The sequence below is a fragment of the Micromys minutus genome, assembly GCF_963924665.1.
Source record: "Micromys minutus genome assembly, chromosome: 13".
Taxonomy (NCBI): domain Eukaryota; kingdom Metazoa; phylum Chordata; class Mammalia; order Rodentia; family Muridae; genus Micromys; species Micromys minutus.
This window is the reverse complement of record NC_137982.1, coordinates 9,545,934-9,834,291: the sequence shown is the minus strand read 5'-3', so window position 1 is coordinate 9,834,291 and position 288,358 is coordinate 9,545,934. Positions and strand designations below refer to the sequence as shown.

Here is a 288,358-nt window from a genome sequence, read left to right as displayed (position 1 = left end):
TCAAGAGGAAGTGACCTGTTTAAGGTTACAGAGCTGGGCCCAGGAGAGAGGTGAGAACCAAAGTTTGCATGGAGGCCACACAGTCCCCGTGACTCGGGGCTTGGTCGGTCGAGTTCACAGCACCAGCCCCGTGCACAGTCCTCTCAGGGAGTGGCTGGCCTTAATTGTTCGTCTTCCTTCTTTGTCTCTGTCCTTGCTGTCCCCACCCTGCGCAGCCTCGGGGCTCTTCCGTCCCCCTCTCCTTAGCCCAGTTTGTCTTTCATCCCTCTCCCACCCCATCTCTCCCTCTGTGCCTCCTGCCCTCACTGTTTCTCCCCCCATCTCTCCACTCTGCCCTCTTTGTATTTCTCTTCCCTTTCCCACCAGCTCCCGCTGCCTGGACCCCACAGAGCCACATCTCTGCTTCCCCTTGTCCTCTGGAGGCGCACATCACCAAAGCGTCCTTTGTCTGTCCAGCTTGCCGGGCCTCTCCCCCTTCCCTCCTTTTATGAGCCGGTGTGTAAGTGGACAGGGTAGAAGGTGGAAGCCACTCACTAGTGACCCATCCTCACGATCACCTCATTATTTATCACCAGGGACACCGGTGCTTCCATAAATTACCCCGACCTGGAGCTGCCCGCGCCAGAATCGATAGTGCCGCTTGCCTAATACCCAATTATTAATAACCATCGGGGGAAGGGTGGCCAGACATGGCCAGACATGCCACTCTAGCCCCTTGCCTGGCAGGGGGAGGGGACAGGCTGGGAGGGAGCTGTGATCTGCCTGCACAGGTCCCTGATGGGACCAAGAGAAGGAACTATTAGCATCCCCACATCTTCCCAAAGTCTGGGACACTGTATCTGAGACCTGAGACCTAGTCCCCTGAGGGGACAGGCAGAACTCTGTCTTAGGTACCACCAAGTGAGGACAGTACACATTGACATCATCTCTGAGGGACCATCCAGGACCCTAGTGATACGAGTGACTCTTCTCAGTGGGGAGCTGGGGTGGGCCCTGCTGCATGAAGGCTGCCAGCCTACTTCGTGCACTCAGAGTGTGTTAGGTGAAGCTCTGTTACCACAGTCTCGGTGGCTGGAGGAAGGAGGCAGGGGAGGTGGAAATGAAGCATCTGAAGTGGGTTACAACCAGCGAGGCCCCAGCTGGAGGCTCTGAGAGTCAGAATCAGAACAGTTGTGTGTGGAGGAGAGTCCCAGGCAAGGGAGGGCGGAGGGGGCGGGCAGCTCCAAGAGTCTCTGGTCTTGGTGTAAACACAGCCTCAAGGTGTCCCCACCTCTCTCACAGAACCACTTACCCTACATGTGCATATCAGGACCATGATGCTTTTACATGCAAACACCATCTCCCCATGAGCGTTCTTAGCTCATATAGTTACACATGTTCAGAGACACAAAGATACACCACCATTAAAAACACCCGTGTAGGCACACATGCTGAAAAGCAAGCATGCGTGTGTACCTATGCACACAGACCCCTCCAGAATCTACTATCTATGATCACATGCACCCTCACACACCACCCAGCATCTGTACCTTTTGTGCACCCACCATGCACACTACACAGCAGCCTCTGAAGGCATCTTGCAGGAGCTGGCCTGTGCCTGTGCCTCCCAGAGCCCAGTTGGTGCCAACATTGCCACCTTGTGGCCATGGGTGCACAGTGCACCAGCTATAAGCCTGGACCACCAGGTCAGAGGAGGAGGAAGAGGAAGAAGAGGAGTTGGCAGGTAAAAGGCAGCTTATAGGCCTCACCCCATGTCCTTGACCTTAGCTCTCCATCTAAAGGAACCAGCTTTTCCTGGGCCATTTCAAAGCGAGACTGACCATAGCTCTGAAGAAACTGGGTTGGAGATCGTGACATCTAGAGCCAGCCACTGTGGCCAGGGATTTTCACTCAGCCTCAGCCTGCCTTGGTCCATGTCTCTGCTCCCAGTGATCAGCACCAAGTGGAAGGCAGGTGGCCCTCCTCCCCCCTGCCCCATGCTAGGATAATCTATGCTAAGGCATGTACGGTCTCAAATTCAATCTCACCTTTGCTTCACTATATTGACAGGTAAGGCCGTCTGTGTTCTGGTACAATGCTGGGATAATGCCACAGTGAGCATTGCAGATGGGTCCCTGTCCTAAAATGCTATCGCTCAGCTGAAGGGGTGGCACCATGGGTTCGTAGAAGTTAACCCTCAGAAACTGCCTACAGCGTAATTTCAGAAGTTGAATGCTGGTAATTTCCTGATTTACCTTAATGGTAAGCATGTCATGTGTCCCAAGAAAAGCCAGTGGAACCTCCCCCATCGTAGAAAGCTTCCTGGAGAGGGTGTCTGAGTAGCGAGGGCAAAGACCCTGAGGTGGGAAAAGGCTTGCAAATTGTGATGATCAAAGTGTGCTTAGAGCCAAGAACCAATCAGCAGAGGGTGTTTGAAGATGAAAGAGTGGAGAAGCTGGACCACACAGGCAGGGCCTGAAACACACTGAGTTGGGAGCATTGAAAAGCACAGTCCAAGTGCGTGGTGGCAGAGTCACACGACTCCAGGCTCACAGCCTGTCGTTAGTAAGACATGATTCCCAGGCCATCTATGCTCCAGGCTGGTGACCCGCACACCAGAGAACTTCAACTGCCCTGCACGATAGCTGGGGACAACATCACCTCGAGATATCAGTTTTACAGAGTACTATGCAGCCACTAAAATCCACAGCGGGACCATTCATTTGTTGATGTGGAATGATGGGTAAGCTTTGTTAAACAAAGACTCTAAGTCAGCATTCATGAGCTGGGCCCTTATTATCTCAGCTACAGGGAGACTGCAGCAGGAGGTCCTTTGAGCAGAGGGGTTCAAGGTTATCCGGCAAAACACAGCAAGGTCCCAGATCCTAAGATAAAACACTCCCCCCTCCCAACCATAGTACTCAGAGACTCTCATTCTGTAATGTACACTCCCTTACATCTTGCCCTTTCCTTCTTGCTCTGTGCATGGTGTCTGTGTGAGTGTGAGTGCACACATGTGTGGAAGTCAGATGTTTAGAAGTTGCTTACCTTACCCCATTGAGGCAGGTTCTCCCACTATTGTACTGGGTAATCCAGGCTTTGCCAACCTCATAATTTCTGACTGATTCTTTCACCTGAGCTTTCTGTCCCACCATAGGCATTCTGGGATTGAAGATGCCTGCCAGAGTACCCAGATTTTCCCAAGAGTTCTGGGGTTGAACTTGGGGTTCAGGGTTAGGCATTCCGAAGCCATCTCCTCAACCATACTATATTTTCTTGGTTCTAAGAGGCATGTGTTTTTTAGGATGCACACTGTATGTGGACATATATGTTTAATACACTTTGGAACTGTGCAGTTAAACCTGGGGTTTAACCTGCAAGTCTGTTACTCTAAAATCAAAGGAAAAGCATCAGGCACATATTATATCATGCCTATGAAAATTTCCAGAAAGACATAAGCCACAACATCAAAAACTTACTCATCATGACTGGGGTTGTATCTCAGTTGGTAAACGGATTCCCCAATAACCACAAAGCCTCAGGTTCCATCCCCTAGAAGCCCATAAACAAGGGGTAAAGGGGTCTGCCTGTAATCTCAATACCTGAGAAGTGGGCAGGGTCAGAAGTTCAAGGTTATCCTTGGTTACATAGTAAGTTTAGGATCCACCTAGGTTATATGAAACCTGTCTCAAAAACAAGACTAACAAAAAAATTACTGTAAGATGATTTTTTTTGCTTTCTTTTAAAAGAAAGTATGCTGTATAGGTTTTTACAAGCTGAGAACACATCTTTTTTATAACCAGAAAGAAAAAAAAAATACACCCTATTTCTGTATTGTAAAACAAAACGAAAGTTCAGATTGAAAACCAAGAAGCCAAGTTTTGTCCTACTCACTAAGTTGAAGGTTTGTCAAACAGGGCCTCAGACATGGGCTGCCAGAGCTCAGCAACTGGGAGGGCTAGCCCCCCAAGACAGGAAGGATTGGGTGAATGGAGACCAGGAGCTGGCACATCGGGCAGAAGGCATAGCCTAAAAGATGGCCTGGGAACCTGAGACAGTCTCTTAGGGAGATGACTTGGGCTGAGAACTGGCAGAGGGCAGTGAAGATGACAGCATAGGAACATTGACTGACACTTACTAAGGCTTTTCATGAATGGGAACTGTTCAGAGTGTTGCATAATCCATCCTTTATCGTAACCAGCAAAACCACCCCTCACTGCAGCTGTCCTTTTTTATTACCAGCTAAACTGACCCTCACTGCAACTTCTATGGGGACATCTTGACTGGAGTCAAGGATGGGACTGTAACCACACACAGTTCCTTAAAATAGGAGTGACTTTAGAATAAGTCCATTAGGGGTGGTTCCTAATCCAGTATCACTGTCTTGATGTGAAAAGGAGGTGAGGACATATCTAGGAGTGGGCTGTGGGAGACATCAGAAGGAGGTAATAGCTAATCACAATCAGATGGAGAGGCCTCAGGAGGAACTGAATACCCTCACTTTCTCATATCAGACCTGCAGCCTCCAGAACATTGAGACACAAATATCTGATTGAATCCACTTGTGTGATCTATTGCCAGGACAAACTATCTCACTTCATTTTCCTCAAAGGAGTCTGTAGGTCTGGCATCTCAGCTGTCTTTGGCCAGGTGACAAGCTCCCCATCTGTAAGGTCTGAAGATGACCCTGAGGATTTACCATGCTCAAGGCTTTGGCAGAGTGCTCTCATTCAGCTCCATGGGGTATCTCCTGGAGCAGACCTTTATCAACATGGCACACTCTCAGCTTGTCACTGAGTGCACACAAGGCGATGGGTTTTCTTGGAATTTGATCACTGGATACCAAGAGAGGAAATCTCAAGGAGCCAAACAAAAGTGCATGGCGTTTTATGATCTCTTGTAAGCATCCAGGCATTAAACAACATCCACTTGAGTTTAGGAGGGAACCTCTGTCATGCCACAGGAGGAATGCATGCGGTTAGTACTGAGACTGCTATCTTTGATAAAGGCCTATCTATAATGGTGGGTGGGTGCCTCCATCATCCCTGCTGTCAGATGAGGAAATGAAGGTAGACAGAGCATGAACCAGCAGGTTCAGATTCTGTAGCTATGGCAATGTATATGCTGATGCTGAGCCAGGAAAGGCCTTGAAGGGCAAGTTGATGGTTTAGGCATCAAGTGGGAAGACACTGTGTGTGTGTGTGTGTGTGTGTGTGTGTGTGTGTGTGTACTCTCTTGTGGATGCACGAGCTTATATGTTGAGGTCAAAGGACAACTTGAAGGAGTCAGCTCTTGTCTTGTGCCTTGTGGATCCTGGGATCAAACTCATGTCAGCAAGCTTGTAAACAGGCACCTTTCCCTGCTGATCCACCTTGCTTACTGAGACAAGGTCCTCATTGTCCTAGAGCTCACTAAGTAGGTGTTTTAGTCACTGTCATGTTGCCGTGAAGAGATTATAACCAAGGAAACTCTTACAAGAGAAAGCATTTAATTGGGGACTGGCTTACAGTCAGAGGCTTAGTCTGTTATTATGGTGGGGATTGTGATGTGCATGTCACGGGAGCGTAAGAGCCAGTGGGGGCCGTTCTTATTGGAACCGCCACAGTGGGCTGTGCTGTCTGGCCAGTGAGTCCCAGCATCTTCTGCCTTCATCTCCCCTGCGCTGTCACGGCAACCGCATCTGAACTCAGGGAGCCTCGGCTGTGCAGCCAGCGTTTAGCTGAGCCCTCTTCTCAGCGCAGTCACTGAATTTTTTGAGGCCAAGTGACAGCATCAGACTGAGTTCCAGGACAGACTCCCTGGCTGCAGGACAGAAGGAAGGGTGGAGGATGGAGAGCAGGCAACGCAGCGGGAACTACGGGGCTGGGGTGTGGTGAGTTAGCCCAACCAGGGCAGTGCATGAGGGCCTACTGTGTGATGATTACTGCTTCTCTCACTCCTCTGGCCAACTGAGGTCCACACCCTAAGGTCCTCAGTCTCACAATGCCAGATGCTCTATCTCCAGGACATGCGACTTCGGTTGTGCCAGGCCCTGTCACCAGCTCCCATCACATGTTGGGTTTGGTTTGGCTACTCAAAGCTTCCACCAAAGACATGAGTCCTTGGTGACTGCTGAATGAACAAATAAATGTCTGGATGAACTGGTGAATGAGAGAACTGATGATGAGTGAGTGAATTAATGAATGAGAGAACTGATGATGAGTGAGTGAATTAATGAATGAGTGAGTGAATTAATGAATTAGAGAACTGATGAATGAGTGAGTGAATTAATGAATGAGTGAGTGAATTAATGAATGAGAGAACAGATGAATGAGTGAGTGAATTAATGAATGATAGAACTGATGAATAAGTGAGTAAATTAATGAATGAGAGAACTGATGAATGAGTGAGTGAATTACACAGCCCCAGTGTGCACAGTCCCAGCCACTGGACCTCCGGCTTGGGAGCAGCATCTCAGAGGGCCCTGGCACTCACCTGGTGAGGAGTGGCTTATGTTTCTCACCCACCCATCCATACCAGCCTGTGGGCTTCTAATGGGCAAAGTTTGTGTTTCAGCTCAGCCAGGCTGGGTTGGGAGGTCTCAGCAGTCAAATGCATTGTGGGAAACTGGCTTGCTATGTAGCTGTCCATACCAAAGAGTGGGTGAGATGTCTGGATACTGGTCAGAAAGCTGTGGTTTCAGAGACTGGGCAGAGCCAGCTGGGTCCACAGGAACATAAGAGAAAGTGGCCGGGGGGAGGGGGTACCTGAATTGAAAGAACACATCCAATATGCACCCATTTAACAGCTGTGGAAACTGAGGCTGAAAATGTTACACCAAGTAAAGGTTTTGAACCCAGGCCTCCCTGACCCTCAAATGATGTGTTTGCTCCATCACTGGGCATGGACCCTCCTATTTGAGGAGGAGAAAGAGGGGACGTTGAGCAGGTAGCAGATAGCAGGGGGCATGTGAATACGCATACGTGTGGAGGTGTGTGTATAAGTGCATGTTGGGTGTGTGGCAGCCAGAGTTTGACATCAGGCATCCTCCTCTCTTGATGGACTTTGTCACTGAATTCAGAGCTCACTGACCAGCCAGATGTCCCTGGCCAGCAAGTTTCATGGAGTCTCTTCCTCCAGAGCGCTCAGACTGCATGACTCTGTACGGGTGCGGAGGCTCTGAACCCAGGTCCTTCTGCTTGCATGGCAAGCACTTTCCCAACTTAGCCATCTTCCAAGTCCACCTGCTTTCATCATTAACTTCCTGTCATTTCCCTAGAGCTGAGGTCCCTATGGGTCACCACTTGTGCTCTGCTGTCTGGTCAGGACAGAGCTCCTCCGGTGCCAGCTAGATGAGCCGCACGCCCCTTTGGCTATGGGCAGCCGGGCAAGCCTGCGTCTCACCCTCACCCTCTCCAGCTGGCTTAACTCAAGGCCAGGCTCAGATAGCTCTTTGGACACTGATTTGAACAGCTCCCCGCTCTATAACCGGGCCTTTAGTTAGGCCAGGCCCATAAACATCCCCAGGACACCCCCTGACCCAATCCAGTTTGTCCAAAGCCCCTGAGTCCCACCTTTCCCCCAAAGCCTGCCCGCTCAGTGGTTCTGTTGTATTTGACATTCACCCGGCAGCCCAGCCTCCTAGGACCCCCCACAGCCCTGCCTGGGGACCCAGACTGGGTTCCAGCTGGCTGGTGAACCCAGCCAAGCATCACAGCTCCCGCGACATCCCTGAGTGACAGGAAACAACTCGCTCCTTCCAAGAGGCGACGCTCTGACAAACACTCACTAGGAAATAATAAAGTGGCGAAATAATTCTGCCTCGGACACACTTACCAGAGCAGAAAGCGTCTGCGGAGGAGACAACATCTCGTACCATCTATCTTCCTTAAATCCCCACGCTGTGACAAAGTGGAGGGCAAAATCATGATGAATGATCGGACACATTTAGCCAGTACCTGTGCTCTGTAACTAGCGTGGCCCAGGAAAGGGGCGTTAATGAAGATCTGTGCCCCCGCCCCAATTCGGCCTCGTTGCAAAACAAGTCTTTATTAGGAAATTGGCGCCTGCTCTTCCTACCACGCAGGCTGGAGGTGCGAAGGGTGACATGAATTAACGGCGGCCCCTGCGGGGTCAGGCCGGCCCTCGCTGGCGGTACAGAGACAGACGGGTTCAGCTCCTGCCACCATCCAGCGTCTGGTTGACAAGGCGCCAGTCGCCTCCCATCCTGGAGGAACACGCCTCGGTTTTGTTCCTCCCCAGCCCGCCATCATTTATTTTGCCGCCTCATTTGAATATGATGGATACTGAAGCCCTTTATTTGTTCACAACAACCAAATAATTGTAGATCCGTGGGCTTCGGGGCAATTAATCACATTTTCCCCTCCACCAATCCACTAGGAACATGACATTGAACAATAAAGTACATTAACCTCTGCTTTGCACAAAACTTTGCTTATTTAAACCCCGCAAGGTTATTTGTTTTCTTTTTTACCAGGCCTCTGCCGCCAGCTAGGGAGAGGGGTTGGGGGGGAATCTTACCCCACAGTAGCGACTGCCCCACCCGACTGGGTCCAGCTCAGCTAGTCAGGGGTCTGGGGTCAGGAAAAGTCACATGTGGCTTGGGCATTGTCTGGGTATCCATCGGGACAGGTTCTGCTGCAGCTCTCTCTCTCTCTCTCTCTCTCTCTCTCTCTCTCTGTGTGTGTGTGTGTGTGTGTGTGTGTGTGTGTGTGTGTGTGTGTGTGTAAGCAACAACCCAGGCTAACTGACGGGGACTGAAAAATCTATGCATGCATATATGTGCCTATGTGTACAAATGCACATCTGTGTGTGTGTACTTGTGTATGTATGCATTCATACGTCTGAGTATTCACATGCATGTGTATTTTCAGGTAGCATGATCTGGTGGGTAGCCGTGTCTCTCGTGTACATGTGTGTGCAGTGTTGTGAACAGGCACATGTGCGTTTCTAAGGCATTCCCCCATTCCTCCATTCAGAGCCGCATGGGGCACGCCTAGACCGGTCTGTCAGAGAACAAAGCCAAAACCAGGTCCTCCAAGGTCTTGCATTCCAAAAGACAGACAGACAGAGGAGAAATGACAGACTTAAGGAAAAGTGTAGCTGCTGCATGCTATGGGGACATCTGCCATAGCAAGAGCAAAAGTACAGCTTAGCGAGGAGGGTGGAGGGCTGGGCCGTGGGAAGGGTCATAGATTTCCACGGGTTAGCAGGGTGGGGCTTTGGGATGACTGTACCAGTTCATCCTCCTTGTCAATCACACACCTCTGGGTGACTATGTGAGCATGCCCCAGAGAGGTTTAACAGACGCCGGAGGACTCATCCTGACAATGGGATCTCGTGGGCCAGGGTCCCTGACCGAGTAAAATGAAGGGCCAGCTGACCCCCCCCCCCCAGTCATTCCTTTGCCTGCCTTCTGACTGAGCACAAAATAGGAAGGATCATCTCACGTTCCTGACACCTCGCCTTTTCCACTGTGGCAGACGGCAGCCTTAAACCAGGAGCCGAAAGAAAGCCTTTGCCCCCTAAGGTGCTTCTGCCGGGGACCTGTCACACTAAGGAGAAAGCCGATGAACACAGTGATGCTGGAGAAATGCTTGGAAAGTGGGAACTGATACCACAGATCTAGTTATGGTCTCCACTGTGAACCCCCACATGATGTTAGGGTCCCAACATCCATTTTGGGAACAGGATCATCACCTGTGTAACTGGTTGAAAGGAAACCATTCCAGAGTCTGGTGACCCTCACTTAACTGTGACTGGAGTTTCCATATGAAAATAGCCAGAAACAACTCACAGACTATATGAAGTTCAAGAAAAAACAAAGGCCGAAAGAAAGAAAGAAAGAAAGAAAGAAAGAAAGAAAGAAAGAAAGAAAGAAAGAAAGAAAGGAAGGAAGGAAGAAAGAAAAAAAGAAAGAAAATGAAAAACCATTATGCTTAATCTTTACACACCAAGAAAACTTTGACTATTTCCAGGTTACATCTTATTTTACATGTACTTTATGCTCAATGTAACTAGTAAGATTTTAATGCATACTATCAAACCTTTAAAAAATCTGGCAAAAATGTATTCATATACTTTTATGCAAAAATGCTTAAAATCTGTACATTTATCTTTGTTTTTTTTTTAAATAAGGTTGTTCAATTTAAAAAAGAAAAAGAAAATAGCCAGAGAAACACAGAAGAAAAAGGCCACGTGAAGAAGGCAATGGCAGAGATTGGTGACAGGACTACAAACCACAGGCACCAAGGACATCCTGAAAACACCAGCAGCCAAGGAGAGGGAAGGGAGTCGCCCCGCACATGCTTATGGAGGGAGTGTAGTCGGGGTGCTTTGACCTTGACTGACCTCAGTTCTCAGTGTTACTTGGTCCTATCACAGAAACTCTGTTGGGCTTAGGAGATCTAGAGAGAGGTGCTCTCCAGGCAGGACACTAGGTAGTGTGAGGGCCCATAATAGGCTCACAGCAGCAAGCCTGCAGGATTGGCAAAGGAGATGGGAACGCCAGGGAAGGGTCAGAAGGAGACGCCAGGCAAGCTAGGGACCCATTCAAGACTCGGCTCTCTCTCTCTCTCTCTCTCTCTCTCTCTCTCTCTCTCTTTCTCAATTTTATATGAGTATACTGTTGCTGTCTTCAGACACACCAGAAGAGGGCATCAGATCCCATTACAGATGGTTGTGAGCCACCATGTGGTTGCTGGGATTTGAACTCAGGACCTCTGGAAGAGCAGCCAGTGCTCTTAACCACTGAGCCATCTCTCCAGCCTACATTTCCTCTCCCTCTCTCCCTTCCTCCCTCCCTCCCTTCCCCCACACTCTCTGTGTATACACACACACACACACACACACACACACACACACACACACACACACACACACGAGTGAGGTGAAATGGTTGCCATAGAAACTATTGTTCCCACAACTTCTTAGAAGCCTCATCCCATGGCTGAGAAAACTTGGCCACCCATGCTCTCACGGAGAGGGGGCTGCTCAGAGTGATGAGCACCCCACACATGGATTAGTCCAGTGGTTTCACATGTCCACAGGTGTGATATTGGCTTGCCTTCAAAAATAGCATCTTCAACAAATAGTTATTTGGAAAATACCCTTTCTGATAATGCTGAGTTCTAATAGGAACTGACAGCGCTGCCCTTTATGAAGGCAGGAAAGCCATCAGCTGTGCCCTCCAACTCATACTGTGGCCCTGCAATCTGTGTCTCAGAGACTCCTTTTCACCAGGTAGAACAGAAGTTAGTCTGGTACTGCCTTGGTAACCTCCTTGTGTCCTAAGGATGCTCATCTCATCCAATCCCAGTGGCCTGGATCCTGCCTCGAGGTGTGGCATGCTACCTTTGCTACAGAAGGTAGGCAAGCCTTGGGCACAGGGCACGTTGCTGTGAACTTGGTAAATAAATGGTTTTTGGTTTGTTTGCTTGTTTGTTTGGAGGGGTGGTTCTCAAGCATCCTGGAAGGCCTTGAACTTGCTGAAGACGGTCTTGAACTCCTGATCTTCCTGTTTCACCCTCTTTAGTGCTGATATTTCAGGCATGTGTGTTGCCATACCCAGTTTATGTGCTAAGGACCAAACCCAGGGCTTTACAAGTGCTGAGCATGCCTTCTACCAGTTATGTCCCCAGCCACAGGTTCTGTCCCATTGCAATCTAACGCCATGCTGCCCAGAAGTAAACTGATGACATCATGCCAGTGTGAACAACCTGGATCCAGCCAGTTCCTGGGTGGGGCTGGTGAAGACACGGATTCACCCACAGCCACGGACATGTGTGTGTGTTTCTAGTTCACTTCAACAGCCTACTGCTACACTGCCATTTTCTTATGTTTCAATTGTCTCTCTGCTGGCGAGATTGATCTGTGAGGTTCTGTGCTCACAGGAACTTCTGCTTCATGATAAAGGGGTCACTCCAGACTGCACCTATCTGCCCTCTGACAAACCAAAACCACCCTTGTAGGGTTCCCTTTGGGTTCTCTGGGTCCCTGTGTGTATTATTTCATAAGTAGTATGGGATCACACACACACACACACACACACACACACACACACACACACATACACACACACACACACACACACACACACACATACACACACACACACACAAAGCCCTTAACCAATTTACACTCCCATCAGCCCTTGTAAGGAATCCTAGTCTCCTCTGTCCTGCATTAATTGGTATTTCCCGGTTGTGGAGTTTTTGCCAGTCTGAAGGTGCAAAGTGATGTCTGATTTTTAATTTGCATTTCTCGGGCTGTTAATGAGTTTGAGCATCGCGTGCTCATTAGCTTTTGGGGTTTCCTTCTCTGTGAATTGCCTGTCGAGGCGCTTGCCCATTTTTCTGGACCTGACGTCCTCTCTTCCAACGCTCACTTGAGTTCTAGGTGTGAATCTCTTGTCAGTTTTGGACTTTGGGGAACAAAAAAAATCCTATTTCTATCATCTGACTCTTAATTGGTCCATGTTGTTTCTTTGTTAAGTAGGATTTTTTTTTTTTTTTCATTTTGATGTAATCAAATTCAGGATCACAGTGTGTGCTTTTAAAGTTTGGGGAACCAAGCAATTTCCTTTCCCTAAGTCTGAAGATGTCTCTTCTTGTCCCTACTAACCACAATTCACATTTAAATCCTTAATCTGGTCAGGGGTTTTTCTTACCCACAAAGCCAAACAGTGATCTGGTTCTAATGTTCTCAGGAGATTAAACTCTGAGCAAAACAACCCCTCTGTTCCCACTGATTCCTTATTCCCGAGTGTTCACAAGTGTGTTCTCTAGTTTACTGTTTGGTTTCAAAGTTGTATTTGCTTATTCATGTACCAATGCTGTTTGTTTATTTTGATGAGTGAAACAGAGAAGGAGAGGGAGAGGGAGAAAGAATTGGGCAAACTCCCTAATGACTCATGGGTCTGGATCTCACTGATTAGGCTGCATGTCTGCATTAGGCTGGCCAGCGAGCCCAGGGCATCCTCCTGTCTCCATTGCCCCATCCCTGGATTAGATCATTCATACCACACCCTTCTGTGGGTTCTGGGGCCTCACGTGTGAGAGGCAGAGATTACTGGCTACGCTATGTTCCCATCCCCACAGTTTTAACGACTGTGGCTTTGTACTGCCCTCCCTGGCTGTTTTTAACTCAGCTCCCCGTGGACTCTGGGAGTCGATCCAGCTAGTTAATACTTATGAGTTTGAATTTGTGTACATCCGTGTGTAGCCTTTCATACAACCGTCTCTATGAGACTGGTTCACCGCATTTAGAAATGAGTGACCGTCACCTACATAGCCAGGGCTATCGATTTGTTCACACTTGAAAGGTCAAGTCCTACAGATCTTAGATGTTGTTAGCATGATTCTCAAATACTTGGTGACATTTTGGGGGAAGGCCTGGTTGGCGGTGTTTCATTTTCATTACATTTACTTATTATTTCTTTTATCACGATCTCTTTACCGTTGCATATCACTGTTTAGTTTGACTTCCCAGTTGGCTGTTGCTGTGGTCACACTGTTGATTATGTATGGCAACCTAGTGTCCAGGGACTCCACTGCAGCCTTGGATGTCCTTTATCAGCTATAACTGAACCCACACCCACAGGGATGAAATGATATGAATACTTAATGACAGTTTTAGCTTGTCCCTTCCGGACCTCATCATCTTCCCACACTCCTCAGCACACTGTGAGATCTCTAACAACCAATCAATCCTTATACTGAGGTCTTGAAACCACCTCAAGCGTATCTATGCCATGTGTAATTTGCCTTAAGTTATATGAACCTTGTCAAATTAAGTATACGTCTCTACTCCAACTTCATAGTTTTCATTATCTGCATCTCTCTCTCTCTCTCTCTCTCTCTCTCTCTCTCTCTCTCTCTGTGTGTGTGTGTGTGTGTGTGTGTGTGTGTGTGTGTGTTTAGTCAGAGGATAACTTTTGGTACTCTCCTTCCACCATGAGAATTCCAGAGACTAAACTCAAAACTGTTAGAATTGACAGCAGGTGTCTTTCCTCACTGAGCGGTCTTGCCAGTTCCAAAGTACCTTATTATTTAAAGGTACTGAACACCGTCAAACATTTTTTCTTTATCTCCTAACTATTAAGGTTATCATATATTTTTCTTTCCCCTCTATGAATGTGCTGATATAAGTGGATTTTTCCTGATGTTGAACTATCCTTGCATTCTTTCAATATAACATATTAGTACATTACCAGACTTGTTTAGAAAGAAATTTGCTTAAGATTTTTGGTTCTATATCTATAAGTAAAGTTAGTCTACAATTTTCCTACTTTGCATAGCTCTTGTTTGGCTTTGAAATCAGGAATAGATTGCACTTTTTGAAATTAGCAGGGCAGATTTTCCTAGTTTTTATTTTCCTTTGGAGGAGGAATATCAAAGACTTGGTGATTTCTTTCAAAAATCAGAAAGGAAAAGTACACTAAGTAAAAACCTCAGTCAGAAAATGAACATTGGTAGGGAACAATGACAGCAGTTGTGATGTGTGGCTCCACTTAGAAGAAATTGAGACTTTATCACACACACACACACACACACACACACACACACACACACTATCAAAACTGATTCCAGAAGAGAAAGAAATGATAAACAGACATGTTACCACAAAGCAAACAAGTATGTTGCAGATTTCACCACAATCTTAAGAAACCAACTCGTTCTAGGAAAATTCTATTTCCAAGGGACAGATAATTTCAGTGCTTCACAAACTGTCTCGGCACCTGCATTTCACAAAACAATTCAGATCATTTCACTTCTGCAAAGCTATTTGTTCCTGGGTTTTGACCAAGACTGTCTACACATACAAATTTATACCATATGTATTTACAAATATATAGTAATCCAAACTCAAAAAGCAGCTAAGGGGCTAAAGAGATGGCTTTTTGGTGTGTTCCCCAGGGCCCACATGGTGGCTCACAACCATTTGTAACTCCAGGGGATACACTGCTGTCTCTTCCAGTCTGAGGGTACTGCACATCAGTGCACATACAGCAGGCACATACAAACACAATTGTGCAGTATTTACAGTCCAAGTAAGAAAAAGCCACTGTGTGGGAAGGAACATCCTGCAGGCACCAGAGAAGGTTCAACATATCAAGACTAGGCTATTCATGCAGATTTTAAAACTCAAGAATTAACCAAAGCATAAGCTAGTACAGTCGTCTGTCCTACAGGACACAGCCGGGAGGTAGACCCCACCCACATCTACCGTCTTTCAATATTGATGCATATTTGAAAAATTTGACAATAAAAATCCAGGGGAAATATCTATTAATATAATTCATCACCTTAATAGGTCTAAAGAGAATGATCTGAGGACATTTCCACAAGCCCTGAGAAGGCATTTGACACAATTCAATAACTATTCTTAATTTTAAAAGCACTTAATAAAACAAGAAGAAATAGCTATTTCTTTAGCATATGAAATAGATTCATCTCTTTCCACAAGCTTGGTTGATGTTTGGTTGATATTTTTATTAGTAAAAAAATAATTTATGCTTAGCGCTTAATGGGAAAAACACTGAAAGCATTAAAGTCAGAATAAAACAAAAAGTATCCAATATTAGCCCAGTGTACTATTATTTAGCATTGTTCTGGAAGAAATCACCAGTGTAATTAAAGAAAGACATTATGGGAATAAATATTAAAAGGTGGAGGTGTTAATCATCTTTATCTGCAGATGATGAGACTGTTCATCAAAAGGACCCAACTAAAAACTATTATAAACTATACAATTGGCCAAGTGCTGATAGACTACTAACTACGTTAAAAGATTAAGCGCAAGTGCGTGCACACACACACACACACACACACCAAGTATAAATGTCTAATAATAGGTGCACACAGGGGATGACTGTAAAAAGTTACTTTGTCTTCTCGGCTAGAGAAACTCAACATGAAGGAAGGTACACATTTCTGAAACTTAATTCGCAACAAAATGAGACCCCACTAAAATGGCAGCAGTGTTGTTAAACAAAAATCAGCAGTTCAAGGTTCCATTTAAAACGGACAAATTAAGCTAGGAAAGCAATCGTCACTCACCTGTTTATACTGCATGTGTGTGTGCAGACATGTGTAGAGGACAAGATTCAGTTCTCTCCTTCCACCCTGTCATGGGTTCTAGGTCCCAAACCCGGGTCTTCTGGTTAGTTCGGCAAGCATCTTTGCCTGCTGAGCCACCCCAGGCTCAGGCTTTTGTTTGAATTCTGAGAACTCTGGAAGAATAACACCAGATAACAAGACACGTGACGTGGTTTTAAGAAAACGATGCAGAAGTGTGTCTTTATGTGGAGAAGGATAAGAGCCCAGGCTAAAACCTCACAGTCCAGAGGTAACATGCCAACGGGGGAGACATGGGAATTGCAGGACTGAAGGTTACCGGAACGTCACTGGGGCGTCGTGAGGGTATTGGATCCTACCTACATGTCACATTAACACCAGTCCCATGCAGGGATATTTCCACATGGAAAATGAAGCTATAAACTACAGAGAAATGTTTGCAAAATTTTTGGGATGGCAAAGGCTGGCGTATGCATGTGCATGCTCATATGTGTTTGTACATGTGTGGATGTGCATGTGTGTGTGCTGTGCTTTTGTATGTATAAGACTGTATGTACATGTGTGGATATGTGTGTGCAGATGCATGTGTATGCTCATATGTGTTTGAACATGTGTGGATGTGCATGTGTGTGTGCTGTGCTTTTATATGTATATACCTGTATGTACATGTGTGTATATGTGTGTGCAGATGCATGTGCATGTGTGTGGTGGGTGTGAGTATGTGTGTATGTGTGTGTGTGTGCACGTGCATGCATGCATGTAAGCCAGAGGCCAGCTTCCAGCGTCATTTATCAGGTGTCGTGTCCACCTTGTGTTTTGAAACAAATCCTCACTTACTGACCTGGACTCTCTGGCTAGAAAGGCTATTTGGCCAGCGGCTCCAGGAGTTTTCAGCACATACATCACACATCCTGGCTTTTTATCGGGGTCACACATATCGATTGCAGATCTTCATGCTTGTGTAGCAAGTGTTTCACCCACTGAGTCAGCTCCTCAGCTCCTCAGATACAAAAAAAAAAAAAAAAAAAAAAAAAAACCAACAGCAACAAGCATGGATATACATCTCAAAAGCCGTATCCAAGAGACCACAAACTCTGTGCAATGCATATCAGAGTGGCTCTGTAACAGCATCCTTGAAAAATGAAAAGTGCAGGAACAACAACCAGCAGGGGGCAGCATACAACAGCTCTGCCTCGACTCTAAAGCAGGACTGGGAGATGCTCACTTGCCACTCAAGAAGGAGGACACAAGTTCAAATCCCCACAACTTGGATAAAGGTCAACTGAGGGAGTAAGGGTCTGTGACATCATTCTCCTGTAGTCACATGGGACGCAGGAACAGGAGACTCCCGGGAAGATTGCAGGCCAGCTAGCCTGCAGTAAACAGAAGAAGAACAAAAAAGCCTACTTCAAACAAAATGGAAAGAGTCAGTAGACACTCCGGTTGCCCCCTGACCACCCTTAATGAGACTGGCAACTGCCTTGCATGAAACAGATCAAGTGCATAGGTGAACTGAGCAAACTGGATGGTACATGAGTTAGATTCAATAAAGCTTTTTAGTGTGTGAAAATATAACTCCAATAGTGGTTCTTAGTCTTGCTTTGGAAAGGGCCACTTTGGAGTTTCATTAAAGCGCTGGATATGGACTGTCGAGAGAGTCGGTGGTAAGAGCACCCACTGTTTGTCTGCATCACCAGAGTTTCCAGCACATACATCCAATAGATCTCCATTGCCTGTAACTCCAGCTCCAGGTGATCCAGAGCCCCCTTCTGGCCACTGCAGGCACACCTGTACTCACATGTATATACTCCACATAGACACACATATGCATACACGCAACCCCACAGGCAAAGGCACACACACACACACACACACACACACACACACACACACGTAAGAACAGGACCAAGGATGGGGGCCAGGGGTAAGAGACGACAAAATCATGTGATGAATCCCAGAAAAACAAACTCTAGAGACCAGCATCAGGGTGCAGATCTGAGTTTATTGAGAAGTGCATAAGCTTATATACAATGTTTGAGCCAATCACAAGCCCCTAAATTCTCAGCCAATCATATCTCGCCACATGATCACCATTCCTCAATGAAAGCCCTACCTGGTAAGTTAACTCAGAAGGGAGGGGGATGGGCATCGTCACTCATTAGGACTTCTAGAAGAATTCACCCAAGCAGCAGAGTTGCATTTGATTTCAGAACATTTAAGGATGCACCAAAGTCCATGTGACTTAGAACCAGAACTGCCAGAAAATGGTCTAGGATATGAAGACGTCTTCATTAAACACCATAATGTCCAAGGGGTTTCCTTATAAAAGTAGAATAAGGCCTGGGCAGAGGGCTCAGTAGGGAAAGTATGTGAGCTGTGCGGTGCTCAGATCTCCAGGTCTACTGGAAAGCAGGCGGGACACAATCTGTATCCTAAGGTTGGGATTGGCTCAGGAGACAGGCGGGTTCTTGGAGCTCATTGGTCAGCCACTCCAGCAGAATCAACCAGCTCCAGTGGGAGACCCTGCCTCAAAAAAATAACAAGGAGAGACTGAGGACAATGCCCAATCCCTGGACACCCCTCCAACACCCCCCCACACATATACTTTACAGGGTTCTAGAAACCTACTTAAGTTCCAAGCTATTAACAGCAATAGTTTCTGGTGAGTGGCGTTGTACACGTTTTATTTACACCCTCCGCATTTTGTTCGTTGTATTTTGTATAATGAATGTGCTTCCGTTTTGTAATATGAAACATAATGAGCTTCAAAAAGCTGTGCTCCTACCCACGTAAGACAAGTCTGTTATTAATCACCCTTCCGGAGAGCTTTTACATTGTTTTAATCTTTTTAATTTCTGCCAGGTGAATTTTAGAATCGTCACATGAGGAGATTTTCCTCCAACCGAATCCTGTGTCTGTTATCTGGAATTTGAATTATTATTGTTGTTGTTGTTGTTGTTATCATTGGTGTATGTGTATATTGGGGTGTGTGTGCGTGTGTGTACTTTGGAATTCAAACGCCAATCATAAGGCTTGGCAGCAAGCACCATTACCTGCCAAACCATCTTACAGGTCCTTGGTCTCATCTCTCTAGAATTTTGACAACACATATTTATCGGAGGAGAATGAACGTCTGCAGAATCTGAACTCCACACCTTAGGACTTTCTTGGACTTTTTTTGTTTATTCATGTCTTCCTTTGTGCTTAGCTATATGGTTCCACTGATGATTTTGTACACTCCCAATTATTAATTCAGGATGCTTTTTAAATGGGGGCTTTATTCCAACATAATCAATTCTTCTCATTAATTTTATTAATTTTTTTCTGTACTGAACTTCGCTGGGTGGTTTCATCCACTCTTCCATTTTATTTAATTTTTAGAATGAAACTATCATTATCGTTTTCTGGGTATAACAGTAAAGTGTGTTCATCATTTTGAAAATACAAACAATTCCCAAGAACAGAAAACGAGAGTTCAGCAATCGTCCTACCCCAGGGGACATACGGTGCTTCTTATTAGCCCTAAGTGTTTTCCAATTAATTATCCAGGCTTTCCCAGATAGAAAAATCGCACAGTGGGTAACGTGTGACAAGTTAACGTTTTGAGGATATTAAACCAGTGCATTTTCTGTTTTTGAAATTCTAACTATGAAATATTTCAAATACATGAAGAAGTTAGAAAATGACACATCTGTTTCACTAGATTAACAACTGACCATCCTGCTAAGATAAAGTCCCTCCCACTCCCGTTCTTTTTTTTTTCACAGCATCCCCCTGAGGGCACCACACCTGCCTGCCTTCAACAAGAACATTGGTACATGTGTGTGCAAGTGTGTGTGTGTGTGTGCATGCACATCGAGGCCAGAGGTCAACCTTGGGCATGCTCTTCAAGAGCTGTCCATCTTTGGTTTTTCTCATGTGTCTGTGTGTGCATGCGTGTGCTGGCTAGAGACCGAAGTTGGGGGCCTTCTTCCTTTCCTGTCTGCCTTTTTCACCAAGCCAGGCCTCTCAAGTGAACTCCAAGCTTGCTGCCTCTGCTGGTCCGCTATGACTCTGATCTCCACCTTCTGATCTCTGGAGTAAACACCGGGCTGCCACACCCACCTGTGCTTTACCTGAGCTCTGGGCACTCCCCCCACTGGCCCCTCTCCCCAGCCCCACTATGCTTTTTGAGGTAGGATCTCTCACTGGCCTGGAGCTTACTAATGCAGCTAGGCGGACTGATCAGTGAAACCCAGAGATCCACCTGCTTTTACCCCTCAAGCACTGGGGTTACCCACCCTGGGGACCGAACGTGGGTCCTAACACTTGCAGGGAGCACTTATCAGACTGAGCATCCCTCCACAGTCCCTCTGTTTCACACTATTCCATCTGACACGTGAGAACACTTCCTTCTTATGTCTTGGGCACAAAGAAAGCTCACCTGGAGTAGGCGTTCGGACACGGATGGTTAAGCCACAGATAATGACACCTGCTGCATAAGTAGGGCCGGTGTCATTAAACCATTACCGACAAGGACCTAATTTCTCAACTAGTCATTCACTACTTGAGTTTTTCTTAATCCCCTGTCTAGAGCCTCACACATTTCTCCATTTTCCTTCTTATTGATTTGTAAAAGATCATTATATATGGTGGACATTAATAATTTTACTGCAAGTGACTTTTCCCAGACTGTCGTTTGTCTTTCATTTCCATTAAAGGCACATTTAATTGTGTGTAAATGTTTGATGTTTATGTAAAGCTATCGGTGTTGGCCTTTATGGGGAGCCCTTTTACTGCCTTTCTTAGCCAGCCCCTCCTGATCCGATGGCATAAAGATATGTGCCCCGTCTGTTTCTAAAAGTCTCAAGATTTTGCCACGTATGCTTAAGTCTTCCTTCCACTTAGAACCTTTTTTCTCTTTAGCTTTTGAGTCTTTGTGAGTTTCACATCAGGCACCCCAGTCCTGCTCATCTCCAGTCCCTCATCTCCTCTCCCCTGCAACGTCCTCCCAAAATAAAACGTCCACTGCAATGAGTCATTGGTCTGGTCTGAGATCTCTGGCTTCTGGGACACCGTCAGTACCGGATCCTCACGGGGACTCCTCCCAGTTATTCTGTTGTCATGGAGATCCCTCAGCTTTGACTTGATTCAGCAGGACTGGTCCTTTCATGCATCTCAACTGTTTGCAGATGATATAGATTTTGGGGTGCACCAACTCAGAGCCCAGGATCTGGGCCTGGGGGGTAGCGGAGCTGCTCAGCCCATGGGCTCTTCCCTTGTTTGCACCACCAAGGCTAGCTCTCCAGCACGGCTCTGGCTAGGCCACCCAATGCCACCATAGGCAGGGTCAGCTCTCCTGCGCTCATGCCCTTGGGGCCAGCTCACTCATACCTCCAAAGCCAGCTCCACCTGTGCTGCCCAGTCAAGGTGTGGGGTCCACTCTCCCGAGTGCTGTAGCCCGTAAGGGGCTGGGCATCACCCCCAACTCAGGCCCCTGCACGGCAGAGTACTGAGTAGCAGGACCAGCTCTCCCTTGCTCACACACTTCGGCCAGCTCACTGCCCCACCGTCACCACCACCAGGGCCGGCTCTACTGTGCTGCTCAGGCAAGGCCACACAATGCTGCTGTGGGCAGGAGGCAGGGTCAGTTCTTCTGACCTTGGGCCCAGCTCAACCATACCCACGCCTCCAGGGCCAGCTCCATTGCTCTGCCAAATCAAGTCTGGGTGGGGGTTGGGGGACAACAGGACACTCTCCCAAGTGTAGCCCCTATCTTTATAGAAACCAAGACAAGATGGGGCTCTAACTTTGTACCCTCTGCACGCATACAGGTAACGGCTCTGCTGTTTACTTCCCTTTCCGTTTTGGTTTTTTTTTTTTTTTTTTTTTTTTTTTTTTTTTTTTTTTTTTTATCAAACATACACAAAGGGACAGACGTGGAACTTGCCAGCCTCTCACACTCGTGACTCAGCTTAAGCAATTACCCAATTATGAACAGTCTTGATTCATTCCTGCCTTTGGATCTTTTGATTGACAGATGATAGTATCAAGTCTTCATGAACTGACATCATCTAATTTCCAGCCGTAAATATTTTGGCAGGAATCTTGAAAAGATCAGGACTCTTTTTAAACCATAACATCATTAGTCTTAAAAAATAACAGTGAGCCCTCTTATCAATAAAAACATTTCTGCACAGGTGAGATGGCTCAGCACCCTGGCCACCTGAGTTCAATCCCTAGAGCCCACAAAACGGTGTAGAGAACTGACTCCACAAGACTGCCCCCTCACTACTGTAAGCACACATGTCATATGCACACATGTGTGGTAATAAACAATAAATAGATACCATTTAAAATCCATTCAAATAATACCATAATTTTATTTTTTGCATTATTTTCCATGCTGGGGACAGAACCAGGGCCTCTTGCATGCTAGACAAGGATTCCCATACCACACCCTTTTTTTTTTCATTTTGTTTTAATGAGGCTCCAAACAATGCCTGTGTGTTGCCCAGGTCTATTTCAACACCCACCATCTTCCCTGCTTCAAATGTCTGTTAGAGAAACCAGACCTCTAGCTTCAAGTAGACCCCACAAACACACATCAAGTGTCCCCCAATTGCCTCCCCTTGGCACCCACCTGTCAACACGCCACACTGCACCTGTAATGAAGGTGTCACTATAGAAAGTTGATGAACTTTGGGGTTTGATGTGGGGCTAGGATGCTCCTCCAGGAAGCTGTGGGCTTCACAAAGGTTCAGAGACAGCAGCAGTCCAGTCCCTCCCTCTGTCCTCATGTTTAAGCATGCGATGCGGTATCTGCTCCTCTGCCTTCACGTGCGCCTCCTCCTTACTGGTTGGGTGCATTTCCCCTCTTCTGTCTGTCCTTCTGTCCGTACTCTCCCAGCTCTGAAGCAGTATCACTTCATCCCTCTGGCCTCATCAGATGTCCTCATAGTTGGGAGAACATCACTTCATCTGTAAATTTGCACGCACATTTAAAACATGTGTCCATTCCCGGCTATGGCTGGTTTTCACAGCTTGACTTAAGAGCATCAGGTTCAAGGAAATTCTCTTGATTTTTTTCACTTTTTGCACAAAACATATTAATATATTTTTGTCAGTACTTGATTTTTTTAAAGGTTTAATAGCATGCATTGAAAACTTAACTAGTTACAATGAGCATAAAGTACATATAAAACAAAATGTAACATGGAAATAGTCAAAGTTTTCTTGGTGTGTAAAGGTTAAACATAATGATTTATAAATACCAAGGATGACCACAATTATTAATGATTTAAGGTCTAGGTGCACCACACTCTGAGAGGGTGCTATACACTTATCTTTTTTTCTAAGAAGGACTGAGGCTTCCACTTTTTGGCCTTCCTTCTTTTTCAGCTTCATATGGTCTGTGAGTTGTTTCTTGGGTATTCAGAGCTTTTTGGGGTTAGTATCCACTTATCAGTGACTGCATATTATGTCTGTTCTTTTGTGACTGGGTTATCTCACTCAGGATGATATTCTCTAGTTCCATCCATTTGCCTAGGAATTTTGTAAAGTCATTGTTTCCACTAGCTGGGTAGTACTCCATTGTGATAGCTGAGTAGTACTCCATTGTGATAGCTGAGTAGTACTCCATTGTGATAGCTGAGTAGTACTCCATTGTGATAGCTGAGTAGTACTCCATTGTGATAGCTGAGTAGTACTCCATTGTGATAGCTGAGTAGTACTCCATTGTGATAGCTGAGTAGTACTCCATTGTGATAGCTGAGTAGTACTCCATTGTGATAGCTGAGTAGTACTCCATTGTCATAGCTGAGTAGTACTCCATTGTCATAGCTGAGTAGTACTCCATTGTGTCTTGATGTTATAAGATGGCTGTTTGTTGACTTTATGTGTTTATCTAAAGAAAACCCCTAGTTTTAAGACAAGAATAGGTCACATTCTTAGCAAAGTCTTTCATCTCCTTAACTAACATACAGTTTCCTTCTCAACTCTGTTACTCTGTTGCTTTTATAAACACAGTCATTTGTTGCTACTGTGTAGAAACACAAAGGCTTTTATATATGGGTCTCCTACTGATAGGGCTTGTAGAATTTCTATAATTTGATAGTAGATTTCCTTAAAACTTTCTTCAAATGTAGGAAATAGCATGGGGGGTTAGTAACGGTGATGCTTTCACTTCCTTTCCGTGAATTCTTTCCCTCATCTCAAAGCTTAATTAGATTTATCTTCTAATCTAATTAAATGTAAGTGGTTGTAGCAACCTTTACATTTTAATTTTTTACTTAGTAGAAGGATGTATCTGGTAAAATACCATGCTTACTGTAAGTTCCTGAGCAACATGGTTGTGAAAGAAAGTAGGTTCCTGTCCATTCTCTGGATTCTCAAAAGGTAGCCTTCGCCTTTATCACATGCTTTTCCACACAATCTGTTGAGGATGGTAATGTGCTTTTTTCTGTTTGTACAGAATGAGTGGACTTTGATGATGACAGTGGCAATGCTGGAGGTGGTGGTGATGATGGTGATGCTGGTGATGCTGGAGGTGATGGTAATGATGATGATGGTGGTGATGCTGGTGGTGATGGTGATGATGATAGTAGGTACGACCTCTCTGAACTGTAAACAAGGTCCCAATTAAATGCATTTTTCATAGGTTACTTTAACAGCGGGTAAGACATTTGCAAAGATCAGTCCAGTCTTGCTTACCTATCCTCTTAGTTTTATATAGAATTGACTTCTTTTATTTCTTTGTTATTATCTTTTGAGTTTATTCTGTTTCCCTTGAATTGAATCCATAGCTGGATTTCCTGTTCACTTTCTTCTCTTGATATTGTTTCTCATACATATTTGAAACACAGTACTTTCACTTTAGCTTCATTTTCTAAATGAACAGAATGTTTGACAGTCTATGTATGGTTGATATCTGACTTTGCTGTGTTGCTATTGGAGTACATGGTCTGCATACCTCATCTGGTTTCCTGATCCATGGTAAATTTTATAACCACTCACTAGTAAAAGTCTGATGATTCACTAAATTTTGACAGTAACATTCTCAAAAGCTGTAATTCCCTGCCTGCTAAATGGCATTCCTCTGTTTTTCCTGCTAATGGCCTTACTTGAATCTTCTTTATCTTGCTGGTTCACTTTTCACCTACTTGATATATAAAGGATGGGGGGAAGGAGGGGAGAGGGAGGGAAGGAGGGAGAGAGAGAGAGAGAGAGAGAGAGAGAGAGAGAGAGAGAGAGAGAGAGAACTTCACAAATCTCACTCCGTGGTTTTTGGTTTTCTCTACATTTCCTTATAATTTCAGCAAAGTTTTGCCTTACATGTTTTGAGCTTGTTGGTAGGTGCATACAAGTTCAGGGTTCTTAGATCTTACTTGTCAGTTGTGTCTCATCATTAAACATTACTCTTTCTCTGTTTTCTTGGCTTTGCCTTCAAAGTCTGTTTTTCCAGATCCTAATATAGCTACACACCAAGTTCATTGGATTTCTCTAACTCCACACATTCTGTCTTGTTATCTTGGTTTTTAGTCTTTCTTGGTCCCAGTCTGGCATCTCTGCCTTTTAAGTGAGAGGTCTAGTCCATTCACAGTTATTTTAGTACCAGGTTTTACTTCTTCCATCTCGTTTGGATTGCTGTCTTTCTTCTTTACTTGCTTACTTCAACCACATTTTCCATCCTCTCTCTAGTCAACCAGGCCCACTTTCTTCTGTTTTTCTTCTTCCCAGATGGCTGGAACTTTTAACATTTATTTCTCTGCTTCAGAGAGCATGCTTAGATTTATATATTGTATACTTGGGTTACCAAAGTCTGAAGTTAGTAACTATACTTTTATCTTCAGATGTTGAGGGCTCTGTGAGCCACTCCTTCCTAAGTTTTCCATGTTACTCTTGGGAGGAAATTTAATGGAACATTTGTTTTTATATTTCTCTAAATTAATTCCGCATTTAGTGTCTGGTTTCCTCACCCCAAGACCACTAAACTTCAACATATCCTACAGACCTAGTTTAAAAAAACAGAAAACGAAACTGATGAGGTGGCACTTGAGAGACAGAGGCAGGAGGATCTCTAAGAGTTCAAGGTCAGCCTGGTCTACATGGCCATAGCTACATAGTGAAACCCTGTGTCAAACAAAACAAAACAGACAAAACAAAAGCAAAAACAAAAAAGCTATCCCTCTCAGAGATTGAGAGAAGGCTCAGTGGATAAGAACATGGGTCATTGTTGCAGAGGACTTAAGTTAGGTTCCCAGCACCTACTTCTAGTGGGTCACATTCACCATGGACTCCAGCTACAGGGGATAGGACTTCTGTAGCCACCTGCACTCACATACACATACCCACCCACCCACCCCCCCCACACACACACACACAATTAAAAATAAAAATGAGCTCTTTCTCTCAGGCCCGAGGCGTCGTCAAGATGGGCAAGTATCGTGGTCTCCATACTGCCCGGAAGTCACCGGAGGGACCAGAAGCCGCGTGACAAGCAGTAGAAGAAAGTCCCCTGGGCACGGCCCTGAAGGCCAATCCGTTTGGAGGCGCCTCTCATGCAAAGAGAATTGTGCTGGGAAAAGTAGGGGTTGAAGCCAAACAGCCAAATTCAGCTATCAGGAAGTGTGTCAGGGTGCAGCTCAGTAAGAACAGCAAGAAGATCACAGCCTTCGTGCCCAATGATGGCTGCCTGAACTTCATTGAGGAAAACGATGAAGTTCTGGTTGCTGGATTTGGTCAAAAAGGTCATGCTGAGGGTGATATTCCTGGAGTCCGTTTTAAGGTTGTTAAAGTAGCCAATGTGCCTACTTTTGGCTCTGTACAAAGGCAAATAGGAAAGACCAAGATCTTAAAATTTGACAACGGAAACACAGTAATAAATTTGCATATTCTGAAAATAAAAATAAAAATAAATCTTTAAAACAGCCCTGTTTGTTTCTTAATTCTGGATGTTTTTATTACACGGGAGCACACACATGTCTGTAGCGTGTGCATGTGCATATATGCCTGTGTGTGAAAGAGAGTGAGTAAGTGTAATTTGAAAGCCTCACCAACTCTTTCATGCAAATTTGAAGAGGATTCTGGGTAGGAGGGAGGACAGCACAGTATCCGATTGCTTTACGGTCTTTCTCTGGCTCTCCTGCCCTTTATATACCTGGGAGCTGACAGTAAACGTGGCTTGTTCTGCTGTTGCCTGTCAGAAAAGACACGGCACCCCACACACCACTCCGCTTCTCTCTCTCCCCTGTGTTTGACTCTCTTTTCTTGTCAACAGCTACAAACCCGATGCACCCATTTCGGCTACTGCAGCGTCTTGCCCATGGGTCGCATGCGGTTTACTGACCACATTCTATTCACTGGCGCCGAATTACATCCGGGTTTTGCTGGGATAGAAAATGTTGCACTCGGCACCACACAGAGGCAAAATAGGTGGATAGGAATGCGCGCCAGGGCTTCTTTCGAGGAGACAGAAGCAAAGGTGAGCAGCTGGCAGGCTGCAGAGTGTGCACTTGATCATCCTGGACATGTCCAAAGCCTCTAGAGCAGAAGTGCCAGCTCAGGCACAGTTTTAGTCGCGTTTTACATTTTTCTGTTCTTGGGTGAACCTACTGTCCCCGACCCCGGCACTGGATGCACTAGTTCTTGAAAATAATTGCTAACGGAACCAGAGTTCAGTGGGCAAAGGTGCTTGCTGTCAAGCCCGATGACTTGAGTTCAATCCCTGGGCCACACATACGCACACATACATACACATCCACACACATGCACATACACACATGCATACACACACTGAATAAATAAATGAATATTTTAGAAAAAAATGTCTAGAGAACAATTACCTCAGCCTTTATAATTAGTCATGCAACGAGATGAAACATTATCTTCACTCTGATTGCCACGCACCTCGTTTCCTTCTCTGTGATTGGCTGTCCATTGCCACGTACCTTGTTTCTTTCTTTGTGATTAGCTGTCCATTCCCACACGCCACATGTCCTTCTCTGTGATTGGCTGTCCTCTCTTTTCCTCCCTCCTTTAACCTCTTGCATTTGTCCTCTCTTCCCTGCCCACCCGCTGCCTTCCTTGTTCTCTGGTAGTAAGCTCCTCTACTCGCTGGTCCAACTTATTGGTTCTTCTTACAGATTTTTAAAGAAAAAAATTAATTACTGTTTCTGTTTTAATAATTAATCGGAGGATTTAAATGTACACAAAACAACCCAAATGAAAGAAGAAAATCACCAAAATAAAAATGAAACTCTGAAAAAAAAAAAGCCTAAATGTGCAGAGACACGTGAACACAGCGCACACAATGCTTCCAGGCATTACTCGTCAGAACAGAGCGTCTCTGGTGCAGGCCTGACAGTGGCTCCTCAGAGCCGGAACTTGGGTTTGAAATCACGATGGTCAGGTGCTGACTTAGCCACACCCGACTCGGGCCTTAAATGTAGCCCAAATAACGATCACAAAGGCTTAAAATGAATTGTTTTTATTCTTTGAGACAGACAGACAGAGAGAGAGAGAGAGAGAGAGAGAGAGAGAGAGAGAGAGAGGGAGGGAGGGAGGGAGGGAGGGAGGAGAGAGAGAGAGAGAGAGAGAGAGAGAGAGAGAGAGAGAGAACAAGCGTGTACTACTAATGGAATCTGGAAGAGGGCCTCAGATCTCCTGGAGGTTCAGCAGGTTGTGGGACATTTGACATGAGCTCTGGGAGCTGACCTCAGGTGACCTGAAAGAGCAGTGCCTGTTCTTCATCACGGAGCCTTAGCTCCAGCCCCATTCTCTGAGATTTATTTTCAGGGTGGTTTCCTGATCTTAATCCCTAAGCTCTTAGCTGGGTTGTCAGTACTGGCAATACATTGCTATAGCTGTAGGTCAGGTTCCTTCAGCTTTGAGATGCTCGGTTTGCCTCTCACCCTTTACCTCAGGGTGACCACAAAGCTCCCTGTCCCCAAGTGACCACACAGCCCCTGACCCCAGAGTGACCACAGACCCCTGACCCCAGAGTGACCAACAGGCCCCTGATCCCAGAGTGACCACACAGCCCCTGACCCCAGAGTGACCACACAGCCTCCTGACCCCAGAGTGACCACACAGCCTCCTGACCCCAGAGTGACCACACAGGCCCCTGACCCCAGAGTGACCACACAGCCCCTGACCCCAGAGTGACCACACAGCCTCCTGACCCCAGAGTGACCACACAGCCTCCTGACCCCAGAGTGACCACACAGGCCCCTGACCCCAGAGTGACCACACAGCCCCTGACCCCAGAGTGACCACAGCCTCCTGACCCCAGAGTGACCACACAGGCCCCTGACCCCAGAGTGACCACACAGGCCCCTGACCCCAGAGTGACCACACAGGCCCTCTGTCCCCAGAGTGGCCACACAGCCCCTGATCCCAGAGTGACCACACAGGCCCTCTGTCCCCAGAGTAACCACATAGGCCCCTGACCCCAGAGTGACCACACAGCCTCCTGATCCCAGAGTGACCACAGACCCCTGACCCCAGAGTGACCACAAAGCTCCCTGTCCCCAAGTGACCACAGACCCCTGATCCCAGAGTGACCACACAGCCTCCTGACCCCAGAGTGACCACACAGCCCTCTGTCCCCAGAGTGGCCACACAGCCCCTGATCCCAGAGTGGTAACACAATCTCCTTAACTTCTTCTAATACAATTGTGCGAATTCTAAAATTATTTTTATTGAATTTATTTTGTATGTGTCCGTGTGTATGCGTGTGTCTATCTGTCTGTGTCTGTCTGTGTGTGCCTGCATGTGCCACAGCACACATGTAGAAGTCAGAGAACTAAAGGGAGTAGGGGTGAGTTTTCTCCTTATACCATGTGGGTTCCAGAGTTGAACCCAGGACATCAGTCTTGGCAGCAAGCCCCTTACCTTCGAAACCATCTTGACAGCTCATCCTTTTATTTTTGCTTTCAGAAATTCTGTTCATTGGGAAGGATGAGATATGGATATAATTTCCTCACAATCTAGAGACAATCATTCCACAGCTGTCTGTCAAATAGTATTTCTTCCTGCAAACAGTTTACATTGTATCTTATTTGGTCCAGTAACTCAGAGGGCAGGATTCTCTGCATTAGTTCTGGTCCTTTAGTTGCCTTTGGGGGCGCCATTATTTGACCCTTTAAAACATCTCCTGAACCAGTGAGATGGTGAAGGAACGCATCCCAAAAGCTTAAGAACCTGAGTTCGAGCCCCAGATCCACGTGATGAAAAACCCGCAAAATTGTCCCCTGACCTCCACACATGACCTGCCCACTCATTCACATACTCATTTATGAAATTACAAATCTCAGAAGGGATGTAGATGGGGCCAGCCAGGTGCAGATGAATAAAGCACTCACTGCCGGGACTGACTGCCCCCTCCTGGGCTCAATCCCTCTGACCCACGTGCTGAAGGAGGCAGGACTCCCAAAAGTTGTCCCCTGACTTCCACATGTTTGCCATGGTATGACGCATGCATCAATACATATATGCTCAGGCTCACACTATAAACAAACATTTTATTCTACTATTTTATATGTGTGGGTGATTTGCTGGCTAGGATGTCTGTGCAGCCTGTGAGTATGTTGCCCTTGGAGGTCAGAAGAGGGCATCAGATCCTCTAAAACTGGAGTGGAGGCTGATTGTAAGCCACTAGGTGGGTGGTGCTGGGAATTGAACCTGGGTCCACTGGAAGAGCATCCCTGCTCTTAACTGTTTAACCACCTCTCTAAACCTCCTCTGTGTGTGTGTGTGTGTGTGTGTGTGTGTGTGTGTGTGTGTGTTTATGTACAATTTTTTTTGTTAATTTTGAAACAACACTGCAAAGTTGTAAATGCTATTACATTGGTTTTAAATATTTGGGGGAGAACTTGGGAGCATCTTCAGGGAAGCATGGGGGAGGGGGAGGGAGAATGGGAGAGGGGCAGAAAGGGGATAACATATGAAATGTAAATACATAGAATATCCAATAAAAATGATTTGAGAATGTGGGTTGCCGTGACTGGGAAGGCATAACCCATGCAGCAGGCGTATGAAGGTCCGTCATGACCGGAAAGAATGCGGCGGGAGTGTGGAGCAGTTGGCCGCAATCTCTGCAGTCAGAAGCAGAGAACGATATTCACTGTCTCTCAGCTCACATCTCCTGTGTTCAGTCAACAATCCCAGCCCAGGCATCCTACCTTTAGTCTGGATCATCCCACCACAACCTAATCTACATAAGGCTCCACAGACGTGCCCAAAGATGTGTTTCTATGGTGATTTTAAACCCCATCAAGTTCACAATAAAGATGCATCCCAGAAAGAGAGCCTATCTTTGGACAGGAGTAAACTTGGTGCCTATTTTTTGCGGCCATGGTCCCAGACACTCAACAGTGGACCTGAGGCAGAACCACCCTCTGTCCTGTTGTGGCTCAAACTTCCCAGCTGTTGGAAGGGAGAAACGTGGCTTCTGTGAATTAGAGAAGGATTAATGTTCTTAAGTGCTAAATGGAACAAATTGAGATTGTGTGCTCTGTGTGGGTTACCGCGCGTGAAACATACCTAGTAAACAACTGTATTAATGACATTACTCAACTCCTTCATGGTTTTTTTGTTCCTACTTTGCCTACTTGATTTGACAAAGACTAAACAATGCAATAATGTCAGCGTAGCTCGTTAAGACAGTGATGTCACAAGATTCATCTTGGTATTCCTAATAGCTTTTGGTTATATATTGCTTTTTTAAAAAGTACCATTTATTAGATTTTTTAATATAGAAATTGTTAAAGAATAATCCTACCATCAACATAATCCTTTTTAAAAAAAAGACCCCTCAAACAAAGGAAGGAGAGGGAGGGGAGGGAAAGAGAGAAGAAGAGGGAGGACTGGGGGAGAGGGAGGACCAGGGAAGAGGGAGGTAGAAGGAGGGAGGAGAAGGAGGGAGGGAGAAGGAAAGAAGATGAATTCGAATCACACATACAAAGCCTAAAGAGCTCTGCTTTGTTATCTGCTGTGGTTTGGACCTGGGGTGCTCTCCAAGTCCTGTGAGTTTGTCACATACTAGGAGAAAGAAAACAATAAGAGTAATATTAATAATGGTCCCTCTGAAACGTGCCTTCAGTTGGCTTCAGTCTGACTACAGATGACTAAAAATCCCAGGCTCCAGTTCCCACTTGCTAGTCCAGCTTCCCTCCTCAGCCCAGGCTAAAGTTTACAACAGAGGCACAGCCAAGCTGGTAGCTGTGGTGGGGTTCAGCGCTTTATAAACTTTAAAACACAATTAAAAGGTAGAGATAAAAACACCCATGCTTTCAAATAGCTGGGCGGTGGCAGAGGAAACTGTAAGACCTGAAAGTCATGTAAGACACACCCTGGCCCTCCTGACCCTCCTGACCCTCCTGGCCCTCCTGACCCTCCTGACCCTCCTGACCCTCCTTACTCTCCTGACCCAGCCAGTGAGGAAAGGAGGGAAAGGATCCACATTAAAACAAAAACAAAAACTGTTCTGGACCGAGTCTGACTCTCCAGTTTATAAAATAGGCTGTCTCACTTGGCTACTCTTGAGTCCCAGGTACTCTTATAGAGGGGTGGAGAGCAGGTCTGCACTCTTCCTTTGGGTTTGATATTTAGGATGGGGTTATTGGGTGATGGGACAGCCTTCAAGATGCTATCAGACTGCTAGGGCCAGTCCTTTTCTTTCCTTTTGTTTCTTGGCCATGGATGAGTATTTCCCTCAGCTTACATCCTCCCTCCACGGTGCTGTCTTGTTCCTTGCCCAAAGCGCTGGGGTCAGCTGGTCATCCACTGGAACCGCCAAAACTATCTTTGCAAGTTGATTGTCTCAGGCAGTTTGGTATAATAACCCACTATCCTTAGGCTGACCCAGAGGGAGCCACCAGAAGTGCTTTGGCAAGCTTCACCCATGGTGACGTCCCTCTCTCCACCATCACCATCCCATGGAGCCTCCTGCTTCTAGAAGCTCAACAGTGAGTTGAGCTGTTTTCAGAACCGTGGCCCACCCGGGTTCAGATCCTGCTCCTGTTGCCAGCGCCTCTTGCTCTGATGGTTTAGCCTAGGACGCCATTTGAGCTTTATCTCTGTTGTGATCAAAATATCTGACAAGCAACCTTAATGAGTAAAGGTTTGTTTTAGCTTACAATTCCATGTTCTGGTCCATCACTGTAGGGAGGTCAAGGCAGGAGCCTCAAATTGTTGCTCGCATTACATCCACAGTCATGAGGAGAGAAAAACGGGTATACATGTGCTCATTGGTGAGTTTGTGCTCAGCTATATTCTTAAACAGTCAGGACCCCCAACCTAGGGAATAGTGTTGCCCATGGTGGGCTGGGTCTTCCCAGTCTATTAAAGACATGCTCACAAGTCAATCCAATGTAGACAGTCCCATGCAGAGACTCTCTCCAGACAAATTGAGGTTATAGCAAACTGACCCTTAAAGATAACCATCACATGCTACAACTAGAAACCAAATCTGTATTAAAAAGGCTTACATTGCCCCCTTCATAAAATTCCTCCCCCATGGGAAGTTTTGACTTTAAAAAGCCTGGAAAGGGCTGTGGGTCTGGTGTCCTTTAACACTGCAATTTCATCAAGCCACTTCCCTAAAAATTTTTCTTTAATCTTTTTTTCTTCCTCTTTCCCCTCCTCTCCAGTGCTAAAGTTAAGCCAGGGCCTCACACACTTCAAGCAAGTGTTCTACTACCGAGCTACACCATCAGCTCGGACACTTAAATTTCTATCAAAGTCTGTGTATGTGGCTTAGAAGTCAAACAGCACAGTGCCTGCCAATGGACAACAAAAGGCGCTGCAGTGGTTTGAATATGCTTGACCTAGAGAGTGGCACTCTTGGGACGTGTGGTCTTGTTAGAGTATGTGTGGTTTTGTTGGAAGAAGTGAGTTACTGTGGGGGTAAGCTTTTAGACCCTCCTCTTAGCCACATGGGAACTAGTCTTCTGTTTTCCTTTGGAACAATATATAGAACTCTCAGCTCCTCCTGCACCATGCCTGCCTGGATGCTGCCATGTTCCTGCCTTGATGATAATGGACTGAACCTCTGAACCTATAAGCCAGCCCCAATTAAATGTTGTGCTTGTAAGAGTTGCCTTGGTCATGGTGTCTGTTCACAGCAGTAAAACTCTGACTTAGACAGACATCATCCCTGCTACACTCTCAGTGTCCTTCCCCAAGAACCTGCTGTGCTTGACAAGAGTCCTCCACAGGTCCTGAGGATGGAAGGGAAGTGGGCTATCAAGGGGTAAGACCTCATGGAAGGCACTTACCTTATTGCAAGCATGACCTTGAAGAGGGTTGTGGCAACCCACACGGGTCCTTTGTCTTTCTCCTCCCCAGCTCTTACTGTGGGTGAATTCACACACACACACCACACCAGAGGATGCACACTCTAGCCTTTCTGGTGAGAGAGATGAAGATGCAGTTCTCTTGCACCACAACACATGACCCTCCTCCCATCTTAACAATACTGCTCATTAACTGGATATTTCATATTTCATAGATAAGACTATAAAATATTGACTATAGCTGAGCCATGAAGTGTACTGTGAGTGTGTTCTCTGCTTAAACAAGTTCCTTAATCATTGTTTTGCTCTTGCTCCTCCAGATTTTCTCTTACCCTTTTTACTGAATCATATTTTTTGGACCTTATGCTTTTCTTTTTCTATCTGGTTTCTCCCCCTCCCTCACTGGTAGAAAAACGTAGCACTCAACTTTCTTAAAAAGTATTGTGTGTGTGTGTGTGTGTGTGTGTGTGTGTGTGTGTGCATGCGGTAGTTTCTATGCTACGTTTGTGCAGATGCCCACAAAGGCCAGAAGGGGGCATTAAATTCCCTGGTGTTGGAGTGCCAGGTGGCATGACCTCCTGACCTCCTTACCCCCTGACTTCCTGAACCCCCACCTCCCGACCTCCCAACCTCTCGACCTCCTGACATGTGAACTTTTCTTGTATCATGTATTTGATGATGCCCTTTCTGTTAGTTCCTTGTTGTTGTTTTAATTATAGCATCTGTTGTCATTAATTCTCTCCCTCTTTTTTTTGATTTTACTTTTGAGACAAGGTCTTACTCTAGCCCCAGGCTGTCCTGGAACTCATCGCAATCCTTTTGCCTCAGCCTTTCTGAGGCACTACACTGAACTCTTCTAGATTCCCTTTGCTTTCCAACCCCTCTGTGCTCTCTAGGCATTTCCTTCAAATTCTGTCATTGTAACCTTCTTTTATGGCTCCTGTGCTCTCCTATCTTTCACAGAATGTTATTAACATTGCTAATGTATGTACCATCTTTTCCCTCTCAGTTTCTGCTTTCCCTACATAACTGGCCTGGGGTAAGAAGGGGATGTGGGCTCAGTCTAGGAACCAGCGCTGTGAGCCATTCAGGGAGAACAGACCTTTCATACTGTAGCTTACAGAAATACCCCCCAGGATTAGTTCGGGTCTCTCTCCCTTTCCTCAGTTGGTGTTCCAGGTCCTGAAGTTCTCCAAGCCCACTCTCCTCCCCCACCTCAGGGGTGCTGCCTTGGCCCCTGACTGTAGGAAGCTGTCCCTGTCTCCCGTTATTCTCTCTATCCCTGTAGCCCTATGCCAGGCCCCTTCCTGGGTCTCCCCCAGCTGCATTGGCCCAGCTGCTTTCCCTGAACAGGCTGAGCACCCACTTTTGTCATCGAGCACCAGCTCTCGGTACCCAGTTCACATCTGGTTCATCGTGTCGGCTCTCCTGTTCTCTTCATCCTGGGGCTTTAAATGTTTAATTTCTGTTAAAGTCCATCTGGGTGACATGTTACAAGTGAAAAGTGACACCTCCAACCTGCCACTTACCCAAGCTTCTGCATGTCTTCTCCCTTTGCTTTCTTTTCCTGAGTCATGCCTGTGCTTGCATCCATCCATCCATCCTTCCTTCCTTCTTTCCTTCCTTTCACCCATCCATCCATCCATCCATCCATCCATCCATCCATCTATCCTTCCTTCCTTCCTTTCTTTCATCCATCCATCCATCCATCCATCCATCCATCCTTCCATCCATCCATCCATTTTTTCTTCCTTCCATCCATTCATCCATCCTTCTATCCATTGATCCATCCATCCATCCATCCATCCATCCATCCATCCATTCTTTCTTCCTTCCATCCATCCATCCATCCAACTATCAATTCATCCATCCATCCATCCATCCATCATTGATCTATCTCCCCCTGCCCCTTCCTTTCTTCCTACATGCCATTCTTATCCCCTGGAGCCACTCCTGTTCCTCTGGCCTGCACTTAGCCTGGCTCCCTGATCAGATTGCCTCAAATCTCACACAGGCACACGCACACGCTCCTCAAAGGACTCCCCAGCCTGGGCCTCCTCCATCAGAACTTCTGCCCTGATCTTTTCACAAGAGCTGCTGCTCCTGGGCCTGCCCTGACACTCCCCTCCCTCTTAGACTCAGGGAGAGAAAAGGAAAGAATCCTTTTATTGGAAGCCCACTAGGCCTGTCCACAGCTCCCCTACCCACTCTCTGATCACATGGCTCTTACCCCCAGTAGTTGAGCTGGTGTTGGAGTCTCTGCCAGCTGCCTGCCAGAGGTTCAGCTGAACAAGGCCTCCCTGTGTCTCCTCAGGCTCCTGCTCCTCCAGGGTTTCTGAGGCTCACTGTTTTTCTGCGCCCTCCCCCACCCCCACTCATTCTTTCTCCTATTCAATGCTCCCGGTGGACATTCCTCTTCCTCCCACTTTCTCTCTCTCTCTCTCTCTCTCTCTCTCTCTCTCTCTCTCTCTCTCTCTCTCTGTGTGTGTGTGTGTGTGTGTGTTGTGTGAGTTCTCTCTCTTTTTCCTTGTGTGTCCTTCTCCCTTTCTGCCTCTGTGCGTGGCTCTCCCTCCCCCCTCTCTCTGTGTGTGTATGTGTGTGTGTTGTGTGTCTTTTTCTCTTTTCTCTGTCTTTTTCTTTCTGCCTCTGTGCGTGTGTGTTTGTCTGTGTGTCTGTCTGTGTGTCTGTTTCTGTGTGTCTTTTTCTCTGTCTTTCTTTCCTTGTGTGTCTTTCTTTCTTTCTGCCCCCCCTCCCTCCCTCCCTCCATGGACTTCATTTTCTCTTTGTCTTTTTCTTTTTCATTTCTTCCATGTCAAGTCTGACTCTGGCCCTGAGGATCAGCCTCTCTCCCTGGCCCCGATTTCCTCCCAGGCTCTCTGCTGCCTTCCACAGCCCTGTCTCAGGATGTGTGGATGTGTGGCTGGCTGCTGGTGCCTTCCTGCCGTGGAGGCCCAGGTGTGGTGTGGCCCCGTGGCCGGCCGGATCGCCTGCTGTCTAACGCTCTGGTAAGGTTACTATTTATCTAGTGCAACCGAAGTTGGCACACACATCTGGCGCCTGGTACTTAGTGCAATTATTTATGATTTCCACCAAGATTTAAAAGCTCATCGCCGGCCTTGTAATGCAGTAACTGATTGCGCTGCTAATGTAATTAAGAAAAGATTATGATGTCCACGTGGCGTACCAGATGGTGGCATTCATAGTAATCGGCGAGCACAACTGGCAAACAACTGCACAAGGGCAGCGGCGCAGAGGCAGCTGGAGACCTCCGTTTCCCTCATCACTCAGAGAGGGAAGGGCAGCCGGGTGCGGACAGCACAGGTCGACAGGAAGTAGAGGCAGGCCTATCTCTACCAGCCTCGTGCTATGAGCTTGGTGTGTTACGTACAATTCCCACCAGAGTACACACACTGAAAGTCTTACCTCAGATGCAATCAAGCAAGAGCACATGTGGGCAGGCACTCATGGATCACCATAAATACGAAGCTCTTTTTTCCAAAAAAAAAAAAAAAAAAAAAAACCTTTGAGGGCATGCATGGTGGTCCTAATCCCTGAGGTTACGTCAATGAAGAAAACTACCATGACCTTCTTGACCTGTGGAGTCCAGTAGATGAGATGTGATCAGATAGATACTCAGGAATAAATGCAAAATAGGTTGTAAGCAATGTTACAAATGGATGTCGGGCGAGTGTGGTGCGCTTCCCTGGAGCAATTAGCCAGGCAGGTCAGGGGAGGCTTCTCTGAGGAAGTGATGACAGAGGGGAGTCCTGAAGAGCAAGAACCAAAAAATCTCAGCGTGTTCCAGCAGATCTGTGTGAAGACTGTGGGGTTGGAAATCGCACATCAAACACTGGAGTCTAATAGAAGGCCGGTGACCAAGAATGGAGGAGCGGAATTTGAAAAAGTGGAATAAAAATTGGACAGCAATATCTTAAATAATGGTAGTGTAGTGTGGTCAGCCACAAGGACAATTCGCCTGTAGACCATCAAGGGGAGTCAGGAGCAGACCCATGCAGTACCATGTTTTCACATGTGTGGGGCAGGGCAAAGAGTCCCACCTATGTAGATCTGCAGCTTTGCTGTTTAGAGATGTCTCACTGGTACCTAGGACGTGTGGTTTAGACTAGGCTGCTTGACCAGGGAGCCCTAAGGATCTACCTCCTCAGGACCTGCATTGAGACTATGTGACACAGGGTCTGGCTTTGTGTGTGACTATGGCGACTCAGGCACTACCTCACTAGCTCCATCCTGTTGAAACCTTTGAAGGAATTTTGCTTTGTCTTTCCCACTGCTGGGGATTGAACCAGGAATGTGTGCACACTAGGCAAGCACTCTACCACCGAGCTATCTCCTCAGTTCATGCATGTTCTGGAACAAGTGTGTGTGTGTGTGTGTGTGTGTGTGTTTCTTTGTGTCTGTGTATTGTATGTTTATATATCTGTGTGTCTTTGTGTCTATGTCTGTGTGTGTCTGTGTGAGTTTGTGTGTGTGTGTCTGTCTTTGTGTCTGTGTCTGTGTATTGTGTGTTTATATATCTGTGTACCTTTGTGTGTTTCTGTTTGTGTCTTTGTGTCTATGTCTGTGTGTGTCTGTGTGAGTTTGTGTGTGTGTGTCTGTCTTTGTGTCTGTGTCTGTGTATTGTGTGTTTATATATCTGTGTACCTTTGTGTGTTTCTGTTTGTGTCTTTGTGTCTATGTCTGTGTGTGTCTGTGTGAGTTTCTCTGTGTGTGTGTGTGTGTGTGTGTGTGTGTGTGTGCAACCATGTGCAGAGTGGATGCCTGCAAAGACAAGAAAAAGGTGTTGGATTCTCTGGAGACGGAGTCATATGTGGTGTGCACCACTATTTGAGTGCTGGAAACCAAACTGAGGTCCTCTGGAAGAGCAGCAAATGCTCTTAACTTCTGAGCCATCTCTCCAGCCCCGGGAGTGATCCATTCAGTGCTGGGTCCACTGGATGCCCATGGCAAACAAGAATTTCTTGATCCTTGCCACACACCAGCCCCAGATGATCAGCAAGTAAATACCAACAGAAGGAAGGAGGCCACCTGAGCACCAAGGGCCAGGGCAACATGTCTGAAACCACATCAGGCTAAGCATAGATATATATGTAAATCAAGAGTATGTGTTCCAAGAAGATTATACAAAGTGGGTAAATAGTTTATGGGAAGCAGTAGAAATATGTACATGCACATTTAACAAGAAACACCAGGCACACATCTCTAGTCTAGGCATTCATAAAGCAGAAGCATAAAATCAATCACAAAGGCAAAGCCAACCTTGTCTACATAGGGAAGCTCCAGGCTATCCAGGGCTACATAGTGAGACTTTGTCTCAAAAAGCCAAACCAGGGGCTGGGTATGATGCCCACACCTTTAATACCAGGACTTGGAAGGCAGAGGCAGATTGGAGGCCAGCCTGGTCTGTCTAGGGAGTTTTAGGACAGCCAGGGCTACATAGAGAGACTGCCTCACAAAACCAAATCTAACCAACCAAAACATAACCAAGAATCTCACCAAGCCAGGTCCTGGAGAAATGGCTCAGTGGTAAAAAGCACAGACTGCTGTTGCAGAGGACTTGAGTTGGGCATCCAGTAGCCATGTGATGCCTCACAATCACCTGTAACTCCAGCTCCCCAGGACCTGGCGCCCTCTTCTGGCCTTTGTGGGCACTGTACTCAGGTGCACATACCCACACACAGACACACATACTCACAACATTTAAAAATAAAATGTCTGCTGACCAAACCTCCAGACCACACTCTGGTCTTCCCAGTATCCTGCAAGCACTGGCTGTCCCGAGGAAGCTGGTACACTGGGCCACCATATATTTCTTGATGGGAGGGTCTCAGACCTAACCTTAATAGAGCCTCTCAAAACAAGTGAAGGTTTTTAGAAATCCTTTCTATAAATTTACCCGTGGATGTGGAAGGACAGTAGAGCAAGCAGCTGGACAGTAATGGACAACGTAGTCTCTAGTTCACCTCAGCTTTCACTAACATTTGAAACTGTCCATTAATAGTGGAAACTACTTAAGGGGGTACATGCGAGCAGTCTCACGCCTTCAGAAGTTGAAGCAAGGGGGTTACGAGTTTGAGACCAACCTGGGCAACACAATGAGAGTCTGCCTAAAAATGAATTAAGTTTTTAAATGGTGGACATGCACACGCCTTTAATCCCAGCACTGGAGAGGCAGAGGCAGAAGGAGCTCTGTGAGTTTGAGGCCAGCCTGGTCTACATGGCAAGTTCTAGGACCACCAGGACTACATAAATACCCCATCTCAAAACAAACAAAAATGGATTTGTTATGCAAATTCTTTGCAGCCCTACAAAGGAATGTATACATTTTTTGTAAAAGTGACCACATGTGCTAGGGAAAGTCTTCGTGATCCATTGATAGCCTATTCTTTAAAATGATATCGGCGTCAGTGCACCTGGGGGTGTGTGTCTGTGTGTGTATATATAAGATACATATAAGTATCTGAGATGTATACATTAGAGACATGTACACATATGTTTATATATACCAAGCATGCAAGTGTGCAGATCTGAGTACATGTTCGTATACACAGAGAGTGGCTCTGTTGTTAAATACACCAAAAATGGTGGAAACGGTTATAATTGGCTATGAGGATTCTGAGCATCATTTATTTTATTCTTTATAGATTTGTGGATTGTCTGAAAAACTTTAGATGTGCATAAATTGCCTTTTGAATTTTTTTTGGTAGTAGCCGTAACTGACCTCAAACTTACAGAAATCTCCCCCCCAAGCCCTAGAGCCAGGATTAAAGGCACACATTACCACCCCATCTTGTACTTTTCTGAAGGCATTTTCAACCTACAAAACATACTGGCAATGAAATGAACTAGCATGAAACTGTCTACTACAATATGGCACAGGTAGCTTTGGCTAAGAGAAGAACGCAGCTCAATTAGTCCAACAAATGCTGTTCCTTACGTTTCAATCAATATGGAGATGTGCAGAATATTCTTAACTTTACCTAGATTTTTACTGAATTGTGAAAAATGAATTCAAGGCTTTAAAAATGTATTGTGAGAAAATTGGAACCATATACTATATATTTGGATGGGTCTTTCATAAACGCATGTCAGTTCTGAGCGGGCAGACAGAGATTGGTAGAGCGCTCTCTGTGCACCAAGCTCAAGCTTTAGAACTTGTACAGAAGAGTTCAGAGCAGTGACTCTGGCCCTTGGTGAGCTTAACTCTGGGGAGGCAGACAGGTGGGTCCCCAGCCTCCCGTACTTGGTGAGATACAGAGCAGTGACACACTTTGTCTCAAAATATCCCAGGTAAATGGTTCCTGAGGAATGACACTTGAAGTTGTTCTGTCTCCATGTGCACATGAACACACACACACACACACACACATCACATCACATCACATCACAATTCAACAAACAATATTTCATTTTAGTAAGGGAAGCACTAATTAAACAACCACAGGAGCAAAAGCAGCTCTCTGAGAGAAAATAAGAGAGGAAAACCCATCCCTAACAAGACGTTTACATCATCCCTTCCGAGACTCAAGAAACATTTCATAAGAGGGGGCAGAAAGAATAGAAAAGCCAAATGATAAGGAGAAGGGCTGTGAAATGACAAGTTCTGAACAAACAGCAGCAGTGGGTGCCTGGAGTTCTGCACAGAAAAGGGCCAGTTTGCAGTCAGGCGTGGATGGAGGGGGGGCTCACGAGGCCACGCCCCTCGTTGCAGATCTGTTTCCCAGGGAAAGATTCAGGGAGAAGGGGGAGTCCTTGCTTACCCACGGAGGAGCCATGGCTCACATGGATAGCTCCCACCCAAGGCTCACAGAAATGACCCTGGTTAAATGAAGCGAGTCACGAAACAGAAAGTCATGACCTGGGTAAGGGAGGAGGCAGAGAGGAGAAGTGAGGGTGTAGGGGAGAAAGTCATCAGAATACTTTATCCACAAGCATGACACTGCCAGAGCACAAATTTGATAAGAAATGACAAAAAGTGGCAATCCGCAAGAAAACGGGACACATACAATTTACACTCAAATAGAAAATGGTCCAAGGCAGGAGCTGGAGGCAGGAACTGAAGGCAGGAACTGAAGCAGAGACCATGGGGGGATGCTACTTTCTGGTTTGGTCCCTCTGGGCCCACCTACCTTTCTTACGCAGCTCAGGATGCCTATGGATGGCACTGCCCTCGGTGGACTGAGCCTTCCTATATCAGTGAACAGTTGATAAAGTGTCTCACAGACATGGCGACAGGCCAGCCTGAGTCGGACAATTCATCAGTTGAGGTTCCCTCTTCCAGGTGACTTAAGGTTTGCATCAAGTTGACAGTTGGAGCTAATGATGACATGCATCCATTTCTTAGCTTATGTTTTCTTTGTAGTCATTCATTGCTAGCATACTTCCCCTCATGTCTTTGAGCAGAGCTGTAACAACAACTTTAAAATATTTGCCTCTTAATTCTAAGGTGCGGGTCACCTTGAGGTTGGGCTCCATTGATAACCGTTCCTATTGAATATGGATTACATTATCTCATATCTTCATATGTCTAGTAACTTTAGATTGTGACTTGGTCACTGTCCTTTATGTACTATATTGTTTTGGGGAGGGAACGTATTACATAAACCTTAATTTAAAAATGCATCCATCCATTCATTCATTCATTCCTGTGTGTCACTCCGGAGGTTGGAGAATGTTTGGAACTTGGTTGTCTCCTTCTACCATGTGTGTCCTGAGAATCTAACTCAGACCATCCGGGTTCCTGGCAAGCTCCTTTACCCACTGAGCCATATAAATTTAAATTTAAACATGCTTACATTTCCATAAGCAGCATTAAAAGGCATGCAGTCAATTGGAGGCAAACCTGTTCCCCATGCCTGTGACAGACAAAGGGTTAATTTTCAGCTTCTACAAATTGTTAAGAAAAAGACAAAGCATCCGACAGAAAATGGTTCCCAGGACATGAATAGGCAGAAGAGTAAACCCCAATGGCCAATAAACATATGGCTGGAGCTCCTCCACTCAGGGAAATGCAAATTAAAATAACAACGAGGTAGCGCTTCTCACCCATACGATTGGCAAGGATTCAAGAGCGCGTTCACACCTACTCTTAAAGAGAATGGAAGAGAAAGGGGATTTTTAAGGATAGCCAATGACAATAGAATTAATTCTGCCTGTTGGGGAAAGCAATATGGAAAAAAAAACATTTTAAACGCACACGTGCACACACAAGTACACACACACATGCACACACACATATACACACACATACACACACATGTACACACACACATAGGTACACACACACATATCTTTCAACCAATATTCCTGCTCATAGAATCTCTCAAAGAAATAAGCAAAAACTCTCAGGTGTGGACATAGACGAGTGTTTAATGTAGCAGTTTTTACTGTGGCGAAAGAGCTAGAGAGAATTCATCTATAGGAGAATGTTTAAATCGTGGCAGTTTTACATCACAGAAAAAAAAATAAGACTTAAAAGAAGAAAAAAGCCAACAATAGGGTTTCTACCATGTATTGCTAATTGGGGAAATTAAGTCATAGATGCAATATGGTTCTGTTCAGTAATAATCAGCAAGCCCTGAGTGTGTCTGATATGCAGGTGTGTGAAGTATGTGGAAAGGCGTGTAACAGGATATTGAGATTGGTTTTGAGAATAAATCACATAAATAGAACTATCTTTTAAATTATTGTTTTAGGCCAGAAGCAACTTACAGTAGGAATATTTTGCTTGCAGATATGTTTGTGTACTACATGTGTACCTGGTGCCCAAGTCGGCCAAGGAGGGCCTCGGGTTCCTCTGAACTGCCATGTGGGTGCTGGGAACCAATCCAGGTCCTCTAGGAGGGCAGGCGGTGCTCCTAACCACCGAGCCATCTCTCCAGCCCCACATGATATTTTTATTATGAAGAAATATCGTTAACTACACAAGTACAGAAGGCAAAAGGTTAAAAACTAGGGGCCTACTCACAGTTGTTATACAGGAGCTTTATCTTAATGAGTAAACCCTGAGCTATATGACATTGCATATGTAAATAAGCACACCCAGAATGAATATTATATAATTTGTATACATATGTTTGTATGTATGTATGTATCGTGTGTGTGTGTGTGTGTGTGTGTGTGTGTGTCACCTAGGCATTCTATTTTAGTGAATGAACTCTGAGGTTAACTATATCATATATGCAAATATGCACATCCACAATACATATTATGGAATATACATTTGCATGTATGTATCGTGTGTGTGTGTGTGGTCACATGTGTATCACTTACTTTCTATTGCTGCAATAAAACACCATGACCAGTTCCTGAGAGGGAGTCGGCCATGGTTGGGAGGCATGGCAGCAGGTAGCCAGGCGAGGAGACTGAGAGATCACATCTGTATCCACAAACAGGAAGCAGAGCTTGAGCAAGAAGTAGGGCGAGTCTATAAACACTCAGAGCCTGTCCCAGGAAAGTGCTTCCCCAGTAAGGCGGTACCTCCTCTTTAGCACGTTCTATAGGAGGTTCTTTAGGTTTTATAGCACCCCCTAATCCAAACAGCACCACAAACTCAGGACCAAACATTCAGATGCCTGAGCCTATGAGAGACGGTTCTCAATCAAACCACAGTGTGTATACACGCATCTTTATTAGATTTGTTTATTTTACATTTATGAGCATTTGCCTGTTTATGTCTGCGTGTACCACGTGTGCCCACAGAGGCTAGAAGAGAGCATCAGATCCACGGGACTGGAGTTGCCGTGTAGGTTTTGGGAAACAACCCAGGTCCTCAGTAAGGTCAGCAAACTGTGAGACTAGTAAATGGACAATCCCAGCTTGGCAAGCTGCGCTTGAACGCTAAAGGGCCTGTTCTCCAATTGGCTCTTGGAAGATCAATAGAGATACTAGTGGCCAATGGCTGGGCAGGAGAGGCGGAACTTCCAGGCTCCCACAGGTGGGCTAGGAGATGTGGAAGAGGAGTTTCGTCGTGCTCTCCCCCTTCGGAGGGAAAGCTAGCCACCAGGCATAGGAGATCTCGGGTGGAGTGGCCACTTTCCTTGCTGGGCCTAGGGTTGCAGGGGAGAGATTAGAAATGCAACTAAACTGAGGACAGATTTAGGGTGCTGAGCAAGGAGAAGGTAACCGGGCAACTAAACTGAGGGCAGATTTAGAGATGTTGAGCTTGGAGTGAAAGTGAGGGCACATTAGCAATGGGAGGCTTAGAAGTGCCCAACATTGAGCTAAAAAGGATACTAAAAATAAGCTAGTATGTGTGTGTGTGTGCGCGCGCGCGCGCGCGCGCGTGTGTGTGTGTGTGTGTGTGTGTGTGTGTGTGTGTGTGTTTCATTCACAGATACAGGTAACCTGGGCAGGGGCTGATCGCATGGTCCACCCAGAGCTTAAAACGGGGTAGTAGAAACTACATATATCCAGTGTAAGTAAAAACATGGGGTTATCTATAGGAAACTAAACTCTAATAATGTAAACAATAGACATATTCCCAGCTTTTCTGCTGTTTAAGGGTTATGGTAAATATAAAGGTTGTGTGTATCTTTTATTCAGGAACTTATATGATCAAAATGATCAGAGGAGGGGTAGAAACCCTGGATCCGGATTAGAAGTTTCCACAACATATTGGTGTCCAACAAGAGGCCTAGCCTGGGTCCACTGAGTCCCCCAGCCCACTGTCTGGTGAGAGGTGCCTACACAGCCAAGCACAGCACGTACATGGGCCAGAAACTACTCGCAGAGCTTGGGGACTCAGTGCTCTTCTCTCAGAAGCAGAGCAAGTTAGAAAGGCCTGGCCAGGGCTGGCAAAAGGCTGAGCAAAGATCCCTGAACTAGCTGGACACTAAGACAGGGTTAATGAATCATCCCAAGATACAAGTGAAAAGGTCCCAAGAGTCTAAACTGATAAGGTATTGAACTTAAAGAACAATAGAAGAGAAAGGGTGAGGAGACTGGAGAGAGAAGCCACCATAGGTGAGTTCAGAAAAAAAAAAGCATGGCCCTGAGGGCTGGCCCACTGGAGTTAGGAGCAACCCAGATGAAACATAGTAATAACGTGGGATTATCTATAGGTAAGCAGATTCTAATAGCATAGAGGGTAGGTATCTGCCCAGCTCTTGTGCTGATAAAGGCTTGTTGTAAATATAAAGGCTGTGTGTGTCTCTTATCCAGGAGCTAAATGACCACAGGCGGGGTAAAAGCCCTGGATTGAGATGAAAAGTTTCTACAACACTGGTCACATGGTACAGAAGACTCCTGGCTTCCCCTCTCCATCTTTTAGCACATCCATGTGAACCATTCATACAGTTCACACAGCAAGCTGCCTCTGCAACAACTCTGTCTGTGGGACTCCTAGAACTTAACCTGCCAGCAGGAGGGATTTGTTTGGCATCTTAATAAATATCATCACCTCCTATCAAATTGATCAAGTCCCAGATGTGGAAGCTAATCGATATTCTTATGAGCCTTTCAATGCCTGGTTCAATCCAAGGGCAACCCGGTGAGGTCCCTGTTCAAACTATGTCCCGTAGTCCATTGTCAGCAGCACTGATATCTCTGTCACTTAGCTAAGGAGCAGCTGCCAGACTCTGCCCCGGGAAAGAAGACTCCTTATTTGAAACAGGAAAAGAGTTTGCTGAGTGATACTTGAAAAGTATGTGTCCATATTGCATCCCTTAAGATCTCATTCAGACGTGTTAGCATCCATGAGGGAGCCTTACCCGGCGCAAATTCTGCTTTAACAACTGCAGAGTGGTAATTCTCATAATCTTATCACCTCGGTATCAGTACTATGCACTATCTGTGACGAACTTTCTCCTGTCCCCTCTGGGAATACTGATCAAATGTATGGATTACTTTTTAATTCTGTATGCCATAACTCATGGTGGCCATTTTTTTTCTAACGTCCAAATTTAACCAAATCCTTCAAGCTATTCTTATCTTTCAGCAGGTACCCCCCACCCCAACCACCATTTTTGTGATAGCTAATCTTAGTTGTCAACTTCACTGCATCTGGAATCAATTAAACCTGAAGATGCTAGATGCTCCTGGGAGGGGTTTTCTTGCTCAGATTATTTGAAGCAGGGAGACCTATCCTAAATCTGGGTGGTACCTTCAGGTGGCATCCCACATACAAGGACATAGAAGAAGGACTCTTTACTTTTGCCTGCTTGCCCTCACTCTTGCTGGCAAGGTCATCTACTCTGTAGATGTGGCTTCTTCAGGATTCCAAAACAGACTGAAGGCCAGCAACTCTCCTGGGGTCTTCCAGGCCTTCAGCACCAGATTGGCAGTGCTAAGACATCCAGCTTTGAGGGCTAAGCAACAGCTGGTTTCTTCCAGTGGAAGAATCTCTCCAGTGGAAGACAGGCATTGTTGGAATACCTGTATCATATCTAGGAGACCAATCTATAAATCCTGTTTTAATATATTTATTCATTCTATCTGTTCTTTTCCTTTAGAGACTCTTGACTAATATGTTTATTAAAATAGCATTCCGTTCCGACCAGAGTCTTTCTTAATGTGTGTGTGCACATGTGTGCATGTGTGCACTCGCACACACATTATTTATACTTCTGTTCAATGTCACTCTCCACTGAGAAACCCTCTCTGAACATGCTGCTAAAATATCATCTCTACCCCAACCCAAAGTCGGTCTCAGTCCAGCTTAATTTGTGCATGTTTTTGTTTATATGAGGGTTTGCACATATGTGCAGGTGTATGTAGTTCTGCATGTGTATGGAGGCCAGAGGAAAACCTCTAACGTTACTTTTCAGATGGCGCTCACATTGGGGTTTTTTGAGACATGGTCTCTCACTTGCCTGAAGCTTGCCAAATTGTCTCACGTTGAGTTGCCAGGGGTCCATGTGTTCCACCTCCCCAGCCCTGGGATTATAAGCAATGCTCCCAAGCCTTGTGTAAGCTACAATTTTTCAAACCTTACTTTAATTAGGGTTCTTAAACACTTCAACCTCCCTTCTAGCCTACTAACCAGGGGTAGAGGAGAAAGAAGGTAAATAGGAAAAGGGGGAAGTAGACCTGTTTAGAAGTAGGTTTTTGGGGTCGATTCTGATCTTTGTTGTCAGGATATCTGCAGAAAGTCCAGTCCAATAGCAAACACCAATCAGTGGCTGCAGCTTGATCCAGCAGAAACCACAGGGCGCTACTGAATCAGCAGGAGTTAGCAGAAGCAGTAAGAAGCATCCGGAATACCACGAGAAGTTCTTTGGCACGTTACTCTCTACAAAGTGAAGACCAGTGAAGTATTGCAAGGCATAGGAATGCAAGAGCGTCCTCTCCCTGCCCGTTGGGCTTCTTTATATCCTTTCTAAACGTCACAGTCCCTCTCAAACATCCTCTCCAGCCATGCCTGCTCACATGTCTGCTTTCAGAAAAACATCGCGTGACACAACACAGTTTCCAAAGAACCCAAAAGTTTCCACTTCAGCCTGGCTTTTTAAATGTAGGTTCTGGAGACTGAGATTAATGTCCTCAATGCTTTCTTGGCCATTGCTTTACACATTAAACTCTATCCCCAGCTTCCACGTTAGTTTTTCCTTGTTTTATTTCCCTGTCTGTTCCTCTGATGAAGTATAAGCAGAGACTGTTCAGTGCTGTGACCTCCACACTAAACGCAAGGTGAGCACTGAGTAGGCTCACTTTGGTGAGCACTGAGTAGGCTCACTTCATCCTGATTAAGTGGAGAGACAGACATTGATGGCTCAGATACTTAGAGAGCTCCTTTCAGGCAGGCACACAGCAGAGCGCACACAGGCTTGCTAATGAACATGTTAAGGAAACAGAACCACACAGACGTGTCTACAGGTGTGCAGCACGCAGTTCATTTAAACAGACACGTGTGCAAGGTAAAGATGAAATCACATAGCTAGCATTCTGTCTGAGCCCCGCCCCACAGTTACCTGACAACAGCCAGGTATGCCTGACTCGCTATAAAAGGGGCTGCTTGCCCCCTCCTCTCTCTCTTGCTCTTGCCTACCTGCTCTTGCTCTCCCCCATTCCCTCCCTTCTCCTCTTCTTCACGTGCTCACGGCCAGCCTCTACTTCTTTACTTCTCTACTTTCTCTCCCTCTCTGTCTCTCTGTCTGTCTCTGTCTCTCTCTCTCTCTCTCTCTCTCTTTCTCTGCCTTTCTCTGCCTCTACTACCCTCTTGATTTCCTTCCCCCATGCCCTGAATAAACTCTATTCTATATCATACCATGTGGCTGGTCCCTCAGGAGAAGGGATGCCTAGACATGAACCCACCAAGGCACCCCCTTCCCGCACACCTCCATATCCTCCCTCTCTTTATCTTTTTATAAACACATCACACATACTAACACTGATTTTTATATATACCCCCTAACCCATATCCACACAAGCCTTGACATACACAGACTTGTACATGAACACAAACATGTTCTCATATGGATACACATATCCAAAGACAGACATTTGGGTGCACATGCATGGATGAACACCTACACACATGTGTACACATGCATCCACACTTGGCTATTATCTGGCTGCAGTTTCCATGCCCTTGCTGAGCTAGAATGGGGGATGCTGGCCACTTGCTAGCCCCTAGCCAGGAGAATGGCATGTCTTCTGGCAGCATTTCCTCTTGGGACAGATGATCTGAGGGGAGGTGGGGGCTGCTGGGGAGGCGCCCCCTGATGGATGACCTCTCTGTGGCTGTTGCTGGAGCAGCAATGTCACGGAGGCCATTAACAGTCTGGGCAGAGCCATAAAACATGCCTGGTTCCAGCAGCTCCTGCCCCCCCATGCTAGCTTCTGCAATCACCCGGCCTCTGGGCCAGGGAGGGAATACCAAAGACAATGGCCTCTTATACACTGAGGAGTTGGGGGTAGTAGGACAAGCGCCCAGGCTTCTGCACTGTCTCTTCAGCTGGGGACAGGGAAGTGACCCTCTGGAGGTAGGAACAGGAGAAGGTAGTGGCTATCAGCATGGTGAGGAAACCAGGATGCATCCCACCAGGCACATCTAGACCAGCAGGGAATGGAGGACCAGAGAAATGGCTGTGCTAACCAGGGGAGGAGCTAAAGTTTCCCAGATAGGCTCCATTAGTGTCTGATGCCACCAAGGCATACTAGATGGCTGATCCCAGGCAGGAAGCTAACCCCAGAACTCAATGGCTAGCATAGCATCAGCCCACAGTTGGGTCTACATAGGACTACAGTACGAGCCCATGAAGAATTCACAGGGCTGGACAGTCTCATCATTTCAACACAAGTCAGAATCCCAGAGGACTCTTCTCCCCCCAACCCCGGCAGCCATCCCGTTCAAACAGACCCTTTGGATAACATTCTGGGCTGGCTCAAGAAGTGAAGGGGCAGGTACACAGAATCCAGTACACAGGATCTTCAGAATCCTGGACACAAGAAAGGAAACTGTGTGCAGGATCCTGAGCTTAGAGCTGTGGAAGACAAGGGCCAGCATGATGGAGGGTGGGGGTGGGAGGACTGTGCCATAAGAGACTGGAATCGAGGGATTTAGGAAGACCAAGCAAGCTGAAGAAAAGAGAAAGGTGGGCGCTGGGAAAGGCTAAAGAGGAGGAGCTTTACACCAAGGGCACTGGGGTGCCTAAGTGAAGGACTGAGGTGACTTAATTTGCCATCCCTCCTAGATATGCCTGTTAGGACAGACGCGCAGAGGTGGACTGAGACCAAAAAGGGGAAGAACATGCGAAGGACCACATGGTCTCTCTCCCTGTTTATTTTTCCTGCAGAAAAGTGTACGTGGCCAGTGCTCTGGGCAGGGAAGCAGCTCAGTCTATAGAGGGCCTGTTGTAAGCCAAACGTGAGGACCCAAGGTTGACCCCAAGAACACAGCTTTAAAATGCCAGTCACGGTGTAGGTGCTGGTTATCCTTGTGCTAGGGATGCAGAGACAGGTACATCTGTGGAGCTCACTGGCTAGCCAGCAGAACCTAGTGGTCAGGCTCCAGATCCCCGAGAGACGCTGTCAAAATAAAATATAAAATAAAATAAAATAAAGGTGGATACCCCTGGGAAACACAAGAGGGTTGTCCTAACGCCTCTACATCCAAGTGCACACCTGCACACACATGGATACACACACAGAGAGAAACTGGATGTCTTCCATGCATTCACTGTCCATGCATGCATTCACTGTCCATGCAGGATGATGGTAGCCTGCTTCACTCTGGAGGTGAAAGATGAGCCATGTTTGGCTGTCTGGGTGAGGATAGACTATTAGAAAGACTGAAGTGGGGGTGGGAGCCGGGAGCAGCAGTGATGGAGCAATGACTGAGCCTGGAGTAAGACAGATGGCACAGGGTGTCACTTTAGCTCTAAAGTCCCCATGAGGGAGATGTCCCTGCATCATCTCACCCACAGAGAAACTGAGGCTCAGAGTGTTGAGCCACCTGCCCAAGTTCTCACGAAGAGCCCTTACCCTGGCAGAGAGGCTTCTGAGGATGACAGAGAGGTCCTGAACTACTCCAAGGATGGTTTTCATCCTTGTCTTCAGACCTGGCAAGGTTCTGAAGTTCCCAGAAAGAATGGAGCCCTGGAGGATTTGGTCCAAGAGCCCAACACTGCCTCCCCCTTGGCTGTGATGAATGGCTGACAGTCCCTCCACTTTCAGGGAACTCATCAGACTAATGCCTCCCAGTGTGAACTCCTTGTCGCCTTTGGATGAGAAATCCCAGCCTCCTGGCATTCTGCGCCCCAGACGGATGGGATCCCGTCTCCGGGCCTGTGAGCAATGCAGCCTCATCTGCAGAGACAGGTCGATAAAGGCCCTTTATCAGGACCACGGATTCTCCCATCAACCACTGGGTGATACGGTGTCCCTTCAGCATGCTCCCCCTTTGAGGCTGACTCCAGCTGCACACCAGCATGTGAAAGCTTAGTGCCCAGAGAAATAAGAGTCCCACAAAGGAGAAACAGATTTTTTTCAGCCTTGACACAGATGCGTAGCAGACCCAAGGGCAGGGGCAGGGCTGATAACGTTCTGCTGTGGCTTTGAGACTCCTGAGAGCTATGGAGGGTGAGCATACACTTGGAGGATTTGAAAGGGACAAAGGCTCAAAGCATCCTGGGACCTCAAAGGTTCTCCAGACAAAGACCTCATATGTTGGAAGGCAGTGTTTCCAGTACCAAGAGGCCATGGAAATGCAAAAAGGACCACATACATGATGTTGGCACTGATGGCATTACTGTGGATCCTTGGGAAGCCCCATCGAGAAGGGTAGCATCCACTCATTTCCCACTCAACAGGTGAGAGCCAAAGGTTGTTAAATGATGCTCTGAGTAAGACAAGATCCTTCCATAGGCTTCCTCCCTTCAGAGCTGACCCTTTAGCTTCTTGTCATCCAGCGTCGCTCTCAACTGCTGTTTGTAAGGTGGCACATCCCTAAGATAGGGACTTGAGTTGGGTACTAGAGCTGCTCTAGGGTGTGGGGTGTCTACATGGGAAAGAGTGTTAGTGTTCCTTCTATGCTCTACCCGACAGCTACCTGCCAACAGCCAGGTAGGCCTTATTTGCTATAAAAGAGGCTATTTGGCCCCCTCCTTGCTCTCTCTGTTCCTTCTGTCTCTCTGACTCCTCTCTCTCCTTAACTCTTTTTCTTCTCTTCGCTTCCCCCTCCCTGCTCTCTCTTTACATGTTCCTGATCAGCCTCTCTCTCTCTCTCTCTCTCTCTCTCTCTCTCTCTCTCTCTCTCTCTCTCTCTCTCTTTCTCTCTCTCTTTCTCTCTCTCTTTCTCTCCCCTCTCCCTCCCTCACTTTCTCTCCCCTCTCCCTCCCTCTCTCTGTCTCCCCTCTCCCTCCCTCTCCCTCCCTCCCTCCCCCCCCCCTTTCCCCTCTCTGTCTTTCTCTGCCTCTACTACCTTCTCAACTCCCTTTCCCATGCCCTTAAATATAAACTCTGTTTTATATTACATCCACCATATTGCTGGTACCTCAGGGGAAAGGGATGCTTCCGCTGAGGCATCCCTCCCACCTCACCATACCTACAAAACATATCCTTGGCTTTTTATAAAATTCAGCATTTAGTGACATGTCACAGCATGGGAAGTGGGGGGAGTAGAGGCAGAGAAAGATACAGAGAGGGAGGTGGGGGTAGGTCAGCCACGAACATGTGGAGGGGGAGGGGGAAAAGGAGTTAGGGAGGGAAAAGAATCAGAGAGGCAGAGATGCCGAAAAGAGATGGAGGAGGGGCCGAACAGCCCCTTTTATAGGAAACCAGGCCTACTTGGCTGTTGTCAGGTAACTGTTGGACAGAATCTAGAAGGAATGTCAACAAGGAGGCCATCTTCCCAAGGAAAGGGGGTAAATGTCTGCTTTTGCAGAGTGCTTGGTGGAGAGAAACTAGTTCAGCACAAAACCAAGGTGCAGAAAGGTTGCCACCCTAAGGAGCAAGTACCAACAGGCAGACAGCAGAAGGCAGAGAGACTCATCGGGCAGACAGGGCAGGGAGGGAGAGAGGGAGGAGAGGGGCAGGCTGTCTGTTCCTGAACAGCAATTGCTTATGAAAGGTGTCGCTCAATGGAAGGAGGTTGGGTCCAGTCAGCAGGATGGGATCAGGGCAGAGCTCCAAGACTGGCAGAAGGACAAGGGTGGGAACTAATCAGGGTCCAGCCCTAGAAGGACAAGGGTGGAAACCAATCAGGGTCCGCTCCCAGCTGAGGCTCAGAGCCTCAAGAGAGAGATAGAAGGCTGCCTGTGGGTGGATTTCTGCTTGCTTTGTGGAGTTGGGGGGATCTGACCATGCAGAGCTACCCACATTGGGTTTCAAGAAGGGACAGATGGGAAAGGAAGTAGCCTTGCCCAGACTCCAAAGAACTCATCCTTCCTCCACGTCTTGACAGGGCTTTGGGCCCTCACCTCACATGTATCTTCTGGCACTGTAAGGTTTGGGCCCCAGCATCTTCCCACCCATCCCCACCCTGTGCTACCCCAGCTAGCTCAGGGCTCCTCCTAGATCATCCTTGATCATTACCCTGTCCATGATCCCCTCTAATTCCATAGCCTCAACTATCTTAGTCAATGTTCTATTGCTGTAAAGAAACCATGATCCCAGCAGCCATTATAAGCATCTCATTGGGGTTTGCTTACATTTCAAAGGCTTAGTCTGTTACAAGCCTGGTGGCAGACAAGCAGACATGGTGCTGGAGAGGCAGCAGGAAGAGAGAATTACTGGGCTTGGCTTGAGCACTGAAAGCCCACCCCCAGTGACACACTTCCTCTAACAAGGCCACACCTACTCCAGCAAGGCCACACCTACTAATCCCTCTCAAGTAATGCCACTCACTGATGTTCAAGTATTCAAATATACGAGCCTATGGGGGCTACTCCTATTCAGTCACCGCACTCAACCAAGCCCTGTGTTTGAGCCTGAGTCCCTATAACTCTCCACCCCCTTATCTCCCAACCACAGTCCAGAACTCTGTCCCTGATCCCCTGTGGCTGACCCTTCCTGACTCCAGTCCCACCCTGCCATTCCACACCCTGCTCAAAATCCTTCCTGCCCATCTCTCCTCTGGAGTCAGATTGGAATCCTCGGAGATGAGACAGCATCTGTTGATTATGTGCTTTTTATTTGCTCTTCCTTACCTTCTCTCCTTGTGCATATGTATATGTGAACGTCCAGGTGCATGTGCACATGTATATATGGAGGCCAGACATCTATGACAAACATCTTTATTTTCCCTCTACATTGTTTTTTGAGACAGAGTTTCTCACTGAACCTGGAGCTTTTCAGTTTGGCTAAACTGGCTTGCTAGTGAGTCCCAGGGATTATCCTGTCTCTGTCTCTACCTGCATCCTCCAGAGCTAGGGCTATAGGGGAGTGTAACCACACCCAGTGTTTCACTTGGGTGCAGGGGATAGGTTTTCATGGTAAGTATTTTACAATTGAGCCATTCCCCCAGGCTCTCTTCTCCATTGTTAATATTGTCCTTGTGTTTTTGGTTCTCAGGGGAACCCAGCTGCCGCCAGCCAAGTCCCCTATCACTGAGTTGCAGCCCACATCTGCTTCTGAATTATGTTGAAGACAAAAGGCTCTTCTTTAACTTCGGGAACCCAAATAACAAGTGGGAATCTCAATATGACCTCCTTCAGCCACCCTGGATAAAACTGAATCAGTGTCAGCCATCAGGAGCCCTTTCCTGGTGAGGGCTTCTGGGAGTTTCTGGGAATGGGGGTAAGGCTTCTCTATCTGAGAGCCTGGAACCTAGGGGGTTTTTTTTTTGTTTGTTTTTGTTTTTTTTGGGGGGGGGGCTCTGGTTTGAAAGATTAACCAAGCAATGTATTTAAGGCCTGGGTGTTTTTCTGTATGTATATCCTGAATTAAAAGGCGTTTAATTGTCTTGGTTTCTTGTTTTAAGGCTGAGGATGTGCCTAAGTGGTAGACCACCTTCTAAAACACACACACACACACACACACACACACACACACACACGGGAGGGGATGGAGACAGACAGACAGACACACACAGTTCTGTAGCAAGTGGAACACAGCTACCTGGGAGGCTGGTCAAGCCATCTACCTTGACTTGCAGATCAGAGTTTGGCCCTCTGTAGCCACAGCAAGCTCTCAGTCCAGTGGAACGCTGACAAGCCCCCCCCACACACACACACACCTCCACCCCCACCCCCACTAAGCACCCTACTGCCCGCTGGGACCCTGCCGCGGTGCCACCTGCCTCTCCTCCCCAACAGCTGTATTTTTCAGGTACTATATGACAGGCTCAATCTATTCCTGTTATATATTTCCCAGTAAATGGACAAGGTGAAACAGTGTCAGTTCAAATCACTATCATGACACTTAGTTCTGATTTACGGCACCTTTTGCCGTAATCTTGAGAGCGCCTGCATCCGTGCTGAGCTGGATTGCCAGCCAGGCCCCACGGGGTCAGTGTTCAGATCAGCTTCAATAAAAGAATTTAGGGTAAGGCGGCCCCAGGTGGGCAGGGGGCAGTCTAGGAGGCCCAGAGGACGAGCTGGAAGAGATGCTGAGGCCACCATTTTCTCCCACGCCTCCCTCCCTATGACTCTTTGTCCGGGCCCTGTGGTTTGCAGCATCTGGGAAATTTATGGCGGCTCCATAAACGGGTTTTACAGACAGCTGTTAGAGCGTGTGGAGCAAGGCCTGGCTGTCGGGGGACCTAGTCTCAGGCTTACAGCCAAGACACTTAAATATTATGGCCGCACATATATAAAAATCGTGCTAGGCGCGTCCTCTGCTGCCTCCCTCCTCCTGACCCAGGAGCTAGAGAACGGGCTGAGAAAAGCAGCTGCTTGCAGCTGCTGCTTCTGTAGAGACAAATGCCCCTAACCCCCTTGCTCCAGCCCCTACTAAGCCTCCGTAAGACTTAGCCTGGGCTGGAAGCACGGATGTAGGCGGAGCTGCCTAGAGGGCAGAACCAGCTGTGTGCAACCTCTCCTAAGCTTTGCCTCTCTGGTCCAGGCTTACTGTATCGAGTTCTCTGAGCCTGCTGTCAGCACTGTCAGCACTGTCAGCACTGCCTTCTGCCTTCCCATTCCTCCAGTCAGTTTCTATTTTCGCTACCCTTCCAGAACTCTGGCTAACACTGCTTTCCTGGTGGTATTGTTCCCCCTCCCCCTCCTGAGTCACGTCTCTGGTCATAAATGCTCAGATTCCCCCCTGGACTTCTTCATAACATTTCTAAAAATTGCAATGAAATAATTATTAGCGTCATTATCTGTTTAATGTCTGTCTTCCCCACTGGACAATAAAGTACAAGAAAGCAGGGTCTCTGTGGTGAATAGAACCTGCTATTCAGGAACTATATACTGAATGAATGAATGAAGGGGAGAGACAGAGACAGAGAGACAAAGAGACAGAGACAGACAGAGACAAACAGAGACAGACAGAGACAGGGAGAGAAAATGACTTGTAACAGCACGGGGCTGGAGGGCTTCATCAGCAAGAGAGAGGCTTTGGGGAGAAGGTACCCCTGGCCTTCACAGTACAGTTTTCAGGCAAGAGAACCCGCTGAGAGACTGAAGATGTGAGACAGGACTGCTCCAGTAGTCTCTTTGAGCCTCTCCTTCACAATGAGGCTAGAGATGATTTCACAGGGTTGTGAGGGTCAAATGCACTCAGTATGTGTAAAGAGCTCCTGGTGCTACATTATGACCACACAAGGCTGGAGCACAGTAATTCCAGGCAAAGTTTATTTATGGGGACAAAAATTCCCCAGACACCCTGCTGCCTCTGAAGCCACGTTGTGTTATTGCATGACCCCTGCCTAAGTCATTTAACCAGGAGAGAATATATGACCCCACTAGAGCCGATCATCTTGGGGCTAGCGACCCATGACCCCTGGCAGGTCAGTCAGATGTTCTCTACTGGGACTGAGAAACTATGGGAAGACTTGTTAAGAGGTTCAGAGAGCCAGCCTCGCACACCGATAGCCTGGGATAGCCCCCCCCACTCCCATCCGAGTTTGAGGAAGAAGTGTGAGTAGTTTAGATTCATCTTGTCACTAGAAAATATAACTGGATGTGTGATTTGGGGATTGGAACCTTAGCTTCTGTGAATGGCATTACCTTAGCCTTGAAATAGAGACCATTTTAAAAGTGAATTGAATGATTCCACGTGATAGAATGTTTTACCATTCACAATGTTCTCCTTACTAATACAACCAGATATTCTAATTTTTCAAGACTTTAGGTTCTCCTTGGGCTTCTGTTTTCCTTATATAATATGTATTGCAGAAACCTGACATGTATATGTGTATGTGCATGTGTATATGTATCACATATGTGAAGTGCCCATGTAAGCCAGAAAAGGGCATCAGATCCCCCAAGAGCTGAAGCTACAGGCAGTTGTGAGCTTCCCTGTGGGTGCTAGGACTTGTGTGAGGTCAGGAAGTGCTCCTAACAGCCCAGATGAGTCTCCAGACTGGACCCCCTGTCTTTTATAGCTTCCACGCTGGCCAGTGGAAAATTGCTGCTGTTCAACAATTTTCAGCCCCCAGATGAATTTCCACACGGTTCTGCCTTAGACAAATGGAAACAATAGGAAACATTAGACTGGGCACTCCCCCGGGAAGAAGGAAGGGGCTGGATCAGGAAGTTTCCTTTACCCAGGAAGAGAGCTGCTGAAACGGACACTACGTCAGCCTCTCAGCAGGGCAGCTGCTTCCATGTGCCTCTCCATGTGTCTAACTATGCTGTCTCATTTTACCACAGTACCAGGCCTTGACACTTGAATGACACTTGAGTCACTTTGCTCCATACAACTCTGAAATGAGGTACAGACAAATCCCCAAAGCTCACTGGTAGCCAACCTAACCTAAGGACTGAGCTCCAAGTTCAAAGAGAGACCAGAATCAAAACCAACATGGACTCCTTCCTGCCCCATTCCAGTTGCAAGGAGACACAAGTGGCCAGAGGGACAGAGCCCCCTTGATGATGCTGTCAGTCACTCAGACCGCAGCCCCATAAAGTCAGCATTAACCCCACAGGCTATTTTTGGCCAAGGAAATGTGACTGGAAGTGTCATGTCACAGTAAATGGTGACTGTGAGAGCCAGGCTGTGCTGTGCCACAGCCTCTTTTCTACTGAAACAGCACGTTCCAGGCCCCTACCCCCCTCCCCCAACCCCCCTAAAAGCTCTGGTATGGGTCCTGGGAGAAAAACAAAGCAGCAAAGCTCAGGCTGCCAAGTTCAGCCAGATTTCTCTGAACACAGAGCACAGAGAGACACAGGCTTTGGCAGTGTGAGTCCCTGGAACCTAGGCGCCCTTCGTTCCCACAGCTCAGCCTGGCTGGTCCTGACTGGTAAGAGGGTGGACAAACAGCAGAGCACAGGGGTAGCATGAATAATGCCACATTGTTTCTTTTCCCCTTTTGAGAGCCAGAGAACCAGACTAAACGCAAACAAAACAAAACAAAACAAAAACCAAGAGCATTTGGTTGGCAAAGAATTCAATGAAAACTAGGGTTCATCAGGTAAAGGTGCTTGCTGCCAAGCCAAACGACCTGAGTTCAATCCCAGGGCCATACATGACAGAGAGAACTTACTCTATTAAGTTGTCCTTTGACCTCCATACCATGCTTCACAGTATATATGCTCATAAATATACACAAATAGTGTAACAAATATATATATATATATATATTTATATATATATATATTTATATATTTTACAGAATCCAACAAAACTGAAATGTGAGAAAGCATTTGACAATCCGTGGAAAAACAGAAGGGCTTGGGACAGGAGTCGTATGGCTGGGGATGTACTGAAAGAAAGATGCTGTCTTTCTCCCTCTTAGCATCTGCTCCCCTTGTCTGCCCCACTGCACCTCATGTTGATGTCTCGAGGAAGGGTTCAGGAGAGCTCCCGGTCCCCAGGGCTTGTGTCCCTGACTGCTTTACTCTATCCCACAGTGTCGGCTGAAACCAGGATGGCTCAGGCCAGCAGAGCAAAAGAGGCAACTGATAGATGTGCTCAGTTAAAATGTAAAACTCCAATGTGACAAGGGACACCATAAACAAGTTAGAAACAGCTATCTCCAGGGAGAAAACATTTGCAATTTATATTGCAGATAAGGGATTAGCATCCAGAATATATAAAGAATTCTAACAAATCAATAAGAAAAAGACGAATGGCCCAATAGAACACCCAGCAAATGATATAAAAAAAAAGTCGATTTATAGAAAAGGAAGTTCAAATGGTCAATAAACTTGAAGAATGTTCATTTTCAGTAGCAATCAAGGGACTAAACCATTAAGCTACCACAAAACATATTTTACTCATCAGATTGGTTTAAAAAATTAAGGGTTGCCATTAAACATTAGTGAGGGTGCACGGAAACAGTAACGCAAATCCATACAACAAATTTGAAGGACAAAAATATCGATTAAAAAATAAATAAAAATTGAATTGTGAATCTCTCTCTCTCTCTCCTGGAGAGGGTGTTTGCATGGGGGCCTCTGTGTGGGTGCTGTCCACAGAGAGAAAGCCTGGGACTGGAGAGGCAGCTCAGTGGTACCTGAACTCTTTCGGCCATGCTAGAGGACCTGGTTGGTTCCCAGCACTCACATCAAGTGGCTCACAACTGCCTCTTAACTCCAGTTCTGGGCGATCCAATGCCCTCTGGTGGCCTCTGTAGACTCACGCACATTACAGACACAGACGCAGTCATGCCCAAGAATAAGAACTATCTTTACACTTCTTTTTATACTTAATAATAAATAGAGAAAGAAACCCTAAATACCCACTGATGGGGAATACATGAAAGAATGTCGACCTGGCCGGCATTTAAAAGACCAAGGCGAATCTCTGAGTTCTCATGAAGAGGTGCTGTTGGTCAGATAAGACAGGAAGTAAAACAAAGGCTGAAACTGCTGTGCAAACATGACAATCTGCATCCGGATCCCAGTGGTGAGAATTTTGCTTTCCTTTAAAACACAGAAGTGTTATGTGAGCATGCTTTTGTTGTGAGATATGGGTCTGCTTCAGATTGTCCACAGCCACTAACTATGATGTGTCTAGTGCTCTGGCAGGGGTGTGATTTTGTCAGCTGAAGATTGTTTACGTTTGGAATTCTGGTGACCCTTGAGAGGGCATAAAAATGCCAGAGCCCCAAGGGACACTGCAGCTGCTGCTGTCAGTGCTGATACCTGTTGATGCTGATGGTGGTGCTGATGCTGATGCTGATGGTGATACTGATGCTGATGCTGTTGTGGATGCTCTTGCTGTTGCTGTTGCTTTTGCTGTTGCTGGCTGCTGGCTGGAGATATCCTGCCAGATGAATATTGGGTTTGCCCCAAGGAACTAGATGCCGCTATCAGCAGGAAGTCGTCTGAAGAGATCTATACTCCTTTCCCCCATAACTTTCTCTTCTGCCTACCTAGCATGGAGGGGTTGAAAGGGAGCAGGGTAGAGAAGGGAGGTAGATATAAGAACCCAATAAAGTAGCCAAAAAGTAAGATGACAGATCCCCAGCACCAGTATAAAGTTGGGAGCAGCGCACATGCCTGTATCCTCAGTGCTTGCGGAAGAGTGGAGACAGGCTGAGCTCACTGGCCAGCTATACTAGCCAGCCAGTTTCAGTAAGAGACCCTCCCTCACAAAAATGAGGTGGGGAAAAAGATCAACCTCTGGCATCCACACACAACACACATACACGCAGGTGACCCGAAAGGTACATGTGCACACACATAAAAAGATGAGCACGCACACACACACATACACACACACACACACTTTATAGGTAGTGTGGTGATTTGAATATGGGTGGCCTTTAGGGAGTGGTATTGCTAGATGTGTCCTTGTTGAAGAAAGTGTGTCACGGTGGCAGTGGGCTTTGGAGATCTCCTGTGCTTAGGCTCCACTCACTGAGAAAGGGAACCTACTCTTAGCTGCCTGAGGGAACTCAGTCTTCTGTTTGCTTTCAGAACAAGATGTGGAACTCTCAGCTCCTCCTGTACCATGCCTGCCTGGATGCTGTCCTGCTTCCTACCTTGATGATAATAGACTGAACCTCTGAACCTGTAAGCCAACCCCAATTAAATGTTGTCCTCTTTAAGAGTTGGCTTGGTAATAGTGTCTTTTCACAGCAGAGGAACCCTAACTTAGGTAGGGACAAGAGAGACAGTCAGAAACAATTTTTATATTAAAAATACTTAAAACACAGTTTAAATGGAAAAAAGGCTGATTTCAACATGAAATCATAGATAAGTCTCCAAACCAAGGATTTATTTGGGAACATACAAAGATTATTACATTGAACATACTTGGAACCTACGTATCAAACCAGGGTGACTAATCATATGTCCAAAGAACAAAGGGCTGGGACTAGGGCAGAGCACAGTGGCTCAGTCTGGGATCTCAGCACTTGGGAGATAGAGGTGGGGGTCATCAGGAGTTCAAGGCCAGCCTGGTACATAGAAAGTAACTCTGAAGCCATCCTGGGCTACATGAGACTCTGTCTTAGAATAAGCAGGCAAGCAAATAGATGAATCAGAGAGGTTGGGGTTTTGTTGGGAAAGAGAACAATTTGTAAGTTGTTTAGATGCTGATGCTGGGAGCTGGTAAACTGGTTGCTGGGGAAGCTTTGGGCTGTGGTGATGGCTTGGGTATTTGCCAGGTGTCAGCGTCGGGGAGTGTTCGTACAGATTCAGCTAGCTGTCCTCTTGTGGTTGTGTAGTAAGTTGTGGTTTGGCAAGTTGTCCTGTGGTCTTCACTGCCCTCCATGACTCCTGTGTGACAGTCCCTCCCTGTGGCCCTTTGCAGCCGAGTTTCCCAAGTCCGGCATGAACAGCTCTGCTTTCTGTTTGTTTGCTGAGAAACTGTAGTGCGTGATGCCTTTATTTTTTTAATTTATTTATTCACTTTACATCCCAATGTCAGCCCCCCCTTCCAGTAGCCCTTCACACAGATCTTACCCCCCATTCTTCTCCCCCTTTCCTCTTTGAGAAAGGGAAGCCCCCCTCGAGGTTATCATCCCCACCCTGACCCCGGCATATGAAGTCACTGCGGGATTAGGTGCATCCTCTCGTACTGAGGCCAGACAAGGCAGCCCAGTTAGGGGAAAGGCATCCACAGGCAGGCAACAGATTCAGGGACAGCCCCTGCTCCAGTTGTTAGAGGGCACACATGAAGACCAAGATGTATGTCTGCTACATATGTACAAGGGGCCTAAGTCCAGCCCATGTTCGCTCTTTGGTTAGTGTTTCGGTCTCAGGGAACTACAAAGTTCAAGTTCATTGACTCTATTGGTCTTCCTGTGGAGTCCCTGGCCTCTTTGGGTCCTTCACTTCTTCCCCCAACTCTATGGAAATAAGAATCCCCAAGCTTCATCCACTGTTTGGCTATGGGTCTCTGCATCTGTTTCAGTCAGATGCTAGGACAGCCATGCTAGGCTCCTGTGTGTAACAGAGCATCATTAATAGTGTCAGGGATTGGTGCTTTACCCGTGGGGCAGGTCTCTAGTTGGGCCTGTTATTGGTTGGTCACTCCCCCAGTCTGCTCTATCCCATCCCTGCATTTCTTGTAGACAGAATAAATTTTGGGTCAAAAGTTTTGTGGGTGGGTTGGTGACCCTATCCCTCCAGTGGGATTCTGGCCTGGCTACAGGAAGTGGCTGCTTCAGGACCCATATCCCCCACTGCTAGGAGTGATTGACTCTGTTTTAAATTGGAGACCTTTATCTCAGCAGCCTTGAGGCTGTGGGGAGGGAGTGTCGCTGTGTTGGAAGTGGGTGAGAAGAACTCAGATGGGATTTAAACTTAGCTGTTTATACCTCCAAAAAGTCGGTCTAGAAGGCCAGTAAATGCCCTCTGACCTACAGAAGGATAATGAGGGACCAGGGACACATAGACTCCCTCCCACTGGGTAGCAGAAATGGTAGACTAGTCAAGACAAACTAACCATTGCATCAACACCACTATTGTCTCAGTGCCTTGTGACAGAATCTGCCTCTGACTTTGAAAGTCAAGTGGGGGCAGCAGCCGTGACTGTGTCACACAGTCACCCAGGACCCAGTGGTTCTGTTACCTCAGAATGCCCTCCCACAGGCCTTAAAGTCATTCTACTTCATAATCCGTTGGCTGGTACTTAGACAGTTGGCCAGCCTCCGTGCAAGGAAGGCTGGGAAATGTAGTCTAGGGCTACAATCAAGAGGAAGAGAGTGACTTGTTGATCATAACTATGATCAGTCATGGCAGTCTATCTTAGTCAGGGTTTCACTGCTGTGAGCAGACACCATGACCAAGGCAACTCTTATAAGGACAATATTTAGTTGGGGCTGGTTTACAGATTCAGAGGTTCAGTTTATTATCATCAAAGTGGGAGCATGGCAGCATCCAGGCAGGCATGGCACAGAAAGAGCTGAGAGTTCTACATCTTCATCTGAAGGCTGCTAGAAGACTGGCTTCCAGGCAGCTAGGACAGGGTATTAAAGTCCACACCCATAATGACACACCAACTCCAACAAGACCACGCCTCCTAATGGTGCCACTCCCTGGGCCAAGCATAGTCAAACCACCACACAGCCTCAGCTCCTATTTACAAGGCTGTTTTAAGCAATAACCTAGTTCACCTTCTGAAAGCACACCCATTTCCTGCATTGAGTTGCTTTCTGCTGACCACTCTCACACTGTGTGCCTAGGAAAGGGTTCCACTATGATTGTCTTATGAGACTAGCCCCACATTCTGTCTTCATCTATTATCTTGGCCCCCTTAGCAGAGAGATAGCCCATCCTTCTCCCCAGATATAGACAGACACTCAGCCTGATTTCAGTCTCTAGGGGATTGCTGTATTCTACCCTGTTACCCAGGGTTAAGGAATTTAAATATCACTAGATGTCCTGGGAACTCCAGAGACACCACTGTGAAGAATCCATGCCTCAGAAATGTGCGGGGCAGAGGTGGTAGTGGTGGGGGGCAAAGTCCAAGTGATAGAAAAGGCAGTCACAGGGTCAGGTGTAGGAGGAAGGGCCTAGAGCAGATGTGAGCCACCAGATGGGGTTGGACTGAGTGGGATGTGGTGTGAAGGTTAAAATAGAGACACAAAGCTGCTTCCAGGAGGCTCCTAACACTGAGATGGAGTCAAGGCTGATGAACGATGTCCGGGGACATTCATCTAGAAGCAACCCACAGGACACGTGGGCTCAGGGAGACTCAGGCCAGGGGTGGTACCTGAAGGGACTGAATCTTTGAGGTAATTCTCTGGCATAGATGCACCCAGCTCCCCTCCAAATAGACAATAAGCATGTTCTTGTTACATCTAAATGCTGAAATCAGATTGGCTAAAGATTGATTTTGGTGTATTTGCCCATCTTTGGTGTAGGACAGAAGAACCAGGCTGGCTAAAGTATCCCTGGGAAGGGAAAGGCCTGAAAGGTACAAAGGCTTCTTGAGACCTTGAGATGTAGCTGGGAGTTTTGAGGTAGTGCCTGAAGTAATCCAAGAGATGATACACTGGGAACCTGGGTAGAGATGTGGTCACAGTGAGCAGGGCCAGATTGGGTGTCAAGCACCCTGTGACTTTACATCTACACCCATCAAGGCCCTGCTCTCAGCTTAGCGCTTCACTGCTGACCTTTTGAAATGTTTCATGATTTTACCCAAGTCTAATGAGTCAAAGGCACATGCAAATGGGCAGAGATGCTAGCAAACCAGTATGCACCCACTGCCGCTTCCTTGTCACGCACATGGAACAGTTCTGAAGCCCTCTGTGGGCAGGATTCATTGCTTCAAGTCCAGGGAGACTGAAAACCTTCAGGATTAGCAAGCCATGGCTTCCACTCCATGGAGCGCCACAGCTCCATTTGCCTCACAGATCAGAATGTGCTTACTTTTTGGAAAGACAGTGGGATCCTAAGCTACATGAATGGCCACATATCCCTATCATGGTCCTTCCTCACAGTACCCCTGGTGTTAGCTTACATTGAACATATTGACAAGAAGTAAAGGAGGTCAGGCCTGGTGGCAGCACTGTCAGCTATTTGGGGGCTGTCTCAGAGTTTCTACTATTGTGATAAAACAGCACAGCCTATAAACAAGTTGGGGGGGGAGGGTTTATTCAGCTTACACTTCTATACTATTGCTCATCACTAAAGGAAGTCAGGGCAGGATCCTGGAGGCTGGAGCTGATGCAGAGGCCATGGAGGGGTGCTGCTTGCTGGCTTGCTTCCCCTGGCTTGCTCAGCCTGCTTTCTTATAGAACCCAGAACCACCAGCCCAGGGATGGCACCACTCACAATGGGCTGTGCCCTCTCTCATTGATCACTAATTGAGAAAATGCCATATAGCTGGATCTTATAGAGATATTTCCTCATCTGAGGCTCCCTTCTCTCTGATGACTTGAACTTGTGTCAAATTGACACAAAACCAGCCAGTACAGAAACCAAGGAAGGAAATTCACAAGTCCAAGGCCTGCCTGGGCAACTTAGTGAGACCCTGTCTCAAAAAGGGAAAAAGAAGTGTGGTAGGCACAAGTTGATACAGGTGGTAGAATGCTCGCCTAGCCCACACAAAGCCCTGGATTAAGTCCTTAGTGCCACATGAACCAGATGTGGTGGGGAACACCCACAATCCCAGCACTGTCCCAGAGGTAGGGACAGGAGGTGCAGAAGATCAAGGTCCTTCTCAGCTAAATAGGGATCGCCAGGCCAGCCTGGATCATAAGAGAGCCATATCAAAGAACAAGAACAGAGCTAAGGCCCAGTGAAATGGCTCAGTGAGGGAGGCGCTTGCTGCCAAGCCTGATGACCGGGCTGGATCTCTGGGACACATATGGGTGGGAGGAGAGCATTGACACTTATGAGCTGTAGAGCTTCCTCTAGAGACAGGCTGTGACGGGCACACACAGACACATACATATACAAAGCAAATAAATAAACAACGGAAACAGGGCTGGGGCTGCAGCTCGCCGGTAGGCTGCATGCCTGAGACCTTACTAGCAAATCCCAGTTTTTGAAGGAGGTGGAGGAGGTGGGAGGGGAGAGGAAATCATAGCAGCTGCTGTTCCTTCTTCCTTTGAGCCTTTCCTTCCTGTCTCTGGGCTAACACAGTGTTAGGAGACGTGCGTGCATTAAGACATGGAATGCAATCAGTTAAGCTAGCTGGAGGCAGCAGTGGTATGTCTAGAAAGAGCAAAATGCACCTGTCTGTATGAGCCACAAAATAATCTAGGCAATTCTACACAGAAGTTAAATGCTCTCCTGTTTGCATTTAAAGGTGACTCTGCAAACTGCAAAGGAAAATCCACGCGGTAATTTTAAATTATATCATGTTCTTTACTTACAGTGATATTACACAGCAGATAAAACCATCGGGCTAAGTCAAGAAGAGAAAGGACGTTAGAGACAGGCAGGTGCTTTAGTGCATTGTATTTTTTAACATTTTAATTTTTTTTTTCAGTTTCCTGAACAAAGCTCATTTAGGTCTGGGCCCTGGGTCAGCTGGGGCCTCAGGCACAAAGGACCTGGCTGATGGCATCTTGTCTCAGTTGTTTTGTCACCAAGAGTTTGAGACCCTTTATCTCCCAACCTTGTCCCCAGGTCTCAGGGCAGAGTCGACACGAGCCTCCTGAGTCACTAGTCCAGCTCTGCTTTTGCTGACTATGTGTCCTCATGTCAGTGACTGGGTGTCTGCTGAGGTTAGGATAGAGGCCATGTGTGGAAGTCTTGATAACCAGTCAGGGGACTCTGGAGGAAGCAATGGAACCTTGAAGAGGTAGACGCTACTGAAAAGAAGTTGGTTTACCAGGCCATTGAAAGAAATGTTAGGACCTTATGCACCCCCAACCCACCCTCGCTCATCCCACTCCTTCCCATTCTATCCCTCCCCTCCCTTCCCCCTACTCCTGCCAACTTTCTGACTTCCCATGAAATGAGCAGCTTCCTTCCACAATGAGTTATTCACCACAATCCAAAAGCAATGGCACCAACTAACCAAGGAAAAACCTCAGCCAAGGTAAACCCTGTCCCTTTTGGTTGATTGCCTTTGGGTATTTGTTAACTGAAGGCTAAGGCAACGTCTATGTGCCTCATTTTGCAACCTCCAGAATAGAGATATTTTTAGAATTACCTGCTTCAGAGTGTTGTTGAGGAGGTCAGAGACCTTCATGTGAACAGTTGCGGCTCAGCACACGTGACATGACTGTCACAGTATTTTCCAGTTTTGCTTCATAGTGCAAGTAGCTTCTCATACCTCAGTGATGGTGGAGGATGGGTCAGTCCCCATACTGGTGCAGAGGGAGGCGCTCCAGGGACACAGCTCACTAGCAGACCCTGGGCTGCTCCTTGATGTGGGGTTGACAATCTGCCTCTGGCTCTGTGCGAGGTTCTGATGCGGAAATGGATCTGCTATAGCTTTGAGGGTGGGTGCTACAGGGGACTTCCGGTCTCTTTGTCTGTGCTGGCCTGCTCAGGCTGTCCTAACAAAGTTCAATGGACAAGAAACAGCAGATGTTTATGGTCTCATACTGCCAAAAGCTAGAATAACAAGGTCAAGGTGTCAGTAACTTCCATTTGTCCTGAGGCCTCTTTCCCCTGTAACTTCACTTGGTTGACACTGTGTATCTCTGTTAGTTCTTTGTAAGGACACCAGTCCCAGAAGTTGGATCCACCTCTGTGACATCATTTAGCATTAATGACCTCTGTATGAACTCTGTCTTCATATTCTATCACATTCTGCGATAGTTAATTCGGGGGACACAGTTCAGTTCCCACTGTCTGTGGATCTATGGCTGCTCCATGGGTCTTGGTGACTTAAGAAATAACATCCATGCTTCTGCTTCAGGTGTGTGTGTGTGTGTGTGTGTGTGTGTGTGTGTGTGTGTGTGTGTGTTTTCATCTGAGCATCAGATCTGTTGGGACTCCATCTTGGTGAATATCCATTGCTGGGGCTCTGGGATCTGGTCCTACCTTTGGCCATGAGATCTGATCAGTATTCTGCACCAGCCTGTTGGTCATGGGTATGTCTGTGAGTCAGATGATGTCAGAGGTCTGGAGTCTGGGGCCAGAGAGGATAGAATCTATTCCCTTCCGAGTCTGAGTGAATGTGGGCACACACAACTGTACGTCTGTGGCAATTGCCCCAGCTATCTGTGGCCACCGGGCTTGGGAAAGGAGAGGGAAGGGTCTATGGATTTGAGGGTTAGAAGACAACAGAGACTCTGTGTTAGCAGAGGGCAGTGGGTGGATCCAACTGGGGCTGTCACACTGGGACAGCAGCTGAGGTTGGGCTAGCTCCAAGATGAATTCAGTGGCTTTTGGGGTCTTGAAACTGTCACAGAAGCAGGCACAGTAGCAAAGCAGTGAGCCAGGGGGGAGGGGGAATGTGCTCTAGGGGACACTGAGGAAACTGCCGGCCCAGGAGAGGGTGTGCAGCCATGAAGGCCCCTTGTCTCAGCCATCGGGGCCACACTAATCTCACATCTGAGGCCTTTTCTCTGAAGCCTGAGGCTGTCGGTAGGCCAGGTCCTCTAGGGCTCTGGTCAGTGCTTCATGCAGTGCTCAGCTCTAAGCTACAGCTCTGCGGGAGGGCAGGTTTTATCCCATCGACTAGGGCAGGAAACTAAAACCCAAAGAGATGAAGGATGTTACAACCTCACTCCTCACAGATGGCTACCAGTAATCTGGAGGTGTTGCTTGGTTAGGGATGGCAGGATTGGATGAAGGGATGAATGAATGAATGAATGAATGAGTGAAACATTACCTGTGCTTTGAATAGAGCCCATGTCTAAGTCCTGGTGAAAACTGAAGTTTGGAGCTAACCTTGACTTTCTTCACCATGTGCATCAGCCTGAGATGCAAAGCTGATAATGTTGTTGCTCTGTCCTTTTTGAAAAACAAAAACAGACAAGAGGCAGTGACCCGGTCACTCAGAGCCCAGAAAGAAGGGATTCCGTTGTCTGCTTGTTCATTTTCTTCCACCCTCAAAACAAACACATAGACACCAAGGTTCAGCCTTGGCCTGTTCAGCTCTTGTGTGTGTGTGTGTGTGTGTGTGTGTGTGTGTGTGTGTGTGTGTGTGTGTGAAAGCCCCACCACACATCAATCCTGTTCCTTTTTCTTCCTTTCCTGTTCTTGGTTTGTGATAGTACCACTGTCTTCATCTTACTAAACAGGTTAAAATGTATGATTCCTCTACACTTAGGGTACAGAATGTCATGTTGGTTGTGTCTGTTGGGTCTTTCTCTTGGTATATGGTTTCTGATGTGACTGTCCTCTTTGTCTGTGAGGTCACACTAGGAAAGAAATTGGAACAACATCTGATAAATGATTAATGCTGTGACATCAGTTCCCATTTTATAATAAAGGTCTGGGGCTCAGAGACATTAAGTAACCTGTCTGAACTCACACAACTAGGTCACTAAGCCCACTACTCTACTAGCCTCGGAGCCAGACATTTGAGTAATGAGGTCTTCATAATGTCCTGGGCTCACATCATCATCTGAGTACAACCTTATGTGAGGCTCTAACTGAGAATGGTCTAGCGGATCCTGGTGATGCACCAGATTTGTGAAGAAAGAAAACGATTATTGTTATTGTAGGCCACTGTTTGGGTAAAGCTTGTCATACAACAATGCATCAGGGACACTTCCCTGTTGCTCACTAAGCATGGTTAACACCTTGGATATCACCCAGTCACCCCAGAGTCCTGCTGTGCACCAGGCTCTTTGTTAGGCAAATAGGACAGGCAAGATAGTGAAGGCTGCAAACAAACCATTAAATAGAAAACACCAGGTAGTGACAAGCAGCTGTAAGTATTAGGATGAAAATAGAAGGGGCTTTCTCCTTCGGTCATGGGAGAGGCAGATCCAGGGACTGCGGTGTTGAAGTTGAGATGAATGTCAGAAAGGACTTGCAATGTGGCAACAGAATATTCCAGGCAAGAAGACTTGATCATTCAAATGCTGAGGTGAGCTGGGTCAATGAGATTGGAATGTTTAAGTATCCCTCCAGGGAAAACATTCTGCAAAGGCATGACCTTAGAAGCAGAGAACCAGAGGAGAAGTCTGAGAGATGGACAGAAACCACCATGAACAGAATTTGTAGTCAATGAAAAGTTTATGGCTATACCACCCCCCCAAATTAAAGGAAAAAATACTGGAGAGTATTTTAGCAAGGTGTATCAGTCAGTTAGGATGGGCTTTGCTGCAGAACAAATAAACCCAGCCATCTCTGTGATCTCTGTGTCTTCCTCTGACAGACATTTATTTCTTGTTTACATCAGTCTTGTATATGTGGAGGATTTCTTCTAATTCAACTGTCCAGGCTGCTTCAATCTTTTACTACATCTTAAACCTTCAAGATATCATCTACAGGGGCAGTTGAGGGGCAATAGGGCTGAGAAAGCACAGCTGATGTTTCCACACCTTAGTCTGAATGCCTGTCTACCTACCTTAGGGTTTCTAATGCTATGACAAAACACCATGACCAAAAAAGCAAACTGGGGAGAAAAGGGTCTATTTAGCTTACACTTCCATATTGCTATTCATCACTAAACGATGTCAGAACAGGAACTCAAACAGGACAAGATCCTGGAGGCAGGAGCTGATCAGAGGCCATGGAGGAGTGCTGCTTACTGGCTTGCTCCCCATGGCTTGCTCAACCTGCTTTCTTATAGAACCCAGGACCACCAGCCCAGGCATTGGACCACCAGCAATTGTCTGGGCCCCTCCCCACCCTGATCACTAATTGACAAATGCTTTATGGCAAGATCTCATGGAGGCATTTCTTCAATTGAGGCTCCTTCTTCTTTGATGACTCTAGCTTATGTCAAGTTGATACACAAAGCCAACCAGTACACACTACCTACCTACCTACCTACCTATCTTACATTCTGCATTTCACCATATGTTTTAATGGCAAGAGGGCCTTGGCAGAGCCATGCTGTTAGGCTTTCCGACCCCCAGAACCATGAACCTAGATTAACTCTATTCCTTTTGATTATCCCACCTCAAGTGTTGTTACAAAGAATAGACTACTATGAGTCCCCTAGGGAGAAAATCCCTCACACAGACACAAAGTTGGCAAAGTAAGAGACCCACTTGACCTCCAACAGGACACCATTTGAATGAAAAGATGCCCCAGTAGAAGACAGTCTGACTTTGAATATGACTCCCACACTGAGTGTGTTGAGGAGGAGTCCATTGAGAAATGTAGCACTGTGGCCTGTCTCTGGTTATTTTGTGGGTTCTTCTCTCTTCTACCCCTTTTCTTCTATCCTTGTCAACTAGACACAACATAGAATTACCTGGGAAGACAGGCTCAGAGAGTGATTACCTCCATTAGGTTGACATGAGAGGCTGTCTTCATTACGTTAGTTGATGTGGGATGACCCAGCCCATTGTGGGTGGCGCCATTCTTTAGGCAGAACTTTCTGAACTGTGTAAGAATGAAAGTGAACTGAGCACAGTGGGCAAGTGAGTATGGACGCATCCATTTCTCTCTGCTGGTCAAGAGACCATGGATGTGGCATGACTAGCTGTTTCAAATTCTTGCTCCAAAATAAACTCTTCCTCCTCTAAGTTGGTTTTTGTCAGGATATTTTATCAGAATAGCAGAGATGAAACTAGGATGGCAATCCTTCTCTGCCCTTACATTGTTGTCCTGTTGTAAGTTAAGCCTTGGAACCACAACCACAAGTACCATAACAAATCAGGAGGAATTACAGTCGCTGTTAACTCTATATGGGAAAGATAAAGACTCTATTTTCTCTTTAGTTTGCTCATATTAAAAAAGGAACAAAAGGAGAGTTACCCAGCCAAGATAAGATGCAGCATAGCCTTCTGTGTTTTGAAGTGAGAGGTGTCAGTCTAGGTATACTACAGACTGCATATCACCTATGTGACATTCTGGAAAAGGTAAACTTATAGAGATGAATTTTTTAAAGTCAGTTGTTGCTAGGAGTATGGGACAGAATGCCGAACAGATGTCTGTGGGTGTTCAGGGCCAGGACTAGGCACGTGTCATTATATATCTATCTGAAGACGTAGAACACACACCCCAAGGCTGAGCCCTGATGTGAGTTCTGGACTTCAGGTGACAGTGGTATGTTAATGTAGGTGAGAAGTTGTGTGTGTGTGTGTATGTGTGTATGTGTATATGTGTGTGGAAGAGTGAGGGCAGGGGGGAGATACATGTGGAGATACTGTGTTTTGTGTTCAATTTTGCTACAAACCAAAAATTACTTAAAAATAGTCTAGACTTGCTCCCCAGTTAGTTCTTAACTGGTTTATACTAATCTAATTCTGTCACATGGCTGGCTACCTCTCCTCAGTGCATAGCTTTAATCCCAGTACTCAGGAGGCAGAGGCAGGCAGATATCTGAGTTTGAGGCCAGTCTGGTCTATAGAGTGAATTCTAGAACAGTGGAGCTACACAGGGAAACCTTGTCTTGAAAAATAAACAAAATCAACAACATTAATAGATAAACAAACAACCCTCCCGAAAATATGTTAAGAGTTTAAAAGGAATCCGTGCAGATAAATGGTCTGAAAGACACTACACTATGCTTTTGAGTCCCTAGGACCGACTTATTCCAAGAGAAATGGTGTTTGAAGTCTTTCGTTGGAAGACTGACTTGAGCCTAGGGCTTAAAGGTCATGGGAGAGCCGTGTAGTTAGTTATTTACCCACCCATGTAAACACAGCACAGAGAGATGAAAGAACAGAGGAAGGAAGGACGGAGGAAAACTAGGAAGGGGAGGGAAGATGAAGGAAAAAGGGCCAGCACGGCCAGCTAACTTCTCCAGCATATCTAGGAATGTGAAGCTTCTGAAGGGCGAAGCCTCAGAACAGGATGTAAATGAGAAGCTGGATAAGACAGAAGTGATGAAGCCCTCCCTGAGTCTTAAGGCAGATACAATTGTAGCACACACTGAGCTAAAACCTTGGTGAGCTTGCCTAGGACCACCCACTGCTCCAGCTCCAGCTCCACCGTTGAAGCAACTGGGTTCTGTGGACATGGCTGGCTTCATTAGGTTAGTGTGGTCATCAGAATGTACAAACCATAATCTTTCCCCAGGAATAAAAAATTACTAGGGTATGTGCTCTCTCTCTCTCTCTCTCTCTCTCTCTCTCTCTCTCTCTCTCTCTCTCTCTCTCTCTCTCTCTCTCTCTCTCTCTCTCTGCAACAATGTATATTCAGAAGTTAGACAATTTGTGTGAGTCAATCCATTATATCCATAGTGTGAGTCTCAGGGATCCAACCCAGGTCCACTTTATCCACTGAGCCATCTTGTCAGCTCTATAACGATATACTTACCACAACTTTTTAAAAAGTCTTAATTGTTTTCTTCTCTGATAACAGAGTAGTGGCTTTTTTTTTTAATAGCCTGACTATTTTGCTACTCTTAAAAAGTGACCATAACTGTCCAACTTCCCTTGAAGTGGGGCATGGTCATGTAAATACATGTAAAGTTGATGAACATATATGCTAAGTGCTTTATATATTGTGTAACCTGGTCTATGTGGTGTGGGTATAGGTGCACATGCATGTGTGTGTGTATACATGCATAGGTTATCTGTGTTCCTACATGTGTGAATGTATATATATGTATAGATAAGGGTAGAGGTCAGAAGTTAGGTGTTATTTATAACCATGGTGAGCTTTTCTATGTCTACCAAGTTCCCAAATAATGACATGGAGGCTTAAATGTATTTACAATGCTAATGGCCTTAAGCTAGGCTTGCTACCCAATTAGTTCTTAACTTATATTAACTGGTTTGTGCTCATCTAAGTTCTGCCACATGGCTGCTACCTCTCCTTAGGTTCATATATCTGACTTCCTTCATATCTCAGTGGAAAATCTTCCCATATCCGACTCTTTCCCAGAGTTCCCCTCTCTCTCCTGGAAGTTCTGCCTATTATTTCCTGTTTTGCTATTGGCCATTCAGCTCTTTATTGACAGGTGAATGCTTTTACACAGTGCACAAGAGAGTATCCCTACATCTCTCAATTTCAGTCCAATAAAGGCTCTTTCTCTAACAACAATAAACTGTATACAAAAAGGACAGCTTTAAGAACTATCAGGCCAGAATTACATTCATATATCCAGTCCATTTGTATTTGGCAACCTTGGGGAAATTACTTAATTATTTATCCTATCTTGGTCAGTTCAAAGTTTTATACCTAATTCACTTTCTATAATAATTTGTATTTACCAACCTAAAAACATCTTCTTAGACCTTAAATCACTCCTAAATCCTAAACAACTTGAATTTCACTGTGAGACTGTAACTATCTAATCTTTAACCACATTAGAGACCTGGGAGGGACAAATATTACCCGAGTAAACAGGAAGTGCAGAGCAAGAAACTTCCAAAACCATAGAAGTGACAGACTGCTGGCCACCTAGACAGTCACCCAATGCTTCTCTGCAACATTTGAGCATCATCTTCAGCCAACTGGCCAAGAATATCTGCAGACTTTTCTGTGAACTTGGGATATGAAGGACCAGCCTATTTTGTCTTTGCAAAACTAGGCAGGTAGCTTCCTTTGTGTCCTGCTTGTCCATGGCTTGGGCAGCATTCTGTCAGCAGCTGAATCAAGGGCAGGATTTTGTTGTTGTTGTTTGTTGGTGGTGGTGGGGTTTTTTTTTTTTTTTTGTTTTTTGGGGTTTTTTTGTTTTGTTTTTTTTGGCTGATGGCTAGCTTTGTCACATTCGAAGCAAACTCCATTTAAAGGTTCTTCAGTGCCCATCTAGAGCTTCACATTGCATTTTTAAATGAATAGGCTCAATGCCTTATACAAGAGTAGAAATTTATATACAGTATGTTGTAGCAAAAATAACCTAAATTTGTATCAATATACATAATCCACACTCGATGTAAAATATTTGGCTTGCTAATGTTCTTTGGTCTAAAGGTAAATTCAGTAACTTACCCTTTTATCCAATCATTCCTATATCTTCCCCTTTTTCATCTCTTCTCCCTCTCTTTTCTAACATTAGATAGAAAAGAAGGATAGAAGAACGAAAAAAACTGAATCTAACCTCCTATATTTTGTTTTCTCCTTTACCAAGACCATTAACAACTTGTGACTTACCCCCTTAAAATGATGACAAACATCTATTGCCCATCAAATGACAGAAACCCAACCATCCTACCTCTTGGGAATGGGGCATTATTCCCCTAAAATGGTTTCCTGCTGTAGGGTGTGGGGTGTCTTTAAGGATATTTGCTAAGTCCTAAGAAAGCTAGCTGAGTCATTTGCTGTTCAGTCTCTGTGATGTGAAAGTACAGGACTTGACTGAGGTCCTGGCTAGAATGGTCTGTAAGCCTGGACCAAATGAGTAGCACTTTAGAGTCATCCTGGATGCCAGTGTTGATGAAACATCAGCTAAGGAAGTTTGTAAGGTAGGATCACATGGGCTCCTTGTCTTGTCACTATTTTGGTGTCTGGTCCTTCTGTTCTGCAAACATAAAACAATCCCAAGGTAGTATACATTTCTGCATTAGCCCATGTATGGACTGGTGAGTGTGCACAGTTAATCTGAGATGATTCTTTATGTTTGATCAGGAAAAGGTATCAATGTGAAAAGCCTGTTTGAAATGTATATCCAGACTGTAATATAAATTTCCATCTGTGCTGTATGAAGGATGGCATGATCAATCCTGAGAGCTCTGTAGCCAACAAGATGTTATACTTAGCTCAAGTCCTGGCTGGAGACACTCATGTCTCAGCCAGTCTCAGAGCTGCCTTTATGCAGAGGGATCAGCATTTGTGTTACTTATTTTGTTGTTCTTCTTGGTTCTTTTCTTTCATGTCTGCAGCCAAGCTTTTCAGGAGGCCTCTTGTCAAATCCAATCTTCATCAATTTTGAAGAAATCTACAGCTTTTCATCTTCTGTTGAAACAAAGACAAAACCTCTCCCCCAGCACAACATATTTCCTGCCTTCCCTTCTGAGGTTATCGTGTGTGTGTGTGTGTGTGTGTGTGTGTGTGTGTGTGTGTGGTGATTTAATTCAGCAATCCTTCCTAAAATTCAGTGTTTTCAGTATCTGTGCTATCTGAGACATTGACATTTTAAACATTTAAATCATTAAAACATTATTAAATCTATCTCTAGGAGATTGTATATCCTCCTTTCTGTTCTCAGAGTATTTCCCTTAAACTGTAGCTGGATCCTTTAACTGCTTGACCTGTTGGACTTTAAGATACATTTATGACACATTGGAGATTTTAAGACCTCAGAGGAAGCCTGTCTGGCTAGAGCAGCTGACTGAAAGAACACAGGGTGTGCCTGAACATCAGGATTGTATTTTATTTCATTGAAAGTTATTAGAGGGCATCAAAGCAAGAGAGTGGCCTGTCACATGGCATGTTAACATTCTTTCATTATTGATTTGGTTGCTATTTTCCACTGTTGGGATGGGAGCAAAGCCGAGAAATTTATCAGTTTTTGGAGTGGCCTAGGTACATAAGGAGGTCTGGAATAGGATGTGTGGAAATACACAAACTTGTATCGCCCATTTGTATTGAAGTATATGAACAAAACAACAAATAAAAAGAAAATATTTATCGGTGAAATTCAGAAAAACATGTATTTTCTTGGGGCCAGAGAGAAGGAGCAGCAATTTAGAATGCTTGCTGCTTTTCCAGAGGACCTGAGTTCAGTTCCCAGCACACACATCCACCTGGATTTTCAGCTCTAGGGCATCTGACAACTCCTGCTGGTCTCTCTGGCCATACGTGCATGCACACAGGCACCTACACTAGTGACCTATGGTTATATTTGTCTGCCAGAGTTTTACATTTTATTTAATGTAAATATTTAATGTTGGAACAATATCCCCTCGTAACTTTTCCATTTCTGAGATCCTTCCCCAATATTTATTCACCCAGATATACTTTATGATGATTTTGCTCCATTCCAAAAGTGTTTTTATGTAGATTTATCCCATACGTTGAGCTGGGAGATATTTTTTGCAGTGTTGAGACCTCCTGTCCAGGAATGTATGATGTTCCCATTCATGAACATCTTCTGTTACATCCCTTAGTAAGGCTTTATTGTTTTGTTTGTATGGACTTTGTCATTTCCTGTTATGGTTGTGATTAGCATACACCTCATACATATTTATCAATAGTATGATCATAATTTCCCACCATTACATTCTAAATGGTAATCACTAATATTTCATGTATGGTGCCCCTATAGCATGGCTTTCTAGCCTCCTACAAACAGAAGCATAAAAGAAAAGGAAATAGGACATAAAAACCCTACCCTTGTTGCTGCCAAAGGTGTGTGGGAAGTGCAGGTGTTGTTTTGGAGCCAGATGGACTTGCTTTCTTTCTCCTGAGTGAGTGAGTGAGTAAGTAAGTAGACAGACTCATTCTGTAGTTTCAGGAATAACAGGACAGTGCTGTGCCCATGCCTCAGAAACAGTTCTACTCAATAGCGAAAGCTTGTGAAAAATATTCTGTCTGCAGTCATTCAGATCCAAAACAGAACTCAGAGCCATCTGCTCTGGTTTTAATCCCTTCACCAATTTACTAACTCTCCAAACCTACTTTTTTCCTCTAGGGAAGAGAGGCTGGAAGCCTCTCCCTATAGAGAAAGCCAACCACTGTTTTTTTGGTGTTTATCTTTCAATGGTCCACCTTTAAAAAGTCCATAATGTTCTAAGTTGATGTTTTTAAAGCTTTATTCTTAGGAAAACAAATCATGAAAATGTCTTTGTCTCAGTCATTGCTCTTAATTACTTCTCTTACCGATTTCATTCTTTTTAACAACACATCCAGTGTTCTTGTTTCTGATTTCAGTGAAAACACGTCCAGTGTATTGTTATTAGATGTGTATGTTGATGGCTTCTGATAGATTAATTTTGCCATGGTAAGATGCATAAATGTGGCCAGGCGTGGTGTCACACACACACATCTTTAGTGTCCATACTCAGGAGGCAGAAAAGGATGGCTCTCTGTGAGTTTGAGGTCAGTCTTGTCTACAAAGAGAGTTTAAGGCTCACTGGAGCTACAAAATGAGACCCTGTCTCAAAACCCAAAACCACCACAACAAAAACCTTTCTAGTTAACTGTTTTGTTTTCATAAGTCATTGGTGTTGAGATTCTTTAAGTACTTTAAAAGTATCCATTCTGGACTGGAGAGATAACCAAGGCTAGGAATACCTGCTGCTCTTACAGAGGACCAGGGTTTTGTTCCCAGCATCCTCACGGAGGCCCACAACTATCCCTAACTTCAATTCCATGGATCTAATGCCCTCTTCTGGCCTCTGTTGTCATTGTACATATTTGCAGCACATATATACAGGCAGAGAAAACAAAAACACACACAAAATGAAAATATATGTAAAAATTTACAGGATCTATCCTATTGGTACATCTATTTTTAAAATTAGTGAGATGAATTATAAGCACACACACACACACACACACACACACACACACACACGATAGAGTTTAACTATGTAGGCCTGGATGACCTGGAACTCTCTGTGTAAACCAGACTGGTCTTAAACCCAGAGATCCACTAGCTACTCTTACAAAGGTTCTGGGTTCAATTCTCCAAAATCACACAGTGGCTTGTAACTGGACTTTTGGCTACTTTACTGGGTTCTTTTTCCTACTGCCCTTCTGCACCCTTCCAACCCAACACTAGGTAGGAGAGAAAGGTCAGAGGGAAAATGGGGGTGCTGATATCAGTAGACTACTTCCTGTTGATTAGGGGTGAAGTAGAAACTTAAGGAATCTTTGAAAGTCAGTTGGATGGTGTTTTGCTGGAGCAAACATGTAAAGGAACATTTCCTTAAAGTGGACACAGGTGGGAAAGGCTAAGGCCGACTCGTGAAGAAACGTTTCGCTGAAGCAGACACAGGAGAGAGGGTGCTCTGCTAAAGCAAGCACGTGAAAGGACACGTGATGAAAGATTACATTGCATAGTTGAGCTGCATTTGATGGGACACCATAGAGAAAAATGTACCAAAAAGCTTCTGGTGGTATACTGCAGTTTGCTGCTGCTTCTGAGGACTAGGGCATATGCTGAAGCAAGACCTGTGCTGAGGCAAGGCACGTGGAGGACACGTGCTGTTTGGAGGTATAACTGGGACTCCACGGAGTGACGGGGACAGAGCGTGGCTTGCTGGGACAGCTCGCTGTGCAGCATGTGGGTCTCTTGTCTTCACTGATCTTCGCTACTCTGAGCGGGCACAGCTGAGAACTTCTCCTGGTGCTCCTGTTGGTCCCTCCTACTGATTCCGACCGAGGCTGAGGCCTGGCTGTCTCTGCAAGGTCCTGTCACTGCTGTTGCTAACCCGACTCTACCGAACTGGACTGCTGATGTATCTGCGAGGTGTCTGTGAGTGGACTGAGCTGCTGCTGCTGACCTGTGAACCGAACTGCCGATTTCCAGACAACACACATGGGAGCTGCTCCAAAGAGCCTTCGTAACAGGTCCACTTCCCCCATATCCTTTCTTTTCCATTATCTTTGGTGGGTGGTGGGCTAAAAGGGAGGGTTAAAGTGTTTAAGAAACAAAGTTAAAAGTAGGATTTGAAAATGTTAAAGTTACCTAAGTGTTGAGTTCCTTGGAGCGAATTCACTTTCTTCTACTTAGTAAACAGCAACCCATAGCATTAAAACAGAAACAAGTAGAGGTGGGGAGGGTGAGGAGGGTGGGGAGGGTAGGGAGGGTGAGGGCAGCAAGGGTTGGCGGGGAGCAGAAGCCACTTTCTCTCTTCTAGGTTCTGGCATTTATATGCCCTCTGAAGAGTCCCCAGAATCCCAAACATAAACTATATGCTTTAGTGGATAAAATCACACCCATGCCAGAGGATGAGACAAATCATAGTGAGTGAACAATCTGAAGCAGCCCCATATTCTAAACTGGGACTAAAACAAAAACATATTCCCATAACATTTCTGTGATTTAAAGGAACCAGAATTCTCACTACAGTGGCTCACAACAATCTATACTGAGATTCAGATGCTGTCTCTAGCATAGTAGAGCACTCATAAGGAATCCATCCCCCGCTTTTTTTTCCTAAGGAAGGAAAAGGTGTATGCTACCACACTGCGTCTGAATTTACAGGCTTCTTTTTATTTTATTCTTATTTCTTAAGATTTGTTTGTTTTTATTTTATGTTTGTACACCACGTATGCGCCTGGCGCCCTGGATAGTTACAAGCAGCCGTGTGGGTGCTGGGATTTGAATCAAGTCATATCTGGAAGAACTTCCAGTGCTCCTAACTCCTGAGCAAGTCTCCAGACCAAAATTTACAGATTTCTTAACATTGATTTTTCTCTTTGTGATTCTGGGCTAAACATTGCTCGATCAGAGAGCAGTGAGCAGCCTTCTAACCTCCTAAAGCTGAGAACCTTTCAGTTATTCCTGTTGTGGAATGTTGCTTCATAACTGTAATTTTGCTGCTGTTACGCATCATAATGTAAATGTCTAATATGTGAACCCCGCCACCCCAAGTTGAGAACCAATATTGTAGAGTTTGAGCTGGTTTTATAGCCAACTGGACCAGAAATGCTACAATTTTATTTAGTAGGGCAACAGCTATGTATGTATGTATGTATTTTATGTATGATGTATGTATGATTTATGTATGTATGTTACATATGATATATGTTATGTGTGATGTATGTCAGATATGGTAGTGATTCTCATAGCGAGTGGTTAACTGATGGACTTGGGGGGGAGTGGTTTTCTTGGCCCAGATGATTCTGGGAAATGGTTGACTAAACAAATGAGCCAGGTTTTTGTTTGTTTTTACTATGGGACTTCCCGGAGACATCCATAGAGTGTCCCAAAGGTGGACCAATGGCACTTACTTTGTTAGACAGCAGACATCCTTTATAAAAGCACACACAGCTAGTTCTCTGGAAATAGAGCTCTGTACCTGAGTTCTTTCTGGTGTTATCTCTACTAGATCTGATATGGAAATACATTACTTTTTCTTTTTCCTGTAGAAAGGTTTTTTTTTTGGGGGGGGGGTTGGCAGAGACAGGGTCTCTCTTCAAAGTCTGTGGCTTTCCTGCAACTTGCTATGTAGACCAGGGTGGTGTTGAACTCACAGAGATCTGCCTGTCTCTGCATCTCGAGAAATGGAACGCCACCACGCTGGGCTCCGCACCACTTTAAAAACACAGATTGTTTCCTTATGTTGTGTTTGAACTCGTTTAAAACTCATTTGGATCAGTGGTATATCTCTGAGTGACACCAATACCTGAATTGTATGCACACATTTGAGAATTGTCCCCACGGGATCTTTTCCTCGACAGCCAGTTCTGCTTGACACCCTTTGCTTCAGGATCTGGCTATTTTGGAAAAGCATGGGATGTGTGACTATGAGTCCTGATGCATGAGTAAATCCAAGCCTGCTATTGTGTGGTCCTCAGTCTTAAATATCCAGTCTAGCACATATCCCCTCCTGGGCCCCGCAGGCCTGGCTGTGTAGGGGCAGGTGGATCAAAAGCTGCTGCGGCCTTTTCTTACAGCCCGAGGGTCCTGCTTCATTTCTTCCTGACTTTGTACCTTTCCCCAGGCACTGCAGAGGCAGGCATCCTACTCTAGATGCCTCCTTAAGGTTTGCCCCCAGGCCTCTGTGGGCAAATCATTTGCCCAGCAAGAGGGGCGAGCTGAGACCTGCTCTGAGTGTGGGGTCAGTCTGAGGCCCGGCTGCACCGCATTAGGTCAGCCAGGTAGTGGGCAGAGCAGAGGGGATCGCCCCGGGGTGCAGTCAAGCCTCCAAGGGACAGGTGGGAAGGCGTCTCTGCAAAGGGCCACTCCGGGCCTGCAGGCCTGGGTGTCGGAGCGTCTTGCGGGGACCTCCAGCCGAGCTGAGCGGTGGACTAGGGGGACGGCGAGGCCTAGCGGAGCCGAGCTGAGGCCGACTAGGGGCGGGGACCGAGGGCGCCGGGGGCCACAGGGCGGTGCGCTCCCGGGCTCCGCCGCAGGCTGCTCGCCCCTCCCGCCCCGGCCCGGGCCCGAGCCGCTGCTGCCGCCGTTTTCGCCGCCGCCGCCAGGCCGCGCCCCGCCCCTCGCCGCCGCCGCTCCCGGGGAGGCTGCGCTCGAGCTGCGGCGCCGGCTGCAGCCGCCTGGGCCTCGGGCCCGGCTCCTCCCGCGCCGCCCGGGCGATGAGAAGCTGCTTCTGCGTGAGACGGAGCCGGGACCCGCCGCCGCCGCAGCCGCCGCCGCCCCAGCGGGGAACAGTTAAGTGAGGCCCGCGCGGGAAGACGGGCGGGGGCGGGCGGGCACGGGAGGAGCCGGCAGGGCCCAGGCCTGCGGGCGGCTCGCCCGGCCCCGCGTGGGGACAGGCCGGGAGAGGGCGGCCTCCGCCCGGCGCGGTGCCGCTGGCTCTCCGGGCTCCGGCTCGGCCTTGCGGCTGGAGTGAGCTGGGGACTCGAGTGGCAGCAGAGCTCCGAGGGTGGAGCCAGGTGAGGGGCGACGATCTCCACCGGGGCTCACGCTGGGCACAGTTCCCTTGACTCGCCTGGCCTGGGGTCCGGTTCTCAGCTGTCACGTGGGTGCGAATAAGCGCGCACCTGACCCTCAGACATCATTACCTGGGGGCACCCGAACTGTAGGGCACCTGTCTGCAAGGTGACCAGCCATCCAGGAAGCGTGGTGGACATGTTGATGAGCCTCCCCTTGCAAAGACTCCAACCAGGGCAAGTGAGGCCCAAGGGGCTGCTTGGCACAGCACCAGGGACCACATCCTCAGAGACAGACACAGTGAATAAGGTAGACCCAGGAACATCTTTGTTTCCTTTGTCTTTTAGCTCACAGCTGTCCCTAAATTATCAGCCTGACTCTTCTGTCCCCTGACCCCAAGGACCTGTTCAGCAAGACAAGGCAGGCCCAAGGCAAATAGCCATTACCCCTACTCTCTACCCCCACGGGAGACCCAGAGCGCCTGGATTTCAGCCACATTGGCAGACAGCAGGCAAGGCTCCTCTTTCAGGGCCTTTGTCTCTGGTGATGCCTTGTTGGAGTAATCTCCTGTGTTTCCCGACAGCTGGCTGGATCCTATCTCCCTTTAACTGGCTGGTGAATCTTATCAGCTGCCTTGGAAAAGTTAGAAGATAAGCCCTGTAGAAACCTATACTAACTGAAAAACTCTGAGCAGGCAAGAGGTTAGCTACCAGAGATGATGGCATCTTTCTTGCCAGCTGGGAAATCGCTTGGGGGTGCTTTCAGAACTTGTACCACACTCATATTTAACAGGGTTTCTCTGAGAATTTCGGCTTCTACAGGGACCCGGGCACCAAAACCCACAGAAGTCGACTGTTAATTGACAGCTGGTTCATTGAATAGAAAATCACCCTTTTTAATTTTTATTTTTTATTGGATATTCTCTGTATTTACATTTCAAATGTTTTCCCCCTTTCCCCCACTCCCATACCCCCTCCCACTCCCCTTGCTTCCATGAAGGTGCTCCTTCTCCCAACCACCCTCTCCAACTCAGAGCCTTGGCATCTCCCTACACTGGGAAATTGCGCCTTCCCTGGGCCAAAGGCCTCTTCTCCCATTGATGCCAGACAGTGCTAGCCTCTGCTACAAATGCAGCTGGAGCCTTGGGTCTCTCCATGTGTACTCATTGGTTGGTGTTTTACAATCACCCTTTCTTGTTTACATCGCCCATTTTTTTTTTTTTTTTGTGTGTGTCCCCGATATAGGCTAAAGACCTTTGCGGTGCCTACAATGGTGGACCTAGACCACTCTAGAATAGTGCACTTAAGTACAAGGAGTTTAAGAACAAGACTCTGGTCCATGTCTGGCTTTTCTACTCACAATGAGCCGTTGGTGATATGAATGAAGTTTTCTGAGTTGCCATTTCTTGGCTTGTAGACTGAAGATATCTGTCTTGGCGTCACAGGGGTGGGGTATAAACAAAGTGTTGCAGGAGACTTTAATGTAGTACCCGCCTTAGTGTGGTGAACTTATCGGTAAAAGCGGTTCTTTCTAGGGCTCGGCATCAAACTTGTACACGTGGATGAGCTCTACCCCTCAGCTACATCCCTCAGCCCAGCCAACAGTTACTCTTAGGGTAACGAAGTTTGCTCATTTAATTTATTTTTTGAGTGCCTCTTTGTAGGCATAAGAAGGGCCTCCTCCGGTAAATAGGAAGCATGCTGTAGTGAATATGGCTTGGTTTTGAGGGCTTGAGTTGAGTTCTGTTGCACACTTTAGACCTCAGGTGACCCTAATAAAGCACTATCCCTTTCTTGAATACCCATTTTCTTAATTGTAAAAGTGGCTTACAAATAATACCTATGCCATAAGGCTCATCAGTCAGAGAGGCCCGTGATCCTTACAGAGATGGAAGGCCTCAAGGAAATTAAGTTAGATCCAGCACTCGCCAGGCCTAATGCTTACATGATTTGTGGCTAGGGTCAGACCCCATCAGAAAAACAATTCGGGGAATATCTTGAGTTTGTATGTGTTACAAGACCACGTGGCCATGTGAAAACAATGGCTGGAAGCCTCTCAGGGCTTAAGGAGTAAGGGGAGAATCCCAACATTGAATTTCTGCCCGTTCCGTGGCAGATCTGCTTCACGGGGATCAGAAGCCAGTGGCTTGGGTCCCTCTGCTATGGCCGGTTAGAAGTGTTCCGTGTGCTTCAACTCCAAAGAGCAACAGCCTCACCACACAGCCACATAATGAGGGTCCTGGGGTTGAGTATGGGAAGTGTGGAGTTCTGCTGGCACAAGGAAGATGACAAATGACTGCACAGCTGGATGTGGTTGAGCTGCGGATGCTGAGCAGAGCCTTCCTTACCAGTTGGGGATACAGGGCGTTAGGGTGCCTGCAGTAAACTGCTTCCTCTCCGGTCTCTTCTGCTGCCCCTGGGGCTCTCCCTGGTCTCAGCTTCCTCTGCAGCCCCAGGGAATTGTGGTTTCTCAGTGTTGCCTGCAGAGCAGGGGCTCTAGCCAGTCTCTTGCTTCAGCTGCCTAGGAGGCAGAGCCCCCAGCAGGGTGTGTATGACATTACGCCCTTATTGGGGACATCCGATGGGGCATCTGTTTGGTTTAGTTGACACACTCCTGGCAAGATGCTAAGCTTGTCCTGGCAGAAATATGAGAGCCCCATGGGCCCAGATCCCAGGGCCACACACAGAAGCGCAGTGGCTCAGCTTCTTTGAGGAAGGAGGGCCCTCTAGTTGAGATATTTACTAATGTGTTCCTGTGTTCTTTTTATCTGTAGATACGGATGTGTGTGCACAGGCCACATTTACTATTTAAAAAAAAAAAAAAAAAAACCCTCAAAAAACTAGATACTGATCAGGACAGAAGGTTCAAAAGAGTATCTGTGCAGTCATTAAAGTAGAGAATACATAATTAAAATCATCTTTGTGAGTGATAGTGGGGGTTACATGTAGGAGTTGGTTTTCTCCTTCTACCATGTATGTCCCAGGGATCAAACTCAGGCCAGCAGGATTAGTGTGGCCAGTGCCTTTATTGACTGAGCCATTTTCTTGGCCCATGCGTGAGTTTGCTTTAAGATCTCTCTCTCTCTCTCTCTCTCTCTCTCTCTCTCTCTCTCTCTCTCTCTCTCTGTGTGTGTGTGTGTGTGTGTGTAGGCTTATGCACATGACTGCAGGTATTCTGAGGGTGTTGAAGCCCCTGCAGCTGGAGTTCCCAATGCAGGTGTTGGGAACCACACTTGGATCCTCTATAAGACTAGTGTTAGCCACTGAGCCGTTTCTTCAGCTCCGTAGCATGAGTTCTTAATGGGCCCAGTAAGCCTGAGGACTTTATGAAAATGCAGATTTCAGGACTCCATCCCCAGACTTCACTGAGGTAGAAGAATCTCTAGGAAAAGGACTCTGGAAACTGAACTTAGTAGGCACATTTGGGGCTTTCTGTGCCTCCTGAAATCTGAGGACCAACTTAGCCAGTGTTAACAGATCAGTGTCAGCTTAGTCACACTGTTTTGCAGCTAGTCTGTAGAGCTTTTCTCTCAGTGTGTGTTTGTGTACATCTGCATGTGTGTGGAAGCCAGAGGTCAACCTTGGGTGCTGCTCCTCAGAACCATCCACCTTGTTTTTTTGAGGCAGGTTTTCTCATCGGCCTGGATCCATGATAACTAGGGTAGGATGGCCGGGTGGCCCAGCCCAAAGCCTCCTGTCTCTGTTGCCTCAGCACTGGGGCTACAGCGTATGTTACCATTTCTTGTTTTTTATTAATATGTTTATTTATATAAATATATAACTTTATTGTATTTTATGTGTATGAATGCTTTGCTTGCTCATACTGTGTACATCCCCAGAGGATGGAACCCATCGGATCCCCGGGAACTGGGGTTACTACTCACCTCTGTCTGGCTTTTTGGCATGGGCTCTGGGGATTAGCTTCAGGTCCTCTTGTGTTTTCATAGCTGAGTCATCTCTCCAGTGGCCCTAATCTCTATACCTTTTTTTTTTTTTTTTGGCTTGCAAAGTTAAAATCATTAAGCAATTCCCTTTCTTAGGGCCCCTGGCAACCTCCATTCAAGTTTCTGTCTCCCTTAGTGAGGGAGGGAGCCTTATGGAGCTGGAATCCTAGGATGTGTAACTTTTTCCCACTGGCTTATTTTACTCAGCACAATATGCTTGTAGTTCATTGTGTGATAGTATGGGTCAGATTTTCCTTCCTTTTGAAGACTGAATGATACATGATTGGACATATCACTGTTTCACGTACCCATTCATCATAGTTTGTCCATTGAATGAGGCTGTTCTGACAATTTTTTGTTCAGTTCTTTGTGGGTATGTAGTTAGAAATGGATCATATGGAAACATTATATTTAATCCTCAGGGGGATTGGTATCCTTTCCCCATAAAACGATGGCTGCTGTGTATATTCCCACCAATAACACCAAAGCTTCTGGTTTCTCTATATCCTCCCAACGTTTGTTAGCCTCTGGGTACTTGCTTTTCTTTGTGGAGGGATCCAGCAGGACGGGGAGGGGGGGTAAGACACTTCACTGTGGTTTGGGTTTTAACTGGCTTTCCCAGGGACTTCCTAGTTCTGTGCTGCACACGGTTAGAGCATCTCTCAGCCTTGGAAAATGTTTGTTCAGGTAATTTGGTCACTAAAAATGAGTATGGCTCTTATTTAGCTGTAGTTCTTTATAGATTTGGATATAACTCCTCATCACATTGTGAGCAGATATGGTTGGCAAAGATGTTTTATTCACCTTGTAATTCCATAGAGAAAGTATACCAACTACTCCTACTTCTGTGGGTGAAAACCCAGGCCTGGGTTGATTGATTTGTGTAGAGCTGTGAGTGGCTGAGCTTCGATTGGCATTCTGGCCTGACTCCTGAGCTCTGCCTAATCCCTATGCTCTGCTAGTAAGTAACCCAGGAGGCCTGGGGAGGCTTGATGAAGAGAGGCCGAGTAGGTGGGAGAAACACGGAACTGAAGTCTTGGTATGTATCCCTGCTTTGGACCCTGGCTTCCCTTCTTTCCCTAAGCACACTTGCTTAGTCTGAGGGACAGGCAGCAGTGCTATTCTTTTAAATGGAGTTTAGTTGGATTCATTTGTTTTGGCATTTCATAAACTTGTCACATAGCTCATCTGTTGCTTGCTGTGTCCCCCGGAAGTCCATGCATGTTCATACTACTGTGCCTTTGTCAATGTCAGCAAGATCATATCCCCACCCTCTGTCTCTACGGAGGCCAGTTCTTCCCTCTGAAGGAGGTGTCTCCTCATTTTCAGTCCCTTGCCTTGGGATATTCTCTGTAGCCTGGGTTCTCACCTTCGGCTGCTACTCAGCTTTGAGGAGCTTCTTCCAGTCTGCATTGCATTATTCAGTCTCAGCTCAGACCCAGAACTAGGGTCAGGCTGTTGTTTGTAGATGGACATTCTCCTTGCAGCCAGCTGGGACACTCTGAGTCCCTTCCAGACCCCATCCATCATCATTGCATGGAGATCCAGACTTTTCTAAAGACTGCAGAGCTTCCTCCCCTCCACTCATGGGTACTTCTGGAGTTCAGTTTGTCCTTCTAGGACATCAGTGACCTTGCTGGGGGTTCCCATGAGAAGGGGCCAGGTGTGTTTGCTATCAGTGCTGGTCCTGAAGCATGATGCAGCCTTCTTAATCCACTGAACTTTGGGCAGCATTTGCGATGGCAAGAACTTCATTCATTCACTCATTATCCATACATAGACTAGGAACTGAGCACTGACTATCAGCATGGTGCACATAGCACACCTTTGAACAATGAGGAAAACGGATGGCCTGAGTCGAAAGGCTGTGTGTGCACTCATCTTTGTTCATGCTTGCATACGTGAGCATATGTGTATGCCAAGACCATGTGCTAAGAATGACATTAGAGCTCTAGTTGATGGCATTTGTCTGCATGGGCAGTTGGAGAAGGCTTGGGAAAGTCCGAGAAGTGTCTGGCATGTCGAATGGTGGGGGTAGGTGTCTGTGGGAGAGAAGCTGAGTGCTTTAGGCTAACCTATGAGCAGGAGGCAGAGGTTAGGGAACTCATTCTGAATTCTTCTCCATGGAAGGTCACTTCCAAGTTCATTTAATTTCATTCATTCACCATTTGCTTATCAAACATATAATAAGGACCAATCGTCAGGTTCTTGAATTGCAGGTCTTGACCAGCTGTTTTAGCATCAGCAGGGATCCTGTGAGAATGCAGCTTCTTAGGCTCCTTGCCCCAGTCCCTGGCAGCCCCCAGGAGTCTGTTTCTAGTATGGGGCTCAGGGCTGTCAGTTTTAGTAGCTTCGCAGGGGACACTCCTGTATATCAAATGCAGGAGAGCATTCCTCTCATCCTGGCTCTGCACAGATGCCAGACCCTGTGAGGGAGGGAATGTGTGAGGATGTGTCGAGGTGAGCCAGCTTGGTGGTGCTGGTGGGATATGCAGGGAAAGTCAGCCATCAAAGTACCAGATAGACCCCTGAGTTTTAGGAACGTACTGGAAGGCCCTTGTGGGAGCTGTCAGATGGGCTGATAGATGGATGAATGTACTAGAGAAACACTGAAGATGGGAAGGCCAAAAAGGATATGGGATGTGGGAGCCCATCGGCTTGGCACCGAGGTAACACGGTGTTTGTGCTTATGCTCTGACCCTGGCCACCAGGACAGTGTATGATCTACAGATTTATACTGTAGCACGGAACATGAAAGGACCCTTGCTCTTGTGACTTCCTGGGATAATTTTGTTTTCTAGCCATTTTCCTTCTGCCAGAGTCTACCAGTGTAGTAGACCAGGCTAGACCCGATGGGAATGGGCAGGATCAATCCCATTTGCTGTGATCATAAATAAGGCAGAATGAGGGTCACCTGTGTTCTAGTGGACTGTTTCTAGAGAGAGCCTGCCCTGTGTGCTTTTTGGAAAGTATGTGTGGTCCTCATGTGATTAATACAAGTGAGAAAGGTCTGACTGAATTTGATTTATCTGTGTACCAGACCCTTCTAATATGAAAACCCCAGACCTTTACTGGGGGAAAAAAGGATGTGCTTACCGTTGTTCGTTTCCCAGATGGACCTAGGAGAGCTTAGAAAAATATTTGCTATTATTCCCTGGTATCGGAACAGTCCTCCCAATAGTTGCCTGCTGCAACCTGCCTATCCATTGGCCACTGCCCCAGGGATTTGACTTCTGATGGGTCACCACCAACTTAGCTGTGCACACACCAAGGTGCAGGTGGACCAGGCCTCTCTTAAGGTTCCAGGGCAGATGTCCTCCAGCTGTGCTCTCTCTCTCTCTCTCTCTCTCTCTCTCTCTCTCTCTCTCTCTCTCTCTCTCTCTCTCTCAGGAAGCCTCATTGCTGACTGCACAAACACTCTCCTGGGTGCTTCATGGCACCCGGTCTCAGCTTGAAGCCTCCAGGCGAGGTAGGTTCTGTACCTCTGTGTTCTGTGCAGTGTGGTATGTTGAAGAGAATGGCTGTTGTGCCTTTTGTCTCTCCCTTGTCTGCAGAACAGTGCTAGGATCCAAAGTGAGCACGGAGCCACTGGGAAAGAGGTGCAGAGTCCTCCCTGTCCAAGGACACTGAGCTGTAGCAGCAGCTTCACTGGGGAGAGTCTGCGCCTATGCCCTTGGAGGGAGATGTCTCCCTTTCCTTTCTTGCCCCACAAGCAGCAGCATATGGGCAGTTTGTGTCTTTGGTGCCCTTGAGCTTGGACCCCAAGCAAAAGGTTCAAAACACAGTTCATCCTTCTGTAGGGACTTAATTAACCCACTGGTTTTGTCATTTCAATTACAGCCGGCCAGTTCAACCTGCAATACCTCCCACCCCCTTTGGTACTTTGAAATTACTCTTTTCAGCAGATACTCTTTTCAGTGATCACTCTTTTAGCCCTGGTGGGCAGGTGCTGGCATTGCTTCTGAGGCAGCCTTGCCCATGCTCTCTGCAGGGAGGCTGGGGTGGCAGGGAGGCCAGGCCTTCTCCGAAGGCAGCATCTCCTGCCCCCTGCAGTCCTTGTTCTGGAAAGCACTTTTAAAAGCTCCCTGGCCCACGCTCCACCGCTGGAAGGGCCTCTGTGGAGGGACTGCGTGTTGTTAGCTGGGTTTTGATTTCAGTACTGGAGTTGATGAAACGAGATAAACCCCGGGCTCAGTGAGGCCGTGGAAATTAAACAGAGATGATATCAAAGTTCCCCCGAGCTTTCGGCTGTGCTACAGTAGCTTCTCTTTCTCCAGGCTGGGGCCCGAGGCAGCCTTTGATTCTGAAACAATGAACAGCGTCAGTTAAGCCCAGAACTGCTGACTTTTAGGGATTAAGTGCATGGTTGTGGTGATTCTTTGATCAGCTCCAAGGGAGCAGTGTGCTGTCTGCCGCCGCACTGTGAAGGGGCTCCGTAGCTAAACTATGAAGTTCACTTCTCTGTGAACCTGTGATGACAATGTTGCTGAGGTGCTGCGCTGGAGGGAGCCGGACCTCCTCCTGGCCAGTCCTCCATTGCAGTGCATGTTGTATGGTGTGGAGGGGAAAAGACTCCCTCCCTTGGAAGACCAAACTCACGCCATCTTTCTCAGTGCATGCCCATACTCTTGCTTTACTCTCTGGTCTTGAGGAGGGATCTCTCAGAGAGACACAAGACCAGATGCCTGGGCAGGGCTCTGCAGCCCTTAGCCTGGGAATGATCTGGCAGAGGTCACATGCCCATTCAGGAAAGGTCACTGGGGACAGATAACCTTAAGAGAACAGCTCAAGGTCACTGTCACCATGGCCAAGAGCAGATGTCACTCCCAAGTGTCCAACACCTTCCTTTTTTTGCCTGGCCTGTGTTGAGAATCACTGGTTTCAGATTGGCTCGGTATCTGCCATCCCAGTCACCCAAAGGGATTGCACTCTGGCTTTCCCTGTGGACACTTCCTGTGGTGACAGCTGGAAGGCACAGTGCAGCCCCTCGGCTGCCTTCCTCTAGGTCGGTTGGCCCTGCTGCTCGCACATGGTAATGGAGCCCCTGTGTGCTGTGGCTCCTGCACTTGCCATGCCGTAGATCAACCCATTCCCTCCTGTGCCGGGCTCAGATCTCCCTCATTAGGCCTGAATTTACCTCTGTCCTACACAAACATGGCCTTAGCTCATTTTTATTGTTGTAAATTATTTATGAGGGAAATGTTGAATCTCGAAACTGAGGTGTGAGGAAAATTAATCCCAGGTTACTTTTATCTTTCTGTACATTTCTCCCCTTTGCTTTACTTATTGAGCTATGGCCAGAGGAAAGAAGCGCTCTGGCATTTTGAAATATAATTAGTGTTGAACCTGCTTTCCCATTTGGGCTGGATCTCGGTCTCCGAGTGCAGGGGAACAGTGCACAGACTAGACTGAGGAGGATCCCCTGCCAGCCGCCAGCCGCCAGCCGCCAGCTGATGGGTGTCTGGGAACAAATGTCAGTTTCCGCTTCTGTAAAATAAGGCTAGATTGGGGAACCTTCCAGTTCTGAGGCGAGTTATCAGCTGATATGATCCTGAGAAAGTCCTCTGGATGTGCAGAGTTCTGTACAAACCTAACAGGGGAGCCATGGAGCCACTACGATGGAACCAAGAGTTGTTGCAGGAAGGCCTTTTGTGTTTTATACCTAGTCACCTCCTGCCTAGCTGGTCAGTGTTGGTCTTGACACATGCTGCCTTGCTCTCCCCTTCTGTCCCTCTGTTGAGTTGACATTCATGGCTCCTCTTCTTCCTGGCCGAGGCCTGGCCCAGGACCCTGAGCTGCAGGGTCCTGTTCTACTCCCTTGCCTGCTCCCTTCTGGCTGGAGACTCCAGGCAGCCTGAGGAAACATGGAGTGCAAGTTAATAAATGGCCTTTTGTTAGGAAGGTCAATTGAAGTGGCTGTAGAGACGCTGTTAAAAGTAATTTGCAGTCAGAAAATATGTAATTCAGGGCAAGCCACTTTGAGCGATGGCCTCTGCCATGGATATCTTGGGCGTTTCTCATTAAGAGGCTCCTAGGCTGGTGGCAGCCATGCCCCACCGTCAAGTGGGCTGCAGCCCCTGGAACAGCCATTTGTCTCCGAGGCACAAAGACTGCCTTGATCCCCAGGGCACGGCAACCCGGCAACCAAGGGAGAGAGGCAGGGAGAGAGGCGGGGCGAACGAGCTTGGAGAAGACTGTGCTGGCCGAGCCAGACTGCAGTGGGCTGGGCAAGCTGGGCTTCTTAGCTCTGAGGCCCAGCTCTTTTGTCTGCTTCAGCTGGAGGCTGCCCGCAGCCATCTTGGAAGCTGCTGCTGGATGCCTCCCGGGGTGCATTATGGGAGCAGTGTCTTCCCTTTGCAAGCATACTCACCCTCTTGCAATTGACAACAAGCAAGAGAATCGCTGTCATTATGCCTCGTGGAGTGCATTGCCATTGGGGAACATGGATCTCCCAGCGAATGAGATATTCCTTGTGTGTGCTCACAATCTTGCTCTTTTCTCTCTCCTTTCCTCCCTACTCCTTTCCTTCATTTCTTTTTCTCCTCTCTATTCCCCTCCCCCCTTCACAGTAAAGGCAGTAGGATTTAAAATTTTTTTTTCCTTTTTGCTTCACATGTTCTTTATTAAATTCACAGCATGATATTTAACACTGGCAGGATTCGTACGTTCTGCTAATGAGTTGTTAATTGCAAAGCATCTTTGGTAACAGGCATCAGGTACCAATATTTTTGCAAACTGCAGCCGTGTGATTTTTATGTGCATCCCCTGTACAGGATTTTTCAGGGACCGAGGCATTTGCTCTGAATTGGGCAGGTGTAGATATTTAACCCTAAAGCCATATTGGGGTCACACGTGAGGAGTCACCTGATAAATATTGACTCAATACCTACTGGGCGCAAGAGTACTAAGCACTGAACCATCAGAGATGAAGCCACCTTGAAAATGAAAATCCAAACAAGGAAAGGATAGAAAGGTGCAAGTGGTCTCCGCCTCCTGCTCCGGGCCGATGTACACTTATTTTTGGTAGAAGCAAATAAAATATAACTCTATAAATTGGCTAAGGGGCAAGGTGCCAGGTACCTCCAAGCCCTAACCAGGACCAAGTTTCCAGTATGCTCTGTGGGTTCCGCTGACCTGCATGGACATTTTGATGGTTTCTGTGAGGTAGGCTACAGACATCCTGGAGTGGCCAGGGCTTTTTGATAAGAGGCTGGGGTGTGCCTCCCGCTGCCTCTTCAAGGCAGGATGTTTGCTGTAGAAGCTGTGCTTGCCTTGAGAGCTTTAGCCAGCAGGGCTTAATTGCGGCAGAATGGGGGGGGGGGGGAATCCTTTTGTTCCTTCCCACTGCTTGCCCAGTAAAAGTGCTCTGTATCAGGTGTGGAGATTTGGATTTGGATTCTGGTGCACAGCCAGCCACCCAAGCGGCCAGGCCCACTGCTCCCTGAACCTCCTCAGCCTTCCCTGCTGCTCCTAGGCAGAGGCAACAAGCAGCAAAATATTAATTCCATGCACCGCCTTTTCATCCAAGTGACCGGTGAGAATTAGGATCACTGTTAGTGCTTAACTTTGAGTAAGTGCCACTTGACCCGGGGGTTAACCTAGACAAAGAAATGGGCCTGACCTCTAGTGCATGGTGCCTCCAGTCTGGCTCAAGCCAGAGTGCCCTTAATAACCCATGTGACTTTAAGCTCTCTAGTCCACCTGCTGTTTTCTGAGTGCCTACTGTGTGCCTCTCTGTGACCCTCTTTTATATTCTGTTTTCACAACATCCCCGAAGTGGATCAAGACCTCATTTTACAATAGAGAGAAAGCTGGGGTTCCCCAAGGCTTAATTTCTTGTTCAGACACTAACTTGTAAGTGTGGAGTCTTTGGCTTTGGGGCTCATTGAATTCTCGGTCTGCAGATTGTCTAGCTGTGCTTTGGAAACCTAACTCCATACAGGAGCACTGTGTGAGGGACAGACTTTGCCAGGGTGGCTTGTCCAGTATTGGTCCCTGGTCAGACATCAGGCAGTTCAGAGTAGAGTTAAGAATAATGTGGGGCTGTGCAGGTAGCTCAGTGGGTAGCATACTTGTCTAGCCTGCATAAAGAGTTCCGTCCCTAGCACCACATGAAACTAGGTGTACACACCTGTAATGTGAGCACTCAGGAGGGAAGTTGTGGGAAGAAGACAGAAGTTCAAGGCTATATCATGGGATGTATGATAATGTACTTTTTGTGTTTGAGTGGAAATTACCTCCTGATATGAGCTCTCAGCATTCCACACCAACAGCTTGAGGTGTGGTGGTTGAATTCTTGGTCTGAGTTCAGGGTCAGATAAGCCAGGTAAAGAATGTAGAACTCACTGAGGATAGCTGCCCCAGAATTTTCCGTCTACTTGAAACCTTGCTCGCTCACATTAAATACTGAGTTTGAATTTTTTGCTCTCCATTTCCTTTTCCAAACCAGGACCAAGCCACCATGCCTGAAGTCAAAGAGCTTTCAGAAGCCTTGCCAGAGACACCAATGGACCCCATCACCGGAGTCGGGGTGGTGGCTTCCCGGAACCGAGCCCCGACAGGCTACGATGTGGTAAGACAATAGCAGCTTGTCTGTTCTCTGTCTACTTCAGTCCCTGTGTTGAAGCTCTGCATCTTCCTTCTCAGAACTTCGGATGGCCAGCAGAGGAAAGTCATGGCCAACGAGGTGGTCAGGAGTGGGAGTCAGGGGACCTGCTGAGGCCATGGAATATGGGAATCATTTCCTGGCTTTGGTGCTAATAGGCTTTTGACATTTGTGGTGGTCATTTTTCACTTGTAATTAGATTCATTGATGTCCAAGGTCACCTCTAGTTTTGATGCTTCATGAAGAGAATTTAGGATAGATCCTGGGAATTGTCTTATATTGTTCCAGGAGTTTAAGTGTTCAGAGTGTGTTGTTCTAGCACGTAGCTGGAAAGGATCTTGTACAGTGATTAGCTTAATATGTGGACAGGAACTCTTTAACTCTCGGCTTCTCAAAGTCAGGACCAATAATCAGGTAACTCTTTGTCATGGGACTATCAAGTGCATCTAAAGCTGTGTGCAGCAGCACCCAAGACCTCTGCTTAGCTGAACTGAAGATGTTTCTAGATGTTCCCTGGGAAGGGTGTGAATAAAATCAGCCCTATTTGAGAATCTCTTTGGTCTGCATCAAATCCTCACTGCAGAAAGAGGGGTCCATTAAAAGAAAAACCAAGAAAACAAAAACTTTCCTCTCCTACTGTTGAGATGCTTGTGAAGAGATGGAGAGGGTTCTTTTTGACAAAGATTTGCATCTGGCCGGTCTCCTGTCTTCAAGCCCAGTTGGAATGTCTAACTTTCCATAAAATCGAATCATTAGGTATGGCTTTGTGCCATAAAACTCTTGGGGAAGCTAATAAAAATGCTCCTGATTTGAGAAGCTGAAGTGTGTTTTGATGAATTGGGTCTGAGGTGGCACACTGCCTGCCTGGGCGCTCCTGCTCTGCCTTGGACCATCCAGGAGCCTTGGAGGCTCAAGCCCTGGAATTGGGCCTCACAGCTTTCTGCTGCTGTTCTCTGTCCGTCAGTATCTGTAGCATTCTGGCTGCACCTTTGGGGTCATTCAGATGGCTTGGCTAGTGGGCGGCAGATGGCCTTTGGTAGCTTGGCTTTCTGAAAGTCCCTGGAAGCCTGACAGGGGCACAATCTATCCCTATCATTTTCTTCTAGCATCTAGCTCAGGGCAGGAGACCGTGGTGTCAAATGAGTGAGATTAATAAGCACATTTCACCGTCATGCTGCACTATGCATTTTAGTGGAAGGTGAGCAGGGCAAGAGGCTCACACTAGTTCGCCTGTAATTACTCAGCCTGCACATGGCCCGGGCTCCTCTAAGAGCTCTTTCTGGGAGAGGGCGGGCAATCCTCTCTTCATCTGACCTTTGGCCTCTTCTCAGATAAACATCTCATTCCCAAGAGCTCTGGCCCTAGTTCAAGGGGAAAGGTGGGGAGGGCAGGGTGAGAAGGGCTCTTCCCCTTCTTCTAAGCTGGAGCTCCGAATGAAGACTGCAGAGGAACCAAGTGCAGGAATGTTTTGGGAAGGCCCCAAAGATTGTCCAGAGAGGAGGGAACCCTGCGAGCCAGAGGTTAGACTACTCACAGTGTACAGTCTGCTTAGGACTAACCCCATCCTCTCTAACACAGTGAGGTGCTCTGATCACTCTTGTGAGATGTGCTGCTGGCTCTTGGGCTGCTTTAGAAAGGCTTTCTAGGCACTGCTGCTGCTTGAAGGTGAAAATGCCAAAGGTGCATTGGATTTGGGAAGCATCTTGGGCTAGGACACTGAAAAGCATTTGCTAATGCTCTCAACACATTGTCTTCATTTCTGCAGACCTTTGAGAACAGCCTTCCATGTCTGACGTTCAGCCACATGCCGAGGGCTTGGAGTCACAGGCTTGATGTACCCAGTCTCGGAGATTGGGGTGGGGCTCAGAAAAGGCTCAGAAGCAAGGCTACTGTGCTGGAAATGTAGTGAGAATTTTGTTTTTTTGTTTTTGTTTTTTTTTAAACACAGAAATAGGAATATGCTCTTGTTTTAATTCCAGGTGTGACTGTGATTTGCCTCTTGCTATAGCAGGGGCATGTTTTTTTGCCAGCTGTAGGTAGTTTCTGTGATTGTGTGACATTTGGAATTCTGGGGACTTTTCAGAGTGTATATAAATGCTAGGGCCTCGCAAGGTGGGTTTGGGTGTTGGTTGTGGTTTGTTAAGTGCTCATGCACAAAGTGGAAACAAAAAGTTACATATCCTAATAGTGGAGAACAAACTTGCCCCAAGGAACTCGACACCTCTGATCAGCAGAAAGTAGTGTAATGGTAAGGTTGCCCCCCTTTCCCTCTATTTCTTCTCCTGTGTTTGGGGTTAAAGAGTAGGAAAGGGGTGGAAGAAGGAAGAATCCACAAAGTAGCAAACACCAGCTTTGTTGTAGAAGAGTGAGGGGAGATGGCAGTGGGGGTGGGGGGAGACTGAGTGTGGACACAGATGGGAGAGGGAAGGTGGCAGTGGGGGGAGGGCTTCTTGTGGACAGAGGTGGGGAAGGTGGCTGCTGGACCTGTTATGGCGTCTGGAGCAGCCGTTCCCTGACATAAAGATGGGCAAGTGGCAGGCTAACCTAGGTGCAAATGGGGAGGATTCCAGGGTGAGATGGTACAAGTGGGCAGGGCCTGTGTGGTGAAGTCAGGATGAAGGGCAGAGGAGGCGTTGTCCAACAGCGGTCAGAATGGATGGGCAATTTCCATTGTTTGGCTCTTACTCCTTCCTTCTTCAGGGTGCTGGGAAGCCAGCTTTGGTGGTGGCCGCCAGCTTCATGTGGCCTCTGTAGGCAGCTTGTGAGTTACCTACCCTCCCTCCTTCCTTTCCCTCCCCTCTTGTCATCTCCATTTCTTTCAAGAATGTTGAAATTAATTAGGCAACAAAACATTTCTTTAAAACTGCTGGTCCTGCATAATTTATAGACACCCCAAGTATGCCAGGCATCTCCAGAATCAGTGGAGCTGCCAATGTCTGACATCAGATACAGGATGCTGTGGGAATGCTGGGACAGACCAGCTCTCCTCTGGGCAGTGGGTTGAATTTAGGGATCAAAAGGACACACAGGTTTAATATTGGATGCCTGCAGAGTAGCCAGTTGTCATGCACCGAAGCAGAAGGAAGAAAACAAAAATGAGGACCTCACAAAACCACCTGCTCAGTGCTGAGGTAGGGCATGCTAGGGAGGAAGGTAGTGAGCTCTTGCCCAAAGCCTGTGGTAGATCCCAAGTGGAACATGCAAGCCACACCATCTCCAGTGTGATGGAGCAGTTACTCAGGACTCTAGAAAGCCACATTGTGGTAGTAGGCCCTTGTCCCTCACAGCCAGAGGACAGACCTCAGGTGGATCTGAGGTGCTACCCTCCGGTGTCCCACCCTGCAGCGCCCCAAGAATCATTGCTCTTGTCTCCCACAATATTTTTGTCATTTCTAAAGTGTGCTGGTTATTTTTTGTCAACTTGACACAAGCTCCTGTGGTCTGAGAAGAGAGAACCTCAATCGAGGAATCGCCTCCCTCAGACTGGCCTGAGGGAAAGTCTATGGGGCATTTTCTTGATTGATAATCATTGTCCTGGGAGGACACAGCCCATTGTGCGCAGTGCCATCCATAGGCTTGTGGTTCAAGGTTTTATAAGAAAGCAGACTGAGCAAGCCATGGGGAATAAGCCTGTGAGCAGCACCTCTGGGATTTCTGCTTCAGGTTCCTGCCTTGAGCTCTTGTTTCTCTCAGTGATGGACTATTAATTTGTAAGCCACAATACACTCTTTCCTCCCCAGCTTGCTTTTGGGCATGGTGTTTGTCATAACAGAACCTGACTAGGAAAAGCACTGTGTGAATAAATGTTCAGATTATAGTATGTCATCGGAGATTGGCTTTTATTTATCCAAACTTCAGCTTCACCTGTGGTGATTCTTACCAAGAGCAGCCTCATGTGCTAATCATTAATTTTATTGATAAACCAGGCTATGGATGCACCATGCTTGTTTATTTGACGGCAGGAGGACGTCGCTGTCTGTCTAATTTGGAACGATTACAAATCATGCGCAGGCTCTTAGGCAGCATCAGCTCTTACTGCTGTGCGTGAAAGCATTTGCTCAGTGTATGGTAGTTGTGTGTTTAGCTTTTAGGAGAAACGAAATTATTCACTTATGTGTGTCTGTGGCTTACGAATAGTCCAGCTTTCAGTGTCTTCTCTTGCCCTTGTATTTTCCCTGTTGCAGCCACACTCCAACAGGTGTGCAGTACCTTCCAGGTATCATTGTGTTCTTAGTGACCGGTGCTGTGTGTGCCAAGCTCTTCATAGGCTGATCCCTCCTTGTGGGTTTCCGTGCAAGTCTCTTTAGGTCATTTCTTAATTGGATCACTTGAGTTTTTTACTACACTGACTTCCAGGGTTCTTGGCTTAGTTTAGTTAGGATCCGTGTGTGTGTGTGTGTGTGTGTGCACGTGTGTAGCACACTTCAGTAGGCATGTCTTTCCCCTAACACAATCGTTCACATGCTGAAAGAAAGCTTTAAAGTTTGAGCAGGTCCAGGTTCTCTATTTTCTTTTTTCATTTATGAATTGTTTAGGTATCAAGTATAAGAAGAACCTTTGCCAAGTATAAGAACTTTTCTGGAAAAGTGTCTAGTTTTCTACACATTTTATATTTCATGTAATATTTAACCATAATGTCCATTTTAAAGTTAATTTTTATGTAAGATGTAGACTTGAATTGAGGGTCCCCCCCTTTCCCCTTTGGAAGACCAAACACCTGCAGCATTTGTGGAAAAGATGTTTTTCCCTTTTGAACCTGTGACAGAAGTGATAGCCATGGGTCCCTTTGTTAGTGTCACATAGCACTATTACCAAAGCTATATAACAAGTTCTGAGGTCAGTAGAGCTATCTCCCCCTCCCCCACCCCTCTTCCCATCTCCCTCCCCCTCTCCTTTGAGACAGGGAACTCCAAGATGTAGCTCTGGCTGGCCTGGAACCCACTATGTGGCCCCGTCTGTTCTCACATACATACATACATTTATTATTGATATTTTATTTATTGTGCTCAAGCTTGTTAGAGTTGTCTGTCCTATAACTTTTAGAATAGTCTTGTCTATATCATCAAAAACTTCCCTTGGAATTTTGAAGGGCATTTGTTCCTAACTCTGTGTAGGATTTGAATCTCCTTATCTGTCACATTGAGCTTGCTAATTCCTCAACAGTATTTGGTTCTTTGATTTGTTTCACAACATTTTATACTTTTTAAACATACCAGTTTACCCATGTTTTTGGTAGATTAATGTGAATACTTTTTGAATTTGCATTTTTATTTATCATGTGTGGGAGCAAACAATACTGTGTGTTTAGAAGTTAGGCAGCTTGCAGGAGCGCTCTCTTCTTCCTTGTGGTCCCTGAGGGAAGAACTGAGGTTACCAGGTTTGGTGACGAGCATCTTTATCAAATGAGCCATTTCACTGGCCCCAAAGTATTCTGGTTTTTATTTTGAATGATTATAGATTGAGCTGTGCCTCTAATTTCAATGTGTTAACTGATATTATATAGCAACATCATTACTATCTGTAGGTCTCTAACTAGCCTTTCCTTTCTTGCTCTTGCTTGATGCAGAAGCAGGGCAGTGAGGTTAGCCGCCTTGGTGAGCACTGATCACAGGGAAAATACTCTCTATCAAGTATTTGACTATGGATTCAACTATAAATATCTGTACCAAGTTGAAGAAGTTTTTGTTGCAGTAAACGTTAAAAGGATAGCCTAACCTTTTATTGACCCCTGTGGTCTCACTCCTTGGCCGCCGCTCTAGTGCAGAACATACACATGCGGTCCCCACATCACTTGGCACTCCAGGCTGCCTCTAAGAACTCAGGTGTGGTTCACTCCACCATTCTGTTGTTTCTGTCCCAGGTGCATAGGACCGACCCGGTGTGTTTCTTTCCTCCACTGACCATCACAAATATGACTCCAAAGCCCAATACACAGTAAGATTATATCCAATGGACAAAGATAAAAGCTGCCTTTCTATAGAGATAAAAAGACCTATAGAATCCTTAAAAATATTCATATCTACCTTTCACCAATTAAGTCCACCTGGATCTAGATCATCCTTCTCAAGTTCCATCTTGATTTTTCCAAAATCCCTTTCTGCCTCTTGCCTCTACTTTCACTCCTCAGCCTTTCCCCACCCATCTCTCTCCTGTCCAATCATGTGTCAGCTTAACATAAATCTACAAGTTTCTGTTTACATTTCTCTGAGAATATTGTGACTAATGGATTTTTAGATGCCCTTTCTGCATCAATTGATATGATCATATGATTTTTTTTATCCTGTTAATGTGGTAGATTACATTGAATATTGAACAACCTTGTGTTCCCTAAGATAAATCTCATTTGGTGGTGATTTATACTTATTATTGGCAGGCTGGAGAGATGGCTCAGTAGTTCAGAGCACTAGCTGCTCTTCCAGAGGTCCTGAGTTCAATTCCCAGCAACCACATGGTGGCTCACAACCATCTGTAATAGGATCTGATACTCTCTTCTGGTGTGTCTGAAGACAGTTACAGTGTACTCATAAAATAAATAAAGAATTCTTTATACACATTATTGGTGAATTCTCTTTGCTATTATGTTGAGAATTTCTGTGCTATGTTTATGAGGATTATCATTAGCGGATTTCTTGATTTTACATTGTTTTTGTCTGTTTGATAATTCTAGATTCATGAAATGAGTTGAAAGTACCCTCCCCACACATACATACCAGTTCTAATTTTCAGAAAAGACTGTATAATTGATGTTAATTATGCATCAAATATAAGATAAAAATCTTTCAGGAAACCTCCTGAGTCTGAGGATTTAACTTCTTTGAAAGTTTGAAAATTTCTAATTCAGTTTCCTTAATAATTGAAGGACTGTTCATGTTTTTAGTGAACTATGGCAGTTTGTGTTTTTAAGGAATTGCTTTGTTTCATCTAAGTTATAAAATGTGCATAGGATTAATTTAATAGTCCCTTACTTTTTGAGGGCTATAAAGGTTGTAGTAACTTGTTTTGTATTGATAATTTTCAAAAAACAACTGTTCCATTGATAGTTACATATTGTTTTTTGCTTTCCATTTCATTGATTTCTGTTATTTTTTTCTATTTGTTTTGGGTTTATTTTGCTAGTTTTCTAGATCCTGAGATGGAAGTTTAATAGACTGATTTGAGACATCCTTTTTATTTATTGTATTTTATTAGTTCTTTGAAAATTTTATAATTTTTAAAAAAATTCTGTTCATTCCCTCCCCAACTTCTCCAAGATTAACCCTTCATATAGCTTCGAGCTTAGCTACATTGCTTTGGCTCCTGGTAGATAGCGATTCCAGCCACCTAGTTTATGATATGCTGTGACTAGTGCAAAGGTTGGACACTTCTAAACCTTCTCCTAATAGCAAATGCTCTCCTTCAGTGCACCTGAGACTCCGAAACTTTCCTCTCCTAGCCACTGGCCACTTGCCCAAATTCTTACTTGACTGGTTGGCTTTCTTCTGCAGCTCTTACATTCTGTCCTTCTCCCCAAGTCATGGTGATTCTCTGGCTCCTTCCTCTCCCCAGCTCCTAGACTACACAAATCTCAAGGTCCCACCTCAGTCTACCTGCCCAGCTATTAGCTGTTGACCCAATCAAAAACCGACTGGGAATAAGGACCTTCAGCGTTTGGACATGCAGATTCCCCATTTGGGGGGCAGATTAGAACCAATCCCCAACAGCTTCTTTCCCTACTCACTCAACTTTGCACCCCCCCCCATTTTAAATCAAGTCCAATTTGTGCTGCCCACAAGCTTGTGAGTATTCGGCCTTCCACTGGAGTGTGGCCAGCTTCCCAGAGGCTGAACCACTCTTGGAGAAAACAGACCCTTTCTCTCCCAGCAGCCATCAGTTGCCAGTATCTCCTTAGCCAGGGAAAGAATGATGCACCAGTTTCCTGCCCCACTTGTGGATCCGGGCTAGCTCAAGCTTGTGCAGGTCTTACACATGCTATCACAACTGCTTGAGTTCATATGTGCAGCTGCCTCATTGTGCCCTTGTAATCCTCTACTCCCTCTTCTGCAGTGGTCCCTGAGCCTCGGGAGGAAGGTGTGTGAGACACGTTTAGGATGGAACGTTTAAGTCTCATACTCTGCAGCTGGGCCAGTTGTGGGCCTCTGTGGTAATTGTCGGCTACTGCAAACAGAAGTTTCTCTGCTGAGGACTGAGAGACTAATCTAATCAGATTTTTAAAAAGATTTATTTGTGTATTTTATGTATATGAGGGCTCAATCTGCATGAATGCCTGAAGACTAGAAGAAGGCATCAGATCCCATTAGACATACTTTGTGAGACTCCATGTGGTTGCTGGGATTTGAACTCAGGACCACTCTTGAAGGCATCCAGTGCACTTAACTTCTGAGCCATCTCTCCAGCCCCTTTGCCAGGTTTGCTTATTTATTAATTTTTTTAAAGACAGACTCTCACTCTGTAGCTCAGGCTTGTGTGGAACTTGCAGTGATCATCTGTTTCAGCCCCTAAATGGTAGAATGGACGTTAGTCTCTGTGCATGACTTTTCTTCATTTCTAGAGTGTCTTGTGTCCAGATCTCTCTCAGCACTAGTCTCCTTGTTTCACAGATTTTCATGTTTTATTCACACTTTTCAGTACATTTAAAATTTTGTTTAGATGATGTATTTGACACATAAGTACTTACAATGTGGTTTCCAAGTATGGAGAGGATTTTGTTACTAATTTCTAGTTTGATTCTGTTGTGTTTGGGGAGAACACTGATTCTGGTTCTTGTAAACCCATAGGGACTTGATATCGCTAAAGTGTGTGGTCTGTGCCTCGGGGCATATGGAGCCGCGCACGCTCTGCTGTTGATGGGGAGGTGTTCCATGAAGGTCATGTAGACACTGTGTTAACGCTGTTCATGTCCTCTGTGTCCTTGTTCAGTTTTTGTAGGGTCCAATTATTTTGTCAGTTTTTGAGAGAAACCATATGGAAAGTTTAATCATAATTGTGAATCTATAAACTGGTTTCTTTTCAGCTCTGTTCGTTTTTGCTTCACAAATGTATTTTGTAGGCCCATTGGATGTTGCTTAGGATAACCATGTCTTCCTAGTGGATTAACTGATGAGCATGTCACTTGATTGTTAATTTTATTGTTTCATATATGAGTATAGATAATCATTTCAATTAAGTACTTTTTTTCCCCACACTTTTTAAGCCACCCTGTCTATAGTCTTAGGGTTTCTATTGCTGAAATTAAAACACCATGATACTAAGTAACTTGAGGAGGAAAGGGTTTATTTTGCTTACTTTCCACATCACATTCATAATTAAAGGGAATCAGGGCAGACACTGGAGGTAGGAACAATTGCAGAAGCTATGGAGGGATGCTGCTCACTAGTTTACTCCCTATGGTTTGCTCAGTCAGCTTTCTTATAGCACCCAGGACCCTCAGCTCTGGAGTTGTTTTGCCTCCACTGAGCTGTGCTCTCCTGTATCAGTAGTCACTGTAGAAAATGAACACAGGCTTGCCCATAGGCTGGTTTCTCAGTTGAACTTTCTTCTTTCTAAATGGTTCTAGTTTTTGTCAAGTTGACATAAAACTAGGCCGTACATGCATTATGTGTCCATCAGGCCAACCTCACATCCTGCCTCTACCTCCTGAGTGCTGGAATTGAAGACATGTGCCTTCATGACTGGCTTTGAGACACAGTTCTTAAGGGAAGATACACTTATGTCACTTTTTGACATGCATTCTGCCAATCTCTAGTCCTTTAATGGGTGTATTTAGGCCATTTATACTTAGTATAGATTTCGATATCACAGGACTTAGGTAAACCATTTTATTTATGTATTTATTTTGTTTTGTTTTTCATTTAGTCTCTGTTTTGTTTCTATTTTCTTTTGGATGAATTGAACATTTGTTAGGATCCTATTTTGGCATATTGAAGTGTTTTGAGTGGTTGTTCTTTGTATTAGGTATTATTATACTATAAGTCTGCCAATATTATTTTACCAGTTTTTAAGTGACATGCAAAGCATCTCTCTCCTTCACCAGCCTTCATTAATAACACAGAACATCTTGAGTTTCCTGCACATGTATTTAATGCCACATAATATTTTTTTTCTTAGTCTCTTAAACCATTTATTTCTCCCACCTGGAAGGATTCAGCAAGGCTGGAAGAACAGCTGTGCAGGTTAAGTGAGGCCAGGACTCAAGCAAAGGTGGCAATGTTCCAGCCCGCCTTGGCTGAGTTCATATCGTAATAGTCGATGTAGACCCAGTCCAGGCTGACTTGTAAGCAGTCGGACAGCAGGCTACACAGCAGCTTGCTGTAGTTGTGGTTCTGGGTGCCACCGATCTTGCCAATGCTGTGCGGCTGCAGAGGTTATTTGTACTGCTAAAAGTTATGAGCTGGTCCAGGACCATGCACCTCGCTTGCCCGTGACCTTCCCCAGCTGCTGGATGACCTTGGAGAGAAACCCCTTTGTCATGGAGGTTTGGGGAACATTGTTGTTCATGATGAACATAGGCATGGTGGCAGAGAGACTGTGTGTGAGGACTGGAGGACTGGGCAAAGTGTGGCGTGATCCAAGGCTGCCACACGACATTCTGTTTTTACCTCGTCACATGTGACTGAGAAGATTCAGGAGGAGGAAATCCATATTTACTTGTTTTTATTAACTCTGTTTTCTTCTTTCTGGGATTGCTTTGATTTTCTCTCCTTCCCTGAAAGTAGGATTATGAGTTGAAAAATGGTGGGCCCTTCTTTTTGGGCACGCTGATTTCCAATGAGAAGTAGCTGAAGACCTTCTAGTGTGATGGCTTTGGGAGCCCCATGTACTTGGAAATAACCCTTTGCCCAAGGTCTGTAAATAGGCCCAATAAACTCAGAAGCTCCCCATGGGGACCTTTGGCAAGATTGTACTTTGGTTTGTTGTGGGGCCTTAAAAGGAGGACTATATGCTGTTCACATCTCCTGGAAAGAAATTCTCACAACTGATATATTTAAAGCATACTGTTCGGTGAAATTCTCACAACTGATTGATGTATATAAAAATTCGATGAGTCTGAGCACCAGTCTGTGTAGTCATCACCATCCCCAAAGGCCCCCTCACGCGTCTCTCTGTTGTCTGTCCCTCATCCCATCAGTAGGGAGGCACTTACCCACTTCAGCTCTCTCTGCCTGCCTCCCTCCCCTAACCCCCTCTGCCATTGTAGTGAAGTTATTTGGTGATTCCCTCACGTGGAGGACAGCAGTAGTTCTGGCCTATCTAAGAAGTTGTCCCCGAATTTTATCTCAGCCAACGTGAGGTGGCATTTGTACTGTTTGTAGTTGAGGCAAATCAGACTGAAGCTGCTGTGAATGTAATAAGTGCTTGCCTTCTCTTCCTTTGTTAATACCCAGCAGGGGAATGGCTTTAGCATTTACAGTTAAGGCAGTGGGGTCACTTTTTACCCTATTGTTTATTGAGTTGTAATCTTTGAAGATTACCCTTCTTCAGTGAATTAACTCAATCCTATTGTCTAAAGTCAGTTGCTTGGTAGACACCTGCTGTACTGCTCTGCTCTGTGTTGAGGCCTTTGGCAACCTTGGCTTTAAAGCCATTGTTGAAATGGGTAGTCCTCAACTCTGTTCTCTCCAGTGGTCTTTGGTTGTCCTGGGACTTTTCCTTACATCAGTGTCTAAAAATACTTTGCCAGGACTGTGTGTGGCTGTATTAAAATATGGGTCAGCTTGTAGATATTGGATATGTTAACAGTTCTGGGTCAATATGTCTATGAATATGGTATTTAAATATTTTAAAATTTCAAACACCTTTTCTTTTTCAGTGTGGAAATTGTGCAGATATTTGGCCAAAGTTGTTTTTCTATTTTCTTGTGAAATGCCAATTATTTTGTTCTCATTGATTGGAGTACAGGTGGCTATTGTCGCTATTAAATTAGTTTTTAAAGCTTTAAAAACCATCCCTTAAATGTAGGTAGCAATGATGTCTATGAATACAAAGTTTTCATTTCTTCTTTATCTCACAGACTTTACAATTTTTGTGTGTGTGTGTGTGTGTGTATGTGTGTGCTATTGAGTAACAGTTATGAATTCAGATTTCCATGCCTTGTTTCCAGCCTTAGGGGAAAAGCTTTCAGTGTTTGATCATTTAAATATGGTGTTGGCTGTGGGTTTATCTTTAGATACAGGGAGTGGCCTTCCAGAAAGCTTTAGTTTTACATGGAAGTTTAATTTTGTCAAATGCTTTAATCTGCTCCTGCTGCTGCCACGTGGGGTGGTTTTTCTTTAATTCTTGGTGTGATGAAGCACACTGATATTTGAATGTTAAAACAAGCATTAATTCCTGGGGCAAATTCCATGCGGACATAAAAGATTGTCCTTTTAACTTGTTGCTTAATTTCATTTGCTAGAATAGTGTTAAGAAATGTTATGTAGGGCTAGGGATGTAGTCGGTGGCTGAGCACTTACGTAGCATGCATGAGACTGGGAAGGAAAGAAGGAAAGGAAAACAAATGTTTTGCACATACATGTTCATGAGAAGTATGAATGACTGTGGCTCTCTGCTCCTGTAATTTCCTTGGCTCTGGGATTGTTGAAGTGTGTTGCTTTTCTGTTTTCTGAAGTGTTTACTGTAAGTTTGGTATTTTAGTCTTTGAATGCTTGTATAATTTACCCTTAAACAAAGGTATGGAAAAATGTTTGTAATAGGCTAAGGATGTAGCTAAGTGGTAGAACTCTTGTCTAGCATGTTCAAGGCCCTGGGTTCAATCCCTAGTAGTCCAAAAATACATGGATGGATGGATGGATGGATTGTAACACTTTTTTTTTTTTTAAATAGAGGGATCTGAGTGCACGTATGGGGGCTACATGTGTACATGCTGATGGCTGCAGGGCATTGTAATCCCCTCCCCCCAAACAACAGCTGGAGTTACAGGTAATTGTGAGCCACCTAATGTGAGTTCTGGGAACCAAACCTGGGTTCTTTCCAAGAGCAGGCAGTGCAGTGAATTGCAGATGTCTCCATAGCTCATGTGTTAGCTATTCTTGATGAGTATTAGTAATTTATGTCCAACAATCCAACCGATTAGGTTTTCTTGTGTCCAGGCATAAAGTTCTTCATAATGTTCCTTATTTTGTTTTTAGTTTCTAAGATCTGTTGGTTACCTTTTTTCTAATTCTCAATAATGATAATTGATATTGTCTCTTTTTCCTCCTAAGACTATCTAGAGTTTTTCCAATTTTATTTTCTCAAAGTTTTATTGGTTTTCTTTTTTCTCTTTTATTGTTTTATCATCATCTTTAGACTTAGCAGACTGGTTCCTGAGGGAGAGTTCTGTCCACTGATTTGACACCCGCCCCCCACCATTAGTGCTAAGGATTTTTCTGAGCTTGGTATTGGCTGCTCTTCCAAACATGATCATGTCATAGAGAATTTTAATTCATTCACAAAACTGTCTAATACCTTCTTTGTCTCTCTATCAGTGTTTTATTTTAATGGGTGCTATTTTGCTTTCACATTTGTGAATTCTCCAAATGTGTGCATTATTGACAACTTGCTCTCTTTCATGTACCCAGAGAACATAGAAATAAGTATTGGGATTCTTCTCTTGTAGACATGATGATATTTTTAACATTTATAAGCTGTGTATGATCTCAGTGGCATATTATGTTTTAAACCCTTAAAGAATATAAAAACCATCTGTAAATCACAGGCTATACACATGCTGCAAGCTGTATTTGTCCTGTCCTATAGGCTGTGTACAAAAACCTAGGCCTTCTAGATAAAACCAAGGCAGTCAAGGTAGTTAGTGCCAGGTAAGGTGCAGTGGGCTGGGGGAGACATATGTACACTCTGCTGCCATTCACAGCAGTTCATCTCGTGACCCATCACAAACAGTATCTGCTCCTCAGCCAGTGCCACTGTACTCCTGCTGTGAGACCTAAGTCATATATGCCCTTCATACGGTGATCTGAATTACATGTATGCTGTAGCACAGGTCACATGTTAACCAAGTGCTCTGATTACTTCTCTGTTGCTGGAATAAGCACTATGACCAAAACCACATAGAGAGGACTGGTGGTAGTTCATCATGGAAGCCAAGGACTGAGACAGGAGCTAATCTAGACACTGGGGATGCAGCTCACTGACTTGCTCCCCCTGACTTGCTCAGCTACCTTTTTTCATAGCCAAGAACCACCTTTCCAGAGATGGCATAGCCCATGGGTAGTAGGAAGGCTGGGCCCTCCTGCATCGATGAACAATTAAGAAAACGCTCCATAGACATGCATAGAGGCCAGTCTGTGGAGGCAGGTCTTCAGGTGAGGCTTTCTCTTCCTGGATGTGCCACAACGACCACGAATGCTAACATGACACCAAGCCTACCTCCTTGAAATACAAGGGCTAGTACCCTTCCTTGGAAACCTTTAGAAGTAGAGAGGATGCCTCAGTTTCCCACGGTGGGATTATGGAAGACTTTTACCTGAAAGGGACTGACCTGTGTTCTCTTCTTCCTCCCCGGTCATCGCACAGCCTACCCTGTGGTTTGTCTTGGAAAACACTCTAGTACATCTGAAAGCACATTCTGTTGTTATCACGGTTGAGTTTTCCACAGGCGCCAGAAAGGCCTGGTGGGTTGACTATATTGTTCACGTCTTCTAGATGCCAACTGATTTTCTGTTTTTGCAGTTATCAAGAGACATGTACTGGAATCTCTGGCTATAATTATGGATTATTGGTTTGTTTACTTTTTAGTTCTTGCTTTCTGCATTTTGCGGTTCTGTTGTTAAGTGTATAAATATTAGAATTGCATACTGTTCTTCTTGGTTGACCCCTTATCATTTTAAGTGACTTTGCCAATATTTTTTGCTCTGAAGGCACTTTGGGGTATAATAGGATACAGCAGTAGTTTTCTTATGAGCAGTGTTGGCATGAACCATCCTTTTCCATGCTGTTCCTTTGAACCCATCTGTGCCTTTCTATTTAAACTGGGATTTGTATAAATAGTCTATTATCCAATCTGACTATTTTTTTTAGACCACTGACCTTTAAAGCAGCTACTGATGTGTTTGGGTTTAACTCCACCTAGTTTGCTGTGTTATCTGTTGTTCCCAATCCTCATTTGTTGCTGGTTTGAATGAGAAGTGTCCTAGTTCAAATAGGCTCAGACGTTTGAACACTTGGTTCCCACTGGTGGTGATATTTGGGGAGATTTAGGGCACACAGCCTTTCTGGAGGAAGTGCATCACCAGGGCAGACCACGAGGATAGATGCCCCCACCCGTCAGTTCTGCGTGTGGGCCTTGCGCTTTTGTCTGAGGAAGCAGGCTCTGTTGTCGAGCCTCCTGCAGCAGTGAAGACAAAGTGAACTCATTCACAGCTCGCTTTTGGTCATGGTGTTTTATCACAGTAACAGAGAAGAAACCAAGACAGCTTCCTTCCTCCACACCCCTCTCCAGTGTTTCCCTCTTCTCTTTTTTCCTTTCAGTACTGGGAATAAAGCCCAGATTTAGCGTGTTCCAGTCAATTTTTGTATCACTGAGCTATATCCCCAGCACCCCCTGAATCTTTTAAATTATTTTTATCCCATCTTTTTTCTTTGTTACCTTACTATATAAATTTTTTAAAAGATTTATTTTTATTTTATAGGTATAAGTGCCTGCCTACATGGATGTATGTCTCTGCTACACATGGAGGCCAGAATTGGGCATCTGATCCCTGTAAACTGGAGTTAGAGATGATTGTGAGCCACAGTGTGGGTACTGGAATGGAACCTGGTCCTCTGTAAGAGCAAGTTAGCTGCTAAGCCAGCTTTCTTAGTAGTTACTCTGGGCTCACCTCTTCAGCATAGCGCGTGTGTCTTTCACAAACAGCTCGGCGCTTCCTTCCTGGCTTTGTGCTGTGATTGCTGTATTCCCTCTATGCATGCCATAGACCCCACAACACCTGCTCATCAGCTTTTCTTTAGATTTTTGTTATCTTATTTTTAAAAGGCTTAGGAAATAGTTAATTCCTTATAGCTGTCCTTACAGTGCCATGTCTTGTGTTTAATGCTGTGTTCCCAGTTTTCATCTGATGTGGCTTCCCTTCCGCCTGAAGAACACGCTGTGGTGGGGACTTCCTGTGCTCGAGTCGTTTGCGTGCCTGGATAATTTATTGTTTCCTTGCTACTAATGTCTATTCTCCTTTGGTATAGAATTCTCGCCGGCACCTTCTTTCTCTGTGTTGGGATGTGGCCCCGTTATCTTTCAGCTTGCTTTGTTTCTTCTGGAAGCCAGCTGTTGTTCTTACAGCTCCTGTCTTCTCAGGCTGTTTCCAAGGCTTGTTTGTTTTTTACCCCCACCCCCACCCCAACACACTGGGTATAAGCATTTTGATTAATTTCCTAACAGTTATTCTGCCTGTGAGTTATTTATCTGGGATCTGTGAGTTTATAGTCATGGCTAAGTTTGGAATGTTTCTGACGGTTGTGCATACGGTTCTTTCTCAGTGTTCTTTTCCTATGGGCTCTGGCTTCCTGTGGCTCTGACCGCTGTGTATTGTCTCATGGTTTCAGTAGCCATGAAAATATAGAAAGAGGTAAGGGCAATTAAGAATCAAGTCTTTAGGTGCTGGAGAGATGGCTCAGTGGTTAAGAGCACTGACTGCTCTTCCAGAGGTCCTGAGTTCAAATCCCAGCAATCACATGGCTCACAAACATCTGTAATGAGATCTCATGCCCTCTCCTGGTGTGTCTGAAGACAGCTATAGTATACTTATATATAATAAATAAATAAATCTTTTTTTTTAAAGAAAAGAATTGAGTCTTTGTAAAAAGCATAATAACCCAGAAAATCTGGTAGTAAAAAGAAATTAAGCAAAATATAGGCCAAGAGGAAAGCTGGAAAAGCACATTTTAAATGGTTTGAGAATGGCATAGATGGTTTCCATGTGTGACAGTGTGCCGAGAATGTAAATCCTTATTGTGTTTGAGAATCTCTCCTGCTCTGCTTGTTGCTGGATTTTAAAAATGTGTTTAAAGTTTTTTTCCACATGTATAAATGTGCACCACATACATGAAGTACTTCCAGAGGCCAGAAGAGGGCGTCAGAGCCTCTGGAACTGTAGTTACAGATGGGTTGTGAGTTGCTATATAGGAACTGGGAATTGTACTCAGGTCCTCTGCAAGAACAGCCAGTGCTCTTAAATCTCTGGACCATCTCTTCTGTTTCCCTCCCTTCTCTCTGCCCCTCTGGTCTTTTTTTTTTTTTGGTGGCAAGTTCTCTTGTAGCTGAGGTTGGCCTTGAGCTTCTGTTCCTTCTGCTTCTCCATCTCAAGTGCAGGATTACAGATGAGCATCACCACACCCAGCCTCTTCTGCCATTTATGAAGAACTCAGGTACCACCCCTGATTCCAAGAAAGAAACCAGCAATGCTATCAGCGTTATTTCTGCAGAAGAACAAGTCCCAGGTGCTTTTCGGTAACATTCCTGTGATGACAATTCTTGGTTGTCAACTAAACTACATATGGAATTAGGTAAAACCCAAGCAACTGGGTACATCTGTGAGAGATTTTTTTTTTTCCTAATTATATTGTCTGAAGTGGGAAGACCCATCTTTAATCTGGATCTTTTGAGGTGGGAAGTTCCACCTTTAATCTGAGCCACACTTTCTGGCCATGGAAGAAGGAAGACTTTGTTCTTTGCCTTCTCACCCTCACTAGCAAGTCCATTCCTTCACCAGCATCGGAGCCCACGTGTTCTGGTGGACACCGAAGAGCAGCTGAGACATCCAGCCTTGAGGACTGAACAACTACTGGACTCTTGGACTTTGCATTGGTAGACAGCCATTGTTGGACTAGCTGGTCCACAGCCTATAAGCCACTGTAATAAGTCCCAAATATGTATTTTTCATACACATTTATATACACACATAAACATATATGTTCATTCTATCAGTTTTGCCCTCCACAGACACAACCATCCTTGACTAATACAATCTGCTTCTCCTTCCTCTGCCTCCGAGTACTGGGAATAAAAGTTAGGGCCACTCCTGCCCCAGAGAGGAGGTTTGACATTGGTAATGGCATCACACCTGAATACCGGGTTCCTGCTGTGTATTGATACCGAACAATTAATCCTGGTTATTAGTTGTAGTGTGTGGAGTTTGCTTACGAGAGACCTGTTTTTTTTTTTGTTGTTGTTGTTGTTGTTTTTGTTTTTTTTTCTTTTTCAGCTAATGTTCTTGTATACCCACAAACTTCCTGACTTTCTCTTCCCCATTTCTCACCTTGTTTCCACTGAGTCACATCTGCAATGTCTATGATACTTTGAGACCTGGGAAGGACAGGCCAAGACTCAGGCTTAGAGGGGCCAGCCTGCTGCTGACAGGAACTCACTGAGCAACAAGCCACTCTGCTCTGTTCCTTCTTGATAAGAACTATCTTCCCAGTGTCCCACGGCTCTGCCCTCACCTCCCCCATCCCTCCTGAACCACTGACTGGCAGGTCTCCGCCATCTGTAGCCTCCAGTCAGCCACACCCTGCCCCATCCCATCCAGAATGGGGCCCTAGTTGTATGGGTTTAGCTTCAAGAGTAAACTTGTTTTTTAAGACTTATTTATTATGTATAAGTATGCAGTTGCTGTCTTTGGACACACCAGAAGAGGGCATCAGATCCCATTACAGATGGTTGTGAGCCACCATGTGGTTGCTGGGATTTGAACTAAGGACCCTGGAAGAGCAGCCAGTGCTCTTAACCACTGAGCCATCTCTCTAGCCCTTCAAGAATAAATTTATTGCTCCCCTCTCTAGACTAAGTCCAGTACCCAGCACTGGGTGGATGTTTACCAAACACATGGGATTCTCTGGCCTGTAAGAGTGCCTTCACTCCACCCCCTTGAAATCCATGTAGCTCCTCCACAGCCTCGTGCCTGTGCGGTTATGTCTCACGTCTGGGCAGCGGGTCCCTGAAGGTGGAGGAGCTGTCATCCACATCATCCATCCCAGCACCAGTGCAGCCTGGGTACACACCGGCTCCACCAGACCCGTGAAGTGTGCTTACTGAATTAGCTGGCTCTTTTCCGTTCTCCTTTCTGTGTCTGGGATATTGGATGCCAGCATCCAGCTAAGTTATGTGTGTGTTAAACATGAATTGAAATGCAATTACAGCTGGCAATGCGGTTTGAGAGGCAAGTAATAGAGTAAGAAGAGTGACTCAGTCAGCCGCCAGTTCATCTCCTTGGCGTTCTTGCTTGCTGTCATTGGGGGTGACTCATGAGTTCAGCTTCTCTTAACTCCTCTCGCTTACCTCTTGCTGCCTTCTCTTGTTGGGTCTCTTCAGGGCCTCTATTCAAACCCGCAGGAAGCTCAGAGCCACTCCTGATGGTCCTAGCACAGAGCTGGGCAGAGAGGAGCACAGGCAGGGGACAGGGGAGACACTATGCTAGCACACAGACAGACTTTCCAAGCCTGGGGAGGGGTATGCAAACGGACCCTAGCATCACTAGATATACGGCTCTTTGTCAGGGGTGTGGCCTCCTGTTCATTTTAGGCACATGTTATTTGCAGCCTTTTTGGTTGTATTCAGAACTGTGTCCAAAGGCTAGACCTCCCTAGAGTAGCTTGGTTAGACTTGATTGATGACAGAGCCATCACCTTGTCCTATAGAAGGCACCTCAATGTCTACATGTTTTCAGGATCAGTGAGCGGCATGTGTGGCTTGTGAATGTAGACTCTACAGACCAACCTTAATCCTTCTCAGCAGCCTCCTGGCCTCAAAGTGGGTTTCCACAAAGCTCTGGAAGAGACTGGCTGCATGCGGCCCCAGGTGGGGTTCTGGAAACCAATTAGTGTATGGTTGGGACAGTTCCTGCCTGGGTGGGACAGTAGAGAACTGGCAAAGGGCCTGACCCCTCCCCCTCTTCAGTTCCAGGCATTTCCCCAGGTTTGCCTTCTCCTGCCTAGAGTCTCTCTGGTAAACCGTCTGACAGTCAGTCTCTCCCTTTATAAAATATAAATTTATTATTACTTTTTAAAAACTTTGATATTTATTTATTTACTATTTATTTATTGTATATTGAGTGTTTGTCCACATGGATTTATGTGTAGCATATGTTTGTCTAGTGCCTTTGTATGTCAAAAGAGAGCACTGGAGGGGCTGGAAAGATGACTTAGTGGCTAAGAACACTGATTGCTCTCCCAAGATCCCAAGTTCAATTCCCAGCAACCACATGGTGTCTTCAACCGTCTATAATGGGATCTGATGCCCTCTTCTGGTATGTCTGAGGATAGCAACAGTGTACTCACATTCATAAAATAAATAAATCCAACAAAAAGAAAACTCACTGGATAGAGCAGAACTGGAGTGAAGGACAGCCATTAGCTAACTATGTGAGTTCCAGGTACTAATCTGGAGGAGCACATGCTTTTAACCACTGAGCCAACTCCTCAGTTGCATTTAAACATATGTATGTGTGTATAATATACATATATAAAGTATAAATTATATATATTTATGTTATGGGTGTTTTGACTACATGTATGTTTGTGTGCCTGGTGCCAACAGAAGTCAGAAGACATCAGAAGAGGGCACTGGAGTCCTTAGGGCTACAGTTACAGATAGTTATAAACTACCATGTGGGTGCTGGGACTCAAACCCAGGTCCTCTGGAAGGGCAGCCAGTGCTTGAGATGACTTGAGCTATGCCAACAGCTCCCAGTCTCTTCTTCCTTTATCCTCACCTGGACATAAAATCTTTCTGCTGTCCCCTGGGCAAGCAGACATGACCAGCGCCTTCTCTGCCCTGCTGTCCCTTCCCCAGGCTGTCCCACTGTCTGTCCCTCTCCATCATCTCCAGCTCCCACAGCTAGTTTCTCTCACAGGCCTCTAGGTCTTGCTCTCCACCTGAGCTCATCCCCGCCTCCTCCCAGTGTTGTGACCATCCGTTTGTACCTCGTGTCCCATCTCATTTCTGTGCTACAGACCATCTTAGGTCCCCGCCTGGTCTTCTGTAGTCCGTCCTGTGTCTTCTGTAGTCCGTCCTGTGTCTTCTGTAGTCTGACCTGTGTCTTCTGTAGTCCGTCCTGTGTCTTCTGTAGTCCGACCTGGGACTTCTGTAGTCTGTTCTGGGTCTTCTGTAGTCCGACCTGGGACTTCTGTAGTCCGACCTGGGTCTTCTGTGGTCCGTCCTGGGTCTTCTGTAGTCCGACCTGGGTCTTCTGTAGTCCGTCCTGGGTCTTCTGTAGTCCTTCCTGAGTCTTCTGTAGTCCAACCTGGGACTTCTGTAGTCCGTCCTGGGTCTTCTGTAGTCCTTCCTGGGTCACTCAGATCCAGCCAGTTTGCCGCTCTGCTCCGCTGGCTCTCCCCTCTGCAGTGTGGGCAGTGCAGGCTCAGACTCAGCTCCTACAGAATCTGTCTTCTTCCTCAGTCTAGCCACACAGACCCAAAGCTGTGTCAGACAGCCTGCCTGCCTCTCCCTAGTGACTGGCTTATGTTTCTACCCGCCTGAGAAATTAGCCCATCAAGGATGGCTGTGGCCTAACCTCAGCTTTCTCTTAGTTCTAGCAGCCCACTTGTGCCCCTCACAGAGCCTGGGATCCGTGTGGGGCTCCTCCCTAGGATCGTACCCCACCCAATGCTGGCCCTGGCTCTCTCCTCACACCAGCTCTGTATCTTACACAAGACGATTTCCAGTCAACAGTTATGCTCTCTCTGTTCCTCATGCACAGTTGGTTAGTATTTGCATCTCTTCTTTCTAGGTCCATTGTCTGAGTTTTTGAGATAGATTCTCTCTACTGACCTGACTGTTCTGGGGCTCACTATGTGGACCAGACTGGCCTCAAACTCAGAACTACACCTGCTTCTGCTGGGACTAAAGGTGTGTGACACTATGTCCAGCCCTAATATCTGATTTTTTTAAATAAAAATGATGTTACAAACATTTCAAATATATAAGAAAGCATCAGGAACAATGTAACTAATGCCTGAGGGGCCATTGGCAGCCTCCTCAAGGCTAAAAGGTTCACTAGCAGTTTTTTAATAAAGAAAAATAAAGTCTTGTGGGGGGCACTATGCCCCTTTCCTCCAAGAATTCCACTGCTCCAAGTTAGTGTTGCACCCCCCCCCGTGTTTCTCATAGCTCCAACTTGCCTGGGTTCTAGTATAGGCATAGGTCACATGCTGGGAGTGTTCTCCAGCTCGTCTCCCCCTCCACCAATCTGTTGCCATTGTATGGCCCTAGTGCACGGTCCTACAAGGCTGCATGGTCTTCTGTTTTGTGAATGTACTGAAACTCAAGTCTGTTACTTCTGTGGAATGTGGGTTCTTTCCAGTAGTTTCCCACTGCTATGAAGAGCAGTGAATTCACAGCCTCAGGGCTTCATGTGAAGAGTTCCTTCTGGAAACAATTTTGGGGTAGTTATGCCGGGTCCTTTGTACCTGCCTAGGTGTAGAGAGGTGTTCTCTGAAGGAATGTGATGAGCTGGGTTCCACTCTGACACAAAGGTCCACTCAGCTGACCTCCAGTGGACATAGAGATTTGTCTGACATTTCCTGTGAATAAAATTCACTGTCATTTGAATTAGCATTTTCTTCGGTGGTGAGCTGTTTTCTCCTATGGCTTCTCCAGCCTTTTTTCTTTTTAAGATTTGTTTTATGTGCACTGACATTTTGCCCAAGATCATCTCTGTTCAAGGGTGACAGCTCCCCTGGAACTGGAGTCACAGAGTTGTGAGCTGCCATTTGGGTGCTAGGAATTAAACTTGGGTCTTCTGGGAAAAGACACTGCTCTTGACTCCCGAGCCATCTCTGCAGCTCCAGTCCTGTCTCTTAATCTTACTGAGTTGAGTTCTCTGAATCCTTATTTTGGCTGTTAACTCACATGGGTGATGTATTGCTGGATGCAGATATTGTCTTGGTTAGGTTTCTATTGCTATGATAAAATGCCATGACCAAAAGCAAGCTGGGGAGGAAAGGGAATACTTGGCTTAAACTTCCATACTGTAGTCCATCACTGAAGGAAGTCAGGACAGGAACCAAATAGGGTGAGAACCTAGAGCAGGAGCTGATGCAGGGGCCATGGAGGGTGCTGCCTACTGGCTTGTTTCCCATGGCCTGCTCAGCCTCCTTTCTAATAGAAAGCAGGACCACCAGCCATGGATGGCGTTACCCACAATGAGCTCCCCACCCCCATCACTAATTAAGAAAATGTCCTACGGACTTGTCCGTGGCCTGATCTTATGGAGGCATTTTCTCAATTGAGAGTCCCTCCTTTCCAGTAACTATTGTGTTAAGTTGATATAAAACTAGCCAGCACATGTGTTCTTTATAGTTTGAGGGTTTTGATTTTACAGCTGGATATATAGTTCTGTGTGCTCATATTAAAAAAAAATCTTAGAAAATAATTCTTAAAAAGCTGTGTATAGTAGTTATACCCATTTAAGCCTAGTGTTAGGGAAGCAGAGACAGGCACATTCCTGAGGCTCATCCCCTCCCAGGCTAGCCTGCGTCACCCAGGCTAGCCCACTTGAGATAGTTCCAGGACAGTGAGAGACCCTATTTCAAAAATAAAACCGGGGGAGCACCTGAGGTTGTCATCTGGTCTGTCACACACTCACACATGAGCAATAACTCAGAACCCCTGTGCACATGTTACCTCTTTAGTAATTCCTTCTACAAAGCAAGGATCTCCTATTTTCTGCAGAACGTTTTCAGGTTTTGATTGATGTAGCTCCTTTGTTCTGTGGTGGCCACAGCAGTGTCTTTATGCTTTGCCTCCATCCGTAGGGTTCCCAGATGCTCCAGAACCAAGTGGAATGGTTCTCCTTTGCATAGTCACCAGCTATGAGGAACTCTCTAGGCCACCAGACTATTTCCCACAGTGCTGTGGAGGCTTGGGGCACAGCTCTGCCCTGGATGTCTGGGTGTGGTAAAAGCTAGGTACTCCTGGGCAGTCTCTCCTCTCCGGAGTCCTAGTTGCTGACTTCTGTGTAATTGCTTCACCCTGCCAGGAAGGGCTTCCTCGGGGCCGTGAGCAGTGCTGCATCTCCAGGGTTTCCGTTGGGATTAAGGCTCTGCTTCTTTCTACCCAGCCCAAGAGGCTCGGTAGCTGACATCTAAGCTGTGAGGAAAGCTGCCTGTGCGTCCCCTGCCATGCCAGGCACCAGTCTTGCCACTGTCCAGGTTCCATTTTTAAGTTCTGCTATTTGGTAAATATCTGTGTTATATTACTTAGTCATCGGGCTAGATGCTTGGGAAAATGTCCACTGGATAAAATAGGACCCTTGATTTGAGGGCCAGAGATGATGAGTGTGTGCCCTGTTCCAGGTCTACTGGTAAGTAATTTATTGAGAAAATTCATACGCTATAATTTATCCTTTTGGGGTTTATTGGTCATTCCATTTTAGAATATACATTTTAGAGCTGCCCAACATTACATTTATCTAATGGTAGATCCTTGTTTCTACTTCCCCTAGGTCCCCTGCCTCTGACAATTACCACCTCCTTCCTTTCTATTCCTAAGGATTGTCTTCTCTGAGGGCAGAATCGCAGTGTGTGGTTTGTGACTGTCTTGTTTTACTTAGCATAGTGCTTCTATGGCATATTATATTGGGACTTCATTGCCTTTTCGTTGGCCCAGTAATATTCCACTATGGATAACTTCACGAGTGTCAGTGGACTTTTAGGTTGTTCCCACCGTTCAGTGACTTACTACATGAACATGTGTTGTGTGCACGTGTTCAGGTCTCTTGAGTATATACTCAGAGGAGGAGCTGCTAAGTCCTGTGCAGATACCATGAGGAACTACCCATATCATACTGTAAACTGGCAGTGACCGTGCCAGGTTACAGTGCCAGCAGGGTTCCACTTTGTCCATGCCTGTACCATGGCTGCTATTGTATGCCTGTCATGCTTTGTAACAGGTCTGACAGGGACTGTCATAGTAGAGAAGTGATTTTCTGTGTTTTATTCAGTCCTTTCAAATAATCCTATGGAGCCTACTCATTAATATTTCCATGTTTTGAAGAGGGGGAATGAGTCAGTATAACTGGGAAATATCTGTGAGCAGCAGAGTCAGGACTTGAACTCAACTTCAACTCATTCCAAAAGTCCCGGTCCTGCCTGCTGTACTCACAGAGGCTGTGTGATGGGGGTGTCCTCTAGCCCCAGCCTGGACAAGAGCATTCTATCATGGAGCTATGCTTGGGGCTGGTAGGAGCCAAGGTGGAGAAGACATGTCTGAGAAAAGCGGGGGGGGGGGGGGGGGGGGGGAGCAGGCAGCCAGGGCGTGAAGGATGGGAGGGCAGAGGTGCGGTGCCTTGTGGGAGAGAAACCTGCTTTGAGGCAGAAACTCCAGTCCCGAGACAGAGCCATGCATTTACTCCCGAGAGATGTTAGACATTTCAGCAGATCTGTGACTGACCTAGGTTCTCCATGCAGAAACAAGAGTTATGAACAGACACAAAAGCGGCCGGAAGTCCATGACGCTAGCCAGGGGCACAGCCTGCCCTTGATTTCACCTGGGCCAAACTCCCTGCCTTCCGGCGAGCTCAGCCTTGTCTGACAGAGGATATGAGGCTTCTACAGGCAGACCTGAGCCAAGCTGCCAGGTCTGAAGACTTTGAACTTCACATCAGCCAGAAGTTGCCCCTGGAATGTCTGCAGAATTTCCTGCCCCCCTCCACCTCCCACTGCCCTGTCTGCCAAACTCACCTTTGAGTTGTGGGTGGGCTTTCCTGAACCCGCAGGTGTGAATGGGGTCCCCTGGAGACTGCTCCTCCTCAGGCCTGCCCTCTGCATCCTAGATGTTTAGCTGGGCACCAGTTCATTCACAGAGATTTTTAATATCTCACCTAATCAAGTAAAGTTTACAATTGTTTTTCCCTAAAAGCTGTAAGTGTTCATTGACCAAAAAAAAAAAAAAAAAAGACATGCAAAGGAAAGGTTTAAAATGCTGTCCATTGTTACATATTTATTTATTTGCGTGTGTGTGTTTGCATGTTTCTGTGTGTGAGTGTATGAATGTGTGTACTTGTGTGCTCTGCTTCCCTCCTTGATCGCTCTCCCCCTTATGCATTGAAGCAGGGTTTCTCACTGAACCTGGGACTTGCAATTTTACCCTGTGCCTAGTCAGCTTGGTGTGGGATTCCCCCACCTCATCTCCATGCACTGAGCTGGAGCAACAGGCTGGCTTCCACATGCATGTGGCTTTTCCATGGGTTCTGATGATCCAAAAGTCCTTTCCTCATGCTTGGCCTGCAGAGGTTTCTGCCTGTCGCCACCACCCAGCCTGTGTAGCTCTGTATCCCCAGTCTCAGCTGTTAAAGCAGTGCTTTGTGTTCTAGTTTCTAAGTTCTTTGCTATCCACGGCTGTTAAACACAAAACTGGATCCCATAAACCATCATCATTCCTAGACTGTCCTGTAAGAAATGTCTTCCTCTTGTTTGTCTTTATGGACACAGACTGGTCCCCTCACCTGGCTCCTCCATCTTCTGCAGGAGGGGCTTCTTCCTCCTGCTGATCTTCAGGTCATTGTCTTCCTATCCAGAAGTCAGGCCGAGCTGCAGAGCACACCTCCCTCTCTTTCCAAGTTGCCTTCAGTTATCCGTTATTAACTCGTGTTCACATATGTGTGCATCACATGTCTTTCCCCATGATGAATGTGCCTCATGTGGTCTGTGAGACCATTCTCCTTCAGCAGCCTTCAGCAGCATGGCCTCAGAAGCCAGGAATCCTCAGTGAAGGAACAATGAACAACTGACCATGTTCCCAGAGTCTGCCTGCAAGCAGAACTCTGCGCTCATGGAGCATGTATGTGTTCTCAGGCTTTGGTACCAAAGTTCTTTCACTCTGATTCACGCCCTCTCTCTCTCTGTCTCTCTGTCTCTCCCCCACTTATCTCTCTCTCTGTCTCTCTGTCTCTCTCTATATATTCCGTGTGTGTGTGTGTGTGTGTGTAGGTCAGAGGACAGCTTGTGGGAGTCAGATCTCTCCATATACCAAGTGGGTCTCAAGGATCAAATGCAGGTTGTCTGGTTTGACAGCAAGTGCCTCTATCTACAGAAGCATCTCACTGGGTGCTGGTCTTCCCTCTTGTCACACAGCAGTGATGGATGTGTCAGTTCTTAGGGCCTTTTTGCACTGATTGTACCTGACTCTGCTTTAAATGTTAGATTAGTTTGACAAAGCCCCTTTGATATCAATAACTAGCAAAGGCCAGGGGCCTTTGCATGGCTCTGTACTGTTGCTGGCTGATGTGTGTGGCCTGCCTTTGAACTAGAGTGTTTGCCTTTTCCTATTGCCTTATGAAAGTCCTCTGCACAAATTTTCTCATGTTTTGATAAGTGATTTTTTTTCTCTATTTAACATAACCTGGGCATAGCCCCATAGGCATATGTCATCTAATGAATGTACTGCATTTGTGCAGCCAAGACTCTCTGTGACTTGGTTTTCTTATCTATAACTCAGACAGTAATTTTATCTCCTCATAGCTTTGTTGTGTGCACTTCAGTGGTCCATGAATTACTTATACTGATATGTGGTGAGAAGAAACTGAGGGAAAGGGATGTCCAGGCCTCAGATGGACCAATGTGCATTCTCTCTCTGAGGAATAGTTCAGGATCTTCCTGGTTTCAGTGAACTTGATCTTCCCATTGTTGTCCTGGCCTGGTGATCTGAAGAACCTGAGCACACCCTAGGGTGCACCTGGATGTAGAGATCTTTGAAACCATCCAGCATCTCCCTTGATTCCAGTCTTACAAATAAGGAAATGGTTTGGTATGGATTTGTGTCACTGTCTCAGTCTGTTTTAGCTGGTATGATGCTCTGCTATAGCTTCCACAGACTGGACATTTATAAACAGTGGAAGTTATTTGGTTCTGGGGTCTTGATGCTGGGAAGCCCAAGATGGGGGAGCCTTGTCCCACGAGGGCTTTCTTGTGGTGGGTTAGTGTAGCAGATGTCATAGATGATAGAAATTCAGAGGAAATGGATGAGGTGAACACCCCAGCCACGGCAACCTTCCCATAGCAACATCATGACTCCCTCTCCAAGGGCAGAGCCCATTTGGCCTAGGAACCCTCTTAGGTCCCACTCGTGGCAACCACACTCCTGTCTGGGCATTGAAGGAGACACTGAACCATAGTACAGTTTCATACCTCTGCCATCAAAGCAAAACCCCCAGCACTGCCGTGCCTCAAGTGTCCCTGTATCTGTAGCCTTCAGCACCTAGTTGGTGCTCTCAGCTTCCTGTCAGCACCGTGATTGCTGGGCAGTCTTCAGTGCTGCTCTCCCTGTCTGCTGGGGTCCTTCTGTATTCCAGATAAGCCTGCTTGTGGCTTATCAAATGTCCTTGAGGCATTTTCCCAGCAGTGGCCCTAGGGATCTTGGTTTGGCCCTGTAGTTGAGCACACTAAATGACTGGAGTGAGTTTGCTGCTGTATTCCAGTTCAATTATCTAAACTGGTGTGGGGGTGGGGCTCCTTATGTCATTAGACTGTCAGAATCATTAGAAAGCTGTAGGTGTGCTTAGACCAGTGCCTGACAAACAGTGCATTGTCAGCAGGCTGCTGTCCTGTGCCTAGCAGCCCTCGCCAGGGGAGAACATCCCTCTTGGCTTTGGTCCTTCATATCTAGGTGTATCCGCTAGCTGCAGGTAGTTGGGGCACTGCTCAGCAGGCTGCTAGAAGCTAATCGCTTATTTTCTGTGACTGCCAACAGGCAGCCGCCCATGAGCTCAGCCAAAGAAGGAAATGGAAAGCTAGGCCTGTGAGGTCCTCAGAACCCTGCTGTCTCGTCACCCCATCTCAGGGCTTCCTTGGGTTTTGCAGCTCCAACACTGGGCACCCAAAGGTGGATGCTGGCAATTGGCAGCATGTGCCATCAGACATAATCACAAGCTGGGAAATGTGTTGATACCATCTAGTAAGGCATGAGATCGTGTGTCACCAGAGGGCCAGTGACTCTCCGACCACAGCTGTGGTCATCTCTCCAGCTCTCTGACTTCAAATTAGAATGTGCCTTTATTTTAACAAACCAACATGTGCATGCACAGTTTGGCGGTAGCACGTGCCTTTAAATCCCAGTGCTCACGAGGCAGAGGCAGGTAAATCTCTGTGAATTTGTAGCCACTGTGGCCTACATAGTGAATTTTAGGCCAGCCAGGGTTACAGAGAGACCCTGTTTTAAAGAGTAAAAGCTTCAGAAGGCTTACACTAGGACTCAGGAAGCCGAGGCAGGAGGGTCATCAAAAATTTAAAGTCAGGATGGGAGGAGAAACTCTGATGAGGGGGAACCAGGATAGGGGGTAGCATTTGAGATGTAAATAAATAAATAAAATTTAAAGTCAGCCTGGACCACAAAGTGAGGCTCTGTCTCAAAACAAAGCAAAAACCTAAAAATACAAACCAAAGCAAATCGTGAAAGCTTGGCAAACGTGTATGAGAAAAAAATGTCTTTCTGGCTTCCCAGCTTCAGTTGCTCACCAGGCTGAGCTGGTTTGTTTGGTTTGGTTTTCTCTCTGCTACTGTATCTCGGTAGTTTGATGATACAGTTTCTTGCCTGAGTGGCCTGTTTTAGATGTTTTGTGTTCTTGTACCCCCTTGTAAGGCGGTGTCACAGATCTCTGATGACACTCTACTGGGCAGTCACATCTTGTGGCAGGGCAGACACTGGGTACACCTGAAGGGACTGTCCTCAGGGCCCCTGCTGACTCTAAGCCTGGGCTCTTAGGACAAGTCAGCCTCCTTCAGAGCTCGACACACTCAGCAGCTGCCTTGCTGGGGTCAATGCCCAGGGCAGTGACCTCAATGTTAGGCAGCATGTGCCCTGTGGAATGGTGAGCTGGGAAGTAGAGGGTAGGTGAGCCTCCTGCTTAGCTTGCTGGGTTTAATCCTGGGAGCAATAGTGCTTAGGGTAGCTGCGCGAGGCATGACTTTTTACAGCTCAGGCTGCATGGTTGCCTTGTTTACCCATTCCTTCAGTGAGTATCCATTGAGCCCTTTTGTGTCAGGCACAGTGCTTGGCGCAGACTGGCACATTCTGGTCTGGTAGTTGGTAGGGGAAGATTCATGATTGAAAGAGCAGATTGAATCCCAGAGGTGGTGCAGGAATCTTGGGACCAGAGATCACAATTAACCTCTGTGGGACGTTAGGTCTTGTGAGTGATGGTATGACATTGTGTTAAATGCCTGGTTCCACATAAACCTTTGTATCCTCATGTTTAGTCTAGAAGCAGAGTCATCTTTGAAGGTGCTCACCAGCAAGTGCCTTGCATCTGTAGCATCTTCTGTAACCCCTGGGGAAGGCAGTGTGCCCACTTTACATAGAACATGGGCTCACTGAAGCTGCTGGGTGTTAGGTTCAGATCTACCTCTGAGTTCCATGCTGCCTGCTGCCTGGGAGGGGTCCTGGTCCTCTTCCCTGTGCTCATCTGACTTGGGGGAGGCATTCAGGTTAACCTGTAGCTTTGGTGAGTGGGTTGAGAAGTGCCTGCCTAATGCAGTGGTGACCGCAGCTAAGGACACTGTGTAACTGTTGCTTCTCTGGAGCCTCTCTCTTGTGGCTTTCAGGTTCCTCTTGCCATAATCAGACCTTTCTTTTCTGTACCCTCAGATTTGCTAACTGACAGTTATTTGGTCTGAGAGATAAGTGGGTTTTCTCTTGTTGGCTGGCCTTTTGCTTTTCAGAGGCAGCTTCTTGGGTGGCAGCTGCAGTGGGCCTGGGGATGCAGTGAGAACCCCTGCAAGTGTGTTAGAGGCTGCTGACCATTTACAGTGCCTTCATGGGAGCAGAGCTGCCTTCAGCTGTCCACCATGATGGCCTGGAGCTCATCAGTGTGGGGCTGTTTCCCCATGCTCTAGAAGCACAGCCAAGGCTTCGTCAGAAGCCTGTCCCATGTCTGCACCCACATGGGAAGCCTGTGAGTCTGTGCTCTGGGTCTCATGGCCTCTCTGCTGTGATGTTGGACAGTTGGGTGAGGTAGGAAGGAAGGGTCCTCTCTCTAGTCCCCTTGTCAACTCTGTACCTGGCTCTCAGTGCTGGATGTCATGCTAATACCACTTTCTCAGTGAGGCAAAAAGGCTCACTTTACTCAGGATTGTGTCCTGAAGAATTGAGAGGAAAGAGGCTTCCTAGTAAGACCAGAAGTGGAATCAACTGAGTCTAGTTTATTTTCCTATCATGATATAGTTTCTGACCTTGAATTCCACTTTAGAAGCTTGTATCAAGAAGATGTAGTGTGCAGTCAGTTTCCTGACCTACCACCCCATTCCCCACAGAACCCCCTGACTGAAGCTCCCTCTGGCTCACTCCTGAGGGCAGGAGGTCACATCATCCCCACCAAGGGGGTGTCTCTCACAGGTGCATTGCAACCCCATGGGGCTTTCCTCTGTGCCCTACGTCTGCCCCCATGTAAATAGCAACAAACAGCCTAATGTGCTGATCGTCCGATCCCTTCCCAGTCCATTACAACAAAAGCCATTCTTTGCTCATTAGAACCATTTCTGTCAGGGTGTCTTTAATCAATGACTTCCCCAGGGACAGTATTTTTAGAAGTTGTATTTTTCACAGTCTCCCCTTTTCCCTTTTGGAAGTGTTCTTCCCGGTGCTGAGTGTGGCACAGTAATGAGATGCCAGGAGACTTGGGGCCGGTGCTAATTGGAACAGGTAGAGGAGCTGCAGGCTCACGCTCCGGCTCCATCTCGTTTTACCTGTGACCCTCTTCTCCATCTCTGCTGCAGGTTGCACAGACAGCAGATGGTGTGGATGCTGACCTCTGGAAGGACGGCCTATTCAAGTCCAAGGTTACCAGATACCTGTGTTTCACAAGATCATTTTCTAAAGAAAATGTGAGTCTGGCGGTGGTGCCCGCTTGCTGAGCGGGCAGGACTAATTTACATTTCTGGTTGGGGCTTCCTCTCTTTTTCGTGTGTGGTTTATGTTCAACGTTGTATTAATTTATCTGGTTCCAGTGAGCAGGGCAGAGTCAGCAGCCGGCTCTGTGTTTCATTCATTAACAACGTTATTAACCACATTCCCAAGTGCACAGTGAATTCCATTAAGATGTGTTCTCCAAAGGACACCAGAAAGTTTTCCTCGATGCGCTCTCAGTGACAACTCCTGGGGCAATGCTGATGGGAGAGTCTGCCGGGGCTGCTGGGATAGATAGCATCCGGCAAAGGGCAGACCGGCTTAGCAGAGAGTCCATGGCACCCACTACCCCATGACAGTCCCCAGACATGAAATGGCCTTGTTTCTAAAGAGCCTCTGTGTGACATGAGGCACCTCATCAGTATGAAGAGGCAGCTTTCCATGTGCAGTTCTTTTATGCTGTGGTACCTGAGCACATGAACTAGAGAGTTTGAAATGGTCTCCAAAGCCTTCCCAATGAGGCCAGCCTGTTAACATTACCTCATTTCCTCCTGAGGTGACCACTTTTGCTCCCCGCCATGACCTCCGGCAGGGGTTTGTGTGATAATTTATTTCTTCTAATTCAGATTCTTGTTTTTAGAAACATTTTCACCAATTTCTAAGTGTAATCATAATGGTAATATAGGTTGTAGTTAAAATTTTAAAAACAACAATATAAAACATACAAAATAGAAAAATGAAAGAAGCCTTCTTTATCACAAACTCTCAGTCAGTTACAACCTCCCTGTCCCTCACAGCCTCCCTGTCTCTCACAGCCTCCCTGTCCCTCACAGCCTCCCCGTCCCTCACAGCCTCTTTTTCTTTCACGGCCCGTCTCTTCATCATAGCTCTCCAGCCTGGGACTCCACTTCCAGGTGCAGGTTTTCCTTTCAGTAGTTCTGAATGTGGCCTGTAATATGATCACACAGCACTTGCTGTTCGTTGGTGATCCTTTGTTCTGAATATTGTTTCTAGCATGGTCAGGATGAAGGGTGAAGACATCCCTCTGATCATAAGAGCAATACATTTGCTGCTTTTAACGTATAGTTTATGACTGAATGAATAGGGGAATCTTTTTACCACCAGCCTTTGATGCAGTTTCAGTACCAGGATGTGGCAGCTGAGTCACCTGCACAGGGCTTGTGGTGTGTCTGCACAGATCCTCTGGGTTTGCTGTAGTCTGAGAGGACTCCACAGAGCAGGGGTGAGGTGTTGTTACCTTACAGATGCTAAGCTCCTGAGGTTAACAGTAGACCAATCAGGTATCCTTTCCACCCGCACCCTCGTGCACCCTCCTCAGGCCCTCTGTCCCAGCAATCTACCCAAATGCCTTGGGAAAACCATCTCGGTGTCCCCTCCTATGGTCTCTGATGTCTACTGACCATGGCTTCCCATGGAGAACCTGTGGAGGTGCACTGCTGCTGGGCCCTTGGGAGGAAGTCCTGAAGACTTGGTCAGACATTTTGTCTAAGTACTTTCCTGTGGCTGTGATAAACACCACGACCAAGACAACTTTTAGGAGGAGAGGGATATATTTTGGGTTATGGTCCTAGAGTGATAGAAGTCTGTGGGCATGGTGATTAGAGCAGGACCCTGAGAACTGCCATCCACAACGCAGAGTGGGAGCTGGGAAGTGCTATTAGCATTTGACTCTCAAAGTCTGCCCAGTGATGAACCTCCTCTGGCAAGGCCACACCTCTTCAACCTCCCTAATAGCCTCACAAGCCAGAGACCAGGTGTTAACATCTCAAAAGCACCACAGCTCTGGGCAGTGCTGCTGACCTCAAAGGATAGCTTTGGTCTCTTGGGTCATTTACCTTGGGACCTGCTACATTTACTCCTGAATCTGTAAGCTATTATTCTTTTAGGCAGGAGTTTGTGAAGCCCTGAGAGCTGGGCAGCAAGTCCATTGTGGTTCAGGGAAGGCACTGGACTCATTGGTTTGGAGTGGATTATAGAAAACACAGGGCTCAGCTTGAGGGCAATGATAGAGCACTTGGTTAGTGTTCATGGCCCCTGGATTCAGCCCCAGGAACTGCTCCCCATCAGTAACTAACTGAGTTCTGGGGGTGATAAGGCTGCCAGGAAGGCAGCAAGAGAAGCCCCTTCCCTCAGCTGAAGCCTAGGTGTATGCGTGTGTCCAGTGCTGGGGAAACACGTTAGCTATTCCATCCTCAGCACCAAAAGAGCAATAGATGGGTCCTTTACAGCATCCAAATGACGAATTGGGATAGATTTGCTTTGGGATCAAATTTTGGGGAAAGACAGAGCCCACTTGCCAGCCCTTAAGGCACATCCTCACTGGTAGCGGCTGCTTGTCTGTCCTGGTCTATAGTCAAAGCACAGGCTTGGCAGAGCACCATTTTACAACCATCTGGGAGGGTGTGAGATCTCCAGAGCAGGCCAAGTCTTAATTAGGTGACTTGAGACTCCCAGCATAGGAGTTTGGGGAGCTTCCTTGGAATCCTAAATTCCTTTCTCCAATCAGGCCATTAATATAGAAACCTGGCTTTAGAGTGACATCGCTTCCTGGGGAAGGAGTGAGATTAATTGCACTTTTCATGCCCCGCACTTTCTGTGTTACCTGTAATAATAATGTGCATAGATTAGGTAGGGAGGATGTTAAACAGAAGGATTTATGAACATTTGAATATTAAGTTGGTTATCTGTGGCTACCTTAAATGCAAAGTTGTCAAAAATAATTACAGTATACTAGCAAATACTGGCTACCAGAGACAATATAAATACCCTGAGTCAGTGTATGTCGGGCTCCTGGTATGAATCATTTGCTCAGCAAGGATTGGGAATACGTTCTTCATATTTATGAGGAGGAAATGAAAGAGAGCACAAGTGGGGGAGGGGAACCAGGAAAATTAATGGTGTTGTAAGCCTATGATATATATATATATATATGAGGCAGGAGTAGGGGGACCCTGCAGTATGGCAGCCCCATGGAAGAGGGCCACACCCTTGGGCTACAGGAAGCTTCAACAGGGCAGCCTCCCATTGTGTATGCATAGAAGGGTTTCCCAACATTTGTAAAGTGGCCACACCACCGGTGCTCTGGTCTTACGGTTAAGGCATTTTTTCAAGAGCATTAAGTGGTTGCAGTTGACTTCTATGGAACCCAGCATGTCAAGCACAATGCTGATGAACGCCCATCCATCTATGGGGCAGCAGAGCATGCCCAGTTGTTAATTGTTCAGTGCAGGGAGCAGTGATGACATGGGAGAGCAGCTGCAGGGGATGGGAGGGGAGGGCGAGGCAAGGGGAGCAGAGGACAGCAGATTAGACTGGGCTTCTCCAAAGGCAGCTGGTGCTTCCGCAGTTCCCAGCTGGGCCTGGCCTTCATGTGTAGTCAGGAGTCTATTCCACGTTAGAGAGGGCCCACTCTCCACATGCCTCACCTCAGTGCATGCTATCTTCCCAAGCCCTGGCCACCTGAGCACGGTTGGCAAGCACAGGAACACTGGGACAGAAGGACAGATGCCTGATGTACCATGTGCTGGCTTGATGAGCTGGCCCAATGTGCTGGCCACAGGCTGCACCTGCCACTCTGACATCCGAACTTGAACTTGAGGCATGTTTTACTTACAGGCCATAATAACTGACAATAAATGTTGGGAATTTTGGGTTCAATTTGCCATTCGAGAAAGTCTGATTCAGGTTTTGATTGCTAGTACCCAACCCTGTTGAAAAGTCTGCCACAAACATTAATGTATTTAGCCAATAATCATTGAGTCCCTACTGAGTGCCAATAACTATGGCAACTTGGGCAAAAAGTCAGAGCGAACATCATTTTGGTTCACCTTTAGTGGTGGCAGCCAGGACCCATGCTGTACAGTTTCTTAAAGCCGTCTTTCAAAGTGGTAGATAGATGGATGCTTCATAAGGTCTGTCTTGGTCATCTTCTACTTCTGCAAAGACGTCACAGTCAGGGCAACTCGTTATCTGGAGACTTCTTTACAGTCCACTATCATCATGGCAGGGAGCATAGCAGCACACGGTACTGTGTCAGCTACCTCCTGATCTCCAACTGAGAGAGAGATTAGGCCTAGCAAGGGCTTTTGAAACCTCAAAGGCTACCCCCAAGGACACAGTTTCTCCAACAAGGCCATACCTCCTAACCTTTTCAAATAGTGCCCCGCTCTGATTATTAGGGATTCAAATATGTGAGCCAGTAGAGGCCATTCTGACTCAGATCACTACAGTGTCCAATTATAAGCTGATAGGAAGTTTAAAAGGGTCTTAGAGAGGGTCTGGCTTCATTCAGAAAGCAAATATTCTCTGTGTGGATTTCAGAGACGCATGTGCTGTAAAGATGGAAGTGGAGCCAAGGTTCCCCAAGCCCAGAAATGAAGTTGATTCATCTCTAAGCAAGTGGGGAACACTGTCCTGAGAGGTTCCTGTTAGGGCAGAGCCTGGGCTGACCCCTTAGATGTTAGTCCAGGACTGCAGACACGGGAAATATGCATGCATTCAAGCTGGGCTTTAGGGGGACACAGTGCTTCTGCAAAGTGGGCACACACAGCACATTGCTGGAATCCTAACAGGAGAGATTTGGGCTGGGAACCCATTATTCTTGCTTTAACTGGCTCTGACGAGGCTGAGATGACTCTGAAGACATAAATGTAATCTCCACAGCAGCCCTCATGTTTAAGATGTAGGGCAGTTTTTTTAAGAGCTGTTTCTAGCGTGAAGTGAAGGCTGCAAAGGCCAGTGTGTTTTCACAGAATTCTCTTTTGCCATTATAGAATGGTGCACCACCAACCGTCTTCAAAAGACGTCTTTATAGAAACTGTGCACTGCGGACCCTCTGTCAGCACTAAACGGGCTCGTAGAGCTCCCTAGTGAGTTTCTCAGAAGGCATGGGATGTGGAGGTGGCCAGGCTGCCATTCACTTAGTTTATGATTCTTGGGATTTTGTAAAATGGATCTTGTAACTGAAAACTGTCAGTCTGTGACTAGCAACCCCTTATGTGTGTGATCAGACCTCATTCAGTTTAGATGCAGCTCCTCTCTTGCAAGCATCCCGAACCTCCACTGTTTAAAATGCTCTAACCCCGAGGTGGTGGGGTCCAGGGACATGCGCATACTTGCCCTCTGCTGAGTGGCTTTGTGATTGCACAGATGAAATCTCTCTTCTGAGGTACACTGAGTCCCTGGTGAATCTGGTGTTATCTTCTTCAGCTTACTGTGGTAAAGCAGCAGCAGCCATTGTGTTAAACACACTTCCTGAAGCCAGGATGGTGAGCAGACTGAGGAAACTTCCAATTCACGGTCCGTGTCTTTTCCTTTCTTCCCAAGAGTCATTTGGGGAATGTGCTGGTGGACATGAAGCTCATCGATGTCAAGGACACATTGCCTGTGGGCTTCATTCCCATCCAGGAGACGGTGGACACACGTGAGTCAACACCTAGCATACTTGCCTTGGGAGCCACCTTCTCCATCCGGCAGGCTTTCAAATGCTCTGTGTGTTTCCCTCTGGAAATACGTGAAGGAACCCTGCCATTGTGAAATTCACCCTGGTTCTCTGTGTCTGAAGAGTGTGTGGGTCCCTGCCTGCCAGTGGGCAGCATCTTAGATCCATGCCTCCTTTGCTTGGGCTCACTCAAGGACAGAGCGGCGCATCTAGGGACAGTTGTTTTGCCCTTAACTGGTGCTGAAGCCATGCTTAGCACAAGACGCTGAAGCAAAAGCGAGGGAGGGCTGAGTTCAAAAGATGCCTTGGAGCTTTAAGAAACAGCTCTGTGCCTGGTCTGGAGCTCACAGAGTGGACAAGAGTCAGGACCCAGAAAGACTTTAAGTTAGAGCATGCAAGGCCTAGATTGGAGCCAGTTGTCCCAACACCTGGAAGATAGGGACAGGAAAATCAAGATTTAAGGCCATCCTTCATTACATAGAAGTTCTGAGGCTAGCCTGGGCTATATGAGATGCTGTCTAGTAAAAAACAAAACAACAGCAGCAACAACAACTAAAACAAAAACCAAAAAACTCCAACTGAGCTAAGCTTCAGGGAACTGTGGGAAATAGAGAAGTTACCTCAGGATCCTGGAGTGCTATGGGCTCTGGTCCTGGAGTGCTGGGACCGAGGTCTGGGAGTGCTGATTATAATAGCAGGGCTGATAAGATAGTGTCAGGAAGCCTTGTGTATCTGAGCTGGTTCCTGTGCCATAGTAGACAGTTCGGCTCCGCTGCTTATGCTCGTATAACCCCAAGCAGCTCCCCTGCCTCAGTTTACCCCTTTGTCAGGTGAGAAGGATGCTCCCAGCCCTGTAATGTTGCTGGAGCACCCCAGTCCCTTTCAAGTTGACAGAACTAGTCTGTCCCCAGATCACACAAGGGTTCATCACACACAGGGACTTGCCAGCTCAGTGAATTCTGAGGATGAGCTTTACTGCCAAGCTGGTATCTCACTGCCCTAAGGGAGCTTTGTGGGCTCAGACCTGCCAGTACCGAGGCTCTCCTCTTATTTTGTTTTACTATTTAAATTGTATTTAGTTTATGCCCACTTTTGTTAATGTTTGCTTGTTGGCTTTGCCTCTTTTAGGTGAGGTCTCTACTTACAAATTAAAATCTTGCTGATTTGCATCCAACCCTGTTCTATTTTCTCCCCACTGATCTCAACGTTTTAAAGATTTCCCCGATGCCCATTTTTGACAGCTAACTGGTGTGTGATAACTTTTGTGTGGCTATGTGGCATAGTCACAAGCGATTTCCTATTCTGAATTCTGTGCATTGAGCTCATTCCGTCAGGAGGCCCTGTGCTCTGACGGCTGGGGCCCGTCGCTCTGACTGGGAAACCAGTTGCTGTCCAGTGGGTCCTGTGCTCTGCATCCCATCTGTGAGCACCTCCAGTCAAAGACCATTTCTCAAAGACTTCCCAGGGGACTAAGAGCTTCATGGTCAGCCCAGTATCTCCTGAGAGTACTTAAAGCTTTGATTTCATGAAGTCAGCCAAAAAGATGAGGCTCCTGCAATTAATTTAAAATATAGCCTGTTGCAGTCCATGCAGCACTTAAACACGGGAAGACTGTTTGTTTTAGTAAAGTGTTGTGTACTCTCCCTGTGTTCATTAGCATGACTGAACACATTTCCATTGACTATGTATAATATGTTTACTTAGAATGAGGCCTGCTTAAGCATGTGTAATGAATGAGTGAATCTGGTCTTTACTGGGCTGGCTGCAGATGGAGGCATGGAGCAATGGAGCCAAACTGTGGCAAAGACAGGCACAATCTCTGCCCTGCATTTTACCTCTCAGAGGTCTCTAGTGCGTCTCCTTTAGGGCCTGGACTTGGGAACACATGGTGGAAGTTACAGGGGTTGTTTTTGTGGCCCTGTCCCACGGCATACCATCTCTGCCTCAAGCATGGTGTTTGACATGTGGGTTAGAGACATTTCTACAGCTTGCAGATGCCACGTGGCCCTCTGCTTTCACTTCTGGGAAGAACTCACGGGATTTGGGCATTTCAGCATGGCCTTTTAAAAAGACACCCAGGTTTCCTAAAACCTAGCAAGGACCCAATAGTACTCTGATTCTACCGGCCCAAAGGACTGCTCTTCTGCCTGCCTGCCTGCAACAAGACCGTGTTTCTGGCTTTTCTTTATTGAGCACTTACTGTGTGCCCAGAACTAGCCAAGAAACCATCTTACCACATGACATCTACCTGAACTGCTCTGAAGTGGGATTCCACTGCACAGGTCCCTTGTACAGATGGCAAAGCTGAGACCCAAGGGCTTAAGTGACAGCAATAGACTCCAACAGATGGAGCCGGGTGAGGTAGCACACACCTGCAGTTCTAGTGTTTGTGAGGCTGAGGCAGGGAGGATGACAGTTGGAGGCTGATCTGGGCTATGTAATGAGACCCTGCCTCAGACAAAACCCACTACAGACAACGCGAGTGTAAACCCTGAAGTTGTGTACACACAAGAAACATTATATAGACTGAACAGGTTGCATCTGTATATTTAGGAATATATATATAAACAACAATTAAAGAAAAAGAGGTCAGGGGTCATGAATTTAAGAAAGATCAGGGAGGGGGTGTTATGGGAACAGAATAGGGAGGAAAGAATGGGAAAATGATATAATTATATTTTAATTTTTAAAATGGTAAAAAAATGTAAAAAAAAAAAAAAAAACAATACAAATCCAACTGAAAGATTTATAGATGGTTGGGAAAAGTTCAGAACAACAGATGAGCCAATGGGCACTGTCACCAGTTGCTGGAGCAGCAGCCATTGTTCCCAGACAGAACAAGTGACTTCGAAGAGCCACACACTGGCTGTCCTTCAGCCCACACAGAGGCTCAAAGAGTTGGTGAGGAAAAGTCCTGTTTTAGACAGAAGAACTTGAACTCACCAGTGCAGAACTGGCAGTCGGGAGATCACTGTTTGAAACCTGGAGCAGATACGTGCCCATAGCCAACAAGGCACAGCCAGAGCACTCCACAGGGGGATGGATGGAGACCCAGGTCTGCTCTGGACCAACCAGCGCCAGCCCTGGTGTACTCCCAGAGGAGGGCAGAACAGCTGGGCTTTTTGTTTTTGTTTTTTGTTGTCTTTTTTCTGCCTCTCTGCCACAAAGGAAGGGGAGTGGAGGGGGGCTTATAGAGTAATAAGGACCAAAGAGTCCTGACAGCCCCTCCAGAGCTTACAGCCTCTAGATGTAATCCAGGCAAAGGGGTGGGGCAGGGCATTGCACATTGATGGAGAAACTTGAATTCAGACCATAGATGAGCTCAGGACTTTCTTTGTTGTCAGAGAAGTGGCAGGGATATGGCAGCCATGCCTTCTGGTGGGGTAACATGGCGTGGAGCTGAGCATTTGTTCCCTGTATCCAGGAATGGTAAGGTGTGTGGGGACTGGAGGCAGACTGCTGACCAGTCGCAGGTGGGCCTGCCCAGTGGGTCTCATTCCATGGGGTACGCTTGAGGATTTCTACATTAAAGAAAAATGAAAAAGAAAAGATGTCTTCCAGTGGGTGTGGCTGTGGCCTGAGGAAGCTGTGCAGAGGCATGGCAGCAGCCTAGGAGTCTTGGCTGACATGTCTGGGATCAGGCCTTGGGTGCAGGGGAGGGTGACTGGTGTACTCGGCTGCCATCACCTGTCCTTGGGGGCTTCAAGAAGGGCAGGGGTGGAACTTAGCCCCTCTGCCAAGTGACAGGGTGATCCTCCCCTTTGCAGCTCTAAAGGGAGAGGAAGGGCATCTCCACTAGTCTCATACCTTTCTGTCATCCTTCCCTTAGAGGAGGTGGTCTTTAGGAAGAAGAGGCTATGCATTAAGTTTATTCCCCGGGATTCAACGGAAGCTGCCATTTGTGACATTCGCATCATGGGCCGGACCAAGCAGGCACCTCCCCAATACACATTTATTGGGTAAGTTTCAGCAATGTTTTCACACCTGCTGTCTCCTCCCCTGAGAGTGGTTGAGCAATTCCTGGGACCAAGACTGAGAAGTCAGTGTGGCTCACAAGCCTCAGCTTTGTTCCGTGTTGTTCACCGCTGACTCTGACCTCAGCCTATGTCAGCTTACACTGTAGCTGCTCATGCTAGGGTCTGCTCTTCCCTGTGCGGTCACCTTTCAGGACCCTCTGCATCCTTCCCTGAGGCCACTGTGGGCCTCAGCTCCCCATGATGTTTATCAACCTGGACCATCTTATAGCCAACCCGTTTATGCCACTAGACAGATGGTATGGGAGGAAGGGAGAGAGAGGGAGGGAGGGGCCCTGCCCTCACAGAGAGGCTGTTCTGAAGGGGGAGGTGAGCAGTAAGCCAGAAGATAAACAAGGTTGTTTCCGACAGTGCCTGGAGTATACGCTATCGATGACCTGTTAGCGACTCCAGTTAGCCCAGGCAAGGTTGCTGAGCAAAGATCTCCAAGTAAAGAGAGACAGCTCTGAAGAGAAGGCTGACCTGGAGTGGAGGGGAGTGTGTGAGGCACATCCTAGGGAAAGGGGCTGCCTGTGGATACACCAGGGCGAGTGCTGGGGTCATTGGGTCCTAGTCACCTACAGCCTTGGCAGGGATCAGGGCCTGGCCCCAACACTGCTCCATAAACTCCAAGTGCAGGCAGATCCCCAAAACTTCATTTTGGGCCCCCATGAGACTAAGTGACAGGAAGCCCTGCCCAGTGTGGCTTACACCAAAGGAAGCATTTGCTGGCTGACACAGCAGCCAGATTTGAACTGGTGGAAGTAGGAACTCAAAGGATGAAAACCCCTCATTTCCTGCCCCCTCAGTTCTCTAGTGGGACCCTATCTGATGCCTGTTCCTCCAGGGAGGCATGATGCTGTTGTCTCTTGGCAGCTGCCCTTCAGAAGCGGGTCCAGAGACAAGATGTCTGCCTTCCTGGATTCCCGTCACAATTCTATAACTCAGTGTCCTGGGAGCACCCTTCCTGGTTACTGCTGCCAGAGAAAGCTCATTCCCTGAGCTAGGAGGAGCCAGTTCAGTGAAACTCAAGGAAGAATGGGGGGGGGGTGGTGGGAGCTGGGCCAAACTGAGCAGGGAGGTACAAGGTCAGGAAGGTGGAACTGGGGCAGGGCTGGATGCATACTGCACTCAATGGTTGAGCCTGGGGTCTCACAGCTCAGGTCTGCCCAGCCCCTTCTGCTGTGGATTCCCACACTCTCATCAAGATGGACTTGGGCATTAGTGGCTCAATTAGGGTGTACCAACCTCAGCTCCATCCTCTGGACCAAAAAATAAAATAAAATAATGGTAGCCGTTCCCTTCCCACACCCAAAAACCCTGCTTTGCTTTTCGACCTGTTTGAACTAGCTGTGTGAGCAGGCTGCAGGGTTAGGAAGCAATTAGCAAGAGAGTCAGACCCCATCCCCAAAGGCTCCCACAGGGCAGCCAACCACTGAACGTTCTTTTCTAAATATCTATTTATTTATGTATGTGAGTATTCTTGCTGTCTTCGGACACACCAGAAGAGGGCATCAGATCCCATTACAGATGGTTATGAGCCACCATGTGGGTGCTGGGAATTGAACTCAGGACCTCTGGAAGAGCAGTCAGTGCTCTTAACCACTGAGCCATCTCTCCAGCCCCAACCACCATACTTTTAAAGCATATTTGAATCTACTGTTTACATCTCTCATTACAATATTATTTTAAAAGAATGCAGTTCTGTTTTAAGCAATTCTGAAGAATCTATTTTATCGGTATTTGTCTTAATATGTAAAACTAGAATTTTCTTTTTTAATAATATTTTTTCTGATGTTGCTATATTACAAGTGTTCATTTGTCTGTTGGGATACAACGGGACTATGATTAATATTCACTGATGAATAAGTGAATCATTATGACAAGATTATCTGCAAATTCTGAATGAATGTTCTGCAAATACTTTAGGGCAAATTTTGTACCATAAAACACATAGAAAAATAATTTCTAATTATTTATTATTGTTAGTCATTTTGTTAATAGTTTTTATTTTTATTTTTCTGATTTTATTGGATATATTTTATTTACATTTCAAATGTTATCCCCTTTCCTGGATTCCCCTCGATATCCCCTATCCCATCCTCCTCCCTCTACTTCAGTGAAGGTGCCCCCCCACCTACCCACCCCCTCTCTGTCCTGACATTCCCCTACTCTGAAGCATCGAGCCTTGGCAGGACCAAGGGCCTCTCCTCCCATTGATGCCCAACAAGGCCATCCTCTGCTACATGTGCAGCTGGAGCCATGGGTTCATCCGTGTGCACTCTTTAGATAGTGGTTTAGTCCCTGGGAGCTCTGGTTGGTTGGTATTGTGGTTCTTATGGGGTTGCAAACCCCTTAAACTCCTTCAGTTCTTTAACTCCTCCAGTAAGGACCCCGTTCTCAGTTCAATGGTTGGCTGTGAGCATCCACCTCTGATTTGTCATGATCTGGCAGAGCCTCTCAGGAGACAGTTGTATCAGGCACCTGTCAGCATGCACTTCTTGGCATCAGCAGTATTGACTGGGTTTGGTGGCTGTATATGGGCTGGATCCCCAGGTGGGGCAGTCTCTGGATGGCCTTTCCTTCGGTTTCTGTTCCAAGCTTTGTCTCCATATTTCTTCCTGAGAATATTTTTGTTCCCTCTTCTAAGAAGAACTGAAGCATCCGCACTTTGATCATCTTTCTTGCGCTTCGTGTGGTCTGTGAATTGAATCTTGGGTATTCTGAGATTTTGGGCTAATATCCACTTATCAGTGAGTGCATATCATGGGTGGGTTTTTTTGTTTTTTTGTTTGTTTGTTTGTTTGTTTGTTTGTTTTGTGACTGGGTTACCTCATTAAGGATGATACTTTCTAGATCCATCCATTTGCCTAAGAATTTCATGAACTCATTGTTTTTAATAGCTGAGTAGTACTCTACTGGTAAATGTACCACATTTTCTGTATCCATCCTTCTGTTGAAGGACATCTGGGTTCTTTCCAGCTTCTGGCTATGATAATATTTTTTAATTTCTGAAGTACAACTTTTATTTCATCTTAGGCCTAGCATCCTCTTCTAGAGGAAGCATGATTTTTTTAAGTAAGAGAAATGAGTTGAGGATTTAGAACCAAAGTCATGGGAGCTGGAGAAGTGGCTTAGCGGTTAAGAGCACTGACTGCTCTTCCAGAGGTCCTGGATTCAATTACCAGCAACCACATGGTGGCTCACTCATCTGTAATGGTATCTGATCCCCTTTTCTGGTGTGTCTGAAGACAGCTACAGTGTACTCACATACACAAAATAAATAAATCTTTAGAACCAAAGTACTTTCTCAAGGTACCACAGCACAAAGGCCTGTGCTTGCCCGATAGGAAGCAGATAGCTCAGGCTAGAAAGGATACAGCCTGCACTGAAGCCCCCCCGTGGAGGTGGGTGTGGTGGTGCTGTGGTTGGTCTTGCTCTTTTGATACGGGAAGGTCAGGTTTAAAACACCCTCCAGCCTATACTCATGACCCACAGAAAAAATGTCTTTTATCAGTCACACCATGTGTGCAGTCTGAGGCATGGCCACAGTGGCTATCACACCGCCTGAGGCATGTGTCTACTCTCTGCTGTGCTGCTTTGTGAGCCGTGAGCCTCCTGTGATGGTTTGAAGCCATTTTCCCAACTGACCTTGGCATGAGGTCACATTTAATGATTCTAGCTTCGAGGGGCCAAGACTTGACATGTGGAACTATTGTGTGGATTTAAAGAAACATCCTTCTCATGCTTAGAAATGAGGCACGTGTCTGATAGACCACTCTCAAACCGCCTCACCCTGACTACACCGAGGGCTTGAGACCAGTAAGATGGTAAAGCAAAGGATGCTTACACGTCAACAAGGCAGGGCAACCGGAGCAGGCAGGCCAGCATACTCAGTGGGTGAAGATGGTCACATCACAACGGCTTGCCTTCTAGACACAGCTGCACTCCTGCTAGGCTCTGGTGCAGCACCCAGAGCATGAAGGGAGGTGATGGGGCCTCCCTGGGGTTTGTGGCAGCTCATAAATGTGGTAACAGTTGGCATAGTTGCTCAGGTCAGTGCTCCAAGTTTAGCAGTGCGTTGAGGTTTTTCTTTGCTTCTGCAGGGAACTGAACAGCATGGGCATCTGGTATCGAATGGGCAGAGTGCCAAGAAACCATGAGTCGTCTCAACCCACCACGCCTTCCCAGTCATCAGCCGCTTCCACCCCAGCCCCAAACCTTCCCAGGTGAGGCTTTGTTGGGATCTCACCATGCACTTACATGGTCTCAGGTTCTGCCGAGATATGCAACAACCCAGAAAACACCCACTTAAACATCTGCTAAAATAGTGCAAAATGTAGCTGCAAATTTGCAGAAGTCTAAATTTGGGCATTAAAAAGTCATGGTCAGAAATCCATGAGTTCCACCTATGTAAAGGCCACTCTGTATTCTATGTTGTGTGTATGCTACTGATTCCTAACACAGCAGGTGTGTCTCAATCTTGGCTGGCTGAGCTGAGCATGGTGGCTCTCACCCTGAATCCCAGCACTCAGGCGACAGAAGCAGGCAGATCTCCATGAGTTCCTTGCCAGCCTGGTCAACATAGTGAGTTCCAGGCCAGCCAAGGGTACATAATGAGACCTTATCTCAAAAGCCAAACCAAATAAAACCAACCAAACAAACAATTGGCTTGCCATTCAGATGAGCCGGTAGAGCACAGGGGTGTGTGTCGCAGCCACGTGGTCAGGGCCCAAGTGCAGAATTCCCTCTCAGCTCTGCCAGCAACTCATCTGACACCCAGCAGGCTGGGTCAGCCTTCCCTAGAAGCAGTAAGAGGTGAGTTTTCAGAACATTGCATTCATTATAATAATAATTAATTCCAGGGAGTCCCTGATGACCAGCAACTCTGCAGCTGGGTGCTCTGGTGCTGGCGGGGTAACGTGTCTATACTCTGCAGAGTAGCAATTGAGGAATGACACGACCCCCATGAATAAGAAATGGCGTCTCTGAGGAAACTGATAGGGACAGAGCAATGTGAATTAAGTCTGAAAGAATGCAAAAGCAAACAGAAGGAAGGATGGCAGATGGTTTGCTGGGGGGTTGAAGTGACATGAGACAACATGGAAGAGCTTTCCATAGGGAAAGGTGATAGAATGGGTGCCAAGCCAGCCTCCCCACCTCACGGAGCAGCTGCCCTCAAGAGGCTGCTCTGCAAGTTGTCCCTCTAGACTGTGTAGCCACTCTCTGGGTAGAGGCTACCACCCCAGGCCAAGGACTCTGTCTTTTGGACCCTGTGCAGGCCACCCAGTTCTTCTGTGGCTGCCTCCCATACTAAGAGCTTAAACATTACCAGCTCCAAGTGACAAGTGACCAGTTGAGCTGTCTCTGCTCAGGAGTGTGGGGTGGGCATCATGCAGGTGGGCACATCTCTCTTCCTCACTGGCTGGCAATGCTATCATGGCTTTGTCCCAGGTCACTACTCGAGGGTCACCATAACTTCTGCAGTGTCATTTTAGGTCTTCACCTGTGCTGGGTGGGGTCAGCTCAGACTCTGGTGCTTGTGGTCAGCTAAGTTTGGATTAACTGCAGAGGCTGCCAAGCCTTTGGGGCTCAATTGCCTTAAATAAATAGAGCCAGCCTCCCCCCACCCCCAAGACTTGTAGTCTGTAAGGGCCCCGAAATGGGCATCACTTCAGGCAGGTTCTAATTTCTGTCACATGGAATGAAGCCATTCTAATTTATTTTCAATTGCTGTGGAAAAACAGACCAAAAGCAGCCTGGGAAGACAGTTTACTTGGCCTATACATCCAGTGCATCACTGAAGGAAGACGGCAGAAACTGAAGCAGAGTGTCCTTTCCCCATGGCTTGCTCACCTGCTTTCTTAGAGCACCCAGGACCACCTGCCCAGGAGTAGCACCATCCCAGGGGCTGGGCTGCCCCACACAGGCCAGTCTGTTGGAGGCGTTTTCTCAGTCGAAGCTCTCCTTTCTGTATGACCCCATCTTATGTTGAGTTGAAAAAAAAAATTAAAAGTACAGGACTCCTACTGTCCCAGAGGAGACAGAGTGCTTGTCCTGAACTTGCCTGTCACAGGAGAGCCAGGTCACCTGTGGTCACAGCAGGCATTCGGAGAGAGCCCCCAGGCTCTGGGAGCAGTGGGGTTGGAAGATGGCACAGCCCAGCAGAGTACTTTATAAGGCTTCTATATTTATGACCTTGGTGCAGTTTATGGTTTACAATGGCTGCAAGGAAATTGGATCAGTTCTCTTTTAGTTGCCAAATAAAACAAACGTCAAAACAGTCAATATAAAATGTATTCTAATTTGGCTGAGTTAAGTCAGCGGGCTTTCAGGAGGATCACCTCCCTTATGCAGATGCTGCTGTGTGTCTCCCAGCTCTCCTGTGTGGCTGGGTGCTGTCTTACAGACAGTGAACATGCTCTGGGGCCGCTTCAGTAATCTGGGTTTGGTGTTTTATATCTTTTGTGGGTTGACTCGGGTCTTATTTTCCTATTTAGTATCTTTTATTTGATTTGATTTTTTTAAAGGAAAGAATCCTTAGTTACTTACTTGAATTTTCCATTGAAGACAGGAAGGGTTGAATTTTTTACTTTTTTCTTCCTCGAGATGCTGGGTCTCTGTAAGATACTCTGTAAGGGAGTGATGACTTTAAAATAACATGAAGAATCAGCTCCCCTATAGTCTGCACCTCACCACCGTGTTCCCCAAACCCTAATACCTACACACACACTTAGTGACTTTCTGTCTTCTGTCTCCTAGCACCAGGCCCCAGAGTTAAGTCAGATGGGTTCCTGGCACCGCCACACTCCCCCCACACCCCATTCCTGTTTTACTCTGAGCCTGACCCTCCCTTGAGTCTTGTACCCTCTGGGATGCCTGTGCTCAGGTCACCCGTGAAGCCTGTCTCACACTGGCTGAACAGTCGTCCATTTTCACTGCACCAGCACATGTGACTGGTAAGCACATGCTTCTCCACAGTGAGAACCCCATGTTTGCCCTTCCAGATGCCTCCCCATCCCTGAGCACTGTAGAGTTTTTCAGTCACAAGAGCAGTAAGTGCTTGTGGGAAATTGGCAGACTATAGAAAATAATGGGAAAACAAAGCCTGTTTCCAGTGAAGAAATTCTCATAACCCTTTGTTATATTTCCTCCGAGCTCTTTCCCCTGTGTACTTTTATGTAGGTGACATCATCGCATATATAGCAAGTTTGTAATTTTTCCATGGAGCGTTAAACCGCAAACATCAGGAACTCTCTCCTGGTCTTTGTGTGGAGACACCTGATCCAAGCCCCAAGCATAGCTGCCAGGAGAGTGGTGATGGGGTGCCCTCTACTGGCCAGCTAGGAGGTGGCAGGAGGGAGATGAGGTGGGTAGCAGAAGGAGCCTGGGAGTCAGTCTCAAAAGCAAAGGACACTTACTCTGCCAGCACTTGGATTTAAGCACTCCCAGCGGCTTTCTGGAGAGCTGTCATTTCCAACTTTACTTTAGACAAAAGGGGCATTTGCTGACCTTTTCACAGGTGACAGGCCGTCCGTCACCTTTGTCATCTTTCCCAGGAACAGGCAGTTCCCGCCTGAGCCTTCCTACTGCTTCAGAGGCATTCATGGTAAAAGTTGATCTAGAGCCCTCCTCCTTGCCTTCCTGCATGGAGACCTCTGGGTTGGCAGGGTGCTCATTGGTAATGTCTAGCAAATTTGATATTGAATTCAAAGGAGTTTGTGTCAAAAGCCACATAAGACGTCCTGGCAGAACTCACCCTCTGTTGTGAGCCCTGGTTTCACCCACAAACGTCTGCTTAGGTCTCTGGGGTAAGCCACTTTTTACAGGACCTGGAGTCTGTATCTCTCTCCAGGCAGTGAGTGTCCCATCCCCTGCCCACTACTGTTACGCACATTATCCAGTAGGAGGGGATGACCTGAGGGCTGAGGGCATACTTATGTCCCTACCTCTCTGGGCTGGCCTCAGCTAAGTGAGCCAGCCTTGAAAGGGGGGTCTGTTCTGCTCAGGGCTGCCACCTTGGAGCACGTGTACCAATAATGGAGTTGTCTTCCAACAGAGACCCCACGCTCTCTCACACATGGAGACTCACATGTGACTTCACTGGAATGGAGAGCTTCTGTAGTTGCCTGACTCAGAGTTGAAAAGCTCCAGGATCCATGAGAGTGCCAGGAGCCCCTGAGAGGAGAAGGACTGTGTTGTTTGGGGTAGATGTTGGTGGGCTGCTGACCCCAGCTTGCTGAGCAGTGGAATCAGAAGCTTGATAAAGAGTCAGAGTTGTGCTTACCAAACTCACAGATGGCACAGTCACTAGGAAGAGTGGGTGTGCAGAAGGATAGGGTTCATACTGTGGAATAATTCCACTGTCACAGCACCCATGGGAGCCAAGAAGTAGAAGGCAGTGGGTAAAATAGGACCTCTCATGGTCTACAGTATAGGGCCAGATCCAGGAGACCTGGCCTAGATGGTGTGTGTGTGTGTGTGTCTGTCTGTCTGTATGTGTGTGTGTGTGCCTTGTATATGTGTCTGTGTGTCACTCTGTATCAGTTTGTGTGCATCTGTGTGTGTGTCTCTGCATGTGTCTCTGTGTATCTGCGTGTCTTTGCATGTGTCTTGTGTTTCTCTGGATCTGTTTCTCTGTGTGTGTGTGTCTGTGTGTCTGTCTGTCTGTGTGTCTCTATATGTGTGTCTGTATATTTGTGTGTCTCTGGATCTGTGTGTGTGTATCTCTGTGTCTGTTAGTATGTGTCTGTGTGTTGCTCTGTGTGTATGTGTGTATTTGTGGGTCTCTGGATCTGTGTGTATGTCTGAGTCTGTTAGTATGTGTCTGTGTGTTGCTCTGTGTGTGTGTGTCTATGTGTGTGTGTTTCTGTGTGTATATCTGTGTATTTGTGTGTCTCTGGATCTGTGTGTGTCCCTGTGTTTGTATGTCGCTCTGTGTGTGTCTTTGTGTGTGTGTCTATGTATCTGTGTGTCTGAGTGTCTCTGTGTGTGTATGTGTGTTGTGTGTATGTTTGTGTGTGTTGTGTGTATGTGGTGATAAACTGATCCTGAGCTCATTATTAAAAGCCCTGCCGTGTATGGCCAGGCTGTGTCCCTGTCACACCTGTCAGGTTTAGTGGAGTCATTTAAACACTACCAAACTGCAGTGCACAGAGAGGCAGCTGGCCCCAGAACTGTGAATGGTGAGGCAGCAGAGAGAAGGCACAGCATCTGTGAATGAAGGAGAAGAGGAAAGGCTAAGATAGGTTGAAGTTACAAGGCTGCAGATTTGGAAGTCAAGTTTTCTTTCTCTTTCTGAGACTAGGCCTCACTCTATAGTTCTGGAACCTACTAACTTGTTATGTAGACCACAGATCCACCTGCCTTCTGAGTGCTAGGATTAGAGGTGCACCCCTCCCCAGGGTACAACAGTTCTTTTTAAAACAAAAGTAGATTTAGTGACTTGAAGGAGCTGATGAGGAATCGTGAGCTACTGCTGAGGGTTGGCTGGAAAGTGTCCCTCAGAAGTTCATATGTTGAAGGCATGGCCTCCAGTGAGTTTTGGGGTGAGACTATCAGTGTGTTTGTAACTAGATCATGATGGTGCTAAGTTAATCAGTAACAAATTTACTGATGAATTCAGTCAGAAGGATGGCTGGGAAATGTGAGACACTGGAAAGGTAGGAAGAAGAGAGTTGATAGAATCTACCTCATATTTCCTCCCCCAGCCCCTCTGCTTTCTGGTCACTTTGAGATGAGAAACTTTACTCCCTGCACCGCACACTGGTCCCAGGAGCAGCAGAGCTGTCTGGCTATGAGATCCTTGCCCTGCGAGCCAAACCTTTCCTATCTAGCATTGTTCGTCTGGGGGATGTTGTTCCAGTAGTGAAAGGATCTCTCAGACCTCTTCTCAGGCCTTCACCAAGAAGTGTCTCACCTACCTCCTACCCTAACCTGGTGTAGCTCCCAGTTGCTGTGATAAACAACCTGGCAAATGCAGTGTAGAGGAGAAAGGGTTTATTTTAGCTCATTTTCCAGGTTTCAGCCCATTCCAGCGGGAAGTTCAGGCAAGTTGGCCATGTCATATCCGTAGCGAGGCACAGAGAGCTGTAGATGCTTGTGCTCAGCTTGCTTTACCGTCATATGCACTTCAGATGTCCTGCCTAGGGAATGCTACCACCCACTTTTGGGCTGGGTCTTCTAACACCAATTAACATATTTCAGACAATTCCCCATAAATATGCCCACAGGCCAACTTGATTTAGATAGCTCTTCACTGAAACTCTCCTCCCTTCTAGATTGTGTCAAGTTGGCAAATTAAAACCAAGCCTCAAACACCCTTTCTTAGAAATTCGGGTTTAGCAGACACATTGCCGGGGTAACCTTGGTTAGCAGTGGGGGCTGGGGGATAGAGTGGGCGTTAGCCAATGAGGCCTGCTCCAGATTCCACAGGCACCACCTCTTCCTCTTTAGTCAAGGAAAGCTGCCACTGTGGCATATCTCTGAGGTGGGCACAGACAATGATGCTGGCACCATGTCTCAGCCCAGTGTTGTCATGTGTAAGAAACTATCACTCTGTGACCCAAGAGTGGACCCTGAGTGCTAGACACAGAACACAGTTCCTCTTGGTAAATGAGGGCACCTAGGACGGGACCACATGCACACGGTGGCTGCGCTCTGCCCAACAGTACATTCCATGTTTCCAGCACTGGGGCAGCATCTTCCCCTCCAGGTGCCCAGAGCCATTCCCAGTGTCAGTCCAGCTTGCCTCTCTGTGGCCTTGTGTTTGGGGCTCTCCCAGTGACTTGTCAGCTTCCAGAAAGTCACCAGTCACAGTTTCCAAAGTATGTTTCTCAGTGACAGACATAATTGTACTTAACTTTGTACATGGATATTATCAGTCTGTGACAGATACTCTGGGAAATGGGGCATTTTGTGGCAGAAGATCTGTCACACACGCTTACTTAGTCTTCCTCTCAGGGACACCAGGATTCAGTCACAACTTTTGCATGTCGATGTCAGGTTTTGAGAACATAGATCCTGCTGACCTCAAAAAATGGTTCCATCATTTGGGTTCCAGGGCTGTCATCTAAAAGGTTAATGGCCTTTCCTGCAGGAGACAGGAAATCACACCACCTACTCTCATTGCTGTCATATCCCTTGTCACAGCCCATGAGCTATATGCCATCCTGCCTGCCCCATCCTGCCTCCCTGCTGACCCCAGGCCCAGTTCTGCTGACTCATGAGGTGTTCCGGTTGACTAGCAAAGTAGGTCCTCACTGAGCTGAGCCCTCCGGTCAGTCATGGCATCCCATGTGCACAGTACAGCCTCAAAGCCTCCTCCTGCCTCCTGTCAGCCGTCAATTGCAAGGTATCTTTGCACCACACATTATCCCCACTTCACCTGCTGAGGCAGGACTGGCACAGGAGGCCTACACGGCTGAGGCCAGCTGTCCTCCACTGCCCATGGCGGCGTGAACTTCCTATTATTCTTCATGGTAGATCAGGGCTGCAGGCCTATAAGAGGCCCGGCAGAGGGGGGCTCTGCTCAGGCTTGGGGTGAGATGCTGTTGTTTGGTGTAAGATTCATCATTTCCTGAAGGGTCATATGAACCCTGCCTCTTGGTCAGATTAGGAGACAAGGTCTCAAGAGCTGGTTCCAAGGAGAATTGTTCCTCCATGCTCATGGTGAGTAGGCTGTAGTATGTTCTTTTTCTTCCATGGTGAGCCATAGGCAGTTAGGAGGTGGGTAGGCACTCTGTCTGATCTTGGCAAGAGAGGTTGGGGCTCAACACCCCAACAGTTTGATTTTCTTTCCTTCACAGGAAACCCACCTGAATTTTGTTCAGCGAGATGCTTTTTAAGGTGTGGAGCTTTTTTACTCGAGGTACACAGACTTTTGCTGTGAGGTTTGAAACCACTTTGCCTTACACCACTCCCAAGAGAGGACCAGCAGCTAGCTGTTAGAGGAGAGGCCAGGCCTGAGCCCCAGAGCTGGGGCAGGGGTGAGACTGTGGGGATTCTGCCATGACTCACTGTGGCGGCCACTGAGAGTTAATGCTCACCTGTGCTAGCCTCTTCTCTCCCCAAGAGTTAAGCTGAACACTGATGCTTCTGCCGGTCCTGGCCGTGGTAGCCGCAGGAGACTGGTTACACAGAAACAATGGTGGTGATGGCACTGTGAGTTGAAACCTTTCAATTACTCCATTTCTTCTGATACAGACAGTGGTTGGGAAAAAATGTGGCCACAGATTGGTCAGGACTTCTGAGTTTCAGGTGCCCAGCATTTGGAAAATATTTTCAGAAGGTATATATTGATTGTACAACATGAGTTAGTGTAGAGCTAGGAGTCAGCATGGACTTACCTACTCCCTTTCACCCGTGGTTCCATCTGTCCAGATATCCAGTCATCAGCTGCAGATAGCACAGAACCCACAACGCAGTGCCAGGCTGCCCAGCCCTGCCTCAGGGACCCAATGAACAATAAACAAATATCCTTAGCATTAGCTCCATGGGCAGGTGCCACTGCCAGCCCCATTTCAAGTGGAGAAAATGAAGATTAAGAAGTTGGATTCCTTTCCTAATGTCCCACAGCCCAGGTCTCAGCCATGTTCCCTTCAGCTTGCAAGCTCCCCCTGTGCCCACTGCCTATGGCTTCATGGCTCCTGGTTGTTGAGTTTATTGGGCTTTTATTAAGAGCTGGACCTTGGCCTGATTAAGAGACAGCCCTCTGGTACCCAGACATCTTAAATAGGCTGCTTCTCCAAACCCCAAACTAGCTGCCAGAGGGGAAGTGGGTTGCAGGGGCTTCCCAAAGATTATATGGGTTAGACTTAACTTAGCCTCCTGACCCCACCCCCTGGATATAACGTCAGCAGTCTGAATTCACACTACAGGGGTCAGTCGGGGTGGTGGGCGGTATAGCTGTAGCTGCTGGCCAAAGGCATACAGACCATACATACCCAAAGGTCTCCGTGTCATATTCCTTTAGCATGGTTCCAGGATCCTGCCTTGGCAAGCGTCCAGGCAGGATTGACTCAGGAGTCATGAGACTACTGTGGGAGCCACCTGCCCAGTCAGGTGCTGGTGGACAGACCCTGTGGCTGCCTCTGAAGCCAAACCCAGCTTAGCGTTGGCGTCAGGATAATTTTGAAGGAGAATTTCATTAGAATGCAGTTTGGTATTGTTAGATATGAATGATGACTTTAGGCTGAGCAATACACTTTTAGGTATTAATTTTTAATACTGCTTCTTGGGAAGTCAGGGCTTCTATTTAATGAAGAATTGACTATTAGTCAATATGGCTCCCACCTCTGAGCCACCGAGGCCGTCAGTCTCTCACACCAGGTTTTAACAAGATGTTTGCTGCTTGCAAATTTGCTAGAACGCTGTAGATTGTGTGACATAGTGAGTGTCTTATTTCTTACAGTGACAGTTGTGTGGCTTCTGCATGGGAAGCTGGCTCGTGGATGCTCACTCTCTGGTGCACCTCTGCTCTGTGTATCAGCTCTGGCTTTGGAGCAAGGTTGTTTCAGGATTATGAAAATAGCTGTTTGTGTGGTCGGGCCAGATTTATCAGCTCACTTTGGGTTGGTTATGAGAGCCTGGCCATTTATAGGAGGATATTTACCTTTTATCAGAGTGGGTGCTGACAGTTTATCTGCAGGTAACTCCATGGAATATTTCACCCGAGTCCCCAGTGGAAATCTGGCGCCAAACAAAGTGAAAATGAGCATTGCACCAGCGCTCTTTGCCGGGCTTTTTGCTGGCTCCGGGATAGACTGCTCTGTTTCAAGATGGGCCTTCAATTATTGATTTGGATATTTAATAAAAATCCTTTGCCTTCAGTAACGTTCAGAGAACCTTTTGCGTTTACTTGGGTTGGGTTTTTGCCCATGGTTTGGGTAAAATCGAATTCAGATATCTTCCTTGAACAGCAAGCATATGCTGTCTTTCTAGCTGGATGATATTAATGTGATTATTAGAATAAATGCCTCTCATCATTTCGGGTACATGTTTTTTGAGCATCTTGTATTAGGCATCATGTAAACATGTAAGTGCATATATGTGTGTGCATGTGCACAAACAGCTTTCATCTTTGCAATTAAGGTACAGGATAAATACTCTAGTCCCTTTTTTGAAGAGAGAAGACTGACCTTGGAGAGCTCATGACTTGCCCTGAGAAGAGCAAACTTAGGGGAAAGCAGCAGGAGGGCCCAGGGGCCTCATCACACCCTGCTTGCCTGCAAGGATCCCCCTGGGTTTTCCGCTCTTTGCCTCTGTTTCCTATAGCCAGCAGGTATGAACTGGCACTTGACCAAACACAGCTGTCCAGCCCATGGCCCACATCCCACCTCCTCCTTTGCCAGGGCTTTATTCTGCTAACCAAGATGTTTTCTACAGCTCTTCCAATAGAGTGGGCTGAGGAGGAAAGTGTTGCCAGGGGTTCTTGGTCAGAGGTCTGGGGCTTCAAGCACAGCCTGGCTGCTCGCCTGCTCTGGGCTCTCATGCATACAGCTCATTATGAGGCAGTTTGGCCCCCCTGCTCTGGAAAGGTGGCCATGTCAGCTGGAAGGAGATGAGAAGCCAGCAGTGCCCATGTGTTCTTGGTTTTAGAAGTCGGGTCAGTGAGGCTTAGAGACTCTTTAAATATTTCAGTTTATAAGATTAGACTTGATCATCTGGGATGGAATGGTGGCGCCCCAGGCCCAGGTTTGGCTTTTTTCTTCGTCTCTCATAGGGGAGGTAGGTGTTTTGGCATTGCAGGGTTCAAGTGTAATAAAAACCTAAAGGTAGTGAATAAATGCAGTGATTTGGAGTGCTGCAGCATCAGAGAGCTTACTCCTTTTATTTTTTGGAAGTAATTGTGAGTTAAAATATAGCAGATTGTTACAATCTTGTAAGCTGGGAAAAAGAAAACTCCCAGGCTTTCAGGGAGTAGATAGATAGTCTCTGGCCATTCTGTAAGGAAGGTGTTCTCTGCCTCTCCGCAGAGGAAGGACGGCATCCTGCAGTCCTTGAATACGCAGGAAGTGAAGCCATACATACGTGTTCATGGGTGGTGAACAAGGCCTTCGTTCTTTCTAATCCCAGGACACTTAAGGAATCTGGGATTCCAGTGCCCCTGTTCTCCCCACAGCACAGCAAGTAGCTCAGGTTTTCTATCCAGCACGCCACCAGGATATGCTCCCCTCCCACCCAGCCCCAGTGGGGGCCCTGCATGTTTGCTGTCATTTCCTGCCATGTCCCGTGGAACATGCTCACTTTTTATACCTCTGAGAGTCTAAATTTCAGAAGTAATTTGTCACTTTCAAAGAGCGTGTCATTAATAACCATTATTTAGAACTGCCGTGTCTTGTGTGTGTGTGTGTCTGTGTGTCTGTCTGAGTTAAGCTCCCAAAAAATTTGGCCTTGGCCGATGGCAAACAGTGCCTCCACATTGATAGATCCAGCCCTCCCCAGCCCCACCCACAGTGAATTGTCCCCTGTCTGCCTTTAATCACCATGAGGGTGGGAGCCCGGCCTCAGCCTACCTCAGCCCGGCCTCAGCCCGGCCTCCTGGAACTCATTAGTGTTATTGCCAAAGACAGGATTATAAATTGAGACTTTTTTGTAGCTGCTTGGGAAAAAAATTCTATTTAACTATTGAATTTTATTGTTCTTATGAGAGAGAAGGGGAGAGAAGAAATATTTCTCATCAAGCATTCGAAACAGTAAATAAAGAACCTAAACTTCAGATCTCCCTGGGTGTGGACCCTGAGCAGTTGTCATAAATGCTGCAAAGGTGGCATCTGGTCACCCTAGGGCTGGGGGTCGCGGGAGCACCTCCAAACCTGCAGATGGGTAGCAGTTAAGAGACAACATTGCCATTCAGTGTATGCTAATCGCGTTGTTATCCTTAACATTAAAATTCCACTAAAGCACTAATAATTACTGTTAATACCATCTAGTGGAAAGTTCCAGTAAAGGAGCAGTGGTAGAAACAGTATTTAAGGGAGAGCTGGCGGCATGAGAAGAATGCAAATAAGCGTTATTAGCCTAATGATTCTGCCGTCGCCACGGTTGTGCGGCACCAGTGTTGTGAATATGTCATCCGGCACCCGTGAATTTGGAAAGTGTGTCAAAACACAACTTCAATTAGTTTGCTCTAATTATGGCTCTGGAGAGTTTGTGACTACATCACTCCTCATTAAAAGAGATTTTCTTATATGGATTAATGTAATATACAAAGAAAAGTTTCAAAGTTCCTGATGCCATTTGCTCCCATCATGAGCTTGCTCAGAGCATGCCTGGTAGATCCAGGGGTCCTGCTGTGACCTGGTGGGTAGGCTGGAGGTTGGGTGGGGAGACTTTGGTGAGAGGCACAATATGGTGTTGGGCTCTTTCTGACTTCCCTGCTGTGGCCATTGTATAAGGAGGTAGGAGGCCCTCCAAAAGAGGGTGGTGAGCCTCTTTGAATCTGTTAGGAGACATTTGCCACTGTGGTCCTGTTGGTCATAGAGAAGACACAGCTTGGAGGTGGGGTCCTTACTTCCAGTTATGTAATCTCTGGGGTGGAGTGCAATGAAAGGCCAACAAGAGTGTTTTCTATGGGGCTGACCACATAGCTCGGCCCATAAAGCGCTCGCTGTGTACGCTACAGACCTGAATTCAACATGAAAGCCAGATGTGGTGGGTGCCGTGCGCACACTACACCAGAAACACAGATGAGCAGCTTGTAACTTCTCACAGCGTCAGAATTTACTGAATAACAATAAACTCACAAGGCTGAGCGGTTCTGGTGACAGCAATTCGTCATAAACCCGCCTTCAGTGGTAGCTTGGCCAAGGTGAATGCAAGCTCTCATTCTTATCTTAATTCCTAATATTAACTCTCATAGCACACAGCAAGTCTGTGTATCTTTTGCGTAGATGTGGTTTACAGAGTAAATATACATCAAAGAGACCACAGCAGGGATCACAAAGTCTCAGAAGTAGGCTGAGAGACTGTGTTGATGAGCTGATGAACCAGACCAATGCTGGAGGGAGCTGCTGTAGCATAAGTAACTGGGCAAGTCTCAGCACTCCTCCAAGCCTGCTTCTTCTCTAAGATGGGGATACAGGCACCTCCATGCCAGCTTCAGAATTGAGTGGGGGTGTGGGTAGACCTGTTGTGTAGCTGGTGCTCCATCAGCACCCAGCATACAGCTCTTCTCCAGGGCTCATCTGGATCTCCATCTCAAGTCAGTGCAGATCTGACTTGTATGCTGGGCTCTTTCTTTGGCTTCTTCCTCTCGGTCTTAACTCTTCCATCCTCCCCCCACCCCCAGAATCAGAGCAGAGCAGGCGTCCTCCTCCCTGCAGGGCCGGGGAGCAGCTGGGAAAGGGTTAAGGTGGTAATTGTGTAAATCTTCCAGGCTTTCTCCCAGTTCTGCAATAATTTGATGAAGAACTTCACCCTAATTAAATATTCAAATTAGGAATAAGTGTCAATATGGCTTCCCATTGCCTGGAACGATGATTAATTGTATTCAAAACTCCAGTGGCCGCTGTAATCTGAGCTGAACCATTGTACCTGATTATTTCTGTACTGCGTTGCCATGTTTTTGTTTTAAGATTTAAACTAGTAATTGATTTGCCATATGCCGTTGAGCCGCGCACACTTTAAAGCTGCGCTGCAGGAACTCAGGGAGTTGTGATTTTCTTACACTTCCTAGGACAGATTTTGATTTTGTTTTTTGGCTTGTCTAGTGCATTATGCTGTGGTGAGGACTGGGGCATTGCCTGTAGGGAAATTCATCGTATGGGTTGGTGGGCTGGAGTCATATTGATCAAGTGGGGGCGTGGGACAGAAGTGAACAGTTTTGTGTTTGTGCTCTGCAGTTCCTCAATGAGATCATGGTTTCAATGACAGCCCAGACATTTTCCTCATCTGTGTGACCTTGGGCACGTTCCTTAACCCCTCGGAGCCAGGTGTCCCCATCTGTAGAACAGTGCGTACCCTACTGGATGGTTTAGAGCTATTTGCAGGGTATCTGAATAGTGGAAACCATCATGCTGTCAGGAGTCTGCAGGGACAGAGCATTCCCTTTCCCCAGAAATCCCTTCTCCACCGTCCACACTAGTCCCCACAACAGTCCAGCCCTGCACCCGGCATTGCTTGTCTCTTGCCATGTGGCAGTTTTTGAGTTACCATTTTGACCCAGGAATAGCTGTTTTGTTACTTGAGCCTTTTTCCCCTTCCCAAGTGAGGCGAAGCAGGAGACTGTCAACAGGTGTTGGCTGTTGTCCCCACCCCCTATTATTTTAAAACCAAAGCCTGAAACTTTATACTTCTCTGGTCTTTGGGTGTTGGAGCTTTTCTCTTTGTGAGAGATTTATGTATGTTTCGGTTTGTGGCCGAATGTTTGAATGTTCTTGCTGGGAGAATGTTCACTCTGGCTCCTTAAACTGTCTCAGCTTGTGGCACAGTGCTGAACATACAGCAGGTGCCCTGTTAAGGACAGATGGGCAAGGCTGATAAGATGGCTCAGTGGGTAAAGTTGACACCAAGCTTGACAACCTAAGTTCTATCCCTGGACCCATGTTAGGAGAGAACTGACTCTCACATTTTGTCCTCTGACCTACACACACACACACACACACACACACACACACACACACACGTAAAATAAACCTAAAAGAATAACCATGTGAATGGTCTATGGCTCCTTGTTAGTGACAGCATCCAGTGTGCACACCTGTAACAACACTTGTCTCCTTTGAGGACCCTGCTCACTAGGACAGTTAGGAAGCTTCTGTGGTAAGTGCAGAGCAGTTGCCTTCGCTGGTGTGGGAAAATGTCACATCAGACTATAAAAAGAAAAAAGAACAGCAGTGGCATCTGGGAATGGACTTCAAGTGCACCAAGAGAAGATAAAGCACAACAGAAAACAAGTCCAGACCTGTGGCTGTTGAGAAGCGGCCTTTCTGTTCCTAAGGCCCGGGTGCAAGGAAGAGTAGCCTCTGGCTTCACTGGGACTCTTCAGAGCTCAGTCCTAATGTAGGTGCTCAGAGGATCTGGAAGCAGGAGCCATTCTGAGAGGGGTCTGCATGCAGGGCAGGTCCTTCCAGCTGAAAACGATGCATTTTAATTACCTTCAGGGTGAGCCAGCCCCTGAGCATATGGTCCTTAAGAAGCAAGGGTCCCCAGACTGTCAGCGAGTGTATTCACTGGCCCGGGACCTTTTTCTGACACCGTTGACCAGCTTGTAGTGGGGATGCTCCGAAAGGTGCTGATTAAAATGACAGCAGGTGCAGGGAAGGCCCTGTCCCAGTGACTCCCACACCCTGCTCGCACCAGGTGTTTTCTCAGCGCCTTTTTCTTCATTAAGTGCTGTTCATTAAGCACGTCCTCACACCTGGTGCTGAGGCTGTGCATCGCAGCCGACAACTTCCCAGTGGTGTTTTGCAGGAATAAAAGGGAATTTCATTTAGCCATTTGCCACCCCACCCCCAACCACATCAGTTCGGCTGCCATTGCTTTTGAACGGTCCTTCTGCTGGCCCCAACTCTCCTCCTCGGACTGCCGGAGATCACATCCCACGCACTTGGTATAGATGATGAGACAGCTCTTTCACACCAGTGCTGTGCTGGGGGATGTCCCCTGTGCCGTCTCTGGGAGTCTCTCCCTGGCTTCACCATTGTCAACTTTCTGATTAGAAAGGGAAGCAACATTTCATCAAAACATTAGCAATGAAAAGCATGGAGGTGCATGGAGTGGGTGGCATCCACCCTCTCTCCTCAGCGTAACTGCTGATGACACCACAGTCATGTCCCAGAGCCAGACATCCTTCAGGCTTGTTGGCACTGGCCTTGTGCACAGGAGTCGCTATCCCTCGGGGATGGAGCTGCCTAACAGCTGTGTTACCGAACAGAACCCAGTTCATCTGTCTTTTCTATTTGTTTCACCCCTGGCAAGGTTAGGAGGTCATCAAAGTTGCCCCCATTTTTCTGCACAAAGCCCCAGTTCCTGCCAGCTGAGGTTCTGCTTTTCCCCACCAGTTCCTCAGCCCTCTCCCAGCCCTGACCCCCTTGGCCACTGTGATGTCTGTGTATAACTTTCTATGGTGTTCTTACAGTGTTTGCTTCAGGTTTTCATGAGCCTCTGTAGACAGTGCTGAGTCGGCATCCAAGTCCAATCTCCAGAAAACTGTGCCCACCTGCTTAGCTGGGTAGCTGAGGAACTCCCTTGGTACTTCTGCAGGCTGGGCAACCTCAGCACCTGGCTCCCAGCAGGAAGCTGGTTGGGGATTTTGCAGTGTCTTTGCAGGTAGATTCTGTGAGAATGCCATTTCCCATATCGCTCGCTGTGGGAGCTCATGATTCCAAAGAGAATGCCCTGCCTGCTTTCCATTCCTAAGCTTACAATTAACTAGACCATTTGCCCCAGTATCTCACTCTAGTGCCAAGTTTAGCCCTGAACTTCTCCAGTAATCCTTCTGCCTCAGCCTCCTTAGTAGCTGCTGGCAGCTACACAATTTTAATATACCTATCCCAGTGGTTTAATGTACTTAAACCACTTCTTTGTGGTTTCTATGGCACAGCTTTTTATCTTCTAAACTCGGGGTCTCTGTCATCTTCAGGCACTGAGTAGAATTAAAAAGTCAGAAAAATCACATCCATATCTTCCAGGACTCACTCACCACCCAGGATGCCCCACTGCCTGCTCTGGAATTCTGGAGTTCCCTTGTCTTTGCTAATCAGACCCTTACTCTTGCTTAGATAGGAGAGTGTTTGGGGTTTGTTGAAGTGGGATCTGCATATTGTAAGCTGTGCATACTTCATATGCTTTGTAGGTAGATGTATATGCACATATGGGACACTCAACAAAACCAAGGTCTTGAGCGTGCTCCCTCTGTGTGTCTCTGTAAAGCATCTCTTCTCCTTCCTTGGGCAACCTTTGGTCTGGCCCTGTAGATTACGTTGCATTTTCTAGAGTATTCTAGAAATAATGTCACATTGTGTGTATTATTTTCTGCCCTGTTTTATTCAGTCTAGATGCTCCAAGATTGACCCACCTTTCATGTCAGTGGCCTGTCCCTTTTTGATGGCTGAGTATTGCACAGGATGTCACACCCCCCCCCATCACCTGGTGTTGCACATCTGTTCTGTCCATATAAAGCAATTAGTGCTTTTGTGAACAAATCCTGGTGTAGAAACATACTTCCATTTCCTTCTCTTGGGTAGAAGTCTGTGAAGGGCTGGGTTGTGAGAGTGGCTGTGTTTAACTTAAAATCTGAACCGAAAGCTGCTTCTGATGTGGGTGCTGCTGTACTCTGCCAGAGCTGCCCGACAGCTCTGGCTCCTCTCACCCTTGCCAAGGGTAGACAATATCCATTCTCGTTTCCCTCTGGAAGATAGAGGGGGTTGCAATGTGCTGGAAACTCAAATACCCCTCCCAACTCATAATCACTAAGTCTTTTCATGGTGAATTTGTTCCTCATATTTTCCTTAGGGATGTGTCAGTCCCAGTGTTGCACCCACTTCCGTGCTGAGTTATCTTCTAAGTGTTAAGTGTTCTAAATATGCCTCATGTCAGAGTGCACTACATGTTGGTACCTATTTTCTCTGGGTCTAGCATTTGCTGTTATTTAGAAGATATTTATTTTTACTATTTTTGTAATTATGTGTAAGTACTTCTGTGTGTGCATGTACATGTGAGTGCAGATGCCTTGTAGAGTTCAGAAGAGGGTGTTGTGGGCCCTGGGAGCCAAAGTAATGGATGGTTATAAGCCATCTGAGATGGATGCTGGGAACAACACTCAGGTCCTCTGCAAGAGCATACTGTGCTCTTAATCACTGAGCCAAATGTCCAGGCCTGTGAGTAATTTGTGATGTGGCATATGTGTGTGTACATACAGTGTACATACATATACATACACACACACAGAGACAAAGAAGGAGAGGGAGAGAGTGTTTGGATTTTGTTTTGTTTTGTTTATGACACTGGCCTGGAATTGATTATATAACCCAGGCTGACCTGAAGCTCATAGTAATTCTCCTGCCTCAGCCTTGTGTATGCTAGAATTATAGGTATTAGCTACCATGCATGGCTTAGCTAATGCTTTTTAACATCCCATTTAAGGACAGTCAGATAGCTAAATCTTGTGGAAGTGTTGTGACTTTGCACCCCACTCAAAGTCTCAGGAGCCCCTAGGTCTCTGAAGCACACACTGGAACCTGGTGCTTCAGACAGTTGACTTTTCAGCCCTGGGAAGACAGAATGAAGAGACCCGTGTGTGTGTGTGCACAGGGAACACAACACAAAAACAACTGCCATTTCCAACTGCAGGCTAGCCATGGCCCCCTCGCCGCTGTCCTCCACCCTTTGAAGAGACAGCTAGGTCTACTGCCACCCAGCAGAGCCATCTCCCTTCCATGTGACCACAGGGTTGGAAAGATTGATGGTTGCATTTAAAACATTCACACAGACCTGGAATCAACACTAGAAAATACAGATTTAAGTTAGCAAGGAAATGGCAGAATGAAAGGAAATAAATTGTGCTGGCAACTACTGTCACGTAATAAAATGTCATGTGTAACTGAAGGGCTTTTGTACAGGGCTGTCTGAGGCTTAGTGGCCATGTTAATTGAATAAGGTGCCTCATATTGACTCGGGGCAAGAATGAAATTTCCCTTAGCATCTATTTAGCTGGAGTTGTTGTTGGCAGCGGCCTGATGCTCATCTGTTACAGAACCGCCAGCCCCTCTGCATTGATCTAATGGCTTCAGAAGCAGCACCAGCCGCAGCCCTGCAGGTATGGTGTCTCCCCAGGGCAGGTCCTGACAGGTCCCAAGGGAGGAAAGCTGGGCAAAGGCTCTGCCAGGCTTAGAGGCTGCCCTGATGCCTTTCTATCAACCAGATGTTGGAGAAATTGTTATCGGAATCAAGTAGCAGCTGTTGATGACTGATGATCTCCAAGACTCCCAAGGAGAGGGCAACTTGCCCTCTAGGTTTCCAGGTTATGGGAGAACGTCTCCATGACATGCGCCCATTCCCGTGATCCTGTTTCTGTTACACAATAGGCACCAGACATGGTTACCTCCTGGAATATCTTGGTAGCAGTTGAAGCTGTGCAGCTTGACCCAGCTGCAGACGAGCCAGTGATCAGAGCAGCCTTGTAACATTTTGTCCCTCCCATTGCTGCAGCACGGTGCCCTGATCACATCTGGATTTGGCAAGTGTCTGGTGGGTTCCAGTTTCAAATGTGGAAACTAGATTTTGCCCTCTCTCTTCTGGGTGCAGGTGCCAGTGTGGTCCCTCTGGTACTCTCGAGAGATTTGCGCAAAGGCCTTGAACTGTCTCAGCAGCTGTACTGCAGCTGCCGCTGCCCCTCCAAAGCTCCACATCCTGGGCTTTATAAGCCGTGCCACGAGGAGAGTGTTACAGTGTGTAAAGTTATCCTTGAGTCAGAGGGAGCTACATTTTCCAAACCATTAACCAGCCCAGTCCTGAGGATGAGAAGGAGGCAAATGGGAAGCCTTGCTGGAAGATTCCCAAAATTATCCCTAATTACAAGTCAAAGTCAAATGTATTCATTCTGCAAATCCTAGACAACTTTACAGGGCTTTGTTCTCAGCACTGGGGGTGTTGAGAGAGGAAAAAGTGATGCAAATCAAACTCTGCCCCACAGAGGAAGGGCTGTGCAGGGAGCTAGGTGAGCGGCATTGTTAGAAAAGAATTCTTGGGACAGGGTGTCTCTTCTAGGGTGGTCACAGCCTCTGTTGGTGAGGCAGCCTGACCTGGAGAAGCCAGCCTCTGCAGGAGAGTATTTCTGGCTGACAGAGCAACTGCAAAGGCCTGGAGCAGGTCTGAAAGCCACAGGGATAGGGCACAAAAACCTGAAGCTGGAATTGGCAAATGTTGGGGTGAAGTTGGGCTAAGCCAGCAAGACCTCACAGCCAGTGGGGTTCAGTTTAAAGCAAAGGAAAGCCCCCGGTGGGTTTGTGTTGTCTCCTGCAAGTTAAGAAAAGGTTTATTTGGGCTCACACTTTAAGGGTACAATCTATGATGGTGGGAAATGCATGGGAACGGGGCTGGTCACATTGTGTCCACAGTCAAAAAGCACAGAAAGATGGCGCTGGTGCTCAGTTTGTTGTCTCCGGACTGTTCAGGTAGGGACCCACTGCCACGGGATGTTGCTGTGCAGAGTTAGGGTAGGGCTTCCCACCTCCCACCTCAACCTGGTCTGGAAACTCCCCTCCTAACATTCCCAGAGACTGATTTCCATGGAGATGTTAAATCCCATCAAGTTGACAAGATTAACTTAAAGGATTCACTGATGCTCACCACCTGGTTCTGTGACACTTACTTTGTTTGCATCACGACCTGTGTCTGCTGACAGATGACATGTCTTCTTCAGAGGCCACCCAGCTAGCAGGTGCTAGCACTGAGTCTGGATCCCATAGCCAGTGAACTGTAGAAGGCAGGCCCACAGGTCCCCTTGGAAACACTGTGATGCCTGAGCCAGCAGCACTTGATGCCATAGTAACTCCAGGATTACGTCAACAAGTATCCAGTGACTGCTCTGTGACACAAACTGCCCTAGCAAATAGGGAACCAAGTTGACATGTGTCTCTGCTGTTGAGTTGACATCTGACCTGCTGCTGGGCACATCTCAGCCCTGAGAGAGAACATTCAGGCTGTTGGGTGAGGCCTTGAAGGGTGAAGAGGAACTCCATGGCGATTGCCCCACCAGCATCTTTGCATTAATAACCGTATGTAGCCCACACGTAGGTAACTGAGCCATCCTAGGCAGCCTCCGGCAGGCCTCCAGGAAGCTGGTAATGCTCCTCATTCCCCAAACCTGCTGGGCCCGATTCCCCATCACCATGGTTCTCCTTATAGTGTTGTCTGAAGGCAGCCATGAGCATGCTAAGTGAGGTACTTGCTCTTGGATCAAGCTTACTTCCATGTTCTGGTCACGGGCCCACAGCCAGCTTTGTACAGGAGGGTACAGGACACAGTGACTCAAAGCAAGGTGCCATACTCACTGTCAGAGGTCACTGGTCTCCTGAGAGTGAAATCCTTCACAACCTGTGGCGAATGTGGAAACCACTCTTCCCAGCCAGGGTGTTTTGATCATACTGATGTATCCCATACTGTGCTCTGGGTTAGACTGCCAGTCTCTGTGAAATACCCTGTAGGATAGAAGAAAATGAGAAGGCCAAGGCCGCAGGAGAAGATGGGGGTCTACGGAAGTGCCTGTTCTAGCCATCCAGAATGCTGTTCTGTGATAGATAACATCATGTGCTTTCTGAGTCTAAGGGTCATGGCACACTCCTTGTAACCACCTTTCTCCTGTCTCTCCCAGGCACATCTCGCTAACGCTACCAGCTACCTTCCGAGGCAGAAACAACACCAGCACAGACTATGAGTACCAGCTCTCCAATCTGTATGCCATATCAGGTATGCGGGTCACTGTCACAGGCCAGTGCAGAACTATGCCTGTCACCACCTTCTGCATGCCGCTGCCTCTCAGTCCCCAACCATGCTGTCTTGACCCTGCAGAACCTGGCCTTCCCTTTCCTTTGTGTTGGAAGTTAGAGAAAGGCCAGTGGCGTCTTTGGAAGGTAATGAAGTATAGTGCGTTGGTTTCTCAGGTTGGGGGACACTTACCACATCCTTCACCTTTAAGGTCGGGCAGGCCCTGCTGGACACACAGCCCTGCTTGCCGTGTTCCTGCCTGTCCTCACCTCAGTTTCTCGCAGGCAGTATGTGTCCAGCAGGACACAGCCTGTTCCCCCTCACACGCCCAGAGTCTGTGTCTGTGGTTTCTGAACTCAGTCTGGAAATGGATAGTGTTACTGTGGCAGGAACTTCACCAGAGGGGAGAAGTGGGGTGGCCTCACTGCAGAACATAGATTCATGAGGTGCGAGGCCATACAGGTGACTAGCTAAGAGCCCAGGAAGCCCACAAACACCCCCATCATTGGAGCCCCAGACAGGGGTGTTTGTCTGTCAGGGGAACATGGTAAATCGGCGCCACTTACCAGCACACATTCTTAATACTGAGTGACATTTCGAACACGGGAACATGACATCCATTCATGTCCCATAATGAATCGGTTATTTAAAAGGTAATCTCTCTCTTTTCTAAAAACTGCAACTTGGGGTTACTAAATAGGGGAACTCTAACAGTGGTATAATTTCTGTCAGTGTTTGTTCCTCTCGTTATGATCGCTCCCTAATAGGTTTGGAAGTGAAAGCAAAGGCAGATTTTTCCATTTCTGGGCGACACTCCTGCTGGGAAGGGGGAGCCCTGAGTCCCAGCTCTGGCTGTGCTCCAGGAGCCAGAGCAGGGGGAGGGGCAGGTCATGCGTGTCTAAGAAAAGTGTCTCTGGGGATCACTGCTTCTGTACTGTGACAATTTCAGGAGAGTCATCAGGGAACTTAACAAGTATGGCCTGTTTTGTAGAAAAGCTGACTATTTCCCAGATGCTCAGTGTCAGAGAGGTTCATAAGGGGACTGTGAGGCCCAGGTCCACTCCCCTCAGACCCATGCAAGGACATTGCCCTCACACATCTCCCTCGTCTGCAGCTTAGGCACTGGGCAGCACCCACCATCCCTGTGTCCTCTGATGACTCTCCCAGCTGTTGATGCTGCCTCAGCAAATAGCCCACAGGGCACATGCTTTGGTCTGGTAGGAATGTTATCGTCTGCTCTGGACCGCTGCTTCCTCAATGTAGTGTTGATGAAGTGTTGACTGGGCTCATTTCAGCTGCTGGGTTAGCAATAGCAAGGTAACAGCCTTGGGACACAGGGGAAGTGGCTCAGAAACTTCCTGTCCCATTTATATCCATGACAATCTGTGGGATTTTCATCTTCAGAGGTAGTTCTAGCCCAGGCCACAGACAGCTCAAGTCTCCTCAGCAGCTACAGACACAAATCACTCTACTAGGAGCTGGCTCTCACAGGGCACACCGGAAATACCCTGCAGGCCCTCAGAGCTCCGTGGAGGGCTGCAGGCTCACCATGGCAACTAGCGGAGGGGGGACTGGAAAGTTCATCTACCAGGATGAGGACTGGCTTTTTATATTAGTACTCTCAGCAAGTAGAGAAGACGGCTTGTGCCTCTCTGACTGCTCCCTCTCATGAGTGAGCTCCGTAGTCACATGACTGCTAGCTTGTCTGTACTTGGGATGGGAACCCCTTGTCTGCACCTGGGATGGGAACCCCTTGTCTGCACCTGGGATGGGAACCCCTTGTCTGTACCTGGGATGGGAACCCCTTGTCTGTACCTGGGATGGGAACCCCTTGTCTGTACCTGGGATGGGAACCCCTTTGAGGGTTTCTCTTGGCCTCAAATGGATCTGACTAGACATTTCACAACCAATCCTGAGGACTTTCCCTAACTAATTTTTTAGTATATCTTCTTTTTGGATTACTTTTAAAAAGATTATTTTTTCTGTATATAAATAATTTGTATGTATGTTCTTGTGGAATATGCCTTCCTAGTACTCACAGAAGCTAGAAGAGGGCACCAGATCCCCTGGAAATTGAATTACAGATGGTTATAAGCCCCAACATGGGTGCTGGGAATTGAACCCAGGTCCTCTGGAAGAACAACCAGGCTCTTCATCGTTGAGCCATCTTTTCAACCTCACATCTTAGTAATGAAAAGTCTTCTGTGCTGGCATTTTAGCCTGGTCAGCAGTGGCAAGGTCAGAGGCATAGCGGTACTGTATTGCCCACAGTGCCTAGGTTCTTCTAGGAACCTAGACTCAAGTAAAGCAAGACACACTTGGCTTTGATACAAAAAGAAATTTTCGGATGAGCCAGCATGAGGCAGGGTTGTAGTTTGTTAAAGTAGAAAGGCGCCCGTGGAAAGAGTAAGGCACCCAGACCACAGGGGTTTGGGGACAGGGAGTGGGGTGTGGGGGTGGGAGGGTTGTCAAAGCATGCCTCAGCTCGGTGTCCCAGCCTCAGCTGTATGCAGTGTTTCAGTGGCTCTTGAGATAATTTCAAGTGCTTGTTAAGAAACCACCCCCCTCTTTTTTTATAAGATTGGTTTTGAACTCTAAGTGTTTCTTGGATAAAACTCAGAACCACTGAAGTCTCACAAGGGTCTAGGATGTGTCCTTTCTCTGTAAGGGGCTTTCTAACTATACTTTTAGAAAACTAGGTTTGGGGGAAATGTGTTGGAATTTTGGAACTTAGATGGTAAGCGCTTCATCCAGACCCTGGAGTGAGGGGCTCCTCGCCTAGCCCTGCCCATTGTGCTTCCCAGTGGCTAACTTTCTTTTTCTTATAACTTTCTTCAGATGTTTAGATGTCTGTTTCACCTGGTCTAAGGACAATTTTAGGTAGAGCCCCAAATCCTTACAACATTATCAAGAGAGAAAATGATAGCAGGGGGTGGGTGTGGGGTGGGGAATTGCGTGCAGCTGGCAGCCGCCTGGCAGTGGGTGCTGGGTTTGACTCTGAGTCTTGGGTGGGTAACATTGCTTGGGGAGGGGCTAAGTATCCTTTTTCTTGATCACAGCGAATAGCTGTTCCTCTCAGAACACTGCAAATGGAGGACAGCTCCATGTTTGCAGTCCCAAAAGCAGAAGGGAGTGGGCAGAGAGGCTGTGAATGTGTTCGCCTTGCTGCAGCCAGCCCTGTGGCTTTGGTTCTGCTCTGTGGAAGATACTCCAGGTGGATAATAATCCTACGGATGCATGTCCATCAGGCAACTCTGTACATTCATGGGCATTCAGCTCTAGTCATAGCACACCCAACTTTCTGTGCCAATAATGGGGTTCAATGAGAACATTCCGTGCGGCCTGGGGATGGTGTCCATTCTCTGTTGAAATGGCCCACATCACTGGAGACCTTTGTGAGGAAAATGCACCTCACACTGGATGCACCTCCCCAGCTCCTGCTGTCACACACTGCGCCAGGCAGGTACTAGGAAGGCACAGCTGTACCAGAGGACTCCAGAGGGAAGGGTCTCCATGTCGTTTCCTAACCCAGGATGCTTCTTCAGCTGCATGGCAGATGTACTTAATGACTGAGCCTCCACAGCAGTGGAAGCTGGGCGCCCAGGCCTTTGTTGACTGCAGTTATAAGCTTCGCAAAATTGCCTTTTAAAAATAGTTTTTAAAATTAAAATATAATTACAGTTTCTCCCTCTCTTTCCTCCCTCTCTTTCCTCCCTCTAATTGCCTTTTAAACCCCAGAAAAATTTCTTCCTTTTACTTTGACATTAAAGGTAGAAAAATTAAGCAAATGCAAATGAAAACTGGCAGTGGATGAAACCCAAACACCTCCGGCCCTGAGGAGCCATCACAGTGCAGAGACACAGGGTCTTTGTCCCCCCCCCCCCCCCCCCCCGCAGGTGGCCCAACATCCTCATCTCTGGTTCAATGTGGCAGCTCCATGGCTTCAGCTCCCCATTCCTCCGCGTTAGGTTCCCCACAAACACCCCCAGTTTTCTGTTTGATTACTAAAAAACATCCTTCTGGCCTCCGTGGCTGCTCACTTCAAAACCAGATCCTTTTAAGACTCTGGATACCAAGGAGGGCTCAAGGTACCAGGGTTGAAGTCTGTCCTCTTGTCAGAGCAGAAAGGAGGACAATTTTATCTGGATGAGGTGTGGAACTCTGACTCGGGCTGCAAAGGCACGAAGCAATTAAAAATAATTAATGATTTCTGAGGACCAGCCTTTCTCCGTGCAGTTTTAACCCAGTTCTCATTTAAACTGGAAGATGGACATTTAATTATCAGTATTATGAAACCCGTGATTTATACATTTCATCCAATGAGATAAAATGTCTGCCTACAGCTCTTCATCTTGTGGAAGAGTCTGTATGTCTCGGGAAGGGGGACGACATACTTTACGAAACAGAGACTAACTGTGTGTCTGGGTGTGGGGTGCTGCTTGTTTGAAACCTTACCAGCTGCACAAACAGAACACTCCACCCCAAACATGGTTTCTTTAATTGGAGTGACTAGTCTGTCTGTCTGTCTGTCTGTCTCTGTGAGGAGGAGAGTGGATGTGATTTCTCATACCTGCAATCTCAGCACTAAGGAGGCCAGGCTAGGATCAGATCACTGAGCTCGGACTAAACTGAGTGACACAGCATGACCCAAACAGAACACTGAAAGCATGCCTGCTTCATGCCTCTGTGAAGCTTCACAGGCTTGGAGTGGGAGGTGTGAGGGTAGCCTAGAGCTACCTCAGACAGCAGGCTAGCTCAGAGCTCCCGAGCCACACAGAGAGTGAAGGTCTGGGGTAACACTTGGCTCCACTTGTGGCATGCTGGGTCTCCTCTTAGCTCATACATGAGCTGAGTGTGTCACTAATGGTTGCCACTAAGGGCAAGAGCTGCCTCCGCTCTTAGGAGTGTGTTCGGTCCCTTTATTTATTGGAGTGCTCAGGGATTCCTGGGACGACTTAGAAAGGTGTTAGGTGAATGCCCAGCAGGGAGCAGCAACTTGATAGAGCCACAGAGTGCAGTGTGTGTGGAAAGCTCCAGAATGCAGCGAAAGCATGTCTGACAGCAGTGCTCAGGGCCAGAGGGAAGTAAGTGGCGCGGCAGGGGAGGGGGGTGGGGGGGAATTTTGTAACCACCCGTGTGAGCTGTGACTCACCTTGTGTAGCCGTTGGCCCCAGCCCTGACTGGCAGTGAGATCAAGTCTACAGGAAATATAATAAGGGAAAGAAGAGCTGAACAGAAGGATGGGAATTGATCACCCAGCGTATTTGTAGATCCTGATGTAAAGGGGTGGCTGACAGGTGGCCAGGTTCGCTCTGTACACAACCATGTGTGTGCTGTCAGGCGCACGCACACTGCCTTGTTTCGATTGATGAATTGCCTGCTTTCTTGATTAAACCTTCCGTCACTTAAGAAACAAAAAGGCTGTGTTTAGATGGCAGAGTGGGACATGTCAAAAAAATCTGTCTCCTTTACCTTTGTGCAGATGTGGGCACAGACTGTAACATGTATTATTAAAATGAATGTGGCATTTACTGTGCATTATTCCTTCCCTGGGAGAAAGGACTGTAAATTATATGCTAATAATAAGCTTTAACCCTTTCGAAATGCAGAAAGATTTAAGAGTGCAAATGCTCACAGAGGCCCGGCTAATTGGATACGCCTTTGTACATTCACCATGGTCGCCGTGTCACAGAAGTTAATGAACACTACGCATAGGCACATTCACAGGGCACTCAGAGCCCAAGCCTTCTGGGGCTTTATGACTGCCAGTGTCTCTGCAAGGCTCCACAGAGGGGCTGAGCCTGACACCCTGCCCACGGCAGGCTAGTGCCTTATCAGTCCTCGGCATGAGTGGTTAGTATGGCCCCTCCTCGTTTTCTGTATCCCCACTTGGCTGGGCTGCCTAGACACATGAGAGCTCCCACTTGCCTGCTAGACCAGCCCTTTCTAACCATCATGGCCTGCTGTCTAAGTGGCAAACGCTTCCTCCAAGCACAGCTTGAGCTCATTTGTCTCCTGTGTCCCCAGGCCATCAGTGACTGCATCCTTCCAGACCTCACCTGCCTGGGTTCATTTGCCCTTTGACACATTGCCCCCATGTTCTGCCAGCCTGCGTCACTCTCTGTGTCCTGGCTTTCCGCTCTGCTTTTGCACTCAGCACAGCAGCAGTTCCGCCCAGCCTTTAGGATCTCTCCACCCCAGCCTGCCACCATCTTCCTGGCTCACCCTACACTGCCCTGTGATAAGCATCTTCCGTAGACAGAGGCCTGTTTGAAAGTCTAGGGGTAGACTTCTCCCCTTTCTAAGCCAGGAAGATGTAGGTAAAACCAAGTTCACAGAAGGAGCAAGGTTGTTAAGCCTCTAGTCATTCAACAGATTCTGGGGGCCCATGGCAGGCTCTGTGATCAACAGGAGACCTGTTGACAAAGGCTGTCATGCCATGTTCAGAATTTTGACACATGCTACCCAGCTTTCATGAAGAGAGAACTGCTGCTGGTGGCAGCCTCCCAGCTCCCACACTGCACAGGAGGAATGAACAGCGCCCCCTAGAGGCTTGGACCATGCTCAGGCGGGCGATAGGATGCTATAGCTCCTCACCTGCGAAAGACAAGTGTCCAGCCCCCCTTCCCCTCCCCAGTGGCTGGGAGGATATGGGGTTTAGTAAAAAACAGTTTGCAAGGCAGGGAGCCTTGTGGAAATTTGGGTGCTCTCCATACTCACTTTCTCTGGAGGACGTGACCCGTGGAGGAGCCTAAAGATTTGTGGGCACGTTGGCACATGCCCAGCGTGGGTCTTCACTGCAGCCTGATGCTCCTTCGCAAAAGTCTGATGGATATGGTCACTTCTGAATGTTAGGGGAAATACGTTCTCCCCCACCCCAGTCCAGAGAAATGGGCAGTAAAGGCTCTCTGCTACAGTTCAGCCAGCATCTCCGGAAGCCAGGACGCCGGCATGCATCATCACTTAGAAGTGGGCTGTTTTCTGTGGCAGACAGCCCAGAGGCCCTTCTGGGGAAGCGACAGGATGACGGTTCAGGGGCAGGAAAGAGGGAAGTGCCAGGCAGGCAGAGCCTGCGAGCAGCATCAATAAAATCTTCTGTATGTGCCTGTGGTGTTTGCAGGGAAGGTCCTTGGTGGAGCTGGTGGCTTCGGAGGCCTTTGTGTGCACTTCTGCTCTCTGCGGGGACGGGGGGAGCGCCAAGACGTAGTCCAGTTTCGTCATAGTGGAAAATAAAACTATTATGAGGTGACAGGTACTTCAGAGCTCTTAAGAAGGTAGCCGACTCCCACTGCGTTCTCAGTTTGTGTTTGGTTTGAAAGCCTGGCAGAGCTTGGGCAGCAATGCCTCAAATCCATAGATGAGGCAGACAAAGGGCCTTGGATGGACCTTGGCAGGGACTTGCAGATCAACTTCAGGCCTGAGTTTTCCACCAGGGATCTGAGCAGCGCTGGGTCTGGATGGAAGCCCCATCTCCCAGGTCAGTTTGGCAAAAATAACTGAAGTTGTCTGAGACAAGGTGTGGTCGTACCCCTGTCAGGGCTGTTGGTACCCTGGATACATGCAGCTCAAGGTGGCCCAAGATCCTGCCTGATGCTATGCATCTACAGGCCCTCTGTTTAGTCACCACTGACAGAGAATGGATATCTGGGCACTCCTTCCTCCCCCTGTGTTTATCTTCTCATAATTTCCTTCCTGCCAGAGAACTCCATTGCAGACCTGGCCCAAACATACTAGTGACTAAGGAAGTGTACTTAACCCCAGCTCTGCGTCTGCTCTGGACACTACTGTCTGCAAAGGCTTGCATATCAAGTTTGCCTTTTGTTCTACTCTTCGTGTGTGTGTGTGTGTGTGTGTGTGTGTGTGTGTGTGTGTGTGTGTGTGTATGTATGTCTTGCAGTAATCAACCATCAGCTGAGAAGGGAGGAGAGGGTATTAAGGTAATGTCTTTCATTTAAACACATTTAGGGAGCTAAAATAGATGTGAAACACATCTATTTTATTAAAATAGATGGAGTTAATGGGAATAATGCATTTAATTATACCTGCCCTTCCCCTGGTACTTCATGTGTAGAGAACCCCCATGTGTACCGTGTGTGCATTTTGTCACTAATTTAAAACCCAAGACAATTCTAAGTGGGAAAACAGTTCAGAGAGATGCACCTGCACAGGGTTGCACCCAGGGCTGAGATTTACATTCAGGTTTGGACATCAGGCCCTGAGGCCATGGCTCTTGTTCAGTCCAATTTCAGATTCCTGTGTTTCTCTCCCTTTGTCAGCCTCAAAGTTGAAAGTATACGTGCCCCAATGATTCGTGAAAGCGTTCAAGTGTCAGGGTGGCCCCAGTGCACTGGAAATCCCTGGTGGCCCCAAGCCTCTGGGATCTCACTAGAGGCCTTGAACATATGCCTGACTGGAATCTCTAATTCCCAAGAGCATCAGGAGCGGACAGAGATGCCACAGGAGTTGTTGCTGCTATTACAGTACTCCAAACGCACCGGCAGGTCCTTTCTGGGACAGCTGAGGGGATGCAGGAGGCACCTCCAGCAACCTCATCAGGAGGTGGGGCTGCACGAGTCATGCTGGGGAAGCCTTTGTCTAGAGATCTCTGGATACCAGTCTCTCCTTGCTGCAGTCTTCTCTGAACCTTAAAAGGATAGGAGGTGGCCCCAAACCCACCATGCCACAGGGACTGAACCCTCAGTCCCTTTCCCTGTTGTGAGCTTTCCTGTTCCCTGAGTTCCTGTGTCTGTCCTCCAGTGTCAGGTCCCATCTGAACTAGTGAGCACCTCAGTGTCACCTGGCTGTCCTTCCTCAAAGCTTCACACTCTAGATTAGGCCTCCTGAGAGCCAGGGATGGTGAACAATTGCAGTCACCTCTCTGGAGAGGCCCCAACCTATGACCATGACCTGCCAGCCCGTGTCCCCTCTGTTCCACACTCCCCTCTTTCTCCATGTGCCTGGGGCCTGGAAGGTTTGGGGCTCAGGCATCTTGAGATTTACTAGGCATTGATGCAGCTGCACAGGTGTGGGTAATCAGCTCCGAAGCGGCCCCAGCCTATTTAAGGACAGCATAGCTACCTTTCCTGCAGACAGAGCACCTGAGTCTACCCCAGCCCCCACCTCACCTCATCTTTCCTTCAGTGCTGCCCTGCATGCCCACTGCGTTTCCCTCTGCTTAGTTATAGTTAATGATGATCCTAAGCCCTTTTTGTGCTATTTATTAGAAGGAAAGAAAGGGGGAAGGGAGAAAGGAGACTGGAGGGTGGGGGGAGAACCTTTGGTCCAGCCTGTGTTTGGATGGAATTATTTGTCACATGTCACAGAGAATGAGGCTCTTCACACTCAGATTTGTCTTAGCATCATCTCTGGGATGGTGAATGATTCCAAACTTTCCTCCACGGTGGGACCCTTTGTCCGTGAGTGCTTTCTCAGGCCTGGCATGCTTCACAGAGTGAGTGGTCACTTGATCCACTGGCAAGGCGACATCCATCATCTTGAGTGAGAGAGTGAAGCTTGCCTTGCTGGCCCTGCACATCGCTCTGGAGACGCACGTAGGCATCTCTAGAGGCAGTGAACACACTGGGCTTTTATGTGCCTTGTCTTGTATTTATTTCAAGTACACCCAGTGCCAGCAGTACTTGTCCTTAGAGAAGATCTTTGTCTTGATCATTGCCTAGTCCCCAACTCTCGATTTTCCTGCCAACAGTGCTGTCACCTCTGTAGTCTCAGGTCAGGTGGCTTCTTTGGCCACTGAGCTTCCTGGTTGTATGTTTCTTGTACATCTTGGGCATTGTGCTTGACTGCCCAGGTCTAAGGAGGAAGTTCTACCTTTAGCTGACATGTCATGCTCAGGGTTATTCAGCACTGGGAAGATGGTTCAGTCAGAGTATTTATGTGAAGACCTGAGATCAATCCCCAGCACCCACAGACAAAAACTCGGAGTGGTAGCCCTCATTTATAATCCCAGGGCTGGGAAGGCAGAGACAGAGGACTCCCTAGAGCTCAACGGCCAGCAGCCTAGCTTAATGGAGACCTCCAGGCCAGGAAGAGACTCTGTCTCAAAAAATTGAGGAGGATAGCCTTTCAGAGACTGACCTGACTTCTACACACACACACACACACACACACACACACACACACACACACACACACACATCACTGATTGTCATCACAGCCAAAGTTCAGGGTTCATCTAAGAGAGCAACCAAAAGCATCTCATTTCCCAGTGTGCTGAATGAGCACTCAGCCAGGACCAGGTATACAAGAGGTGCTCAATACTTATAGTCTTATTCCAGAGAGGAAGTGGTCTCGGAGCCACTCCTGCCTTGATGCTGTCATGTTTAGATGTGTGAATAAAGACATTTTATGTAATGTTTACCTTTTCTCTTTTATAAGCTTGGATCATACTTTCTCTTCTGACTTTAGTAAATTAGAAATAACATCCACAAAGGGCATTCCAGAGGTCCTGTTCTCACTTGTCCTGCCATACGACCTCCACAGAACCCCCACTTCCTGCCTTAGATGCCACTGATTGCTTGAGATGCCAGTTTACTGGGTTAAAAAAAAAAAAAAAAGATGTTTAAAGGTTTCAGGGTTTTACAGCCTTAGATCCCTTCTTTCCCTACTCAGCTCTAATCGGAGACGGGATCTTCTATGTAGGTGAGTTTTCTTCTAGTTCTTCCTTCCTTCCCAGCTTCCTCACCCTAGGCCCTTCAGAAAAATAACATCAACCATTATAAAAGCCCCTGTCCTTGCCAAGGAACCCCATTCCAGCAAAACCTTTCATGTCACAGAACTCCCAGGGCACCACACTGAATGCTTCCCTGTGTCCAGTTTTCATACAGGACACCATGGCCACTGTTACAGGTGAGGTTACTCCTACAGAGGCTGAGGTGGCTCATTTTTTTCAGGCTACATTTTCTTTCTTTCTTTCTTTTTTTTTCTTTTTAAGATACTGTGCCTTTTATTTTGATTTAATGAGGACAGACATTTTAATCAGAGGTTAGTCATTTATTGTTGCAAACTATTGTTTTGATTCATCATTTTTGCAGATAATTAAATGGTTGAGTTGGCACAGTGTGTCTACTTTATTAAAACAAGTAATTTTTGGGGGGAAAGAGATGCTATTTTTTGGATCACTGCACAAGAATTGCTTTTATCTTCATCTCTGAACACATTTTTCGTCTATTGGGCAGAAAGCTCTCCTGTTCGCTCTGGCCTGGAGGGGACTGGCCTTGCCAGATTGGATGTTGGCCACTCTGCCCTTTGAAAGGAGAGTGTCGATGTAAATCGTACATTCTCACCTTCTCAGAAGACCTGGGTTTTAATTGGATTGGGGGAAAGAGCCTACAAGTTATGAACTTTGCTGAGCAGCAGTTCTTAATTGTAGCCCCGGCAGTGGGTGGAGTTTAAAAGTCAATTACTGCTTGTCCTATTATACTTTACACACCTGGGATTTGAGAAAGTCTGCCACTTAGCACAAAAATGAAAAGGTTGCTCGAACTGGCTGCCACGAACTTCTGAGTCTCTCCATTTGTAAATGCGTTCCCTACATGCATTTGTGTGTTTGCAACTTGTAGCTTGGGGCTCTGTCCGTCGAAGTATTTCTCACCGGGAGTGACCTTTCAGACGGGTCCTTCAGGGCTTCCTGGGGCAAGTTTGCACATCCAGCCATCTAGTGCACCGGGAGGCACTGTGGCTGGTGCCAAAGAGGCCACTGATCACTCCAGTCAAGGGCTATGAACTAGTCAGGGAACATCCCTTTGGGGTCCATTTTTAAAGAACAAATTGCTCACAACATTTGCTTTCTTTGATTTTCCCATGTTTGTGTCCCAAATCAGTTAATTCACTCATTAAAAGGATTTATTTTGGCTGTACCAATTAAAACTTTGGAGGCTAATTTTTTGCTGAGCAGTGCAGACCTCTGAAAGCTCAATTTATAACAGCTTCTGCCCTTTTCCACAGAGATCCGCCTGCAAGGACCGTTAACACCCCCACCTCATCCCCAGGCGGGTAAAAGTACGAAATCACAGTTCTTTGTCCTGCGGCTCCAGGCTGCCTCGAGTGCTGGAGCCCGAGCCCAGCCCACCCATTGTTTTAAGGTGCACTCCAGAGCTACAGAGTCCAGCCCAGCTCAGGAGCGCTCGCTCTGTTTGTTTGCTTGCAGGAAGCCTATAGTTAATTTTTTTAATAGGAAGCTGCTGTGTAGTTTGGATATTTAAACAGTTATTAACCGAATGACAATTAACAGATTGCATAGACAGATTTTCTTTTGAAAACCTCTGAAATTGAGTACAGTTTGCAAAACTATCAAGGCATAGTAATGACAATGAATTTTGATTTCCCGGAACTGATATTAGACTCTTTATTAAACTATGTGCATCTGCTTTTAATTTACTCCAAATAATTGGAAAATGCAATGAAGCTTTCCAATTAAAGCACGGCTTTATGCTGTTTAATAATACCCCATAATATTATAGCTTACGAAGTGACAGGTGAGGTGGTGTATGAATAAAACATAAAGGCAGCAATAAGGGACAGAAAACCAGAGACAGTTGTGGGGATTTTAAATGCTGGATGTAATTTACATATATTAATCTCTTCTTTTCAGCCTTATCAGGCGTTCTTCAGTATTTGAAGTTAAAATAGCGTTGACAGGCGAGAGTACGCTTAGTTTTTTCAAGGATTTATTACTTGTATAATTTCTGATCTTTAATAAGCAGATATGACTGATCCTCATACTTCTATAGAAATCGGTTAATTGTTCCAGATGGCGTGTACTGATTATGCAAAATTACTTTTCACACCGTTTTTTTTTTTTTGTGATGGAGTTTGGAGTAAAATTAAATTTTTTATAGCCTTCTTATCATGCTGTTTTACAGTGGTTTTCCCACAGAAGTTGAATTTAATCTACTATATTACATTGACCAGCACAGTTATTCTAATGTAGCGTTTTGTGATTTGACAAAGAATAATAGAACACATTGCTCATTGTTCATCACTGTGTCCCTAATAAAAAGAAGCTCCTGTACATGGAGCGTGGCTGTTATTTATGAAGAATGCCCTCGTTTGTGCCGTTAAAAACGCAAAATTGTATTATGGAGTAGTTTCTTTTTGGGAGAGACAATGTGGAGAAGAGGCTCGTTACTTCCGGTTTCCATGCAAGGAGTGGGGTGGGGGGAGGAGTCCTCTTTCAGTGACAGCTGTATTTGAATGCCTTACTTTCTTCTTTCCAGGGTGGGGGAGCCTGCAGAAGCTCATTCTATTAAGAGAAGTGCCACGGGTTGACTTGTCTTGATTTACATAATCCCAGAAGCCTTCCATAATTGAATAACGTACATAAAAGGTGGTCACACTTGGGTACAGGGCATCGGGAAGAAGAGAAACACATCAGACAATTTCGTTCTTCTCCAAGTATCAGCTTATTTATTGCCAGACCAGGATCAGGTCTGATTCTGGGTTGTCCTCGCTCCCAGTAATACTCATAGCAGCCAGTCCTGGCCAGCTCCCAAAGCGGACACCCCACAGACTCAGCCCAGAAGAGCTGGGAAGTCACTGCTTTGATTCAAGGGTCATTTGGGTGGGTGTAGACAGTTTTCTTTTACATTAAAATTTCCCCCTATTTGGTTGGGGCTAGGGATTGGGTGTGGTTCATGGCAGAGCCATGACAAAGAAGGAATCTCATTAAGCTACATAGCACTGTAAACACAGTGTGGATGATCTGAAGTTTGACTTGTCTGTGCTGTTCGTAGTGACTCACCGCTCCAGGTGCAGCCAGCACCACAACCACGCCACAGTCCTGGAGGCCACTCTCTTGTTTGAGCAGACTTGGAGACAATTTGGTCTGTTTGAGGAGTTTAAATCCCAACAGCCCTGGGGAAGCCAAACCCTTTTCTTTAATATTCTTGCAGTAACCACGCCAAGTGCTCTTCACGTGGGAGCCCTGGCGTGGAAACAGGACTTCACTCGCATCTCCACAGGCTCTGGTGAAGCAAAGGCAAGCAGAAGGCCGCAGACCCTGCAACAGAGTGTGCCCATCTGGATTTGAAGGGGAGCAGTAGATACAGGCAGTGAGCAGCCCTGAGGAAGAGCAGGTCCCCTGCATGTACCTGTCACCTGTATGGCACGTTCAGAACCTCGTCTGCTTTGCTGATTCCAGTCTCCAGAACATGTTTGTCTGAATTCTGTTTTCACTTTAATCTGAAGGAGATTTAAAATATATGTTACTTAAACCCATGAACCCACACATGGAAATAATTCAGAACCCCTCGAGGTTGCAATTTGACAGTACTGGGATTCTGTCCCCACCTTCCTAACACGGGACTTCCAAAAACTTGGGCTCTTTCACATACACTTTTTCATAAACTACAAATGGATTTTTTAAATGAAAGTTATGCAAAAGGGGGGATGAATAAATCAGACATGATTAAAAATATTTGTTCTAATGCAGTGTAATTTGGTAGTAATGTGTTCATCAGGATAGCTTACGGCTACATTAAGTGGACAGACTTTATATGGATTCTCTAATTTTAATCTTCAAAATGCTATCTAATGTCTCATTAAGACTTGCATATAATGTATCTTAAGTACAGTCATTAAATATAGTTTAGGGAGATTTATGTTCAGATACTGCTTAAAGATGTTTTAATAGGCCCATTTACTCTGATGATATTAATGAGCTCTTAATCCAGCTGAAGCTTCTCAAACTAGTGGTAAAGACTCCGACCCGAGTTTGGAGACTGGGATTGATACCTGCTTTGGACAAGTGCCCAGAGCTTAGCCCTGCTAACACTTGGGGTCAGGGTGAGCTTCTTGCCAAGGTCTGGCTTTTAGAAAAGGGCCTTCCCTTGCCTTGCAGTGACTGCTGTCCATGGTGTGACACACAGGGACAGTCCCTTTGGTCCCCCAAACCATGTGCAGAACATGCAGGGGCTAACTTGGCCAAACCTTTCATCTCCAAGGTCATTTGCGAGGACCCCAGCATCACAGGGAGAATGGGGGTTAAAGAAAGCTGTCACCATCCTTGTTGTGGGAGCATCTGCCAGGTGAGGTGACACAGCCTGGTGTCCTTATGGGACAGCCTCGCTCCACTGCGAGCATGCTGTAAAAGGTCACATGGCTGTTTCCATCTTTCAGGAGTTCAGCATAGCTGAAATCTACAGAATAGAATAGTCCTGCTAATTCAAAGGAGGACGCCCTGTGAGCCAGGTATTCCCAAAGCACATGTCTGATGATCCCACTTCTAAAGATGCCTTGTGGGGACGGGTATCACCAAAGCATATATGTAGTGGTTCCCAGGCCCCATTTTAAAATGTCTCTGTATTGCCCCATCTTTCAGAGAATTATTGAAAAGTACATCTTTTTGGTTTCAATTATTTTTTAAGCAAAGGGAAGGAAAAGAATGTGTGAGTTCAGAGACTTTTCTAATTACTAAATTGGTTTGTTAGAAAAAGATAATAGCAAATTTCTTCTTTTTGTAATTGGACATTTCTTCCCTGTAGGCTAATTCAGGCCCAGCCCGTGCATACACAATCGGTTGTACTTCTGAAAAGCCATAACTAGCTAATAACAGCTACAGTGTCATCAGAGAGTAATGGTGTGCTGATTAGCATAATTAATGACAAATGGTGGTGCGGAATTGGTGGATTGGTTTAGCGGATGATGAATGCAGCGAGGCCCTGGTTGGGGCCTGCCAACGAGGCCTCGCTGGCTGTCAGCCTTCTGCTCTCGCCCAGGCCTCTCTCATTAGTCACGATGGGAGGTGCCAGTCTGTGTTCCGCTGCAGCACAGAGAACTTAATAATCCAAGCAAATGTGGTTCTTTTTTTGCCTGTGTATTTACTCACAAGATTCTCTGCTCCCCTGTTTCCACTGTGGCCAGAACATAAGTCACCGCTGTTTCTAGGTCCCTCCAGTCGCCTGAGCGGGAACAAAAGCAGGGATGACTGAGGCACAGTCTGTGGCCGAGCAGCACTTCTGTTTATCTGTATTTGTAGCAGGAAACCCGGTAAGCTATACGTTCTGTCCCGATAGAAGACCAGCGCATTTATCTTCCATGTGATTAATTTGCATTCGCAAATGAGGCTGATAAAAAAGGGTTTACCTTTTAACCTTAGAGGAAAAAGCATTTCTCTGCAAGATTTCTTGGGAGACCGCTCCTTAACCGATAAGAAGTTACTCCTTTATCAATAAAGATGAAAATCCTTCATTTGCATTACTGAATGAGACTAATTATTATATAGTTAATTAGCATCTGGAAATGAGGATTATCTTAATTACAAAGCACAATTTCCCTAATAGCTACAAAACTGTAAGTTTGATCTGTGTGGAAATTGGTAACTATTATTATGTAATTAGTGATAGCATTAATAGTACAGAATATTTAGACATAATTTGCATATGCAAATGTGATTTACCTGAGCCAAACAAGTGGACCATTAATGATTAGAGCTTGATGCATCCAGACAGAAAGTTCTAGATCCCTGAATGGAACCCATTGTGCCAGAGTCTAAATTAGAGGTGGAGTCAGTAAGTACCTTTTATATTCAGGCCGTCTGTGGATTTTGCTGTAGCAGGAGTTAAAGGCTGGGAGATTTCATAATGAAGCCACCTGCTCAGGGAACTGACTCTGACTTTGATTTCTCCATGTCTCCCAATGCCTCTTGATTCTTAAAAGTACTTTGCCTACATATTTAGCAGTTCTGAATCTGAGATCTTTCTTACAGCTGATACAAACACTTGAAAAAAAAATCTTAGCGTACACACATACCCGTGTGAGTGTGTGCATGCTGAAGGCGCGTGCTCACACCAGGAGGGCCTATGGAGGTCAGAGAAAAACTTGTGTGAACCAGTTCTCCCAGCTCTCCGCCTTTTAAATCTTGTATTTCATCCATATAGCATACAGTGGGCACCATTGTTGGGAAGATTAAGATGTGCGTGTTCATCAGTCTTGGCTGGGGTGTGCTGCGGTAACAAACAATGCCCCAGCTCATGTGGCTTAGCAAACTCCACTGAATGTGTCACTCAGATGACACGTTGGTGGCTCTGGGACCCAAGCTGAGAGAGCAGCCCCTGGCTGTGGCTGTTTTTATATTCAGAGGCTCCTGCATCATCTTGTGAGCCATGATGAGACCCCCAGCACAGCCAGGGTCTGTGGGGCAGGAGGCTCTATCCTGCCATGACCCTGGTGGGGACAGTCCCTACTCGTAAGGGAAGAGGGAACACTGAACTTGGGGTGGTGGAACCACACGTTAATATTAGGCATTCTGGATTTTAAAAGTGAGGTTCATATGTAAGAAAAATACAAAGTCACTGAACTGGGGAAACCATGAGTCCGGGGTCTGAGACAGTGGTTCCTGGTCTGGAAAACATTGACTGACAATATCTACAGAGCTTTCCGCCATCTGCCTCAGCACATCAGGAGCTGGGTCCTGATGTTAGTTTCTCTGTCACTGTGACAAATGCCTAAGAGAAACAGTTTTAAAGATGGAAGGATCTTCTGAGTTCTATAGTTAGCAAGCTCCATTGCCGTGGCCTGGCGTGAGGCAGAGCGCCATGGTGGTGGCAGCTTTCACCTCAAGGTGGCCAGGAAGCCAAGAGGAAGATGGGAGGGAAATTAGGGTGGGGTTCCAAGGCACACCTCCAGGGAGTGACCCACTGCTTCCAAACACTGCCCTCAACACATGAAACAGTGCCAGACCTCCAGGGTGGGTAGGTGAGCAGAACCAGAGCATCTGGGCCAGTGGTCCACTTCATAGGTTAGAGGCTCACATTAACCAAATTTAAGTCCCCCATGTCTTCTTCACCTTCCAAACTTTAGAAGGTAGGCTTATTTCTCCAGGGTTTGTTTTCCTAGCTGCAGATGAAGCTTTTGGACCAGACAGCCCTCCTGATAGCTGTCCTCACCCTCACTGCTCAGAGCTCCTGTTGAGAGCAGACATCATAGGTGCTGGACTTATGATGGGCTCCCTCAGCATTGATGGAACTGATGTGTGCTGGACATGAGCTTGGCCTTCCCTCCTGTAAGAAGGGAACGCAGTGGGGACGAAGAAAAGGCTCGGCTGTTATGGGTGCACACTGTTCTTACAGAGGACCAGGTTCAGTTCCCAGCCCCTTATAGCTGCTTATAAATCTGGGACCTAGTGCCTCTGGCCTCTTTGGGTAACTGTGCTCATGTGCACACACCTACACACCAAAACAAAAAAAAAACAAACACACATACTTAAAAATTAACCAAATTTGATCTCTTTGAAAAAAAAAAAAGAAACAAAAGAACCAAATACAAGGCCTTGTGCCAGACAGATGGTTCATTGATAGATTTTTGTTCATTTTTGTTTCTCTTTGTTAAATCAAAACCAGACTCGAATAATTTCCTTTCTGAATTACAAAAGTCTCATATTCACTACTAAAAACAAAAGTTGAAAAACAATACATGAAAGTGTGGGAAGAAACTAAATGTCACTTATAATCTCTTTGCTCATAAAAAACAATGTTTTAAAGACTATCCTTTCTTGATTTTTATTTTTGAGGAGAGCCTGGACATTTATATGCAAAGGTAGTTGTTCATTCTGGATATTTTTAATTTGATTTATTGGAGTACAGTTTTACATACAATACGATCCATTATTTTTATTCATACAGCTCAGTGGATCTTGAAGAATATAGAGATATTTGACAGCCCACTCCCAAAAGCAAGACATAGAATATATCTGTCACCCCCAAAAGCTCACTCACTCACTCCTGGCTGCTCCCCTCCCTGGGACAGTTCCTGGCCCTCTCATATCTGCTGTAAATAACACCCACTCTGGGTGTCACCCAGCCTGACCTGTGGCACCTCCTACATTGTACATGTGGACAGTTTGATCCTTCTTGTAGCAACGTATCTGCTTGCGATGACATCACACAGCCCACTCCTTGTCACAGAGTCTGGGATCTGTGAACATCGCTGGTTTGAGCTTCCCCATTTGCCAGCCCAACTATATGCAAGCTATTTTTTTGAGATTTGTGAGGATTTGAGAAACCTCTGCAGATGACACTCGAAGCCCTTAAAACTATAGAAAGTTAAGAAAAAGTCAAGTGTGTTATGAATCCGTAAAATACATGCAGATAATCATCTGTTTGATTGTTGACTACCATAAAACATACGCACCTATTATAGGAAGCTATGCATTCTCAAAACTCATGCACCCAGGCATTCACAGATGGCGCATGACACCATCTGCAGTCAGGAGAAATGTAAACATGCATAACGGTGTCATGTAAATCATGGCTGCATGAAGGGAATCACGGTGGTCTCTGGACTGCTGTGATGACTTTCTAAACCCGTCACCTTCACCTTTGCAGGCAGCTAGAACTTAAGCCTGGGTTTGTATGCCCATGGGGAGTCAGCACCTGTACTTTGGCTATTCTTTTAGGAGAATATGTAGGTAAAATGGTTCTAACCGTTTGTGTGGATGATAATCAGCCACCCGGCATAGTAGCTGAATTAGTTTGCGTTGCTGACAGATACACAAAAGGGGGACTGTGTGGGCTCCCCCCCCCCAAGGCCTCACAACTAGTTCTTAATGTCTAAAAGCCATGTCTGTCTGAGAGATAGCATTGCAGCTTCTTGTTAGCGTGTATTTCCTGCGTAACTAGTGTTACCCTCCCCAGCCCCTCCCCCAATTCCCTGCCTGACTCAGACTCCTGAGGACGGGCTCCTTCTGAACCAGTCATTACTGCTTTTTCAGTTTGCATGTTCTTTGTGTAGAAAATCTTCCCTTCTCCTGCTAAAGCCTAGCACTGCCATTACTTTTTTATCTCTGAAATCTAAAATTTGCCTCAAAGTCGTATGGTGGGGTGGAAATGCACGGCTCATCGGCGTCATTCTGACATTGTATTTCTGTTTTGACCAGTGCATCTGAAAGGCAGTCCCAAAATGACCATCACAGCTTGTGTGGTATGTTCTGGGGCTCCCTCCCTGTCCTGTTGCCTTGGATACATAGCCTAATGGCAATTGCACTTTTATTTATTACAAATAAGTACATTTGTTTGAAGACTTTACAGAAATGTGTTTGTCTGTATGTGTGGGTGTGTGCAAATGAGTGCAGTACCCTTGGCAGTCAGAAGAGGGCGCCAGGTACCTCGGAGTGGAAGTTGGAGCTTGTATGAGCTGCCTGATGTGGGTCCCTGCAAAAGCAGGAAAGAGCCCTTAACCACTGTGCGTCTCTCCAGCCCAGGAAGCATGTTTTTGACTTCCTGTCTGGCTGTTTTTTAGAATGGTCTTAGCAGTTCTAGCTCATTTACTAAAGTTCAGTTAAAATTTAAAGTTACTTGAAATTCTAAGAAAAATACTCTCTATCTAGATTTGTTTGAGAACCATTGAATTTACAATTCTGAAAGGATAGTCACGTTTACAGAAGCATGACCTTCCTTCTAGAGAGGGAGTGTCTATGTCACAGGCCTCCAAGGTCTTCACTCTGTTGCTTTGCCTATTAGTTTTAACGGATGACTTCATACACAGACACACACTATACACACACACCACATCCTACACACATAGTACACACAGCACACACTACACAGTACACACATACTACATGCACGTGTACACCGATACACACAGTGATCCCTTTTTAAATTCAGGCACTAATTTAAATTTCATATTTTAAAAAGTCAGACTCTATTAAAACAGTATTGAGGGTTTTTTTTTCTCTCATTTGGCTTATTGAGATGAATCACTTTGTTTTGATAATTCTGCATTTAGATTCTGTTGTATTCTGAAGTAAATCTTGCTTTAGTGGGTGTGATGTTCTTCAAATGTGCATTAGCTCTGGGCTGCTGCTGTCTGTGTTGTGATTCTAGCATTTATGGAAATGATTCAGGCTTGATGCTCATCAAAATACCATTTTGAGTGACTGACTGGTTAGGGATTTTTTTTTTTCAAATATGAGAATATTTCTAAAATATTGTAATATCTGTGCCCCAGGGGTTAGAAGTAGAGAAAATTTCCCTCTAAGCAGTGATTGGTCTTGGAAACACGTGGGTCCCACTGGAGGATTTTGAGGGAGGGACACAATTGCAATTTCTTTTACAATTATTGATTTTTTTTTTTTTTTTTTTTTTTTTTTTTTTGCTATTTTTTCTTAGGCCAGTTTTCTCATGTGTATTTTGTAGAGTTATTTGGGGAGGAATGGATGGAGACCATGGTCTTACTGAGTAGCTGAGGCTATCCTCAAGTACCAAAAATAATACCAGCATGCCTCCAGATCTTACATAACGGATCAGCACCGTGCAGATTGATCTAGGCTGTGAGGTTTGTGTGTATCAGGAAGCAGGTAGCATTGGTGGCTGTCTTAGTCAGCGTTTCTATTTCTGCACAAACATCATGGCCAAGAAGCAAGTTGGGGAGCAAAGGGTTTATTCAGCTTACACTTCCACATTGCTGTTCATCACCAGAGGAAGTCAGGACTGGAACTCAAGCAGATCAGGAAACAGAATCTGATGCAGAGGCGATGGAGGGATGTTACTTACTGGCTTGCTTTCCCTGGCTTGCTCAGCCTGCTTCCTTATAGAACCCAGGTCTACCAGCCCAGGGATGGCTCCACCCACAATGGGCTGGGTCCTCCCTCCTTCATCACTAGTTGAGAAAATGCCTTACAGCTGGATTTCATGGAGGCATTTCCTCATGAGGCTCCTTTCTCTGTGATAACTCCAGCTTGTGTCAAGTTGACACAAAACCAGCCAGTACCTTGGCCTTGGGATCTGTGGCAGTCTTGGCCAAGGAAACAGTGCTAAGGGCCCAGAGGTTCGGGGTTCTGCCCTCATCCTGGAGGCCTCATGCCTAGGTAGGCTGCCATTTTTCCTGGACAGGACACAGTCCCCAGGAAGCCATTCTGCTCAGGCCACTCCTGAATGTGCTTCCCCTTGATAACCAGGGCAGGAACACCTCCAAGGCCTGCCACAGCTGTCCCCTCCTTCCCACGTTCCAGCAGGACAGTGATGCTATGTGTCCGCCCTGTCCACCCTGTACAGTCTCTTTGCCTCTTGACAGCTACGTTACTAAACAACTCTGTCTCTGAAGTTCTTGTGGCACACAGCTCTTCATGTCTCCCAGGACATTGGTCCTTGGCCATGCTTCCCTGTAAGCCCCACTCTCTGGTGACACAGAGGCTTCTGTTCACATCACAGTGACTGAGGCACCCCTGGACCCAGCCTAGTCCACATGGGCCACCCCTGCATGGCTCTTGGGTTTGGGTGCACTCAGCACTGCTCCAGCCAAATCATTGAGTAGTCTCCCTGGCCACAGGCACACAGCCCAGATGTCTGCAGAGTCCCCTTAGTGCTTCCTCTATCACAGGCATGGCCACCTGGCTTCCTGTTGTTAGCATGGCAGTAAAATGCCATTCCATGTCTCAGAAGGATAGTCTAGGCTAATGTAGCCACTTCTCCCTCTCCTGCCAGCGGCCTCCATGTTTCTCAGGCTGGACAGGGCTCTCCTGGGCCCAGTAAGTACCTAGAGTCTCTGTGTTCGTGGGCAACTGTGTGTCATGAAGCTGGTTTTTGTCCTCCTGGTTGGCCTTTCAGTAGAGAAGCAAGTGACTTGTTCCTGTTTACAGAACTAAGCCACCTTCATGGGTGGACTCCCTTATCCCTCCTGTCATTCCCCATCTTACAAATGAGAAACAGAGATTCAGAGAGGTTGGTGACTTCTCCAAGGTCACACAGCAAATCAAGACAATGCCTTCCATTCATTGTGCCTCCTCAAGAATGCCTTTTTTTCTGCTTCTAGTGTGCCCCGTGAATCACTGGCTCCTGCAGCCTTTGTGTGCCCAGCAGCTGAGTGTTTAGAGAACTCTGCTGTCATGTTCATGTAACCCTCTGAACAGCCTGGAAGGGTGACAGGTGCTTCTGTCCCTGCAGGAGCTGCTCTGCTGCTCATGGGAGCAGCCTGCAGCCTGTTCATGTTCTCAGCATCACCCTCCTGGTATGAGAGTTGTCTACAGGACTCTGCCTTACATGAGATGGAACGGGCACTGATTATTTCTCTCCTATTCTAGAAATAAACACTAACAATAGCGGCCGCATGTATAGGTGTTTGGAATGCTAGCCTGTCACCAGTGCCACACTCATCCCTGCTCATCACGCAGTAATGCTAAGAGGCAGGGGCATCATTAATCCCAGTCTGTGATGTGCAAGCTAAGGCTCAGAGAGTCTGGTTGACTTTCACATGGTCACGCAGCTTTCCATATTAGCCCAGTGTCTACTAACTACACTCCACTACGTGGTGTAAGTGAAGGCATCTGTGCTGCTGAGCCCCTGGGAGGCACAGAATTAGTCTGCCCTGCGTGCCCCCGTTAGGTAGCAAGCCCTACGATGAAGCACTTTCTCCCCCGAGCTGGGACTCTGCTGGTACCAGGCAGCTTTTCTCCATGTGGGGATCAGGAACCTGGGCGGCCTTAGATGGAGACACCCCTGCAAAGGAGTGGAGAGCAAGGCAGGACCCAGGGGAGGGGAGGATGGGGGGTCAGAGCCTGCTTACAAGCCAGAAGAGACAATGGCAAGCCTGTGCCCCTTCCCTTTCTCCTACTGATAGGAAAAGGGAAAATACAGGCGTGACAAAGCGCACCCATGTAGACAGGGGTACACGCCTCAGGCTACAGGTGTGCACATAGGCAGGCACATGTGTGTGTAGCCACACAGAATTTTCCCATTAAATAATGGGAAAGGCGTAGTTGCTGTGTTTTGGTGTGATGATCATCCCCTTTACTAAATCCAGAGGCTCTGTTATCCATGGGCTACTGCTGGATTCTGGGACATACAAAGCAAATGTGCACAACACTGCCCTGGGGACCCTGTCCCTGCCTTAGCTTAAGCTAAGGCTGGCAGTGTTTGGCACCAGGCACGGCAGGGTTATGGCAACCCAGATTGACCTAGGAACACAGAGCTATGTTTCCAGTCAAAGTTCTGTGGTCAAAGCCTGGACCATAGCGTCTGGAGATGGGCGAGTTATCCCAGATGTGGGAAAAGAAAGCAGGTGTCCAGCCTCTGCTCGCAGCTAAGTGTCCCACCGCCTAGAACATCCACCTTTGATCTCACTGACAGGTAGGGCAGGGTGATCTGAAGGGTTTGGGGTGTTTGGGGCTGGCTGAATGTGGAGCCTCAAGAAGGAAGTGCAAGGATAATTGCTAACTGCTGTAAGAAAGGCTTGGCAGCTTGATGCTTTCTTACCGGCCATTCTGGAACAAAGCCCTTCTTAGGGACAGGTGGCCTTAAGAGTGCCGTGGGCCTGCGTTCCACCTCAGACAAGCCATGTGTCCAGGAGCTTCAGGTCACCCCATCGAGCAAGAGAAGTGGCACCCAAGCCATGTCCTCATCCTGACCAGTTAGGTGGCACACTGAAGTGCTGTTGACCGTGACATCCACAAGGAAGAGACGGACGCGCCCCTTAGTTGGGTTGAGGATGCTTTGTTGAACATTGTCTCCCACCTCTGTCATGTTGCCCTCAGGAAAATGCCATCTCCCATGAGCACCTGGGCCAATCCTGCTGAAGGGATTGATGTGAACAAAGGTTTCAAGGGGGTGGTGTGAGCCAGGGCCTGGCACAGGCAGAATGGGATCCCAGGAGCTTGGAAGTGCTGGTCACTGTCCTGCCCCTGTTATAAAGTTTAGAGTTTGGGTTTGGTGTGAGGTGGTGTGACTTGGTGTGTTGGGGGGGGGTGTGATTTTGAGATAGGGTCTCTCTATATAGTCCTATCAGGCCTGGAACCCACTGTGTAGACCAAGCTGCCTTTGAACTCACAGAGAGCCTCTTGTCCCTACCTCCCAGGCCTAGCTAAAGTTTAGAGTTTAATTTTTACTTCTGAAATTAGAAATTTCACAGATGATACCCTGCCTGCCCACTTGGACTATGGAGGAGTCAATGTGGCCAAGCCACCGCCCTCTGACCACATGCTTGACCTATACTCACCTGCTAGGCTAGTCTCAGAACCACTTCTCTCGTGTGAACACAACATACATGCATAAGTATACATGCTACATGCCTATAGCCCTACTGTGTGCATTGTCTCCATACTGTCCAGCCTTTCTTCCCAGCCCAGCAAAGGTTCTCAAGCCCTGATAGGACAGAGAAGAAAGGGAGAGGAAAGGGGGGTGCATAAAGCAATCAGAAGGACCTAACAGGGACAGGGCTGAGAGACCCCACACCGCACAGGGCCCCTGTCTACTATTACAGAGCTTCAGCCCAGCTTTCCAGACTGAGAAACAGCCTTTCTGCTTCCATTTTTAGACTTCAAAGATCACTCTAGAAATAGTTTTTCCAGTGAGATTCCAGAGGTTTTACACACATCTGAGGGCAAAATTTGCCTGAAGGCTGCCTCCTGTGAAGCAAATGGCAGCCTCACACTCCGGCTGTGCCAGGCGTCCCCTCCTGTGGTGGGTCCTCACCACCTCTTGCCTTCAGGTGCCAAGTTTTATTCGGCTAGGAATGAATGCGGCAAGTGGGCATTTTCCCTGTCTGGGCACTGGTGACAGCTCCTCTGCCACCCTAGTGAAGCTGTCTCAAGACTGGTGCACAGTGGTCCAGGGGACAGAGAGGTCTCTAGTCTTGACCAGGAGATGTCCACTAAGAGTAGGACAGGGGTTGCAGAGATGGCTCAGCAATTACAAATGCCTGCTGTTCTTGCGGTGGGCTGGGGTTCAAGTCCTAACACCCGTGTGAGATGACTTAGAACTCAGCCGTCACTCCAGTGCAAGAGCAAGGGAACATTTGTGGTGGGGTTGAGCCTCCTTTTAACCCCTACAGAGCATCCTGAATCCCAAATACTGCTTATAGTTGACTACAAAGTACAAAATGTCATCTCAGATGTCCCCAGATTGTAATATTTAAAAAACAAAACAAAACACTATAGTACACATTTTTCACAAAACTTAGCAATGCCAGAACAACACAGTCATTGGTGAACTTGAGAGTGAATGATTCAGTAAGTAAAAGATGACGTCATTTATCAAGTTATTTAAATAAATTTTCGCTAAAAGGAATTCCTCAAGAGGTGACATCATTGTTAATAATTTTAACTGAGATTTCTTTATATAAAAATGAATTGACTTTTTTTTAACAAGCTGACAGTGTACTTGGCTGGGGTTTTTACTAACTTACCCTCCCCCCGCCCCTGCTTCCTGTCTAGAGTGTTCAAAGGGTAGGCCTGGGCGGGTGGACTGGACTGCTGCAAGCCAGGTGGGAAAGAAATGGTCACACTGTAGCCATCGTGAGCTTGGAAGCACAGGGCACAGGCCTGTCACTTCTAAGGACAGGAAGTGCTTCTCCAGTGCCACACTGCCAGGGCCTGCACCACCACTGAGAATGTCCTCTATGGTGTCCTTAGTCGTCTGTGGCGTCCCCATACCATAAGCTCCTGTCCCTCACAGAAGTACAAACAGCAGTCCGGTCTCCCCCACCTCACCCCATTCATCACCCCGTCCACCCTAATCCCTCCTTGTTCTTAAGCCCTGGAGATCTCCTCACCTCATCAGTATCAGTAACTATTGGCCCTTTGACAGCGTCTGTGTATGTGTACATGCTATGTCATGTGTGGAGGTCAGAGGGCAACCACAATTACTGGTCCTTGCCTTCAACCTTATTTTGAAACAAGGTCTCTTTGTGACTTTCCTACTGGGTACCCCAGCATAGCTGGCTGTTGAGACTCTGAAGTGTCTTCTGTCTCCAACTCCCTATAGGTTCTGGGGCAGAATGTCAGAAAGGCTCACACACTGGCCAGTGAGCACCCTTTGTGCAGAATCCCAGTGCATCTTTGTAGAATGACAAATTCAGGTCTCCACTGTCTAGATTGTCATCAGCAGAACATTCTACCATGGCACTTAGCATCTCAGAGCCATGTGTTTAATGTAAGGACACACATCCTGTCCTTCTGTCTTTCCTACATTGTGTCCTGCTCATAAGATTGAGAGCTCCAACAGCCATGGAAGCACTGCTCCATGTGTCTCCTCCTAGAGGAACTGTGTGTGGGTGGAGTGGTGCCCTGTCTTGTAGCCAGCGGTGCTTTCCTCAGCTCTGAACACAAGTGAGACCACAGCTTGGTGCTTGTCCAACAGCCTTCATGGAATCGGAGAGCTGCCATCACAGGCTAGCCGGAACTCCACCAGGACTCAGTCAAGATAAGCAAAACCTGCTGCTTTCCACGTGTGTCTGTCAAAAGACAATTTGGGGACAGTTCATAAGAAAGATGGAACAGAAAGTGAATGGCTGTCATCCCAAATCCCTGAGCTGTAAGCCTTTCTGAATGGCTGTTGTCCCATATCCCTGAGCCCCAAGCCTGGCTCCCTCTCCAGGCTAGTGCCTTGATATTGCGCTCCGGAGTCTCTGCCAAGCCTTAGCTGACACAGTTTTTCCACTGGCCCAATAAACGGTTATGTAGCCATCAGGAGACCCACATTCTGCACCTGGTTCTCTTACTACCTCCTGGGTGCACAAAGTAACTCCACAAATGCCTCTATGGCAGATGTCATTATAGCAAAGCTGGGACGGGGAGGGTTGATCTCACTGGAGCCCAGGGACCAGCGGAATCCTTGAAGTATCCGGAGGTGCCAGATATACAGCGTCTGGGAAACGCCATCACCTCCGACTCTGCTCCAATCCCGGCTCCTGCAGGGTTTCTCCTCCTCCTTGATTGGCACCATGTTCTGCTTTCCCTGGGGCTTTTAAGAAAGTGTTTTGGAGCATAGCTCACTTCCCACTGGGGTTTCTGGGGTCTCCCCTGGGGTCTTGCTTATCTCCCGCTAAGCAGTCATCCTCCTTGGCTTTTGAGGGCTCTCTTGATGAGGTGTCATCTGCGTGGAACCTTCTAAGCTGGAAGGGTGTACAGAAATGTGTTCTTTCACTTTGTTCTGACCAAAGCGCTCTTTAAAAACACCAGGGAAGGTTTTCAAGTGGCTGCAAGTGATTTCCCACAGAAGCACAGAAGAAACCAAAGCCTCCAGTCCCAGTTGGAAGTGTCACGTTCCTCAACCTCAGACTACGAAGAGCTCAGTTATACAGAGAGGGAGGGGAAAAAAAACCAAAAATAAAACTCTGTCTGGATTCCAGAAGAGTCATTCACAAGGTGTCTGCATTTATTAATGTTTTCCCCCTACTGGGGAAAGTAATAAGCCATAGAAGCCCCTGGCATTAAAACCACAGTGCCTAAGAGCAGACCTGGGTCCTTTCTGGGGTCTTTTTATACTGAAATTTCAGAGGCCCAGACCCGAGAGACTGACCATGTAACGGAGGCTGGGTAATCTGTCAGTATTGGCTATACTCAGGAACCAGTGTCTCTCACACCCTGGTTTGTATTTGTCAGAGGTGTCCAGAGCCTGGCTGATTCTATCTCCTCACTAAGTACTGTGCCTGGTTACAAAGGCCACAGTTTCACCAGCTGGCAGGGCTGACCCATCCTCACCAGGTAACAGAGACACTTCAGGGACCTGCTGCCGTTGGGAGCCCGGGTGCAGGCACGCCTGGAAGCTTCTGTGAAGTTTGAGGTTCAGGGCTGAGGGTTGCATGTTTAATGATCAGAGGGCTATGCCTTCTGACACACTTCAGAGGTAACCATGTTTCTCAGATCTGGGGTCAGCTGTTGAAACTCCATCTTTAAAGCAGTAAGGATGGCCAAGTTCACTTGCACCAAACACTGTCATCTGGAGAGCAGCCTCTGACAAAATAGTGCCACTTGTCCTGAGGATTGAAGTCCCTTGCTCTACCACCATGGAAGAGTAAAGCTGCTCTCTGGAGGAACCTGCTGCAGGCCCAGCTTATTCCAGACTCACTGCTGCATGGACTAGCGTTACTGAGAGGCTGTCCCTCCTGTGGTTGGGATACTTGCCTTGGACTTTGAATTTGGAACTCTTTTCCCACAACCTGCGGCATCTGTGGTCTCACATAACTCAGGAATGCATGCCTGTCTCTCAGTGGTCCCTAAGGGGGTCCCCTAGGTAATTGTATTATATATCCATGGCCTGTAAATTGGGTTCTGCTCCACCCAGCAATCCTGCAAGCCATGACTTTGCTCTACTCTGCCCCAGTGTGTGCCCTATGTACACTTTGCTCCTGGCTCGTCTCCATTTGCTGTGTCATGCCCAAGCCTCCACGTTACTGCTGTGCTCTTCACTCAAGTGCAGTCAGTAGGAGGGTGTGAGCACCATCCAGGTAATAGACCTTGGTGCATACATCACGGGACTTTCTTAATGATTAACAGCAAGTACACAGGAAGCCCCTATATAGATGGCTAGGAGGTCAGAAGCCTCTGCCACCATCTTCTTGGAGAGTCTAACCTCTGGCGGCTAGTATGTTGGACAGAAAGGAAGAAGGCCCTTTTGTTCCCAGGTTCCTGCACTGGACATCCAAGCAGGTGGTGAAGCTATTCCTGGCTAAGCCAAAGCTGAAACAGGAAGCTTGTAAGACAAACCAGGCATTTCCTTTCATCTAGCCGGCTCAGAATAGCACCTGGCTCCCTGTCCCTTGCTGTGGTCCCTTGAGGGCAGCCCTGCAGCTGTCAGAGCAGCCTGGCAATCCCACAGGCTAGTGTTGGCTTTCAGGTGATCACCTGCCGTATCCTCTGGCCTTTGGGTGGCATTGTGGGAAGTCACAGTAAAGACTCCCAAGTTTGCAATTAAAACAAGAAAGAGGATTTTCAGGCTGTGAGAGACAAAAGGAGCTAACCAGGGCATCTCTCTTACAGAGACGCTGTGCTGTGATCAGTGTAGAAACAGGAGTTTATCATCAACCCAGCATGGGTATCTGAAGCCTTGAAAGTGACTAAGAAAGAACATCTTTTCTCCTAACCCAGCATTTTTAAGCTCCTAATATTATTTCACATTTAAAGGTGACAGCAATATCTTTAACGTTCTTCTATTGGATTAATAACGTTTAACGTTCAAAGCAATAAAGCGGAATGTTTTCGTGAGACTGCTTTTATATCACTCATGGAAAACCCAAGTTTAAGAAAAAAAGAGACCACACAAGAACTGTATGCTCAAAAAAAAAAAAAGGGCGTGCCTGGCGAGAGTGGGTACGTGGGTGTTCTGACTGTGTGTGTGGGGGAGGCCCACTCGTGGCAGTGAGCGAGCAGAACCCTCACCCACTTTCCCGCCATCCGTCTCCACCAAGCAGCAGAATATGACAATGTTAGCATTTTTCATTCCCCTGACGTTACCCATTAATAAAGCAATGATCCAAAAGGGGCTTTGCTGAGTCGGTTCTTTATGTGCCCATCACTCACGACGAGATAATTTCACACAGGATCGTTTTAAAATTAAATGACGATAAAAACGCTCTGCTGTTCTGTGTTCACCAGTTCATGGAAGTCTATCAAGTCATTAATGTGTCATGACAAACTGCTCGATGGGTACAAGAGTAATTAATTATTTGAATAAATAACAAGTTGAACTTGGGGCTTTGAACCACAATGACACCAAGCAGCCCATTAAGGATGTCTTGGAAGCCTTCTCAGGGCACCGGTGTGAAGAGCTAAAATGTGGGCCAGGGGGTTGGGAGAGATGGGAACGAATTTCATAAACACAGGGTAAGATTTTGTGGGGAGAAAGGCACAGTGACACACTCCCATGCCCACCTGCGGTTCAGTGTCAAAAGTTCCTTGGCAGCGGCCTTTCCAGGATACCACTTGATCAGCAATGACTTCAGAGAACAATTAGACAGATTTTCATAATCACCATTAATCTCTGCATATTTTGCAAGATAATTACAGCAATTATTATTTGGATTTCTCTTTTATGTGCCCATTGTAAAGGAGAGCAAGTGCTTATTATCCTGGAGAGTTCAAAGAACCTTGTGTGAGGATCCCTTGTCATCTCTGTGCTCGGGTTTTCAACTGTGCTGCCTGCAAAAGTTCATCCGCAGATGCTGTTATTAAACCTCAGAGCTGAGGGTTGACTTCTGGCTGAAGTGGCTGAATTGTTTGCTGGGGGTGGAGGGTGTCAGGGTGGATGACCACAGTCCCTTGTGCTGTCAGGTGACAGGGAACATGTGCAATGGGTAGATTCAGAAACAGGAGGTAGCCTCAGAGGGAGGAAGTGTGTGTGTGTATGTGTGTGTGTGTGTGTGTGTGTGTGTGTGTGTGTGTGTGTGTGGTGCTCTTTAAGGGTTAATATTAAACCTGGGTAGCTCTTGGCTCATACTTCACAGACAGAGCAACTTGATAGACAGCAACACACACAGATGTTTGCAGATCACAGTGGGTGTCACCTCAGTCACTGGTTCAGTCTCAGGCTGCTCTTTCATCCTGTCACCGGACTCAGAGAGCTTACCATGTGGGAAGGGTGGCTGTGACTTACTGTACTGTTCATCAGGACACACAGCTCTGTGGGCGAGGTGCCCCTTCTCTGGCCACAGTTAGTGCTCAGGTCTTTCACCCTTTCGTGCCCACACTGGGAGTGGTCAGCAGTACCCAGTGTGGCCCTGGGTAGGACTCGGTTCCACTTAGTAGAGGAAAGCAAGATCTTGGTGTTAGATGACACCTCTGGGGTCTGTTGTTGTTGTTGTTGTTGTGTTTTGACCTGTAGGTAGTCTCTTCAATTTTAAATAGAATTTGAAACTCTATACCTTTCTAGTGTGTGCTGTTCACAGGCTGGTCACAGAATCAAAGTAAAAGGCATTGACTTTGGTTGGGGAGATGGGTAAAGTGCTTATCTTTCAAAGGTTTGGGCCTGAGTACAAACCCCAGAACCCATATAAATGGTAAAAGCCAAATGTGGCAAAAGCTTGTAACCGTAGTGCTGGGGAGGTGGAGGCATGGGGTGTACCTAGCCATTGAGAGATCCTGCTTTAAAAAATCAGAGTGTCCTTGTCGACTGACACCTAAGATTGACCTCTGGCCTCTACACACATGGGTATACATGTACACAGATGTGCATATAAAGAAATAGGATTGCCCCTTTGTCACAGAATCTTAAAAAAAAAAAAACTATTATGAAGCAGAATTGATTTCTGTACCTTCCTTCATGACCTTGTGATGACAGCCCCATAGCTCAAAGGGCCAGTAATCAGGGTATCAGGCAGATGCTTACAGTAAAGGCCACTGAGTGAGTGTGATGAGCAGGAGGCATCACTGTTCTGTGGGTTTCAGGTATATATGGACAGGGAGACAAGGACACATGACTCAGCAGTCAGATATGCTGAGCAGGTTGGTGTGTCTGGGTGCTGAAGGACAGGGAGACGTGTGCCAGGGCCTGTGAGCTTTTAGGAAAGAGCAACAGTCTTCAGGTAAAGGAGTGGGACAGCAAGACCTGCACTTGAGATTCTGGTGGCCATGAAGGATGCCCCCCTGGAGACAGCCATGGCATGTTACCATGGTTCTCCTAGCATCTTCATCCCTGGAGTGAAAGTCCACTCTTCTCAAACATGTCCAGCTCTCTGCTGTCTGAGGACTTGCTTGATGTCACCTGGAGATGTGTTCCTATCTCATCCTTCATTCAAGAGGACACCAGTGGACTAAGGCCTCTGAGCAGCTCTGTGGCCATAACAAGCCCCTCACTCCCTCCTATAGGCAAAATATGTCAAATAACAGCCCCTTTCCCACATCTGTAAGCAGGGTGTGTAACTGGATACCCAGGGCTGTGCTGATACAGATAAATATGTCTTCTACTGCCCTGGCAGAGGATCTGAGACTCCCTCCCTGCCTGCCTCTTCATTCTAGAAAACAAGAGCAGGACACAAGCCCAAGGCTACTATGCCTGTTGTTTGCTGTCCAGACTTGAGATGCCTCTGTGTGTGGAAGCTGAGGAGCTGACACCAAAGTGTGTTTACTCTTTGTGGTGGTGTTCACGTGGGATGGAGCATTTCAGATGGATCCTAGGACTTCTCAAGCCAGGCTGCACTGTAATTACCCAAGGGCTTTGAAAATGTTAAAGCCCAGAGATACCCTCTTGTCTTCTCCCAGGCAAGGGGAGCCAGGAAGGCTTCAGACAGCAGCCATGTTAAAAGTCCATACATAAGCACTTGGCCAATCAGTGATCTAGAAAACCCTGCCACTCACACAGGACATAGACAGTTGGCCCCACTCACAAGCACCACCCACAATGGACAAGCCTCTGTTCACTGTTGCCTACTTAGCTGGCCTGTGCCAAGCACTGTTGTAGGAGCTTAGGATGTAGCTGTCATGGAGCCAAACTGATGGAGCTGGGATGAGAGGGGGATTGAGACGGCCCCTCCCAGTAGCTAGTCCAGAAAGCTTCCAGGCTTTGTTCTTGTATAGAGATGAGATTCACAGCCAGCATTTTGGATGTTCATGTTACACATTCTCCTGAATCCTTGCATCTTACGGGAATGACCATCCCCATATGCAGAGGCTCTGTGAGCAATGTAAAAATACAAAAGTGTCTGGAAAAATTCTATGTGAATTTTTCCTTCTAAGATGTAGCTCCCTGTTAGATTCTTTGCCTTATCATTGCCGCCTAAGACTTAGAGCTTGAGCTAGCATCCAGCTACCACAAGTCAGGGGTCTGTGGGTCAACAGTGGTTCTTCCAGGGTGTTCATCATGGCTGGACTAGATGGTCATGCTTGGGGCCATTCACACATATGTCAGAGGTGACAATTTGGTTGGTGTGGAGAGCACAGAGCCAGGACTGTAGGCCTTCACTCTACATGGTGGCCCTGTGGTTCTTATTCAGCCAACCCAGCTGGGACACAGCAGAGAACCACACTCCCAGGTACACAAACTGGTGTCATCTGTGATGCCCCAGAGATATATACTTTATAATTAAGAAATCTTGTGTTTGAGATAATTCCTATTAAAAATTGGATGTCAGCCCTCAGGTAGACATAATAACCTTATATGCACATTACAGACTTGGCAGGAAATCAGGTTTGATTGAAGCCCCATCACCTTGCTCAGCCTGAGGCAAGTTGGATGGTGAAGGTCCTGTCTTGCATCTCAGTACCATGGGCTGTCACAACTCAGCATTGAGGTTAGCTCAGATTCCCTGGGTAAATTTGTGAAGCCACTGTTTTCCCTTCCACATGGCCGTGCACTGAGAGTGACCTGTCCCTCGACAGTCCCTGATCTCCACTCACAAGGGTTGGCATCTACTGACCTTTGTTACTGTCATTCCTTCAGTATTTATGGGTTGGCATTTGATGGTGAGAAGGCCTTCCTCTCATCCTATGTATATATTGCGTCAGTATGAACCAGTAGGTTCTCATTTGTTAACCTCTTTTCCTCCCTGAAACAGAGTCTAGCTATGTAGCTCAGGCAGGTTTTAAATTCTCAGTCCTCCTGTCTCAACCTCTTGAATGTTGGTATCATAGGTGTGTACCACTGCACCTGGCTACTGCATCATTTCTTAGATGTTTAGATTGTCCCATATTTAGTCAGTGGGAGCCCTATCAAACCAAAGTCTAAGCCCTTCTGTCCTGGTTCTGTCGTTCTGTGAGGGTGTCCTTGTTTTCTGATACAAAGTGTTTCTGTCTTTCCAGTCCAGTCTAAAGTCAGCCATGGCCCCAGGAACCTGCTTCTTACAGATCAATGTACAAGAAACCAAAGCAAGGGCTCTAAGTGTGTGTGCTACTTGCAAGTGCCCTTGCCTCTAGGCCAGTGGTTCTCAACCTTCCTAATGCTGTGCCCTTCTTTACAGTTCCTCTTGTATGGTGACCCCAACCATACAATGCTTTTATTGCTATTTCATAACTGTACAATTTGCTATATGTTTTCCAATGGTCTTAGGTGACCCCTGTGGAAGAGTCGTTCAGCCCCCCCTCAAAGCGTCTTCGCCCACAGATAGAGAACCACTGTTCTAGGTCTTTGGCTGAGAAACGTGTGTTTGTGCACATGCACATGGATCCACACAGATTTATATTTACATCTGTGTATGAATATACAGCTCCTCCTCCATACTGATACCTGACAAACTCCCATTCTGGTCCATATCACACAAGTTTGTGCTGAACTCAGTGTGCTTCCTGACAAGTCCTAGGATTTTTCTCAGTGGAAGAACTGGGTCCTACAGTTGCCTCCCTTGGGTCTGTCCTCGGGGCTTCCACACGTTTCCTCCAGGGAAAGGGCCAGATCACTTCACTTAGCTCTTGTCACAGTAGTGACAACTCCCAAATTCTCTTTCTGCACAGACATATATTCTCTCTCTCCCTCTCTCTCCCTCCCTCCCTCTCTCTCTCTCTCTCTCTCTCTCTCTCTCTCTCTCTCTCTCTCTCCCTCCCTCCCTTTCTCCCTCTCTCCTTCCCTCCTTCCTTCCTTCCCTCCCTCCCTCCTTCCCCCCTCTCTCTTTGAGTATGTGCACAATTCTCTCTCTCTCTCTCTCCCTCTCTCCCTCTCTCTCTCTCTCTCTCTCTCTCTCTCTCTCTCTCTCTCTCTCTCTCTCTCTCTCTCTCTCTCTCTCAGTGCACTAGGCCAAGTACTATTTATTTTCTTGCCCTTACTAGTTAGTCCTAACCTTTTTGTCCATGGTAATCCAACTCATATGAATCCACTGGACGTCACAAGTGCCCCACAAAAATCATGTCAGATGGAAGCCCTAGCTTAGTTCAGCTGCCTCCTGGCTTCCTGTCCTCATAACAATTCCTGGCATCCTGTTTTGTTACCCTGGATCCCTCTTGTTTTTCCAGCCCCATTTTCAGCTCTCTGTTCTTCCATTTATGCCTGCTTCTGTGTGTTCTCTCTCTCTCTCCTGTTTCCTTTGCCCCAACCATCTGCACCAGCCTCATTCCCCACATTAATTAGGGTTTCATTACTATAATAAAACATCAAGATCAAAAGCAACCTGAGAAGGAAAGAGTTTATTTCACCTTACACATCCACACCACAGTCTATAATCAAAGGAAGTCAGGGCAGGAATCTGGAGGCAGGAACTGAAGCAGAATCCATGGATGAATGTTGCTTAGTGGCTTGCTCTACATCAGTTTCTCAGCCTGGATTTTAGGCATAGGGGGCACCACCCCTCAGTTATCTGGGCCCTTCTACATCTATCATTTGTCAAGAAAAAGCCCACACAGGCTTGTACAGGCAGCCTGACTGTATGGTCTCAATTGAGTTTCCTCTTTACATATACCTCTAACATGTGAAGTTGACAAAACAACAACAACAAAAAAAAAAATGTAGCTAGAACAATTGACCTCTTGTCAACTCGACAAACCAACACATTGCTCTTAATCCATAACCTTTCCTTTCATGTTTATCCCCAATGTCTCTATACCAACATCACAAAATAAAGCACATTCTGATTTTTAAAAATCCGACAGTCATTAAAAATCCAAAGATTTTTAAAAATTAGTCTTTGCTAGGTGTAGTAGTGCACATCTTTAATCTCAGCACTTGGGAGGCAGAGGCAGGTGGATCTCTGAATTTGAAGCCAGCATAGTCTACAAAGTAAGTTCCAGGACAACCAGGGTTACACAGAGAAACCGTCTCAGAAAACAAACAAGAGTCTTTATGGAACCTATTACTATGCACAATAGACATATGTCAATAACGTTTTTAATAAAAATACATAAAACAAAAATTCAGTCTTTTTAAAATAGCCAAAGTCTCTCTCGAAGTTCAAAGTCTCCTAACTGTGGAGACTAACTCCTGCAACATTAAAAAAAAGGGGGAGGGTTAACAAATTTCACATAGGAAAGCCAGGGCACAGTTATGATCATACCAAAGCAAAACCAGCAGTGTAACAGCAAAAGCTCAGTGTGTGGTACATGGAATTCATTTAAGAGCATCTGGATTCCATGGGATGCAGACAGTCCACCTGTCAGGTTCTGCCATTCGACACTCATAGCTCCTCCCACAGGCACAGGCTGGCTCCACTACACAGCTGCTGTTGTCCTGGTCATTCATTGTGCTGGCATCCCCAAATGCTGGAGGCTTCACCGCCACTGGGCTGGACCTTCACCAGTAGCCTCTCCTGGGCTCAATTCAGGACTCTCACCTGCCACATGGTGCCAGGCCTCAACTTCTCTTCATGACTGCTTCAGTCCTGAGACTTCTGTTGCAGCTGAGATCTAGCCTTCACCCCTAGGCTCTCCTGGACTCTCATGGCTGCTCTCAAGGCCTCTTCATGCCTTCAAAGCCAGTACCGCCCAGAAGACCTGCAAACACGACCAAGCTTCTGCCAACATGAGCTGCAACCCGGGCCCCTCTGGGCCGCAGCGTCTGTGTGCTGAGGAAGCCCCAGGAGGTTTGGCCTCAATGATGCTGTTCTTTTCTCAATCACGGCTTATTCTTCAGCTCCGATGACCAATATTAAAATTGTACCAGCAAAGCAGTGATTTCACTTTAGTGGTTCTGGTCTATTATTAATCACAGCCAGTTCTTGAGCCCCAGCTGACCAGGACTGCATGGTCTTCTTACTCATGGATAGAGTCCTAATTTCCCTCTGAAAGTGCACAAGCCAGGCTCCACCCCGCTGCACTCTGCACTGTGTCTCTAAGTTCCCACAAAAGCTCATTAAGCTCTGAACATTTAATGACTTTACCAGCCCCAAGTTCAAATGCCTCCTCAGTCCCTCCAAACATACAGTCAGATCTGTAGCAGCAAACCCCACAAGCCTGATACCAACATCTGTCTTAGGATTCATAGCGGCATAATAAAACACCACCGCCTAAGCAACTTGAGAAGAAAAGGCTTGTTTCATCTTATGCTTCTATATCACAGAACATGATGGAAGGAAGTCAGGCTGGAACCTGAAGGCAGGAACTGAATCAACGGCCATGAGGGGTGGGTGCTGCTTACTGGCTTGCTGCCCTTGGCTTGCTCAGCCTACTTCCTTATACCGTCCAGGGCCACCTACCCAGGAAAGGCACCACCCACAGTGACCTGGTGCCTTTCTCATCAGCAATTAAGAAAGTGCTCCACAAAGAAGGAGAAAACATGATCAAAATATATTGTATAAAAATTATTTTTTGGATTCTATCTGGACCTTCAAGATCTACAGGAAGCAGCAGTAACATGCAGGAGTAATCAGGACTCTCCAAGAACACATAGTGGCCATGGAATACTTTCACCTAGGATATATATAATAGGACAATATATAAGGGTTCCAAGACTGCCTTTAGAGGAATCAAAAAGGAGAAGGCCGGAACTAAAGTCTCTTCGATAAAGCACCAAGACTATGAACCAGCCCATTTGGATGGACTAACAGCCCTTCTTCCAAGGTGCAGATCATCCCAACATGAAGAGATGGCCCTTTCTCACTCCCTCCTTCATTCCACCCATCCATTTTCCCTCTTCTGTGGTACATGAAAAAATTATTTTTCAATAAAAAAGGAAATTTTTATAGACTTGCCTACAGACCACCTGATGGAGGCATTGCAGGTTCTTCTTCCCAGATGGCTCTGTGTCAAGTTGACAAAAGACTAGCCAGGATAGTCTCCCAGGGGTCATCCTGGCTAGACTATAGTTGGGAATGGCCCATCTGCAAGGATAAGACTGTCCCTAGTCTCTCCAGCCCACAGACCTTTGTATGACTCAGCTAGCAGCCATTTGGGATGACAGTCAAGGCACCTTGGGAGCTGCCTGTAGTTCTCTACCCCATGCTTGTTTAAAGTTGTTAAAAAAAAAAAAAGTCTGAGTTTAGAGCTTTGTCTTCTGATGTGGAAAGTCCACAGTTAAGTGAACATGCACTGGTGTGGGTACACACACACACACACACACACACACACATACACACACACACACACACATACACACACACACACACATACACACACACACACACACATTTATTTCCTCATGAAGATACATGTAAATGCACAGAAAACAGGTAGAGGCCCAAGGCCCTTACAGACCCATGGCTTGGGGTTGGGGCTAGGAACTTCAGTATATTTTAACTTAGCTGGCCTTTAGGAATAGATTCATTAGAAAACAGATTAATATTATTGAGACAGTCAAAAAAGTGCAATTTAAAATAGTTTGTGTTGGCGTTAAAGTGAGAGGCCCTGGGAGGGAAGGTGCATCTGCCCTCCTCGGGTGTCTGTCTGCATGAAGCTGGGTGTGATGCTCACCCAGCAGTGCCTGTCCAGTGGCCACCACGCTTGGCTCTGGTGACAGTGAAGGAGCTCAGTGAAACCCTCATTTTAGACCCCGCACTGAGGACTCAGGAACAGGCCTCTCTTGGGCTCAGATTCTGCTTTTCTGTCTACAGTCAGGCTCCCGCGCCTCGTCTCCTGTTCACCCACAGGCTTCAGAATCTCCATCTCGGAGCATCAGGTATGAGCACTGACCCCAGGGCCTCCTGACCATGGAGGCCCCCTGTTAATCCCATGGACATGATCCTGAGACATGTCTTCACCTTAAGCCAAGTGCAAGCTGTCTTGGAGGGAAGCCATTACAGAGTTATATAGTTAAAAGGCTTTCCTGTGGGGGAGTTTGGCTGTTCCAGCCAGGTTTCTAGTCCCTTCTGGGTGTAGGACATATCCTTGTGACCTTCCTGCTCTCAGAGCTCTCCAAGAACCTCCCTCCCCAAACCAGGTGTCTGCATTAGAGAAGGGGCTGCTCTGAGCAGAGGCCTGAGGCCTCTTAGTACTCAGGATGTGGAACGTGGTACTAGGCATGTGGAAAGAAATTGCCCTTCAATTAAGTGACAGTGTCAAACATTTAGTGTTGAGATGGGATCTGGAGATGATTATGTATATGCGAGGTCCGGATGACCTGTGCTTAACAGAACCCAGGGACTCTCATTTATGGGAGGAGCCTGTAGCTTAACCTCGGACTTCTTTACAATAGTTCTGCTCTTGTTTCTGCTTCTGTCTGTGGCGCTGCTGTGGCAGTCAGAGCCTTGCACATCGCTGAGCAGTCCTCCCAGCCTTTTTGGACTCTTTTCCAAGACACATCAAACAGCTGGATTCATTCAGGGTAGGGAATATCCTTAGTTCTTGTCTTCTTGAAGGAATGAATTCAGTCAAGACACAGATATTTTAAGCAGAAGTTCATTTATCAGAGAAAAGCCAACAGTCAGACACAGTGTGAGCACCCCCAACATAGGATGTAGCCTAGTGCAGTCTATGACATGGATTTAAAGTCTTAGGAATATTTATGAGGTGGCATATTCATGAGGTGATAGTGACCCTTTTCCTTTCCAACCCATGATGGACCAGATTTCCCTTTCATGGCATTTTTCCCATGATCCTCTAGGAAAGCCCATGGGAGCAGACTTGAGGTCAAAACCACAATGCAAATGGTATTTTAATGGTGCCAGGTCTCTCGAGCATATGGGCCCTTCATTAGTGCCTGTGAAGGATATAGCACAACCCTAGCTGCAGCTTCAAGAGTATTTCACAACAGTTCTGTCAGCTGGGAGACTTGGCCTTGGTTTTCTTTAGTCACCTCCCATCTGCCTTGTTACCTACCTGGTAAAGGCTGCACCAGAATTTCAATTCCGGATCAAGCTTCACCTGTAACTCCAGAGAGGGCAGATGCCAAGGAGGACACAGTTGAGTACCCTGTGAATCGCACCAGAAAAGCCATTACATCCGTGCCTTTGGATTGGAGCCCATGGGTCAGATGGTTTAACATGGGTACCTGGAGTTTGTGGAGGGCCATTTCCTCTGCAGCAATAATATTATCACCCCTAGCCAACTGAGAAGCTGGTTGGACATCAGCTTTGTGTTTGGATTGCACCTTAAGAGGGGCCCAGATGTTATCATTTTCTTTTATGATTGAAAGAAAGGTTTAGACAGATCAACCTCTGTCCTGATCATAGAAGTTGTGGAACAGGAGGTTGTGACATGAACTCATTCCCCGAAAAACTAGGCACTGCGTTATGAAAATCCTGTGTGAATGGCTGAGGTAAGACTGCTGTGTTCAGTTCATTCATGCATGCCCACCCAGCATTGCAGATAGGGGGCTTAAGTATCCTGGGGCAGATGAAACTCTGACTCAGGGCTAAGTGACTTACCAATGCCACATGGCTAACAAGCTGGCACCCCTGCATGTGCGCCCACACTTTCTAGTGCGTGGGGCTCCAGAGTCTCCGGCTGTGGCTGATAAATTGCTCCTTTTGGCTTATGAATAACATGGCAAAACAAATTGCTTTAGGGACCTAGAAGGAAGTTGTTGGCCTTGTGTAAACTCAATTGGAGTGTCACCAAACAGACAGCTCCAGAGGCGGCTAAAGATACCTTCCAAAGATATCCCCAAAGTGAGTCACCCAGAAAGCGGGTACCCTGTGTTTTGGTTTGCAAATGAGTTTTGAGAAATAGCCTTGAGATTTTGGGCTGTTGGCACCTTTCCATCCCAAACTGCAAAGGACTTTGGAAACACCACCGAAGAGGAGAGAAAGGGGTGGGGTACTGGCTATTTACAGCTCCACGCCCCAAGCAGGTAACAGGATTAAAGGCCTCCCACCACTCTGACTGCATTTAAATCTCACTCCAGTTCACCATCCTTCTGAGGGTGCCTGGGCTCTCCTGCCACAGTGACTGTTAGCAGCTAATAGCCGGAGTGCTAGGAGCAGGATCTTGTTTTAAAGTTTACATTCTTACAACTCTATTTTATGACTCTGTCAAGCATGTTAAGATGAAATCCTTCCTTGTCCCTTCTGCTTGTGGAGATGTCAAAAAGGCATGCCCCAGGGCATGATGGGGCATTAAAGGAGGCTCTGGGGTTGCTTTGGAAAGTGAAAAGATAGTTTCCACACAGAGGGAAGGAGCAGGACCTGGGGTGGGTTGGTAGGGGGAATGATGTTCAAGCAGATGCAGTCTGTGAATTGGGCAGTTCTCCCCACCCCCAGCAGCAAAGACAGGATCTGGGTCAGCTGAAGAAAGGGAGAAAACAAAGCCTAGACATTTGCACCAGCTTTGTAGCCTCTTTGCAGAGCGGTTGGGGCGCACAGCAGATTACAGCTTTATTTGTTTAAACCTCGGGATCTGTAAGCATTCAGAGTCCTCTTGACTTGTGCTGCCTGGTTGTAAAAAGAACAGTTGAACGAGCTCATTGTTTGGGGGCTTCTTTCTTTAATGTATTTTACAAACACTCGCACTGACAGGCCTGACATGCAGATTTCTATGTACTCGCTCTTCAGTCTGGGATTACAGCATTAATAACACAGTTCCGTGCTTCGTGCCATTTTTAAGCATGATCGTTATGATAAAGGGCATATACTTAATTACAGGCCTGCTTAATTACAGCTCTGTTGAAGCTCGTTTGTTTAGGAGAATGCTAATTGCGCTACGGAGCCCGAGGCACATCCTCACTTTCAGCTGCTCCTTGTTGCTCCAATCCATGGATCAGCATTTGTTAGAACTGCCACCATCTTTTTCTTTAGGTAAAAAGAAGAAAGCAGCAGCCATATACTGAAGGGACAGAGTTTCTAGTCAGATACTGGGAGCCACCATACCAGAGAGCCAGACCCCTGACTGTTGTCATGAGCCACTGTAGTATGCCCATTTTACAGACAGGCTCAGAGGTGTGGTAGCCTGGCATGGATGGCCACCATCTACTGTACTGTGAAGGGAGCAAGAAGGGAGCTCACTTCTGAGTTCCCAGCCCATCCTTCTACCACAGACCAGTCTGTGAGCCTGAGCCCCAGCTGCACTGTGCCCCAGAACTTGGTGCCTGACTTTGGTGAATAGAGGCTACTGAGCCATTTGGAGCAAGTTTACCACTTTGTACTGTGAAGAAACACGTTTCCCTCCTTCCCTCTCTTCTGTGGAAGAGACCTTGGGAGGACTGCAGGCCCTCGACCTTTCTTCTCTTCTTTGCCTTTGTAAAGTCACCCTGGGAACCCTACCTGGAGAAAGAGCCGATGCTTGTTCTGGCGTCATTTCTGATTCTGCAACAAGACTGTGCACAGGTCAGGCAGGATCAGGGAGGGAAGCTCTTGGTGATCAGAGGATGGGGTGACCCTGTGAGCCATGTCCTCCAGGGGTGCATGACCCTAGTGGCCCTGAATAGGGTCAGTGAAAACCTTGCAGCTAGGACAGCGATCTTTTCCTCAGCTCTCTTTCTAGAACAATGGTGATGAAAACGTACCAGTCCTGACAGGGGAAGGAAGAGGTGGGGAGGTGGCACTGGGGGGGGGGGGGGCAGGGCTTCCCAGAAGAGGAAGGACAGAGATAATTTATGAGCAGTCTTGGGGATCACATAAAAATGGGTGCCATCATTTTAAGGATTATGTTTACCAAACCTCTGAATATCTTTATATATGGAATGCCATCCAGCTAAGGCTCATAGGGATGGATGCTGTAGAATCAGAAGGGGCCTTACCTCCTACAGCTAAATGCTGCAAATTCCTGTCCAGTCTCCCAGCAAGTGAACAGCTCTGCCTGTTGGCTCTGCCCAGTGTATCTGCCAAAGAGCACAGTGAGGCCCCCTGAACTGTGATAGGTCTGGACAGCCCTGCTCCCTATAGCTGTGGCTTCCTAGCAGATATGGGCCTTTGCCCACCTCGGGTCTTCTCTTATCTAGGCAGGAGCCCACTCTGCCTGTTTCCCACATGTCAAATGCTATGCTGGGTTGCTGGACAGGCTCCTACCTCCTGGAGGCAGCAGACCTGACTCGGCCTCTCTATTTCCTTATGGGGTTAGTTTAGGGCTCCATGATGTCTTATCTCTTCAAGGCTCTCAGGATGCTAGCACCAGGTGTCACTCTCAAGCTCAGAGCAGACCAAGTGGTACCATGATCTTGAGAGGAGCACTTTCATGTTCATTAGGCGAATCGCAGTGATGTGTCCAACCAGCAGTAAAGCCAGTTCTCCTCTTGTTACTATGCATGTCTTCCCTTCATCCTGTTCAGCTGGACCTAAACCACAGGCTGCTGCATGGACCCTGGTAAACTCCATGCTTTGGTATAGCCCAAATGCAGCCATTGTGAGCTCTTCATCAGAGTTCACTGCTAACAGGTTAATGAGCATTCCTACTAGGTCTCCACTGACACTTCTCTTAGATATCCCATACGTTTCTTTTCAGATATCAGGTGGTGTCCTGGCCCACTTCACAGCAGTTGCTAAATCTGCTTCTCTAGTGCCTAGGCTTGTGCCATATGTAAGGGGGGCATGTATGCCACTTGTGGAATATGGTGACGACTTTGTGGTGTCATTTCCCTCTCTCTGCTTTCGTGCAATTGCGGGGCTCAAACTCAGGCTGTCACATTTGTGCAGCAAGTACCTTTATCCACTGAGTAACCCCTCAGTAACACCTACTAGATTTTTCTAAAAAGATTTATCTGTGTATGAATGCTTGCCTGTCTTTCGTACCACATACATACAGTATTCGTAGAAGCCAGAAGAGGGTGTTGATCCTTTAGAACTGGAGTTAAAGATACTTATGAGCTGTCATGTGGGTTCTGGGACTGGAACAGTGACCTCTGCAAGAGAAGCTAGTGCTCTTAACCACTGAGCCATCTCTCCAGCCCCTCAACACACACACACACACACACACACACACACACACACACACACACTAGATTTTTTACAATGAAATTTGGTCAGTTAGTATGGCCTGGAAGTCACATCTGCTTCAGTGTGTCCTGTGCTGTTGGGAGCCCTGTGCTGTTCCTCTTGGGAGTTGACTTTACCAGATGTGCTAAGATCTGTCCTGTGGTGCATCTGAGCTGTGTGAGACTGCTCAGCCTCCTATTGTCAGTGCCCACCTTAGTCACTTTACCAAATGGCTCCTTGCAGTCAGGACTGGGCACAAGGGGCTTCCATCTCTGCCACCAGTGCAGACAGGAGGGTATCTGCCACTACCATCCTGTAGCCTTATGTTTCTTACAACATGAAACACTCTTCCCTCTGTCAGCTAGTAGGCCGAAGAGCTCCCATAAGGCTGCAGGTGAGGACTTCTCTGTAGGGGTGGGTAAGAAGAGGCTCCGTTCACTCTGCACGGTGGCAGGAGCAGCAATCTGCACGCTTCCTTATCCACGTGCACGTGAAAGTCTACCGTCCATGTCTAAGCCTCATAAGTCTAACTTCCAAGTTACTGCTTCCTGCCTGCTTCACCTCGGGAGGCTCCATCTCAAAATGATCAGAAATGACCTGAGGCCTGCAAGCATTTGAGGTCAAAGTACACAAGAGCTGTGTGGAGGGAAACAGAAGCTTAGAGTCCCCATTGGATGGTCAGTGGCAGGAGCTGGTGTGGCCTCTCCCTGCATTTGATGGGACTTGCCTCCCTGCGCCTTTCCAAGGATTCTTCATTCCTGGTACTATGTCTGTTGCGGCAGGTTCTCGGGTGGTGATAGAATGTTGGAATGTGAGCCCGTGGAACTGTTTGGGACTTTCTCCCTCCTTCCTGTGTAAATGTCACATATGCCATATGACATTAGCCTTCTGGGCTGTAGGGCCCAGCTGCAGTGGGAGATGGCCCCTGCCGCAGGTGTTCGTTGAGGCTGGAAACCCCACCGGGAAGCAGCCAGCAGAGAGAGGGCTTGCACTGCAGGCCGGCCCCTTCTCTGCAGCCATTATGGGCACAGCCTAGCATACACTGTGTGGCCATCCCAGCAGACACCAGACTGGATCTCATCCCTTCCTCCTGCGTTCTTTTTCCAGCTTCTACTCTCTTCTTCCCCAGCCCGGAAACCTGGCCCCAGCATTCAAATACCAGGGAAGCCTTCATTTTAGGAAACATTCGGAGGGAGGCACAATGCCCATTCCAGTGTCACAGTCTGCCACAACCCACCCTCTCACTGCAGGCTGCAGCTCCCTACACTAAGGGCCAGACCTGTCGGCAACCAAATTCTCTGTTCACAGGCAGCACTGTGAGTGCCAACATCACATGTTCCCCCTCTGTGGCAGTATTGCCACCAGTTTAGTGGTGGAGATCTAGACGCAGGTAGATGGCGGGGATGTGGTACAGGAGGAAATGGCTTCCCAGTCCCTGCACCTCTCACTCATAGGCTACTCGTTCCACGTCCTCTCTTGAGTCCTGTGGAAATAAGCACACAGGGCAAGTCTTTACTCAGCCCTGGAGCCATGACAAGGAACCAGTAACTGTGAGCATGAGTCATAGTCTGCCCCGGGCCGCCCACTCTTCAGGCCCTGGGCACTTTCCCTTCAGACTCAGAGCACTCCTTCTGGCCATCAGCCGAGCTTCTTTTATATGTGACTTCAGATGCTCACTGCAAGCCCAGGCCAGGACGCAGGCCTGGCCATCCAACCTCTGAACTACTTATCTTTCCATGGGGGCCAAGGAGCACCCAACACCACCCAGGGGATCTATGGCTTTGCCTAGAGAATGAACCGTGGAATTGCTGCCTCCCAGGGTGCCTGTCCACTTCCCACTCCCACCAGGACATCCCTCTCTTCCTGCTGTCACCATGTTTGATATCAGGCTGACTTCTAGACAAAGGGCTTCCATACCACCCCTGCCACCCCTGACTGACTGCCTGCACGCAGAGCCTCCACACAGGCATCTGCATCCCTGGGTTGGATGAAGTCACTGGGGGTGAGGGACACCATGTCCCACTCTGTAGCTCCCAGCCACTTGACCTGGGTGGCACTTGCCTCCAGCCACATACTCACTGGTCCTCTCTGTGCTGCCATCTTAGATTCTTGGACAGCAGCGGTGTCTTCAGTGCCTTCCTCTCTTCTTTTGCAGCAATGGATGGTGTGCCTTTTATGATTTCAGAGAAGTTTTCCTGCATTCCAGAAAGTGTAAGTATTATGTACAATCCCCTCCTCTTCTCCCACTCCAGCCTGAAATCCTTCAGCTTCTGTGTACATGAGCTTTTATAGCTATGTCTGGCTGTTTGTTTGTTTGTTTGTTTGAGACTAGGTCTCACAATGCAGCCCTGCTGGCCTGGAACTAACTTTGTACACCACGCCCGCCTTGTCCTTACAGAGATACCTCTGCCTCTGCCTCCTGAGAGCTAAGATTAAAACACACACTGCCCAGGCTTACTGACTTTTCTTAGACATAGCTCTGGCTGGCCTGGCACTGACTATACAGGCCAGGCTGCCATCAAACTCAGAGATCTCTGTGCCTCCACCTTCCTAGTGCTATGCCAACACATGTGGCCTTGGTTTTTCTTCATGGTGATGGAGCTGGCCGTAATTCCGACTGTCATTCCCACATTCTATGCACATTTTGCATGCTCCGCTGTGGCACAGAGGGCCAATGTCTCTGCCTCTGCTCTCTGCCCAGGCTGAGCCCTGAGCCCTCCTGAATGACAAAGGGACTGAGTGAGCCAGCCAAGAGCAGAGGCCAGTAGCCAGACCATGAGAGGTGCCTGCCACAGCCAGGGCCCTGTACTGGGCTACATCCCCTCCTGGAGACACCCTTGCAATGATGCCTGGTCCTCAGGACACCCTTTACCCCTCTCTCAACTATGCAAGCCTGAGCCACGCTGGGTCACTAAACTTGTTTCTGGCTTTTATCCTTCCTGCAGAAGATTGCTTTGAGGCATCACTAAACACCACAGCCCTACTTTGGCCCAGCTAAAGACCCCTTCAGTGTTTTTCTTGGACCCAGTTTAAAACCACCCGGCTGGCGATCCAACCTGCTTTGTCGTTTCCATTTTTATGAAATATAATAGGCCTCCTCTGAACCCTTCTGGTAAGCGCTTAATCTTGAAAAATGCTCCTGACGTGACACAGGAAGCCTGAGGAACTTCAGCAGAGCCACTTGGCTGTGTTGCCATGGAGACGCTGGCACTCTCCTCCATGCTCCCTGGGAAAAGCTGCTCTGCCCTGCTCACCAGCTCCAGTTGAGAAAGTTTAGTGGAATAGTTAGAGCCTAATGATGCAACAGCTGGACCTCTGCTGGCTCCTGGGCCAGGCGGGCAGGCAGCCCCATCCTCACACCACTAAGCCTGGCGTCTCCAGCATAGCCAAACTGTTTTGTGGCTACTGGTAGCACAGCCCCAGGAGCTCAGGGTCTAATTTGGTGGCCCTGTCCCAAGTTCGCCCTCACAAATATGTTGCTGCCAATTCAGCAAGCGCTCAAGGCCACAGATGCAGGCCAAGCCCAGTGTTAAGCTCTTCCAAGCACTTCTCTGTTTAATCCCCCTGCAGCCAGACCAGAAGGGCCCGCCTATGCCACTTAAGAGGCTTTTAAGTGTAGCTTTTAAAGTAAAGGCCAAGGGGTGTCCAGATGCCTCTGTAGGTAAGAGGCCTGTGGCACAAGGCCAATCACTGGAATTCAGTCCCAGGGTCCCACATTTTAAAAGGCCGGATACTGTGGCATGCATATGTAATTCTAGCTCCCCTAAGAGATTGGAGCTGTAAGCCAGGATGGCAGAAACAAGAGAAACCCTGCCTCAGCAAGGTGGAAAGAGACCCAGCTCCTAAACATCGTCCTCACACCTTCACATGTGTATGTACACACTCACACACTCTCTATAAATAGCTAAATGAATAGACAGACAGGTGATGGATAGACAGATGGACAGACAGACAGACAAGATGAACCTATCCTGTTCCACAAGGCATCCAGTTTGGACTCCAAAACCACCCAACATCCTCTCTCCTCCCCCCATGCAGGACCTCCTGTGGCCCTGTGCAGACACTAGCCCTACACCCACTACCGCACTTTGGGTCTAAACTCCGGCGATTCTCAGGCTTCACTTGCTGGCGAGGCTGCAGAAAGCTGGGCTTTTGCCGCTCTTAGGAAATACAGAGCTTGTGTACCTGGAAGGAACCTGCAGCCTCACATACAGGGAGGGAGGCTCACGTGTTTCAGGCCTCTCTGGACCTCCAGCTGACCTTCTTGCCCTGTGTATTTGCCAAGAAATGTCCCAATGTCCATGGGATTACAGAGCCCCATTAATGTGCAAAACTGTCCCGTTCCCTGCCTTTGACCTGACAGCTAGGTGTCTCCTTCCCCCATCACTAACACAGATGTGAAATCCACCTGACTTCCCCGGAACTCCTTAGACCTGTCACTGTTCTATAGAGAAGGCAGTCAAAGTGGCTGCTGGTTTAGACATTTTCAGCTCCTCACACCCCAGTTGACCCCCCACAGGCTGTAGATATGTGGCAAAGTGGTCTGTGATATGAACACTTAGCTCTCCATGTCTTTGTGGTTCCTCCCTGGACCCCATAACAACTGGACGCCACAATATCCATTTCTGTGGGAGGGGTGAAAATGTAGGACAGCTTGGACATCACAAGTGTCATAAAAGCAAGGGGGCATTCACTCTTCAGCCATCAAAATATAATATACTGGGTTTGTATTTCCAGATGCAGCCCTTTGATCTCTTGGGAATCACCATCAAGTCTCTGGCGGAAATTGAAAAGGAGGTAAGTATGCTGGACTGGACACTGCTCACTCCTCTAGGGTCCCTGTCCGTCCATCGGGGCTCTTTACTAGAAAAGATGGGAAAGGGCTCTTCTGAGGGAAAAACACTGAGTCACATTGTGTGCACCCCTCCCTTGCTATGACAGTGCCTTCTCTGTCTCATCACTTGCCACCAGGACTGTCTCAGAGATTTAGCCAAACCTCTTTATGATCCAGAAGAGCTTTCCTGGGTCCCTTATACTTAGCCAGATGCCCATTTGACGGGCTGGTCTGATGGTATCTGGGCATTATAAGAAAGGCACCAGGATCAGGGTCCAAAAGAAAGATTAAAAGAGATAGACCTGAGACCACTGGTCTCATGGGGGCCCTGCTGGGCGTGTCCCTGTTCAGAGGCCAGCATCAGTCTGCACATCCTCTGCAGAGAAGACTGCCACAGTCACATGCTGCCACCAGAGCTCCTCAGAGAGGAACATTTGTCTCAAAGATGGAAATGGCAGAACCATTTCAATATCCTTGGTTCCTTGGGGTTTTCTTGTATGTACCCAGCCAGCAGAAGCAGGCTGCATTATTGAAAGATGGCTGGAATCAAGGAAAATTGAATCAATGCAGTACAACAAATTTCTAAACCTGTCAAAGCAAAAACAAGATGAAAACCTCCCCCTTTGTCTTTGATTCTCCGTAAATCATAAAAACCTGATTGTCACCTACAGTTTTGTTTGTTTGTTTGCTGGCAACAGTGGAAATGGCTGGCCACGATGCTAGAAATTTAGTGTGCAGAATCTCACCTGTACCCTTAAAACGGTTCTGCAGTCCATCTGCTCATGAAGAGCATTTGCCAAGAACCCAGCGTAGGGTGGGCCCCCTCTAGGGATGAAGCCCATGGGTACCAAGGGAGGCTTTGTGGGGGTGGGCTGCTCCAGGTGCAGTGAGAGTACAAAATAGAGCAGGGTCACATAAACAAACACTGAAGCAGCCTGGCTCCCTAACCCAGGCAGACACCCCTGGTCTGTGCTGCGGTAATGGGAGCAGCCATCTCAAAGGTGTCAGCCGGTGCTGTGTGAATAGATGGAAAACTCTGGAGGCAACAGGTACCCACTGCTGAGGTTGGATGCTCGAGAAAGGGGCATCAGCATCCCTCTCCTCCTGTCCATCTCTGTCCTTGCCACCTTGACCCTCGACAACAGCATTTTGTTCTTAAGCACTTAACTGTGGGCATAGTCTTGTTCTCACCTGAGTGACCAAGTGACCTTCTTCCTCTTTTGTATGAGGCAAGATTAGGGCCTATTCCTATCTTGTGGCTGGAAGTCCCTCAAAGGGAGCCTCTCCAGGCTGCTAGAAAAGGGGGAACTAGAAGGCCCGTCTGGCTGGGTTCTGGATGCAGTGAGTAAATAGACCCCATTGTCAGGCTGTGGCATCTGATGTCAACACCAAATGTCTAGGCTCTCCCTCTACTCCAGGGGCTGGCTCCTAGCCAAGCATGTTCTTATGGTGTATTTTCTTCACCTCAGCACTCTGAGTTGGGGCGTGTCTTCTTCTTAGACACTGCTGGGGACAGCTCTGGAAGGAGCTCCTGGGCTTGACCCCAACCCTTCTGGTTAGCTTTTCTGCGCCTTTTCTGTCAGGCAGGGCTCTGCTGAGGTGGTTGGGTTTGGAGGGCCTGAGCCTGCGGGGTGCATAGCATCACTGTCCCATCATCCCTGGCTTCTGTCTTCTCTCTCCCTGGGGCTGGGGCAGCAGATACAGGCAGTATCTGTCCATCCACGTCTGCAGCTGAAGGATGCCATTAGGGTTGTCAGAGTCTTGGTTGTTTCTCACTGTTGTCTTGGTAGGAAGGCAGACCTGCTTTTACTGCTGAATTATACTAACGGTGCTTTACTGCTTTACGGAAGTGGGGAGCATGGTGGGAAGTGCGCACCAAGAAGGGTGTCCTTAAAGCAAGTGTCTCCAGGGCTGGATCCTGTTTTTCTCTTTCTCATTCCCTGGGGCCTGGCTGCCTGGGTGGAGACGCCCAGGGCTTATTAGAAACGTGCTCTCCTCCCAGTTTGTGTTTACTCTTGTTAAACCACAGCCCCAAACAAATCAAAAAGGGAAATGCTTTAGGCAGGGGGTTGCCTCTATTTATTTATTTATTTATTTGTTTGTTTGTTTGTTTGTTTGTTTGTTCATTCTGTTACAGTGGGAACCTGACACATAGTGTGGAGGTCAGAAAATAACTTGCTTAAGTCTGTTCTCTTCTTCCATCATGTGAGGTCTGGGAATAGGATTCGGGTCTTCACATTTGGGGACAAACCTCTTTTCCCACTGAGCCATCTCACTGGCCTAGATAACCACCTTTGAGTTTGGGGCATAGGCTAAAGACCTGAACATCTCCTAAGATCCCACCCCTGGCTCTTTCCCACAATGCGGAGTAAAGTGCTCAGTCACCCCGCAAAAGAAACATGGACTGAGATTGTGTGAACACTCAGAGTCCATGGCCCTGACTAAACTGTCAGCAGGTGGCTCCAGGAATAACACTAGGACCAAATGTGCTCTGCTAGGAAGATTCCCTGCCACCTCCCCTAAGGGGCACAGCTTGAAGAAATAGTGTCCATCCCTGAAGGCAACCAGTCAGTCTGTCCATCCATCATTAGGCTAAGTATCTTAGTTGTTGTATTGCTATGAAGAAACACCATGACCAAGGTATCTTACAGAAGAAAGCATTTCATGGAGGGCTGGCTTACAGTTTCTGAGGGTTGCCCATGAACATCACAGCAGGAAGCGTGGTGGCAGGCTAGCAGGCACAGGAGTAGTAGCCAAGTGCTTCATCCGATCCATAATCTCATGGACTAGGTCTGCTTGGGTTTTGAAACCAATGCCCACCCTCAGTGACACACCTCCTCCAGCAAGGCCATGCCTCCTCATCCTTCCCAAACTCCCCACCAACGAGAGACCAGGCTTTCAAATACAGGAGCCTGTGGTGGCCATTTTTCATTCAAACCACTTCACAGAGCATGCTCTCCTGATACCACACCTAGCTATGGGGATTTTCTGAAGCACAGTTCAGCCCTGTCTGCCACTCACCTTCCCAAGCAGGCCTGCCATGGAGCTGCTGGCCCTGTTGGCCTAAGAATAGTTAGAAATGAAGCAAAATGGCAGGCAAATGGCAGCTCATGCCAGCTGCCAGCAAGACACATGCCCAAGGCCGGCGCCACTACGACCTTGACATACATGAGGCCCCTGGTGCTGCACGGACAGTGCACACACTCAAGGAAGAGTGCAGCTTTCACCCTGGTAGGCAGGGAAACAAAGGAAGTGTGTCTGACTGGCAGCACGCTCAGCCTGTCAGCACTCAAGCTCCAAGTTCCACAGGTTCCCTCCTGGATGTATTGATGGTGGAGGTGACGTAGTATCATGGATGGGACACTGCGGAATCTGTGTGTCTGTGGTCAGGTACCATGTGCTGATGGTATAAGTGACATGATGCTTTTATAGGCAGGACACAGGTATGCAGTGCACATGTCTGTGGTCAAGTACCGTGTGTCGATCTAAGTGATATGGTGTCATGGACAGGACGCAGGTCCCCAGTCTTACCTGTGTTGGTTGGCACATCTACCCATAGTTGTTCTGTGGTTTGTTTGAATCAGGGTCTCAGTATATAACTCTAGCTGGTCTTGAACTCACAGAGGGCTGTGCAGGCCCTGTGTGGAGACCAGACAAGGATGCCAGCAGATGGCCCCAGGGGTCCTCCTCTCTCACCCTCCCACTTCATTCTTTTGAGCCTGAAACTTGTTAAAGCCAGCAGGAATCAGTGATCATCTCATCTCATCCACACCCAGACCTCAGACAAGTCCCTTTGTGGCGTCCCCAACCCCAGCTGTGGTGCAGGCCTCACAGGACAGTGTCCCATAGCAGAGTGTCACTATTGGGAATCACACTATTGGGGACCTTCACATCCCTTCCTGGTAGTGCAGCATGCACAGCCCTTATATTATTGGAAGATACCCAGGAAAGGTGCTGTTTAAAACACCATCAAGCAGCATTGTGGCAGGGGGAGGGGTCATTGAAAACACAGAGACTTCAGCATTCGGGCACACGCCAAGATGTGGGTGGTGGAAAATGTATGAAGCCAGGATTAACAAAGTAACTCAGCCTGAATGCTGGCATTCTCAGATCTCATAGCTTCGGCATACACTCCTGTGTGCCCATCTTCACAGAGGCCCCAGCAGGATGCCTGTCAATTGGGTCGAAGCAATAGAGTGATTTTTGCTGTCCTCCCTTCCCATGGGAGGTGACCAAGGAGTCACAGCAAGTTTTTTGGCCTGAAATGGTATGTCTTCTATCTTGTTTTCTTGCCTCTCTGAGAAGGTAGCATGGGGCTACTGTTCCCACAAAGCCACACTACCCACCCTACCCCGCCCCAGCAAAAGCTGCTCCATTGAGGAGTGAGGGAAAAATGTAATTCCACAGCGATCCATGATGAAGCGCCTTCCCTCTGAGTGAGTAGATGGGCATATAAATATTCCCCGTCTCCGCAGCTCTTTATTTCCCTTGTAAGCAGTTCTCCCATTTCTCCATCTGATGGATTCCCTGTCGCAGCTACAGTGGGCGTGCCCCACTCTCTCCCCAGCTCCCTCCTCAACCCTCCCTGCCCTGGCTGGCTCAGTCGTTTCCTTCCACCTACCTGTGCCACCATGGGTCTCCACCTCAACCAGACCAACCTCACACAGACCTTTTGGATCAGAAGCAATGACCCCTGAAATGAAAGAGCATTGGCACTGGGAAACACGTCTCCGCAGACTCCGGTGTGAACAGGCTCACCCAGAACCTTCACAAGGTGCATGGGGCTGTGGCTAGCGGCTCTCTCATTAGCCTACCTTGCTTCCTGGTGGAACAGACAGCCTCCATTTTCAGAGGACTTGAAAGCTGAAAAAGGAGAGTCTCATTAGCAGAGGGCCATCTAATATTAATCACCCCCTTAAAATTGACAAGGGAGGCAGTTCATTTAACCACTTAATTGCTACAGGTTTTTATGGGTTGCTGTTTGCAGACATATTTAATGAAGAAGTTATAAATCTAAGAGAGCTTAAAATTTTAATTTTATCCCTAAATATTATCCTTGTTCTCAAGTTTGTAGCCAGGCCTCAGGAGTGTAGTCACGTGAGATACTCTTTAAATGAACATATTTGCTAACTGGCATGATTTCAGTTTTTAAAACATTGGTTCCAGCAATTAGGCTTTTTTTTTCCAGTTCCCAAATGACTAGAGGAATTCGTCTTGATTATAATTGCTCTTAGCCACGCATATCTAATTTGTGTCTTTTTAAGTGTTAATTAGTAAACAGTTTGAGCTGACATCTTTATGTGTTTGTGTGTTGAAAAATGGGGCTTATTGGTTATTTAGCTTGGGGCTGATCCCGCTAGCATTTACATCACGACTCAGAGGTGAAATTAATGGAACCACATTTGGCAACGTGAGGTTAAAAGAATTTTCAAATTCAACTTCTAGATGTCCACTTGGTTAGGGCTCTTCAAATGAGCAGGGTTAGGGTGGGCTGGGGAGCTGTGTCTGCTGGAGGACAGCCAGGTAGCTGTGCATTCGTAATGAAATGGCAGACTCCCAATTTTATCACAGCGAAGTGCTCAGATCCAACACAACGTCCTTCCTTTTCTGCGCTTGGAAAGCTTTCCTCGTGCTTATGAATGTGAATGGATTTGATGCGGGGTTGAGTTGCAGCCACAGAAATGTGTGGTCCCTTTGCACCATCTACTGGTTATGTCTTGAACTGCACTGGGTTACATGGCTGCCTCTGCTACGTAAGATGTTCTTCACCCCATGTCCTTTCCAAAGCTTTATTATCCGCCAGGAAGACAAAATATTTGGGAAAACAAATTTTCCTATTGTGCACTAAGTGTGATTAATCCAGTATAAACTCCTGTCTGTTCTTCAAAGTCCCCAGCTGCCATCTGAATTTTCACAGAGCTCACACTGGCTTGAGACCACTCCTGCTCAAAACAAAGAAACTCTAAAAGATGGTGCATGGCGAGGCAAGGGCATACCAGTCAGCTGACCGGATCAGCTTACACTGTATCTCACCACACTGTCAGCACACACGCAATCACTGCAGTGACAACATATTTTAGTTTTTTAAAGAGCCTAATAGGTGGGTTAAATGGCATTTCTAAAGGCATAAAAGAGGCCTTTCAACGTGTGAGGGGTCTGGTTTGCCCTGCCACATTCTGCTGACCACAGCCGTACAGCCATGATTCATGCCACAGGCTAGCATTCATCCTCTCCTCTCCCACTGAAGAGGACCTCACTGGTATGGCATCATTTGAAGCAAACTTGGGACTCCTCCCAGTTGGAGATCATGGGGGAAGGTGGAGCAGAATCTTCCTTGATTCTCTCTGTGCCTCATTTTTTGAGGCAGTGTCTTGTACTAAGCCTAGAACTCAATGATTGAGCTAGGTTAGCTTTGCTGGTGAGCTCCAGATAGCTGTCTCGGTTCTCCCACCACTGGGGGACACTGCCCTTTATGTGGATGCTTGTGATCTGAACTCAGCTCCTCGTGCTTGTGTGGCTGTCACTTTCCCAACTGAGCTCTCTTCCTGCCCAGGTGTCAACTTCTCAATGCTTCTTGTTTCCCTAGAGACACATGCACGTGCATGAAACACAAACTGAGGAACACGTGAAGAGTGATAACCCCTGCTGCCTACCTGAGACACACACCTGCCAACATCACACCCGCAAACCTGCATTCACAGTTCTGTGACCTGCTCCTCACTCCTGCTCATCCTAATCCTTTCCCTTATGTCACAGATAAGTACGCTCCCCCTCACCTGAGGGGCTTCTTTTGCAGCAGATGGAGACTGTTTCAGAAGCCACAACCAGGCAAAATGCAGTTTGCAGCCCATTCCTTCTGGCTGCATTCCCTGCCTTTAAATAACAGAACTCTTTCTCAAGAATTTTATACAAGAATAATATATTTCTATCACTGCACTCCCCCTCCAACCTCTCCTGTGTTTCTCCCACTCCCTTTCGACTTCTCTTCAATTACACACACACACACACACACACACACACACACACACACACACACACACCCTCCTAAGTCCATTTACATGGATTGGCTGACCACATAGGACTGTAACCTATCAGGGGGCTCATCTTATAGAAGACTGGTTTTCCATCTCTCAGCAAGTTGCTGATAGTTCTTCCTTTAGTGTTGGAGCCATGTGAGATTTTTCCCCCATCCACGTTAGGATGTCAGCTAATGGTATCACTGGGTCTTGTCTGAACGGCCATATTGTTGAGATTTAATAGGTACAACTCTGTCCCTCACATAGAAGACACTATGTTGTAGCTGGCACCCTGGCTCACTGGCTTCAGCAGTCTCTCCCCCTCCCCCGCGCTGTCTACAGTGTTCTCGAATCTTTAGGGTAGAGGTTGAATGTATTTTTCAGCTAGGACTTGGCACCCCACATCAGACGGTCTCTGCCTTTTGCCAGTGTGGCTTCTGTAACAGTCTTGACCTCTGAGAAAGAAGCCCCTCAGATGAAGAGTGAGGACCATGCTTATTTGCAGCATAAGGGGAAGGATTTAGAATGCTGTTGAAAGTTATTATCACAGACAAGTACATTCCTTTCTAGTGTCTATGGCTCACCAGCCACAGGTCGTTAGTTGTCTAGGTTCCCAGTGTCAGACATGAGTTTTCTCATTCTGAGCAGCCCGTAAGTTTGATTAGGAGGCTTTGGTCACCCCGAGGTCCCAGTGCCATCTCTGCCCTCAGCTACGTCTTTCCATGCTGTCCTTCTGCTTCCGGCTTGGTAGCTGAGTAGGACTTTTCACTGTTCTCTCCCTGGCCGCCCACATAACACCTTGGTCTATTTGAGGGCTAATCCTCAGGGCAGACCTTCCACTCAGCTCCAGCTCCATTCTTCCAAGTCTCTCAGCAACTTTAGCTCTAGGAGGTGAACACTGACCTCCACTCTGACCAGCTCAGAGGATTCTCATGCTTGGCACTGGGGAGTTTAGTCTGGGGCTTTGTGGGGTGCATCCTCACTCCACAGGCCCTTGTGTGTGTGTACTTAGCCAGTCACCCACTGAGTGAATTTGGGGTCATCCCCAATGACTCTCTTGATTTGCTGTGTGTATGTCTTTGCTCCCCTGGGTAAGGCTTTCTTTAAAAGGAAAAAATAGTTTGCTTTCCAAATGGAAATGAGCCCACTTAAGCCCCAACCAAAGGAGCACAAGGCTGGCTTTCTCTACATTCCAACTCAGCCCAGAGACACTGTGCTACCTACTCTAGAGGTGACAGTCTCCACGCCCCCACACTGGTCTGTTGTCATTACTGGCTGTCCACTGCTTGCTTACTTGGTGCTCCTGGCTTGGTGGTTTCCCCCAATGTATGTAATTCTCACCCCTTCCTTTCCTCACCTTTCCCCTCCTCGGGGTACGTGAGGGGTGCACTCACCCATGCAGCAATCTGTGCAGTCCCGAAGTCAGCATCAAGTGTCCTGTCTGTCAGGCCTCTCACTGAATCCGGAGCTGCCATTCTCTAGCCCAGCTCCCTGTGACACTCGGGGATGTGCGTCTGCCACTGCCGCACAGTGGGCATTATAGGAGCGCACTGGGAAGCTCTTGCTGTGTGAGCTCTGGGGATCCAAACACAGGTTTTCACCCGCACACAGCAAACACTGCCCTCTAAGTAGTGGATCTCAGCCTTCCCAATGCCGTGACCCTTTAACATAGTTCCTCATGTTGTAGGGACCCCAACCATAACATTATTTCGTTGCTACTTCCTAACTGTACTTTGCTACTATTATGAATGATAAATATTTGGTTTGCAGGATATCTTATATGTGACTCCTGTGAGAAGATTGTTTGATCCCCAAAGGGGTTGCAACACACAGGTTGAGAGCCACATCTCTAACCATTTTTTTCAACCCCCTTTCACTTGCTTTTTTAGTGATATTTTATTCTTTAAAAACTTCATGTGATTTATTTTGAATATATTCAGCCCCCAACTCCTCCCATTTACACCCTCCCACCTAACTTTGAGATTTCTGGGTTTTTGTTGTTTTGTTTGGTTTTTCCAGTGAGTCCAGTTTCTGCTACCCAACTAGCCTCGGTGACAGTTGAGTCTGCCCTACTGTGTGGCTATCCCATGAGAGGTCACATCAATAGACTCTCCCTCTTCTAGAAGCTATCAAATGTCAATATTTCATCTAGGAGTGGGATTTTGTGTCCACCCTAACCCCTGACCCAAGGATTCTGTGCAGCTGGAGCTTGCCCTGGTTCATACCAGCTGTGTGGGTTCACGCTCTTCTGTCCTGTCTGGGAAATACTGTTTTCTTGATGTTATCGAGGGCCTCTGGCTGCTTTGATTTATTTTTTTAAGAATTTGTTTTTAGTTAGGTGGTGGGGGATGAGTGTAGCATGTGAGTGCACCCGAAGATCCCTGGAGCTGGGGTTTCAGGCAGCTGTGAGCTACCCGGATCCTCAGTGTACATTCTTCACTGCTGGGCCACCTCTCCAGCCCCACACTGCTGGCTCTTAGAAGTCTTTCAGTCCCCTCTTCCTCCCAGAGCCTTGCCAAGGGTGTGACACAAATTTCCCCTTTAGGGCTGGGCTCTCCAGCCTCTTATACTTTTTGTGTCCAGTGCTTGGTGGTTAATGTTATCTACTGCAAGGATAACTACCCCCTCTTGGTCCGACCCTCCCCTCTTGGTCCGACCCCTCCCTTCTTATTTTAAGAGCCCTCTGTGCTTTAAAGATGACAGCCTTGGGGCCGGGAAATGCTTTGGGTTCTGTTTTCATGGCATTCTTACAACAAAAACATCGCATTCCCTCTGTATTTTATATTTTAAAATACTAAAATATTAAACACTTACCAACTCCTTGATTCATTTGGCATGTACTAGAAAGAGAAGAGCTGACTTTATTGATAAGGTTTAGGCAGTTTTCCGACCAGCTTCTTCTGCAAGTTCTCTGTGTCATCTTTTCCCACCTTTCCATGTGCACGTTGGGGCTTTCCCGTGCCTTCTGTTCTCTCTTGCTCTGTGATGTGTACTCACATATGTATGTACGGAGGGTTAGGTGAGTTCCCTCTGTGCGCCCCCCGGGGGGGTTTCCTAATTAGAGGCACGATTGTTCCATCTGAACTTACAGCCTTCCAAGGATGGCGGTTTTATTTGGAGAGAGTCCTGATATACAGCGCAGGCTGGCCTTGAGCTCAGGAATCTCCTGCCTCCACTTCAGAGAACTGGAATTGCAGACATGTGCCACCACTACCCCATCGTCCATCAACAGTTTTCAGTGCGTTGTTCATTTTGGGTCCATGCATACAGAGGGCAGAGGACAATTTGCAGCCTTCCATCATGTGGGTCCTTCCATCATGTGATGACCTAGAACTCAGGTCATCAGGCTTGGTAGCAAGTACCCTTATCTGCTGAGCCATCTCATCATCTGCCAGAGAGGGGAGGGTCCGCCTGAGAGGGTCTGCCTGAGAGGGGAGGGGTCTGACTAAGAGGGGAGGGGTCTGACTGAGAGGAAAGGGTCTGACTGAGAGGGGAAGGGTCTGACTGAGAGGGGAGGGATCTGACTGAGAGGGGAGGGGTCTGACTGAGAGGGGAGGGGTCTGACTGAGAGGGGAGGATCTGACTGAGAGGGGAGGGGTCTGACTAAGAGGGGAAGGGTCTGCCTGAGAGGGGAGGGATCTGACTGAGAGGGGAGGGGTCTGACTGAGAGGGGAGGATTTGACTGAGGGGAGGGGTCTGCCTGAGAGGGGAGGGATCTGACTGAGAGGGTTGGGGTCTGACTGAGAGGGGAGGAATCTGACTGAGAGGGGAGGGTCTGACTGAGAGGGGAAGGGTCTGACTGAGAGGGGAGGGGTCTGACTAAGAGGGGAGGGGTCTGACTGAGAGGGGAGGGATCTGACTGAGAGGGGAGGGTCTGACTGAGAGGGGAAGGGTCTGACTGAGAGGGGAGGGGTCTGACTGAGAGGGGAGGGGTCTGACTGAGAGGGGAGGATCTGACTGAGAGGGGAGGGGTCTGACTAAGAGGGGAAGGGTCTGCCTGAGAGGGGAGGGATCTGACTGAGAGGGGAGGGGTCTGACTGAGAGGGGAGGGTCCGCCTGAGAGGGGAGGGGTCTGACTAAGAGGGGAGGGGTCTGACTGAGAGGGGAGGAATCTGACTGAGGGGGGAGGGCTCTGACTAAGAGGGGAGGGGTCTGACTGAGCGGGGAGGGGTCTGACTGAGAGGGGAGGGATCTGACTGAGAGGGGAGGGTCTGACTGAGAGGGGAGGGTCCGCCTGAGAGGGGAGGGATCTGACTGAGAGGGGAGGGTCTGACTGAGAGGGGAGGGGTCTGACTGAGAGGGCAGGGGTCTGACTGAGAGGGGAGGGGTCTGACTGAGAGGGGAGGGGTATGGCTGAGAGGGGAGGGGTCTGACTGAGAGGGGAGGGTCTGACTGAGAGGGGAGGGTCCGCCTGAGAGGGGAGGGGTCTGACTGAGAGGGGAGGGGTCTGACTGAGAGGGGAGGGGTATGGCTGAGAGGGGAGGGGTCTGACTGAGAGGAGTAGGGTTCGCCTGAGAGGGAGAAGTCTGACTGTGAAGTGGATCTGACATTCCCCAGTCTTGTAACAGTAATAACAAGAACCACCAAGCACTGAACCCACAGAAAATGAGACTGTAGAGAGCCCAGCCCTAAAGAGGACATCATACCCCTCCCAAGGTTCTATTTTTGTTAGAACTACATGCACCAGACTCATGGGTAATGGATGACTGACATTTTACATTCATGTCTACCTGCTTACCTGGGTCTTTGTGTGTTGGCCGATGGAAACCAAAAGGTTTTCTTTAATGAATTCTCATGTTTCTTTCTGTTGTTCTTTGAGATGGGGTCTCAAGTAGCCCAGGCTGTCCTTAAATTCTGTACTAGCTGAGGATAGTCCTCTTGTCTTTACTTCCCAGGGCTAGGTTATGGGCATGCAGCACCATGCCATCTTGTTGAGATGGGCGACAGTCTCAGCGCTGGCCTTCCGTCATCTGTGAACATGGCTGTTTTTCTCCCTGCATATTAACATGCTGTACCATGCTGAGTTCACAGCTCCTCCTCTCCTCACTGTCTTTGGGGTTTTGTATTTGCCTCTGTGTATCTGCATATGTGTGTGAGGGTGCACTCATGGGCCAGAAGACGGAATGAGACCCCAATGGAGCTGTAGTTATGAACGGTGAGCCACTCAGTGTGGGTGCTGGGATCCAAACTCAGCTCCCTTGGAAGTAAGTTCTCTTAATGACTGAGTCTCTCCCAGTGGTTCTCAGCCTTCCTTTTTTTTTTTTTTTTTTTTTAATTAGATATTCTCTGCATTTACATTTCAGATGTTATTCCCTTCCCCCCAATCCCATCTCTCCTCCCCCTCCCCTTGCCTCTATGAAGGTGCTCTCTCTCCTAACCACCATCTCCCACCTCAGCACCTTGGCATTCCCCTACACTGGGAAAATGAGCCTTCTCTGGACTAAAGGCTTCTCTTCCCATTGATGCCAGAGAATGCTATCCTCTGCTGCATATGCACCTGAGCATTGATGCTAGACAATGCTATCCTCTGCTGCATATGCACCTGAGCCATGGGTCTCGCCATGAGAACTCATTGGTTGGTGTTTTAGTCCCTGGGAGCTGTGGTGAGTTTGGTTAGTTGATCATTTTGTTCTTCCCATGGGGCTGCAGACCCTTTCAGCTCCTTTAGTCCTTTCTCTAGCTCCTTCATTGGGGTCCTCGTGTTCAGTCTGATGGTTAGCTGCAAGCATCCTCCTCTGTATCAGTATGGCTCTGGCAGAGCCTCTGAGGAGGCATCCATATCAGGTTTCTGACAGTAAGTACCTCTTGGCCTCAGCAATAGTGCTTGGGTTTAGTGGCTGCATATGGGATGGATCCCCAGGTGAGGCAGTCTCTGGATGATCTTTTCTCCAATCCCTGCTCCTCTATTTGTCCCTTTAGTTTCTCCCATGAACGTTTTGTTCTCCCTTTTAAGAAGGACCGAGGCATCCACCTTTTGGTCTTCCTTCTCTTTGAGCTTCATAAGTTCTGTGGATGGTTTCTTGGGTATTCCGAGCTTTTTGGGCTAGTATCCACTTATCAGTGAGTACATGCCATGAGTGTTCTTCTGTGACTGTGTTCCTCACTCAGGATGATAGCTTCAAGTTCCATCCATTTGCCTAAGAATTTCATGAACTTGTGTTTAAGAGCTGAGTAGTACTCCATTGTGTATATGTACCACAATTTCTATATCCATTCCTCTGTTGAAGGACATCTGGGTTCTTTCCAGCTTCTAGCTATTATAAATAAGGCTGCTATGAACATGGTTGTGCATGTGTCCTTGTTAGATGTTGGAGCTTCTTTTGGATATATGCCCAGATGTGGAATAGCTGGGTCCTCAGATAGTACTATGTCCAGTGTTCTGAGGAACCTCCAGACTGATTTCTAGAGTGGTTGTACCAGCATGCATACTTGCATGCCCATATATCTCCACAGTCCTGCCCAATCCCCAGGCATCCCAGCGAGCACACCCACAGCAGCCTGCCCTGTGGGACCACAGCAAGGGAAGGCTATTTCTGTCCATAGAGGACACTTGCTCCCATGTCAGGTGAGACTTTTAATAGTCATGGCTGCATGTTGACAGTGATATTGCTGCTGCTGTGATGTGGCAGCCTCAATCCTCTGCCTAGCTGGTACACCTCTCTCCAGGAGAGGCATAGAGGCTGACAGTCGCTCCATGGGAGTCAGCTAGTGTGTGGTTCTGCTGAGTCCACATGGAGAGATGACAGACCCAGTGTGCTCACTGTCACGACGCTTGTTGTCCTGCCCCATTAGGGGCCCAGCTCCCCCACTTTGCCTGTGACACTTTGCTGGACCTTGCTTGCACTCAGTCTGCCCATGTCTAAGAAGCAGGGGACACAGACTGACGTAGAAAACGTTGACAAGACATGGACCCCAGAGTTCTCCTCTCTCATTCAGCCTTTTCCTTCAGTTGCCTGAGGACTGCATGGGTCTTGAAGTTCCCAGCCCTGAATGCTAAGTGTAATATTTAGAGTCCTTATTAGAGGGCAGATGCAAAGTCTAAGCTAGTCCATCCCAAGGAAGCGGTGCAACAGGCCCACCCCACAGCAGGCCAGTCCCAGTCCTTCCCTAGGGTTCAACCCCAGATCTAAGACACAGCTTAGAAAACATGGAGCCCATTAGTGGAAAGAGCACCTTGTAGAATGGGGGTTCACTGGAGGACAAGGTGTGGTGAGGCAGGGCTGAGGTCTGGCATACGAGTTTGAGTTCAGGCTGTGGCAGTGCCTGGGAGGTGGGGATGGCGGATTAGCCCAAGGGAGGCCTGAGGAGCAGGCAGGTGGGCTCTGTGTCCAGCCTTCCTCAAGAACAATGTGATTGAGTTCCAAAAAAGTTAAAAGACTTGATCTAGGGGTGGTGGCGCAAGCCATTAAACACCAGTACTTCAGAAGCGGCAGATCTCTGCAAATGTGGGGCCAGCCTGGTCTATATAATAAATTCCATGCTATCCAGGGCTACATGGAGGAACCCTGTCTTTAAAAAAAATAGTAAGTGAACTATCTCATGATGTCTTAATAAACTGTTTTTTTTTTTTTTCCTTTGTTCTAGACTGAATTCATAGTTATCCTCTTCTGCTCCCTCTGCCCTGGCATGAGGTCATCTATGCCTTCCCTCCACTTTTATCCACCCCTGAACCATCTCTGTACATGTTCTGGCCCCTATATTCGTGGCCCTACCTGGGGCCCCCAGACTGGTCCACACTCTTCCAGGACGTTCTGTGATCTGGTGCCATGCAACCTGCTTTTGCTCTGGTTATCACCTGGCCCCATGTCCCACCTGCAGCCCATCAAGGGTGGGCATGGACACCTGTCCAGCTCAGCACTTGCTCCAGGTGTCCCTCTGGGCCAGGACCAGCATTGTCCTGGCTCACTATGGGGTTTCAGAAAGTTGTACCTTTCCCGGGCTGCTTCCTATCTGCAGAGTGTATGTAGTTAATGTAGAAAGGAAACTTCCTGCCGTCCCTGTCCCCTGGTGGACAAGACTGGCACTGGATCGTGAGAGGAGGAGGCCTGGGCAGGTACAACTTGTGCTTACCAGTCCTGCCCCCACTCCCACCACTGCCCCCTAGGTATGTAGCAAGCACTTCTGTGTCCCATAAACCTCCCCTTACCAACCAGTGAAAGGGCCCAGGACCTTTCATAAGTGCCGCTGCTTTCCCCATCTCTGCCTCCTGGGCACAAGCACTGCTGGGTGTGTTGGCACAGATCACCTCAGTGACTCCCACAGCTGCCCTGTGAGTGGCAGCAGAAGCTAGTCACCCTTTTCCTGGAGGCTGCAGTGACCTCGCTTCTATGATGCTGCCTCCTCCTCCTACTAACACAACGCCGGTCTTGTGGTGAGCAAGGGCTTGTGGAAATTGTGACCCGCTTATCTGACCTGTCTGCCTGAGAGGCCTAAGGTTGTCTATTACAAGGTCCTGGGAAAGTCCCCTACATAGCCTCTGACAGTGATATCTCTTTCCTAGGCCAGGCCAGCAGCACAGTTGCAATGACAGGCTATGTGCACCAGAGGGCACTGTGCCCCCTCACTGCTCAGCTGGACTGGCCTCTGCACACCAAATGCTTTTTAATTGAAAATATTTTTAATTCAAAAAGGATTTGCTGTTTGTACTCAAGTGCAGGTTTTCCTTATGCAGGAGACTAATGTCTTGAGTAAACAGACCCGGGCTCAAATCCACCTTCAAAGGTACTTCTGTTTGCCCAAGGGAATAAGAGGGCTTCCAGAAGCGGCCCTAGTCTCTTGGGCAAACATTTTGGGGACGAAGAACCCCTGGTGGAGGACATCGTCTGTGGGAAGGTTATCCACAGCCTAAGGGGGATTATGTCTGGGGACATATGTTGAAATTTCATTTGGGGAATAAGGGAAAACAAGAGTGGGGGTGGTGACTTTTTCCAGCCAAGATAACCTAAAGAGAAAAAAACTCCAGGGGGTGGGTGAGGGGTCTGCGTGTTGTGTCGCCCTCAGGGTCTCTGTGTGCTCGGGCTACAGTGCAGGGAAAGGCAAGTGTGTGCTTGCAATCCTTCTCCACTCCAAGCCCGAGTGCAAAAGAAAGGCCCATTCAGACAATGAACTGGAAGGCAGGTCCTTGCCCCACCCAGAGACCCGCTCCTGGGCCTCTGCAGGCATGGAGGCCCCACCACCTGGTCAGCCATGCTACCCCACCCACTACCCAGAAAGTGCAGCTCCTGTCTGCCCAGCGCCAGCCTCGGAGACCAGGCCACGCAGACAGCATTGAATGAAGGGAGTTCCTCTGCCCCGTGAGCCTCCCACCCCTGGAGCCCGCAGCAGAGCGTACTTCTGAAATGGCAGCGAGACAGCTCAGGCCGTGCTGCCAGCCCTGACCCTGCTGGTACCACATGGGCCTTTTTCTTCCCTCATCTGAGAATCACTGCACCTCACCCCTGGCTTCTAAAGTGGGGTACCCTACCCTGCCTGTCCCTAGTTCCTCCTTACTGGTACACCCTCACCCACCTGACCACCGTGGTCTAGCCTCTAGTCCTCCCCTCTCCATATCACTCCATGGTCATGTTGGACACACGATTGGTCAGGCCGGCTCTCAGAACTGACCCCAACATCCAGTCACCTATAAACCACTAGAAAATGGATGTTTCAGACTCACCCCAGACCCCTTGACCACCACTCAGAATTGCATCTCAGCTAGCTCAGGGCTGGCAGGTTCCAGGTCAGGATCTATTGTATCTCACCCCACGGTGTCACCTGTCATGCTGCCCCAGGACCTCCAACACCCACCCCAAGGGTATAGACCTATCCTCTGTCTTCTGTTGTATGCTGTTACCAGTGTGGTCCAGCTACCTCTGCACACACACGCGCACATGCACTGCCTCTTTCCCTGGACTCTCCAGCCACCAGCAAAACTACATCCTTGTCCTCTTTCCGGCCTATTCCTCCTCTGTCTGAACTGCTGTCCTGATGTTCCAGGCCTTTGTACTACTGGGAATAGCCCCTGGGCCCTCCACCCTCAAGCCTCTACCATTAAAATCCCCTGCACTTCTGCCCATCCATGATTTTGCTCTTCCCTGGGAAAGGTGCCTGTTCCAAGAAGTGCCCTTACTTGGGCCTGTGCTTTGTACAGCCACCCTAGGAGGTGATAGTTAGTCTTGGGCTTTGTAAAAGGCTCCTAGGCCCCTCTGCCACCGCCCTATGAGCCCTAGGAACAGAGGATTCCACAGGACCTATGCCTTTACAGTCTTCCCAACATGCCCTCCAAACATTCCTTCTCTCACTCACCACTCCATCAGCCCCAGAAGAGGAAGATAAAGCCAACAAAGTGTTAGTTCACTGACATGCATACACCTAAGAAGCCACCAGGTGGCAGTGTTGTGCCGACCATTGCCTGAAGCATCTTGGGTTGCCAGCAGGCTAGAGCCTGATCAAATGGTGTTAGCCTGATGGGGTGGTGTCCTGCGTGTGCCTTCAAGGGTCACTAGAGGGTAGGAAAGTGTCAGGGAGAGCTGTGTGCACTCTGACAGGCTCCCCCTCATAGCCACCAGCCATATAGTAGAAACTACTTGCCACCAAGGATGGGCCTGTGCCACCCCTGGAATCAGCCAGTCACACCCACCTTAGAATTGAGTGACCAAGATCCAGAATGGGGAGACAGGACTCCCAGGTCACATGGTGCTCTCTCGAGTGGCTCCTTGGTCATGACTTTAGCAACTCCTTTTTCTCAGGGCAGCTCCCTTTGGGTGTGTGGTGAGGCTGGCCGGGCCACACAGCCTGACTGGGGTCTGTGCTTCTCCTGCTCCAATTTGAACAGGCCCTCCTTCACAGGCTGAGTGTTGTGTGGGTGTCCTGCACAGAGTGACTGATCATGGACCTCCGTTCTGTTGGAAAGCGTTTTCAGAGCCTCCACCGCTCACTACCTCTGATCTTTTGAATATGTGCTGACGTATTCAACATACCACTAACATAAGTGCCTCTCACCTCATGGGGCACCCCAGGCTGTCCCACAGCCCCTCTTCACCTCTGCCAGGATAAGAAACCCTGTCCTGCACCCAGTGCCCACATGTGGTTATCAGGTGCCCAGACTTCAAGGGAACGGCAGGGCCCCTCTCTTACCCAAGTCTTTTCAGAGTTTTCACTGGACTCTGAGTCTTCTACAGCCAGAATTTACTCTATGGAATTAGGGTTTCTAGTACAAGAGTTAATAATCCTCTGTAGACTGGCTCTGGGTCAGGACAGCAAAAGGCAGGCCACACACGCTGGCTGGCACACTCTACCCTCACCAGTTGCTTTTTGGTCTTCTGTGTAGCTGTGAGGGTCCCCACCAGGGGAGGCTCTGGGTACAGTGAGAAAAGGTTGCAAAGGTTATAGGGTGGTGGGAAGAACCCAGAGCTCTTCCTTGGCCCTCGGGTCACCGAGGTGCTGTTAGAAATGGTGCACAACAAGCAGTCCCAGGACCTGAGGGTTGAGAGAGGCTTCTGGTCAGGCATGGAGTCCACGCTCAGGTCTCCCCAAGAGTCTTGCAGTGGTCCCCCTAGAGGTACAGCTGGAGCAGGAAGGGTCTTGCCTCTCAGCGTGCCACAAGGTTCTCGAGTGAGCTTGCCATTGGCACCAGTAGTGAATACTGCTGGTGCCAACGTCTCACCCTGCAGAGACAGAAGGAGATTGTGAGAGCTACCTACCCATTGTCACTTCCTGATTCCCCCTTCTCTGACACACACATTTTCACAGAGTAAAACACTATCCCAGCTCCAATCCTCAGCCTGGATGTCTACCCTGCAGTTGCTCTGCCTTAAGGCTCAGCAGGAGCCTCACCTCTGCTCGCCTGGGCCTTCTCTGGGTCCCGTGGCTTGACTCCCTCTTTCTTTCTCTTGCAGTATGAGTACAGTTTCCGCACCGAGCAGAGTGCAGCAGCTCGGCTCCCACCCAGTCCTACCCGGTGCCAGCAGATCCCCCAGTCCTGAGGATCCCACAGCCTCCTGGGGGAGAAGACATCTCCTACCCGGTGCCCAGACTACTGAAGGGGTGGCTTGGGTGAGAGTCACTCCCTCCCTCACCTGCCCATTCTGCTTGCCCTGCTCACTGACCAAGAGACTCTGGGCAGCTGTTTGGTCATACATGGTCATCAGCTTCCCTGATGAGACTTCCCTGCCTCCCCAGGAACGTTGTTCATAATTGTGACTAATGTATGTGCTGTTAGTGACCAGAGGCTCCTGTGTGATGACCATCTACCCCACCGAGAAAGAAAACTTCCTTACCTGGAATCACCCATGAGGGCCTGGGCACTCCAGCCACCCAGTGACACCCACTGGCTCCCCTTGAGTTGATCATCACCCTGGAAATCCCACAAAGCCACTAGCTCCCTCCTGGAAGACTCCAGGGTTGACTGCCTCACTTAGGACCTTGCAAGATGCACTGATGGCTCTGACCCAGCTCCCTGGGAACAGGCACCGCTGGTCAGCAGGCTCAGGTGGCCATGCATTTCATGACGACACTGAGAAAGCAGGCCTAAGATGCACTGGAGACAACCGTGGACTCTTCCCCCACTCCACACACTGGACGTCCAGAGAGCACAGACCGGACCCCACTTTCTGTGGGGGTGACTGGGTGCCTACCTGGATGGAAACTTGGCTGCTAGGGTACTGTGCCCAGCCACAGGTGCCAATCCCCACAAAGGGCTCATCTGTGGAGCGTCCACCTGCCGACAGCAGCTCCATGGACCTGCCTGGTGCCCTGACCTGGTGGCAGCTGACACAGAGCATGCTCTGAGAATGGTACAAAGGCACCAACTCCTCACAGCCAGATGCACCCCACTGTCTAGAAGGCACCTTCCACTGGGGAACTTCTGTTTTGAAAAGTCCTCTGTCCCAGGACATTTCACAGGTGTCAACCTGAGGTGCCAAGTTGAACCTACATGTGTTGCCATGAGAACGGCGGTCACTGTCCCAGCTCTCAGCCTCACCATGATGCGCTGCTTTGCCGCAGTTGGCTTCTAGGGCTTGACTGACATTGGTCCCCAAAGCATCTGTGGATGTGAAGATCAGTGGTCAGGGGCCATGGGCAGCTACCTACCAGCTGGTACAAACCTCTCCAGTTACAGCTCTAGAGACAGCCACGGGCAGCTGAGCGCCCAAGGTGCAAAAGGATCAGGAGCAAGAACAAGCCAACAAGATGGTATGAGCCGGGGCAGGGCCAGAAATACCTCACCATCCTACATGAGCCCCCCCATTCCAGACCTGCAGGCCCTTTGTAGAGCACCCTTCCTCCCCAGTCAGCCAGCCTCGCTGCTGATGGTACTTCATCTCTATGTGTCAGAGTCACCTTGCCCCCTCCCCTCAGATGTGAGCACACCCTATGGGTTTCCATCAACCCTTGCCTCTGGGCCCCACATTCTCCAGGTAGCACGGCTCATTAAAAAGTGAGGCCCATGGACCCAACATAGGCGTCTCTAGCAAAACCTAGTGCCACAGTGGTGCTCAAAGGAGCTAATGAACTGTCCCCAGACGACTCCCAAGGGTCCTTGGCTGGGGATCCCAAGGACCTGTGTCTGCTGCTGCTGGTGTAAAACAAAGTGTCCTGTGTGATCTGAGGCCCAACAGAGGGGGCAAGCACCCACAGTCTGAGCGAACTGGGAAGGTTGGGCACAAAGCTCTGAACTCTCCTGACCACTTCAGTTCGTACACTTCAACCACCTCTTTCCGTTCCCCACTTATGACATCATCCTTCCCACATGATGCCAGTGGCCCTCCTCTCCCCTCGGAGGAGAATGTGGCTTCTCTGCAGCCTTGGAAGTTCAAAACTGAAGACTGTGGACCCTCGTTAGTGATCCCGATGGCCAAGTGAGACGGCTCCTGGAGAAAGACTGAGCACTCTGCAGCCCACGCACGCACTCCCTCCCACAAGACTCGGCCACTGGGAGGAGAGCAAAGTGTGTGCTCTGGGCTGGAGCTCCCCAGACGGTGTGAACTTGGCTGAAAAGCCCTGACTGAGAATATTGTAGCACCAATAGCTTCTAGCTTTTGAAGTGTTGAGGACGACTTGGTGTCTGTGGTAGGTTCTAGGTTGCACCCAACCCCTGGCTTCTTGTCCTCTGGTGATGGTAACGGTTGTGTGTAGGTACCCATGTCCACCTTGTGTGGACCCAGCAGACACAGGCCTGGAAGGCAGGGCTATGGCTCACAGCAGCACTGAGTGGCCGTTGGGTACCATGTGGCAGGCACACCATTGAATGAGCACAAGGATTCACTGGACGACATGAGAGCCATAGCCTCCCTTCCCACCAGCATGTCCCACAACTGCTGCTGTCCCTACCAAGCACACACCTCTCTCTTGAAATGGCTAACCCGAGCACAGTTCCCTATCCCCACCATCCCCACACTGAATGACACATGGGTGACAAGCACGGGGCAGCGGGGGATGGGGGGGTTCGCTTGCAAATTTATCATAAGACCGAATCTAAGAATTCATGTCAGCCTAACTGCCGCGTGGAGAGGTGAGAGCCCCACTCTCCTCAGGGGAAACAGGTTAAGAGCCGTGACTCTTCTTCCTGGTGATTAGCAGCATGTGGCCACCTGTGGCCAAGGTCATGCTGAAGCCCCTCTGTCAGAAGGACGGCAAGAAGACTGAGGTACTGAGCACACACACCCTCCCCTCCACTGGGCTTGGCATTTGTAAGCACATTTCCTGTCACCCCCAAACAGGTCCAACAGTGGGTGCTCTCTGTCCTGTCACATGAAGAGCCTGAGGCATGTCTATAAGCTTGCCAGTGGCACAGACAAAACCTGACCCCAAAGCCCCTGGGCCAAGCGCCTGGCCTTTGTGTCCATCCCTGTGGGCTTTCTTTTGCCATGGAGGTGCCAACACCATGGCAGTAGGTTGCTGAGAGTCTGATTGCCTATGTGCCCCCACATACACCTGAGGGCTCCCCAGCCTGAGAGCGTCTCCTGCCACATTTGTGGGTTCCTGGCCAGGGTAGGGGTAGAAAGGGGCCTCAGTGTGCCACCAGGCCATGAAGGGCTGAACTCACAGAATTGGTTTGTGTCCAACTGAGCCTCAGAATGTGATGGAAAGGCTGGGCTCCCATTCCTGCACCCAGCTCCCTCTCAGGTGACCCGGGTGGCCCAGCTTTCTCCACCTGCTCTTGGCATAAGCTCTTGAGGCCATCTGTACCAGGAAACCAGGCTTTGTTTCCCTTCAAAAGCTTGTGAGCTGCTGGGCCACCATGTGGCGCTGGGACAAGGACCTTAGGCACAGCTGCCTTCCTGTGTATTTATTCAAGGTGACTGCTTGGCAAAGGGAGGTCTCACTGTGTGACTGTATCTTAATATGATTTGTTAAATAAATGTTTGGTTTAACCTCGGTTCCCCAGTTTGCTGTTATTTTTAAAGCCACCAGAGGTCAGTGTCCCTCAGAGGAGGCCCTCTGCCCAGCCTCAACATTCCTCCTCCTTGCCAGGGCTCCTGGGGGCCAGGTAGCCACTACCCTGGCCTTTCAGAAGGAACTGGCCTTGAGGGCTTCAGGACATCCCTGGCCCTCGGAAGCTCCTGAGAGAAACCCCAGTACCTAGTGAGCCGCGGGGCCTGCAGAGGCTTCTCATCATTTCAGACCTGCTCTCATGGTCCAGCCTCAGGACAAAGGTCCCAGCTTTGTGCCTGTTCTGACTGCTCACCTGCCACAGGATGCCACTATAAACCTATGGAGAAGGCTTGTGAGGGGCCTGCAGTTTCATTACCACAGCCACCTTCCCACCTCCTGGCTGTGGCTTCTGCGTCTCTGGATCTGTCTCTCAGCCTGCAGCTTAGCACACCCCAGTCTCGGTGGGGAGGAGCTGGACTGGTAATCTTTGATTCCCCAATACTTGGGGGCACCTCAGACCTGTATACTCCACTTTCCAAACCCAGCCTTCTATGAATCTTTTGCCCACACAACAAAGTCCTTCCCCTACATCTTCAAGGGGAGCAGGTCTAGATTCTGGTTCTGACTCTGTGACTTACTTCAGCAATGGCTCTCATCTGACAGAATGGAGGCTCCCCTCCTCCGCAGAGCCCCCTTGGGAGGAAGGTGGAGAGAGGGTGAGAATGTAGAACACATGGCACAGTGACACGGAAGCTCCTCCCGTGTCCTGCACCTACGACACCAGAAGTAAATTACACGGCTAGTACCTGAGTGGTGGGAGGCAGAGGCCTTAACCACCACAGAATGATCCCTGATGACTGGGACAAGTGTACCCCCATGCCCTCCAACCTAGGCCAAAGATGGCGAGGTGGCTAAGTCAGGAGCTGCTGCCAACCTTCACTCATCAGCCACCATGCGGGCACCTGGCAGCCTCCCACTCCCCACACCAGCGACCATGATACCCACAAGCACGTGGCGTGGTTATGATTTAGATTTCAAATGTCCTCCAAAGTGACCGTCTTGGTTGTCAGTTCACAGCCTCTCCTGAAGTTCGAGGCTCACAAGGGCCTAATCACTGGTGTGCTTGTTGTCTGATGAGCTTGGGGGCCGATGACAGGAATGGGACCTGTTGAAGGGACTCGGTCCTTGGGCCTGCCCTTCCTCCCTGGCCACTATGGCCTGGGCAGCTCTCAGTCACACCTTCTGCCTCCACAATCCACATCACCCCAGCGCAGAGCAACAGAGCTGAAAGACCATAATCTGAATCCTCCGAGAGTAAACAAATTTCGCTTGTTAAAGTTGATACTCCGGTGTGTTATCATAGCAAGAGAGAGCTGATGTGACCTCTGAGATTACAGTCTGCTCAGAAATGGCTGAAGCCCCAGTCTCATCCCAAATCCAGAGTCCCAGGGCCTGGAAGGTCAGCTGTGGGACAATTCTTAATCGGAAGCTCATTTGCTCTTCTGGCTACAGCACTGGCTGGCCCAACATTCTTCCCCTGAGCGGCAACATCTCTTAGAAACTCTCCCCAACAGAGATGAGTCACACCAGCTCTGTTCCTTTATCTTCCCAGGGGGACCCCTACTCTCACTGTCTGACTCCCTCACCCTAAGAAGGAAGCCTGGATTTTTCAGAGGCTTAGTCCCCCTCCCAGATCTGACTCACTCCTGGCTGATGGCCCTGCTAAATATCTCATAACTTCCCACCTTGACTCAGATGCCTCCTGGTCTTTGCACGGTCCATTCCTTCTACCAAGGATGCATTTCCCCACAGTGCTGATAAACTCATCATCCTTTAAGACCTGTCTCACCCTGCAGCCACCGGAGCCTACCAGGAGTACCCACATGTCACTGAACTGCAGACACTGGGTGCTCTGATCTAGTTCTGTGTCCCTAGAAGAGGGACCGTGCCATGTTTATTATTTTCTCCCCTCCCTAGAGGTCTAGAAAATGGCAGCATCCATAATATTCCTCGTGAGCGAGGCAGACGGAAGCTGCAAGCAGATATTAGATGTCAGGGAAGAATGAACCCCAGTGGTACTATAAGGTCCCTCAGTGGCCTCTCTGCACTTGTCTTGATGTGCCCCAGAGAGATCATGAGCCTCGATAGGTTTGCTGCCCCAGCCCTGGTGGGCTCCAAGCTTGGTAGAGATGCTGCTGCCGTCACCGCCGCCGCCACTGCTGCCTCTGCTGCTGCTGGAACAGGTAACTGGCCTTGGCTTCATATACTCTCCCTGGCCATCAGCTCTGGGGAGAAAGACATCATAAGGCTGATGAACCTAATCCAAGCCTGCCTGGGACTCTGTCTCCTGGTTCTGCTATTCCCACCTGGCCTTAGGTGGAAACTCTTAAAGTTTGGGAAACTACGGGGCTGTGGAGAAAGGATGTTAGCTGCTGAACCCTGTCTGTGTTCCCATCTCCCCTCTCCACGCCTCAGATTAGGGAGCTATGGCCAGACAGCAGCTCTTGGGAATGGTAGGGCTGAGGCAAAGGCCTAGAAGGTTCAGAAGGTTTGGACCCCCTGACTGACCCCCCTCAGATGGCCTAAAACGTGTCTGTTTCCCACTCCCCTTGTCCACAGGAGGGATCATGAGACAGTCAATCTCAGCTACCACTGGGGGTCTAAGAGCTCCTCAGACTCCTACAGCTGACCCTCACCCAAGAGACCAAACAGAAACCTCTGCAGCAGGCAGTAAACCCAGGGGTCCTGCTTCCAGGCAGGTGATTCCAAAGTGCAGCTTAGATAAAGTTGTCTAAGATTCCACACTCCCCCAGTTGAGGTTTGGTTTCTTCAAAGCCCTCGGAAGCCCATGTTAGCAGCTTGGTTGCCAGCCTGCATAAGATCTCCAGGAAGTCAGAGGAAGTAAGGTCATTAAGGATGTACACCTGAGGGGAATTGTGGCAGTTCCCTATCCCCCCCCCCCACTCACTGCTTATGGGATGAACAGATTTCCGCTGCCTCAGGTACCCCATCCAGAACAGGATCAAAGCAACGAGTCCAAGGCAGAAGAATCAAGAGTTTAGGATAAGCCTGGAATACATAGGAAGTTCTAGACAAGCTGCTTGGGGTTATTTGGTAAGACCCTGTCTCAAGAAAACTAACATGACTGGAGAGATGGCTCAGTGCTTAAGAACACTGACTGATCTTCCAGAGGTCCTGAGTTCAATTCCCAGCATCCATATGGTGGCTCACAACTATTTCTAATGGGATCCGATACCGCCTTCTGGTGTGTCTAAAGACAGCAACAGTGTATTCACATACATACAATAAGTAAATAAATATATTTATTTAAAAAACTAACAAGGAAGCAGGAACATTGGGAGCTCAGCCATCTCTAATTCCAGCATTAGGGCATCTAATGCCTTGGCTTCTGAGGGCACCTACACATGCTGACATACCCCCGCATAGACAGACAGGCAGACATGCCTCAGCAGTTAAGGGTGGTGGTTACAGAAGGCCCAGGCTCAGTTCCCTCCCAACCATCTATAAGTCTGTATCTAGGGGATCTAATACCTTCTTCTGACCCCCAGGGGCACCAGGTAAAATGTGGTGCACACATACATACATGCACATAAAATGCACATAAAATCTTAAAATACCATTTTTAATGGAGACTGGAGAGATGGTCCAGCAGTTACAAGTACTGGATGCTCTTGCAGAGGACGAGCCATGCAGACTGACCCATACTGCAGCCAACAAACCCCTGTGACTCCATGACTAGGGGAGATCTGATGCCCACTTCTGGCCTCTGTGGGTGGCAGGCACAAACACAGTGGTATGCATGCAGACATAATGTTTATGCAAATAAATCATGTACTTAAATTCAAGGATGTTCAACACTGGGAAAGGGGCCTGGGGGCTCTACATGAGAAATAAAAGAAACACAGCCACAGCTCCCTCCCTCAGTGCAGAAGACACATTTAATAAATACCTTACAAACCTCTTAAGCTCCAACCTCAGGATCAGGACAAGTCAAGGACGAGTGCCTGCTACTAGCATTTCCTCATGGTGCATGGGGGATGTGAGCCAATGTCACAAGGCAAAGAAAGGGGAGGCAGGACATGGACTGGAAGGGAAAAGACAAAGCTGCCGTTCTCGGCCTGTTACACAATCATCTGTGCAAAAAACCAAAATGGATCCAACAAATGATTAGAACAAGCAAGAGAGGTGCGCAAGGGTGTCAGATATAAAAGCAGCCATAGCAAATGAGCAGTATTCTGTCTGTATAATCAGGACCGACCAGGAAATAAGCTAGAGAGTCCTCCAAAGAAGGAGGTATGGGGGTGAATTAACAGAAGGCAAATTGTCTGTGAAGCGGGGCAGAGGATGTCTAAGTTAGCAGAAATGTCCCGATTTTGTATTATTATTGTTACGCATCTATGTGTTTTGCCTGTGTATATGTCTGTACTATTTGTGTGCCTGGTACCCATGGAGGCCAGAGGAGGGAAGAGGGCGTTGGATTCCCCGGAACTTAAATTTGAGATGGTTGTGAGCTGCTGTGTGCGTGTTGAGAATCGAACCCAGGTCCTTTGGAAGAAGAGCCAGTGTTCCTAACTGCAGAGCCATCTTTCCAGTCTTGAAAATATCCTATGTTACAACCTTAACATTCTAAAACCATTTTATACTTTGTAAAAGCAAGAATTGTTACTCTTAGCTTAGATTCTATTTTGGCATAAAATAGTCTCTTGGTGAATTGGTGCAAAAATGCCACCTTTTCCTTCTAACACGCTCAGTTCATGTCGGCAAAAAAATTATGTAATTTAAAAAGCATAACGTTTCCAAGAGGAAAAATTCATGCAAGAATTTTCTACTAACATTTGACAGTTATTCCAAAATGCTAACGTGTGTAATAAAGAATAGAAATCTGGGCTGGAGAGATGGCTCAGTGGTTAGGAGCCCTGACTGTTCTTCCAGAGGTCCCGAGTTCAAATCCAAGCCACCACATGGTGGCTCACAACCATCTGTAATGGAATCTGATGCCCGCTTCTGGTGTGTCTGAGGACAGCTACAGTGTACTCATATACATAACATTAGTTAAAAAATAAAAAATAGAAATTTGTGGTAAGCTATTTCAAAATGTTTTTACATTTATTCATGTATGTGTGGAGGGACACTAGTGACAAAGTGCATGTGGCTATCAAAGGACAATTTCCAGCAGCCAGCTCTCCCTATCTACCATGTGGGGGCTGGGAACTGAACTCAGCTCATCAGGTTTGACAGCGAGCACCTTTAACCCACTGAGCCATCCCACCAGCCCAACCTTGGATGGTTTGGCATATGTCCATATGCCACCCCAACTTCTCAAATGCTGGACAAGCTGAACTTCTCTGAGTTATATACCCCCGAGCCCTAAAAGAGGATTTGCTCTTTCAGACAGATACTGCACAGCTAATGAAGACACTGTGTCAGGGGCTGGTGAGTTGCCTTGTAGATAAAAGCACTTGGGAAGACTGAAGTTCAATTCCCAGCCCTCACACCAGACAGCTCGAAACCATCAGTAACTACAGCTCCAGGAGATCTGATGCTTTTGACCTTTGACCTCTATGAGTATCATACATGTGCACATACACACAGAGAGACACACACATAACTTAATGAAAACCAATCTTTAAAAAAAAACAACAAACAAACAAAACCAGTCATCTGGGTGGTGGCAGTTCAAACCTTTAATCCCAGCACTCCAGAGGCCAGAAGGCGTGCTTTTTCTATGACATTGTACCTGTGTTAACATGTTTTTCTGAGCTGAAATCTGTGTGGCCCTGAAGCAGAGGCACTATGATAAGATGGTAGGTGAACATGGGGGTGGGGTGGGGGGTCCCATAGCCCCATTTCTTCAACAATTCTAGGTCTTACAGGCTTTCAGTCAGGGTGAAGCTGAATCTTGCTGCAGGTGGTTTAACCCCCAAATTAACTGACAAATGGGACTGAGCTGGTGTTCGAATGTAACGGGTCATTAGGAAACCGTGTGTCCAGGCCTGAAAAGCTTTCACCTGTTTGCGGGGGAAGGGAAACAACCCTCTTTCCTTTGCTCTGCTTCTTTAGGGCACAGGGCTCCACTCTGTTGCCCAGGAGAGCCTAGAACTTTTTAGCTCAGGAGATCCTCCTACCTCAGCCACCCAAGTAGCCGAGGCTCAAAGTACATGCTACCAGAGTGAGTTAATATTCTTTACCTATCCAAAGGGACTCCTTTGTCATATTCGTGTGCAGACACTGATTCTGCCCTGCAGCTTGCTTCCCACCTTAGTGATTCTGCCTGGGAATGTATAGTAATAAATCTGGGTCACTGGTCCATCCTTTCCCTTTTCAATTAGAGTCTGCTATGACTTACTTAAGAATCTTTGCCTGCCAGGCACAGAGAACAACATGTGTGATCTCTGCACTCCAGAGGCAGAGCGGGGGATGTCACTGAAGGTCTGAGGCCAGCCTGTGTTTATAGCACACTCCGGGCCAGCCAGGACTACACAGCAAGACCTTGCTAATGTTCAAAACAAAGGGAGATTCTGGAAAAGTGGCCCTGGTGAGGAGCATGTACTGCCCCTGCAGGGGACCAGACCTAAGTTCCCAGCACTCACATCAGGCACCTTACAACCACCTGTACATCCAGCTCTGCTGGCTTCAGGAGAACATGCACACACAAACACACACACTCACATGTGCACACACACATACATGCATGCACACACATGCACATACATACCATGGGCATGTACTCATACACATGCACTTATCCATACCAAATTTTCAAAAAGTCTCCTTGTCCTCTCAAATAGTTTCAAGATAGATGTTTTCCTTTGCTTCTTCAAAGACAGATGGGGTTGGGTGGGGAAGCTTCCCGGAGGAGGGAGGTGTGCCCTGAGCTTGGGAACTGACCCAAGATGGTGGCCATCCCTAGGTGAACACATGCCGAGGGTAAGGAGGTACTATCTAGATGCTGTTTAGGATGGTGAGGAATGCCAGCGTTCCACTGAATGTTGTCAGCACAGCCTTGCTGCTAGGGATTCCTAAACTTAGCAAATATGGAAACTGAGGCCCAGGAGATGCCAGGGGATCCCATCAAACCAAGAGTAGTGTCCCACACACCCTCAACTGCAGCACCTAAATGTAACCCAGATGAAGCCATCAGAAGGGCTGTTTCCTGTTGGAGAGGTTCTGAAGACAGGATGGCTCCTGAAGCCAGGCAGTTCAGGCCTTTCCCGGGAACCCCAGGGTAATATCAATCAGCCACTCCAAGATTTTTCTGATGGAGTGAGGTCAGACCCCATGACCTGCTCGAATAGTAGGCAAAGTGCTAGAATGGGCCGTCCAGAAGACACTGACTGACCAGTGAGGTCGTCCCTGACTCCTCCACTCTGGGTAGGAGGGGGATCTGGGGATATAATGTCTGTGACTCCCATGCACACCTACACACACCGATACTCTCTGTTCACCAGCCCATCTTGCTAGACAGTCCCAGCTCCTGCTTGCAATCTACTTTCAAGCTAAACAGAAATCAGACTTACCCAAAACTGCAGACTGTTACCCAGCACAAGACTCTACTGCCTAACGGGGGCCCCAGGTTGGGTCCCTGAAGTCCCTTTTAGGTCCCCAGAGAAGAGGCGCTTCACAGCTCTATAGGACCAACCCAGTCCTTCAAGTAGCTGTGGGGTCTGCCTCTGGTCCTTTTCTACTAAATGAGGACTAGACCAGCACTGGGTCAACCTGGCTGTGAGCCCATGGCTCCAAGTCAGCCATACTGGATCTTTTGCATGTGTGGCCTGGTGCCAGCCCTCAGGAGACCCCCATGGGGATGCTTCTGACCTCACATGTGCCACCATGAATCTAGGGCTCTCAGAACTTCTCACAGGGAAAGCAAAGCAACATGGGGCTCCTTTAACAGATGGAAGACAAATCCACTGTCTGCATGCTGCTGATGTGTGTTTGGAAAGATGCCAGCCCACTGTGGAGACTCTGTCCCCACTGCCTGAGGGTCTCACCCTTGCCAGCAGCGCAGGGCTTGGAAAAGCTGAATTCTTGATCCTCAGCTTCTGCATCAGTGAAACATGCAGTTAACAGTCCTAACTTTGAAAAGATGTTTAGAAGATTCCTCAGACATGTCTCTGCTTTCTTGGTTTCAACCTGTACATCTCTGAGCCTCAATTAGCCCTGTTGGAAAATGGGCTCAATAAAAGTCCTTCTAGGGTTTATTTTTTCTTCCAGGGTATGAATAAACATATAGCACACCACTATAGACCTTTGTTCCCTCACTAAGCAGAACTGTTGGGAACCTCAGGCCTGGTCACAGCCAAGAGCATGTACCCCCGATAGACTATGCCTGGAACCCCAGAGCCATGTAAGGACCTAGACCCCCAAGTCTGAAGCCAGCGCTTCTGGGTGACTTGACTTGTGTCCAGGTAAAGGGCACAGAGGCAAGACCTCCTCCCCCGCTGGTCTTTGGGGCCCTCTCTGCTCCAGAGGCCAGGAGAAAACACAGCCTTTGACACCATCCAGAAAATAAAAATGTCCCAGGCATCTAATCCTTTCCTTTGGCAACTCACAGGGCTCTGAAACACAGCCAAGATCCTGGACACGGTGTGAGCATCCAAGCCAGCGTGGAGGCCTCCTGCAAAGCCAACCTTGAGGACCCGTGCCTCCGAGCAATGGTCTTGATTGGACCCAGCCTCACCAGGTACATACATGTAACCTCTGGCCTCAGTGTTCTGCACCATAACATGCCTCCTGGAGCCCAGCCTGAGGGGCACCCTGGGAACCTGACTGCCTTCCCAGATAGGGCTGCTCCCCACCCCCACTCCCTCCCACCCCCAGAAAAATATTTGGAATATGGTCTTTGACTGGAGTGAGATTAATCCCCTTTCCCTGACAGTGTCTCTGGGCACGTGTTTTTATAACCTCCCTTTCAAACGAGAAACATTTGTCGTTGGGAGGCTAAGGAGACCCTGCCTGGACTGCTGAGCCAGGCATCAGCAGCACCTGATTGAATGTCACAGGCAGTGCAAGGGGGCAGGGCTGGGGTGAGGGCAGCATGTCCCTTGTTGGTCCCTTCCCTAGCCATTGACAGAAGATTATACATTCTAGTCCCAACTTCTCCCCGTCACAATATGATCTTGAGTTGACCACTTTGCTTCTCTGGACCTCACTTTCCTTGCCTGACGAATGGGGGAGGTGGTGGCCCACACGTCCCAAGGGATGTGGCCAGGCCTATTTTGGGAAATTTTAGATCTTCAATGTTTAATAAAGCTATTGAACACAGTCTTAGCTCCTAGTGGAAGGGCAAAGTGCTCTGGCTAGAACCTTCCAGAGGCTGTGGGAACCCCCAATCTCAGTATTGCTTGAGTCTAGTCCTACTTCCAGACTCACCATGAGAGGTGGCCCTACAAGAAAGCAAGCAGTGGGCTTTAATGTGCAGAGATGGCTGAGTTTATAGGTGTAAGCACACAGTCTCTTTAATTAACTCTGAGCTCTTGGTCGGTGGCCTCCTCTCTCAGCACAGCCATCCTCCACCCCCACAACCCCAGGTCCTGTTTGAAGTTTGCAAAAAAAAAAAAAAAAAAAAAAAAAAAAAAGAAAGAAAAAAAGAAAAGAAAAGAAAAAAAAGAAACCCTTCCCACCATCCCTTCTTGCTGAAGCTAGTTACAGACCCTCAGGGCTCAGCTGGGAGGGATTTATTGGAGAATTTCAATCATGGGGTCTTGGCTCAAACTTGTTGCTTCCCCCCCCCGCCACCAAAAATCTGCCCAGTAGTTTGATACATGTGGGATTGGGGCATGAGGGGCCAGTCTGATGATCTCGAAATTCAGAATTCCACCTGGGCCTCTGGGAGCAGAGGAAGAGGACAGTATACAAGACGGCCAGAGAGATGCAAGTTCTGGAGAGATGTGGAGGTACCGGGGCTTGGTGGTCTAAAGGGGTGGCTCAGAAACCGGAGTTCTGGGCTGGGAGGACACAGCTCAGTGCTGGAACTCTTGCTTAGCAGGCATGAAATGCTAGATTCCAGCCCTAGCATTGTATCGTGGGAGGGATGGGGTGGGGGACAGGGGAGGGAGAGAGGAGTTGATTTCCGTCTTGGCCATCTCCCACGGCAGAGACAGGTCTGTACAGGTGCTTGAGTTCTGTATGACAGCTTCTTGCTGGTCCCTAGCTAGGGAAAGTGGGGGAAAGGTCTGAACCACATAATGAGACAAGCGAACCTGGTGACATGGTGACGTGCCGTTCTTCCTACGCTGTGGCTTGGCTCCCCTAAAGGCATTCCCTTCTCAGACTTCAAGCCCACGCCCTTCCACAGGAGCCCAGCCAAGAGCAGACAGGGAGCCCCTGAGTGCTCACTTTCTCCCCCTCTGGGCATGGTTGACTCTCTCCATTTCTCCACAGTGCCTCGCAGTGATGGATAAGCTGTGGTCCCAAGTGATGCAGCCCAGGGGACGACAAACATCTTTTGGTTTCTCATGTCGGCCTCCCACTTCTTGCTTAATAAGTGTGGAAAGAGGCACAAACAGAAATTCCCCGGGCTTCCCATGACTAACGAGATGACCACATCAGGCAACAGTGCTTGGGGATAAAGGTCCCCAGAGCGAGGTGTCCGATTCCCTCCCAAGACGCTCCTCCAACTGCGCTTTGAAGCGGGAGCCCAGGCCTCGGGCTCGGGTGAGCCAGCGGGGCTGAGCTCTGGGCCTCCCCACCCCATGACACGCACAGATTGCCTGCCCCAGATAAAGGACCTTCACCCAACTTCTGCTGAATCGTGCTTTTCAGAAAGTCTTTTCACGTGTTTTCACTTCTCTGGCCTCTTTGTTGAAAGATGTAAAAATTTCAAACCACCACAAAGTAAACATTTCAAAACCCTTGCTTTTCAAAATCACTCACATTTAAAAAAAAAAAAAAAATCCCTTGAATTCCATCTCTGCTCCACCACCCGAAGCCTTTCTTTTGCAGAATGTCGAATTGGCGTGGTTTTCATTAATCTCGAAACAGCCCAGGTAACGCCGATGACTTCGGCTGTGTTTTACAGGCCGGAAGTAGCTTTGTTACTCGGTATATAGATTAGATAAGTGGCTGTCTTGTCAGAATAAGCAGGTTTTCTTTATTACGGCACGATCCTAATGAACTCATCTGCTTCTAATATTTATAAAGAGAAAAGAGGCCATTAATTCTACTGCTTGTGAATAAAACCATCTGGGATTTCTCTCCATGTGATGGGTTTTGGTTTTAATATACATTTTTTCACAAATAAGCGCAGAGATTTTTTTTTTTTCGGTGCAAATGTCACAATTCGGGATCTCATAAAGAAAGAATGCAAAGAGGGGTGGGGGGAAACGGAATATTTTGTAAGCTAAGTAATTTCTCACCTTGCAGAGCGAAGGGGACATCAGAGCCAACTTTAGCACATTAGGTGACGGGCTCGCCGGCTGGACGCTAATGCAATCCGTGGTGTGTCACAAGGCTAACCGCGTCCGTTTTGAAGTTTGTTTTCCTTCGGGAATTACACAGTTCGTTTAACCTAATCTGTCCTGACACTTGAATTATAATATTATGGGCTTCTTCAGGGAAGTAAAACAGTAGTTGCCTGCCTAAAAGCAGAGCAGAAGTTAATAAAGTGGGCAAAATGTCAAGGAAAAAGGCTAATCGAATCATAGTGTCCTCTAGAGAAAATACAGTCAAGTTGTACTTTGTTTTGTTCTCTCTCCAGTGTAAATCTTGGATGCCTAATGACATATTTCTACCCAGGAAGAATTTTGAACTCTGAAGGCACACTTGATTAAAACCCCAAACCGAGAGCAGTCACCGATGGAACCACCCAACACTTTGACTTCTGGGTGTCAGATCTTAATTAAAATATTCACCCAGATGCTCTTCCCTTGCCAAGGGGGCCCAAAGGAATTAAACCAATAAGCTTAATTCTGTTAGGTCACCTGCCTGTGTATACAGAAACACAGAAGACCATTTACCAGTTCAGAAGAATTTGTCAGATCCACCCAGCAAGCCCAGCGTGGACCACACAGTGAACCAGTCCCCGAGACGGACAACATCTCCATTTCTGACCTGGGACACATGTGGCTATTTTCAAGGTCTCTTCCAGGACAGTCAAAGTGACACACTAGTTGGTACAAGGACTGCTATGTGGAGACTGATTTTCCTGTTGTTTAAGACATACACTGTTTCTCCAAGCTATGTTTGTGATACTCGAATCTTTGCTTTAAATGTTGACCTACTTGCTATAGGCCACACAGGCGCACGTGGTGTGGCTCTCAGACAGCTCAAAGGCTATGAAACAGAGTCACCTCCACTGCTGCCCTCCCTTCAGCTTTCTCTTCTTGTCCTCCAGGTAAGCCTTGGACAATTTCTCATGCTCTCCCCCTCTAGAAAGCGGAGGTCAGCATATAAGTGCACGTCCTCTGGAGTGTGCCGAACACAGCTGGCACATGGCTCTGCAGCTAGCGATTGCATGTAATAATATGTCGTGGGGTGGCATCTCCATCTCTCCCCTAAGGCTGCAAGCCATCCCGTTCGATAGATGTGCGAGAAGTAAACTGATATGTGAGTAACATTCCACCACTGTTTACAAGCAAAGATGCCAACTTGCCGTTCACAACCCAATACCCCTCCTTTGCTTGTCCATCTTCAGGGATGGCCATGGAGACAGCTCCATCCTTTGATGCCCTCCTCAGCAGAAATGAGGAAGTGCTTTCTCCATCGTCTGCACCTAGAAACAGCACCAGATAGATGAAGGCTGTGTCCTCGGTCCATGGTCTGTAATCTTGCAGCCTAGCTACAGCCTTCCCTCCCTCAACCTCAAAACTGTCATAACTCCAGTCACAGGGCCCCCAGATCACTGTGCAAACAGATGTCTTTCTGCCAGGGCCACTAGTTAGTCCCCAGATGGCCTTATTTGTCACACAGGAAATGAGACATATCCCTGTGATCAATACAAAGGGAACAGAGATCCATCCGGGAACCGTGGTGAGCCCTGTTTACAGTGAAGAGAATGGAGGGTGGTGTCATATTGCCCTGAAAGGGCTAGCAGATGGCAGTCCTAGGTCATAAGCTGCAGAGGTGTGAGTGTGGGGTCCAGCCACACAGGCAGGAATCACGCAGATCTGTGCCCGCCGCTGCCTGTCCTCGGCTTCCGGCAAGCCACCTGTTCCTAGGCTGGGCTGCCGTGGAGCCGGCATGCTGGCCAGCCAGCGGTGTCCACGGTCACAGACCTACTTGTATATAGCCTGCTATGGACCCCAGCTGTGTATACATGCAGCTTCAGAACTGGGTACCTGGGCAGAGCTGCCAGCATGTGCAAGGATGTGTGGGATACACCTTTTCTTATTGTAAATGAACCTAGCAATAGGGTAACCCGAGTCCATCCCTGATTGCAAATGCAAATGCTTGGGAAAGGCCAGTTAGCTGAGCATGGAGGGGAACACACACACACAGAGAGAGAGAGAGAGAGAGAGAGAGAGAGAGAGAGAGAGAGAGAGAGAAGAGAAGAGGGAGAGAGAGAGAGAGGAGGGAGAGAGGGAGGAAGGAGAGAGGGAGGAGGGAGAGAGGGAGAGGGAGGGAGGGAGAGAGAGAGAGAGAGAGAGAGAGAGAGAGAGAGAGAGAGAGAGAGGGAGGAGGGAGAGAGGGACAGGGAGGGAGAGAGGGAGAGAGGGAGAGAGGGAGAGGAGGGAGAGAGGGAGAGGGAGGGAGGGAGAGAGGAGGGAGAGAGGGAGAGAGAGAGAGAGAGAGAGAGGAGGGAGAGAGAGAGAGAGAGAGAGAGAGAGAGGGAGAGAGAGAGAGGAGGGAGAGAGGGAGAGAGAGAGAGAGAGTGAGCCGGGACACTTAGACAGCACTGGAGCAGAGCCCCTGTGGATGTGACCTCTCAGTCTTGCTCCTGATTTGATAATTATCTGCAGATAAAACCGAGCCAGTATGAGAGCATGAGCAGACAGGAGAGGAAGACAGAACCGGCAGCCGTTTCTTTCCAAAGATTTGATATTTTCAGTTGTTACCTGTGTGTAATAGTTCAGATTTTTAAGTAGCTGTTGGTAGAGTCCTTCCCTCCCCCTTCCCCCCTCTCATCTTTTCATTTTCTCTCGTGTGGATGGGCTGTTTCTTGAAGTCAGATATGTTACTAAGAGGCTTCACTCAGTAATGAGACTGTGTCACCACCTTCCTTCTCTGCCCACTGGGAAATCGATCTCACCGCCTAGAAAAGTCTCACCCTTAAAAAAAATTTTTTTTTTTTTTAGAAAAATAAAGGGCCTGTAGCTTCACTGTTTATGATGCATTGTGCTTGAACATATGTAAATGTATTTAGTACTCTGGCCTTTTAAGTACCAAATTCATTTTAAGAATTTTAAAAGCCATGACAGACTCTGTTTTTCCAAAATCACATCCACCAAAGCCTTAAACAAACCTCTCAAAGACCCCCACACACCCCAAGGAAGAACTCTAGTTGTGTCACAGGCTAACCCCAGCCCCACTCCCCACGGCACTCTCGGACCTTGGGCTGAAAGTCGTCCACTGGGGCTCTGGCTTAGAACTAACCTTGGTGGAGACTCCCTGGCAAGAGGTCAGTAGGTAGACAAGGCTTTCACAGTATGTGTAAGATCTGAGTGGGCTCCGGGAGTACAGGGAGACTCCCAAGTTGTGAAAGGGCAGGGGAAGGGGAGGGAGAGGGAAGCCGGGGAAAGAGAAGGGAGCGGGGGGGGGGGGGGGGGGGGAAGAAAGGCAAAATTAAATTTTCACAGCTAAGTATATTCATTTTTTTCATTCAGTTAATTTCCAGCTACCCACACTTATTGCACATTAATTATGCATACAGCTTTTGTGCAACTTAAAAAGAATGTGCTTCTTTATCCTTTTACAGAGGCTCAGCCGCGGAGCTAGGGTGGCGTCCGGTAGCTGGGGGAGCTTCGGGACAGAAATGGCAGGAGCCAGACAGGGGCTGGGACACCAGGCTCTCTATGCAATGCCTCTGTTCCCCGACCTTGTCAGCAAGGTATGGGAAGTCACACTCAGGGGTGTGGGGAGTCCACCATGTGATTCTAGACCGTACTGGGGAGAAGGACCTAAACCTCCTCAGTTCCTTTCGCCCACAACTCTATGCGCAAAGGTAGAAACGTGGTGTCTGAGGTTGTTTGGGGGAAGGGGCAGAGGTGGAGCCTAAGACCGGGGTACTGTGACAGAGTTCCTGTACTGACAGCAATCTCAGCAGGGAAAGATCTAGGAGAGGGCTCTGTGACCCAGATCAGAGCCAGTCTTTGTCCCCTAGTCACTAAATGAGCCTGGAAACTGCTCTGTATGCCTGACCCTGTGCCTCCCCTTCTTGCAAACTCTGCTATAGCCACTGTCCTACCACCAGGAGCTGGTTTCCCACCTCAAAACCCAAAGAAAGCCAAGTCACACTTGAAGCTGGGTTTCACTAACCTCAGCCAGAAGTAAAGACCCAGGAGCTCAAAGGTACTCACCCCCACCAGGGAGGACAGACCAACCCAGGCTTGACAAAGGCACCTGGGTGTGGCCAGAACCACTGAGCTGTGCTCAGCAGAGGCCTCCCCACCCATCCTCCACCCACCACAGCCCTGAAATCAGGAATCACCTCCAGAGTGAAGAGCATTCACATCATCGACCCAAAGAGGCGGGCACAGTGATCAGACAGACCTGAGAATTCGTGCTGCAGCCTGGCAGGTTAAGTCCTGTGATCTGAAATGTTATTCAGAAGACAGGCCTTTGGATGTGGGTGGAGCATTCCCTCCAAAGCACCCAGCCCAGGAGAACTTCCAGCTTGCGTTCTTGCAGCCTCAGAGGGAAGGAGTCCTGCCCATCCAGGTGTCAGGACCAGCCATGGGGTAACTCATAGTTCCCTCCTAGGTCCCATGACCTCAGCGTGCTAAAAGCTGAACTGAACCCAACCTTTGATGGAGACTTGAAAAGGGAAAGATTCCAGTGGACAGCAGCCACCCAAATGAGGAGGTGGGTGGGGGTCTGAGTTTATGTTACCAAGGTGTCAGCCAGTTGGCAGCAGCTCCCTTTGACTCTGGTTACTATCAGTAGCCACCAGCCGAAGCTCCGTGGCCAGAAATCCCAGAAGCATACTACAAAGATCCCCCGACAAAGAGGGGCTGGGCCTCAGTAGGGCCCACTTTGTTTTGTTCTAGTTTTTAAATAAAGGCTGTTTTCTGTACGGTTCTTTAAAACATCGCTCCCCTCTGGAATTCTAGAACCACCACACACACACACACACACACACATACACACTCAGAACTGCAGTGACTGTGACGAACTTTTAAATAAGACTGTCATCATAAAGAAATCTGCTGTACACAATAATAAACAACATACTTAACATTTATGGCCCTGCATTCTGACAAACTGGAACGTGAAAACACGCCCAAATTTGGGTTTCATAAACCAGTTTTCATCAAGGCTCTTTCCTTTGACAAAATACCTCTGATGTTGCTGGCTGGAAGGCTGAGCTTCCAAAGGCAGAAGCCGTGGGACTCAGAGGCCAGGAACCCCCACGGTCCTCAAAGCTTGCCTCCGCTCCAGGGCAGTGTCTCTGTGAGAGTATTCTGGCCTTTCTGGAAAACAACAGTGAGCCATCGTTTCCCCTGGGGGTCAGGGGCAGGAGATAGAACCCCCATCCTTCTGAAACGGGAAGCCTGGAAGAGCAGCAGCCGCGACACCCGAATCTTACTGCTCTGGTTTTGTTTAATTGCCCCTCCCTCATAGTGGTCTTAGATACAGTCCAGCGACGGTGGGTTTCACAGCTCTTTCCCAAACCCACCTCCAGAACTCATCTTCTGAAACGAAGCTCTAAATAAACACTCCATTTCTCCCGGTCCTGGTCCCAGCAGCTGCTGTTCCACCTCTCAGGACCCCAGATGCCAAGCCTGAGTGTTTCTTTGACTGAGTCACTCAGCATAAAGTTTCCTAGCCACCCCCACGCTGAGACCTCCATCAATGTTTTTTTTTTTTTTCCTTTCTAAAATCAAAACGCAGTGTCTCATGTAGCTAAGGCTAGCTTCAAACTGGCTATGTAGCCAAAGATAACCTTTAGCTCAAATCCTTCTGCCTCTACCTCCCAAGTGTACCCTGTACCGTTTTTTTTTTTTTAATTCCTCCCTTTTAAAGGATAAAATCTATTCCACTGATTCAAGTCCTATTATCCTATTTGTGATATCACACAGGTCCATGTTCCTGTATGGGGACCCACTCAGACATGCACCCCAAATATATGTAAACACACTACAATAATGTATTCTTTGCTCCATTTTTCTTACACATGGGAACAGAGGCGGGCACATGCAGGTGCCCTCTTAGACCTGTGAGAAACACAGCCACACAGCAGTGGAGACACGGATTAGTCTCCATATGCTGGTGCCTTGCCAGGGTGAATATGGAGGGCCAGGTGAATAGCCCTGCCATGCTGCCTCAGGTAAGAAGGACCTGTGGGACATTCTGAGGGCTCTTGGATATTATAACTGGAATGTCTGAGAACCCATCACTGAGAATTGAGAGAGGACCATTTGGGTACTTGAACTCTGACCTCAAGCCTACCATGTGTCTCACACCATCTTCAGGTTCCCAGCACAGGGGTCAAAGAAGGGGGCCACTGTTCCTCTCCGGTTTGTCCAAACCCAGCTTCCCTGGTCCCAGGAGAGCCTGGACCCTAGTCAGCCTAAGTCTCTCAGGAAATCAAACCCAGTCTCAGGCCCTGGAAGGCTCCCCTCTCCTCCCTGCTCCTCTCCACTGACAGAAGTCAGTTAGAACAGAGGTCTCGCCTCTGTGGGGGACACTTTTCCTTTCTACTCACAGATGAGGGGCAAGGCTGAGAGTCTGCTGTGTGCCAGCCAGCTTCAGCTCTTCTAAGCCTCTCCAGCGTGGACTCTCTAACCCAAGCATCTGTCTATCTCCCCACTGCTGCCCAGCAGGGGACCGAAACCAAAGGGAGGCTTCCATGGTATAGCACTGTGATACTGCGCTGATGTCCCAGCAACCCCCTCCCTCTCCCATTGCTGTGAATTTTCCTCAAACGGTTTGTGGTTAAGAGAATACCCTTACACACAGAAAGGCACACTGAAGTATTTAAGGATGGCGTCTGAAGCTTACTTCCAAACAATGTAGACATGTGTATACACAGACAGAGCTGGGGCAGCCAAGGCTTTACGTGTGTGGAGGGTGGGGGAGCTGTGCTTTATGGGAACTCTTTCTATAAACACATAGACACACATCTATCCTTCCTTGCTGAAGACCCAAAGGCAAACCAAAGTGTAATTGCACCCAAGTCCCAACTGGTGAACCAGCAAGTGGGTGCAGCTCCCATCAAAAAATCTTGCTCCAGCTCAGGCGGTGACTTCCCCATAGTTGCATGAGGGATGGGGGTCTTATCTGGCTAACATTCCACACTCCCCATGCTCTACCACCTCCTGTGACCACAAGGCCACGTGCGACGAGAACAGAATTATACCCATACCGGGGAGATTCGGAACAGAGCAGCTGAGCTCAGGACAGGGTGCTGTGCCCCCGTCTCTTCTGCTGTGAGGGAACATCAACACACAGTGAACACTCTTGAGGGGATCACTGCTGCTCTCATGGGGTGACACCCTACAACAGCACATGAGCATTCACAATAGAGTCACCCCACACCCACCTAAGACATACCAAGGCCCTTATGCCTGGAATCAAGATTCATTGCCTATCCTGCACAGGTATTTGTGGGCATGGACTCTTGTATATGTCCCTATGATGAGTTTATTGTGGAAATTAGACACAATAATATCTTACAATAAAATAATATGATAATATTACATAATATGAGTTATGTAAGGGCCTGAGGAGACGGCCCAGCAGGTCATAGGTACTTGCCACTGGTCTGTTCTCCATCCGTGGAACCCACGTGACGAAAGGGTAGAACCATTTCTGTTGTTACCCTTTGACCCCCACATATGTGCACACACATGAACACAGGCATTGAATAAAGACATAAATTTAATTTGTAAAAATAAACAAAAGTTATGTGAATGTGGTCTTTCATTTAGGTGTGTCATGACGAGTATTTTTGTGTTTGGAACGCAGGTTTTTTTGTTCATTTGCTAGGACTAGCCGCAGGAAGCAAGATAGCTGGCAAGGGCATCTATCCTGGTCTATCCTGCTCTTTGAGATTTTACTTTTCTGTATTTGGATATCTTCATAGTACAAATCTGGTAGGGTTCTTTTTTAAGATGAAGTTGGGAAGAAGGCATGTTGAGGGGGGGATAAGGGAACTGGGGGTTGGGAGCAGATGGGGGATGAAGAAGGGACCATATTTCATTGTATGCATATAGGAAATTGTCAAAAATAAAGGCATTCAGCTGAGGGAAGCTCTTTCCTTTCACCACCAGCCCCTCCCTCCCTGCTTTCACCTCTCTCTCTCTCTTTCTCTCTCTCTCTCTCTCTCTCTCTCCTCGGTCTCCACCCTGGAGAAACCTAGTGGCGCTCACAGGCTCATCCATGTGGAAAGGTGTGCCTAGACTTCCTGCTTCTCACAGGGATGGTCTGAGGTCTGCCCACAAGCTTCGGTGGGGCCCGCCATGGAGGAAGCAGGAAACACTTAGTATGCCAGTCTTCGTACCCTCCTTCTTCAGGATCAGCAATAGAACACCCACCAGACAACAAGCCAGAGGAGCCGAGGTGCACTGCGGGGTACCCCTAACAGCTGCCCAGAAGAGACTGTGATGCAGAGCCATGAGAGACTGCAGAGCAGAGCATAGTCACAGCTCATAACCGATGTCTGCCTCTCACAGGTTCCAAGAGAGTCAAGGTTCCTCACAGAGCCTGCAGAGAGAAGTGACAGGGGACTGGACACCCCACCACCTGCCTTCTTGGGCGGCATAAGCAGGCAAGCAGGCTGGCACTGCCCAAGAAAAGGTTGAGGAACCCCAGTGGAAAAACCTAAAGCGCCAGCTGCTGTCCCGGGCAAGAGGGGACCAACTAGGATGAGGAGAGGAGATGCAGGCTGCTGGACGGTTATCTCCAGGCCTGCCATGACCAGAGCTGGGCACTTCACAGCTGTCTTGGAATCAAGACCAGACTGGACACAGCAGTCCACACTCTGTTCCATGTCTGCTGACCAGGAGGGAGGGCATCCTCAAAGGGGGAGCCGCCCACCCAAAGGGAGTTGGTTTTAATCACCAGAGATCAAAGCCAAGGCCCGCTGGGCTGCCATTCCTCCAGGGGACAGCTGCAGCAAGCAACAGGCCCTTCCCTTGCCTCTTGCCCATGTGTGGCTGGCTCAGCAGCCACCTCTTCCAGAGCCTCATGGACCAGTGAAGGCTCGGGGGAGTCTGGATGCTCTAGTCTATCATAAAATGGGGGGAGGGGGAAGGGCAGAAGCCCTGGGACCCAAGAGCCAGGGTGCTGCTAATTCATAGACAAGGACTGGATGTTAGTGAGAAACAAATACAAGGAAGAACAATGCACACAACGCACAGTGAAAAACTCAGGGCACTGAGGGGTTCAGAAGCCACTTGGGGCCCTTAGTAAAGTCAGTGGATGTGAGAGGGGCCGCTACCTCCTGCATCTGCAATAAGCCCTCTAATTCTCTAAATCTGTTTCTCCTCTACCAAAGGGTGTGATTGATTGGAGACTGTAATCGATAGTTCTTGTGAGACCACTGGCCCCAAGCCTGGCGCAGAGAGAGCCACAGACATCAACGTTGCTGTGGCTCGGGCCTGGGGCTGCACGGGTGCCAAGCTGGGCTGATTTCCTAGGCTGCCTACACTAATGCTGGCAGCCCCTGGTGGGTGGACAAAGACATCTGAATATGCCGTTCCCCCAATCCCCCCTTTTACCCACTGCTAATGACCAGGGTTTTCCTTTCTCCCAACACTGGGGTGTCCTGGGAGGTAGGATGGCCCGTGCCAACGGAGGCCAGAGGCCAGACTCTTTGTCACCACTCCGCAGACCACGAAAGAACAAAACCACCGCAAGGTTCAAAAGGGAAAGGAGTGGAACCTGGTAACTCGTCCCAGACGGTCTGTCCACTTTATCAAACCCAGTTTCAGGGAGCAAAGCTCCCACCGCGAGAGGCCACAGCCTCATTAAGGCATTCAAAAAGGATGAAAAAGTCAAGCCACTCGGCACATCCCGGGGACAATTAGGCCTTGTCCTTCCTTCAAAGGCGAGGAGTCCTTCCTTCACTGTCTCTGCTTGCTAGAGCTTGAGACCACATCTATCTGTGTGAGGTTCTCTTCTCTTTACCTCTGTTTTGTTCCATATCTCCCACTGTAGCCTGGGCTGGCTGGGATCTCACTGAGTAGACCAGGCTAGCCTCAAACTCAGGCCTAGGACCGCAGGTGAGAGCAGTTGGCACCTCTTTGATCTTTCTTTTTTCTAGCCTCTTCCTTCCCAGCTGGCCCTTTAACTTTTTCAGCACGTACCTTCTGCCCAGAGGGTAACCTTCTCAAAGTGTCCCATTGCTACAAAGCCATCCCCAGCGGCTCCTGTCCAGGGAGACTCCAGGACATTTCCTCAGCACCCAGCTTGGTGAAATGACAAGCAGGGTCTGCTCTCCTGCCCCTGAACTCAGATTCCCCCAAATCGGAGCACATGATACTAACTATTTGCTCTGGGCTCGGGTTTCCAGAGCCTCCCATAGATGATAGCGATGCAGGCTGAGTTGGGAATCCCAACTAGCAAGCTCCCTTGGCCCACCCCTGAGGAATGTTTCTTACCAGGAGTTATAAGCTAAGACAGTAACATTCCTCCACATCCCTGGTGCTGCCCTGGAGCCCTGGTTTGAAAGGTGTCCTGCTTCCCACAGACAATGGGTTCACTTGAGGAATGTCACCAAAACGGAGCCAAGGGCCAAAAGCACTGAACCAAGGCCTGCCTACACCGGGGCTGATGCTCCCTATAACACCACGTATGAGGCACACACGCATTCATACGGCAAGCCATTATTTGTGGGACCTGCCTGTTGCTTTAAGTTCCACACAACACCAGAGGAAGCAGGCGCAATATTTTCGAAATTAGAAACAGTCCCCAAGTCTTTGCCCCCTCACCGATGGTGCTTGGAATTAATCCATTAAGGCAATCAAAACAGCTTAAATAAAAGTCTGAAGCCCACAATATACATGTCAATGAACAAGCAGTAAAGCTTCCTGCAAAGGTGATTTCAAAGCCATATTGCCCACGCTTGGCAAATTGCATATTTAATTATTGTGTCAGTCCCTCCCCCAGCTCTAACCTTTGGGGAAAATGCCTTGGGCCATGCGAAACCAGTTAGGATAATTAAGGGACTGTGGGATTAGGTGTCGGCTGATTTCTCAAAAGATACCATCCTCTGGCCTGGTATGAGATGTGCGCCTGCCCCAAAGGCCGCAGCACGGTGATGTGGCAAGATCAAAGGTCCTTTACCTCTTTCAAGATGTTTGTAGAATTTGTTTCCTAATTATCCCACATTTACGCACTGGGACATCCTAGTTAACTCTTTGGTGACACCTCTGGCCTTCCCTCCTCCTCCCCGCTCCACGGCAGTTCCCATCTGAGGGCACAGGCTCGGGTTTGATCCCTTAGGGTGTACCCATGTTCTGTGCTCAGCAACACACACTCTTCCCCTCCGTCCATCTGCCTTCGATGCTCGTGGGTAGCGGTGAGGGTAGACGTCGGTGCGAACCAGGGGTTTACGGAATCTTGTGTGTTGAGAGTGGAGCTTGGCAGCCCCCAGAGACCGTTCCAGAGAGGAAATGTCAGCTTCCCACATTGCAATATTTCTCCTGCTCCCCAAAGATATTTTGTTTATAAGTCATCAAATCTTTAGAAAGAATTTGGAAGAAAGTAGCCTGGACATAGACTGGAAATATTTATTATGGTGTGTCCATGTGTGCCTACTGGAACACAAAACAGAAACTCAACCATGAAAATATTTCTAAGGAGATCTAACAGGAACACTCCTGCCGGGTGCTGTGACCACTTCCAGCTGCATGGTTCAGGAGTTACTTACCCATCCTACAAATGGTTGGGTTGTTTTCCTGTTTGCTTAGTTCAAATAATAATAATCTGTCTTCAACATTTTTGTTTTTGCTCAAAAAAGCCCAAAGAGACTGACAGAAAAAAAAAAAAAAAAAAAAAAACTTAAGTAAACGGGACAGCCTTATGGAAATAATCTTTTAAAAAAATGATTAAAAAAAAAAAAAGAATCTCACTGCTGTAAAGAACTCTGTCTGGCCAGAGCCATCAGCAGGCTGCTCAGCTGGTACTTTCAAACATGCCTTTCTTTCCATTTTTTAACACTGAAAACTCCACCTGTGTCCCAGCAGAAATTAAACTGAGGCACTAAGTGCCCAGAAGTTTAGTGAGATAAATGTATCTTTTGTCTTGGGCTTTTTTTTTTTTTAAATTGTAGTGTTACAGAAATCACACACACATACACACACATGCACACGCATTCGTGCACACACACACACACCACGGCCCTGAGGTCCACCAAGGACAAACTCAAAAGTTGCCTTCTCTCCCTACGCACTCTGGTGAGGGAGTTCTCTAAAATACATATGAATGAACAGAAATATTCCTCAAATACATATGAATGGATACTTTTCCTAAAGAGCACAAGGGTTTTTCTGCTCTTTGCAACTTCAATCTCCCGTTGTCAACGCGGGCAGCTCTGTCTGACTACAGTTTCTCTTGTCACAGAAGGAGTCCCCTTGTGAGGGATGGAACCATCCCCTGGGGACGGGATCCTGTATAGGACAAATTTAGCAAGTGAAATAAGAGTGCCCGTTTCATACGAATTTCAAATAAGAATTTATTCGTTCGTTTCTTTATTTGCATCTAAGTATGTCTCAGAAGGCAGATTAGTACTGAACACTACCATTCACGTGTTAGTGGGCAGCTTGCATGGAGGGGTGGCCCTTCTTTTCCTCCTGAAGCCTGGATTCGAAATAGGCTGGTAAAGACTGAGTGGGAACAATTCTTTTTTTAAGAAAATCTAGAAACAAACTTGAGGGCATCCAGTTCTCCGTACAGACAGGAGCCAATATGTAACTTGCCGCTGGCCTGCAGGGAGAAGGACCCCTTTGCCCTGCTCCCCTTGATAAGTCAGAATCAAAAACCACAGGAAGCAGTGGAGGGATGGAGCTGGCCAGTGCCCCCACTAGCCCTGAGAGAAGTGTTACCTTAGCCTGTCTTCCAAGCTTCTGCATCAAGGGATGAAGAAATTGAGGTGGAGGTTCGGGTCACTCCATATACAGTCCCAATACGCATACTGCCAGCTAACTTGAAACCTACAAATGTCAAAATTCTAGGGGACTCCTGGGTGAAGAATCAGGCCATTTGGGCCTTTCTAACACTGACCTTGATGGCCTCTGTGTTTGGGGAATGGGGGGTTGAGGTGGGACTAAGACTTTTCAGAGGCACTGACTGCCAGAGGCTGTGGTTTGACTTGGTGATCACCTGAACCGTCTCCCAAACATCTCTCTTACTTCACCGAACTCGAGGAAGAGTGAGACCTCATCCGCAGGCCCTGCTAGGGGGTCACATCCCTAGAAAAAGAGGTTGTAGGTTCTTCAGGGTCACCTTTTCTAAGTGTCCCCTCCTTGCATATATAAAAGGCACACTGACTAGGCAGGGTTCTGAGCCTAGGCCCTTTTTAGCTCCCAGGAGCTAGCATCCCCCTTCTTACATGCTCTCTTCATTCATCTGTTCATTCAACCAGTTCCTTCTCCTATCTGCCTTAACTCCATCCTGCTGTAGGATAACCCCTTTGGTCCTGCATGGCCTCCAGGGAGACAGAGAACAGCTGGCCAGCATCTGGCGCTTTCCATTAGCAAGGGCCCCTGCCCCCTGGGCCTTCCGCTCCCTGGGCAGAATAATCCCGTTTCCTCTAACCTTTGGGCTGGGTCCCGTGCTCCCGGGCTTTCATCCTGGCCAACGTGCCTCAGAAGCCACTCCAGGGGTCCCTGGCCCTGGCCCTTCTATGTCTTGGTTGGACCAGGGTAGGCTGGCCTGCAGGAGTGGGGCAGAGGTGAGTGACCTCTCTCCCCTGCTGACCAGGGAGGAAGGAGAGGGCAGCCATGGGGAAGGGAAAAGGGGCAGATTTAGGGCCGGGTTCCCCCATGGCCAAGGTGGCTGAGGAGGCTCTGGAGCCCAGAGATGGCTCAGGTAGAGCCCTCAGCCTGTGCTCTGGCCCACCCTATTCTAAACAGCTCTCACTGGAGAACCTTGAACAAATGGCTTTCACTTTCAGAGGGCACTTCCAACCTTCAAGGATACACAGGAAGGAGCTGGAAACAACGTCTAACAGACTGATCTGACCCCAGGTGAGGCTGGGCAGGACGGCTTGCCTTGACCCCGGTGACCACATCATATGCTGACATTCCCTGTCCCAGGCCAGCAATGACCATGCCTGCCAGGCTTGATGTCACCCAGCGCCTAGACTGTCCAAGAGTCCCTGCCTGCAAACAGAGCCTCTTAGAATCCTATTAAGGATATCTTCTCTTTTTGAAAGCTGCTGTAGCCACAGTAACCTCTGCATGAAGGCTAAATCCACGCTTGTCCTTCTTCAGGCCTCAACTGAGTGGTTTCCCCCAGGTCCAAGTTCCAACCTTGCCCCTGGCAAGCCTAGGGGATTGAACATCCACCTCAACATTTCCAATACAGATCAGCCACCACCCAGACTTCATCACCGCCCTCTGAGCCACCTCCACAGCAGTGCCCAGAAAACACCCATAAATTCAAACCCAGAAACTGTACGCAGTGCCTTTGAAAAGTGGTCAAACCATCCCGACTCCTGGTTCTTAGAGCCACCCCGTCCTGGAAAGGGTCTGCATAGGTCATCTTGTGAGCCCTCGCATCTACAGACAAAAAAGAGCCTACAACAGTATCCATAGCAACCCTGACACACCATCAGGATCCCAAGCATGGACCCCACAATTTGTTGAGTCTAAAATTGGAATGAACCCAAGAGCAGAGAGATACTTATTAAATCCAAACTTCTAATTATTCCTTTAGTAATTGTTCTTTCCCCCTACTGGCTGGGCTACAACGTTTCTAGCAATTATTGGTAACATTCGAGAAATTGCCCTTAAGATATGCAAGCCACATTTTGCAGGAATCCCACTTGAGAGAGAACTCTCTCCCCTCCATAGTGATTATTAAGAAAACAGGAAGTTAAGTGTGTCAATAATCACAGTGTCTCAGAGACACAAAATAGGAGGGGCTAACAGCAAACAGGCAAACAGGGTAGAAGGGAGAAGGTGCCAAAAAAAAAAAAAAAGTGGGTGTCCATAGCTTTGTGTGTTAGGGAATCCCTGTTAAGGCACGAAGCTTCCAGGGGCGGAATTTTCCAATGACGGCAGAGCCCTGGCCCCTCCCAAGGTTCTGTAAGTGGACCAAGGAGGTTAGAGGCAGCAGAACTTACCTGTCTGTCGGTCGTCTCGAAGGGTAGGTTGGGGGGCAGATTGGACTCGGGGGAGAGGACCAGGTCAGAGCTGGGCCTCAGGAGGGAGAGGCTGGTAGTATGAGCCTTGGCAGACAGGTGCACAGCCCCTTTGGTCTGCCATGGTTACCTGCAGTTTACTGGTGGGTTATTAGTGGTTCCCTCAATTCCACAGGAGCACCTGCAGGCAATAAAATCCCTCACATGTGGGAGGCCTCTAGGAAACTAACGGCTCCTCCCTGGAGACGAATATTTTGTGAAGATGTTTATTACAGATGAAGTGCTCCCGGGGTGGGACATTAACAAGTTGTAGAGTGATAAAGGCACTTTTATCCCTTTCTCGGTGACAGAAGTAGGAAGAAGGCTTTAGCGGAATCTATAAAAGGCTCACTCCTAATGAATTTTCTCAACTCTTTATTAATAGGGTTGACTGTATGGAGGGAGGGGAGATGGGCCAAGACGTGGGACAAAGGAGATGGGGGGGGGGGATGAACCAGAGGTGTGGGGCTGGACACCAGGTGGGCGTGAGTCTCAGTGCAGATCCTGAGCCCAGCAGATGAGACTCGGGTCCCTGTTTGAAGGCTGCTGAGTGCTACCCCAGGAAACTCGTTTGAGGGTCCTCTGATGCTGCTGAATGGCATCACAGGCAGGGGCCAAGCCTTCCTTAACCCCACGCTCCCCTCTCTGGCCTGCAGGCCATTACTGAGATGAAAGCCTTAGCCATGCCTCTGGACCAGGGCTGAGAAATCTAATTGAATTATATGAACGCAGTTAAATGGCTGCTTCAGAGAGGCAGGGCTGCCTTCCAAGCCAGGCTGCTGAGGGAAACTAATGGGCTATTTGAACAATAGCGGCTGAGGGCCGAACACAGGTGGGCTGTGTTAATAACTTTATTTAGACCTGCTTTTTCCCCCCTTTGAGGCGCACAAGCCTTCCATTAATGCATTCATTAGAGTTTATGGCTGGGCTCTGGTTTTCTCCTAATGACAATGTCCAGACCCGCCTCCAAAGCTAATTGAGGCCAGCTGCCCGGCTTGCCCCACCCCAGCCTCAGGACCCAGTGTCACCAGGATTAGTGGCCTGGGTTAGAGTAAGAGCTGAAGGGGAGGGACTTATGCAGCAGGGGAGGAGTGGTCAAGGGCACCTCCTGGCCGGTCTCCATACTGCAGTTACACTGAACCTCCGAGGTCGGTTTGGCTTGCCCGGCCCCTGCCTACAGTGGTTCCTTTACTCTTGGAAGAAGTTCAAACTCCCATTTGGCATTCAGCTTCTTCCAGTTGGATTTTGTCTCATCTCCCAACCTGCTGGGTCCAGTTCAGAACCAACCTCACCCAGGAAACCTGAATTCTCTCTACATCAGGATTCTAGGAAGGACTAAGGTAGAGCTCGGTTGGTAGAGTGCTTGTCTAGCATGCACGCCTTTAGTTTGATCCCCAGCCCACAGAGGTGGTACTGTTAGTGAGACCAGATGTGGTAGTGCCTGACTGTATTTCCAATACAGGGGAAGAAGCAGGAAGATCTCAATTCAAGGTTATCCTTGCCTGTATACTGGAGCTTAAGGCTAGCCCAGGATACACGAAACCTTGACTTAAAAAAAGAATTCTATGATTATATTGATTACATATATACATAACATACAGTGCACATACACATATGTTACAGAAACATTACATATGCATATATACACACATACACATACACACATAAACATATACTACATATACCTATACATATGCTGTTACCTACCTCCTTCCTCTGGAGCATAGCCCTGGATGTCCTGGAACTCATTATGTAGACCAGGCTAGCCTCTAACTCAGAGATTTACCCACCTCACCTCCCAAGAACCCAAGTACTGGGATTAGAGGCAAATATGAATGTCTTAAGGGCAGGATCCATGTTTGCTGTTATTATTAAAATAATGAGGCCCACAGGATGGCGTATGCGCTAAAAGCATGGGTGTGAGGCAGGCCTGAAGATATGGCTCTGATCCCCAGATAATATGGTAGAAGGAGAAAACTGACTGCTGAAAATTGTGTGTCCAAACACTAGCTCTCTTACACACACACACACACACCAAATAAATAAAATTATTTTAAAGAAAAATAAGCAATGATATCATAACAGTGGTCTGATCCCTACTTACCAAGCATTTCCCTTTTGATAATTGTTTTGGAAATAGCTCAGTCTCCTGCAATACCCTGGGAGGTATAGTTTCTTGTCCCCATTTTATAGATGAGAAAACTGAGGCTTGTTAAAGATACCCAACTATACTGTCTACTGTCTGGTCAACTCGACCCATCTCCAGAATAGCAGCATCTACAGCTGGAGATTGTCTTCATGTACTGGAACTAGTTCATGGTAGTTTATAAGGCCTTCCTGTTAGATGTTTAAGAAATAATGTTGTGAGCTAGGAGTGTGCTTAAACATTTTAATTATATAAACTTGGTGGTAAGGAGATGGTGGGTCAGTAAAGTGTTCACATGCAAGTTGGAGGACCTAAGTTCAATCCCCAGAAACCATGTATAAAAAGGCAGGCGTGGTGATGCATGCCATAATCACTGCACTAGGAGGTGAGACAGGAGGCTCCCTGCCAGCCAGCCTAAGTCTAATCAGTGAGTCCTAGACCAGTAAGAGACTCTGGCTCAAAAACTAAAAAGGTAGTGGCTGGAGAGAGAGGGCTGAGCACTCAAGAACACCTCCTGATTTTAGAGGACCTGGTTTGACTCCCAGCACCCAAATGGCAGCTCACAGCCATCTATAACTCCTGTCTCAGGGTATCTGATGCCCGCTTGTGTCCTCCTTGGGCACTGCACACATGTGTTGCATATACTACATGTAAGCAAAATATTAACATACATAAAATAAAAATAAGCAGAGTGAGTTCCAAGACAGTCATGGCTACACAGAGAAACCCTATCTCAGAAAAGAAAAAAAGAAAAAGAAAAGGAAGGAAGAGACCAGAGCTTTTGAGAGACACTGAAGGCCATAACTATGTATGGTGCACCCTAACACCACCTAGCTGTCCTCAGTGAACTCCCGCTTGCAACCGGAGAGTAGCCACCAGCATTGGGAGAGTATGCACCACAGATATCACCATACTCCATAAATCAGGGCCTTTCTCTTTGGAAAACTAGTTGTAAAACCTAGAGATGCCGCAATAAAGAAACCAACACAGAGCTCTGTGCACAGACCCTGGCAGGTACTGAGCACTTGGTTTTAAAGATAGATAGATAGATAGATAGATAGATAGATAGATAGATAGATAGACAGACAGATAGATAGATAAGTAGATAGATAGGATAGATAGATGATAGATAGATAGATAGATAGATAGATAGATAGATAGATAGATAGATAGGTAGGTAGGTAGGTAGGTAGGTAGGTAGGTAGGTAGGTAGATATATAGACAGACAGACAGACAGACAGACAGACAGATAGATAGATAGATAGATAGATAAGTAGATAGATAGGATAGATAGATAGATAGATAGATAGATAGATAGATAGATAGATAGATAGATAGATAGATAGGTAGGTAGGTAGGTAGGTAGGTAGGTAGATAGGTAGGTAGGTAGGTAGGTAGATATATAGATAGACAGACTGATGATAGATAGATAGACAGACAGACAGATAGATAGACAGACAGACGATAGATAGATAGGTAGATAGAGAGATAGATAGATAGATAGATAGATAGATAGATAGATAGATAATAGATAGACAGATAGACAGATAGAATTGTGTAGAGGAAATTTTAGCTCAGCAACACAGCTACTAGTGCTAGACTATAGACATGCCCTTAGTACACACTTTTAATCTCAAACAATGACATCTGATTGAGGGACAGACAAAGTGACAAATCAGAGAAAGGTTTGGCAGCATAGGATATGTCCAGCTGTCGTGAGAAGAGCACAGGAAAGCAGGCTGTTTAAGAGAGCAGGGAGAGGCAGTTGGGCTGAGCTGCAGTGAGTTCTGTTCAGGCAGTGGGTGGTCAGTGCAGTGCAGTGGGGTTGAGTTCATCTGGGACTTCACACAGCTCAGTCAGTCAGCACAGGAGGCAGCTTGACTGGGATGGTTTTACAGAGACAGGGCAGAGAGAACAATCTAGACACAGGCGAAGTCAGAATGAGCCAGAGAATGAGAAGAAGCCATAAGATTAGAACAGAATGCCAAAGTTAGTTTGAGGCCAAGCAGAGCAATTCAGTTAGAAGCCGAGAGAAACCAGACTAAGTCAGTCAGCTTGAAGAGAAGTTTGAGCCAGAATAGCTGAGCTGACCCAGCCAGAGTTCAGAAAGAACTAGAAAGAGTGAGCTTATTCAGCAGTAAGCTTCTAAGATGACAATTACATCAGGCAATTAAGTTATGTTTACAGTATTGTTCTTGTTAAAGGAGCTAGCTGCCAAGGGCTGGAGCGATGGCTCAGTGGTTAAGAGCACCAACTGCTCTTCCAGAGGGTCCAGGTTCAATTCCCAGCAACCACATGGTGGCTTACAACTGTCTGTATATAACTCTTGTTCCAGGAGATCTGACCCCCTTGCACAGACATACATGTGGCCAAAATCACCAATGTACATAAAGTAAAAATAAAATAAAACTTTAAAATAAAAGGAACTGGCTGCCAAACTAACAAAATTCCAGGACCCACATGGTCAGAAAGAACAGAAAGAACCTTCCAGGTTGCTCTCTAACCTTCATATGCACACTGCAACATACACACACAGGTAAGTGTGATAAAAATATTGTTGTTTTCCTTAATTATTTTTATATGTGTTTTGCCTACCTCAATGTCTATGAACCAGGTGTGACCCACAGAAGCCAGAAGAGGGAGCCAGAGAGTTGTGAACTGCAGTATGGGATGCTGGGACTTGAACCAGGGTCCTCTGGAAAAGCAGCCAGTGTTCTTCACCCTGAGCCATCTCTCCAGCCCGTTGGTTACTAACTGTTCTGGTGGAGACTATGAGAGTGAAGACAACACTCAGGTCCATGCTCCTGCCCTAAGACCGCTTTCTAGCCTGAGTGATGGGTACCTCACCCAGCCTTCCAGATTTCTCCATAGGTTTCCAGGGCCTGACATGTTCCAGATGGAACCAACCTCTTAAGAATCCCTAGGTCAGGGAGAGTGCCTCTCCATCCACACGGCCAAGACTGATCTCAGTCCTTCTCCTCATCCCTCCAGCCCCAACTCTAGCCACATATATGCACATCTCTCTCTCTCTCTCTCTCTCTCTCTCTCTCTCTCTCTCTCTCTCTCTCACACACACACACACACACACACACACACACACAGAGAGAGAGAGAGAGAGAGAGAGAGAATAAATAAGTAAATGCAATTTTTAAAATGTTTTTAAAAGTATAATGCACTGAGATTTCTTTCAGGTCTAAATGAGGAAAATCTACTTATATAATTTAACATTCTAAAATGTTCTTTTACCAATTAAATGTAGTTAAGTTGGCTATTCTCAATTAAGTAGCATGAAAACTCTGTTCTTAAAAGCGTTGCTTGGGGACCACAGCGATGGTTCGGCAGTTAAATGCCCTTGCTGCACCTAAGGGGATGGGTTCTGCTCCCAGCACCCACATCAGATAGCTGCTCACAAACTTCTAGAACCCTGGCTCCAGAGCATCCCTCATGTGCCTCCACAGGCAGCCATATCAGTCAGGGTCTTCAGAGGATCAGAACTGAGAGACTGAAAATATAGTATTCGCATGGCTTACAGGCTGTGGTCCAGCTAGCCCAACCATGGCTGTCTACCAAGGGAAGGTGCAAGAATCCAGGAATTGCTTAGTCCACAAGGCCGAATGTCTCAGTGGCTCCTCAGTACAGTCCAGAATCCCTACGATGTAGGCTCTAGTGCCAGGGAAGGCATGGACCTGCTAGAGCCGGGCAAGAAGGTAAAGAGCAAAGGCCTCCTTCTCCCATACCCTTTACATAGGCCACCAACAGAAGGTGTGGCCAAGATTAAAGGTGGATCTTCCCACCACATAAGAGCTGGATTTAGGGAGGGTCTTCCCACTTCCAATAATTCAATCAAGAAAATTCCCTCAGGCTGGAGTGGAGAGATGGTTCAGCATTTAAGAGCACTAGCTGCTCTTCCAGAGGACCCAGATTCTATTCCTAGCACCCATGTGGCAGCTCATAACTGTCTGCAACTCCAGTTCCAGGGACTCCAACATCCTCACACAGACACATATATGCATGTGTACTGGCTGGTTTCATGTCACTTTGACACAAGCTGGAGTTATCACAGAGAAAGAAGCCTCAGCTGAGGAAATACCTCCATGAGATCCAGCTGTAAGGCATTTTCTCAACTAGTGATCAAGGGTGGAGGACCCAGCCCATGTGGGTGGTACCATCCCTGGGCTGGTGGTCCTGGGTTCTGTAAGAAAGCAAGCTGAGCAAACCAGGGGAAGCAAGCAAGTAAGCAACATCCCTCCGTGGCCTCTGCATCAATCAGCTCTTGCTTCCTGACCTGCTTGAGTTCCAGTCCTGACTTCCTTTGGTGATGAACAGCAATGTGAACAGTGTAAGCTGAATTAACCCTTTCCTCCCCAACTTGCTTCTTGGTTATGATGTTTGTGCAGAAATAGAAACGCTGACTAAGACAGCAGGCAAAACACAAATGCAAATGAGGTTTGAAAAAGGAAGAAAGGAAGAAAAAAATAAATAAAATTCCCTCAAAAGTGTAACTAACTGTTTGGGTTTTAGTTAATTCTACATATAGTTAAGTATATGACCAAGAACAACCGTTCATCAAGGCAGAGACACACAGACACCTAAATAAAAATCAGTTGTTTTTGTTTTTGGTTTTGGTTTGTTTGGTTTTTTTTTTTGGTTTTTTTTTTTGTTGTTGTTGTTTTGGTTTTTTTCTTTTTTTGTTGTTGTTTTGGTTTTTTTGTTTGTTTGTTTTTGTTTTTGAAACCAGGTTTCTCTGTCCTGGCTGTCCTGGAACTTGCTCTGTAGACCAGGCTGGCCTTGAACTCAGAGATCCCACTCCTGAGTGGTGGGATTAAAGGCGTATGCCACCACCACCCAGCATAAAAATCAATCTTAAAAAAAAAAAATGAAGGGGCTGGGGAGATGGCTCAGTGGTTAGAGCACTGACTGCTCTTCCAGAGGTCCTGAGTTCAAATCCCAGCAACCACGTGGTGGTTCATAACTCTCTGTAATGAGATCCAATGCCCTCTTGTGGTGTCTGAAGACAGTGACAGTGTACTTACATATAATAAATAAATAAATCTTTAAAAAAATTAAAAAATGAAGTTTTTTGTGGTGGCACAGGACTGCAATTCCAGCTACACGGGAAGCGGAGGCAGGAGAATTAAAGGTTCAAGACTAGCTTAAGCAACTTAGTGAGACTCTGACTCAAAATAAAAATGGAAAGGCTGACCGGGCGTGTAGGACAGTGGTTGAACCCTTAGGTTCCATCCCGGGTCCTGAAAAAAAACAGGAAAGAAAAAAAAGCGGGAGACAGAGCAAAAATAGCATTAGAGCCCTGCTTTGATGGGAAATAAACTCCAGATTGATTGAAGATTCAAGGTTTCAGAAGGCCATGGTTTGAATTACCAGGAGAAAATATTGGTGACCACTTCCATACTCTAGAGTGTGGGGAGAAGAAACTTCTAAGTGTGACTCTAAAGATGTAAAGAAACATTTTTAAATTGCTACAAATATTTAAAACCATTATATATTAGGCTGGGATGATGATCAGCACCTTTAATCACAGCTCTAGGGAGGCAGAAGCAGGCTGATCTCTATATGTTTTGGGCCAGCCTTATCTACAAAGCATGTTCTGGGTCATACAGAACTACAATGGTAAGACCCTATCTATAAATAAAATCATTAAATATTAAGTCGTATATATTTCTAAATAAAATTACAAAATATGCAGTATATCAGAGTGTTCTGGGTGAGTGCGAGAAGGATGTTCAAGAAACAATCAAAGGAGACTATGTGGCTGGAGAGATGGCTCAGTGATTAGGGACACTGGCTGCTCTTACAGAGGACGTGGGTTCTCAGCACCCCTGTGGTGGCTCAAAGCTTCAATAACTGCACCTGGGCGTCCTTTCCTGGACTCTTCAGGCCTGTGCACACATGAACTTATCCACATGCAGATACACAAATATACAACATAATTGAAAAAAAATAAAATAGTTCTTGGAGCTGGAGAGATGGCTCAGCAGTTGAGAGCTCTTAACTGCTCCAGAGAGTTGATGCCCTTTTCTAGCCTCATTGCAACACACACACACACACACACACACACACACACACACACACACACACACACAAATAATAATAATAATACTAAATGAATTTTTTAAATGGAAATCTTTTTTTAAAAGCTATGCTAAACATATTCATGCACCTTCACACAGAGAGCTGTCAAAAACAATCTGATGTACAGATGATTCAAATAACATACCAGCTTTGCAAAAAAATGTGTGTGCATATGAGTACATGTGTGTGAATGCCTGTATTTATGTACATGTAGTGCGTGTGCATATAAGTACATGTGTGTGTGTGTGTTTATGTGCATGTGTTATCTGTATCTGGCTGATCCAACATTTCCTCTCACACAGGAGGCCGAGTAGCATGAATATTCACTGGATAGGTAATGTGTATTCTTAGGATATAAACCCTGTGTTACTGCGTTAGCAGGTAGTAGGATGCTGTGCTTTTGTTTTCTTGTATTTACTTTATCTTCTTCTTTCTTTGAGGTTTCTCTTGCTGTTCCCAACCTGTGGTTCACGCCCCTTTTGGGGATAGAATGACCCTTTCTTTCCTAAGACCATCAGAAAAGAAAGATATTCATATTCTGATTCATAACAGTAGCAAAATCACAGTAATGAAGGATACAATGAAAATAAGTCAAGGTGAGGAACTGTATTACAGCATCGCAGCCTTTGGAGGGCTGAGAGCCACAGCTCTGGTAGGGATTTTGTATAGCTCATAACATTTTTATGTGTGTGTTTGTGTGCACGTGTGTGTGAACTGTGGGGGACACAGGTCAAAGGTCAGTGCCAAACATCTTTTACTCTTTACCATCATATCTGAGGTCTCTCCTGAACCTAGATCTCACCAATTGGCTAAGTTGACTGACCGGCAGGCTCAGAGGATCCACCTGGCTCCACCCACATGGTCCCTGCTCTAAGGTTACAGGTATGTAGGATAACACCAGCTTTTCCTGGGTGGATCTAGGGATCCATGTTTGCACGGCAGCTGACTCACCTCACCAGCCTTCATAATTTTTCAATTGAAAAATAGGCATAATAATTTCCCTGCAAAATGCACAGCAAACGGCCTGGCCAGAGGGCCAAGAGTGATGTCATCTGGTGATATCATAAAACTAGAGGTACCGTGGCCAAGGGAAGACATCCCATAGTGCAGCCTGCCCAGGACACCATCCCACTGAGGCTCCTTCCCAAGCATCCTTCCCCACCACTGCATTAGAAACACTCACTGTGGACCCCAGCCAGAATTTCTGGAAATACCCTAGGGACCTGTAGCCTGAAATGCCAAAACCCCTTCCTCACCACCCCACCACCCCACCAAATATCTCACTCTTCCAGGAAATGACCCCACCCCTGCCACCTTCACACACAGCTCTGGTCCGAGATGCTGCCCCCTTTAGCTCCTGTTTCTCTTACCCATGGGCCTATTTCCCAGGTGTGTATCCAGAGCCCCCATTATTAAGTGAGTTGGTCTCCACACTACCTTCTTGCTTGCCCAACACCCATTCTGTCCCATCCTGGAGGCAGGTTGCTATAGGCAACCTCCATCTCATATGGACATGGTCCCTAGCACCCACAGTGGCTGTTGTCATCCTTCCTCTTACCACTGGGTCGCAGACCCATATAAATGTGGAGCCTCCGAGCAGATTAGAGGAGGATGCTCCCAGCAATCCTGCTATGGTGTCTCCTAACCTGCCAAGCACCCCATACCGTCAGGAGCTCCATCTTGGGTTCTAGAAGGAAGTTGTCTTGGCTTGGTCTGGTCCTTGGGGGCTTTGGTTCTCCTCTCTTGCCCCTGTGAGCCCCATCCTCCTCTTGAGCTCCTCCAGGCTGTAGATCTCACAACCTCCCCCAACCCTGGCCTCCTCCAGCATACTCCTCACTGCCCACAAGCTACCTGCAGGTGACAGCCAAGCCCTGGTGTCCTGATGTTGGTGAGCAGCGGCCAAGGGACCTAGGGTTAGTACTGGCTGTGCTGGACGCGCCTGCATACGTGCCCTCTGTTCCCGGGAACACTACACCACTCTCTGCCTCTCCCCCAGAGGTATCTTTACCAAAGCCTTTTCCCCTCCAGTATGGAGGGACCTACCCTGGGATGGACAATTGTATGAGCTAAATCATGACACTCTTGACTAGAGCGCCAGGGCTGCGGCGCCTCTGTCTGTTACCTGATGGCCCTGGGCCTGGCCTTGACAGAGACACAGTTCAGGGTGGTGGTTCCCAACCTTCCTAATGCTGGAGCCCTTTAATACAGCTCCTCGTGTTGTGGGGACCCCCAACTATAAGATTATCTTCATTGCTACTTCATAACTGTAATTTTGCTACTGATATGAATCTTAGTGTAAACATCTATTTTCTCAGATGCTCTTGGGAGACGCAGTGAAAGGGTTGTTCAACACCTAAAAGTGGCAGGTCCCTGGGTTGGGAACAGCTGGTCCAGAGGAAATGTTGGAGGCTACCATCACAGGCATGCTAGTAGGTTGGCTCAGCTCTCCTGGGGTACGCTTACCATCTGATTCACTAGGGTGATGCTGAGTGCTTATTCTAAAAGTACACAAAGACTAACAGGCTTGGGTGAGGTGGAGGGCCTGGGGTCTTCTGGGAAGGAAATACTTTTGAGTCTCTCTGGGATACAGAGGTCTTTCCAAGGCCTCTGCTGAGGACTGGCTTGTGAGCTGTGTAGCCTCAGGGAAAGTCTTGACCTCTCTGAACTCCCTTCTCTCTGTTAGGCTCAAAGCTGAGTTGTCATATGGATTAGATGAGGTCCACGCTAGCTAATTCTCATTCCTGAGCAGGAGCTCAGTACAGCCCGGCTCTTCCCCACTCACCCCAGCCCCTCCCCCTCCTTCATCCTCACAGCTTCCTAACAGTGTCAGCACTAGGTACCATCTCTGAAACCACCACACTCCTCTCTGCAGAACTCTACGGGGTGGGGCTGTCCCGGGCATTGGACCCTGGAGGTGGGAAGGGCAACTCTTAGCACAGGGCAGATGCCAAGGAGGGTCTAATACAGGGATGTGGCCTTTTAGACACAATGTTGCTGCCTGTTCTCAGTGCTGGGACTACACCTCTAGGAGGGAAGGTAGGGCAACATAGAACATTGTGGCGGGCATGGTGGGCATGCTAGGGGCAGGCAGCCCTGGAGGGGGGGCTGCTGACCTAGGGTACCAGCCTGGCTTCAGCAGACCCAGCTCTGCCTCCACAGCCCTTGTTTCTCCATTCATCAGAGGTCCTCGCAAGGACGAAGCAAGCATGTGCCACCAGCCAGCCATCTCCCACGGGGTCCTGCTTAGCTCATGCACCACCAGCCTGAAAGCAGGTCCCATGAAAAGCCTAATGACCCCACTCTTCAGATGAGGAAGCCCAGACCACAGAGATGTCCCTGACTGTAGGGTTCAGGGGTCACAATGACAATCGAACCTGAGAAGTCTGACTTCAGAACCGGTCGCCCCAGCCAAGTCCCGTGGGATCCTTGCCAGCAAGTGCGCTCCTATTGGCGCCGTTGGGCCCCATTTGATTCTCTGGAGTCACCCCATGGTAGAGCCTCCAAGTCAGTAAGGATAGTCATAGCGACGGAGAAGGAGCCCTGGGACTATGGTGGGCTCAGCTTCATTCATTCAATGCATTCATTCATTCATCAGCCATTCCTGAGCCCCACTCCTGCCAGGCACTTGTCTTCAGAGGGGGCACTTAACCTGTAAGTCAGAGTTTAGTCTGGGGCTTCCGAGGATGGTACTAAGGACAAGGAAGGATGCTGGGCTCGTCAGAGGCAGCAGGCAGAGGCTGGGGGCCGGCAGTGCTATCAGAGACCAGTGCCTGGCTTCATCCTCCTCCAGTGCACTGAGACTTGGAGCGAGGCTGGTGAGCTATACTTCCAGTACAGACATGGGGTCTGCAGTTCCCCTGTAGTTTCGCAGGACCCGGAGGAGACAAGAGCCCAGAGCTACGGGGAAGGAGAGTGGATGCCAGGCTATGAACAAAGAGATCCACAGAGGGGCCTCGGAGGAGCGTGGGGCACAAAGGGCTTGAGGCTCGCTGTAGAGGTGGGGGCCACAGCTGCTACCCTGGCCTTGCACAGAGATGGGGAGGATGATAGTGGCAGCAGTTGAGGGGGTTCACAATCTCCTCCCCTGGACGTTCTTTATCAGCAGGATGCGCCCGTTGCCAGGGAGCCCGCCGCAGGCCCTGCTTCAGCCGTTGCGGGGAGGATTATCAGAAAGATTTGAGCCTTTTTAATTAAATCCAAGCCGAACGCAATTCTGCACCCGCTCCGAGAAGCCCATTCAGTATCCTGCCGTCGCCTCCGATAGCTTTGTCCCAAAGGCTCTGCTATCAGGCCACTATCTGGCCATGAGACTGTCACCCCTACACACACAACCCCCAACCCCCATCCCTCCACCTGATAGCAGTAGGCACCTGGAGTAAGTGTACCGGAAGTGGTTTTTGGCCGGCAGGGTGCCGACATGATGACCTCCTGGGAAACTCTGCCCTGAAATGGGCACAAAGCCCCCCCCCCCACCCCTCCAGCCTACTCTCAGCCTTGGGAGTCCTCACCGGCACCATAAAATAATCCACACTTTTCTCAAGGCATAGGCACTGAGTTCTAGCTGGTGGTGAAGGTTGTTATCCCTCTTTGCCAATGTGCAGACACCAGGATCCACAACACCACTAAGCAGCTGAGTCAGGACTCGAACCTGAACCTTTCTGTCAGACCTCCACATTAATTCTTGTAGATGCTTCTTTGAGCGCCTGCCTTGGCTCCCCAGCTGCCCCTGCTGCCCCAGGTTCTAGCCAATTGTCTAACGGGGGACCTCAAAAGTCACTGTGCTAAAAGTAGCTGCCAGGTGTAGAGTCCTTCCCTTGTTGTCTCATAGGGACCTTCCTCAGCTCCGGAGGCAGCTAAAGCTCTCTGCCATCTGGATGGCATGATTAAAGACCCCAGAAACCTGTCACCTGCTACCTCTCAGCAAAGCCATAAAATCCTCACCTAGGTTCTTTGAGCAAGGAGCAGGCATAGGGGCTTCCCTCCTCCCTGAAGGAGGAGCACATAGCCAGCTCTGAGCCAGGGTTAGGACTCGTGGTCCCAGATTGGCTTCGCGCTGCAGAAGGCAAAATTAACTCGATAAATAACACAGGCGTGGAGGGCACAGTCTTCTCGGGAAGGCCGGTTGCCCCAGCACTCCTGCCTGCGTGCTGGGTTTCTAAGGCTGAGCTTTCATGCAGGTCCACACCCTGGTCGTAGCCAGCCTGCAGTGGGGACATGTGTGCTTCTTAATTAAATTTGGTCATACAACCCCTTAGCACAGCGTTAGCTGCTAGGAAACCAGTGATCTCGCTGGGTGCCTGTGCCCTAAGCTCTGACCTCCTCCAGCATCCTGTCCTGCCCTGGTCACACTTCTCACCAAGCCAACATGCCAAGCAAGGCAGCCTCACTGTGTGCCAGGCTTCTGCCACTCAGAAAGTGGCCAAGTCAAGAGCACCATCCCACCCCAGAAACCAGAGGCAACCTAGGCAAGGTGGCGACAATCCCCTTGTGTGGTGTGTGGCCCTAGAAGAGGCTGAGGTGCTAGCCCATCTCGAAACCTGTATGCTCTACAGTGTCCCTGGGAGAAACTGTTGCTACCCTCACCTTACAGATAAGGAAACTGAGGCTCAGGAATGAGGGAACTATACAACTTGATTATGTTTAGGAGTCGAAAGGATCGTTGCCTCAGTTCATGTACCCTGAAAGTAGAGATGAGGAGTCACACTTGGAGACTTAGAGGCATCATATAGTACAGTGGAGTGTGTGATGTGTGCCTCAGTAACTGGTAGCACTTTCCTAGGAGACGGGGTCTTGTGTAGCCCAGGGTGGTTGGATGACCTTGAACTTCTGATCTGCCTCCACCTCCCTTCCAAGTGCTGGGATTATAGGGTCTGTCACCACCCTGTCTTTTGACTGCACTTCTCCGACATGCCATTGAAATACCTGGGACCTGTTATCCCAAGTTCCAAGTGAGGCAGCTGAGACTCTGTGTGTTCCCCTCTGACATCTAGATACCTTAGCATTTCCCATTCTTTACTATATGTGGCAGAGTCTCTCATTAAGACACCGTGTTTGACACGTGTATATACAGACACATTAATTCTAATTATTTCATTAGAACATGAAGCCACCTGTAATTGAGCACCATTTTTCTCTTTTTCTAAAAGAAGAAACTGTGGTGTGTGTGTGTGTGTGTGTGTGTGTGTGGGCAGAGGGGTTTTGCACATAAGTGCAGGTGCCATCAGAGGCCAGGAGAGGGCGCTAAATCTCTAGGAGTTGGAGTTATGAGCCACAAGGGAGCTGAGAACCAAATGCAAATCCTCTGCAGGAGCAGCTGAGACCCCACTACTATCTTCTCAGGTTCATTTTTCCTCATTTTTCCTGTTTGCCCACTTGTTTTGTTTGAAAAATCTGCATTTATTCTTCATAAGAGTTGGGGGAGCCCCTCCTGATGCTAAAATGAGTAAGATCCTCTGGGCGCTGGAACACCACACCCCTAAAAAGAAAAGAGTCACTAAGCCAGGATCAGGTGGGTGCCTGGGAGAAGGATCACTCCACCAGAGCCAGGGCACATGTGGACTCTACCTGTACCTCAGACCTTGACCTTGCCTCTCCCAGGTGCTGTCTCATGCTAGTCCAGTCTCCTGCTGCCCTCCATCCTCCTCCATAGCTCTGTTCTACTGCATTGTCTATAAGCTCTGTCTAAAAAAGACTTTCTTCCTTCTTAGGACTGTTGGTGAACTCCTATTCATCCTTCAAAGTCCTTGTCCTTTCCCCCCACTTGAACAACTTAGTGGGGTTTTTTTTTTTTTTTTTTTTTTTTTTTTTTTTTTGTTTTGTTTTTTTCTCAACTTAGTACAAACTAGAGTCATTTGGGAAAGGGGGAACCTTAATTGAGAAGATCCTTCCTTCAGACTGACATTTAGACACATCTGTGGGTGTTTTCTTGATCACTTTCCTCACTGGCTCCTCCTGCCTCTGCTCCTGCTTGAGTTCCTGCTCTGACTTGCCTCAGTAAGTAACTGGGATGGAGACATTGAAGGCCGTAAACGCCTTCCTCTTCAACATCCTTTTGACCATGGTGTGTGTCATAATAGCAGACACTCAAAGTAGGATACCCAAAGATGTCTTCCCTGGGTGATGGCTGTTCTTGGTGGTCAGCTTGACCACATCTGGAATGAACTAAATCCCAACAGTGCTGGGCACACGTGTGGGGGATTTTTGCTCAATCATCTGAAGTGGCCGATCCTTTCCTAAGCAGGGTCTTCCAGGTGGGAAGACTGATGAATGTTGCCCAGGTATGACAGTGACCTGTGACCCCAGCTACCTGGGAGATGGAAGCAGGATTGCTTGAGCCCAGGAGTTTGATGCTAGCCTGGGGAAGAGAATGAAAGTATGTATCAAAATAAAGAAACAGTAACGGTAGGGTGGAGAGGCTCAGCAGGGAGAGCGCTCGCCTAGCGTGCACCGCGCTCTGAATCGGATCCTCAGCAGCCAGTCAACCTGTAAGGCTGCCCCCTTCCACCCCCACCCCCCCACCCCCGTCTAATCCCAGCCCCAGTCGTTGGAGACAGGACTGCAGACTCAAGGTTGTCCTCCATCTTATAACCGGTTTATCAGTAGACCTGAGACTCTGTCTCCAAAAGAGAAAGAATAAAAGAAGTAAAATTTGAGAAATAGACTCCCCCCCCCCCCGAATAGTATTAATGTAAAAAATTTTCTCTTTATTATCCCTTTGGACTATCACTTCCTCGCCTTGACTGCCATCCCACCCCCGCCCTGCCCCCACTCCTGGGTTCTTTGTCTGGGTGTAATGAGACCAGTTTGTATTATCTGTGTCTAGCACATAAAGGGTGCTTAGCTCCTCCTACCTATCCGCCCAGGGTTGTCTTTATTCTCAGTCTAGACTTGGCTCCCTTGCTCCCTAGCCACACCAGTGAGCACTTTTAGCCCTGGGCTTCATCTGGGGTCCCTAGTTTTTGGAGTGACCCTGACCATGCCTGTCTCCATGCTGGACCAGAAAGCGCCCCCATAAGACGGGAGCCAGAAATGGGCTTCCAAGTACAGTCTCCTCCAGACAGTGAGCTTCCACAGTCCCCTGCTACGGCAGCATCTGAGGTCCAAATGTGCGCTCTCTGGACGGGGTTTTAGGGGTCCTTGCTTTACGGTTCCCTAATCCTCACTTGGCAAAGAGGAAGTGTGGGTCAGCCTGGCCCCTTAGAGAGCAGCTGGAGGATCTGCCAAGGAGAGGCTCCCAGCCCATCAAAAGCACCTTTGCCTCCGAGGCTGCCCCGTCCTTCATGAGGAGATAAATCACTGCGCGGATGAAAGGCTCGTCTGAGGAAGAGAGAGGGGCTCTTTCCGGGACGCCCGCAGAGCTGGCCTCCTTGGCCCAGAGCAAGTGGCCTCCAGACCATCTCCCCTGCTCGGTTCCACACACTGTCCAAGCCCATGACTTCGGCCCTTTAACACTTGCTGAACTTGAGACAGCTCTAACAACGGCTCCTCAGCCACCCACCGGAAAAAGATCCAGCCTCCTGCATCTGACCTACGGAACGCAGAAAGCCTGGAGCTTAGAAGGGCCCTGCCTAACACTGCTCTACCATTTTGGCTCTTTTAAAAAGTTTTGATTTTGGTTTTCTTGGGTTTTTTTTGTTGGTGGTGGTGGTTTTTTGGTTTTGTTTTGGTTTTTTGTTTGTTTGTTTGTTTTGTTTTGTTTTTAAGACAGAGTCTCGTGCTGTAGCCCAGGCTAGCCTGGAACTGACTACATAACCCAAGTTGGCCTCAATCTTTAGTCAATCTTCCTGCCTCAGCCTTCTGAATATTAAGATGGTAGCAGACCTGGTTCAGTGGAAATTTTCCATAACTTTTGCCCAGAAATCTCCACTCCGTTGGCTCTGGGCATCAAGGCCAAAGATGCTCAAAAACCTCATCACAGGGCAGCACAGGGAATGGCTGTCCTTCCCAGCCAGCACCACACCGGGAGGCCAGAAACAGGGCAAGTGCCTACTCCACTTCAACGTAACAGTGCCTCTGTCCCTACTCAATGACAATGGCCAATGTATGTATTTAAGACAGGCTTCTTGAGGCTTAGGAGGAAAGAGATAGAAGACAGACAAACACACACACATGCACACACACACACACACACACACACATACACACACACACACACATACACGCACAGAGTGGCTCTTAGGCTAACCTGGAAAATCAAACCTGTGGCTTCACCTGGGCTCCACCCGGCAGGTAGCTTGTTCTCTGCTGCCATCTGCTGACTGGAACGGAGCACTGCATCACAGTTGTAGCTGAAACAACATGAACCACTTTTCCTGTTTTTCTCATAATTAGAAAATGATGGGAAACAGGAGCTGAAGAGAGGCTCATCAGATAAGAGCACTGGCCACTCTTCTAGAGGACCAGAGTTCAACTCTCAGCACCCACATGGCAGCTCACATCTATCAGTAACTTCCGTTTCAGGGTATCTGCCATATACGTGCAGGCAAAATACCAGTAAACATAAAATAAAAATAAATTATAACAAAAGAGTCACACTAAACATTTGCCAGGCAGCGGTGCACACACCTTTAACCCCAGCACTCAGGAGTCAGAGGAAGGTAGATGTCTGTGAGTTCGAGGCCAGCCTGGTCTACAGAGTAGTTCCAGGACAGCCAGGGCTACACAGAGAAACCCTGTCTTGAAAAGAAAAACAGAAAACTGTGAATACATGGATCAAGGACTTTCTAGGAACCTGACCCAGCATTAAGGACTTCCTGGTAAATGTCAAGGACAAAAGTTAGCACCCTCTTGGAGCTGTCATTCATGTGGGGAGACATGAATGAGCAATAAGACAAATGAATCCATTGTCACCAGTGGTAAGTTCAATGGAGGATGTGGTGAAGTCTCTGGAGAGATGGCTCAGTGGTTAAGAGCACTGGCTGCTCTTCTAGAGGTCCTGAGTTCAATTCCCAGCAACCACATGGTGGCTCACAATTGTCTGTGACTCTGGTTCCAGGAGATCTAAAGCCCTCATCTGTCACATGCCAAACACCTATATCCGTAAAATAAAAAAATAAAATAAAATAAAAATAAAGTCCAAGATGTGACCAGAGGTTAGGGAACTGAGCCTGAGGGCGGAAGGCAAAGTATATCTGGGAGCAGGGTCGGGGGTAAGGGCAGCCAGGCTGGAAAGCTGTCTGAAGGAGGGATAACCGTGTGGTCCCTTCAGCCTAGCTTCCGATCCTCACCCCTAACTCCTTGTCACAACCCTGGGAAACATCCTCCCTTGGCTTTACCTGAGCCTCAGTTTCCCCCTTCCGGAAAATGGGGCAGTAACAGTGGAGTGATGAAGACTGGGGTCGTGGGTGGGAGGCTTTCTGACCACTCTAATTCATCCCATGCTTTGAATTGCTCACTAACGCTGGCTCTAGAGCCTGGTAAGCATTGCAGACTGCAGAGTTGTCCCACTGAACCCTTAGGGAGGCCTTGCCCGCTGGCACCCTGATGGGTTTGCTTCCCACTTCACTATGCACAGGAAAACTGAGGCCCAAGACGTCAATTTACTACACACAGGAGCATCAGAGCTGGGCAGCAGGAGAGCTATGAGTCCTACCTCCCCAGGACCACCCTGTCTATTACCTCACCCCAGGCCACCTCCATCTACCCTTCCAGGCTTCACTATATGTGGGGACAGGCATAGAACCAAAGACTTGCAGTGAGCACTTCCAGGGTTCCCATCACAGGACATGTCTTTTGAGCCATGCTCCCTCAAGCTGATCCTGACTCCCCTATGCTGAGCCTGACTCCCCCATGCTGAGCCTGACTCCCTCCATCTGAGTCTGGCTTTTATGCTGAATCTAACTCACTCATACCAAACCTGACTTTTGAGTTCATACTGGTTTGCCTGGAATTTTATAAATTGTGATGGTTAATCTAGGTTGTCAATTTGAGATTCAGAATCAACTGGGAGTTACACTGATTAGGGTAATTGAGGAAGGAAGGCGTGGCCTCTGTGGATGGTGACATCCTGGCCTGTATAAAGAGGTGAAAGTAAGCCCAGAAGCAGAAGCTTTTTGGCAGCTGTCTCAAGACCCTGCCACTGGGACTACCCCTGACAGGATGGACTGTAACCTCAAACTGTGAGCCAAGATGAGCCCTTTCTCCCTTAAGTTGCTTTTGGGGCAACAGGGAAAGGAAGTAACAACACCTAAAGTCCCTCAGTCTGGGACTTCCTGTAAATCCAGGCAAGCCTGTAAGAAAACATATTGTCCACTCTTCAGGTAAGAAAACTGAGGCTCAGAATAGACACACGTGTGCCCAGGGTCCTCCACAGAAAAGAAGAGCAGATGTGTGGGCTGCAGAACTGTTACCCAACTGAGGTAGCTGACTGGTCCCTCTGGATAGTGCAGGCCATAAAAGGTTCAAGGCATTTGTAGGCCTGTGTCTAGGATGTACTGTCTGCCCCGCAAGCCTGTGGAATGTCACCATTGTCTGTGTTGCACCTCAAGGGACAATGATGGCAGCGACTGGAAACCTGCCCAGTGCCCCAGGGGCCTCTCTTGCTCAGTCTCATCTTTCAAGGTGCAGATGAACAGATAAATTCAACCAGCTTAGAGGCTCTGAACATTCAGGCCCCATGAGTTTGCAAAGTGTGTGTGTGTCGGGGATTAGGGTGCTCTGTGTTCTCCTCAGCACCTCTGGTTGACTTTTCTAACCTGAGCATCCATGACAGCAGAGGCAAGGGCCACAGTTTTCCCAGATGGCCCTTCCTATTCTACCTGAGATAAGTCAGCTTATCAAGAAGAAGCCTGGGCTAGAGAGATGGCTCAGTGGTTAAGAGCACTGACTGCTCTTCCAGAGGTCCTGAGTTAAATTCCCAGCAACTACATGGTGGTTTACAACCATCTGCAATGGGATCCAGTGCCTTATTTCTGGTGTGTCTGATGGCTACAGTGTACTCATATACATTAAATAAAATAAATCATAAAGAAGAATAAGGAAGAGGAAGAGGAGGAGGAAGAGGAGAAGAAGAAGAAGAAAGAAGAAGAGGAAGAAGAAAGAAGAGGCCCACTCCCACAATCCTCTCTGGGGCAGGTCTGACAGCAGGGAGAACTTCTGCTAGGCCTAGCCTCTGAAAGGTCCTCCACCTCCCCCTAGCAACACCCTGGAGAGCAAACTTTCAATACAGAGGCTCTGGGGACAAGCCATAACAGCTATAAAGTTGAAACCTTGGGCTTTGGGCCAGACAGGACTGAGACAGAAGCCAGCCTGGAGTTTCTGCAGTCAGCCCTTGTCTACCAGGGAAGCAATTATGATACACTGACTTCACACTGTGGCCCACTGTGGAGGTAAAAATCTTGTCGTCCCTAGTTTTCACAAATGGCTAAGATAAAGCTGAGAGAGAAAGAGTGACTAAAACTTGCCCATGCCACCCAGTGGGAAGTCCCTGAGTCAGATCAGACCCAAGACCCTATAGCCCTCCATACTGCGTGTTGTTTCCATGGCCTGCATGGGACCATACTCTCCGTGACTCCTCTGGACCTAGGCAGAGTTCACACCTGGGGAGGGACTGGAGGTGCAGCCCCCGCAGCAGGTACGGAGTGAGTTGTTAGTGTGAACACAGTACTCAACCAATTGTCTGCGTGGCTGCTGTACGCCAGACAAGTTCTCCGACTCTCACCAGCCCGGCAGGGACAAAAGTTCGATTGGCAAAGTTTGCAACGTGTAGACATGGAACCTGAGCCGGATCCACAAAACTCAAGGAAAATACAAAACAACAGCAAAGTGACGGTGGCGGGGGTTTTAATAATCTCACTGCTGTGGCGGCCAAAACAGGCAGATCCTTGGGGCTCTCTGGCTGACTAGCCTTGCCTAATGGGGGATATAGGCCATTGAGAAACCCTGACTTTTAAATAGAGTTCATGACATCACCAGGGAGCAACACCCAAGGCCATCTCTGGCCGCCACACACACACACACACACACACACACAGAGAGAGAGAGAGAGAGAGAGAGAGAGAGAGAGAGAGACAGAGAGACAGAGAGACAGAGAGACAGAGACACACACAAAGACACACATACACTCGCATGCACAGACACACATGTGCACACACAAGCACATATAGCTACACAAATAAAGTAGTGATAATAAATATATAATAGATTAGGCAGAGTGTCTTCATCATCAGGGGTTTAAACTGGGTACTTGGTTCTTCCAGCATGGAGAACTGTTGGGGCAACTGGACCCCCGGGGTAGGCAAGGGCAGGACCTGGGACTCATGGCTTTCTTGAGTTGGCCAGTTCTGAGTCCCTAGGCTGACCCACTCCTAGTTCATCTTGACCCCGAGAAGCCAAGAACATTCCTATCTGGTCTCTGTGAGGTCTGGGGCGTGTTCCATTCGGTGGTCTTGCTGAGGGGCTGCACTGCAGACTTCTGAGTGGAGACTGGTAAGAACCTGCCAAGAGTTCCATTAAGACATGAAGCACCTGCTCCCTGAGCCCATTTTGTGTAGAGCCTCAGCTTCTGCATTTGAGCAGATTCATGTTGGTTGATCTGGGTGGGACTGTTCTGGGGGGGGGTGTCATAGCCTAAACTGGAGCCCCAATCCTAGGGGCCAGGCAAAGCCAAGGGACACACTATACTGGGTAAGCCAGGTCTCAGGGATGGGGGATGGGGGACAGGGCAGGGCACCCCTTCAGCTGCAGTCTAAAACTCTAGTGAGGGGAGACAGGAGCCATGGGTTGAGGGTGCAGAACATAATTCGGACAGCAGGCAGGGCCCTGGGTCACTACTTTGAACTCTTCCCTGGAGAAGTAGGGAAAGACAGGCGGGAGCCAGGCTGACAGTAGGCAGCAGACAGAGGGAGGGGGAGGAGCCGCAGATGCATGGAAGGTGGGGGATGGGGAGGCAGGAGACAGATGAGGTCTGGACAGGGAGGAAACAGTGAACACAGTGAACACGATGAGAGATAAGATTTCAAAGATTTCAGTGGCTGAGCGGCTGCTAGGAGAGAGACCCCAGGAGGGACCAGGGACAGCTCCAGGTCAGGTCCTCCCAGGGCCCGTCAACCATAGACCCATTCTATCTCCAGTCCTGTCTTCCTGTCACAAGCCCACCTTGTCTCCAGTCACATTCTGCTGTGAACATACCTGCCACTCACATCTGTGTCTCCTCATCTGTGTCTCAGGGACACAGCTGGTGACACTGAGAGATCAGTGTCCCTATGCAGGAGAAGGGGAGTCCAAAGCTCAAATCTGTCACCATGAGCCACCATGCTATAATGCAGTGTATCCCCAGAGGCTGATGCACCCACCTTAGGCTTTCAGCCTTCCAGACTGTGAACTGCATAACCCCTTTTCCTTGTTAAGTAGCCAGCATCTGGTTCTTTATTGTAGCAATATTATTACTGGAGCAGAGCTGGGCCATTGGTCTCACTTGGCTTTGGTTGCTAAGGTTTCCCCAACCTAAATCATGGGCCTGTACTATAGGAGCCGGTCTAAGAAGCTTCTGTGCTCCAGCCTTACTTCTCACATCCCTTGTAAAGATCCAGCATCCAAGTCAACATTGAAACTCCTGTCTTCAGTACTGACTCAAAGGCATGAGGAGCCCAAAGTGTCTAGATGGGCATCTTAATTTTCAGTTCAATGAGATCCTTGTCCCAGAACTAAGACCTCTAAGCCAACAGTATATAACGACTCCAGAACAAGGCTGGCAAAATGGCCCAGTGAGTAAAAGCACTTGCCGTCAGCCCCGGGGACTTGTTTCCAATTCCCAGATTCCAAATAATGGAAAGAGAGAAAGAAGACTCTGTAGGTTGTCCTCTGACCTCCACATGCATGCTATGCTGCACACACACACGTACACCCCTAACACACACACACACACACACACAAATAAATGAATGAATGGATATATAGATAGATGGATGGATAGATAGATAGATAGATAGATAGATAGATAGTTTTAAAATCTAATCAGATCAAAGAGAAAATTTCAGAAACTTCAGGACCAATTTAGTCTATTTATCCTTAAGATCTCATTCTCCTAGAGCTCTTCTTAGCAACACACACACACACACACACCTATGTGCATCTACATAGGTGACTTGTAAGGAAGAGGGTCTGAAAGGACTCTGTGTTGTATTCATCTCAGGTGTCTTAGTCAGGTGTCTTAGTCAGGTGTCTTAGTCAGGTGTCTTAGTCAGGTGTCTTAGTCAGGTGTCTTAGTCAGGTGTCTTAGTCAGGTGTCTTAGTCAGGGTTCTATTCCTGCACAAGGAGGCTTCGACAACCTTGTTCATTTCTTTGCCAACTTCCATTTCTCTTTCTCCTTCATGAGGCTACCGGTCTTGGGAGACTTCTGTTCCTGCTGTGTCATCTATGGTATGGGAATCAGGCAGGCACATACTCAGTAAATGGCTTCCCACTCGAAGGGTGGGCCTAACAGTGTCGTGGTACAAGCATGTAATACTAGTACTTAGGAGGCTGAGATAGGAGACTCCAAGGCTATCCTAGGCTACATAGTGGGGGTGTGTAGGGGAAGAAACAGAGAGGAGAGAAAGAGGGAGGGAGAAGACAAGGGTGGAGTGAGATGGAGAACAAATGAAAAAGCAGTGAAGACTGAATGATATTAGATTTCTAATAAATGGTATTATTCTTTTTTGGGGGTTGGAGGTTTTTTTTTTTTTTTTTTTTTTGTTCTGGGATTTTTTGTTTTTGTTTTTTATTTTTAAGACAGTGTTTCTCTGTGTAGCTCTGGCCATCCTAAAACCCATTCCTTAGACCAGGATGGCTTAGAACTCAGAGATCCACCTGCCTCTGCCTCCCAGGTACTGGAGTTAAAGGTGATCACCACACTGCTTAGCAAATAGTATTGTTTTTAATAAAGAACTTAGGGGTGGTGTCTAACCCAGCTGGTTGGCTCCTCTCAGAACATTACACTGTGAACTGCAAACTGTGTCAGCATGGGTCAGACACACTCAGAACAGATTATCTGGTCAGTACTGGGCCATTATTTGGGAAAGAAGATGCCAATCCCTGTCCTGGTAGGCTGTTACCTTTTGGTCCCCATCCAACAACAAGGCGATATAGGTGGGCACTTTGAGCAATTTAAAGAATGGCCCTTCCTCCATCCCAGGCTTGGATGGCCTTTGGCCCTATTAAGAAGAATCCACGGCCATGGAGAGCAGATGAGAGAGCCAAGGCTTTCTTTTGCAAAATAAGAACACAGGTACTGGACATGATTGTGCGGCAGGGTGGTGCCTTAGTGAGGGTTTCTATTGCTGCATCCAAATACCATGACCAAAAACCAAATTTGGTTTACACTTGCACATCACTGTTCATCATTAAAGGAAGTCAGGACAGGAACTCAAACAGGGCCGGAACCTGGAGGCAGGAGCTGATGCAAAAGCCATGGAGGGAAGCTACTTATTGGCTTGCTCCCCATGACTTGCTCAGCTTGCTTTCTTATAGAACCAGGACTACCAGCCCAGGGATGGCACCACCCACAATGGTCTGGATCCTCCCTCATTGATCACTGATTAAGAAAATGTCTTACAGCTGGATCTTATGGAGGCAACTTCTCGATTGAGGTTCCCTCCTTTCAGATAATTCTAGTTTGTGTGTCGTTGACATGAGACACGCCAGCATAGATTAAATAAGAGGACACCTGACCTAGTCCGCCATTATCCGCTCTTCCACCTACGGCCGTGACCATCATCATCCCCGCCATCATACCCAGGAGGCAAGCCCTGGGCCTCCTGCACAGACCACAGAGCCATGAGCCTAGAGCAGAGTCTGAGGTAGCACAGCCTCAATCTACAAAGCACACCTAACAATGCCTGGCACTTTTTGTTGTCCCAGCAGATAGTAGGATGTCACCATCCTCTAGCTGGCAGAAGCCAGAGACTCTTGGTTCTACACAAGCTCAGGTTGGAGGAAGTCAGAACTAGAGAGCCCTTCATCAAAAACTATGATTCAATCTCATCGGCTTCCGTAGCCAAAGGGAGGCCCTGTGGTGGTTTGATGGTTCCTGGAGGCTAGTGTAATTGTATATTTGCACATTCATCCCTGTTGCTGCTGCTGCCTGGGAAGATTGAAGGGGCTTTGGGAGGTGGAGCCCAGCTGAAGGAGGGTCACTGGGAGTGGGCTTTGAGACCGTGTAGTCTCGCCCACTTTGAGTTTGCTCTCTCTGCTTTCTGTGTCTTGCTATCAATCTCAACTGCTGTAATAGGCTAATGGACTATTAGTCTTTCTAGAACCATTGCAGGGACAGCCCTGGCTGTCCTGGAACTCACTGTGTAGACCAAGTTGGCCTCAAACTCACAGGGATCTATCTTCCTCTGCCTCCCAAGTACGGAGATCAAAAGTGTGTGCCAACACCACCCATTTCAAGTCAACTATTCAGTATGTTGCCTTGGCTGTAGCATTTTGTCTCAGCAACAGAGAAGTAACTACTGCAGACACCAAGCACTCGCTCTTCTCTGGGAAGAAGACATAACAGCTGTATTAATTAAGAACAAGTGAAGATACTAAAGTGTCACAGAGAAGCAGGGACCCCACAGAAAGCAAGGGCCAGCTGTGAACCAGGAGGGACTTCTCCGTGATGGGGTAGATGGGAAGCAGGGGAGAGGGAGGTAGTTCCCATCTGCACGCTGGAATTTGCTATCCACTTCATACTTACGGTGGTTTGAATGAGAATGGCTCCCATAGGCTCATAGGCTTGAATACTTTGTCACCAGGAAGTAGCACTATTTGAAATACTTAGGTGGTGTGGCCTTGTTGGAGGGAGTGTGTCACTGAGCACGGGCTTTAAAGTTTTAAAAAGCCCATTCCAAGCCCAGAGTCTGGATTTGGGTGTAGAACTCTCAGCTACTTCTTCAGCAACAAGTCTGCCTGCCCACCAGCATACTTCTCGATATGCTGATAATGGGCCAAATCTCTGAAATTGTAAGTGAGCCCCAACTGAATGCTTTATTTTATAGGAGTTGCCAAGGTCATGGTGTTTCTTCTCAGAAAAAGAACACTGACTAAGAGGGAAGTTGGTGCCTGGGACCAGGTTATTGCTCTGACAGGCCTGACCACAGTGCTTGTCGGCAGGATGTGGACTTTGGGACTTTGGATTAAGAAAGAGGATGAATTAATTAATTAATTAACTCATTAATTAATTAATTAAGCAAGGCTTAATGGGCCATCCTAGTAGAAGTGTGGAACACAGTGCTGAGGGTGATCTGAACTGTAGGGGGTCCAGCTCAAGAAGTTCCAGAGAAAAAGAATATTAGTAAGTAACCTAGAGACCACTCTTGCGATATTTGGGTGAAGAATGTGGCTCCTTTTGGCCCTGTCTAAAAAAAGTCTGCCTGAGGCTACCTTGAAGAGTTTTGAGTTAATTAGCAGAGGAAATTTCAAGACAGCCCAGTGTTGACTCTGTGGTCTTAGTGGTCACTCTTAGGCAGATCTATCGAGGAAAGGAGCAAGCTGAGCAAGAAAAAAGTGCAAACTGTACAGTTTGAGGAGAGGGGCTCCAGGAGGTGTAATGGATCTAAGAGTCAAGTCATAAAGAAGATAATGTCACTCAAAAGATAAAATTTAAAGAAAAGCCTGAAGCTCAATGAAATAAAGGTAGTGGTGGCCTCCGGGCAAGACACCACTCAGCTAAGCGTCCAGTTTGTCAAAAGGAATTAAAGAAAAGTTTAAACAGGGAAGGGAACCATAGAAAGCAGGTAAAAATGTATTTGAATAAACAGGTCATGTTCCAGCCCCAACAAATACACAATCTTGACAGCTTCAGCCATGTGGCTCTGGCATTAGAGTCGAGGATACAAGAAACAGGTTGTGGAAGCCACCGAGGCCAGGGGTGTGTTAAGGGTGTCCCTGCATGGAGGCCCGGAGAGACCATCGTGTGGAGCTATGAAGATGAAGCTTGGATTTTTGTTGGAGACCCCAAGACGTTGGAGACGCCAGAGCCTTGGGATCTCTGACAAGGAGAGCTGTTCACAGGAAGTGGAACTGGCCGGAGACAGAGAAGTCTCTTGCAGTCAACGAACCTGAAAGGAGTTGGAGCACTAGAGAGAGCTTTGGCATCAGACATGGAGACGCAGTTTGGGGGTTGCTCAGCTGGTTTTCAGTCTTGCTTTGGTCCAGTATTTCCTCACGGTGCTCCCTCTCCTCCATTTTGGAACGGGAATGCATGTCCTGTGCCATTGTGTGTTGGAAGTATGTGATCTGCTTTTTGATTTTGATTTTACAGAAGTTATCGTTAAGACAGCGCCTTGAATCTCTGTAAAGACTTTGAACTTTAAACAGTGCTAATACTGTGATGGACAATGGGAACTTTAGAGTCTGACTGAGTGCATTTTGCATTATATATGTGCAGCCCTCTGAAGGCCAGGAAGTGGAATGTGGTGGTTTGAATGAAAATGGCCCCCACAGGCTCATAGACGTAAATACTTGGTCACCAGGGAGTGGCACCGATTAGGAGGCGTGGCCATGTTTGAGGAAGCGTGTCTCTGGGGTGGGCCTTGAGATTTCGAAAAGCCCATTCCAAGCCTAGAGTCTCTCTGTTCCTGCTGCCTGTGGGTCTGGATGTAGAACTCTCTGCTACCTCGCCAGCACCGCGTCTGCCCACAGGCC

The 288,358-nt window shown here is 47.7% G+C and overlaps 1 protein-coding gene and 1 pseudogene across 2 annotated transcripts; both read left to right on the top strand.

Annotated features, from left to right (window-relative positions):
• The first annotated feature begins 26,466 nt into the window (after positions 1-26,466).
• On the top strand, positions 26,467-26,890 carry LOC308428731 (small ribosomal subunit protein uS12-like; annotated as a pseudogene). The gene has a single exon. The product of its transcript is annotated as a small ribosomal subunit protein uS12-like (transcript).
• A 55,934-nt stretch (positions 26,891-82,824) lies between these two features.
• Positions 82,825-234,038, top strand: MVB12B (multivesicular body subunit 12B). Its single transcript, XM_080927013.1, has 10 exons — positions 82,825-82,992; positions 95,608-95,730; positions 127,456-127,563; positions 132,932-133,028; positions 136,876-137,005; positions 141,166-141,288; positions 162,375-162,469; positions 209,001-209,056; positions 211,583-211,642; positions 230,572-234,038. The coding sequence occupies exons 1-10, from the start codon at positions 82,918-82,920 to the stop codon at positions 230,656-230,658; spliced, it is 954 nt and encodes a 317-aa protein (XP_080783139.1). The 5' UTR covers positions 82,825-82,917; the 3' UTR covers positions 230,659-234,038.
• The last annotated feature ends 54,320 nt before the right edge of the window (positions 234,039-288,358 follow it).

Excerpts from the sequence above, each read along its gene's own strand:
- MVB12B (XM_080927013.1), top strand. The coding sequence starts at position 82,918 with ATGAGAAGCTGCTTCTGCGTGAGACGGAGCCGGGACCCGCCGCCGCCG. Across the intron at positions 162,470-209,000 it reads CAATCTGTATGCCATATCAG|CAATGGATGGTGTGCCTTTT; the intron begins GTATGCGGGTCA and ends CTTCTTTTGCAG. Across the intron at positions 209,057-211,582 it reads TTTCCTGCATTCCAGAAAGT|ATGCAGCCCTTTGATCTCTT; the intron begins GTAAGTATTATG and ends TTGTATTTCCAG.